Source organism: Zingiber officinale, chromosome 10A (assembly GCF_018446385.1).
Source record: "Zingiber officinale cultivar Zhangliang chromosome 10A, Zo_v1.1, whole genome shotgun sequence".
Taxonomy (NCBI): Eukaryota; Viridiplantae; Streptophyta; class Magnoliopsida; order Zingiberales; family Zingiberaceae; genus Zingiber; species Zingiber officinale.
In genome coordinates, this window is record NC_056004.1 from 85,939,805 (window position 1) to 86,228,162 (window position 288,358).

General features: G+C 38.5%; 6 protein-coding genes, 1 non-coding gene and 1 pseudogene across 7 annotated transcripts; 6 read left to right on the forward strand and 2 right to left on the reverse strand.

Moving 5' to 3' along the window:
- Positions 1-68,523: 68,523 nt before the first annotated feature.
- On the reverse strand, positions 68,524-68,679 carry LOC122028304. The gene has a single exon (XR_006124710.1). It is a non-coding gene; the product is annotated as a 5.8S ribosomal RNA (ribosomal RNA).
- An 18,464-nt stretch (positions 68,680-87,143) lies between these two features.
- Positions 87,144-141,133, forward strand: LOC122026749 (isoamylase 3, chloroplastic-like). The gene is made up of 16 exons (XM_042585473.1): positions 87,144-87,300; positions 87,394-87,442; positions 87,531-87,599; positions 87,811-87,968; positions 89,843-89,936; positions 91,117-91,353; positions 91,441-91,545; positions 93,485-93,589; positions 93,706-93,840; positions 93,942-94,028; positions 109,970-110,027; positions 114,930-114,993; positions 124,778-124,877; positions 128,592-128,692; positions 129,208-129,259; positions 141,038-141,133. Exons 1-16 carry the CDS (start codon positions 87,167-87,169, stop codon positions 141,131-141,133), a joined length of 1,644 nt encoding a protein of 547 aa, XP_042441407.1. The 5' UTR covers positions 87,144-87,166.
- On the forward strand, positions 122,162-124,771 carry LOC122026357 (annotated as a pseudogene).
- A 1,701-nt stretch (positions 141,134-142,834) lies between the features above and the next one.
- Positions 142,835-176,180, forward strand: LOC122026750 (isoamylase 3, chloroplastic-like). Its single transcript, XM_042585474.1, has 11 exons — positions 142,835-143,032; positions 143,496-143,596; positions 144,111-144,162; positions 155,944-156,006; positions 171,012-171,101; positions 171,191-171,263; positions 171,485-171,564; positions 172,894-172,998; positions 175,060-175,121; positions 175,325-175,436; positions 175,718-176,180. The coding sequence occupies exons 1-11, from the start codon at positions 142,835-142,837 to the stop codon at positions 175,829-175,831; spliced, it is 1,050 nt and encodes a 349-aa protein (XP_042441408.1). The 3' UTR covers positions 175,832-176,180.
- Positions 176,181-184,627: 8,447 nt separating this feature from the next.
- On the forward strand, positions 184,628-185,044 carry LOC122026751 (alpha carbonic anhydrase 8-like). Its single transcript, XM_042585475.1, has one exon. It carries the CDS (start codon positions 184,628-184,630, stop codon positions 185,042-185,044), a length of 417 nt encoding a protein of 138 aa, XP_042441409.1.
- Positions 185,045-188,747: 3,703 nt separating this feature from the next.
- Positions 188,748-190,170, reverse strand: LOC122028145 (2-oxoglutarate-dependent dioxygenase 19-like). Its single transcript, XM_042587162.1, has 4 exons — positions 189,860-190,170; positions 189,539-189,777; positions 189,131-189,458; positions 188,748-189,065 (listed from the first exon to the last, which is right to left on the reverse strand). The coding sequence occupies exons 1-4, from the start codon at positions 190,094-190,096 to the stop codon at positions 188,802-188,804; spliced, it is 1,068 nt and encodes a 355-aa protein (XP_042443096.1). The 5' UTR covers positions 190,097-190,170; the 3' UTR covers positions 188,748-188,801.
- Positions 190,171-208,712: 18,542 nt separating this feature from the next.
- On the forward strand, positions 208,713-209,639 carry LOC122026752 (glyceraldehyde-3-phosphate dehydrogenase 2, cytosolic-like). The gene is made up of 4 exons (XM_042585476.1): positions 208,713-208,716; positions 208,822-208,845; positions 208,943-209,043; positions 209,427-209,639. The coding sequence occupies exons 1-4, from the start codon at positions 208,713-208,715 to the stop codon at positions 209,637-209,639; spliced, it is 342 nt and encodes a 113-aa protein (XP_042441410.1).
- A 67,920-nt stretch (positions 209,640-277,559) lies between these two features.
- LOC122026754 lies at positions 277,560-287,531 on the forward strand. Its single transcript, XM_042585477.1, has 4 exons — positions 277,560-277,697; positions 277,749-278,849; positions 287,096-287,168; positions 287,434-287,531. The coding sequence occupies exons 1-4, from the start codon at positions 277,560-277,562 to the stop codon at positions 287,529-287,531; spliced, it is 1,410 nt and encodes a 469-aa protein (XP_042441411.1).
- The last annotated feature ends 827 nt before the right edge of the window (positions 287,532-288,358 follow it).

The following is a 288,358-nucleotide window of genomic DNA, read 5'->3' on the forward strand; positions in this document are numbered from 1 at the left end:
ATAACTCCTTATGTAGGGATCCATGGTGACTTCAGGTCCAAGGACTAGTAGTCATACTAATAGCCACATGAGAAAGTATATGACACTCATATAACGATCTATGATACTTTCTCATGGCGGGTCATTCAGTATACATTCTCCAATGCATACCCATGTGTCAACTTGATATCTCTATATCCATGACTTGTGAGATCAAGTCATCGAGTTGACCTACATGCTAGTCTTATTGCATTAACATTGTCCCTGAATGTTAATACTCGACTAGGAATGATTAAGAGTAGTGTTCCCTATATCATCTCACTATCGGTTCAACTAACCGATTGATATAGGTGAGAACCTTCTACTCAAGGACGCTATTATACTTAGTTTATTTGGCACCAATACAAGTAAGTATAGTAACCAAAAACAAATGCCTTTATTTATATAAGAATATGATACAACAAGTCCATAATACAATCATCAAATGATTAGCTCTAGGGCTCTGACTAACAAGCAAAAAGTAAATCAGAAAAATGAGGCACACCGAGATTGACTAGGTTACAACCGGGTAGGTTGTTAATCCAAGGAAGATGATCGTACTTAAAGAAACTCCTTCAGACGGAGAAGCCTTGTACAATGATGAAGCACAGAGGAAAGAAGCTAAACTACAACTGAGAGTGCACAAGTGTTGGAATTACAATTTCTGAGTTGTTTTAAGATTCTGAACCAAGGCTATTGATATGAGTTAGGTTTTGTAAGTCCCGGATAAAAAGGGGAAAAAAGATAGCAGAATTAAGAAAATAGATCAATATTGGTCGGGGCATACCTTAAGAGAGGTAGGCCACCCCGGCCGGGTAATACCTTGAAAAGGGGGATAGACCGATCTCGACCGAGAAGGATAGTTCAATATCGGCCGGGGTATACCTTAAGAGAGATAGGTCAATACCGGCCGAAAAATACCTTGAAAAGTATAGTCCAATGTCGACCAAGATATACCTTAAAGGAGATAGACCGATCTCGGCCGAGAAGGACAGTCTAGTATCGGCCGGGATATACCTTAAGAGAGATAGGCCAATAACGGCCAAGAAATACCTTGAGAAGTATCGGCCGAGATATGCCTTGAGAAAGGTAGGCTAATCCTGATCGGGTAATACCTTAAGAAGTATAGTCCAATATCGACCAAGATAGCACGCTTAAGAGAATATAGGCCGGGATAGTAGGTTTAAGTAGATATGGGCCAAGATCAATCGAGATAACACGCTTGAGGAAAGAAAGACCAACGTCAGGCGGGATTGTCTGAATTAACACATGTGAGTCTAGATTAATATCGGATGGATGTATATGATCGTCCGGGAATGAGAAAATACAAGACCGTATGGGATTCATAATATATTATTGGAAGATGAGGACTTGTGTTAAATAAAAATAATAATCCACCTGTACAAAACCTCAGATCAATCCTGACCAATACAAAATATAGTATAATATCGGGTTGTTCATGACATAGTGAAGACAGGGCAACCGGGCAAGGGTGATAAAATATAACTCATAAAACAAGACGAGAATAAACATTTTGGGGATATTTATGAATAACTTATGAAAATATCTGCTTCATATGATTGTATAACAGGTAGACTAATTTGGCGGGAAGAATGCTTCTAGAATTTTCTGCAGGTACCAGACGACAAAGAGGGTACATCTGGGGTACCTAGAAGATTCCTTAAAAGTTATTTTGAGCAAGTCCATGGCTTACGTCATCTCATAACAAACTCTAACAAATCGGGGTCCACTTCATGACTACGGAGGTTATATGAAGTGGTATAAAAAGGGGAATCCTCTCCATTGGCCAGGTAAGTTGACATCACTACTCGCAATCACAAACCCTAATTCTCAACTACTGTTCATCTTCTTCCTTTTTCCACACGAAGAGAGATCACTGACTTGAGTGTCGGAGGGCCTAGCCAGGGATTCCCACCCCGGTCTTAGGTCACTGACGATAGTGTTGGTTGGTCTCTTATGCGCAGGAAGCCTTGGAAGTACCTATAACTATAACCATATCTACTGAAGTCATCAGTAAAGGTAATGAAGTACCTATAACCACCTCTAACAGCGACATTGAAAGGTGCACATACATCACTATGTATAAGTCCTAACAAGTCAGTCGCACTCTCACTGTGTCCACTAAAGGGAGTCTTGGTCATCTTGCCCAGTAGGCATGACTCACATGTCTTATATAATTCAAAATCAAATGAGTCCAGCAAACCATCTTTATGGAGCTGGGATAAGCGTTTGTCATTTATATGACCTAAGCGACAGTGCCAGAGATAGGTTTGGTTCATTTGATTTGAACCTTTTGGTATTTATGTTATAGATGGGGTACTCTAAGTCTAGAATATAGAGTCCGTTAATCAGAGGTGTACTACAATAGAACATATCATTTAAATAAACTGAACAACATTTGTTCTTTATTATAAATGAAAAACCTTTTTTGTCCAAACAAGAAACTGAAATTATGTTCTTAGTAAGAGCAGGCACATAACAACAATCATTTAGTTCTAGTACAAGCCCAGAGGGCAGAGATAGATAGTAAGTTCCTTTAGCAATAGCAGCAACCCATGCTCCATTGCCTACTCGTAGGTCCACCTCGCCCTTCGTCAATGCCCTGCTATTCTCAACTCCTACACAATAGTACAAATGTGAGAAGCACATCCGGTAACTACTAACCATGATGAAGAAATAGAGAAATTAACTTCTATAACATATATACCTGAAGTAGAAGTCTCACTTCTCTTCTTCTTAAGATCTTCTAGGTAGACTTTGCAGTTCCTCTTCCAGTGCCCAATCTGACCATAGTGGAAGCAGGTAGCATCCTTGGCGACCCCTCCTTTGGGTTTCAGTGCCTTGCCTTTGCCCTTGGCTTGGGACTTTCCCTTACCTTTAGGCTTGCCCTTGCCTTTTCCCTTTTGCACCATCAAAATGGAGTTGGGCTTAACATTCTTAAGGTTGATCTCAGCAGTTCTCAACATACTCAGAAGCTCAGACAGTGGCTTGTCAATTTCATTCATGTTGTAGTTCATGACGAATTGACTGTAGCTCTCTGGCAAGGATTGCAAGACCAAATCAGTGGCCATCTCTTGGCCAAGGGGGAATCCGAACCTCTGTAGGTTTTCTATGTACCCAATCATCTTGAGTATATATGGACCTACGGGAGTCCCGTCTTGCATCTTGCACTGAAATAGTGCCTTAGAGATCTCGAATATCTCGTGCCTAGCTTATCCTTGATATAGTTGACGAAGATATTCAACCATATCATAAGCACCCATCAACTCATGTTGCTTCTGAAGCTCAGAGTTCATGGTCACGAGCATGAGACAGGACACATCTAATGCGTCATCTTGATGCTTCTTATAAGCATCACGGTCAGCTCGCATGGCAGTGGCAGGAGGTGCCTCGGGAATGGGCGTCTCTAGGACGTACAGTTTCCTTTCCTGAGTGAGAACAATTCTCAGGTTCCTGTACCAGTCTAGGAAGTTAGCTCCGTTGAGCTTGTCCTTATCAATGACAGAACGCAGGGAGAAGGTGTTCGTGTTTGACGACATGACAATCTACAACAGAAAATGCAGAAAATAAATAATCATATTCCACTAATAATTTAATTAGGTCTTTAACTAAATGATGCTCCCATTGAATTATAGAACTTTTATAGAATCAAGTCATGGATGTGGTCAAACCACACCTACTAGATTCTAACCAACTAGCTATAATTCTTACGGGACAAGATCCACATCACACTAAGCCCTGAGTTAGTTTTGGCTAAATCGCCCAAGACTTAGTATGATCGGTAGGTAACTAATTACCAATTACATCTCTATGCAACTCTTGTTTATAGGATCAAGATCCGCATGTATATTAAAACTTAAGTTAGCTTTGGCTAAATCACCGAAGAGTTAATATAAATGTGATTTTGACCTATCTACCAACCATTTGAAAATGTCTATAGTTAAACCCGATCCAATTGAGTTTAACTAGTTTTACTCAATCTAATTGAGTTTGTACTCACCCATGCGTTGATAGGCGGGACCAAAATTGTCCCTCCGCACCCTACCAAGATAATATGCGTTTCTCTGCTTTGGCAGATTCAAAAGAACATGTGATCGAGGTAGTGATGGGTATCACGGCATGGTAGGCATCTTGAGTTGACGCCATTTAGATCTAATCTAATCATTGATGTGTATCATATACTCGATTTAGATCTAATCTAATCGTGGTGCATCATATACGCGATTTAGATCTAATCTTAATCGTTTAAGCACTAATTAATTACTCCAATGGGTCTGAGGCGCCTCCAAGCCTAGATGGCCCAATTTCTGCATGGTATAAAAGCTCAATTTCTACATGGTATAAAAGCCCAATTTCTGCATGGTTTAAATATCTTCCAGCTTATCTTTTTTCCTTCGCTTTGACTTCCGAAGCTCTGATAACTTGGGTGATTACGACCAACCAAAATAGGACTCACCCGAACCCAATTTTCGGCCTTCCTCAAGCAGCCTACCTCCTCGGCTTAACGTCCCTCGAACGTCGTGCACGTTCTTCTCGCCCACCGGTGTACTCTTCCGCAGCTCTCTCGTCCTTCGGATAAACCAAGCCCATCGGCTCTCTTCCCGTGCCATCCTTCTCGCTAGCTGCGTCTTCCGCTCGACTTCCTACGCTCCTAATTAAGCTCCTGCACACTCAGACACATGGAACAAACACAGAGCAGGACCTAACCAACTTGGTTGATCATATCAAAACTATCACGGGGTCCAACATATATGACACTCATATAACGATCCATGATACTTTCTCATGGTGGGGCATTCAGTATACATTCTCCAATGCATACCCATGTGTCAACTTGATATCTCTATATCCATGACTTGTGAGATCAAGTCATCGAGTTGACCTACATGCTAGTCTCATCGCATTAACATTGTCCCAGAATATTAATACTTGACTAGGAATGATTAAGAGTAGTGTTCTCTATATCATCTCACTATCGATTCAATTAATCGATTGATATAGATAAGAACCTTCTACTCAAGGACATTATTATACTTAGTTATTTGGCACCAATACAAGTAAGTATAATAACCAAATAGAAATTCCTTTATATACATAGGAATATGATACAATGAGTCCATACAACAATCATCATATGATTGGTTCTAGGGCTCTAACTAACAATCTCCCACTAGCACTAGTGCCAATTAGTGTAGGCTCTAAGGCCCAATGACCTAGTGTGACCATCATGCTTTCTCTGTGCCAAAGCCTTGGTCAAAGGATCAGCAATGTTAGCCTCTGTGAACTCTTCCAGCTCACAGCATCACCATTCAAACAAAACACGAACCCAGACTACGATCTATAATCATTCTGGTCAGTTTGGAAGCTAGCATCACTGTAACCCTTTACAGCTAGCTCATCATCGCCTTTATATATCAAGAAATATTCTTTAGTCCTTCTTAAGTACTTAAGAATATTCTTGACTGCTATCCAGTGACTTTCACCTGGATCTGACTGGTATCTGCTCGTCATGCTCAAAGCATACGAGACATCAGGATGAGTACATAGCATGGCGTATATGATAGATCCTATGGCTGAGGCATAAGGGATCATATCCATGCGGTCTCTCTCCTCTCTAGAAGAGGGACTTTGAGTCTTCGAAAGACTCACACCATGTGACATCGACAGAAATCCCTTCTTGGAGTTCTGCATGGCAAACCGTAGTAATACCTTGTCAATGTATGTACTCTGACTTAGGCCAAGTAATCGCTTAGATCTATCTCTATAGATCAGTATGCCTAGAATACGAGTTGCATCACCTAAGTCCTTCATTGAGAAATAATTCCCTAGCCAAGTCTTTACAGACTGCAGCAAAGGGATGTCGTTCCCATCAGTAGTATGTCATCCACATACAATACAAGGAAGACAACTGTGTTCCCTACAACCTTCTTATAGATACAGGGTTCATCTTCATTCTTGATGAAACTAAACTATTTGATCGCATCATCGAATCAAAGATTCCAGCTCCGAGAAGCTTGCTTTAGTCCATAAATGGACTTATGCAGCTTGCATACTCTGCCAGTATGCTGTGGATCTACAAAACCCTCAGGTTGTGTCATGTACACATCCTCGAGGAGGTTTCCATTCAGAAACGCGGTTTTGACATCCATCTATCAGATCTCATAATCGTGGTATGCTGCAATAGCAAGCATGATCCGAATAGACTTAAACATTACTACTGGAGAAAAGGTTTCATCATAGTCAATACCATGAATTTTCTTGTAACCTTTAGCTACCAGATGACCCTTATATATAAGTCCATCCATGTCAGTCTTTCTCTTAAAGACCCACTTACACCCAATGGGTTTTACCCATTCAGGTGGATCAACCAAAGTCCATACTTGGTTAGTGTACATGGATTCCATTTCGGATCTCATGGCCTCTAGCCATTTCTCAGAATCTGGTCTCATCACAACTTTCTGATAAGAGGTGGGCTCATTCTCAATGAGCATAGCGTCATCATGGTCAGACAAGAGAAAATAGTATCTCTCAGGCTGACGACGTACCCTATCAGACCTGCGAAGAGGTATGTCTACTTGAACTGGTTGTTGTTCCTCAACTCCTTATGGAACAATCTCATCATCCACAACACTTTGTGGTTCCAGTTCAACTTCCATCAAGGCTTCAGTGCTATGGTCCATATCTTGAACTTCTTCAAGATTGAATGTACTCCCACTAGTTTTTCTAGAAACAAAGTCCCTTTCAAGAAAAACCCCAGTCTTAGCCACAACTACTTTGTGTTGACTGGGAATATAGAAGTAATATCTCTTCATTTCCTTGGGATATCCTATAAAATAGCACTTATCGGATTTGGGTCTCAATTTGTCTGAGACTTGACATCGAACGTAAGCCTCACAACCCTAAATCCTCATAAAAGACACCTGGGCATCTCTCGAAGTCCATATCCTATATGGTGTCTTTATCACAGCCTTGGATGGAACACGGTTGAGTATTAAGGTTGCTGTGTCCAGAGCATAGCCCCAAAGAAATGTAGGAAGATCTGTGTGACTCATCATAGACCATATCATATCTAATAGGGTACGATTCCTCCTTTCAGATACACCATTCCATTGTGGTGTTCCAGGAGGAGTGAGCTAGGATAGAATCTCACACTCAGCTAGATAGTCACGAAACTCATGGCTAAGGTATTCTCCACCTCGATCTGATCGAAGTATCTTAATACTCTTGCCAAGATGGTTTTGTACTTCATTCTTGAATTCTTTGAACTTTTCAAAGGATTTTGACTTATGTGTCATCAAATATACATAACCATATCTACTGAAGTCATCAGTAAAGGTAATGAAGTACCTATAACCACCTCTAGCAGCGACATTGAAAGATGCACATACATCACTATGTATAAGTCCTAACAAGTCAGTCGCTCTCTCACTGTTTCCACTAAAGGGAGTCTTGGTCATTGTAACACCCACTAAGCTTTTAAGATAAGCATATGAATGTGGGATTTTGCCTTATAAAAATAATAAGAAGTGAGTTGAAGCAAAAAGAAATAAAATGAAATAAAAAGAAGAGGAGGTCAAGGATTGAACCTTGAACCTCTTATATTATAATTTATAGAATTAATTAGTAGAAACCAATTGGGATAGAGATAAGATATTGATAGCAAGGAAAGGGAATGCATGATAAAGATAGGAGTAAAGATCTAAGAAGAGAAAGCAAGAAAAGAGCAAGAGAAAGGCAACTTGCCTTCCTCCCTTTCTCTCTCTTTTCCCTCTCTTGCCGTGACATTAAATGGAGAATGAAGGGGATTCATTCCCCCTTGTTCTCATCATAAATGATGAGAATAAATTAGAAAATAAAATAAATAAACGAAAATAGAAAATGGGTTAAAGGAGAAGGAAAGCAAAAACCAATTTTGCTACCTCTTCCCCCTTAATATAAAAAAAAGATGATGTAAAAGGAAAATTCTATTTTTCTCTCATTTTCCCTCATCCTCCCCCTCCCTCACCAAACCCTCAGTCCCCTCTCCTCCATCTTCGGCCCCAAGCCAAGGTTTTCTCCTAAGAAAGCCTAAGATACAAGGAGGACTTAGCAAGGGAATCAAGGGAAGGGAACTAGAAGAAGAGGCTACTTCTTCCATCACCACACCTTAGATCCACAAGCGAAAAGGATGTAAGCTTCCCCTCACCTGTGGTACAAGGCGTTTTATGTGCTTTTCGGATTTTATGAGGATTAGAAAACCTAGAATAGAATTTAAGAAAAATTCGGCCAAAGAAGAGTTTTCAAATCTAGGAAGGTTTAAACAAGTCCTCATTTCATGATATTTTTTCTATGCTATGTAGGAAGGTTTTCCTTCATGTTTTTATACCTATATGATGCTTGGTCAGAGGAGTACCTAACCCTAGAATTTCAGCCAAAAATATTTTAAAGAGGTTAGGGAAATCATTGTTTAACCAAACTAGTACAAGATTCCCTCCATGAATTACTAAGGGTCTTTTGTTGGTTTTTCTTGCTTGAAAGTTACTTGGAACCAAAAGAAATCCACTCATATGTTTCGGACAAGAAAAGAGCTTAGGGTTAGGAAGACCTTTAAATTTAAGTAACCATGTTTATATGATAGAATATAGAGTTCTCTTAAAGAATTGCATGTTGAATATTGCTAGAAATTCATGAACTCTTCATTAAGATTTTCGGCCATGATAAGATGGATAGCTTAGAAAAGCTTAAACAAAATTTTAACATGCTCAAGACCTCTGTGATATTAAGATATGAAAGTTGTTTAATGATCTCATGCTTAATTAGGGTATAGAGAATTTAGTTACATGATATATGACATGTAAGATCACAAGGGTCCTAGCTTGTTTAGGAACCCAAATTGGTATATGATGTTCTTAGTAATTTTTGCCATGAAACTTACTTAGGTTTTCTATGCTTTAGGCCACTTAAAACCTAGTTTAGAGATTGGTAGGTTTCGGCCATGAGGAAAAATAAAAGAAAAAGGAAAGAAACCTAGGAAGCCTAAGACACAATTCACATGTATGTTTATTATGCTTGTCTTTATACATGCTATGAAACTTGTATGACTTCCTATGCTTTTAGGCTATTTGAAGCAAATTTAAACACTGATGAGTCTCGGCCAAGTAGGGTTTAAATGACCTAGAGGCCTTAGAATTGAAACCAATTGTGTTAAAAATGCTTCTTATGGAAATATGATAATATGTTGATTGTGTCACATGCTTGTATAATTTTTCCATGACCTAAATGGACCATTGTATGTTTCGGCCATGAAGGGATAGATGCCCTAGAAACCCTAGAACAAAAATTAAATATGCTCATGTCACTCTACATGAAATATGATAAGTAGAAAGCCAAAGTTCTCATGCTATATGTTGTTTAATGGCCTAAAATGAGGCTAGGGTAAGTTTCGGCCATACCCATTGTATGATGCCTTATTATGAATTTATACATGATGTTAGTTCAAGTTCACATGCTTGTATGCTTGCTTTTAGCCCTAATGAATACTTGTTAAATTTCGGTCATGACATATGTTAAGGGCTTGAAGAACTTAGGAACTAGCTCAAATATGCTTACTATGTTACTTGGAAAAAAATGCTATAAATATGGTTTAAGGTTTCCATGCTTTCATGACATTTGGGACCTTGTTTCACACCTGATAGGGTTCGGCCACATGAAGTTTAGGGACTTGGAGAACTTAGAAACCAAGTTAATCATGCTTATAATGCTTTCTATGAAATTGATGTGATGATAATTTAGGTTCCACATGCTTGGAGGTTGTTTTTACCTAAATTGAGATCTAAGGGGGGGGGGGTTCGGCCATGATAAGAACCCAAGGGATTAGGAAGCTTAGAACCCAAGCTAACTATGTTACCATGTTTCTTATGATAGTATAATCACATGATACACCCTTATGCTTAAACATGTAAGCTTGTGATTTATACTTTCCATGATATGCTATGTGGATAGAAATATGCATGCTTTGATGATATGCTATGTGCTTAAAATATGCATGCTTTTATGATATGCTATGTGGATAGAAATATGCATGCTTTGATGATATGCTATGTGCTTAAAATAGGCATGCTTTTATGATATGCTATGTGGATAGAAATATGCATGCTTTGATGATATGCTATGTGCTTAAAATATGCATGCTTTCATGATATGCTATGTGGATAGGAATATGCATGCTTTGATGATATGCTATGTGCTTAAAATATGCATGCTTTCATGATATGCTATGTGGATAGAAATATGCATGCTTTGATGATATGCTATGTGCCTAAAATATGCATGCTCTCATGATATGCTATGTGGTGAAAATATGCATACTTTTATGACATGATGTATGCCTAAGTGATGCATACTTTTTATGACATGATGTATGCCTAAGAGATGCATACCATTTATGATATGATGTATGCCTAAGTGATGCATACTTTTATGACATAATGTATGCCTAAGTGATGCATACTTCTATGATATGCTATGTGACTAAATGATGCATTTTTATACATGCTACTTTACTTTGTAAGGCTTGTACCAAGGGTGGGCTCCTAATCAGCCCCTAGGCCTTTGGCTGTGTGATCCAGGCTAGTAAAAACAAAGGGATGGGCTCCTTAGTACGCCCCTAGGTCTATGGCTGTGTGATCCGGACCTAGTTCCTAGTATGATTCAAGACTTGCTACCTTGGATATACTTAGGAAGCGCGCATATCTACGTGATTTATCTATGTGTGGTACAAGTCGGGGCCCTGATTATGTTGATATTATGTTCAAGTATATATATAAGAAGAAATGGTTTTAAAGATCATGAGACATACACATGTTTTTTCGGATACATGTTTTCAAAATCATATTGCATATACCTTATGATCATGTTGTGATGATGCTATGATTTATGATATGCCATGATTAGATATGATTATGTTATGTTTCATGCTATGCTTTAAGAGCTTGATATGCCATGCCACCTTATGATAATACTATGATATGTCATGATTAGATATGATTATGTTATGTTTCATGCTATGCTTTAAGAGCTTGATATGCCATGCCACCTTATGATGATACTTTGATATGCCATGATTAGATATGATTATGTTATGTTTCATGCTATGCTTTAAGAGATGATATGCCATGACTAGTTATGATTTTGTTATGTTGCATGATATGCTTAAAGAGTATGATATGTTATGCCACGACTAGTTGAGATCATGTTATGTTGAGACATTCTTTGATCATGTGATGATTTTCGATTTTAGTGAGTAGGAAAGGAACTTACTGAGCCATGAGTGCTCATAGCTTACTTTCCTTGTACCACAGATAAAGGAAAAAGCTGGATGAGCTAAAGGAGCAGCAGGAGAGGCCAGGAGATGTGTGTGGCAGTGGCTAGGCAACCAAATAAGAACCTGCTTTAAAAACTTTTAAAGAACTATGCTTTGGTATCATGAATTGTAGTACCGTATGTGTGACTTGATGTTATGTTTCTACTAATTTTGATATCATGTTATTGATGCCATGATAGTGTAGTTCGGATCTGATGAAAAGAAAAACAAAAGAAAAGTTTTTTTTATTAAACTAAGAAAATTATTTTAAGTCTTCCGCTGTTTTAAAAAGAAAAATTTGTACATGGAGTATCGTAGCCCCGTCCCTTAGGGTTAGCAAGGAGGGCGGGCGTTACAGTCATCTTGCCCAGTAAGCATGACTCACATGTCTTATATGATTCAAAATCAAATGAGTCCAGCAAACCATCTTTATGGAGCTGGGATATGCGTTTGTCATTTATATGACCTAAGCGACAGTGCCAGAGATAGGTTTGGTTCATTTCATTTGATTTGAACCTTTTGGTATTTATGTTATAGATGGGTTCTCTAAGTCTAGAATATAGAGTCCGTTAATCAGAGGTACACTACAATAGAACATATCATTTAAATAAACTGAACAACATTTGTTCTTTATTATAAATGAAAAATCTTTCTTGTCCAAACAAGAAACTGAAATTATGTTCTTAGTAAGAGTAGGCACATAACAACAATCATCTAGTTCTAGTACAAGCCCAGAGGGCAGAGATAGATCATAAGTCCCTACAGCAACAACAGCAACCCGTGCTCCATTGCCTACTCGTAGGTCCACCTCGCCCTTCGTCAATGCTCTGCTATTTCTCAACGCCTGCACATTAGTACAAATGTGAGAAGCATATCCGGTATCTAATACTCATGATGAAGAAATAGAGAGATTAACTTCTATAACATATATACCTGAAGTAGAAGTCTCACTTCTCTTCTTCTTAAGATCTTCCAGGTAGACTTTGCAGTTCCTCTTCCAGTGCCCGGTCTGACCACAGTGGAAGCAGGTAGCATCCTTGGCGACCCCTCCTTTGGGTTTCAGTGTCTTGCCTTTGCCCTTGGCTTGGGACTTTCCCTTATCTTTAGGCTTGCCCTTTCCTTTTCCCTTTTGCACCATCAAAATGGATTTGGGCTTAACCTTCTTAAGGTTGATCTCAGCAGTTCTCAACATACTCAGAAGCTCAGGCAGTGGCTTGTCAATTTCATTCATGTTGTAGTTCATGACGAATTGACTGTAGGACTCTGGCAAGGATTGCAAGATCAAATCAGTAGCCAGCTCTTGGCCAAGGGGGAATCCCAACCTCTGTAGGTTTTTTATCTGCCCAATCATCTTGAGTACATATGGGCCTATGGGAGTCCCGTCTTGTATCTTGCACTGAAACAGTGCCTTAGAGATCTCGAATCTCTCGTGCCTAGCTTGTCCTTGATATAGTTGACGAAGATGTTCAACCATATCATAAGCACCCATCAACTCATATTGCTTCTGAAGCTCAGAGTTCATGGTCGCGAGCATGAGACATGACACATCTAATGCGTCATCTTGATGCTTCTTATAAGCATCACGGTCAGCTCACGTGGCAGTGGCAGGAGGTGCCTCGGGAATGGGCGTCTCCAGGACGTACAGTTTCCTTTCCTGAGTGAGAACAATTCTCAGGTTCTGTACCAGTCTAGGAAGTTAGCTCCGTTAAGCTTGTCCTTATTAAAGACAGAATGCAGGGAGAAGGTGTTTTTGTTTGACAACATGGCAATCTACAACAGAAAGTGCAGAAAATAAATAATCATATTCCACTAATCATTTAATTAGGCCTTTAACTAAATGATGCTCCCACTGAATTATAGAACTTTTATAGAATCAAGTCATGGATGTGGTCAAACCACACCTATTAGATTCTAACCAACTAGCTATAATTCTTACGAGACAAGATCCACATCACACTAAGCCCTGAGTTAGCTTTGGCTAAATCGCCCAAGACTTAGTATGATCGGTAGGTAACTAATTACCAATTACATCTCTATGCAACTATTGTTTATAGGATCAAGATCCGCATGTATATTAAAACTTGAGTTAGCTTTGGCTAAATCGCCCAAGATTTAATATAAATGTGATTTTGACCTATCTACCAACCATTGGAAAATGCCTATAGTTAAACCCGATCCAATTAAGTTTAACTAGTTTTACTCAATCTAATTGAGTTTGTACTCACCCATGCGTTGATAGGCGGGACCAAGATTGTCCCTCCGCACCCTACCAAGATAATATGCATTGCTCTGCTTTGGCAGATTCAACAACAACATGTGATCGAAGTAGTGATGGGTATCACGGCATGGTAGGCATTTCGAGTTGACGCGATTTAGATCTAATCTAATCGTTGATGTGTATCATATACTCGATTTAGATCTAATCTAATTGTGGTGCATCATATACGTGATTTAGATCTAATTTTAATTGTTAAAGCACTAATTAATTACTCTACTCTAGCATGCATCACATACACACACACAAGCAATTAATTAAATTGTGATTAGTCATGGCCCTACTACGATCTTCTCAAGCCAATGAGAAGATCGGATGGTCAACCTAGGGAAGCTCCTCCCTTTGACCGTCATGTGTTGCTCGCATCCTCCTCGTAACTCCTCCTCGAGTGGACCTTCCACCGCTCCAATTTTGTACATTACAAATTTGAAACTCGAGTTACATTCGAGTCTAAACTATTTATAATAGGAATATAAAATAAAGGAAGGCACGACGTGCAGGTCGCGATCATATACAACACGCACAATCACACAAAAATGGTACGCAGGCCATATTATGAATTACAACACATATTTCCAATCAAATTGGGTTCTTTGGGCCATGACCATCACAATATCATACATAATTCTAAATTATGTATTTTATATAAATTTCTATGATTTTACTGCTTTTTTTTTACAAGTTTATGAGTAACAATTTCCCGGCGATCCCATTTAGCGATTTTCGGGCGCGATCACGGGACAATGCCCCTTGCGGGGTTAGGGGCAGCACCCCTTCTCGTGAAATGAATCTCACGAGTGTCCCACGACGATCTTACAACACCCTAAGCCTCTGTCCCAAAACATTTTGGGCGAGAACTTGCCGTTTCGAAAAAAATTTCTTGATAGTCGAAGCCTACAAGTGTCCTAGCACTCGTTGCTTCACTTCTACGAGAAAAATACTCATAAAAACCATAAAAATCATAAAATCACAAAAACTTACAGAACTTTAATTTTTCATAAAATTTTAAAATAAAAACAAGTACATGTTCGCACGTGGCTCTTATACCACTGTTGGGATTTTCGAGCCACAAAAACCGCTTTTGCGTTACGGAAACCCCGAAATCCCATGCCACCGGATCCGTGCGAATATTAAAATTTTACGTGTACAAATTTTTCTATCTTCGATCTACATTAGATATACATGGCTAAGAGATTACCCTTGTAGTGAAGCCCTTCGCGAATCCCGCTTATCCAAAAGTTGCCGGATCTCGAGTGTGTTCAAGTGGACACACCTCTATACGTATCCACACGAACAATAGAGATGGAGAAAACACTTAGAGTGTGCTAGCACTCTAAAGGTGTTCAGCCAAGGAGGAGGAGAGGGAGAGCAAGAAGAGAGGAGGAAGAAGATGAAGCCTTGAATGAGTTTACACAATTGTAACTCCAAGAGTTAAGTGGCCAGCCACTTTAGAAAGAGGTTATATACCTCCATGGGATATCAAGAGTCACAACTCTTGATCTCCCTCATGAGGTGGCACACACATGTGCTAACCTTGATGATGTGGAACATCATCATTGGCCCACTTAATGCCAACTCACAAATGAGGTGGCAATGGTCAAGTCAAACTTGACCTTTCATCTTCCCTCTCAAGTCAAGTCAAACTTGACTTAAATTCTCCCATGGTTGATCAAATCTAACCTTTTAATTCAAATCAATTTAATATAATTAATCTCTATTCATTGATTAAATTGATTCAATGAAACATAATCTAAATTAGATCTATTGAACACATAAATCAAATCGAGTCCAACTCAATTAGTTTAATTTGGATTACTCTTAATCCAATTTGGTTCATCACATGAACCTAATACTCTAGGTACATCAAATAAACCTAATCTCCATCTAATTGCCCTTTATGTGTGACCCTATAGATTCTTGTTACGTTGGCAATGCTCCTAAACCCATTTAGAAGCATAAGTAATGAGTAGTATCTAGCAACATATCATTACTACCCAAGTTACAAGAATGTTGAGATCCAATATTACCTTGTGACTACTAATTGTGACTCTTCACAATATATGACAATGTGCTTCTATCCTTGACACCTAGATTGATCAATGTGAGGCATAGACCGTGTCATCCTCTAATCAATCTAAATCTTGAACTCCAAGTAGACTCACTCTAATCCAATGAGCTCAATATCTCATATTGACTCACTTGGGCATGGCCATGCACTTAGTGGTTTCACTCTATCAAGAATAATGATGTCACTCCCGTTATCTAGGAGGGATATATCCCATCTACATCACTCACATCCCTCCGCATAATTTGTTACATACCCAGTAATCGCCTTTATAGTCCACCCAGTTACGGGTGATGTTTGACGAAGCCAAAGTATGTAACTCCTTATGTAGGGAACCATGGTGACTTCAGGTCCAAGGACTAATAGCCACATGAGAAAGTAAATGACACTCATATAACGATCCATGATACTTTCTCATGGCGGGTAATTCAGTATACATTCTCCAATGCTTACACATGTGTCAACTTGATATCTCTATATCCATGACTTGTGAGATCAAGTCATCGAGTTGACCTACATGCTAGTCTCGTCGCATTAACATTGTCCCTGAATGTTAATACTTTACTAGGAATGATTAAGAGTAGTGTTCTCTATATCATCTCACTATCGATTCAATCAATCGATTGATGTAGATAAGAACCTTCTTCTCAATGACATTATTATACTTAGTTATTTGGCACCAATACAAGTAAGTATAATAACCAAAAAGAAATGTCTTTATATACATAGGAATATGATACAATGAGTCCATACAATAATCATCATATGATTGGCTCTAGGGCTCTAACTAACAATTTTCTCATTAATACTCATGTACAGAAAGCTTTGCAACAACAACAACAACAACAACATCAAGCTCATACTGGGGCTACTCTACCGGTAGCTCATAATCCGGCGATTTCGACTACTGAGCACCATAAGGGAAAGGAGCCAGAAGAAGAAGAACATATACATTTCCCTCGGGCTACAGCTTCCCTGACTAGGCATCCTCGAGCCTTCCTTCGGACTCCTTTGAAACAGGGAGAACGAAAGCCTATATTTCAAGAATCCTCTGGCGAAGCACCAGACAGAGAGAAGCGCAAAGTTAAGATGATAGCTAGCGATAGCTCGTCGGAAAGAATCATTTCTCTGTTCTCCCAAAGTGTATTGGAGGATCCGCTTCCTAAGCAGTATCAAAATTTGTAGATTGGCGAGTACACTGGGACTACAGATCCAGAAGATCACTTGTTAAAATTTGAGAATGTAGCACTATTACAATAATTTTCTGATGGAGTGAAGTGCCGGATGTTCCTCACGACACTCGGAGGAGCCGCGCAGCATTGGTTTAAGAGATTACCGGAAAAATCTATCCGAAAGTTCAAGGACTTCAAGAAGATTTTCCTACACCATTTCTCTAGCAACAAGAAGTACCATAAGACTCCCTGGAGTCTATTTTCAATTAAATAAGCATCTAAGGAGTCCATTAGAGCCTATATCAAAAGATTCAATTAGGTAGCTATCGATGTACCCAACGCTACTACTGAGATATTAGTAAGTACTTTTTCTCAAGGTCTGAATGATAATGATTTCTTTAAAGATCTAGTAAGAAATCCTCCTGCCAATTTTGACTCCTTAATCGAGCATGCCACTGAATTCATTAACGTTGAAGAAGCTCAGGCTGCCCGTAGAAAAGAAGGCACTACTTCTTCTCCTACCCCTGTTAAGGAGAAAGCTCCTGCTCCTGTCCTTCCACCGAGAGGACCTCGAGTAGTTCATCCACCTCATCGTCATTCAGAATATCGCCCACAAGCAGTACAACACGTGGAGATGCAACAAGAAGCACCAAGAAGGTGGTGCACATGCCATAAGACCAGTATTCATCATACAGAGGACTGTTTTGTTTTGAAAAATAAGAAAGCAAATAGAGATTATTATCAAAGGCAAAACTATTATCGGCAACCATACCCCAGACAACAAAGTCCGGTCAAACTGGAATATCGCCCGGTCGAGCCTCAACAAGACGCATTACCAAGTCCGGCCGGTACAACTCAGGTGCCTGAGAAGACTCAGCCTGAAGCAATGATAGCCCGGCAAGAAGAAAACAGGAGTAATGTCACTCGAGGCAACATTAACATGATTGCAGTTGGGCCCACTGATGGAGATTTCAACAGGGCCAGAAAAGCACATGCACGAAGGCTCGAGATCCATGCTATAGGATGCAACATGGAAAGAGCAGCCGGTCTAAAAATCAGTTTTGGGCCCAGAGACCTCGAGGGGATAGAAATACCCCATGATGATGCATTAATAATTAAGGTTGTGATAGCCAATTATGCTATTTCTCGTACCTTCATAGATACTGGTAGTTCTGTGAATATTATCTTCAAGAAAGCTTTTGATCAACTGTAGATTGACCCGAGTGAACTTCAACAGATGGTGACTCCTTTATAATACTGGGTCGGCCGGCCCTAAATGAATTTAGGGCAGTCGTTTCTACTTTCTGTCAAAAAATTAAATTTTCCATTAATGACCAGGTCGGGGAAGTGCGGGGTGATCAGAAGGTAGCCCGTAAATGTTATGTAGAGATCGTCTGAACTGAAGCCAGCGCCGCTCGGAAAACCCAAAGAATGGAGGTTAATGTCATCAAGAAAAGTCACCTATTCTGGTTTATGAAAAAAAAAGAAGAAATCCATATACAAACTGGTCAACCTGAAGCTACTACTTATGTCGCAGCCGATCTTGATCCTACATTGAAGGCCGAGTTAGTTCAGTGCTTGAAGAAAAATAATGATGTCTTTGCTTGGATGCCCAAAGAAGTCATGGGTGTTTCCCCTTCAGTAATGGAGCATTCTTTGCATGTTTTCCCAGATGCCCGGTCGATCATGCAAAGAAAAAGAAATTTCAATGCAGAACAAAATCAAATCATCAAGGAAGAAGTGACTAAACTCATGGAAGCTGGCTACATTAAGGAGGTACAGTTCCCTAGCTGTTTAGCTAATGTGGTCTTGGTCTCTAAGCCAGGAAACAAATGGCGGGTATGTATTGATTTTCATGATCTCAACAAAGCTTGCCCGAAAGATTATTATTCGTTGCCCCGGATCGATCAATTAGTAGATTCTACATCTGGGTGTGAATACATTTCTATGTTGGATGCTTATCAGGGCTATCATCAGGTCCCCTTAGCTAAGGAGGACCAAGAGAAGGTCAGTTTCATAACATCTGAAGGTACTTATTATTATAATGTTATGCCCTTTGGACTAAAAAATACAGGAGCAACTTATCAGAGGCTTATGAATAAGGTCTTCCAGAAACAGATTGGAAGAAATATGGAAGTATATGTCGATGATATCTTAATTAAGTCTCTTCAAGCTATTGATCTATGCAGGGATGTAGAGGAGACCTGCAAGACATTGAGGCAATATGGGCTCAAGCTAAACCCAGGTAAATGTCTATTTGGAGCAAAGGGTGGAAAGTTCCTGGGCTATATGGTGTCCGAGCGAGGAATAGAAGCCAACCCAAGCAAAGTCAAAGCTCTGCAGAACATGGAGCCACCACGCAACATGAGGGAAGCTCAAAGACTCACCGGCCGAATTACAGCCTTGTCTAGATTTATTTCAAGGTCAGTCGATCGTAGTCTCCATTTCTTCAAGATACTTTAGAAGGCTAACAAATTTCAATGAGACGAATAATGTGACAAAGCTTTTCAAGAGTTGAAAGACTCTCTATCCACCCTTCCTGTATTGGCTAAGCCTGTAGTAGGAGAGACCTTATGGGTATATCTCTCAGCCAATGAAAATGTTGTAGGCTCTGTGTTAGTTAGACAGGAAGGGAAAGAGCAACACCCTGTGTATTTTTCTAGCCATTTATTAAAAGGAGCCGAGTGTAGATACTACACTCGAAAAGTTGGCTTATGCATTAGTGTTGACTGCCCGGATGTTGCGCTCATACTTTTTAGCACACACAATTATTGTGTTGACCAACAGTACTCTTGGGTGGGTATTGCTTAACCCGGAGACATCGGGTCGATTGATCAAATGGGCGATCGAACTTAGTGAGTATGACATACAATATCAACCTCGCTCGGCCATCAAGGCACAAGCTCTAGCAGATTTCATTATAGAAGTTCAAGGCCCTGAAGAAGAAAATACTTGGAAAGTTTATGTGGATGGATCCTCAACCAGACAAGGTAGTGGAATTGATGTTCTCCTTATATCCCCGAGGGAAGATAGGCTTCAACTTTCTGTCAGGCTGAATTATAGAGCCACCAACAATGAGTCAGAATATGAAGCATTGATAGCCGGATTACAAGCCGCTCGACATATAGGAGCAGCTCGAGTTCTCATCTATTCTGATTCTCAGTTAGCAGCCCAACAATTATTAGGTAACTTTGAAATTAATAATGATAGGCTCAAGTTATATGCTGAGGCATTTGATAAGTTGAAGTCTCAGTTTCAAGAAGTAAATATACAAAAAGTTCCTCGATCCAAAAATCAAGTAGTCGATGAATTAGCTAAATTGGCCTCTGCTATAACACCATGGAATTTAGATCGGTCAGTGGAGCAGACCTTGTTAATATCTTGTATCTAAAGACAAGCTGACGCAGAAATATAAGGTGACTGGAGGGCACCAATCATACTATATTTGCAGCAGGGCATTCTTCCGAATGATGCAGAGCATGAAAGGATATTTAAAAAGAGGGCTGCTCAGTATACTATGATAGGGGAGCAGTTATATAAAAGAGTTATCTCCAGACCTTTGCTTAAGTGTATTGGCACAGAAGATATACAATTTATCCTGCAAGAGGTTCATCAAGGCTCATGTAGTAGTCATATAGGAGGAAGATCCTTAGCTCGCAGAATTTTACTAGCAGGATATTTCTGGCCTACTCTACATGAAGATGCTAACAAATTGGTAAGAACTTGTATTTCTTGTCAGAAACATTAGAATATTCCACATCATCCTACGCAATCATTAAGAACCTCTATAGTTTCCTTCCCCTTTGATCAATGGGGCATGGATATAGTGGGCCCGTTTCCTATGGCAACTGTACAAAGAAGATTTTTATTAGTAGCAGTGGATTATTTCTCTAAATGGGTAGAAGTAGAACCACTTGCTCGGATTACTGAAGATGCGGTTATTAAATTTCTATGGAAAAATATCATATGCAGATTCGGTATTCCTCATAAATTAGTTTCTGATAATGGAAGGCAATTCCAAGGAGACAGAATCTTAGATTGGTGCAAAAGCTATGGTATTATTCAAGCATTCACCTCTGTGGCGTATCCACAGAGTAATGGTCAAGCAGAGGTAACCAACAGAGAAATTATAAGAGGCTTAAAAACCAAACTAGATCATGTCGAAGGCAGTTGGGTAGATGAATTACTCAGCGTTCTTTGGGCATATCGCACTATACCCCGAGAAGCTACAGGGATCACTCCTTTCCAACTGGTTTATGGGGGAGAAGCAGTAATTCCTATCGAGGTGGGAGTAGAATCTGACAGAAAGCAGTTATATGATGAAGATAACACTGGTCGATGACTCATGGAGATAGATCTAATAGAGGAAACCAGAAACAAAACTGCAACTCATCTCACATCATATCAACAACGAATGAGGCAAAATTATAACAGAAGTGTCATCCCAAGATTTTTCCAAGTGGGAGATCTAGTATGGAAACGTATTAAGCCTGTTGGGGATGTTAGCAAGTTAGCATCACAATGGGGAGGACTTTACAAGGTGGTGGAAAAACTGGCATCAGACTCATATTATCTCCAGGACACTGAAGGAAGAACTCTCGAGCGTCCCTGGAGTGTAAATCATTTACAGCCTTACTGAACTTAACAAGCCCATATCATTCAAGAATATGTCTAACAGAACAAATCAAAATTACTTGAAACGGTTTCCCTGTGAACAAATGACAAGTATGCTCATAGTTTATGTACTTTATTCAACTCGATAAATACAATTCAGGACAAATATCGCCCAAGAAATAAATATGGTTCAAACAGCATAAGGATTATTAGGCAAACATTTTTAATCTGTTCAAGCGGCTGTCAATTGGGTGCTTTAAGGAAGAACCTATCAGGTTTCCTTAAGAAAATTGCAAAGATGTTAAATCATCACAAGGTTAGTGCAAGCATTTTTATTTTTACGTAAAGCATAGTCGATCGGGAAATCACATGAAGTAACTCGGACGGATCTTCATGGGAAGAACCGGAGACTTTAAACTATCATAAAAGCATAGTCAATCAGGAAATCTCATGAAGTAACTCGGACAAGTCTTCATGGGAGGAACCAGAGACTTTAAACTATCATAAAAGCATAGTCGATCGGGAAATCACATGAAGTAACTCGGGCGGGTCTTCATGGGAGGAACCGGAGACTTTAAACCATCATAAAAGCATAGTCGATCGGGAAATCACATGAAGTAACTCGGACGGGTCTTCATGGGAGGAACCGGAGACTTTAAACTATCATAAAAGCATAGTCGATCGGGAAATCACATGAAGTAACTCGGACGGATCTTCATGGAAGGAACCGGAGAATTTAAACCATCATAAAAGCATAGTCGATCGGGAAATCACATGAAGTAACTCGAACGGGTCTTCATGGGAGGAACCGGAGACTTTAAACTATCACAAAAGCATAGTCGATCGGGAAATCACATGAAGTAACTCAGACGGGTCTTCATGGGAGGAATCGGAGACTTTAAACCATCATAAAAGCATAGTCAATCGGGAAATCACATGAAGTAACTCGGACGAGTCTTCATGGGAGGAATCAGAGACTTTAAACTATCATAAAAGCATAGTCGATCAGGAAATCTCATGAAGTAACTCGGACGGGTCTTCATGGGAGGAACCGGAGACTTTAAACTATCATAAAAGCATAGTCGATCGGGAAATCTCATGAAGTAACTCGGACGGGTCTTCATGGGAGAAACCAAAAACTTTAAACTATCATAAAAGCATAGTCGATCGGGAAATCACATGAAGTAACTCGGACGGGTCTTCATGGAAGGAACCGGAGACTTTAAACCATCATAAAAGCATAGTCGATCGGGAAATCACATGAAGTAACTCGGACGGGTCTTCATTGGAGGAACCGGAGACTTTAAACTATCACAAAAGCATAGTCGATCGGGAAATCTCATGAAGTAACTCGGACGGGTCTTCATGGGAGGAACCGGAGACTTTAAACTATCATAAAAGCATGGTCGATCGGGAAATCTCATGAAGTAACTTGAACGGGTCTTCATGGGAGGAACCGGAGACTTTAAACTATCTTAAAAGCATAGTCGATCAGGAAAACTAATGAGGTAACTCGGACGGGTCTTCATGAAAGGAACCGGAGACTTTAAACTATTATCAGTAAAATCATACGAGATTGATACAACACAATAATTTATGGACCCAAATCAATCGAGATTACACGCCCGATCGGAAACTTAAAGAATGATAAAATTCTTCATGTGAAGCCAATCGATCGGGATTATATTATTAGTGGAAATTCAAAGTTGTGTGGATTTCTTCATAAAAATCACTTGGTATTACTCTCCAGATCAAGATTTAAAGTTCGAGGGGGATTCTGTATAGATATATGCATATAATCTTTCAAAATTGCATTTCCTATCTGGAGTCTCGATCATAGGAAGCTCTTTATCTAAAATTACTCGGGAAGTTATGCTCAACTAAAGCACAGAAATTTCGTGGAGTTCTTCATATAAAGTCGCGCGGAATTACATGCCCTTCTGAAGTATGAATGGAATCCTATACACGCCTACTTGATTAAAGTTCAGAGAGGTTATTGGAAATTTTACTGCTCAAAATTATATGGTCAATGAAGATATTACCAATGAAGGAGTTTATTAAAACAAGATCTAATTTTGAGGAATAAGGAAGGAATTCTTGAACAATATAGTATTTGTGCTTAGTTCTCAGGAGCATTTCAAAGGAAGCAATGTCAGACTAATATAAACCAGAAAAAACAGGTAAGTACCAAATTTTCTTTTAATATTGCAGCTACTTAATTACAGGTCTCTTAATTACAAGTCTTTTAATTACAAGTCTTTTTTAAATACATAATCATGCTTATTCAAAATGGCTCGTCAAATTTTCAAGTAGTTCTCGGTTGAGTCTGCAATGGTTTATGAATAGAGAAGGAGGTTCCCTAGGTAGATAACCACCCTCTCTTAGTTGTTGAAGCATCCCTGCCACATAATGATTTAAAGCCTCTATGATTCGATGAACATATTCGTTAACAAACACCGGAGACCTTAGATAAGTTAGGCGTCTCTCTTCCCATCGGCTTTCCTCATGCTCCTTATAACTTTGAAATTCAGCTTGTAGTTTAGCAGCTTGGTCTTTGAAGGTGTCTTTTTCTAATTTAAGCCGCTCTACCTCCTTTCGAAGTGAGGATATTTCATCATCCTGAGCCGTTCTTTGTTCTTGCTCTTCTAGCAGAGCAAAATCTCTTGATGCTGACTCTTGAGCCTGATCAGAAAGAAAGACATTGTAAAGCCTCTCTGCCTTCTCTAAAACAATGCTTTTATGAGAAATATCTGAGAGGGCTTTGTCCTTCAAAGCAGTTTCCACCTAGAGTCTGGAATGTAATCGATCCACTCATAGTTCCAAAGTTCTTCTCTCAAGCTCTTTGTTTGCCAATAGTTGCTGCTGATGTTGCAGTTCCTTCTTTAAACTCTCTATTTGTTGAGTCTGCGAGGCTATCTTCTCTCGTAATTGAGTGAGCTCAATATGAGAAGGAGGAAGATTGGCTTTCAATGCCTCTACTTGTGCCTTTAACTTGACATTTTCCCTATCTAAGGCAATGACTAACTTGTCCAGATGAAGACTTGAGGCAAGGAGCTAAAATAATGATACAGTTAGCGAAAGTAATAAGAAGTTAACAATATATAATGAAAAATATTTACAACAACAGCTTGGTGACTATAACTGTCGGCACGGTTGGAAATACTAGTGCCTTTTAATAATTCTTGGCTATGCAGCCAAGATTCAGATAGTGGGCCTTGCAGTTGTAAAAAACCGTAACCAGGAGGGTCCGAAGTTTGTCCCATTTGAGAGGGAAGACCCATAGCTTATCTAAATAAAGGTGTGGAGGCAGAAGGAGAAGAGGGCCGTGTGGAAGAAGAAGGAAGAGAAATGAGGGGAGTAGTAGGACCGGGAATGATAGAGGATGAGCTAGAAGGGATGGAAGATGGTAGAGCAACCAAAGTTGATTCAGTTATTGAGGCATGAATAGCTGATGACCCTAGACTCAGAGAAGATCTCCTGCAAGGTGTTCGTTTAGCTCGTGGGCCAGAAGCCAGAGGAGGCAAGGACAATGCAAGAGGCTGGGAGGATACAGAGGGGGTAACGACCATCTGAGAAGCAGAAGAAGCTGAAACAATAACAAAAGAGGAGGGGGTGAGTAGAGCTGGTCTCATCATCCTAAGAGAAAGATTGGAGATAATATGGGTAGGGGACATTGGTGTCTTACCTCTCTCAAAAGAAATAGGTGACGGAACAATGGGGCTTGTACAAAGGTACCAAAGATGTCGCTAAAAGGAACATCCTTAGTAAGTCTGGGTTTCTTGACTAAGGTAATAAAAGGTTGTTCCTCTTCCTCTTCCATAGCCGCGACAGCTTCCGCTGTTTGCTCTTCTTTAGATAATAAACCCAAAGTAGAGGAGGTGGAATCGGCTCGACGAGCTTGCAGTAATTGTTCTCCAAATTTATTCAGAAAAGACTTGGTTACGGCCGGATTCTTGTACATGAAGGCAGGTAGAAGAGCATCAGCTGAAACATAAGAATTAGGCATCATTATAGAAGATGATTAGAAACCAACCGATAAACATAGTTCAGAATATTTAGACATACCAAAAGAGACATCTAAGGGAGTGTCGATGTTACTTATCCCAAAGGGAAACATCAAGCCCTCCACAATCAAGGATGGTAAGCTGAATTTTGCCCCCTTTAGTTTGGATAAAGCGAAAGAGACAGAGGGATCATTGGGGAGATTGTCAGTACTAGGAACTGGGGGGAGATCATATATCCAGTGGATAGGAAAAGGAGGAGGAGAAGGGAGACGCATAAAGAAAAATTTGTGACGTCATTCCCCTTGAGGAGGAATTCGATTGAACAAAACAGCCTTAGGGCGAGACTGCAATTTGAAGACACTGATATCTACTTGGCGTGGAATGAAGAAGTGGTGAAAAAGATAAGGGGATAGAGGAAAATCTAGCAGTTTAGACACCCCAACAAAACCCATGAGGATAGAAAAAGACTGAGGAATAAATTGATTAAGGGGAATCTTAAAGTAGATACTAACATCAGAGAAAAAGGGATGAAGAGGGAATCAAAAACCTTGTAAAACTTGGTCCCAAAAGATAGATATACACCCCAGAGGAAGAAGGTGTGGGCTATCCTGTGGGGTAGGGCGAACTATATAGGAAGGAAAACCATAGCTCACTTGTAAATCCACTTCCTCTGGCTCTATAAGGTCAGAAGCACACGAAAGGAACCATACGGGGGAAGAAATGGCCATGGCGGAATAACAGAAGGGAAGCAAACAAAGGAAGAGATATGGATAGTAAAAAAGAAGAAGATAGCATCTTAAACCTCCTTCTCTCTCCCTTAAGGCCCTATACCCAAAAACCCTTAAACAAGGAGGAAGAAGAACTGGAAAAAGGAAAAATCTGAAAGCATAGGGGTATATAAAATAATAATATCAATGGTAGGTCGTGTAGAACTTAAGTACAAGAGTGGGTATGAAAAGAAGGGGTATGAATCCAATAAGGAAAAATACCCGGAATCATAACCTCCATAAAGAGGTAATGTCATCAAAGGATAGAATCGAATTCAAAAAGAAGGATGTGTTGGGGTTATAAGGTTGCAAACATAGTCTCACATTGAAAACACATGGGAAAGATCATGGGTTTATAAGAGAAAGATATCTCCATTGGCATGGATCTCTAAATTCTTTTCGATCCAACAATTGGTATCAGAACCCGGACTGCCAGAAGGTTTAACCGCCGACTGTGCACAAGAGCTATGGTCTAATTGAGCCATGTGGGAACAATATTGACCTCGAACAAAGGAAGTGGGGGCTCCTATATTCAGATCAAGAGGACCAGACACCAGGCAGGAAGTCCTAGTTGCGACTAGGCAAGGAAGTCCTAGTAGGTCAGGTGGACTGAGGGGCAGGAAGACCTGGTGGGTCGATGATCGGTCGTGGGAAGCCTGTGGTCATTTGTTTGAGGGAGGGATTGTTGGGGTTACAAGGTTGCAAATATAGTCCCACATTGAAAACGCATGGGAAAGATCATGGGTTTATAAGAGAAAGATATCTCCATTGGCATAAGGCCTTTTGGGTAGAGCCCAAGAGCAAAACCATGAGAGCTTAGGCTCAAAGTGGACAATATCATGCAATTATGGAGATCTATAAATTCTTTTCGATCCAACAGGATGAATCCCAAGAAAAAGGTATTAAGTTTGGTAATCTTCCTCAGGAAACACGACCAAGTTTTTCTCGCTATATGCTTGATTCTTAAAGAATCAAAGAAGTATGGAGGAAATCGGTCAGGTATGAGGTTGATAAGATAATTTCAAATTATCTATTTGATTAAAACAACAAACCTGGGCAGTCATACTGGACCGGACGAGATTTAGTTAAGTATAAGGTATCGGTCGATATGTTCTAGCCTAATGGTATATCGACCTGGTATAATAAACCAATTGATATTGAAAATATTATATTATGAAGTACCATGTTATATCGAGCGGGACTCGGTTAAAAACAAAGTACCGAATGATACTTGTGAGCATAGGTATGAATCGGCCGGTTACAATGGATCAGCCAAAATGGAGGATACTATAGTAAAGAGATTACTATAGCTAGTGGCATGCCAGGCGACATTCGACATGCTTAAAGAAAATGAGTTACCACCACGAATAAAAAAGAGCAAATGTAGTAATAAAAAAAGAAGTTTAACTTTGCACTGATAAGCCAGGTTGTCATAACAAATTCTAGTTAGCTTTACAATGAGCCAGATTCAAGTAAAAGAGATTACTCTATAGTCAACTGAGGAAATAGATCGTCAGGCTTGTCAGCAAGGAGTCTGCATCGATCCAAAAAATTGAGAGGAGGATCACGAGATAGGAAGTCTTGCTCCCGCAATTGCTTAATCGCTCCCTCAGCTCCAGCAATATAGGCAGCCAAAATAGACTTAGCGATGGGCCTGTTGAAGTCAGGAGAGTTGATCATGATGGTAGCCCGCTCCTTGAAGCGGGTGTCTTCACCAGCCTTGTAAATGACCAAAGTTGTTTGGGAAGTCTTCAGCTCAGCGTCTTTGGTGGATGTCTCTGCTTTAGTTGTGTCCAAAGAGGTATTCAAAGAAGCTATTTCATCATCTTTCAGATGCAGATCCTTGAGTTTGTCAGCCAATGCAGACTCATAATCAGATTTTAACTTGTTAAGCTCAACCGTCTGTTTCTCTAATTTGGAAGTTAATTCCTTGTTGAGATTCGTAGCTGATTTGAATTGCGATTGAAGACTCTCAATTTGAGATTCATATTGTCTCTTAGATTCCTCTGAAACTTTAGCAGAAGACATCTCAACAACTTGCTGCTTCAATTTCTTGTTCTCATTATATAAGTTATGCATTAGCCAAGACAGACCCATGTTTGTTAGCCATCGCTGGAAATACAATAAAGGGTCATAGAATAATCAAGGATAAATAATAAATAAATATTCATAAACATACCCGGGTTTCCTTGTGAGAGAATCGATCGATTGTCTCAGGAGTGGTAAGCTCCCCAAAGAGAGGATGAATTTCCTCCCAAGAATTAGCAAAAGAACCCCCCCCCCCCCCCCCCCAACAAGATAGGGAGGACGGGAATGGCAGAGGAGCCCATGGAAAAAGAAGAAGTTGGAAAAGAAGGGGGAGCGAAAACCAGATAAGAAGAAGGTGAGGAAGGTAAAGATCCAGATTCTGGAATAGACAGAGGAAAAGTGAAAGAAGTGCCACCAAGAGTAGTGGTACTAGAGGAAGGCGAAGAAGAGAAAACAAGAGAAGGATAAAGGTCAGCCAAAGTGGGCTCAGCAGTGGGAAGATCAACAAAAGAAAAATCTTCTGAGAGCAATTCTTCAGCAGAAAGAATCAATCTCCTCTTGGGAGGAGGAGCTCTGGTAAGTTTGCGGTCGGGACGTTTGTAGGGAGCAACCTCAGCCAAGGAATTTTCTGAGCTTACGGGGGATGTAAGCTCGATAATGGGAAGGGAAGTAGTTGCTGGAGAAGCAACAGCTACTGATGAAGAAGTAGTTGGCAAAGAAACAGCAGGAATTTCCGTAGGTAGGCCCCCAAGAACCTCAGGAACCACCTGAGAGATGGAGGCTTCCACCACAGGAACTGAAACCTCAATTGAGGAAGATTGATTAAGTGCGGAAAGGAGCTCTTGCTCTTTTGCACGCAGCTAAGCTTCCTCCAAACTTAGCTCCTCATCATTCAAAGCAGCGTAAAACCCAGCCACTACACAAAACAGGAGGAAGGATTTTATTTAGTAAAAATCAATAAGGAAAAAAGCAAAACTTTACCTAAAGAGCCTTGTGTATCAGGCTTGACAAGGCTTAGACCAAATAGATACAGAAAATCAACATGCAGTCATCTAGGGATAAAAAGGCGGCGACATAGCAGTTTCTCTCAATAGAGAGGAAAAGTAGGATGAAGGTGGAACTCCTTGACATCGGGCAAGGGAGGCAAGGAAGATTTCCAGGCATGGGACCAAGGGATGGGTCCAGGAAACTTTAGAAAGAAGAAGCGAGATTTCCAAGCTTTGAGAGACGAAGGCATATCCTCGAAAAGGACCATCTTAGTTCGAGATTGGAAAAGGAAAATGCCGGGTTCGAACATTTTGGGTAAGAAAACATAAAAAAAAAATTGTGGAGTAGGACGAATATCTAGCAGGCGGAATAACATGTAAGTACCACACAAATAACGAAAGACATTAGGTGCGAATTGTTGCAAGGGAATGTCGAAGTACTGACTCACATCAATTAGAAAAGGAGGAATGGGAAACCGTAAACCCCCTATCAATTGATCCCTAAAAAAAGTCACACAATTATTGGGAGGACGATGAGGATGATCGTCTGGCTTAGGGATCAAGATACTATATTCCCTGGGAATTTCATATTGATTGCGAATAGCAAGCCTATCATTTTTGTCAAAAGAAGATGAAATTTGGACATACCAAGGGGCAATCGTTTCTTCAGCCATAGACAAAAGCAAAGGTTAACAGAACAGCAAGTTACTTACTGGAGTCAAGAAAGGAGATCGCCGAAAAGCGGTAAGCGCGAGGATTGATCAAAGACTGCAACGAAAGAAGAACGCCAAGGCTAGGAAGGAAGGGACAAAATCGACAAGAAGATGAAGGGTTTAGGGTTTAGAAGACACACAACCGTCATCAAATCAAAACACTTTTGTTTCAATAGACGCCGTAGATTATAGAAAAAGGGCAAATGCCCGTGTTACGCGGCAGAGAAAGAAGACATGTGTTACATAATCATAAATGGGCATTTATGTTAGACACGACAAATCAAATCACGCTGGGGTTGGTAACACCTCGTCGTGCGCCTCCAACATTCTCTTACCTTTGAAAATCCAATCATAATCAAGGAAATTCTGGGAAGAAGATGTAGTTTACTAGGTGTAATAAAGGGAGAGGGATTGAGTTAGACAGAACCCGAGTTGAGGATAAAAAATAATGAGAGCTATTTAGACGTAAAGCATGGCTCGAATTAATGTTATTATAAAGCACAGACTAATATCAATCGAGATAGTCTTGTTTGTGGTGGATAAATTAATATCGGTCGGGTGACATATTGAGAAAGGGAATATTAAGTATTCATACAAAAAAAAGGGGGGGGCCAAGTATTTTGAAAAAGTTGAAGAGCCTGTCTATTCTCATAAACCAAAAAGATTCAAGAGAGTCACTTAATTTGATACAAAAAAACCATTCAATTTTACATTTAAGACATGATTAAGTACATAACATTACATTTTCCTCTCAAAATGCTAAATCCTGGAATGTCGGTACAGATTATTAATCTAAATTCTCAGAGTACTTAGAAGATTTCAATCCCACCGGAGCCAAGCTTGCCAAGGGGCAGAAGTGGAAATATTTTACCTAGCATGAAGGAAACTTGCCCGGGCAGCAGAAGTGGCAATATTTTACCCGGGACGAAGAAAACTATGAAGCAGAGTGGCCTCATGAGCAAGGAAGGGCAAATTTATTTATGCACCGATGGAAAGGTGACTGAAGAGTCCCTCTCCAGCTTGAACTTTGAAGCTCTGCTTCTGGAAGGTTAGCCCTAGCCTGCAAGTAACATGGGCTACGCCTTCGTAGTGACGCCCAGGGACTAGGCACTGGAACCTCCATGACTAGCGTTAACCCCTATGAAACCCGTCGGGTTTGCAGAACAGTTGAGCCTTTGGCTTGAGATTCTAGATCTTGAGGAATTTTGCTCCTCAGGGCAGTTTTTGATAGTACTCGAAACTGGGTGATCAACAGAAATGCCTCCAGCTCTCGGACCAGAGAGTTGATTGGATCCAAAACTTGGGCAAACTCATATATAGATCCCGCCTTGTCCAATAAGAATTGCCCCCGGAAACGGGGATCTAAGGCCATACTCTCGGTAGGAAGAAGTGAACAAGGAAGAAAAAGAGTTAGGATGAATGGAGAACGAAGAGAGGGTAGTAGCCCTATTTAAAGGATCAAAAGATTCATGAGATTACAGTACTCGAGTTCATGGGATGACCATATCAAAGGATCACGAGGCCACTACAGCGCCTAGAGCAGAGTCACGGGTAAAGATATGCAAATGAACAAAAATAGGCTTATGTCTAGTCATTCGGCTACACCTCCTTCGACTAGACTTGAAGGGAAGGCTAGTGATATGGGTTAGGTTTTGAAGGTCTCTGATGAAAAAAGAAAAAAAGATAGCAGAATTAAGAAAATAGATCAATATCGGCCGGGACATACCTTAAGAGAGGTAGGCCACCCCGGCCGGGTAATACCTTGAAAAGGGGGATAGACCCATCTCGGTCGAGAAGGATAATCCAATATCGGCCGGGGTATACCTTAAGAGAGATAGGCCAATACCGGCCGAAAAATACCTTGAGAAGTATAGTCCAATGTCGACCAAGATATACCTTAAAGGAGATAGACCGATCTCGGCCGAGAAGGGCAGTCTAGTATCGGCCGAGATATACCTTAAGAGAGATAGGCCAATAACAGCCGAGAAATACCTTGAGAAGTATCGGCCGGGATATGCCTTGAGAAAGGTAGGCTAATCCTGACCGGGTAATACCTTAAGAAGTATAGTCCAATATCGACCAAGATAACATGCTTAAGAGAATATAGGTCGGGATAGCAAGTTTAAGTAAATATGGGCCAAGATCAGCCGAGATAACACGCTTGAGGAAAGAAAGACCAACGTTAGGCGGGATTGTCTAAGTTAACACATGTGAGTCTAGATTAATATCGGGTGGATGTATATGATCGTCCGGGAATGAGCAAATACAAGACCGTACGGGATTCATAATATATTATCGGGAGATGAGGACTTGTGTTAAATAAAAATAATAATCCACCTGTACGAAACCTCGGATCAATCCTGACCAATACAAAACATAGTATAATATCGGGTTGTTCATGACATAGTGAAGACAGGACAACCGGGCAAGGGTGATAAAATATAACTCATAGAACAAGACGAGAATAAACATTTTGGGGATATTTATGAATAACTTATGAAAATATCTGCTTCATATGATTGTATAACAGGTTAACTAATTTGGCGGGAAGAATGCTTCTAGAATTTTCTGCAGGTACTAAATGACAAAGAGGGTACATCTGGGGTACCTAGAAGATTCCTTAAAAGTTATTTTGAGCAAGTACATGGCTTACATCATCTCATAACAAATTTTAACAAACCGGGGTCCACTTCATGACTACGGAGGTTATATGAAGTGGTATAAAAAGGGGAATCCTCTCCGTTGGCCAGGTAAGTTGACATCACTACTCGCAATCACAAACCCTAATTCTCAACTACTGTTCATCTTCTTCCTTTTTCCACATGAAGAGAGATCACTGACTTGAGCGTCGGAGGGCCTAGCCAGGGATTCCCACCCCGGTCTTAGGTCACTGACGATAGTGTTGGTTGGTCTCTTGTGCGCAGGAAGCCTTGGAAGCTCCGGATCTTGGTTTTCTTCAGTCAGATCTCTCTCTCATCAATGAAGCTTCGCACGAAGAAGGCATTCTGTGACTTGATTCTCCCCGATCCGCTTTGGGTTTCTTGGATCAGTATTTAGTCAGGTATTACTCTTCATCAGCAGTAGGTTTTCTCCCCATCTTTCCATTTTGTCAAGTTTCTCAGACAGGATCAGCTATATTTATAGCCTTGGTCGGGGCGCCTGGAAGGGTTTCGGGCGCCCTGGGGGGATAAAACTTTATCCCCCAACATTTAGATCGCGTAAAAGGCGATCCAGTCAAATATTGACTTCCAGGCGCCCGGAGTGGTTCCGAGCGCCAGGACCCCTAAGTCAACTCCAGTTGACTTTTGGTCTGGGATCTCTGCTGCGGTTCAGCTTGCCTCGGTCAGGGTCCTTTTGCTCCGGCTCCGCTCGCTTAGGTGATCTCGACCATACGGAAAAGGGCTCACCCGAACCCAACTTCCTGTCTTCTCGAGTGGGCTTCCGCTTCGGCTTCTCGTCCCTCGGAATCGCTGGGTGTTTCCTTCTCATCTGCCGGCGTACTCATCCACAGTCTTCATCCCTCGGACGCACCGCATGTCGTCCTTCTCTCTAGCTACGTCTCTTGCTCCTCGAGCAGTCTTCCGCTCCGGCTTTCGTCCCTCGGAACTACCGCACGCTTCCTTCTCGTCCGCCGGTGTACTCTTCCGCAGTGCCTCATCCCTCGGACACACTGCGTGTCGTCCTTCTCGCTAGCTACGTCTTCCACTTGACTACCTGTGCTCCTAAGCTCCTGCATACTTAGACACAAGGTTAGAAACACACAGGACCTAACTTAACTTGTTGATCACACCAAAACAACTTTGGGGTTCCAACAGTTGTGAGTTGCATCCATGAGCTGGTCATGATTGTCTCATGGGTGTGGACGCATTGGAGAAGTCAAAAAGGAGAAAACTCAGCCCTTATGCATTCTACAGAGTCGACCGTGTGACACAAATAGAGTTGGGAGAGTACTTGGCCATGTGATATCACACAACCCGTGTAGACCTTGTAGAAAGAAAGAAGAAGGTAGCCGTGTGATTTCACACGACAATGTGAAGCTAACCGAGAGGAAGAAGAACATGGTTGTGTGACTTCACACAGCTGTGTGAGAATGGCAAAGAAGGAGCATACACGGCGTGTGTCAATTGACACGACCGTGTGGATTTGGCCAAAAAGAAGAAGAAAGAGGCCTTGTCACCCAACACGATCGTGCAAAGATACCCCTGACCAGGCCGTGTCTATAAGACATGGTCGTGCTGAGGTCGTGTCCGCCACACACCCTTGCAAAAATCCGCTTCTCTACTCACTCTTTCTCCCCAATCCTTTTCCTCCTCAAACCTTCTTCTTCCACTTCTCAAACCTTCTTCTTCCACTTCTCAAATCTAGATCTTAGACTCCTTTTCTTCAAGATCAAGATCTAGATCTAGATCTAAAACCTAATTTTAAATCTAAAAATCACTCATCTTCTTCTCCTCCTTCTTTCTCAAAATCCACCCCGTTCACAAGATTTCTCCACCTTTTTCTCCAATAAATTACTTTCCATCATTCATCTTGCCATCATGTCCCATATTTTGAAAAGAATCTAAAGAGGAAGTGACGGATGTAGCGGAGAAAAGAACCGGGAAGAGATAGAGGCAAGGAAAAAAACTACATCAAAGGGCATAGGCAAGAGGATGGCGCACGACGAAGGTAACGATAATGAGCATCATATTATTTTTAGACATGATCAGCATAAATCTAGATATAATTCTCTTGTTGTTAGAAAAATTATGTATACAAGATATATGGATCTAACTACCATGGATATTTTGGAAATTAGAGATGATGTAGATTGCATGGTTAGCTCTTTTGATTAGGATGATATGATGTACTCACATCTACCAACATATCCCCGCCTTGTCCTTGAATTTCTAAGTTCAAATGATGTCTACTTCTCTTTTGAGAATGATTATATTGGCAATATCAGTTTTAGATTAATGAACTAGGAATTTCAATGGATATTTAGTAATTTTAATAATTGATTTTGGATTGCCTACCAATAGTGCTCAAAGGTATGATTCTAATTTTAATTGGAACATATTTTGGACTTCTATTATCGGGTCAACCAATCCTTATGAGCCCTCTAGAGCTAAAGTCACCCACATGTAAAATCCCGTATTCAGATACCTACACCGTGTTATGAGAAAAAACATTTTTGGTAGAGGGGATAGTAATGGGATAGTTAGAAAAGTGGAACTTTACTCTCTTTTGGCTATACTTAATAGATTTTATTTTGATTCTGGTTTCTATTTTTTACAAAACCTTGTGAGAGATGGAAAAACAAGTTTAAGGTTGATTATTTTTGATAGTTTAATCATCCAAATAGCTATAAATTTGGATTATGAACTTGATGAGTTGGAGGTCATTCATGGCAATAACAAGATCGATATTGATGCATGTCTTGTCATGAAGATGATTTGTCGGGATGAGAATGAGTTTTCCTTTCTTAGAAAGGACAGTTTTTCATTAACTCTACCTTGTCCCTAATGTACTTCAGTTTGCAACCCCGTTAATTGGGTGATTACTGACACAGCTCCCAAGTTTGTTCCACCACTGGTAGGAGACACTGAACCCCACCTTGAACTCTCATCATCCGGACACCCGCAATCATCCGGACATCCAAAACCTACTAGGAACTCTTTTGCCTATGGTATGAGTCCTTCCAGATTTGACTTTTCTTACTTTTGTGCCTCTTTGGATTCACTTCATGAGAAGCATAGTGCCCAACAACAAATGTTGGAGGGTCGCTTCAAATTATCTGATGACTAGTTTCAAGAGGTACGTGACCATTTTCAATTTACAAGGAACATCCAAGGTCAGGTAGCCGAGTTTGTCCTGGATTATGATATGGATCAAGCGAAAATGAGAGAATTTATGGAGTCCATGGACATCACTAGACATCAGGTAGATGCTCGTTATCACTACCATGAGTACCTTGTCTAGATCCCTGGTTTCCCTAGCTTCCTTTCCAACCGACGAGGGCGAGGCACTAGGCCTTCTTGGGTATGGGATCATCCACCACTTCCTAGACAAAGCCTCTCAAAGAAATCAAATATTTAACTTCTTACAGTAAACTAGGTTTAACTACAGAGACCTCAATAGAAACATAATATTGAAACATGAAATCGAATAATAAAATCGATAACAAAAATGATAACTTAAAATGGATAACCTCTTGTGTTTGGGTTTTCAAGATCTATACAAAAGATGAACTAGTTATGATGCGGAAACTAATAACTAGTTATACCTTTTGTAGCTTATAGACCTCTTGATCTTCTATTGTATTCCTCTCCTTCTCTTGGACATTGTGTGGGCGACAATCTTCCAAGATGAAATCCACCCAAGCTTCTTCCTTTGCTTCCAAGTTTCGGCCACCAATTAACCTCCAAGGGATGCTAGACAAGAGAGATTCCTTCTCTCCTTCTTCTCCTTCAAGCAACCGGCCACCAAGAGAAAGCAATACTTGATGTCGCCAGCCTCCAAGAGAGAAAACAAAAGGAGAAGAGAAAAGGATAAGGGTCGGCCACCAAAGGATTGGAAGAGAGGAATATAAGATATGTTATATCATGAGGCACCCCCTCCATCTCTTTTATAATCCTTGGTCTTGGCAAAAAAGGAAAGTTTTAAAACAAAAAATTAAAACTTCCTTTTATTCCTTTACATGGTCGGCCACCTCATGTCAAACAAGGAAAGATTTTAAACAAAAATTAAAATCTCTCTTTTAAAATCTCTTTTGTGGATAGCTATAAAAGGCAAGTTTTATAAAATTAAAATCTTCTCTTTTAAATCCTTTTGTGGATATCTATAAAAGAAAAGTTTTAAAATAAAACTCCTTTTATGTCATGGTTACAAAAAGGAAAGTTTTATCAAAAATTAAAATCTTTCTCTTAAATATTATAGATAACTACAAATAAGGAAAGATTTCAAATCTCTCTTTTAATCCTTTGTAGAAAGCTATAAAAGGAAATATTTTAAAATTTAAAACTCTCTTTTAAAACCATGTGGAAAACATCATAAAAGGAAAGTTTTTAACAAAATAAAAACTCCCTTTTATTTCCTTTTCTTATATGGTCGGCCCCTTGTTTGGGCACCAAGCAAGGCTTGGCCGACCCTAGCTTGAGCTCCAACAAGGACTTTGGATAGATATAAGACTTTATAAATAAGAGGCTACAACAAGGACCGAGAGGAGGAATTAGTTTTGGTCTCCCTATGAGCTTGAGCTTCCCGTGTTCGCCCCGAACACACAACTCAAGTTCATCAATAATAACTCATACCACTAAAGAGTTATTATTGCGCTATCGCACCAATCCCATATTACAATATGCGCTCCTTCTTATCATGAGTGTGTTAGTCTCCCTGTGTTTAAGATATCGAATGCCCACTAATTAAATGAGTTACTGACAACTCACTTAATTAATATCTAACTCCAAGAGTAGTACCACTCAACCTTATTGTCATGTCAGACTAAGTCCACCTACAGGGTTTACATGACAATCCTTATGAGCTCCTCAAGGGGGCATCATCAACCTAGATTACTAGGACACAGTTTCATTCTATAATCAACAACACACCATATAAATAATATCACTTCCCAACTTATCGAGCCTATTGATTTAACGAACTAAATCTCACCCTTTGATAAATTAAAGAAATAAATATTAAGTATACGTACTTGTTATTATATCATGATTAAGAGTACACACTTTCATAATAACAGAGGTTTTGTTCTTTTATGTAGTCAGTATAAAAAGAAACTACCTCAAATGGTCCTACTCAATACACTCATAGTGTACTCGTGTAATTTTATAGTCAAGATAAACTAATACCAAATTACACTAAAACCACTCCAATGGTTTATCTCATTCCATCTTGGTTGTGATCTATTATTTATAATTTATAAGGAACTGATAACATGATCTTTTGTGTGACACCACACACCATGTTATCTTTAATATAAATTAAATGAACAACTACACTTAGCATATAAATGTAGGAATTTGACCAATGTGATTCTTATTTCAAAATAAATGTTTATACAAAAAGCTAGACTTTTAATATACACTCTAACAATCTCCCACTTATACTAAAAGATTATACTGCCATAAATACTGCCATACATATGATTCTCATCCTCTCAACATGCCCATCAAAAGCTCTCGATAGAAAGGCCTTAGAAAAAGGATCTGCCAGGTTATCTACTGATGTAATCTTGCTCGTATCAAGTGGTACTTACGCTCTATGTGTTTACTTGCCTTACAGGGTGGTGGTTCCTTCGAGTTTGCTACTGCACTACTATTATCACTATAAACTATAATAATTTTGGGCAAAGAAGGAATCACATCTAACTCCATCATGAAGTTTCTGAGCCATAAAGCTTCTATGGCTGCCTCAAAGGCTGCCATATACTCAGCTTCCATGGTGGAGTCTGAAATGCATTTTTGCTTAGCACTTCTCCACTAGTATGGCTCCACCTCCTAAAGTAAACACAAAACCCCGAGGTCGACTTACTATTGTCTTTATCTGATTGGAAGTCAGAATCCGTGTAACCCACAGGGAGCAAATTATCTACTTGGTAAACCAGCATATAATCTCTAGTCCTTCTCAGGTACTTTAATATATGCTTTACGGCAGTCCAATATCCCTGTTCTGGATTACTTTGATATCTGCTAACCATGCTCACAACAAAATAGATATCCGGTCTCGTGCATAACATTGCATACATTAGGCTTCCTACAGCTGAAGCATAAGGAACTGCCTTCATTTCCTCTATCTCTTTTGATGTCTTAGGAGACATCTCTTTAGATAAAGATACTCCATGCCGAAATGATAGAAATCCTTTCTTGGAGTCTTGCATGTTAAAACGAGCTAGGATAGTATCGATATATGAAGCTTGGGATAAGCACAACATTCTTTTCTTGCGACCCCTTATTACTTTAATCCCGAGAATATGTCCGCATTCTCCCAAGTGCTTCATATCGAAATGCTTGGACAACCATACCCTTACTTCTGACAACACTTTGACATTGTTGCCAACTATCAAAATGTCATCTATGTATAGTACAAGAAATACCACCACGTTTCCATCACACTTCTTGCATATACAAGACTCATCCAGACACTGAATAAATCTATAAGACTAAATTACTTCATTAAACCAGATGTTCCAAGATCTTGAAGCTTGCTTCAGTCCATAAATAGACCGACCGATTGAGCTTACATATAAGATGCTCTTTGCCCTTTGCAATAAACCCCTCTGGTTGCTTCATATGGATGTTTCCTTCAAGACTTCCATTAAGGAAAGTTGTCTTGATATCCATTTGCCAAACCTCATAATCCATATGAGCAGCAATAGATAAAAGTATCCGGATAGACTTAAGCATAGCTACCGGCGAAAAGATTTCATCATAATCGATTCCCTCTTTTTGAGTATACCCCTTCTCAACAAGCCCTGCTTTGAAGGTTTCCACCTTCCCGTCTGTCCCTCTTTTTCTTTTATAGATCCATTTACATCTAATAGCTTTTACACCATTTGATGGTTCTACTAGCTCCCAAACTTTGTTAGAATACATAGATTTTATTTTTGAATTCATTGCTCTTTGCCAAGATGCTGCATCTTTATCTTGGAGTGCTTCGTCATATGTTCGGGGATCAGGTTCATGTTTACCTAGGATCAAGTCCGAAGACTCTCCCAAAAACATGAATCTTTCGGGTTGCCTAACAACCCTCCCACTACGATAAGGCACTATCTGTAGTTGTGTATCATTTGTGATACGTGTTGCAGTTTCTTGTGATATTTCATCTTGTATTATTGGTACTAAAGTAGACGTATCCTCTCTCATTTCTTCTAGAACAATTTCACTCATGGGCTTGTGGTTTATTACATAGTCCTCTTCTAAAAATCAGGCATTAGTGCTAACAATGACCTTCTGATCTTTAGGACTATAAAACAAACCACTTTTCATTCCTTTAGGATAACCTATAAACAAGCGAACTTCTGTACGAGATCCTAACTTATCAGCATCTCCCTTTAGCACATGTACTTAAATACCCCAAATCCAAACATGTCTTAGACTAGGCTTGCGCCCATTTCACAATTTTGTGGGAGTAGAAGGTACTGATTTAGAATGTACCAAGTTTAGAATGTACACTGTCATTTCTGAAGCTTATCCCCAGAATGAATTTGGTAATTCTGAATAACTCATCATCGATCTAACCATTTCCATAAAAGTCTTATTCCTTCGTTCTGCCACACCATTTTGTTGGGGTGTACCAGGTGCAGACAATTGGGATTGAATCCCAACCTCTGATAAGTAATTCCTAAACTCTCCTGAGAGGTACTCGCTACCACGATCAGACCGTAGTATCTTGATACTTTTACCATGACATCTCTCCACATTAACCTTGTACTCTTTGAACTTATCAAAGCACTCAGACTTGCGATGCATCAAGTAAATGTACTCATATCTCGAATAGTCATCTATAAAAGAGACAAAATATTTGAAACCACCTCTCGCCTGGATAGTCATAGGTCCACACAAATCAGAATGAATCAATTCTAACACATCTTTTGCTCTATACCCCTTGGCCTTAAAAGGTCTCTTGGTCATTTTTCCTTCCAAGCAAGATTCGCAGGTTGGAAAGTTTTCCAACACTAATGAACCCAAAAGTCCATCGGCTATCAGCCTTTGAATCCTACTCAAGTTAATATGACCAAGTCTTAGATGCCAAAGATATGTTTGGTTCATTTTTTAAGGTTCCTTTCTCTTATTAGAATTAGAGGATGTGTTATTAATTTTCATTTGTTGCTTTATGGGAGTTATTGGATTTAGAGTATACAAATTGCCAACTAATGTACCAGAACAGATAACTATCCTATTTTTCTTGATAACCACTTTGTCATCAAAAGAAATAGTATAACTATCCAAAAACAGTTTAGAAACTGAAATTAAATTCTTTCTAAAATTTGGTACATAAAGATAATTTCTCAAAATCAAAGTTCTATTCCTATCAAATGATAAGTAAACATCTCCCACTGCAACAGCCGCCACTTTTGTAGCATTTTTCATGTAGATGGTTATCTCTCCTTCATATAGTTAACGGATTTCCTGGAACCCCTGCAATGTATTACAGACATGATCAGTGGCTCCTGTATCTACACACCAAGTACTGGTAGATAACACCGCTAAACATATTTCAACTACTAGAGAATAAGATATACCTTTATTGTTCTCTTTCCTACGAGGACAGTCCACCTTCCAATGTCCAGACTACTTGCAAATGAAGCACTTGCCCTTCGGCTTCTTCACTCCTGCTTTTAGTCCAGTACCTAGAAATCGATTCACTTTCTTTGCCGAGTCATCTTGTTTCTTCTTCTTCTTCTTGTCTTTCGACTTAGAAGTAGAAACATTTTTAGCAAAGTGGATTTGAGAACTATGATGAAATAGCCCTTCAGCTACCTGAAGTTCTATCAGTAGTTCCGCCAATGAATAAATCCTTTTATTCATATTGTAGTTCAAGTGGAACTACTCAAAACTTTTAGGTATCGTTTGGAAAATAATATCGACCTGGGTTTCCCCATCGATTTCAGCTCCAAGGATTTGTATCTCGTTCAAGTAAGCCATCATTTTGAGGATATGATTGTTGGTGCAATATTCCCTAGGTCAAGGTTGACCTGGTTGACTGAGCTTGAATTGGGTCAAGCTCGAGTCTAGATGTTTGGGTTTCAATGTTTGACAATATATGAAGATAAGACATGGAGATTGCAAGTGCAATTGTTCATGTGGTGAGATTGTGAAGGAGAGTCAAGTAGGTCAAGGTTGACTAGATACTTGACTGGAAAATCCTGGTGAGTGAAGTCAGGTGAAAGTTCTAACTGGGAGGTTAGGCAGAAGGAAAATCCTAGTGAGTGAAGCTAGGTGAAAGTCCCGGTGAGTGAAGCCAGGCAGAAGGAAAGACCTAGTGAGTGAATCTAGGCAGAAGGAAAATCCTAGTGAGTGAAGCTAGGCAGAAGGAAAATCCTGGTGAGTGAAGCCAGGTGAAAGACCTAGTGAGTGAAGCTAGGCAGTATGGAAAGTCCTGGTGAGTGAAGCCAGGCAAATAAGAAGTCCTAGTGAGTGAAGTTAGGCAGAAGGAAAATCCTAGTGAGTGAAGCTAGGTGAAAGTCCTGGTGAGTGAAGTCAGGCACAGGAAATCCAGATGTATCAAGTTTGATCAGACATCTGGTGTTGGGAAGTCCAAGTAGGTCAAAGGGATGGACCGGATACTTGACACAGGAAATCCAGGTGGATCAAGGTTGATCGAACACCTGGTGGAGATGAGTCCAAGTGGGTCAAGGATGACCGGACACTTGGCACGGGGAGAAAAGTCCAAGTGGGTCAAAGGAATTGACCGGACACTTGGTAAGGGAGTCTTAGCAGGTCAAGGGTGACCGGATGCTAGGCATGATGGACCAACAAGTCATGGATGACCGAATGTTGGTCTAGGGGGCTTTGGACTTGATTTTAGGCGAAATCATGAGCTGGATCGATCAGCTGATCGATTGGCTCATGCCCAATCGATCAGCCGATCGATTGGGCGAGTCCCCGCGACAAGCCTCCTCCCAATCGATCAGTGGATCGATTGGGAAGAAGTGTTGCATGAACAGAAAGCCTCCCAATCGATCAGGCGATCGATTGGGAGCCTCCAATCGATCGGGCGATTGATTGGGAGGTGCGATTTCTTACGATAAGCCCTGGATCGATCGGCTGATCGATCCGGGCAATTCCCAAGAGCACAGAGGTGCTCTGGATCGATCGGCCGATCGATCCAAAGCCTCCCCGATCGATTGGGAGCAATCCAATCGATCGGGATCCGACCGTTGGCGCTGAATAAAGCCGTTGGTGTGCGATTCCTTCGTAAGGGCTCGCACTGTTCACTCCCGATCTACACAGTGATCTTAGAGGGTTCTTCTCTAGAGCTCACCACTAGTTCTTGAAGCTTCTTGGAGCAGCGTTTCCAAGGTCAAGAGGCATCCCAAGCAAGAGGAAGAAGCTAGCTAGGGTTTATTGTACATGATCTTGTAAGATTTACTTGTATTTGCTTCTTCTTCTCTTCTTGTTTGTTGTGTGAGTTTGTAAAGGCTTCTCCGCCTTCGGTAGTTACCGTAAAGGAGTGTTTTCATAGTGGAGAGTGCTCGTGTGTGTGGATCCTTGGATTAGTCACCTCATCTTGGGATGGATACCAAGTAAATCCTTTGTGTTAGCGTTGTATGTTTTGTTTCTTGTATTTCCGCTGCATATCATTGAAGAAACAAGCAACGAAGAGCACGAGGAGCGTGACGAGCTATTCACCCCCCCCCCCTCTAGCTACATTTCGGTCCCAACAAGTGGTATCAGAGCGAGGTCGTTCTTCACCGGAATCATCGCCGGAAGGGGCAACAAAGCTAGAGGGTGAAGAAGTTGGAGCAAAATTCTTCAAGTCAAAGATTTCTTCAAGCTCAACTTCAACATGGAATTCCAAGACGGACTTGGATTCGACACAAGGGTGCCTCCACCATATGTATCTACAAGCTTCGATTCTTGGAGATCAAGAATCGAAAATTTCTTGATGATGGAGATAGAGCAATGGTTTGCTCTAATGGAAGGCTTCAAGGCTCCAAGAAATTCAAAGGGCAAAATCCTCAAGAAGAGCAAATGAAGCCAAGAACAAATTCAAAGGTGTGAGGCGAATAACAAGGTAACCAAATTATTGGTTAATTTATTTCCAAGCACCATTCTTTGCAAAATCGGAGAATTTGAAGATGCAAAGGAATTGTGGAGCAAGTTGGCCAAACTTCATGAAGAACCCTCCATTGTACCAAATCAAGATAAATCCAAAGAGGGCGACCCATTGGAGCAAGACCAAGAGAAGGAGGACTCCGAAGTTGAGAGATGCTCAACTTCCGAAGAACAAGAAGTCCAAGAAGCCTCATCTTCAAAGGAATGCAACGAAAAGGGCAAAGAGGGTGCATACTCTTTGTTTCTTGTAGAAGATGAAGATGAAGAAGGCTCCACCTCTAGGATTGAGGGGGAGCAATTTTCGATGACACCGGATCAAGAAGAAGGAGAAGTCTCCACATCCGGGTCAAGAGAAGAAGAGGATGAAGAAGCTTCCACCTCCACAAGTCGAGTCGAATCTATTGGAGGATCATCATTATCGGATCAAGAGGAAGCCTCTACCTCCGGATTAAAAGGAGAAGATGTCATCCCTACACATGAAGGTATAAATGTTTCAAATAAAAATAAAAATCATATCATATGTTTTGAGTGTAGGGAGCATGGGCATTATAAGAGCAAATGCCCTAAATTGGCCAAGAAAAAGAGTCAAGTGGCACCAAAGGGTAAGGAGAAGACCAAAGAGACCGCTCCCTCAACAAAGAAGAGCAAGGAGCACATTGTGTGCTTTTTGTACAACCAAAAGGGACATTATAGAAGTCAATGTCCCAAGGGGAAGAAAGCGGTCAAGGCTCAAGAAGGAAGCACAAGTTTAGGGGGAGCCTCCAAGGTAAAACGAAAGGTATCATTTATTGAGCCTACCCCTTTAAATAATGGTAAAAAGCATGCTAGTTCTAATTTATATCATTTTAATGCTATTTAGCATAAACATAGGAAGCATAATAGCATTAAGGGAAATCATATGGCTCTTCATGCTAAAACTACCACACCCAGGGTTAGGAAGGTAGATAAGAATTTAGGCAATAACTCTAAGGATTTTAGTTATAAGCCTAGAAATAGAAATGCTCATGGACTTAATGATAAATCAAAAACTAAGGATTTATGGAAAGAAAATCAAGTCTTGAGGTCAAGACTTGATAAAATGGAAAAGACCCTAAAAAGGATGGAAAATATCCTAAAAAGGTCAAATGAGCAAAACCTAGGTTTAGGACAACAAAAGTCATCCAATGGTCATAGAGGTTTGGGATACAAACTTAAGGCTAAGAAGGATGTAATTTCTTACCATAGGGTTCCATATAGCTATGGAACCGAGTCTAGATCTAAGGGTCAAGTCAAAAGTACAAGGGAAGTTATCCCTAGGAGTATTTTTGCAACTAAGGTGACTAAGACTTCTAAGAAGTCTAACAAAGTCACTAGGAAGGTATCTAGGGAGGTTATCCCTAGCGAGTACCTAGAGCATCTAAGGAGCACCAATAGATTTTGGGTTCCTAGGAGCATTTTCTCTACCCCATAGATGGGTTAGAGAGTGTCAACTCAAATTGAAAGGGTAGTTAACCTAATCATGATGAAGTTGACACTCAAGGAGCATTTTCAAGGTTATTATTAACCTTTGAAAATGAAAAGGATCATCATTTACTCTTAATTGGAGTAATATGTGCTGTGAGTTGAGAAGTTTTGATGTATTTTCAATGGCACAACAAAATATGAGTAAAAGAAATGCCAATTTGGGATTTTGGCATTTTTCTTAGAAAGTTAAGGGCAATTAGGCCTTATTTTTAAATGGTTACTCTTGTAAGAGTAAAATGTGTCAAACCTTGAGGAATTGTGTTTCTAAATTAAATTGGCACAATTGGGATAATAATAAGAACTACTAAGTTGATATTTTGGTAGTTTCTTAAGGGATTAAAGGCAATCTATGCCTTAACTCAAATGGTTACTCTTGGAAGAGTAGATTGTGCCAAAATTTGAGGAATATGGTTAATTTCAATTGGCACAACAAATTAAGAGTAAAAGAAATGTCAAGTTGGGAGTTTGGCATTTTATGAGGGACTTAAGGGCAATCTAGGACTTAAATTTTAAGTTAGCCAAGGTTTTAGGATACTTAGATAGGTAATCTAGGTATTTTATTTATGCTAAAACTTACCATGATTGTTTGCCTTTTATATGTCATGACATCATATTTATTTGCTTTGGCATTCATACCTTATTATGAAAAATATAAAAATACCATGTCATGTCATACATACATCATATAGTCATAGGAAATTTTCTTTTGAAAATTATTTTTCTTTGATGTATGCCATAACATTATCATGCATTAGTTTATTCCTTTCAATTAAGAACTAATGGCATTTATTAACAAGTAACATCCTTGGTGGATGTTCATAACCTCAAAATACCTAGGTAGATATGCATGATCCCTAGATTAGGGCAAATTCAAGACTTACATCTCACAAAGAACTATAAGGTAACTTGTATGTGTTTGTGTACTCATTAGATGCAAGTGAGATGTTAGGATGATGAACAAAACTCAAGATGTGATTTAGTGCATTCTTTTGAGTTTTAGGTTCATCAAAATACATAGTTATGTATTTTCCAATCATTGGGAAAGCTAATGTACAAGTCATGTGCATTAAGCCCAAGGAACATGGTTGGATATTGGTTTTGAAAATCATTTTAAAATACTTTTGGAAAACCTTGGTGAAGACTATCTTTTGATAATAATCATCATTGAATAGTTGAGCACAAACTTGAAGAAAACACTAAAGTGTTTACAAGTTTTCAAGTTTGTGTCAATCTTTGAAAATATTAAGTATTTTCTTAGAAAACTATTTTTTCATGATACTATATACCCTAAATAATGTCTACAATGATTTTTATGATTTTTGAAATTTTGTAGATTTTTCTAGGGGTTTCTGAAATTGACTGAAATGGAATTTCAGCTTTTTCATAGCTTCAATCGATCACCCGATCGATTGAAGGGTCTCAATCCATCGGGCGATCGATTGAGAGCAAGCTTCTCGCGAACAGAAGCTTCCTGGATCGATCCACCGATCGATCCAGCCCTCCTGAATCGATCAGTGGAACGATTCAAGCAGGTTCAATTGATTGGGACCCAACTCCAATTGATTGGGAATGCTAATTTTGGCTGGTAAAGCCTGATTTCAGCATTTTGGACCATCTTTAGTCTAGGTAACCATTCTTAACCTCTCAAAACATATTTATACACATTTAAGGTGAGTTTTCATGATGAGAACAAGGATGGATTGGTTAATGAAGACTAAGTCGAAGTTTAGGTTGAGGTTTGATTTCATTATTGAATTTATAAACCTCAAAACTTTTAATTTTGGGTTTCCTAAAGGTTTAGGGATTCCAAGTCATTGTTGGTGTAATGACAGAAGTTACGTGCATGTCTTTAGGGGGAGTTCCTCTTTAAGGACATGAAAATTTATTTTTCATACACCTTGGAAGGTGGTTAACCTTCTTTAGCGAAAATGCTCAAGGTTGGGCATTTGAATGTAATGAAGAGTGGATATCTTCATTATTGATGTGGTGTTTGCTCACGGATGAGCATTTGATGACAATGAAGGGTATGGGACTTTCATTTGAATCCTGTGTGAATATACCAAGTGGTATATGCTCAAGGATGAGCGTTTAGAATAATGAAGGGTATGGGACCTTCGCTATTGTGTTGTAAACAACGAGTGAAGTTGTTAACAACGTTGGGTAACTCTTCAGGGGGAGAGTTTTTTATGTGTGTCAATAGGGGGAGAATGTGTGGTTAAGTTAGGCCTTCATTACCTAAAGAGGGAGTTTGCCCTCTAGGTGTCCTCTAGGAAAGGAGAAGAACGAAGGAAACCATCATTCTCATATTGGCATGAAGGAAGTTGAGGTTATGGGATTAGCCTAACTTACAAGTGGTATTGTCAAACATCAAAAAGGGAGAGATTGTTGGTGCAATATTCCCTAGGTCAAGGTTGACCTGGTTGACTGAGCTTGAATTGGGTCAAGCTCGAGTCTTGATGTTTGGGTTTCAATGTTTGATAATACATAAAGACAAGACATGGAGATTGCAAGTGCAATTGTTCATGTGGTGAGATTATGAAGGAGAGTCAAGTAGGTCAAGGTTGACTGGATACTTGACTGGAAAATCCTGGTGAGTGAAGCCAGGTGAAAGTTCTAACTGGGAGGTTAGGCAGAAGGAAAATCCTAGTGACTGAAGCTAGGTGAAAGTCCCGGTGAGTGAAGTCAGGCAGAAGGAAAGACCTAGTGAGTGAAGCTAGGCAAAAGGAAAATCCTAGTGAGTGAAGCTAGGCAGAAGGAAAATCCTGGTGAGTGAAGCCAGGTGAAAGACCTAGTGAGTGACGCTAGGCAGTATGGAAAGTCCTGGTGAGTGAAGTCAGGTAAATAAAAAGTCCTAGTGAGTGAAGAAAGGCAGAAGGAAAATCCTAGTGAGTGAAGCTAGGTGAAAGTCCTGGTGAGTAAAGCCAGGCACAGGAAATCCAGATGAATCAAGTTTGATCAGACATATGGTGTTGGGAAGTCCAAGTAGGTCAAAAGGATTGACCGGATACTTGGCACGGGAAATCCAGGTGGATCAAGGTTGATCGGACACCTGGTGGAGATGAGTCCAAGTGGGTCAAGGATGACCGGACACTTGGCACGGGGAGAAAAGTCCAAGTGGGTCGAAGGGATTGACCAGACACTTGGTAAGGGAGTCTTAGCAGGTCAAGGGTGACTGGATGCTAGGCATGATGGACCAACAAGTCATGGATGACCTAATGTTGGTCTAGGGGGCTTTGGACTTGATTTTAGGTGAAATCATGAGCTGGATCGATCAGCCGATCGATTGGCTCATGCCCAATCGATCAGTCGATCGATTGGGCGAGTCCCCGTGACAAGCCTCCTCCCAATCGATCAGTGGAGCGATTGGGGAGAAGTGTCGCGCGAATAGAAAGCCTCCCAATCGATCAGCCGATCGATTGGGAGCCTCCAATCGATTGGGCGATCGATTGGGAGGTGCGATTTCGCACGATAAGCCCTGGATTGATCGGCTGATCGATCCAGACAATTCCCAAGAGCACAGAGGCGCTCTGGATCGATCGGCCGATTGATCCAAAGCCTCTCCGATCGATTGGGAGCAATCCAATCGATCAGGATCCGACCGTTGGCGCTGGATAAAGCCGTTGGCGTGCGAGTCCTTCGTAAGGGCTCGCACTGTTCACTCCCGATCTACACAGTGATCTTAGAGGGTTCTTCTCCAGAGCTCACCGCCAATTCTTGAAGCTTCTTGGAGCAGCGTTTCCTAGGTCAAGAGGCATCCCAAGCAAAAGGAAGAAGCTAGCTAGGGTTTATTGTACACGATCTTGTAAGATTTACTTGTATTTGCTTCTTCTTCTCTTCTTGTTTGTTGTGTGAGTTTGTAAAGGCTTCTTCACCTTCGGTAGTTACCGTAAAGGAGTGTTTTCATAGTGGAGAGTGCTCGTGTGTGTGGATCCTTGGATTAGTAACCTCATCTTGGGGTGGATACCAAGTAAATCCTTTGTGTTAGCGTTGTATGTTTTGTTTCTTGTATTTCCGCTGCATATCATTGAAGAAACAAGAAATGAAGAGCACGAGAAGCGTGACGAGCTATTCACCCCCCCCCCCTCTAGCTACATTTCGGTCCCAACAATGATCTCTTACGGGTATCCCCTCTGACATGGTGTCTATCATTAAGTTTCTCATAGCCTCTTGCCTAGCAGCCCGATTCTGGTGTCCGAAGAGTTCCTTGAGATTGTACATCATGTTATAGGCAGTAGGCATGGACTGATACTGATGTTGTAGTACATTTAACATAGAAGCTAAAATGTAACACCGTGCCATCTCATCTGCCTTAACTCATTTCTTATGATACTCAATCTCCTCTTCACTAGAATCACTATTAGGCTCATTAGAGCAAACCTCTAATAGTACAAACTTATAGCCTTCAGCAGTTAAGACAATGTCCAGGTTTCTTTTCCAATCTATATAATTTGAACCAGTAAGTTTGTTTCTTTCAGAATAATAGCAAGTGGGTTGAAAGTCATTCTAAGAATCATAAAATAAGTTTTGATCAAAACTTAAGAATTTAGAATAATATTGATTCCTTAAACAATATCATTCAAATTCACCAGCATCTCAAAACACCGTGAATTTTGTATGTCACGATAGTGTGGAAATATACAAAGTCAAACATATGTAAGAGGAGGTTTTACCCATTAATTTTATTCTTGTCAACCTAACTTTATGATAAATAAAATTAATAGTTGGTATTTCTTCGGTCACACAAATAATAGCATTGACTCCGATGGGAAGGATACTATTAAATGCGCCTAAGTATATACCATTACTTGATACTTAGTCCATTAAATAAGATTGTGTCCCTTCAAATGGAGAAGATCACACGCTCCTAAATAATTTCCTATAATCATCCATTAAGGAAGTTTGATCTAGTGATCTGCAAACAAACTCATCTGATGTGGAGGAAGGCACTCAGAGCCAACACGCAAGTTTGAATGCATCACTTACAAACTAGTAATAGAGACCGTGGAATTTAATTAATTACTCTCCCACTTAGTTATTTAGAAACGAGGAATTTTAACATGCACACAAGCACACAAACACAGCACACACATCACAGCAAATAAAATCAATAAATATGGAAAAATAATTTTCCAACTATTATGGCCTCTTTCATCACTGTCCTTCGTGTGCTGCCAGCCCTAGCAATCGTCAAAACTAGCCGCCAGCCCTAGGGATCATGTCGTCACGTCCATCGAACTTCCTTTTCTGTTGCGCCTCTGGTCCTCAAATAGCACCACGCCTCACAATGATATGATCCGCGACAAAAATAAAATTTTACATATTTCGATCCTATATTCCACAAAGGAATGTACATAAAGTCTAGATCGAACAAAATATAAAATCCTAAAACTAATACAGCTCCTATTGTATTTAATAAATACAATCATGCACACAAATAAAATACCCTCGACATGTCCGAGGGTCCAATCACACACAATCACAATAGGTTATAATGGTTGGAGCCTGCAACCACAAAGTTAATCTATTTGCGCATCCTACTATTATCCTACCTAAAATATGTATGACATGTGCATAACTAAACTAAAAACCAAACACACAGAGGTAAAACCTAGCTCTGATACCAATTATTGGTTGCTACTCGGAATATCATTCTAGTTCCCCTGTACAAAAATTTGTACAAGCATAGAACTATCCTATCTACCCATGTGCTCTACTAAAGTTAAATTTGGATTGCAAATGATGCTTAACATTATTAATCCAAATTATCCTTTAGAAGTTAAACTTGGATTGGAAACGATACTTAACATTTTTACTCCAAGTTTAACCGATGTGATCTTCCTAAGTTAAACTATATTACAGAAGTTAATCAAATATCTATTTCAAAGATCGGCTTCCAGGTTAAACATGGCGAGGCACTAGGCCTTCTTGGGTATGGGATCATCCACCACTTCCTAGACAAAGCCTCTCAAAGAAATCAGATATTTAACTTCTTACAGTAAACTAGGTTTAACTACAGAGATCTCAATAGAAACACAATATCAAAACATGAAATTGAATAATAAAATCGATAACAAAAATGATAGCTTAAAACCGATAACCTCTTATGTTTGGTTTTTCAAGATCTATACAAAAGATAAACTAGTTATGATGTAGAAACTAATAACTAGTTATACCTTTTGTAGCATATAGACCTCTTGATCTTCTGTTGTATTCCACTCCTTCTCTTAGACGTCGTGTGGACGACGATATTCCAAGATGAAATCCACCCAAGCTTCTTCCTTTGCTTCCAAGTTTCGGCCACCAACTAACCTCCAAGGGATGCTAGACAAGAGAGCTTCCTTCTCTCCTTCTTCTCCTTCAAGCAACTGGCCACCAAGAGAAAGCAATACTTGATGTCGCCAGCCTCCAAGAGAGAAAACAAAAGGAGAAGAGAAAAGGATAAGTGTCGACTACCAAAGGATTAGAAGAGAGGAATAGAAGATGTGTTATATCATGAGGCGCCCCCTCCATCTCTTTTATAATCCTTGGTCTTGGCAAAAAAAGAAAAGTTTTAAAACAAAAAATTAAAACTTCCTTTTATTCCTTTACATGGTCGGCCACCTCATGTCAAACAAGGAAAGATTTTAAACAAAAATTAAAATCTCTCTTTTAAAATCCCTTTTGTGGATAGCTATAAAAGGTATGTTTTATAAAATTAAAATCTTCTCTTTTAAATCCTTTTGTGGATATCTATAAAAGAAAAGTTTTAAAATAAAACTCCTTTGATATCATGGTTAGAAAAAGTAAAGTTTTATCAAAAATTAAAATCTTTCTCTTAAACATTATAGATAACTACAAATAAGGAAAGATTTCAAATCTCTCTTTTAATCCTTTGTAGAAAGCTATAAAAGGAAAGATTTTAAAATTTAAAACTCTCTTTTAAAACCATGTGGAAAACATCATAAAAGGAAAGTTTTTAACAAAATAAAAACTCCCTTTTATTTCCATTTCTTATATGGTTGGCCCTTTGCTTGGGCACCAAGCAAGGCTTGGCAGGCCCTAGCTTGAGCTCCAAGCTTAGCTTGACCGGCCCCTTGCTTGGGCTCAAAGAAAGGATGTGACTGGCCCCTAAGCTTGGTTAAGAAGCTGGGCTTTAGATAGATATAACGCTTTATAAATAAGAGACTACAACAGGGATCGAGAGGAGGAATTGGTTTGGTCTCCCAATGAGCTTGAGCTTCTCGTGTTTGCCCCGAACATCCAACTCAAGTTCATCAATAATAACTCATACCACTAAATAGTTATTATTGCACTACCACACCAATCCCGTATTATAATATGGGCTCCTTCTTATCATGAGTGTGTTAGTCTCCCTGTGTTTAAGATATCGAATGTCCACTAATTAAATGAGTTACTGACAACTCACTTAATTAATATCTAGCTCCAAGAGTAGTACCACTTAACCTTATTATCATGTCGGACTAAGTTCACCTGCAGGGTTTACATGACAATCCTTATGAGCTCCTCAAGGGGGCATCATCAACCTAGATTACTAGGACACAGTTTCATTATATAATCAACAACACACCATATAAATAATATCACTTCCCAACTTATCGAGCCTATTGATTTAACGAACTAAATCTAACCCTTTGATAAATTAAAGAAATAAATATTAAGTATACGTACTTGTTATTATATCATGATTAAGAGTACACACTTCCATAATAACAGAGGTTTTATTCTTTTATGTAGTCAGTATAAAAAGAAACTACCTCAAATGGTCCTGCTCAATACACTCATAGTGTACTAGTGTAATTTTGTAGTCAAGAAAACTAATACCAAATTACACTACATCCACTCCAATGGTTTGTCACATTCCATCTTGGTTGTGAGCTACTATTTATAATTTATAAGGAACTGATAACATGATCTTCTATGTGACACCACACACCATGTTATCTTCGATATAAATTAAATGAATAACTACACTTAGCATATAAATGTAGGCATTTGACCAATGTGATTCTTATTTCAAAATAAATGTTTATACAAAAAGCTAGACTTTTAGTATATACTCTAACAGATTCTCCCTTTGGGAGCACCATCTTGGTGCCGATCTCCATCTTCTCCTATCTCCGTTCTATGATCCGAAGTCATATCCATCACCTCATCGACAACAGAAGCTTGGGATTGGATACGAATATCACTCTATAATATTGGATAAGCATCTCTTCCTTCTTCTCTCTTATTGGGTTTGAATGCTTGTAATTCATATGTCTTTGGATTTCTTTCTTCTTGCTATGAATTAGATCCTTTGTTCTAGGATTAAGGGAGTAATTGTGGTGTGATTTGATATAATAAATCATGGATATGCCAATTTCCTATCTAGATGACATTATCATATTTTGTATCTATTTGATCTTATGTGAATGCATGTGTTTGAACTTAATTCTCATGTTTGATTGAATGATTGTGTACAATTATTTTTCTCGTAGGGGATTGCCATAGATCGTATAACCGAGGGGGACTAGTGTAGGGTTAATCCGTTAATGGACGTCTAGGGTATCACCTTGAAAGGAAAGGCAATTCTCTACATGAAAATAGATAATTGTGTGTAATTGTCATCCTCATCTTTGTGGTTATTAAGTATGAGTGTGTTGGTCAAAAGGAGATCTTTAGTGGAGCTTTATATTGTCTTGGATTAGGAAACTTTTCTGTTGCAAACCAAGTAAATTCTACCTCATCTATTAATTTATGTTTATTATTTTTAATTGATCTAATAGTGTGTCCTTGCTAAAGCTCAAGTAGTAAAAGAAAGTTCTAATTTTACTTGTAAGTCTATTCGCCCCCCCCCCCCCTTTTAGTCGACCTCAATGGGGCCTATACCTTCTTCATTACCTGTGGTAACGCTACTTTTTATAAGTCTGTATATACTCCTTTTGACTTCTATCTTTGTATTCAAGGAAATACTCTACCCTCATTTCATCCCCTACATGTAACCTATCAGGAAGTTTTTGCATATTTGGATACCATAAACCACAGTTTGATGCAACTCTATGTGAAGAACAATGAACACTTCACGAACCTAGTGGACAAGTATGCTCAAGCTTTAAATGATTTGATAGAATCTTGACTCAAGGAGGGTGCTACTCTGCTATAAGTATGTAGGCTCTAGGTTTAAGTGGAGAGGATGAAGGAGCAACTAAGGGATGACATCCTTGTGCCTACAATCTCTTGATCAATTTTGTCTATTGGGGGATGAACCTATTTTACTGCACAGTATTTTATTGGGTCAAACGATCTGACAATTAATTTCTATACTGAACTATTTGCTTGTTGATGACTATCACCAGTTATCTTTTATTTGATCGTTATAATTTTATATGTTCTCCAACTGTGTGGTGTGCCTAGCCTTGCAATGTTGAAGATAGGGTGAAATCCCCTTATTTCTCTTTTCCTCGTAGATACACTAATAAGATTTCATTTATGTTTTCTGATGAATTTACTTTTTCATACTTATTTTTCCTGCTTTCACAATCTTTTGCTTTCAAATATTAAAAATCTTTATCATTCTAGTTTCCTTTACGCCCTTTTGTCTATAAAAAGCTTATATACCCTTTTATGCTTTCTGTGTCCATTCATGAAACCTCAATCTCCTTTTTGTTTCCTCTTTGTCTAACAACTTCCTTATGTTACCATGAGATGAAGCAAACAAAATCACACCCCTCATATTCCATCAACTACTTGACTCGCCAATCGTGACAATAAAAAATTCAGGCTACTCTAAAGAAGACCCAAAAAAAAAGGTCCCTCAACTGTCCATGTTGCCTAAGAGACGATCTATGAGGATTAGGTCACATCCAAGGCTTGTTTCCTAGTAATTCCTTCTTCCCCTATCCAAATATATGACGATCCTTCTGATGATTTGCATGTAGAATCTCCTGAGGTGTCAATTCCCCTTTCCCCCTTGAAGGTTATCCCTAGTTTCTCAATTCTTGTAAGATAGCAAATCTTTGTAACAACCTTATACTTGTTTTCTTGAGCGATTGTTTCTTTAATTATACAAAGATCTGCCACTTTCTTTTTCGAGCAATATTCCCAATCACGAATCTTAACTTTGATTAATGATAGTAAGAGTAAAAACTTTGGAGAAATTTTATTCACAAGCAGTGGCTACTTTAGGGGAGGTGCTTCAACGAGAAAAGATGCTACTCTAAGAGCTCGATTTATAACATGCTTTTGTTCAAGCCAGCGCAGAATGAGGAATAGTCTTTGAACTTAGATTTTGTTATCGTCTTTTGTCTTTTCCTCCCTTCTCTTTTGATATTCTTATGGGGGTGTTTGTTAACTTTGTTTGTTTTTTTTTTTCCAAACTACTATATCACAACCTTGATCTCCCATCTTGTTGACATGTGCTTTATGAATCTTTAATGTGCATATTCACATATCCCTTTGTTGAAGAGTCATATCATAATTCAAAGCATTGCATTTAACTCCACTATTTCTTTTCCAAGAAAGTGATGTAGCTTTTTCTTGTAGCGACTTTCCATCCCGAATAGACAAGACTTCCATAATTTCTTTATAAATATATATCTAGTACCATCTTTCTGCATTCACTTCTTAGTGTTTTGTTTATTCATAAACCTTCTATGTTTCATTCATTTCCTTGTCCGTGTGAATGACACAAAATCACTCAGGAGATCATATGGAAGCTCCAAATGTTAAGATACCCTGGGGTGGTCGAAAGATGAGACTTTATGAGAGAGGTGTCAAAATGCCTTTTCCTTTAGAGGAATCTTTTGAGGGTTCTAACCATGTTTTTCTTACTTCGGTGGATTCTTCTGATTTGGAAATTTACTTTGCTTTCTGGTGACATCTTATCACTTCTTTCCTTATTATCTAAATAGTTTATTCTATTTATAGCATGCACATTTATTTCCTAAATCTTTTGCTCAATCTAAGGTGTTGAGATCCTCGACCAAAACTCTGAACAAGAGGTGAATTTACCTTGTGTAAGGATCTTGATGCAGCAATAAAATCAGGCACTGAATGATGCCCTCTGTAGGGAAAGAGTCATCAAAGTAAAATTTGATTTGCTAAGCCAACACTTGCTTGAGATCAATATGGTACTAGAAGATGTCATTAACTGTAGGACTAAGTGCGAGCAATAAAAGGAAAATCATTCCAGCACGTCTTCTTACGAAGTCTTTCATTAATTGTTTTTGTAAGCCTTTACTTTTCAAAGATGCATCCCTCAAAGATCAATGTTTATCCTACGATACAAAATTTACCTCTTATGTCTTATACAAATATTTTCTCATCTTGTTTTGAGTTGGTTTGGTCAACCTCTCTATTCTAAAAATTCTAAAGTACCCTATGATGTTTTCACATTTTGCTTCATAATAAGGTCATCACGCATTAACATCCTCCAAACATTTTTAAGGGTTTCAATCTTGCTAAGACTCTTCATGACTATCTCTTCTACTTTGTCGAGGTGGCATCCTCGTTTTATATTTATTAGCATGTCACCTAAGCAATACTAGAGAGTCATATGAGCAGGCAAAATGTTGTAAAGTAGTTTGAGCGATAAATATGTTCGTACCTTCATTTTTGATGAAAACTCGATAATCTGGACCGTTTATTTCCATGGGTGTTCCGGGGAACCATGACTAAGAATCATGAATGGGTCTTGAGTTCACCAAATTGGTTTTCCAACCAATAGAGAGAATTCTTCCATCTCATTCGTCAGTTTGCTTTGAGATTCATGTCATCCTGATAAAAGATTTTTTCTCATAGATGAAGAATGTTTTTCGCTACTTTCTTTCTTATTATCGTTTAGTTCTTTTTAACCCTAGAACCTCATCATCTTTCCCATGTCTATGTTTTCATTCTTTAGTCATCTTTCATTATGTTAACCTTCACTTTTCCCCGTCAGTAAGTATTCTCCCTTCTCCTCTATGGTTATTGGGTTTACATGGCTATTTCCTCATCCTGTATCCGGACTAAAAATCCTTCCTTCCCTCTGCATCCATGGTATGAAACAATAGAGAGTTTACCGCGTCCCTCTCATCCTTTTGTTCATTATAGTCGCAAGTATTCAATCGGGGGTTGCCTATAATATATCCTTCTTCTTCTCAATATCCTCATCAGCTATCCTAGGTTTCATTACTTTTTTTGTGGATCAATTTGAAGAAGGTTTGCATGTTTTTTGTACCTTCATTGTACATGAATATTCTCTCTTTTATGTTGATTCCCCTGAATCGATTAGCACCAAATTCCTTTAGGATTTTGACTGGTACCATAATGGGCTTTTAACATCATCGGATCCCCCTTACTCCTCTACTATTTTATTTCTTTTACTATGTTAAATTCACTAAGTCTGGTATCTTTCATTTTATGGCCCGTAAAAATTATAATTACTTAGTTGACCTTCCCTCCTCCATGAAAGGATGGAAAGAACTATTCTTCTATACCCCTTTTCACTTTTTTTTCTTCTAATTTTGAGTCATGACTTCTTCATCTCCCCGACTTGCTAGATATCAATGAAGCTCGAATATGTTGTCCTTTATCTGAAGTATAGCAAGAATTGAAAGATAAAAATTACATCATACTCAGTTTATTGGACAATCGTCTTCTATCGCATTTTGACTTGTCCCCTTTCAATATTCCCAATTCTAAACCTATAGATGATTGATCATTCATGAATACTTTATTTGTTAAGATTTTGTATCTAGGTTTTTCTTGTTGTTTTAGCTAGCCATATGAAGTTCTCATTATCAAAAATTCTAAAGAAGAGGAAGAGAGAAAATCTACAGAAGTATTTTAGGCTTTTAGGTCAAGCAAACACTCATCTTCTGTTGGTGCGTCATCTAGGACCCCAACCATTCCCTAGGATAAGCATTGTGCATCACCTCAACCACCTCTTGGTTCCTCCCTTGAAGGACCTCCTCAAGCAAAGATGAATCCAATCTCTATTTCCGCCTCATCAAGTTCTCATTCACCCATGGATGAAAATACTCCTTTGAGCATACATTATCCCAAGATTAATGTATCTAAATAGATGATTGTTTTTGGCATTCCCTTGGACTTGTCTATTATTCTTAAGATTCCTCTAGAGTTTTCCCAAAAACTACTAATGCCTACTGCTTCCTCTCCTTCCTCTAACCTTAAAGTGAAGGATCGAAAGATGCGATAAAGGGGGTGAATATCGTATATTAAAAACTTTTCTTTTGAAGCGTTAAAACAAGAGTAGTGCAGCGAAAAGTAAAGAACAAATTTTAGTTACTTGGTTCAGAGCCTAAGTCGATTCCTACTCCAAAATTCATGATCCTTGATCGTACCGTTGGGCAATCCACTAAAACTCTTCTTTCTGAAACCTCCATAAAGAAGCAATTCGTACAATGAAATATGTAAGATAGTAACAACCTACTATCTTACTTGAAACTAAGTACAAAGCAAGCTAAATAAATATATACTAAACTAATAAGAAGCGATGAGGTTTGTCAGCACTTTATCGGAGTAGTAGCTTGTTTCAAGATGCGTTGTAGAGTAATAGCACGGATAGAGACTTTACACAAAGATGAACAGAAAACTACGTACTTGCCTTAGACCTCGAGCTTTGCTTATATAAGTCTTGATCGGTCGACTGATAAATCGTTCGGTCGACTGATAAGTTCAGTCGACCGAACTTCCTAGCGGTCGACTGAATCCCGTGCTTTCCTTCTTTGTTGAGATCTGATCCTTGTGAATTTATGAGATTTTAATGGTTTAGTCGACCGATCACCTTGTTCGGTTGACTAAATAGTGAATTTTCCCGGTTCGTCGAGATTCGCACTTAATTCATCATTAATGAAGTGATCGTTCGGTCGACTAATCCCCGGGTCCGGTCGACCAATCAACTTGGCTTCCTTCTTTGCTTCGTCTTGATCTGATCTATGCTCAGTGCCACATCATCAAGGTTCAGTCGACTAATCTGTTGGTTCGGTCGACCGATCAGGTTTTGATCGATCTCTGCTTTGTTCTTCTCTAATCTCTGGTCTGAGTCGATCTGGTTCAGTTGACTGATCTCCTAATTCAGTCGGCCGATCAGATCAGTTCCTGTAAAATAGAGTTAAATAATATATATCCCTGTAAAATAAAGGTTTGCATAGTTATATGATGCATGAGTAGTATTTGACAGTAATACTGTCTTGATCTCAACTTGGAAACCTTCTTGATTTTTTCAGTTAGATCAGTAACCTAGGGTTTGTTCTTTTTCGGAACACGACCTCACTATCGCTCTTCTCCAGTTGCTTACCTCAACTTACCTGCCAAACATTGTCCTCCAGACCTATTTAGACATTCTCCAATCAATGTTTGATTGCTTGATCCACTAAGACTTTTCCTACAATACCACATTAACTAGTAGCAATAATAGTGATACAGAACACTATGGTAAAACTAGCCTTAGATTTAACAAGATTCACTAGTCCGATCGACCGCACGCAGTCGACTAGAAACCAACCGATCAACCTTGTTTGGAGTTCTCTCCTCCAAGACTTCTCATTACCTAAGGTTACCTCCCCTGGGATTTTCTTCATCTGGCTTCACTCACCAGAATCTAGAGTTACCTCTCTCTAGGGTTTTCTCCACCTGGCTTCACTCACCAGGACCTAAGGTTGCCACCCCCTAGGGTTTTCTCTACTTGGGTTTACTCACCAAGACTCAACATTGGATCGGCCCACTAGAGATTCGATATCGGGTCCTCCAAACCTATTGAATCATTCTACTTAGCTTCCATGATCTAACGAGATTTCCCTTGTCTAGCCACAACTAAGACTTTCCTTGCTTAACCGCAGTTAGGACTAGTCACTTGGTTAACTTCTTACCCTTACCTAGCCACGACTAGGACTTCCCTTAATCAAGCTCTATTAAATATATTTATCGGACATTAAAACCTTGGAGGTCAATTGTACCAATATAAAGCATTGAATGTTGAATCTCCTACTTCAATTGAGTTATTGACTCCAGTGATAGAAATGATAACACCAATCCCTCCTTCCTCTTCTATACTTGAAGATCCCTTCTCACAAGCATTAATGCCTTATTCTTCTCTCATGACACCTTTAAGTGCATGCCCGAGCTTACCATCCTCCTTATTTTTGGCAAATAATTTGCCCGAACAATATCCTCCCTTTAGCGAAGAAGATCAACATTTATCTATTCAGCAATTAAATCAAGTGGTGGATGTAGTAAGTTAACTTGTAATCATTACAATTCCTATCATTATCCCTTAATCAAATTTGTGCTAGCTCGTTAGATTGTGTCCGATAAAGGTGAACTATGGAGGTATTTTCGAAGAGCTCAATCACAAGCCTAGCAGCATTTTGTTTTTTTGGAAAAACAATTGATGCAAGAACGCATCATGATAGCTGTAAAAGAGCAATAATGTGAACACCAAGAAGTTGTGTTCTTGTATCATGAAGAGCTAGACAACAAAATCAAGGAACTGACTAAGCTGCGGAATTAAGACCAAACGCAAATATACCTTTTGAAATGGCAGCTTAATAAAGCATAAAATTCACTAGTTCATCCCCTTATGGATAAACAAAGCTTGAAAACACAAGTGAACATGCTGAAGAATCAATTGTTAGTTGAACAAGATTACAAACTCATGTTAGCATAGAGATTAAGGGAAAATGAATCCCATCTCTTAGAATTTGAAGGAAAAGCTTTAGGGTGTTAAAATCTGTACATGAGGAGTCTCCTTCACACAACGATGATGCAACAAGGGCATGACGAGCTCACTAAACAAGCCAAAGAAGGTTTTGCCAGGTTAGGGAATGAGTTTTACAAGGCCCTAGGGATGTGTCCATACTGACTAATTGCCTATCTAATGCTTATGAAGAGGCACGCAAGGTCAATAAAGAATTTGAAGCTTTCAAGTCATCTAAGCTAGAGAGATGGGTCGAAAGGGTATAGTAGTTAACAACTCGCTTGTAATCTAAGAATATCACTTATTTATTGTAGAATCGAAAGAGTGCGATAGAGGGAGGAGTGAATATCGCACTTTTAAAAACTTTTCTTTTCGTATTTTAAAGACAATCAGTATATGCAGCGGAAAGTAAAAGGCTCGTTTGGTTACTTGGTTCGGAGCCTAAGTCGACTCCTACTTCAAGACCCGCGATCCTTGATCGCACCGTTGGGAAATTCACTAAAACTATTCTTTCCAAAAACCTTGGAAAGAAGCAATGTGTACAAGTAGATGAGTAAGATAGTAACAACCTACTATCTTACTTAAATTAAGTACAATGCAAATAAAATTATACCGTCAGTATATAAAAGTTGAAGTTCGGTCAGCACTTCTTGAAGCAGTAGCTTGCTTATGAAGATGACTAGTCGTAGCATGAACAGCAGCTTGCACAGAGATGAACTTCGAACAGATTTCTTGCTTCTATTGAGCCTCGGACCTCGAGCACTTTTTATAAGATTTGCCAACGTTTGGTCGACCGATCCACGGGTTCGGTCGACTGAACCCGCTCCCTTCCTTCTTCGTTGAGATCCGATCCATAGCATTGATGATGTTTAATGGTTCGATCGACCGATCCCTATGTTTAGGGGTGCCAAAAATGAACCCGACCCGACGACCCAACCCGAGTCGACCCGAAAAAAATCGGGTTCGGGTTGGGCATTTTCGGGTTCGGGTCGGGTTCGGGTTGGAGGGTTGGAGAGTAAAAAAGTTTCGGGTTGGGTCGGGTCGGATTCGGGTTGACCCGGATTGACTTAAATATAGGGTTTTGTGGGTTTTTTTGGAGTTAAATCAAATTTTATTTTAAAAATTTAGATGTTTTTATGTATATTAATATCATGTTTGTATGATAATGATGGAGTATTGAGATAAAAGTGAAGAATTATAGGGAAAATAGTCCAAAAAAGTCGTTTTGAATTGGATTTTCGGGTTATATGGGTCGGGTTCGGGTTGGTTGGGTTCGGGTTCGGGTTGAGGTGTTTTGAGTTGAACTCGGGTTCGGGTCGGGATCAGGTTGGGTTAAAAAAAAAACTCAACCTGACCCAACCCGACCCGACCCACCCGAATTGACACCCCTACCTATGTTCGGTAACAGAGAACTTCCATATTCACCAAGATTCACACTTAATGCCCATTAATGTGATGATCTTTCGGTCGACCTATCCTCTCGTTCGGTCGACAGATCAACCTAGCTTCCTTCTTTGCTTTGGCATGATCTGATCTATGTTGAGTCATCAGGGTTCGGTCGACTGATCCTTTGGTTTGGTCAACTAAGCAAGCTTAGATCGGAGCATGCTCTACTTTGGTCTGAACTGACCTCATATCTGAGTCAAGCTGGTTTGGTCGACCGATCCCTACGTTCGACCGATCGATCAGGCCAGATCTGCAAAACAGTGTTAGACAATATAATCCTGTAAAACAAAGGTTAGCACAGAAATACTATATTTAATGCATGAAGAGTATTAGATAGTAGAATTGTCTTAATCTCAACTTGAAAACCTTCCCGGTTTCTTTAGTTGGATCAGCGACCTTAGGTTGTTCCTTTCAGGAACACGACCTCACTATCCTCCTCCAGTTTCTTACCTCAACCTACCTGCCAAACATGGTTCTCCAGACATGTTTGGACTTTACTGCTTAGCCTTGGATTGGCTACCTAGGACTTTCCCTCAATCTACGGTCCTCCAAACCTATCGAGCTTCTCTGCCAAGGGTCGAATCCTTTCAACCCACTTGGACTTTTCACCTAGGTTCCATGATCTGCTAAGTCTTTCTTGCCTAGCCTCCAACTAGGACTTTCCTAGTTTAGTAAACAGCATGCACACTCAGGTAAACTTTTTACTTAACTCTCTCTTTGAGTTAAACAACTCCTGATTTTACTATCTCTCCCCCTTTGACACACATCAAAAATTAGGGGAGACAAACAAACATTTTGAAAATATGATGAGAATATTCTAAAAGTGAAGAGAAAAATTTTAAAAATTTAAGACAAATTGTTGAAAAGTTTTTTAAAAAATTCTAAAGGTAAAAATTTTAAGAAAAAATTGTAAAGCTAAGAAACATACAGGAAAAGCAAAATTTTGAAAAATTTTAAGAAAGACACAAATATGAAAAATAAGTACTAAGGATTTCATTTTAAAAAATCTAAGAAAAATTTGTAAGATAAACATTTTGAAAGGAAATTTTTAAAATGGTTTAAAGATAAGTAATTTTGAGAATTGAAAAATAAATTTGAAGCTCCTCCTAAAATTGATATCACCTAAAAGTCAAAGCATGGTATGAAAACTAAAAAATGTTCTTATGAAAAAATGTCCAACCTTTGTACAACACTGACTACCATAAGATAACAGTTTTTACTTAAATTGGGCAATTTGAGCGTTTAGATATAACTAGTTTGTTACTAGTTAGTTAACTCAAATTGATCAATATATATTGTTTAAAGCCCAGATTTATAGTGATGCACTGACATAAGTATCTAAAATATTAGGCTAAGTCCTAAGCATCTCACTCATTCTAAGTTTTACAAGCAAGGAATCCTACTGTACTTGTGAGATGTTGACTGCTAAAACTATAGGATCATGTAATTCTACGGAAAAGCCTAAACTACTCCTATATTAAAAAAAAATTGAAAACAAAATTTTGAAAGGAGAAATTTTGAAAATCTACTTAGTAATTTCAAAAATGTGTTAAGGGAAAAAGAAACCTATTCTATGAAACATGCATAATTTAATTAAGATGTAAATTAAGAAGACAAAGCTAAAAGAGTACTAACAAGCATCAAATACAAAGACATAATGTCAACAAGTCATAAGTCTAACAAAATAGATATCTAGTCTCAGAAATCACTCGTCCTCGTCATCATCTGTAGCACGAAGGTGACCAAACATCCTACGATGCTCGCTCTCAAAAGCATAGGCTTGATCAATCATTTCTTGTCAAAAATCTACAATTTGGCCTTGGAGAGAGTTGTATTGATCAGTCATCTTAAGTTCTAAGGAGTCAAACCGTCCAAAAATATCATCTCAGAGACGACTAAAAAAGTCACTAGACGATGGAGGAGGTGCATAAGAGCTGCTCTGAGCATTATCAAGATAAGGCGTCAATGCAAATCCTGGATCAACAATCGGCGAAAGAGGTTCCTCGAATGGAATCTGGGCATCCTCGACTATGACTTCCTCATCTATATGTGGGACGTATCGTGGATGGTTCCGCTTATAAACAAGTCCTTCTACGCTAGTCCTAATCCCAGCCAAAGACAATTGACGAATCCCAACCAGATAAAAATTAGACAACTCGATTAGTTCACCGCGGTGAACTCCTACCCCCAAAGAAGTAATGTAAGCAGTTGGAACATGGCACTGGATCATGTGTACTTTATTCGAGGTTTTGTACCCTAAATAGTAAATAATAGATCGGAAAACCCAATACCCTAAATCAAAGTCAAGACGGTGTCTTAGTGAGTACATCAAAAAAAGATGTACGGAACGCAAAACACCTTGATCCCTAGATGGCAAAGGATGAATGCAAGATACAACCATTTTATAAAGGGCATTGCCATTTGGACTAAGTGGTACAATGGACATCTTTTTAAGGCGCGCTCCTTCAAAGAAATCAGCATATATAAGATTAAGAGTGAGATGGTAGAAAGGTGTAGGCAGAGTGTCGGGAAGAGAAGCACTAAAAAAGATGCGGTTAATAGAAGGTCGAATTCTCAAAAATCTGAGAAACATATCAAGATCAAATAACATATGCCTGGTAGCAACTCTAGTTTTATAATATTGGGAGTCAATTTCACACAAATTATGATAAAACTCAGAACATAGAGTTGGGTTATAAGTATGGCGACAGAAGACTACGTTATCCAGTTGAAAGTGTTGAGTAATGTCTATGATTTCGGGATAATAGGTTTGATAAAAGGGAAGGTCCAGACAATGAGTTCCTATTACTTTAAATTTTTTATTGGGGAAAGATTAACGTAGATCGTCAGTTGAGAATCGAGGGTCTTGACTGGGATTTAAGGAGCTAGCCTCCCGTTGTGTAGTTGTATGACTTTTTTCACTATTATTAAATAAATAAAATGAATAAATCGTAAATAAATATAGAAAGAAGATTCGAAAAGAGATTACCGAGGCATTATCGTGATTCGAGGAAGGCCAAACCCAGCGAAATAGTCTTCAAGGAAGGGAAGATGAGGATTGGATGAGACTAAACCTCTACCCATGCACAAGTTTTATAAACCCTGATCGGTCGACCGATAAGGGGATCGGTCGACCAATCCCTTAAATTCGCCATACTTCCAACCAATCAGAGAAGAGGTGTCAATTTTCGGTCGATCGAACATGATTTTCAGTTGACCGATAAATTGTATTTTTAGCTTTCGATTAGGTTAGAAATTAAGGTTTCGGTCGACCAAACAGGGTATCGGTCGACCGAAAAACTCAAAGTAGGATCAATTTTCAGCGACGATCTTAAGTTTTTGGTCGACGGAATTAAGTGTTCGGTCGACCGATAAATTGATTTTATGTGCGCTTTGTTCGATCGACCGAATCGGTCGTTCGGTCGATCGAATCGGTCGTTCGGTCGACCGAATCGGTCGTTCGGTCGACCGAACCTATATTAAATTTTAAATTGAATATAGATTTATCGAAAGTTACGCTTATTTATTTAATACTTGGGTTTAGTAATTAAATTGAGTTTGGTTAAAGTTTAAAGTTTAATTTATGTTTGTTTAAAATAATTTTGATTAAGTTTTAAAATAATTTTAATTAAGTTTTTAAACTAATTTTAATTAAGTTTTTAAAATAATGTTAATTAAGTTTTAAAATAATTTTAATTAATTTTTTTTTAAATAAAATTTTTAATTAAGTTTTAAAATAATTTTTAATTAAGTTTTTAAAATAATTTTAATTAAGTTTTAAAATAATTTTAATTAAGTTTTAAAATAATTTTAATTGAGTTTTTTAAAAATAATTTTAATTAAGTTTTAAAATAATTTTAATTAAGTTTTTTTAAAATAATTTTTAATTAAGTTTTAAAATAATTTTTAATTAAGTTTTAATAATTCAGGTTAAGTTAAAGTTAATTCGATTTAGATCAGTTGAGAAGCCTATATAAAAAGATTGTTTAACCCATGTTAGATTCAAACTTAGCTTTGGGTTAATCAAGCAAGCTTTCTAAGGATAAGTTTTCAGTTGAATGACGAGGCATATGACCTTCTTGTATATCAACGGTGGATCCCTTGCTGAATACTTTCCAAAATAGTCCTGCCCAAAAAATTTAATACTAAGTTTTGGTCTAACTAGCCCATGTTTGACTGGGGTAGCTTCGATCATATCCAGTAAGTCTAGTGCACTAGGTAGAATACTCAGGATTCAGCCTAGACATGCCTTCGACAAAGCTTCTTTGACATACTATCATCCCAATCCATTTTGATGCTATGTTATTAGGGTTTAGTAAAACATTTTAACTAACCATTCTAAACTAAGTAAAAAACTAAGCCTACTCCTAATCATGTATAGTAGATTGATCAAGTTGGTTGCACTATTTTTCTATTTGCTCCCCCTGAGTTATAGCTTAGATATAGTCTATCTAAGTAATGGATTTGACTCTTAGGAATCAAGTATATGTTTGGTTTGATTAGTTTGGTTAAACATTTTATTGGAACCCATGCTTGGACTTGACTTCTAATATTTTGACTGATTAAGGACAGGTATGGTTAGTTTGTTTTATTTATTTTATAGTCAAGTCCTGATTTGTTGTATATGGCTTGTTGCGATCCAAGCACCAAATTTAGACACTTGGATCCCAGTTCAAACATTTTTTTGAATTGCTCGACTTGTCCTTTCAAGTTGAAATTTTCTTCCTAAGTTTTGTAACTTGAGTTAAAGTTCCAAATTGAACTTGGTTAGTTAAGTCACTCAAGTTAACTTGCTTCTTAAGGTAGTCTATTTCCTTAAGTAGCAAGTTATTTTATTTTTCAGATTTTGTCAATTTTTTAAATAAACATTTAACTATTTTAATTAAATTTGACTTGGAATAAATCGTTACCATATTGGGACCTTCGGAAATAGATGCGGATCCATGGCTTCCCTATGACTCGATGTCAGCTTCGGACTCGTACTCTTCCTCGGAATTGAAATCGGAATCTTTATTTCTTGCCATAAAGGCAAGATGGCTCGAGTGCTTTGGTTCTTCCGCATCAGACTCTTTGGAGGATGACTCGTCCCATGTTACTTTAAGGGGCTTCTTCCTTCTTGTTGATTTTGGATTCTTTTCTTTCTGATTTGGGCATTTATTTTTGAAATGACCCTTTTTGTTGCATTTATAATAAATCATTTCTGATTTGTTTTGCATCTGGTTGATTGGTGTCTTCTTGGTACTCATTTTGAACTTCTTTCTTATTAGTAGCTTTCGAACCATGTTGGCCAGCTCCTCTTCATTGGTTGAGTCTGAGTCAGACTCACTTTCTTATTCCTTTTTAGTTCTGGTCTTGGTTTCTCTACTTGATCCTACATACAAAGCAATACCTTTCTCTTTTTAACCCAAGTTAGATTGTTCATGCAATTCTAATTCGTAAAATAATTCATCCAATTTAAGAATTGAAAGATCCCTTGAAACCTTGTATGCATCTATTATTGATGCCCACAAGGTGTTTCTTGGGAAAGCATTTAATGTGTACCTTATCGTGTAGTGGTTCTCCAAGTTATGTCCAATTAGATGTAGGTCATTGAGAATATCTTTTAACTGAGCGTGTAGTTGCGTGGTCGTCTCTCTAGAAAGCATTTTAATGTTAAATAAGTTATTTAAAAACAAATCTCTTTCTTTACCTTGGGCCCGATTTGTCGCTTAGGACACTTCTCCAGACTACAACTCGGACGGATTCAACCGCCAAATTCTCAAGCTGGGATGATCCCGGTTCACTCGTCGTTACTAGAGGAATCCTCGTAAGTTTCTCCTCCTCCGCTTATTTATATGCTTAAATTCGGCGGGCGGCCTCGCCTGACTTGGGGCCACAAGTTGATGTCGGACACGGCGCTTTCTTTCTTTCGCCCGGTGCCGCAATCACGCAGGGTCTCTTGAGGACTCGTCCGGAAACGACGGGGACGAAGTTTTGTTCTCGCTCACAGCGACCAACACCCGTCGTGCCCGGCGACTGCCGACTTTTACCCGCTCTTCGGCCGACTGTGCCTGAGGGCACACAAGGCCAATTTCCGCACTCGGCACCGACCGACAAGGCATGGAGCAGAGGCGACAATGCCATGACACCCAAGCAGGCGTGCCCTCAACCACAAGGCCTCGGGCACAACTTGCGTTCAAAGACTCAATGGTTCACGAGATTCTACAATTCACACCAAGTATCGCATTTCACTACGTTCTTCATCGATGCAAGAGCTGAGATATCCATTGCCGAGAGTCGTTTGATTGATTCCGAGGAATCTCGGACGCATTGGGCTTCCCTGCGCACGCCGAGGGGCCCTCCGCTTCCGAGTTCATTGTTCCTTAGTGCCGATCGCACTGAGCTTCGGTCAATCGCCCACCGATGTGACGTGGGTGGGGCGAAGAGAGGGACACATTCACGCATTCGCAACCATCCGTCATTCTATATGTGCTCTCTCAACAATGATCCTTCCGCAGGTTCACCTACGGAAACCTTGTTACGACTTCTCCTTCCTCTAAATGATAAGGTTCAATGGACTTCTCAAGACGTTGTGAGTAGCAAACCACCCACGTCCCCTCGATCCGAACACTTCACTGGACCATTCAATCGGTAGGAGCGACGGGCGGTGTGTACAAAGGGTAGGGACGTAGTCAACGCGAGCTAATGACTCGCGCTTAAGTCCTAATGGGGCTACGTAGTGGAAGACCTAATTGGAGATTAGACAATCAAAAGTCTAACTGTAACGACCTAAAATTCCTCATTACGAGTCCTAATAGTGGTTAAAAATATTTAGAAATATTCTAGAGATTTTTAGAAATTTTTAGAATATTTTTATGCAATTTTTGGAGGTCGTTTTGTATTTTTACTAAACGAAAGAAGTTTCGACAAAAAAATGTCCAAACCGAGATTCGAACCCGAGACCTCCGACCAAACCAAGCTTTAAGCGAGTCGGGTTGACCAAGTGTGCAAGCAATCATTACAGATTAAAAAAAGCATGAAATGTATTTAAGTAGTAGAAGTTGATAACATGAAATAATAGGAAGAAAAAGGTTGCAGTCGATATTTGAACCCACGAGCCAAACCTTAAGCAACGCGCGGCTGACCAAGTGCACCAGCGAAGGTTACTGATTAAAATGGGTAATGAAATTTATTTTAGTAATAGTTAATAGGAAACGAAAAATAAATGGGAATAAAAGGAGCGGCTGAGGAATCGAACCCGCAACCCCTGATTTAGCAAAAACATAGTTGACCAAGTGTTCCAGAGAGCGATGTTGATTAAAAGAAGGAACGAAATTTATTTAAGCAGTAATTAATAAATAGGAGAAAAAGGGTTCGGCTGAGGAATCAAACCCATGACCTCTGACCCGGTCAAAGATTTGGCTGACCAAGAATCCCAGCAGCGGTTCTGTTTAGAAAAAAAAAGAAAATTTTATTTATGGAGTTAACAGAAATACTAGGTTATAAAAGGGATAAGTTAGGAGAGGGTTTTATTCCCGTGACCTAAACCATTCTCTTCTTCTCTTCTGCGTGCGACGGCGGAGCTCGAGCAGAAAACAAAAGGGAGTTAGGGCATCATCTCCGGCGGCCGGCCAAGGTCCTAGAAGCCCTTCTTATTCGGTTGTGAGTCCAAGAAGCAAGGTAAGTGCTTCTCACCTGCAGTAGGAGTAGTTTCGGACCTTTGTTCTTCTTGAATTCGAAGCATGAGAAGCGCTTATAGTGCAGATTTTTAAGCCTATAGTGCAGATTTTAATTAAGTTTATAGTGCAGATTTTAATTAAGCTTATAGTGCAGATTTTAATTAAGCCTATAGTGCAGATTTTAATTAAGCTTATAGTGCAGATTTTTAATTAAGCTTATAGTGCAGATTTTTATTTAAGCTTATAGTGCAGATTTTAATTAAGCCTATAGTGCATATTTTAATTAAGCTTATAGTGCAGATTTTTATGTAAACTTATAGTGCAGATTTTAATTAAGCTTGTAGTGCAGATTTCTTAGAGCTTAAAATGCAAATTTCTTTAGAGCAGATTTCTTTAGAGCTTGTAGTGCAGATTTCTTAAGAGCTTATGGTGCAGATTTCTTTAAAGTTTATAGTGCAGATTTTTTGTGGAACTTGTAGTGCAGATTTTTTGGTGGAACTTATAGTGCAGTTTTTAAAGAAAAATATTATAGTGCAGTTTGGTTAAGTATTATAGTGCAGAATTTATGTTTGCATAGTATGCAGAAATAGTGTAGCATAGAATGCAGAATCTTGATTAGTATAGTATGCAGAATTTTGATTAGCATAGTATGCAGATTTTTGTTTATGCATTTTAAAGTTAGAATTTGTTTAAACATTTCAGTTTTTAAAGAAGCATTCTTTTATTAGAGGTATTAACAAGTATAAGAAAGATAAAGAAAATAAAGAAAAAGGTCAAGGCCTTAAGTAGATCCCAAAGTCAAGACTTTAGGGATTTTGACACACAAGGTGCTCGTTAAAATGCCAAGGCATTTAAAGAAGAAGTAATTAAGATAAATCAGCTTATAAATCAATATTTTACTTTTATCAGTGGCACTATGCTGGACTCTCAGTTGTCCTTGGGTTGGGCTCCCATAATCGTCCCTAGGTTTAGATAACCTAGTAAACCCTACTAGATTCGGGACCAGCTATCTCGGGTCTAGTTAGGGATGCGTGCATAGCAAGTACAGTTGTCGGACCCAAGAAAAAAGTTGATTATTATTTTGAAGTATTATAAGTATAAACTTTTGAACGAGTAAAATAAGTTTCACATAAGTATAAAAGTATTAAAGTATAAGTTTTAAACAAGTGGAATAAAAGAATAAGTTTGAACAAATGAAATAAGTTTCATTTTGTTTTAAATCAACAAGTTTAGTTTTCTTTTATGCTAGCATGTTATTTAGATTAGCTTACTGTTCTTTGCTATTAGAAGAGCATGAGTAGCTTTACATGTTTAGCATTTCAGCCTGTTTGATTCCTTTACTATTGGATGAACATGAGTAGTCTTCAGTAAGCATTCAGTTAGTTCATGTTATAGATATATGTACATGCATATCGAGTTTTTGTGAGTTAGATAGCGCTTACTAAGCATTTTTCTTTTAGTTACATTTCCTCTTACTGCAGATAAAGGAAAGGAAAAGTTATAGCAAAGGAAGACGACAAGGAGGTGCGGATGAATGTGTGATGCCTGGACTATAGAAGCCTTGGGACCTAGCATAAGAATTTATTAAGATTGTCATTTATTAAGAATATATTAGATGAGTCATTTAGTCTTCCCCTGCTAGTTAATTGTATGTTTTGAGTTCTCCGAGAGTTTTAGGAATTACTATCAACATGTGAACAAGGATAGTTAAGTAAAGTTAGTAGTCCAGTAGCGCTCCGCCCTCACAGACCAGTAGTGAGGAGGGTGGGGTGTTACACTAACTAGAAGTTGGCAAGGGAAAAGTCCAAGTGGATCACGGAGGACCGAACATTTGACAAGAGTTGGTAAGTCCAAGTGGGTTATGGAGGACTAGACACTTGGCACGAGATAAAATGTCCAAGTGGGTCAAACATTAACCAGACATTTGGTAAAGAGGCCCTGGTAGGTCAAGGTTGATCGGATGCTAGGTAATGAAAAGTCTCAACGAGTCATGGATAACTTTAGGGTTAGGCAAAGGAACCCTAAACTCAAGTTCAGACTTTATGGTTGGGCAATTGATTAGCTCAATCGCTTAGACCAAAGCTAATCGATTAGGCTAATTTCATAATCAATTTAAACATGTTACAATCGATTAGGTTGATTATCTAATTGATTGGAAGGCTTTTATGTGAAGCACAGAAAGTGTTGAATTGATTAGGTTAATCGATTCAACATGACCTAATCAATTAGGATAATTGATTGGGAGCTTTCTTGTAACAACATAGTAGGTGTTAGAATCAATTGGGCAATCGATTAAGGCTAAACCAATTGATTATGGTAATCGATTGAGAGCCTTTTGCGATGGTACAAAAAAAATCTTGGAATTGATTAGACAATCAATTAGAGGCTTCCTAATCCATTGGTATGGCTTATCAATCGATTACCTAAAAAATAAGTTGTTCTGTAAGTTTTGAATGGTTGAGTTGACATGATAATAGATTAGAGGCAAGTCTAATCGATAGGAGGCAAAAAAAAATAGTTTGAACAATGTCCATATAAAGAAGAGTTTGTCTAGGGTTTTCACTGTTGGTTCTTGATGTTTCGACGATAAGTGTCATTGTACTTTTCAAACATCAAGAGGCTAACGAAAATAGGAAAAGAGTAAATAAAGTAAGGCTCATTGTTGTAAAGTTATTTTTAATTTTATTTGCAATCCTATTTATGTTTTTTATTGTATGTCTTGTTGTATTTTCGTGCTCGAACTTGTAAGAGACTTCTCTGTTTCTAGAAAGGAGATTTTCATAGTATAATTGTAAGTGAGGAGTGAACCTTTGGATTTTTTACTTGAAGGAAGTAGATACCAAGGAAAATACAAGCGTTAGCATTGTGAAGATTCTTTGTTTTGAATTTTCATTACAAATCATCATCAAAGAAGTGAATGAAGTTATTCACCTGACCCTCCTTCTAAATCTCCACATGCCCAAACACACCTAGTTCCGAGCCATCTTAGAGTACACAAGGCCTCCAATCTATTGGATGCACCAAGATCCCTAAGCTTGTTCCAAGTCATCCGATCCTTTTCATAGTTTAAGTGTCACGCCCTAGGTAGTCCCTGTCAGAAGAAATTTTAGCAGCATTTCCCCTGTACGGGTGACAATATGAAATTATTCTACAAAGCCCTCAGGGTCACATATACCTCGGCCAACACAGTCAGAACAATAACACTAAACATAACTAAACAACCACGCAGTTTATATATATTTCAGCCTCTAGCTGACACAACCACGCAGTTTATATTTGAAAACCACCTACTCCACTATAATGACAGAAATCTTAAAACCATGACAGAGAAACCAACACAGCGGAAAAAGAAGTGTAGTAGACCAAAAACTCGATAAAACTCCTCGAGTATAAACATACAAATCACACACATATATATGAAATGTAACAAGGAACCAAAAGACTAAAGAGTAGAAAATCAATGCGACGCGAAGTGGGGACTAGTGACTGGAACCTCCTGACAGCATCAACCTGAAATGGTAATATCAATGGGGTGAGTCAAATCCTCAGCGGATACCAAGTTGACATGTATAACAAGTAATAACTAATAGTAATAAATATGTGTACAGACTCCTGAAATAATGAACAATGCAAGACTGGAAGTAAAGGGAGAAGTTCTACTCACCAGGACCTCCTAACAAGATAGGTCATCAGACCAAAAATAACATGTCCCTGTATGCATGTCAACCATATGCATCCATTCAATATACAGCAATAAAGTACAGCAACCACTAGCAATAAATGCAATCATGCATATGATGCAAATGACATGGTCACCCCTGACGCCAGTCTGCCATCTAACACATGATGGTGAGACCGAGTGGGTAGGGCTATGACAACTGTGCACTCTGCCGTCACTGCTCCTGATGAGTGACCAAGTGGACAGGATGCTGTCGGAGTACACCTATCCTCCTATCCCAAATCATAAGTGGGGGAGCTCAATGCTCTCATCTCCCTGAGCCAGTCCAGAGGAGGGATCCCTGACGTGCTACCACGCTGCATCATGCTACCCATGAGTGGGCCAATGAAGCACTGACAGAGCAAACTGCCACACGCCCTGCCTGATATACCACTAACCCATGAGTGGTTGTGTGTAGATACATGTAACTGACGATGAGCTCAACAATAATGGGGCTACCAATCGCACAACATGCAATCATGCAAGATGGTGCATGACACTAAGCATGCAAATCCTGACCATATGTACCTTCATAAAACATGTACCAAAAATAAATGGATCAAATAAACAGATCTAGGTACACGGGTCAGATAAGGTAAATGTCTAGTCCGGTGTATCACAAGGCATGGTATGTCACTACCTCTATGAGCATAAATAATCATGGCAATAATAAATCATAAATGCAGAACAGATGAAAGCATGCAACAGGTATCATGTAGTGGCATACCAAAGCAATGATAACATAATTATTACTAAAGGCTATAACCTACTATGCATATCAACATGACATATAAAAAGAAATAAGTTAAGGCACCCGCCTCAAAAATAGAAGATCGTATCTGAAATAGATCCCATGTTGAGATGTTGTCTCGAATCAAAGTCCTGTAATATCAAACATATAATTTTAGTTAATCCCTCTTGTTAACATCATAAATCAGATCTAACCTGAACTTAGATTAGATCTAAACATTTTAACCTAAATTAACTATAACTCAACGGTCAACTAGGGTTAGTTTCCTTAACCCTAATTATTCCATCATTCGGATTAAACCTAATGAACAATATGAATAACATCTAACCATGTAAACCTTTTCATACTAACATCAATGTATTTACCTTAATCTAAAAACTCACCCAAATTATAGATTCTCCACTGTTGACTTGAGGTTAGTGTGACCAAAAATTAGATGAAGCCACTTACCTACAAGTCGAAATCAAAATATATATATATATACTTCTGAGAATTTAAACTCTAACCTTTAATCTATAACCTTTATGCTAACGACTTACCCTAAATAAGAGACACCCTTGCTAACTCGAAGAAGGTGCTGCTGGAGGTTACAACCGAAGTGAAGTTAGGTGCAGCTTCGGCCTTTATACCAAATACCACAAATCAATACTTGCTGGACAAAATTCAACAAGATTCTAGTTCTTTAGATTAGATCGTAACCTCCTATGGGCGGAGAAAAACTTGGTGGCTGCGCTTCAAATCTAGTGAAGGGAGTGGACAGATCGGAGTGTGTCGGGTGGAGAGAATGGAAGACTCAGTCGCTCTGGTGATGGTCGGCGCAGGCCTCACAGCAGCGACGGAAGATAGATCTAGGGCACAGGTGAGGTCGGCTGTCGACGCTAGGGTAAAGGGAAAGAGAGCGGCTGCCGACGGTGTCGGGTGGGTGTGTCCGAAGTGGACAGCAACGACACAACCTCGGCTGAGAAGAAGAAATCAGCGTCGGGAACTAGGGCACGGCATGGAGGCGGTCGGCGCTGTTCCGTGCAGCGGCGGCAAGATGCAGAGGAAGAGGGCGGCACCTAGGGCATCTGATGTGGCCTTCGGCGTTCGGCGGAGAGGGCATCGGCGTGAGGAAAACTAGGGCACGGCGGCATGAAGAAAGGGGGAAAGGATCGGCGGTGTCGCGAGCTCAGGGAGGAGGAGATTGGGTAGAGGAAAGGGATCGGAAGAAGGTGGAGAGGATTCGGCAGAGGCAAGGAAGGCGATCGGTTTCGGCCACGAAGAGGAAGAGGAGGGGAAGAAGAGGAGATCGGGAGAACGAAGAGGTGTTGGGCACGGGTTCGACGATGGGAGAAGAAAAAGAAAAGAAAAAGGAAAAGAAAAATAAAACTTTTCCTCATTCAATGGGATAACCTAAATAGGCTTTCCCGTGACCCGATATTTATCCCTGTAACCTACACTATACGACCTCCGAAAAATTCTTAGAAAATTTTTAAAAATTTCAAAAAATTCCGTTAAGGCTATTCCTCTATTTAACCTTATTATTTAATCAATATTTATTATCGTATTTTACATTAAGTGCACCTCATACTAAAACTCTAGGCCATTAAACTTACAATTCTTTGATGTTACTCATCGAGTTCACCTTCCCTAGCCTCGAATTCATTGGATACGCCAAGATCCTCAAGCTTACTCTATGTCATCTATTCTTCTTGCCTCCGAGTTCATTTCATACTAGACCTCTGAACCATTGAGCAAAAACCAACTCCACCTTGTTGATTCAACAAGCTCCATAAGTTTCCTGTACACTATGCTAAGTCCCTACAAATTTAATGCATCAATTAGAAGCACAAGAGCTAAATTAAATCTTTTGTCAAACATAGCAAAACAATATAGTTAAATCCTACCACTTGAGAGCTTGCCGACATTTGATTCATAGGAATAACGGTCCTATCCCTTAAGAATTTCCATGAAACAACTATTCCTACTTTTGGTAGCAAAATGACCATAAAATACTTACTCCTATTAAATAATTATTCCAAATTTATAAGGAATGAATATTCCTTATTTTATATAAATAATGACTCTGTCTCATCTACTCTATACTTTCTACATTACATTTGATTTCTCTAATTAGACTAACTAGGTTAGTTAGTCAATAAGTTCAGTTGGGTAGATCATGTTGATTGAGTCAAATGGTCTAGGTGAGTCGGGCTTATTAGTGCGATCATGCATCAAATGGTTTATGATGATCTTAGATTTTAATATTTAAACAAAGTATTTACATTATACTTTGTTTTATGATTTAATATGTGTGTTTTAATGTGCAGAAACTTATAAGAGCACACATGAGACAATTCTTGAGTGATAATTTTAGAGTGGCCAAGTGGACAACTCAATGGCTTGAGATTCATAGAGATATATAAGAGAATGATGACATGGAGAATTCAAGGGAATGCAGGATAAGGAGCACTAAGACTCTGAGGATGAAAACCAGTAGAGACATATTATATAAGTGAAGATGTGAAGGATGACATGTGAAGAAGTATAGGGCTCATGTGCATTTGAGGTACTGAGAAACCTAAAGGGTGATTGTTGCAAGGTGAAGCCATGCTACAATGTTAGTATTCGATGGTGGGTTGTGAGAGTTGAGTTACTTTTATGCATGGGGCGAGGGTAGAACTCGACTCAGGTGGACTCAATCATTAATTAAGATGATTGTAGTAAAAAATCCAACCAACTAGTGCATGAGTTGACTGATGTAGAAAATTAATCACTTGCAAACTTTAAATACCATTTGGGGTTTGTGGTTAGTTTGGTCTAATTGATTGTATTGAATCTGGCTAACTAATCATTTAGTCAACTAGACAATTTAATTAGGTTGTGGAACCAACAAATATAATATTTTATTTAAGAGAACAATCGACTAGACAATCAACTAATGATAGATTAGTTGACAATGTTAGGAATCAATCAACTATTGCTAATAAATAGAAAGTAGAAAAAAAATTATTGATGGATAAGGTTGTGGCACAATGGTAAAATATGTTAGGATCCATGTGAGTTAGAGAGGTGAATAGCTCTGATCACTTCTAGTCTTGATCTTGTGCTAATCGTTTGAATGAGCAATCGAAACTTGAATCAATATCAATGCTACATGTGTAATTCTATGATTTACTTGATATCCACCTCTTAGGTGACCAATCCAAAGCCTACTCTTAGTGATCTCTCTTCACTATAAATTTTTCCTTTTCGAATACCTTCCGGAGGCAGAGGATCTGTTGGTGCAATTTACACTAATAATCTGACTCATGTTTTGATGAATGACAAAGGGTTTAAGTTAGAGTGTTTTGTTGTCTAATCCTTCTACCAAGGGTGTAGGAGTTGATTAGTTTGAAGGACCTTATACTAGGCTGAAAACCAGCTAGGTCCGCGGGACCTAATAGTTGGTGCAGAGTCCAGATAGGTCCGTAGGACCTCATATCTGACGGGAAGTTCGGTTAGGTCTACAGGACCTGACAACTAGCCAAAGTCCAGCTGGGTCTGCGGACCTGACAACTGGCGGGAAGACCTGGTGGGTCAGAGGTAAGTCAAGTGATTGCAAGTGGTAAGTAAAGGTAAGCAAATGGAGGAGAGATCTAGTGAGGGTGCGTTCTCCATTGAGGGAACTGTAGGTGTCGATCCAACTTATGTCCATTTGAGAAACTTAAGTTAAGATCTTGACTAGGTCCTGGTCTCAAGAAGATAGGATCGAATTAATACTCATATTTTATTATGTCGTGCTAACTCTATTTTGTAGGGTAAAATATATGTTTTAATTGCCTGCACTAACCTTTTCTTGTAGAGGAGTGGCTGAAGAAAAGAGGTTCGAGCGCTCGAAAGGAGTCCTGGAGCCTGGACCAGGCTTGCCCAGACAGGGTTGCAGGCGCCCAGGCGGTCCGGGGGCCCGGACTCGGTCCAGGTGCCCAGACCCAAAAAATCATCTACAAGCTAACGTAGAGCGCGTCGATTGGTTGTGCCACGTGGTCCAGGTGCTCGGAGGGGTTCCAGGCACCCGGAATGGACATATTTAAAGGACTTCGACCCGGAGCTTCAGAACAACAATTGTGATAAGTTTCCTTCTTACTTGGTGCTCCGAAAAAGCTCCTGCAACACTGTGAAGCTCCTCCGACAACTGGCGACTCAGATTTTCATATTTTCCTTATTGTCGGTAACCTTGTTTTTTTTGTTCCTGTACTTGTAACACATTTTGCAAACTATTAGTAAATTTCCCAATGAAAGCACTCGACGAGTGCGAGCCTTGGAGTAAAAGTCGTCGAAGGCTCCGAACCAAGTAAAATCAACTTGTGTTACCATTGTTTGTTTCTTCCGCTTTCCACTGTGTAACTCCGTTTTAATTCAAATTTTTTGACGATCGCTATTCATCCCCCCCCCCCCCCTCTAGCATTCTTTCCGATCCTACAGGATCCTCTTACAATATTTTCTTACAAGAACATAATAAGAAAATGAATACAAATTCAAATGAAATAAAATTGAATTTACAATGAGGAACTTACTTTGGATGCTTTCTTGCTACTTAGAAATGTCTCTTGTTGATTCTGAAATATACTAACACTTTACCTCAGAATCTCCAAGAATCAACACCGAGAAATCTCCTTAAAATCTTCTTTATAAGACTGCTGTTCGAGCTAATTTTTACCAAGCAATCTATTGCTAGATTTCTCTAATTGGTTGCCAAATTGAATCTGACTAGTTAAACCTATAGAACGACTCTTTTTTCCTTACCAGTCGATTGGTGAGACTCACTAATAAATTGCTTGCTTCCATTTGAACTGATCAATCGATTCAGAAGCATATGTTCACTGCTACAATGACACTAATCGATTGTTGGAACTCACCAATTGGTTGGTACTGTAGCAAAAACCTAAACCCGACTACTGTAGAAAATCCCAAAGTTATTATAGCAAACCCTAATTGTTGTATTTTTTTTATTTTAGGGTTTACAATAAACCATGATACTATAGCAATCCTAGTTACTATAGTAAATCCTAAAAACACCTCAGATCCTCAATTTTAGAATTTAGTGTCCATCGGTCGATCGATAAGCTTTATCAATTGACTAATACCTATTTCAACTTTACCAAGTTGAATTCTTATCTTACCTGGTATCCAGTTGACCTTAATCTACTATGACTTATTTTGCTCAGCATCTGGTTAATTCTTGACCTATCAGGACTCCATTGTTACGTAACATTTAGTCAACCTTGACCTACCGAGACTTTCTTATTTTCCTAGCATTCAATTAATTTTGACCTGTCGAGATTTCCTCATTACCTAGCATCTAGTCAACCTTGACTTGTCGGGACTTGACACCTCATGTCAACTCCTTGTTGGACTTCCGACCACCAAGTGTTTAGTCAACTATGACCCACTTGGACTTTTTCACTATCAAGTATCCAGACAACCTTGACCTACTTAACTCTTTCTTAACCAACTAACATATTGATCGACTATTAAGTATCTCATTAACCTTAACCTACTTGATGTCTCAACCAACTAACATATTGATCAAACATCAAAACCTTAACTCAAGTTTTGTCAACCTCTACCAAGGGGAGATTGCACCAATAATATCCCCATCTTTGATGTTTAACAAAATATTTAAGTTAGGTTAAATCATTATCCCGACATCCTACTTCTCATGCCAAAACATGAATGAAAGTTTCCTAACTTAAATCCTCCATTCTCCTCCTGTGACACATATCATAAATATCTTCCGAAAATCTATTATCATCTCTCATTCCTAAGTTTTCAATATCACAATGGAGGTTCTTTACCTTCCATTGTATTTAATGCTCAATCTTGAATATAAAATCCTTCATTCATTCACTCATCCTCAAATTATTAAATTTTCTCTCTTTCATATCAAAATCATGTCTTTAAGAAGGACCCCCCTCAAAGCATGCTCCAACTTTAATTATTGTACTAATATGATTTGGAGTTCCTAAACTTTTAGGAATTTTTAAAAATTTAAATTTTGAGGTTAAAAATTCAATCTTGAATCTAAACCTTCTTCTCAAATTCTCAATCTTCTCCTTTAACCATCTCTTTATCATTTTTATGAAGAAAATAACTTTTCAATGCTTATCCAAGCATAATAGAAGTTTAGGGATAGTTAAGTTACCTAAGAGTGAACTTAAATAATTTAAATAACCTATTTTAGCAAAAATTATAGCTACCAATCGATTGGTGGGCTGAAAATCTAAAATTTTAATCTTTAGGTTAAATTTCAGAAATACATAAGTAATTCCATAATTTTTTGAAAACATATGAAATTTTATATAGACATTATTTATGTCAAATACTATCCGAGAAAAATAGTTTTCTATAAAAATATATCTTATTTCAAAGAATGACACAAAGTTCAAAATCATTAAAACTTTAATATTCCACTCTAACTTTATATTAACCTAGTCAATGGTAATTCTTATTAATAAATAGACTTCACCAAAGTTTCTTAAATTAATTTTAAAATAGTTTTTAAAGTCAATTTCTAACTATGATCTATGGGCTAAATGCACATGACTTGCACATTATTTTTCCCCATGATTGATCATGTAAAATCCACTTAGATTTGATGAAACTAAAACTCATTTTGATACATTAAATTGCATCTTGAACTTAGTTCATCACCCTAACATCTCACTTATATCTAATTTATCTTAATATACACACAAGTCATCCTATGGTCTTTATGAGATGCAAAATATATTTCCTTAAACTAAGAGATCATATATCTCTATCTAGACATTTTAAAATTTAACTATCCTACCTAGGATGTCAACTTATGCCATATTTGTCCTTATTATAAATGTTTGATATAATACGTATAAATGAGTATGACATACATCAAATGTATAACTTCAAAAAAAATCTATCATAACTTAAATAATGTATATATGATATGACATGACATGACAATATCAATTCATATTATCATAACAAGATAAATGTATGATATGATATAATGACATGTGATATAACATACAAAACATGATGATTAGGACACAAAAGAAAATATCTAGATTTTTCATATAAGTGTTATCAACTAAACACTATGTCAAATACATGATTTGACATACATTTGGACTATCTCTCTCAAATGTGCCAAAAATCCCAAATTTGACACACTTTTGAATTCTATCCTATTTTGCCAATTTGATCTAACTTAAAAACTTAATTTTGATTGTAACACTGTAGAAATCTTCCAAGATAAGATTGGAATTCTCATTTTCAAAATATCACAATACCTTAAAAATACCCTAAAATATCAATTTTACTATGGTTAAGTTAATTACCCTTTTCAATTTGGGTTGACACACTTTATACATATTTAATATGAAGAGATAATACTATTAGGAACTCAATACCTTTTGGAGTTCCTTGGGTGTATTAAGTATTCACTAGGTATAACTTTCCTAAATACTTTTCTAATGACTTTTCTAGGATTCTTAAAAGCCTTAGTCACTATTGTCTCCTCAAGATCAACGCTAGGGATTCTTTTCGTGGACTTAGGTTTGCATGCCAAACCTTTCTTGCCCTTAGATGGTTCATGCCTATCTAAGTCTAGATTTTTTTTCTTGAACCCTTTAACTTCATTTGTTATTTTTCTAAGGGTATTTTCTAACTTATTAAGTTTTGACCTCAAAACTTGACTTTCCATTTCTAAACCATTAATCATTAACTTTTCATGAATGTCTTGATCATATTTCTTTCTAGGCATATGCCTACTTTTTTTTAGGGTTCTTTCCTAGATTGCTCATATGCTTAGATTGAATAGGTCTACCATTAAACACCTTAAAATTTTCATTATGTTCATGTAAATTTCTATTTTCATGATAATTAGCACCAAGATGATAAAATCTATTTCTAACATGCTTATCATAATATAAGGCAATTGCATTATGAAATAATACCTTAGACTTTATCTTAAGAGCTCCCCCTAGTGCTGAACTTCCTCCTTTAACCTTGTTTTGATACCTCTCCCTTGAACATTGATTCTGGAAATATCCTCTTTGGTTGTATGTGAAGCACACAATATGCTCATTGCCTTTTCACATCAAAGGTTCAACTTCCTTTAGCTTCTCCTTTGTCTTAGGTACCATTTGAGCATTCTTTTTCATGAATTATGGACACTTGCTCTTATCGTGTCTATTCTTCCTATATCCAAAGTATATTATGTGATTTTCATTTTTGATAATTGAACTTAATATACCTTGATAATTTGGGCTCTCTTGACTTGTGGAGGTGGCACAATCTTCTTCCTTATCTCTTTCAGAAGTTGAGAGTTCCTCTCATTTCTGTGTCAATGACCTCTCCCCCTCATTTCTTGAAGTGGATGCATCTTCAATTTTATCCTCAGATGTTAAATACCTCTCAACTTTTGAATCCTCAAGTTCTTGAGTTAATGAATTTTCCTCCTTGGACTCATGATCATCTTGTGTAAAGGATGAACTTTCATGAAGTTTGAGCTTACTCTATAGATTCTTGGCATCTTGATATATACCTATTATAAACAAAATTCCATCAAGAATCAAATTAATGAAAATTTTGATTACATTGTCATTTATCTCAGATTTTCATATTTGCTCTTTTGTCCATTTTCTCCTCCGAAGAAGTTTTCCCTTTGTATCTTTAGGAGCTCCAAAACCTTCCATTAGGACAAACTATTGCTTTATGTCCATCATGAAAAGCATTCCATCCTTACCTTTCAATGCTCGAATCCTCCCAATTTGAATGGTGGAGGTACTTAGATGTTATATCAAAATCAATTTCGAGGTTCCATTGTGAAGTTGAGATCCTTCGATGGTTAATCTTTTAACTTGTTGATATTGGAGGGCTCACAATTTTAGCTTCTTCTTCTTCCTCTAACTTTGTGCTCTGACAGAGGTTAATCCAATGAAGAACAACCTTATTTTGATACCAATTGTTAGAATTTGTGCTAGCAAGATGGAGGTGAATAGCTCTGATTGTTTCGTATCTTGATCTCGTGCTCGTCATTTGAATGGCGGTAAAAACTTGAATGAATACTAACATCACATGCACAACTCTAGGATTTATTTATCTCTTAGGCGATTGATCCAAGGCCTACTACTAGTGATATCTCTCCATTATGAAATTCTTCTCTTTAGATACCATCCATAAGCAGAGAAACCCCTTACAACATGTTCTTACAAGAACACAATAAGAAAATGAATACAAATGCCAATGAAATCAAAATTTTATAATGAGGAACTTTCTTTGGATGACTTCTTATTGCTTGGAAATATCTCTTATTGATATAGAAATGTACCAACACTTCACCTCAAAATCTCCAAAAATTGACACCAAGAAACATCCTAGAAATCCTCTTTATAAGGCTATTATTTGAGCTAATTTTCACCTAGTAATTAATTGTTAGACTTCACTAATAGATTACAATTGAATCTAATGTTTAAATTTATAGAATGACTCTTTTTTACATTCCAAGATTGACCAATAGATTGCTTGCCTCTAGTTGAACCAGCCAATCAATTCAGAAGCATTCTGTTCATTGCTACAGTGCCACCAATTGATTGTTGGAACTCACCAATCAATTGATACTATAGAAAATATTGTAGAAGCAACCCTAAATATGGCTATTGTAGCAAACTCCTAAGTTACTATAGCAGACCCTAATTATTATAACAATTTTTAATTTTTAGGTCTTAGGGTTTATAATAAACATAACACTATAGCAATCCTAGTTACTGTAGTAGAAATCCTAGTTATTGTAGCAAACCTTAAAAACATCTTAAAATGTCAATTTCAGGGTTTAGAGTTCATTGGTTAATCGATACACTCTATTAATCGACTAATACTCCTATTCAACTTTACCAAGTTGAATTCTCATATTTTCTTAGTATTCAGTTAACCTCAACCTACTGAAACTTCCTTTGCTCAACATCCGATCAATCCTTGACTTGTCGGGACTTCATCATTGTTTATCATCCAATCAACCTTAATTTATTAGGACTTTCTTGGTATCTAACATCTGGTCAACCTTTACATGTCGAGACTTCCTCATTGCCTAGCATTCTGTCAATCTTGATATGCTGGGATTTCACGCCTCATGCCAACTCCTGTTGGACTTTCGACCGTCAAGTGTCTAGTCAATCATGACTCACTTGGACTTTTTCATAATCAAATATCCGGTTAACCTTGAACTATTTGACTCTTCCTCAACCAATTAGCATATTGATCGATTGTCAAGTATCTAGTCAATTTTGACTTACTCAACGTCTTAACCAACTAACATATTAATCACATATTGAAACCCTAACTAGAGTCAACTAGAGCTTGGTCAACCTTAACTAGGGGTCAATTACACTAATAAAATATTTAATGGTAATTATACATCAATTGACTAATAGACTCAAACTAGTCAAGTGATTGACAATGGATCATATTAGAATAAGAGGATTTCAAGAATATAAAAGAGAAGTTCAATGGAGGCTTGGAGGTTTCAAGGCTTGGTGAAATAGAGTTGATTAAACTCTATTAGAAGCCTTCTTCCTTGTGTTTAAGCTTTTTATTCTCCTTGTAATCATATATCTAAAAATAAACTTCTTCGCCTCTAGTAGTTAATTGAGAAAGAGAAAGATAGTTGTTTTTCAAAAGTGATCCACTGATGGATTATAACTTGTAAAGTATGAGTCGAAGGGATTGATAAACCACATAAATGTCACGTGTTACAAATAGATAAGTTTGTTTGGATGTGTATCTCATTTGAGTTGTGCTAATTTGTTTGAGTAATAGAAATCACATTTGTAAATACCTATGATATTCACACCCTTAGCATTCAACCATTTTCTACCAACAGGTCATCTAAAGAGATCTAGGTAAATCAAAATATATAAAAAAGTAGGGGTGAGCAAAAGTTCCGTTAAAACGAATTAACTGATCAAATTTAAAAGTTTTATTAGGTTATTTTAATTTTTTTTAAAGAAAATATCAATTATTTCGGATAATTCAATTTGATTTTGATTTTAAAACACGTAATTCCGTTAGATAAAAAAACCTTAAATTCTTAAATTGAGAAATCCTAAGTCCCTAATTTGAGTCACACACATTGCTTGTCCTCTTCTCATCTACTCGTCTCCATCGATCCACCCTACTCGATCCTTAGCCCTCCCCTCTTGTCGTCGCTCTCACTACTCTTGACCAATCATTCTGAGTCCCTCGTCCTCTCATCCTCATGCCACAGGAGTCAACAACCAGTGTTTGCTCAATCCTCCCGAGTCCCTCGTCCCTCGTCCCTCATCCTCTCATCCTCTTGTTCTCACGCCATGGGAGACCACAATCAATGTGGGTAAGTATGAAAGTTGTGATACTGTCTCGCAACATTGATTGATGTGGGTCAAACGTGCTACAGTTGTGTCAGGTAATACAATTGGAAAAGTTCATTGTTGAAAATTTTGACTAATTATATCAAAAATCAAATTAATCGATATTTTATAAATTAAATTTTTGTTGAGAACTTCGATCAGTTTAATTAGTTTATATTTTTTATTTATTCAATTTTGTTCAAATCAATTTGATTTTAAACTAATTGCTCAATCCTACAAATAAAATAGATAGGTTAAATAGTTTGGATAATTCAGATAATGAGATGACCTTCATAGTTTATACAACTTAGCTTATTTAAATGAGTGGAATAGCTCAAGTGGATTAGCGATCGTGATAGTTTAGGAGGCAAGGACAAATTGGGAGGTTTAGATAAGCTAAGTGATGGATTCAGACAGCTAAACAATTTGAGTAAGCTCATCAGCCCCAGTTGAGCTGGTTGGGTGAGTTAAGCCGATATTATTGTGTAAATTAATTAAACTTATGTGAGTAAATTATATAAGATGTATTAACGTAATTATGATATACTAATATTAATTTAATAAAAAATTATTTTGATAAAAAATAAAAAGACACCCTTATTTTTTTTATCAATTAAAACAACATCCCATCTTAGAAAATATTAAAAGGGCATCTGTCCATCAATAAAAATATAGAATAGTTTTAGTTAAATAGTAGTTATATTTTAAGCTATTTTAATCAAAATTACTTTAATATGGATTAAAACTATTTTAATGTTAATTAAATCTGTTCTAATATTGTTTAAAACTACTCTAATTTAATTAAAATTATTTTAATTTTACAAAGTATGAGGATTTTTTTGTTAAAATTATTATAATATAAAGTAGTTTTAATTTAAATTATTAGATCATTATTGTTTATTAAAAGTATTATAACATAAATAATCTTATGAAAATCATTACTATAGTATGGATCCATTAGTTAAAAAGATAATTAAAGAATGAGAATTAAGATGAAATTTTATTTCAATGTAAAATAAAAAATACGGATGCAGTTTAAATTGTTACTTTTCTTTTATTTGTTAAGAATATAAAATTACTATCGTTAATCGATCTCTCGATCACGATAAATTAAGGTGTTGATTAATATATAAATTAATAAAGAAAACATCCAGAACCGCACACGTGTCAAATCACGGGTATCGCTCGCTTTTATATATATCTATTTCCGGCGACTGAACTCAAGTGCTCGGCTCTCCCTTTTCATCCCTTTTCATGGAATCATCGATCCTTCCTCTGCCCCACACTCGAGGCACCGCCTTCAGCTCTTCCTCACTCAGATGGCGAACCAATGCGCCTCTCCTCTCCTCGACGCCTTCCACCGCACGCTGCTTCCGGATCTCGATCAGGTAATCTTCTTCTCTTCAACTCTGCTCCTTTCCGGAACTTGTTTTTCATCCCCAAAGCCGGCCGAAGTAATTGGAATCAATGCGCATATTCAGATGTAGTTCATCCAGAGTTGCGTTAGGATTGCAAAGAGCTGTCAGTAAGGCATGTCTTTGGTTTGTTCCCCGTATCGTTTTCAATTTGCTGTTGGGAGTTGAATTGCTAACCACGAGCGATGTCGTTGTTGTCGCAGGCCCGAGGAAGATTTATGATAAATCCTAGCAATGTTTTTGATCAAAGTGTTGAAGCACAGTCGATAGAGGTGTGCTTTTATTTATTTATTTATTTTTTCTTTGCATTTTCTGTTATCCCGTGTATTTTTTTTTTCTTTTGTTGTTGTCGAGACTAATTTCATATGCTTGCTCTGGCATCAGTTTACCTTCAATATTGTATGAAGAAAAGAACATAACAATTTGATTTCAGTAAAATACAGCGTAAAGAAATTAATTGACGATGTTTGCAATTTCACATAGGAAAAGACTTCAGAAATGTTGGACGCTGATACTTCGTTGAAGTATTCTCGTGGTGTTGCCTCTCCACTTGGTGTCTCAGTTGCTGAAAATGGAATTAACTTTGCAGTTTTTTCAAGGCACGCTACACGTGTCTCACTGTGCTTGTCAAAATGTGAAAGGTAAAAAATGGAACTTTTAGTAGAAGGCAAAGTCAGCTTTATTTTGAGTAAAAATTTTATGATACGGTTTCACACACAAGATGGTGAATGTAAGTTCACGTATACTAGATAATGATTGATGATTTGAAAAACTTTAATATTCAATTTTCTTATTGCTTTAATGATCTTTTAATTTCTCATTGTTAATCTTTGTTGATTATTGGTTATAAATGTCTTTATAAAATAGCTACTCATGTGATGTCTAAAACAGATATTTCTCAAATGAAGGAATGCATCAGGCTTTGTTGAATCATTGGAAGTCAAGTGTTTGCAAAGAAAGTAGTTTTTTTCTCCATGTTTGATTATAAGAAATATCCCTATTTATTGTCTTTCTTAAACATTTAACTTATCTTTTCTGTATCACTGAAAATGTTTTTCAGTGCTTAAGAATATGTTTGTTCACTGTACACTTAAAAATCTTAGAAACTATTTTTGAAGAATTATTTCAAATGCTAAAAAATGTAGGAAGCTATTTTCATAAAAGGGAATTGAACATTATTTGCATAATGACTAGTGGTATCTTGACTTTGACTTTTTCATGGAAAGCGTCAACTCTCTTTGCACAGGTGGACAGAAGGGTAGCTCTAGATTTCCAGTTAATAGGTGACAAGATATGCATTGGTCACTCTGCTTTTCTATAATGCTCCATTGTTCTAGCAGGGAATACCGGAGGGAAATATGTGATGGTAAAAACACAGAAAACAATAACCTTGGTGATTGGTGGAGAAACCCATGGTTCTTCAATTTGGACTAGTTGGAATATACGTGCATGAAGGTTGAGATTTTATAGGATTCTTTCCTTTCTTAAATGGGATTCAAACCCCAAATGTTGAAATAAAAGCTTAAGTTCACATGGTTTCATTTCTGTTGTTAAGTGTTTTGCTGGTTTAGTGATTTTAATATTGATTTAGAGTAGGAAAATAGATAAGAAAAAAAGCTAGTGCACTATGACATTTACATTGTTAGATCTTTTTTGTTTAATTTTGTAAGGCTGCAGTTTGCTGACCAAACTTAAGTCAAGTTTAGTTTGTAAAAAACATATGCATGATGGATCTGAAGTTTAGCCTGTTTTATTGTGCATCCTTGACTGGGTCTCCCAAATTTAACCAATAAATCTTGTACAGGCTTCAGAAGTTTAGCACACATTCACAATAACACCTTTTTCTGGTTAAAACTGAGCTTGATGTTGCAATTTAAGTAATCTGTTTTTTTGGCATAAAAAATGGGCAGCCGGGCATGTTTGATTAAATTTACATTTATTTATTCTGCTGGTTTCTTCTGTGTGTCTTCCTACACAAACACTTGATAGGTGGTTAATTAGCTGACTTTCAGATAGTATCACATGAGGCTTATCTAATAATTGTTGCAGTGCCAATAATATATCCTAGTTGAATTAAACCTCATTGTGTGCTTGGGGGTAGTCCAATTCAGTCCTTGCCGATACATGCGGATGACTTAAGATATTAGGCTATTTTTACTTTGAAGGACTGGAATTAGAGGGGAAGAAGGTGAAGGAATAGCGGAGGTGGGGAGAGGAGGAAACAAAGTTTTTTTTTGGGGTGTTGGGAAGGAGGGAAATGAACAAATTAGGCCTTGCTTCTCTCTCTTGTGCCGCCATAGATTGACTGACCTTATGTGTCAAATACTAGTATCTATAGGTTGTTATAATATGAATATATCTATAAGTATCTAATGTCTAATCACAATCTCATTTTCTAGATGATTGTAGCTTTTCTATTATATGGAACTTTAAAATAGTGTTCAACCTAACTAATTTGTTGTTTGGAAATTTCATTCTCTACTATTGGGACATTAGTATGTTCGATCTGGCTCAGGGAAGATAATCAGCAAATGGATGATGGCATGTTGGAGGTTCCACTGGATCCGCAGATAAATAAAACTGGTGACGTTTGGCACATCTATATTGAGGTAGTACTGAAGTTATGATATTTTGATAGTTTAAGTTGGTAGTTTTATTAAGTTTGTTATAAATAACAACGTTGCTATGTTCTTGTGACAAATCTATCCAATCTGCAACTAATTCATTGATCTCCAACAATGATTTCCTTTGTGCAAGTAACTTCTCTTAGAAGATCAATTCATCATATGAAGTAGAATTTACAAATTTTCTACAAGTCTTTTATAATGGACATTTCTTGTGAATTTTAGAGCCAAATTTCTATTTTGCATTAGATTCACCATCCATGACTCATAATACGATCTAAGGTTTAAAAGCTTATTCTGAGCTAAGGTTTTAATCCGTTGTCAGAATGAGTGAGTGTCATGTCAGATGTATAGACACATAGTGCCAAAAGTATCAATAAGAGGAGAAGAAGAATTTGGAAGAGTTATCTTGAGAAGAGTTGTGAAAGTTGAGAAGAGTCACAGAACAATCCCCATCTTCAGACGAGTTTGTGGAAGTTCAGGAAAGACTTGTTGTCCTCAAATACCTCTCACTAGCCACCTTGAGGAAGTTTCATCGCCCTCAAATGCCTCTTGCTGCCACCTCGCAGAAGAGTTACACCTCTTGATGTCATTTCATGCCACTTTGCATTGTGTCACTATTTTTAAAAGAGTTGTGAAAGTCTCAGATCCACCTTGCATCATGCCACTGTATTCCAAAGAGGTTCAAAAGCACGGGGGAAGCTTTCAGCAGTTTGTGGAAGCCTTAGATGCCTTAGGGGAAGCATCCCATTGCCTCACCTTCATCGTAGAAGATTCTAGCATCGTTGCAGGTGGAACAAAATGTTTCACCCATGTCAATTGACATGGAATGAAATTTTAATGCACGATACCATCTATTGGTAACTCAATACCGCTTTTCCTATTTCTACATTGAATTTTAATTTGTATCCTGGTGTATGACAATGCCACAGTTGCATGTTGTGTCATGTTTTAATTATGCGATATTACTTAAATATAGAAAACAGTGATGTTGATAGAGCACTATTTAATCTCAGATGGAATTGCAAAACTGAAATACTGAATTATATAACTCAGTAGGTCAGAGAATGATTTAAAACCTCCCTGAATCTGTCATGCAGTTCTAAATGAGGTTATTTCATTATACATACATTTTTCACTATGTTTATTTTTGGTCAATTCCTAGGGGTTATCACAATCTGGAATTGTCTATGGCTACCGAATTGATGGTCCTCAAGGATGGGGACAAGGGCATCGCTTTGACAGTAGTGTCATTCTTCTTGATCCTTATGCAAAATTAGTTTCTGGAAGGAAAAGGTTTGGGGATGTTTCAGATAAGATGTCCAAGTTCCTTGGAACATATGACTTTACCAGCCCTCCTTTCGACTGGGGTCCTGATTATAAGCTTCCAAATATACCTGAGGTAAAACTGAAGAACAGAATCTTACCAAGAAAATTTGTTTTCTTGTGCACAGAACCATCATTTTATGATTTAATTTTCTTTGTACAGGCAGATCTTGTTATATATGAAATGAATGTAAGGGCATTTACAGCTGATGGATCAAGTGGGCTAGATCCGGACATTTGTGGGAGCTACCTTGGAGTTATTGAAAAGGTAGGTTCTTATATATCGCGATAATGTCAATATATGGTTTTCTGTGGTTAGACTATTTGGATACATACAAGTTATCAAACCATTTCTGTAAACTTGGTCTATTAGGCTACATACTAATCATGCCTTATCTGCAAATTCAGATAAACGAGTTTAAGATATATTCAAATGTTCAATCTTTACCATCTATTGATTTTTGTTTTTCTTTATACTATCTTAGTTTAATTGTAATTGTGAATTTCTATTAACATCCACGTTTCCCTACCATAAACAAATATACAGTTGTAGGCACTAGGAAAAAGGAAGTACTCATACAGTTCACTCATTCCCACACGTGGTGAAAACACCCTTATCTATTTCAAACTCATATCACTTTTTCATTGTTCTTGTCATCTGCAAAACTAACTCAGATTTTGAAACGTGTTATAAAGCAAGACAGGTTTCTGCTTGGGATAACCAAAAATTCTCCAATTTGGGTTTGGATAGTAGCATTCTATGATTGATTAAGGTTTATGTTGGTTTAGATTTGATGAACTTATTTGCTTATTGAGTGAATCAGATTGGCTACTGCAGAAAGTTCCTGAAAAGAGTTGGGGTTATCTATAGGTGTTTTGATTATTGAGGTTTGTTTCTGATAGTGACCAAATTGGTGGGTACCTAGGTATCCCTAATCTCCATTAGGAAGATCTATTACCTCCTTAATTGTTTTTCCAATCACTAGCATACTTAAAAGTGCACGTCAACAAGTATAACCTATGTTGGTGGAGAATGAAGATATCCTTCTATGTAGATTTTTCTATGTTATCCAATTGATATTATCATAAGCCTAAGGATAAAGTGCTCAATAGTGTTTTAAGTCTTATGCCTTAATAATTAGCCTGAGCAAAAAATCTAGTTCCGTTGGCAAATCAGCATAAGCACAGCTGCTGGAGACATGACAAAGATATCTGACAGTTACAGTTCCTGGACCGCCCGCGCGCTAGCTTCTTTCTAGATGGTGCCACCTGCGCCACATATAATGAAACTTCAATGCTACAAGGCATCCTACAGAAAAAAGTCATGAAATAATTTCCATCTAAATGTTTCCCTTGATGGAAGGAAAGAGGGGAAAAAATCTTTTTAAAACTTTATTTTTCAAAGATAAAAATTATAAATCAAGCATAGATTTGATAAGACATTTTTTAAGCTTAGATTTGACCATCATTCCATGCGAAATTGTGTTTTGGTCAAATCGGATAGAAACAAAATGAAAAAAAAATCGGAGAAAGATTTTCTGCCTTTTTCTTCCATCTTAACTTTTCTGTCAAAGGAAGCATAGGAATAGTGTAGCTAAAAGAATCTTTCGCCTTGTTTCTTTCCTGGTTTCCTTCTCGCATAGGAAACACATTTAAATTGAAAATTATTTCCTTTGTCATGGACCATAAAATTATGTGTGAGATAGTGTATCCGCTCTCACACTAACACAACAATGGCACACGACACTGGTTTTGGTGGCAAACCCTATCTAGGATGATGATAATAATAGTTTCAATGCCCTCTTCTTTTTTTGCTACTTCTTCTGCCACTAAGTGACCAATTCTTCTTCTTTAGCGAAAGTGAGTCATATTGTAGACCTTTATTATCTGATGGGATAGTCTAAGAGGCTAAGGCGAGAACAATTCCCCGTCAATGTAACTAGTAATTTTATCCAACTTTACATGGTAATCAATATCTCATTTATCTGTTGCGTGGATGAGAGTTTTGGGCAATACTTTGATTGCTAATGTTCAATTTCTTAAAAGCTAAGTGATTAAACAATGGAATTTGAGTAGCATGTATATGGAATCTATTCTCTTTTCAGTTGCTTTTTTTTTTACTCTAGTACTTAACCTCTACTAAAACTTAGAAATTTCCATTGCCATTCCTTTGGCTCGAGACTAATTTTTTATAAATATTTTTTTAGATCCCATATTTGCTGGAACTTGGAATCAATGCTGTGGAATTGTTGCCTGCATTTGAATTTGATGAGTTTGAATTTCAGAGATATCCTAACCCAAGAAATCACATGGTAAAGCTTATTTTACTTTTTCTTCAGGAATTCTAGTTATAGTAGCTATCTTCCATTTTATTCTTCAACTTACACAGTTACACATAGTTATTCGTTTTATGTGTGATGTTTTCAAGATCAACACATGGGGTTACTCTACGATGAACTTTTTTGCTCCCATGAGTCGGTATGCTAGTTCTGGTGGTGGATCTTTGGTTGCTTCTCATCAATTTAAGGAGATGGTGAAAGCTTTGCATAATGCTCGAATCGAGGTGTAATAAAATTTACTTTCCGTTCAGTTCAGAGACATTGTCTATGTGCACATTTAGAAAGTCTTCCATGGAATATTCATGTTAAGTATCTGTCCTTGCAGGTTATTTTGGATGTTGTTTATAACCATACTAATGAAGCAGACGATGATCACCCTTATACTACATCATTTCGTGGTATTGACAATAAGGTGATTATATAAGCAAATCACTACACAACCTTAACACACTCATATTTGCAGTTAAAGTTGACGACATGTGCCTCAATTGTTTTCCTTGTTGAAGAAAATGCTTATTATTATAATTGTCATGGTCTGCGGGTGCAACTTCCACTTACGATGTAGCCAATTAAGGATAGTGTAATAATAGAAAATCAAAGCCACGAAAACAACCACTAGCTCTAACAAATACAAAGTTTTTTTTTTCATCAAACTATATATATTCCTAGAAAAAGCTTATAACAAAGTCCTAATAGAAATTATATGGAAAATTTTAGAAAAGAGGTGATAGCATAATAAAACTTGAAACAATTGAAGATATATATAAGGATATAATGACAAGAGTGAATACTTCAAGCAAATTAGTCAAACAGTCCCTTATGAAAATAGGCTATGTCAAGGATCCATTCTAAGTCCTTTTTTTAAACACTAGTTATGAATGAACTCACTAGATACATCTACCATGGTGCATTTTGTTTGGAGATACATTATTTTGGTTGACGAGATACATAAAGGAGTACATTTTAAGTTTGAATTTGGCAGGAAAGTAAAAGATTTTAGATTTAGTAGAGTAAAATTAGAATATATAGAATTTAAGTCGATAATAATAGATGTAACAAGATAATTGTTAAGATAAGAGATAATGAGTTAATTGTAATAGAAAGGTTTAAGTATCTAGGATCGTTTTTATAGAACGATGGAGCGGTTGATTGAAATATTTTATAAAGGATACAAGTAAGATCGTTGAAATAGAGGATGACTAGATGACATCAAGTGTTCTTTGGATTCTAAGGTATCTCTAAAATATAAAGGAAAATTTTATAAAACGGTAATTAGACTTACTGGAGGTGTGGAAGGGAGCGGTTCAAGCATGTATTAAATGTTGCTCCTCGAATACAACATGGGATAAAATGGTATTAAAGTTGAAAATAGTAGTCAAAAGTATATGTTGGTGCTATGAAAACGGTTCAGATCCCTAGAGGTTAGGGATGATCAGTGACCTACAAATAAAACTCGGATTTCTTTTGCTAATGACTTAGTAAGGACACACACATTAACAAAATAGATATTGCATAAAAGAAAGAGGACAAATAAATTACTTCGTTTGCAACCCACGAGTTACTAGTCCAAGAATTATGAAAGCTCCACTATCTTCTCCTATTCAGAAACTTATCAGACGTGGAGAACCCTCTGACAACGGTTAAGCGCTAGAGTAAATAAAAATTGAAAGATAATGAAATGTTCGAGAGTGTGTTATGTTCCTCTTTGAGCTTCAGTTCCGTTATAGACTCCATCTTGATTTGAATGTTGTGTTGACGTGGCACCTTTTGGTCGCCCGGAAGCCTTTTAGTCGATTGGATCATTGCTAACACGGCTTTAAGCTTTATCTGCTTTGACAACGACTTGATAAGGGTTCTAGATGACTCAGCTCCTTCTGGTCAGGAGGCTCTCTAGTTGCCTAGAAGTTGCTGACGTGGCTATTCTGATCTGTTTCGATAACGGGTTTGGATGACTTAGCTGTCATCTTTTGGTCGCTTAGAATATAGTCAACCATTAGTCTAGACGATTCCTATATTTTGCCTTCTCTAGTTCTCTAGTCCCTTGGATGAATCTACGGTCGCTTGAACATGCGGTTTTCAAGACATTATCTCGGTCGCCTTGCGCAGTCTTTCTTTTGGCTTCTCGTCCCTCGGGTGCACTGAGCCCTTCTGGCTCTCTCTCGTGTGTCCTTGTTACTCTGCCGGAGTACTCTTAGGCAGCTCCTCGTATCTCGGATGCATCGAGCCCGTCAACTCCTTTCCCGTGCCATCCTTCTCATTCACTTGCATCTTTTGCCAAGATTTGCCATCTCCAATGCGTGTTCTCCTAAGTCCCTATACACTTTGACACACATATTAAAACTTAACAAACACCAAACTTAAACTTATTTGGCAACATATCAAAACACTATTGGGGTTCTAATATTCTTCTCATCTTTGATGTTCGCCACACTAAGTTTAAATTAGGGTAAATCACAATAAAATAAGCATATTGCAATTAAGTTAAATAATTCTAACTTCCCTTGCATTTATTCCTAATTTCCATTTCTCCCAATTTTGACAAAAAAAAAAAAGTTCTAGAAAAAACTCAAACTTTCTCCCCTTGTTTGTAAGTTTGGTAAAAATATTTTGAAATTAGAGAATATTATGAAATATTTATCAAGTGTAAGATTCAATATTTTCTATCACAGAAAATTAATTTTAATCAAAATTTTTTTTCATTAATTTTTTAATTTCAATATACATATTTTTCTAAAAATAATGTTAGCAAAATTTCTAAGTATACAAAAATCATGAAATTTTAGCTATAGATAGAAAACATGTTTTATTTTTATTTTAAAATATTTTGCATAAAATTTTGAATAGAATATTCAGAAAACAAAAATTTTGATTTCGTGTATGCATATCGAATAACTAGTTGGTCGCATGTATATATATATATTCAGATCATTTGAACCATTTTGAGTTTCTAATAATTTTTTTTCTAATGTTAGTTTTTGAGTTTCTAATAATTTTTTTTCTAATGTTAGTTTTTGAGTTTCTAATAATTTTTTTTCTAATGTTAGTTTTTGAGTGTCTATTTGTTCTCTTAATTTTGCATTTTCATCCTTAACTTTTTTAAATTCTTCCTTAGAGAATGAATTTTCTAATTCAATTGTAATTTGTTTCAATTCCATGCATTTATTTCTAGTTTTACATAATGATCTAGACAATATCTTTATTGCATCATACAATTGTTCTGAAGGTAAATTACGTACTTCACTTTGACGGATTCGTAGGTCAACTTGGTGAGTTGCCATCGATGCAAGACTAGCTATGTGCTTAGTTTCTGAATCCTGTGAAGATGAAGTGTCACTCCATGTTGCTTTTAACATTCTCTCTTTGGGCTTCACCTTTTCTTTAGTCTTGTTCTTGAGCTTGGGATAGTTGTCCTTGATATGACCCTTTTCGTCATAGTTGTAGCACCTGACCTTTTGTTTCTACTTCTTCTTTAGCAATTTGGTCGCTTGTCTCTCGTCAAAATTGTTAGTTTTAAAATATTTCTTCATTTTCCTTATGGAGTATTCTCGTTCATCTCTTTCCATTACGACTCCGAATCTGACTTGTTTTGCTTTGCTTTTAGAGCTAAGTTGTGGTTCGTCTTCTTTGTTTCTTTCATTCTTGTACATCTAGACTCATGTAATTCCATAGTAATGAAAAAAAAAATCTTTTAAACTACTTACCTCAAGGTTCTTCGCAATATAGTACGAGTCTACTATAAACATCCATTCCTAAGTGTGCGAGAAGGTAATTAAAGCATACCACTAAGTGTACCGATTTGACACTATTTCTTCGAGATTGTGGAGATCTCCTTGAGCTTAACATGTAGTTGAACCATGTTTTCTCCCTTTTTCAATTGGAGATTGCTTAGTTCACGTAGCGTCTGGCTAACTTTACTTCCGAGGTGCTTTTATGGAGCTCGGAATTTTTTCGAGAGTTCTTTAGTGGAGTTATACGTGTCAATCCTATTTAGTTCATGCGCTAGTAATATGTTTAGTGGGTGGAATTTGACTTTACCATTTGCCATGAATTCCTTTTGTTACTCCCCGGAGGTATGCTTGCCCGACAAATGGATAATATCCTCCCTTGACAACATATGAAATCTGGGTACATTGCCACAAGGCTGTACAAGTATAATAACTATAATTCACATGACTACACAGCGGAAGATAATAATAATACACAGCCTACACGGCTGGTATAAACACAAACCACGCAAGATAATAGATTAAATATACTGACTGCATGTCGGCATGACCTAATATAGCAACGACGCATAATCCTAATAAAAGTAGCCCCAAAGCTAAAATCCAAGAGCAAGACAAATATTACTTACCATGTCCGAAAGCAAAATACAAGTAGAGCAGTAAGAACAACGTTGCGACAATGACATGTGTGCACAACGTCACGATAGCGACATGTGTGCACAACGTCGCGACAATGACATGTGTGCTGCGGTGTTGTGGTGATGGGCTGCTGGAGAGGTCTTGTGGCGGTGGATGCGGGACAACCGTCCATTGTTGGTCACTGTGGTTGCGACGATCAGGAGAAAAGGGCCGAGTGAAGGTGGGCGTCAGTGTTGTCAACGGTTGGCGACACTGCGGCTTCAGGGACGCGAGGGCGATTGCGGTTGAAGAGAAGGGGACCGGGAGAGGAGAAGGGGGATCGACGAAATTAGGGGAGAACACTTAGGTATTTATAACTTAGGTTATTTGATTAATACTTTAGGTTAATTAAACTAATCAATTCCCACTTAATTGATATTCTAAACAAATTATCTCTAAGCCTAATAGATTCATTCTTTAAACGTGTCTTACGAACTCCTTTTAAATCTCGAATAATTTCTAAAAATTCTCAAAAAATTCGGTTAGGTTATTTCTCAAATAACACTTATTAATTAATTATCTTATCTTACACCTTTTGTTGCTTTTGCTCCATCTATGTTCCTTGAGTTCTCCTCCTTCGTTCGTGGGCACTTTAAACCCATATTTTATATAAATTATAATTTCAAAAACAGTTTTAAAGAATACCTTCATTTTCTTCTTCCACATGGTAAAGTCACCTTTGAATTTTGGTGGATGGATGTTTGATTCGGCCATTCCTTCCAATCTAGTTGCTTAGTTAATAGTTAGTCCTTTTGAACAGTTCGACTTTGATACCACATGTTGGTGCTACGGAAGCGGTTCGGATTGCTAGAGGGGAGGGGTGAATAACGACTTGCAAATAAAACTTGGATTTTTCTTGCTAACGACTTAGCAAGGACAAACACATTAAAAAAATAAATATTGCATAAAAGAAAGAGGACACAAAAAAATTACTTGGTTTGCAACCCACGAGTTGCTAGTCTAAGAACTATGAAAGCTCCACTATCTTCTCTTTTTCAAAAACTTGTCGGAGGCGGAGAAGCATTTTACAACAGTTAAGCGCTAGAGTAAATAATGAACTGAAAGACAATGAAATATTGGAGAGTGTTATGTTCCTCTTCAAGTTTCAATCCTTTTGTAGACTTCATCTCGATCTGACTTTTGTGCTAACGTGACATCTTCTGGTCGATTGGATTTTTGCTGACTCACCTTCAGGCTTTATCTACTTCGACAATGACTCGATAACGACTTTGGATGACTCAGCTCCCTCCGTTCGCCTAGAGGCTCTCCGTCGCTTGGAGGCTGGTGACGTGGTTGATTTGATCTGTTTCGACAACGAGTCTTCTTTCAGTTGCCTGGAATATGGTCAACCATTAGTCTTGACCATTCCTTGATCTTGTCGTTGATCTTGCTTTCTTCGATCGCCTAGATGAATTTATGGTCACTCAGATATGCCATCTTCCTTCCGACTTCTCGTCCCGTATATACATCGAGCCCTTCCGACTCACTCCTGTGTGTTCTCCTTGCTCCACTGGAGTACTCTTTCGCAACTTCTCGTACCTCGAATGAATCGAGCCCGTCGGCTCCTTTCCCATACCATCATTCTTGCTCGCTTATGTCTTCTGCCAAGGTTTGCTCTCCTAAGTCCCTATACACTTAGACACATTAAAACTCAACAAGCACCTAACTTAAACTTATTTGATAACACATCAAAACACCACTAGGAGTTCTAATAGTGTACTCGGTGAGTCAGGACATACACCACCAAATAAAGAATCTTAGTGGTGGAATGAGGATGTACATGAAAAAGTAAAGGAAAAAATCAAACAATTTATAAGAAATTATATATTTATAAGAATAAGGATAATTTTTAAAAATATACAGTAGCAGTGAATGAAACGTTTGGACGCTTATATCGAAAATTGGATACAAAAGGAGAAATAAATATTTAATAGTTAAAGCGAGAGAGAAGAAGACAAGAGATCTTATCAAAATAAGATGTATTAAAGATAAATGCAATAGGGTACTAGTAAATGACGACGAAATAAGAGAGCGATCATTAACTTTTTAATGAAGGTTTAGATGACCAACTTAATTTATTTAGGCCAAATGAGTAAAAAAATTTAAATTTGTATAGTAGAATTTAAACTTTAGAAGTAGAGCAAACATTAAATGGGATATAAAATGAAAAAATAATTAGACCAGATGATATTCTAATAGAGGTATGAAAGTGCCTTGGGAAACATGATATTGAATAACTCACAAAGTTATTCAACCTGATATTGAAAACTAAAACATGGCTGATCAATGGAGGGTAATTACTCTAGTTCCCTTATATAAGAATAAAGGAGACGTATAGGGATAGTAAATTAAAGAGTCATAGCATGAAATTTTGAAAAAGAGTAATAGAAAAAGACTAAGGAGGAAGATTACAGTGACCGAAAATCAATTTGAATTTATGCCCGGATGGTCAACAATAGAAGTTGTACATCTTCTTTGGCAACTAATCGAAAAGTATTAAAAATAGAAGCAAGACGTATATATCGTATTCATCGACCTAGAAAAAATTTATGATAAAAGTCCCAAGGAAAATTATATGGAGAACTCTAGAACAGAGAAGTGTTAGTCTAACATATATTGAACTAATTAAGGATATATACGAGAATATAATAACAAGAGTAAAAACAGGTTGATTAACCAAAGTGTTTCCCATAAAGATAGGGTTATATTAAGGATCAGCTCTAAGTCTCTATTTTCTTACACTAATCATGGATGAACTCATTGGACACATCCAAGATACAATACCGTGATGCATGTTGTTTGCAGATAATATTATTTTGGTAAATAAAACACGTGAAAGAGTAAATGCTAAACTCAAATCTGGACTGGAAATGCTAGAAGTGAAAGGTTTTAGACTTAGTAAAGACATAATATATGGAATTTAAGTTTAACAATATTAGACGTAATAATACAATTATTAAAATAGGTGTAGAAGAGAAAGAGATCATATATTCCTCATCACAATAATCCGCTTACATATGGGTATTTATATACATATGGAGAGAAAGATGATCTTATAATTATGGTATGTCTATTAATTACAATCATTTGCAATCTCTATAATCAACAATAATCCCTACAATTAAGGAATCTTCGGAAGTATTCAACACTCTCCCTCTAGTTGGAGTACCTCAATTATATCGAGGTTGTCACAAACTTCTAACAATCATTTTCCTCTTAATGCTTTAGTAAAGACATCAACAACTTGGTTAGATGATGATGTGAATGGAATGACAATTTTCTAATTCATTATACACTCGCGAATAAATTGACAGTCAACTTCAATATGCTTAGTTCTCTTATGAAAAATTGGATTATTTGCAATATGAATAGATACTTAGTTATCATAGTATATTCGTAGTAGTTTATTGTAGTTGAACCCTAATTCTTCAAGCAAATTCTTTAGCCATAATATCTCGGTCACAGAGTGAGTCATGACTCTGTACTCAAATTTGGCAGTCGATCTATTAGGACCCTTGGCGGCTAACTAGAGGGAGGTGAATAACCCTGCAAAGAAAAACGAAAAACCTTCCTCGAGCTTTTATAACTTTAACAAAATTAACACTTGCATAAAATATATAAGACAGATTAAAAAGGAAGAATCACAACGAATTACTTGGTTACAACCGGGAGGTTGTTAATCTAACGAAGTAGAAAGCACACTAATTTCTTCTTAAGGCGAAGAAGCCTCTTTACAGTAGTTGGAGTACTAAAAATACGAAGCTAGACAAAAGAAATCGTTTACAAGTGTTCTTCAATGTTCTTCTTGTTTTATGTTAGCTTCTGGGATCAGGGTTGTATTTATAGCCCTGGTCGGGGCGCCTGGAACCCTTCCAGGCACCTGGAGGGGGAGAAAACTTTATCCCCATCGCAACGGATCATGTTTGATGCAATCCAGATAAAAATCCTTCAATCCAGGCGCTCGAACCCAAGTTAACAGCTTATTAACTTGTTTGGTTCGGGTTTTTGCTTCGGCTCGCTTAGGTCCGGGTCTTCTGCTCCGGCTCCGGTTCCACTTGGGTGATCTCGGCCTTTCGGAATAGGGCTCACTCGAACCCAACTTCCGGCCTTCGAGCAATTTTCCGCTCTGGGTTCTCGTCCCTCGGAAACGCCATGCGCCTCCTTCTCGTCCGCCCGCGTACTTTTCCGCAGCACCTCGTCCCTCAGACGCACCGAGCCCGTCGGCTCTCTTCCGTGCCGTCCTTCTCGCTAACTACGTCTTTTGCTCGACTTCCTGTGCTCCTAAGTTCCTGCCCACTTAGATACAGGGGTTAAAACTAACAGGACCTAATATGACTTGGTTGATCACATCAAAATTACCTTGGGGTACTAATACGACCTAGCAACAACAGTTTGTTTCTTACTTCGTCATGTTACTAGATTTCCCCCTACATTAGTGTAATATCTAGAAGTGGACTATTTGTCGGTCTTAGATTCAACATAGTCGACATTAGAATAAGCTTCGATCTTTAGGTGCCCATTTCTCTTAAATGACAACCTTTTCCTGGAGATTTCTTAATGTACTTAAGAATCCTGATAGCAGCATCCCAGTGAACTTGCTTTGGCTTATCCATAAAACGACGGACTATTCCAACTGCAAAAGAGATGTCAGGTTTCGTTAAGTAGATGAGCTTCCTAACAAGCCGTCTACATTTTTCCTTATCCTAAAAGATCCCAAATACTTGAATTCATATCCATAGGCGTATCAACTAGCTTTGTCACGCCCCAGGGGAGTCTCTGCCGGTGAAATTTCGGCAACATCTCCCTTGTACGGGTGACAATCTGAAACTTGACTACATAGCCCTCAGGGCCTTCACAATCCTCGGCCAACACAGTCGGAACATATACAATAATATAAACAAACAATCCACGTAGTTTATAATAAATCAGCCTCCGACTGACTACACAACAAATCACAACACGCAGTTTATTATAAAACCTACTACACTACTCGAGGAAAACCAACTCACAACGGAAAACCATCGCAATAGAAAACAAGGGTAGTAGACTAAAACTCGATATAACATCCATGAGTACAAGATCTACACATCACACGTATGTAGATCACAAAACAAGGAAACAAATTCTGAAAGTAGAAAATCATATTTACACGAGGTGGGGGACTAGCGACTGGAACCTCCTGACACCCTCAACCTAAAATAGAAATAAAACAACGGGGTGAGTTCAATGAGCTCAGCGGGTATCAAGCTGTCATGCATAGTAAGATATATCTAACAGTAATAATCATGGAGTACAGTCTCCTGATTAAAAACAGGAAATGCGAAACTGAACAAGTAAAGAAGTTGTACTCACCAGGACCTCCTATCCGGATATAAGGGTCGTCAGACCAAACACATCATGTCTCTTGTATGCATGTCAATCATATGCAATCACAAAAATGCAACATCCAAAATGCAACAATCACAAGCAATAAATGCAATCCATGCATATGATGCAAATGATATGGTCACCCCTGACGCCAGTCAGCCACCTCACACACGATGGTGAGGCCAAGTTGGTAGGGATATGACAACTGTGCGCTCTGTCATCACTACTCCGAGTGACCGAGTGGACAGGATGTTGTCGGAGTACACCTATCCTCCTACCCCAAATCATAGTGGCGGAGCTCAAAGCTCTCGTCTCCCTGTGTCATAGTCAAGAGGAGGGTCCCTCCTGTCCGCTACAACGCTATAATCATACTACCCATGAGCGGATCAGCGGAGCCCTAACAGAGCAACCTGCTGCAACACACCTGCCTGATATACCACTAACAGTGGTTGTGTATGCAGATCCATGTAACTGGCGATGTGCTCAACAATAATGGAGCCGATAATCATTCAGCATGCAATCATGCAAAATGGTGCATGACACTAAGCATGTAATCCTGAAAATACCAACCTCCTCATAATGTGTACCAAAAGGAAAACCAAGTCCATATCAATGATATAGGTACACATGCCAAGTAATAAATCTAGATACACATGCCAAGTAATAAATTAGGTACACATGTCAAGTAAATCTAGTAGCTAGACTTGTATCCGATAATGCATTGTATGTCACTACATAAGTACACAGTGCAAGAATCAAGAGGACATACACATAAATGCACAACAGATAACAAAATAGGTATACTACGGGTATCAAGTAGTGACATACCAAGCAGATATTAGCATAACTATTACTACTAGTTATAACTCACTAAGCATACCAGAATGACAATATCAAAAGATAAGTCAAAGGTACCCGCCTCAAAATGGAGATCGTATCCGAAATAGATCCTACGTCAAGACGCTCGTCTCGAATCAAAGTCCTGCATTAAAATATTTTTACTTAGCTAATTCTATATGAATTAAATAGCTAAATAAAATCCCAACCAAACTAGGGTAATTCTAATCGAACACGATCTTTAATTAATCCTAAATTAATGTTTAGATCTTACTAATACAATTCATCACTTAACCTAGAGTTAAGTTAGTGTAACCTAATTAATCTATTTCATCTTCAACCAATGAATCCATCCATTCCATTACCATCATAGGTTCTAATCCAAATCCAACTAACCAATCATACTAATTAATTGACCCAAATCTAAGTTTCAAATAAGCTATAGATCCAAACCGAACTCATGAAATCAACTACATATCCTACAGCCAAGCTTCTTCAACAATTCCTCACCATACAGCAGCCACCCATCGATCAGCACTTCTTGATCAGTTTGGCCGTAAATCTGATAGAATACTTGGTCTCCACAGCCATGGATTTACAACCAAACATGGTGGTCGGATGGTATCAGCCACCGACAGTAGAACAAAAGAAAGGGGCAGAGATAAAGAACTCTTTGTACCCTTTATGATCGAGGAACGCACCTAGTGACTGCGATTTTAGGGGACTTTGACCGGATGCTTCACATCAAAACAAGAGGAAAGATCCAGCAGGAGCAGTGTTGTCCGATGGTCGGAGATGCTCTGCGCAGACGTGTGGCAATAGGGACGTCGAGGCTAGGGCTAGGATCTCCCTTCGTGGCCGGAGATTTGCTCACACGGGGCAGCGACCCGAAGAGAGCAATGCATCGACGATGGATCTAGGACACGACAACGACAAAATGCGACCACAGTGAGAAGAAGATCCAATCAAGAGCATCCACTCACCGTTAGGGCACGAAGCGGCGGTGGCTACCGGCGCGATTGGGATCTCCGCGACGAGGAGACAACGGGAAGAGGAGGGGAATCTGGGCACGCGGGAGGAAGGGGGGCGAGGCTTCCCTTGGCTGATGGACTTTGTATGGGTGGGAGAAGAGGAACCGAAACAGCGTCGCGAGAGGGGAAGGCGATCGGGTGGAAGCAACAGCGAGGTTTGGGGATCGGGAGGAGAAATAAAGAGGAGAAGGGAAAAAGAAAAGAAAAAGAAATATTTAAAAAAATTAAACATTTCCTCGTTCAAATAGGGTTAGTTTAAACATGCTTTTCCTAAGCCTATAAATGCATCCCCGCAAACTCGTCATACAAACTTCGAATAATTCCCAGAAAATTTCTAAACATTTCTAAAAGATTATTTTCTCAAATAACCTTATTATTTAATTATTATTTGGGTATCGTATTTTACAAGCTTCATTCCAATCAATCAAATTTCTTTGAGTAAATCTATAGCATACATCCATTGCTAAAATGAAACTTTAGATTTGTTATGAGTAATTTCAATTCCCAAGAAATACTTAGGACATCCCATATCCCTCGTCACAAAATGTTGCTGCAAATATTTTTTAGTTTCGTCTATCGCACATATTATTGCCGAATATTAGGATGTTATCAACATAAACAATAAGAATGATAATCCCATTTGTGCCCTGTCGTACAAAACACAGAATGATCCGATTTACACTGTTTGAAGCTAACGACACTGATTATATTACTGAATTTATCAAACGAGACTCTGGGGTTTTGTTTAAGACCATAAATAGCTTTTTTAAGTCGGCAAACCATAGTAGCATTCTCCCCTTGAGCAATATACCTTGGAGGTTGCTCCATAAACACGGTCTCGTACAAATTGCCATAAAGAAAGGCATTTTTCATATCTAGTTGATACATTGACTAAGATTGATTAACAGCCAAGTAAAACAGAACTCTAATAGAATTCAGGCAAGTAGTAGGAGAGAACGTCTTAAAGTAATCAACACCATGTGTGTGTAAATCCTTTGGCCACCAAACGAGCTTTGTATCGATCAATAGTACATCAACTTTAAATTTTGGAGTAAATACGCAATGACAAACAACAATATCAACATAAAGTGGTGTAGCCACCAGCTCTCAAGTTGGTCGAGAGATAAGGGCAGACATTTCCTCATCCATTGCAGTTCGCCAAGTCGAGTGTTGATAAGCTTGAGAGAGGAAGTTGGAACTTCTGTATATCATAGAGAAATAGCAAAGGCTCGGAATGTAGGACCAGGGTAATCAAACGAAATATGATTAGACAAAGGATGAGTAATGCAAGATCAAATACCTTTACGAAGAGCAATAGACGGATCAATATTGGAGGAGTGAGGAGCATTAGGATCTGCTGGAAGAGGAGGTGAGGGACATGAATCTGGTTTTGGCCGAGCACACCTCATGTACACCGATAATGGTTTAGCAGACGGAGTATCTGTAGTGAGAGACATGGATGGTGGGATAGGTAACAAGGGGGGAAAAGTATAGTTGAGACTAAAAAAAACGTAACATCAACGTAGGTGTAACTGTGTTTTGACGGTAATATCCTTTTTGTGTATGAGAATATCCATGCATGATACATTTAATAGAGCGAGGAGAATTTATCCAAGCTAGTAGTAAAATTATAAACAAAACAAACACAACCAAATATACGAGGAGACTTAAAGAAAAGAAATTTGTTAGGATGAAGACAAGATAAGGGGATATCACCCCACAAAAACTTAGGAACATGCATGTAACAAAGAAGAGTACGAGCTATGTCTAAAATATGACGGTGTTTGCGTTCAACAATTCCATTTTGGTGGGAAGTGTATGAACAAGAGGTTGATGAATTATTCCATGAGGATTATAGAATGTAAGCACTGTCTTTTAAATGAACTCAAGTATATTATCGGTACGAAGAATGCGCAAGACAAGATAATATTGAGTTTTTATTTCGTTATAAAATGATGTTAACACCTCAGGAATCTCACTCCTATTTTTGAATAAATATAATCAAGTTATGTGAGAATAATCATCAACAAGAATTATAAAATACTGAAAACCTTCTCTCGACTCAATTCTACTAGGTCTCTAAACATCACAATTAACAAGTTCAAAAGTAAAAGAACTGCATTTATCACTCTAGAAGGAAAGAAGTATGATGGTGTTTGTTGAATTCACAGGACTCGCAAATCAGTAGACAAAACAGGAACTAAACTTTTGAGAGAGCAAGAAGATAGGTGACCTAGACGACAAGGCCACTAATAAGGAGACACAGTTGCTAAGAGTGAACTTACAAGTGTAATCGAATCCATATAGTATAGGAATCACTCTCATGTTCTCCACCAATTATCCTCTTCGTATGTAGATCATGAATAATACAATAGGATGGATAAAAAGATACAGAACAGTTATGAGCTTTTGTTAGCTGACTTATGGACAATAAATTAACCAGAAATTTAGGTGCAAAGAGAATATTATCAAGAGTGATATTTGCAGTAAGCCTGACAACACCTCTGCTTGTAATCGGAGAATATGTATCATTGGCTAGACGAACAAGGGATAAAGATGAGGAAACAAAAGAGGAAGAGAAAACAAACTTGTTACCAGTAATATAAGCAGACACATCAGAATTCAACATCCAAGACTTATCACGAGATTCACGAGATACAACAAATGCACCTAGAGGTGGCAGAGGGAATGCTAGCGAAAGAGCGAAACAATTTCTTATAATCAGTATTAGAAACAAAGATCATATCATCTTGACTCTGGTGATGGAGTTGATAGTTCGGTAGATGCATTATTAGCCCAGTCATGCTTACTAAACTTTATCCAACACTTCTCGGAGGCATGGTTGGAACGGTCATAGTGAATACACGAATGACTACTCCTGGTGGTATCAGTTCGACGGCCATGACCACGACTATTACGACCTTGAAAGAACCCACAACCACGAGTAACCATAGTTGAAGTGTTAGGATGATCCGTGGTCACACGAAGAAACCGAGGCAGAAAAGGATGTCGACATAGAAATCGAGAGCATGAGGCGTCAGCGCAGAAATCTGCAGCACAAAACGTCGGCGTCGAAATCGGTAGAAAAGTTAGGTTAGAGAAGGAGAACTTGGCTCCTATACCATGTAGAAGAGAGAGACCATATATTTTTCATCACAATAATCCACTTACATATATGTATTTATATACATAAGGAGGGAAAGAAGATCCTATAAATATGGTATGTCTATTAATTACAATCAATCACATCTCTATAATTAAGCTAATCTAAATCAATCATAATCTATACAATTAAGGGAATCTTCGAAAGTATTCACAGTAGGAGATGACGAGTTGTCTGTAACTGAGAGTTTTAAGTATTTAGAATAATTTTTATAAAAGGAGGGATTGAGAGAGATGTTTTACATAGAATACAAGTGGGATGGTTGAAATGGAGGAAAGTATCAATTGTTCTTTGTGATCATAAAGTAACTCTAAGACTTAAAAGGAAAACTTTACAAAACGACAGTTAGACCTACTACGTTATGTGAAAATGAATGTTAGGCTATGATGCAAGCACATGAACAAAAGATGAGAGTTGTAGAGATGAAGATGTTTAGGTGAATGTGCGGACATACAAGGATGGATAGAATAAGAAATGAAAATATTAGAGAGAAAGTTGGGTTACACTTTTTTAGGGAAAACTTCAAGAAACACGTTTAAGATGGTACGAACATGTACTTAGACGACTAATAAATGCTCCAGCGATATGAAACTATGACAAATATCCATATCAAACCAGGAAGAGCAAGACCAAAAAAAGATTTTGTTAGCAATAATAAAATAAAATAAAATTTATTTAAATATAAATCATAATATGGTAGGGGATAGAGCCTAATGGTGTAGAAGGATCCATATAGCTGATCTCGTCTGGTGTGATAAGGTTTGATTGTTATTGTTATCCCCTTCTGTTGAATTTTCTTTGACTGATAATAATCCTGGTAGTACCATGATGTTTCCCAATTCATCAACATAACTTAGTTTTCTGTTACTGATGAACCAACCACATTTTTGCATACTTGAGAGTTGCATGAACTGGCAGGCAATATATCTTTTTATTTTTATCCATAGTTGAAATATGTTTCCACTGTATCATTAGATTGAACATTTCAAATTGGTAGTAATTTCGGTGCTCTTTTTGGAGTTTCATAGTAGTTTTGAGATTTAGCTAACGTAGATTTTGTTTAGTTGCTTTCATTCAGATACTTTAGTTTTGCTTCATTAAAATCAGTTGGTTCGGTTGCTTTGTACTAATTTTGTAAATGGATCATTGGTATTGATTGACTGTTCTGACTAATTCTGGTAAAATTGATTGTAAATACAAATACTGCATCAAATGCTTATCATGATTGTAGATCAAAATCCTGATGGGAATTCTATATCGGCTGTGGTTTCACATTCCAAATTTTCTGAAACTATGAAATTACTGAAATTGTTTAAATTGAACATGTCCCCAGCTGCATAATTAAAGTGAAAACCAAAGATAAACAAAAATCTGGGAAGTAGCTATATTGAAAACATGAACAATTCTGGCATTTGGAAACCTTTTTAAGGTAAAATGAAGCAACATGACATATCATGCAAATCTATATTTTTGGTGAATGTCTAGCAAGCTCCTGGCTCAACAATGTTTAGTCTTTAGTCTTCCCATTGTAATTCCTCCTTTACTCTTATAGGTTTATTACATGGTTGATCTCGGGAATGGTGCTAAATATATGAATTTCACGGGTTGTGGTAAATCCTTCAACCAGACATTTACTCTAAAACACTTCAAATTTATTCCTGATAGTTACTCTTTTGTTTTCAAAACTGAACTTCTGTTTTTGTTTAGTTTATGACATGGTTTGTTTTAGTTTGTTAGTGTGTTACACTCTTCATCTTTTTCACTGCTGCTTGAACAAAGCACAATAAAACAAATTGCTACTAGTTCATTCATTTCATACCCACAATCAGATATGTCAATCTCTCCAACTGTTTCAAATCATTCATCAATTCAAACATCCCCGCAAATCAAGTGTTTTTCGATGATGGTCATGGATTCTGCCATTGCCGTCTTCCAAAGCTCCTTATGTTGTACTTAAAGCTAACTTAACCAAGAGTTTCAACTTGATTACATTGAATTTCTCCTCAACATTCTATAATCTATACCACTAGGGATGTCCATTGATTTGCAGAAAATATATATTCCCAATTTCAGCTTTAGATGGATTGACTAGGCTAGTTAAGAATGTTCCTATTAGTGGTTCACTAAAGCATCTTGCACATTGACCTCCTATCCCAGACATTTTATTGCATGTGAGACCCACTCTACCACATCCTAACCTCTTGTCATCTCGACTCATTTAGACTTGGTAGACAATATCATTTTCATTGGTGTTCTTTGTTTCCCATGTTAAGACCTTCGTAATATGTTTCTTAGATAAATGACACAATTTTAGGTTAACTAAGATAAAAAAATTTCTTGCTAAATGTGCAAATTCCACTAGGGGCTACTTTACTTCCTCCATCATTAACTATAACACTCATGATCATTTGCCTAAATCTCGCTCATGGTTTAAAATCTTATACCATGCTAAGTGAAACAGTTGAAATCTATCATTCTGATAAATAATGTTTCATGTGTTTTGTTTTATGCCAACATTTGATACTTCTTAGCATGCTACAATACAAGTCAAGATAAATTAAGATAATGTTGTTATTTTTTTTAGCTCGTCTCAGTATGAAATAATGACAAACTTATACTATTTCACATAGAAAAAATTTAAATTTAAGTATATAGTTGTGTTTTCTTCTTTTGTCCTTTTCATCTCCTCCTTTCACCTCCAATTTGCCACTAGCATCATCCATCTAAACATTGGCACAATATTGAAACAATATCATTTTAATCAAAGAATAAAACTCTGACATCACTCAAGATTTTGAACCGTCTTCACTTATCATGTTTCCTTAATTTGCATAGCTTAACATCATTTCATGCATCAATGATCATCTTAGCCTTTTGTTATCCAAGTTTCTCTCCTAAGCTTGACAAATACTCATTATTAAGCATTCATTCTATATTTACCTATGATTTTAAGTGTCTTTTCTCAAGAATTTTCTATCCAAAGCTCAGAAATCAATAGGAAACGCAAATGTCTTAGGTTATGATTGTGCTCTGCAAGAACCTACATGATTTAAAATCTCATGCTATACCGAGTGACAAACATTTACTTTCGCTTGTCAACTACACGATGCCTACACTGGCATGCCCCACGACCGCTGTGGAGGAGTTGCTCGAGCTGCGGGGCTCGCGCAAGGATTTTTTTTTCCTTTCAATTTATTTATTTTTCTACAATATATATTTTTAAATTTTTTAATTGTTATTATTATTTTTTTAAAATTCTTTTCCTCTTCCCCATATTTTATTTATATGAAATTTTATTTTTAATTTTATTTTTAGAAGTGGGCACACACACAGTATTACGGGGAGAACGTTGTGATATTTTGAGTTCTTGCTCCATCATATCCGTTTTGCTTATTTGAGTTATGGAGGGCAAGGAGGCTGACTCCATCGTCCTTAGAGTAGTAGACAAGGAATGCTAGGAAGCAAGACCAATGGTGGAATTTGACCTAGGATGAAGGAAAGAGTATTAAATATGGCCAATCTTTTGATGACCAATATTGGTTTTCAGAATGTATTAGATAGCTATGTAAACTCGAATTGGACTTTTCATTTACCACCTCTATACTTGGTACCCAAAGTAATAATTCCCATGACCCACAACCCGCAAACTCAAAATTCAATAATGTGTTAGAGTTTAGAAGTATTTTTTTTTGCCCCTAGGGCGTAGCGCAGATGGTGGGTGCATGATATCTTTGGCGTAATGGTCAGGGGTCAATTCTTAGGAATTGACGATATGGGACTTACCCCATCATAGCCCTAACACTTGTGTACCTGCATTTACCTCTCTCCATATCTATGGGACCGACATAGGAGACCGTTAAAGTAGTGTATCTACCTTTTTTAGAAGTAAAATTTTCTATAAATAGTAGAGTTACAAGTTTGACCAATGGGAGAGGAAAAAAATTCGTCACCAATCTCAGATGTGGCACCGTCACATCAATACCTATGTTAGAGATTTGACATCCCAATATCAACACTCTATGTGGACACTCAATAATTCTATCAATCAATATAAAATTTTTCAAAATGGTTATGTTAGAAGTTTAGGCTGACACTTATGGTGGATACTAATACTCAAGTTCAGCTAACATAAGCTAGGTAGGTAGGTAAGTTAGCATGGTTTAAAATTTTGAATGGTACTGAAATTTTGATTTATAACTGGAACGATATAGTTTCGATATCGTATCTTATCATGTCATGCCAATACAATTTTAGTACCTTTTGAAATATAAAATATATTAATTAAAAAAAAATATTATTATAATATTTGATTATTATAAATACTTACTGTTCCGGCCTAAAGATCGTGGATGGTCAAACCACTTGTCAACGAACTTAAGCAGATTGTACGACTCCTAAGGGGATGCCGGCGAGGGAGAAAAATGGACTTGAGGCTCATAAAGAAAGAGGTTAGAATGGTGTGGGGAGGTGTCCCAATGAAGCTACTCCGATGCTTAAGTCAATGGGTTGTGCATGAGTTAGAGGAAACAAGGAAAGGCTGGGGAGTTTGAGGACCCGTGTGCGTGTCCTTTAAGGCCCACATGCCTTCTACCATTGTCAGATCCCATTTCAGGGTCTTGTTAACCGATCCCTTCAACATGACTTAATCTGCAAGGAGCAGAAGAGCTAGTCAGTGATTGGGGAAATCTAATAAAAACAACGCCTTACTCCATCGTTCCTCCAGCACGACTGCATTCAAGCTCAGCATGGCTTGATAGAGTAATTGACGCTGGACATGATAGCGATTATCCTGTAGGCAGACGAGAAGGGAGAATTGAGGACAAGGCAAGAAGAGGAACCACAATGAGCATCCTTCTTCATACAACATAAGTATTATATAGACCCTGAACCCTAAGACTAAAAAAGGAAAGAAATCCTAAAAATTATTAACAATTCCTATCTAATAAAAGGAAAGAAATCCTAAAGGAAAAAGATTCATAATCCTAAATCTCTAAACGTACACAAAATCCAAAAATACAAAGATAAAAGTTATCAAAAATACCTTAAATACCAAAAATACCTTGTAATTATGAAAAATAAAAATTATCAAAAATACTCTAAATACTAAAAAATCTAATAATAATAATAATTTGTAGATCGCTCGAGGTTGAAAAGAACTCGTACTCGAGTTTAGAGTAGTGTCAGGTGATTGCTCAGGAGGATGATCCTGTGGTATCAAATTGGTAAAATCTTCTAATAGCTGTTGGACTTTGGGAATCATCACCGATCCGCTGATGCTCTTGTCCATCTTTAGATCCAAGTAGATGCCTTGTGTGTGCGGCCTCTCAAATTCTATCACCTTCGGAAAAAGGTATTTGTAAGCCCTTCTCACAAAACACTTGTGGTTCAACTCATTAGCAGCAAGGGCTCACTGTTTGGAAGAAGCTTTCATCCTTGAAGAAAAGTGCTTCAATTACTAATTTGGAAGATTGTGATCCAGGTCATCACACATGAGAATTTCTCTTATCATTCTCATGAAATGGAGACTCTTCTAAGATCACTGCAATCCAATGGGCCATGATTGTTAACCCTCTACATTGGAACTAGCTCACCCACTTATCTCTCTTACTCTCTCATGGGGTTGCAGGAAAAAAAATGTACCTCTTCCACTTCTTCATTTTTTTTGTGAAGTTTCTTAAATTTATCTCAATCAAGATTTAAAATCTCATTTCGAGTTGGAGGTTTGTTAGATTGAATTAGATAATTTCAATATCATATTGTAGGGTTGATATGTGGTATTGGCGACAAAGTAGAAGTGGAGGAAAGAGATGAATAAGGAGAAAAAACAGTGGGTAATATATCTAGAGGAGCTATTTGGCTGCTTCATCCTCAATCAATAGAAGTTCGAAATTTCAACTTTTCCGGAATCGTGAATTAAAGAAAACACTTGTTGTCGTCCAATCCTCGTGGAGTTTCATGTGAGATAATAAAACCCTCATGGAGTTATATCATGAATTGTGCAGTTCTTATGGAGATTATGTTGTGCACACCTATTCTGAGTTGTCACATACGAGAGGCTATTTTGAGGTCTCTTGCTAAAAAAATTTATAATAAAATTTAGTCCTGTAATCTTCTTCTACTTAGCTTGTTTACTTTTAGAATAAGGCTAATAATTAGATAATAAATTGGATTGAAATTTTGTAGAAACAAACTAAAAAACAATGAATATTACTTGAATTCATTGTGATGCATGCCAAGTATCTGCACACATTCACACAATCAACATGGACAACATAAGATAGATTACTCTTGCCAACTAGTATCAAGGATCATTAATTTATGAATTAATATATTTTGCTAGTTCTGTTGGGCATGAGATGAGATTTTAAACCATGATTTAAATTAGCTAATATTGTTCTTGATGTTGTTGAACTTAAGTTATTGCAATAAATATTTGTTATTTTGATCTTTAATGTTATTTCCCTTGTCAATTCCATTGACTAAAATCGTTACTCTTTTTTCTCCTTATCCAGGTAATACATTAAACTGCAATCATCCTGTTGTCATGGAACTGATTCTTGATAGTTTGAGACATTGGTGAGTTATAGTGTTTATTCATGGACATACATTGCCTTATATTCAAGGCTTAAAAAGTTTTGCATATAAGCCAATCCTTAGTACTGCATATTAACAATATGACATATATGTAGATGTGTTTGCAACCATCACTAGTGTGTAACCTTTCTTACTTTAGAAGCAACAAATTTAGATAATTTCTATGTAGAAAGTAGATTATATCAACCACAGAATGACTGCCAAAGTACCATACTGCAATAATTTATAAGTTTCTAATACTTTTCACGAAGCTAACATTTTCACCCGTAAATGATATGGTAATATTCTTTAGAGTAATCGTCATGATTCAACAATCACTTTTAACAATCACGTCATCTTCACGCGAGTGAGTAGTGATTCATATATTTCTGTCATGACTTTGAGGTACAAGTGAATCAGGAGCTCCACCTCTGTTGAGATAAGTTATTAGATCTTATGCTGTTGCCATTATATCTAATGTCAAGATTTAGATGTGACCTATTGATGTTAATCATTAACTAACATTCCTTTTGATTTGTCACATCTTTCATATCCATGGATCTAGGGTTGCTCTCTCTATTCTTTAAATTTGGTTTGCATAGAAAAATTGGATTATTGTCTCCTCCATATCTGGTCTGTTTCAACAAATTTTTAAATAGGCTATAACTCAATATGCTAACTCAGAGTGAGCCACTTGAAGATTAGGGTATTGTGCCCAAATATAGATTATAAAGTCCTTGTCTAATTGGAGAGAATCTTTGATTTGGTTGCATATTAAGGCATACGACATGCAATTTTGTAGACCTATTTTGAAGTTGCAGAAAATATATATCTAAGTTGAAGTCACAAATTTTGCACTTGAATAGTAGTTTTCTGCAATCATTTAACTATTGAACTGTTTTCTTTACTTATCTGCAAATTAGTGAAGTCATGCTGCTTTTATATACCATTTGCTGAATAGGTGCTCTTTAGGAACTAGAAAATCCATATCAGTTACTAATGAGACCTAGTTATGTCTGATATCTTCATTATTTGACAGTCTTATTTGACCTTGCCTTTTCTACATTATTTGCAGTTAAATATCAAAATATTCTCCAGAATAGATTCCTTCATTCAGCATTTAAATGTTTGTGTTCCTAAATTTGTAAACAGTGTTGCATATTAAATGATAGGCAAATGTTCTTCATCTGTTGATTAATTATGAACTACCTGGTAAAATTTTTCTCACTTCTAGGTCAATAAAAGGCAATCTTTCTCACTTCTAGCTCAATGTAAGGAAATGTAATCTAGTTTTCTTTTGGTTACATTTTTCAAGTTGTGCATGGTCATATTATTTTCTGGGATTTGGTTGATGGCACCTGGGCAATACACACTAAACACATTTACTTATGATTTAAAAATGAGCTCGTGTATTTTGTTATTTATTTTCATCTTTCGTGAAAACAATGCTAGAGCAATTTTAGTCTTTTTTATTATTTTACGGAATTAGGATTTAGGGTTATTTTCGTCTTTGCAATATTAGGGTCTCAAGTCTATTTAAATAATGGATAGTTGATTTTAGGGATAGTTTTTTATTAATAAGAATTTATGACCACACCATTTCTTCCCGTCGAGTTTGGTTGCCTATCTTCTGGCATTCTGCGGAATTAACAGGGTTTAGAAGATTGCTTTCGATATTCGTGCGCGAATCAACAAAACAGATAGTTATTCGTTGCATCAATTGGTATCTGAACCAAGTTGATCTTGTGGAATCATGCCACCGAGAAGACAACAATGCATCGACAATGCCTTTGATCATGATATGGAGCAGCCCTTTCAAGAGATGGTTGACAGACGATTTGACTAGATTATGTAGAGGATGATGGCGATGTTTGGAACCTTTAATAGGGGAAATCTAGTTCAACACAATAACTATCACGGGGCAACCTCTGATGTGAAGGGCATTTTTGACGAGGAGGCTCCCAGTGGCGTCGCAGAGCATCTGATAAATTTATTTGTAATTTCAGGCTTTGACTGCAAGATAAGTGCATCCGCATGTCCGCTTCCAAAATCAAGGCAGTAGGACTTCGAGGAGGATCCTAATATGTCTCTCGGAACATGACAAGATCCGGACGGAATCCAACCTCGACGAACGACCCCTTTGTCAGTGACAGCGGAGCTAGCATCTTCGACAATTATGTCTTCGTTGATATCTTGGGATCATTGAATTCGTCTTCTCATGGTCATTTTGCTACTTCATCATCGACACGCCATTTTTGATGACCTTGTGGATTCCACTACAAAGACCTCGTCCGCTATGCCTATCTATGCTAAGCAGGTATATGATGACGATATATCTGACCGGTGTTTCAGTTGAGAGATTGGGCATAGATAATTGGAATGTAAAAAGGTTGCAAAAAAAGAAAAGTGTTTGTGGAGAATTCACAGGAGATTCAGTGTATGATGAGGATTCTCTAAATGAAGTACTATTGAAGGAGATGTCAAAACAACATTAGTAGTTCAACATTTTTGTTTGATGCAAAATTGATAGTGGACGATGATTGGCTGCGGAGTAATAATTTTCAATCAGCATGTACTATTCTTGGCAATGTCTCATCGGTCCAATTCATAGGGTCACACTACCATTTTTAGTTAATGAATTTTAGTCGCAACACCTTTTGCATGATAGAGGGAAGGTTTATGAGCAACTTGAAGTATTTGGTATCCCAATTCCAAATTATGCTCTTGTGAATAGAGAATATCCTTATCAAGAGCTAGAGTACTTTATTGAGGAAGAAGATTATATTGAAGTTCATGTGAAACGCTTCTAGAAGCCTTTTGTTCATAAACGTGTAGATGGAGATGATCATAGTATATTGTTATACTATCCTAGCTCAGTTGGTGGTGGAATGAAAGAATTATTTCGAAAGGTTGGAAACCTTCTAGTGAATTTCATCTAGAGGTTGGGAGAGTAAGAGCATCCACATTAGCTTCTCTAAACACAGAATTTATCTTAAATTCTATATTTTACGTAAAAAAATCTTTGCATCAGCTATTTTATTCATTCCCTAAATTTAAATTTCATGAATAGTATGTCTCTAAATTAGAGAATTTAGGGAATGAGATTCATTCCCTAAACATTAAAATATCATTTAATTTGGGAGGAAAAAAATAAAGGGAGTGAATTTGGTAATGAAAAGTAGATATTATATAAGGAGAGAGAAAAAATAGTAAAAAAATGGAAGAGAGAGAAGAGAATAATAAAAAATAAAGATAATGGAAATATTAGGTAGCTAATGTAGTGTGTAGTGAAAAATGATCGTCGAAATTTAATAAAGTGGGCGGTTTATCCTAAATTTTAGAGATATTATAGAGAAATTGACATGGATGCTCTAAGACGAGAAGACTCTTACATTTATGAGGAATTCATGCCTACCGGTGGAATAGATGTAAAGGTGTATACTGCTGGTCCTGAATATATCCATGTAGAAGCACGTAAATCTCCTGTTGTTGACGGTGTTGTGATGAGGAATCTCGATGGAAAAGAAGTGAGTTTTGTTGGAACCCCAAGGTTGTTTTGGTGTGAACAACAAGTTAAGTTAGGTCCTGTGTGTTTCTAACCTTGTGTCTAAGTGTGCAGGAGCTTAGGAGCACAGGTAGTCGAGCGGAAGACGCAGCACGCTGTGCGTCCGAGGGACGAAGCGCTGCGGAAGAGTACACCGGCGGACGAGAAGGAAGCGCGCAGTGATTCCGAGGGACGAAAGCCGGAGCGGAAGATTGCTCGGGGAGCAAGAGACGCAGCTAGCGAGAAGGTCGACGACCGAGGGACGAAGACTGCGGATGAGTACGCTGGCGGACGAGAAGGAAACACGCGGCAATTCCGAGGGACGAGAAGCCGGAGGGAAGCCCGCTCGAGAAGACTGGAAGTTGGTTTCGGGTGAACTCTTTTCCGGATGGCAGAGATCACCCAAGTGAGCGGATCCGGAGGAGAAGAACCGGACCGAGGCGGGACTGAACCAGAGAAGAGGTCTAACCCTAAACCCTAAAACCCTAATGCTTGACTTTGGGCTCCGGACGAAAAACCCTAAAACCCTAAACCCTGATTTTGACCAAGATCGCGATTTACGCGATTTGAACGTTGGGGGATAAAGTTTTATCCCCCCAGGGCGCCCGGAACCCTTCCAGGCGCCCCGACCAAGGCTATAAATATAGCCTTGGTCCAGAAGCTTTTAATAAACTGAGAACTCAAGCATTCTTTCTACACTTGTACGCTTTTCTGTTTTAAGCTTTGGCCATTTCTATAAAAGGCTTCTCCACGAAGGAGATACTATCCTTACGCTTGATTAACAACCTTCCGGTTGTACCAAGTTTGATATTGTGTTCTCTTTTATTATTTAATTATGAGTGTTATTCTCAAGATTAAGTTATTTGTGGGTTTGGTTTTTATTTTTGTAAATGAAAGTTTTGGGTTTTGATTGCTAAGACTAATAGATGAAAAGCATCATGACATAATCTAACCTAGCTCAACTATAATTGTAAAGGAATTAACAAAAACATTAAGACTAATATACTAAATGATATTTGCTTACTATTTTACATGATTCAATTTCTTTGAAGCTCCAATGGAAATTAAAGTAACTGGACAGCAGTGACCTTGGACATCTCAAAATTACCATCCTATAGCTTTCTTCATATCGAAATCAGATCGAAATACAACTCCGCAAAGGAACTTTGGGAGAAGTTCCTCAGTCGTGACGCTGACGTACGAAGCCAAACTCGCTAGACGAGATCCGCTCCATAATCACCTCACCACCGCGACTGGGAAGACGAGACAGCACATCCGCACTCCGTAATAAAAGAAATCATCACTGATTTCGAATCTCGGAGAAAAGGTAAGTAACCTAGATTCGCCAGTATGCTTTAAATTCATTTCAAAAATTCAAAATGGGCATCACTAGTAGATGTTTTTACATTTCAAGGACTTAGAAAAATTTCATTAGAAGAATTTTTTCAACATTTGAAGTCGTGAGTCAAGATGTGCAGGAATGAAGGCAAGAACAACGTCGCCCTCAAAGCTTCAGAGACGAACCAGAGTCGGAATCTTCTCTCGACGACGAGGAAATGATAATGATGGTAAGAAGATTCAAGAAACTTTGTAAATCGGATATCTAACCATCCACGGGGAAGAAGAAAAGGACGATCCGCTGCTACCACTGCGACGAAGAAGGGCACGCTAAAGCTGAAAAACAAGAACAAGGAAAAGGGTAAGAAGCCTATCCAAAGCGAAAGCCCTAAAGGCGACGTGGGACGATACGTCGTCGGAGTCAAGTCGAGGCATTCTCCGGACTTGCTCTAATGGCAAGTCATCAAGACGACATCGCGAGTCAAGCTCTTGAAATGAGCATCGAGAGCATCGGAGCTTCGTCGAAGAAAGCAGCGGTTCGGGGAGACACGGAAAACGAACTCGATAAGGTAAGTCGAGTACGTTCTCTTCCTCCCGATAAACTTTATAAATTTGTTAAGTTATTAACTAAAGACTGCTGTAAATTAGAAAAAGAAATAAAAATTTAAAAATAATTTTAGCTAAGTCTTGCCCTCTGAAGAATTAGATAAATCAAAATTGGAAAATGAAAATTGAAACTTGAAAATAATGATTTGAAAATTCAAGTAGATAATTTGAAAAACCATGCATGCTCATCTAATTCTAGAAAGTTTAAAAATTTAAATTGGTATTATAGATATCACCCGGGACAAATTAAGAATATCTCTAGAAAATATGTCCCTAAGAAATTTTTAATCAATCCAGTAGGCTGGAACCTTTATTGGGTTCCTAAATCTTGCTTAGTCTAAGTTTTAAAATTAAAATTAGCGCTTTTCAGTGAGAAAATTAAACAATAAGTTTCTCTATAAGGCTTTAAGTAGAAAAATCTCCAAGATTTAACAAATCTTGAGTAAGTGCACAAGAAAATATTGAAATAAATGTTTAATTAACTTTCTGTCAAAGCATTAAAATTAGAATTAATTAATGCATTCAAAGTTTTTTAAACATTTTTGTTCAAAATTTTTATACTTAGAAAAATACTTTTTGCCTAAGTCAAATTCTTACTTAAGAAAAATTCTCAAAAATTTATTTAAAAAATTCTTACTTAAATTCTTTTTAGAAAAATTCTCAAAAATCACTTTTTGATAAGCTAAAAACTTTTTTCTAAAACTAGAAATCTTAGCAAAATTACTTAGAAAAATTTTTCTTGGAACCCCATTTTTTTGTGATCAAAGGGGGAGAAGAAAAAGTATAAGTCTAGTGGGAGGTAGAAAATTGAAAATTGCAAATTTATGTTTCTATCCTTTTGCACTAAATTGAAAATTAAGTTAGTCTTAATTTTTATATCTATTTTTGACCCTAGCTTAACTTGGGTTGATCACACCAAAAAGGGGGAGATCTTTGAACCCCAAGGTTGTTTTGTGTGAACAAGTTGTTAGTCCCCTGTGTTTCTAACCTCTGTGGCTGGGCCAGGGAGCTAGAGCATAGTCGAGCGAAGGAAGAGAAGACTGAAGCGTCGTCGAGGGAGCAAGAGTACACAACCGTGGACGAAGGAAGCGGTGGTGGTTCCGAGGACCAAAGGCGGAGCGGAAGATCGCGGAGAGCAAGAGATACAAGTAGGGAAGGTCGACGACCGAGGGACGAAGATGATGATTATACTGGGCGGACGAAGGAAACACGAATTCCGAGGACGAAGCGAGGAAGCCCGCTCGAGAAGATCGGAAGTTGGGTTCGGTGAGCCCTTTTCCGAGATCACCCAAGTGAGCGGATCAGGAGAAGAACCGGACCGAGGGGGATGACCAGAGAAGAGGTCCCGACAAAGTCAACGTGCTGACTTGGCTCGCCGGGCCCTTTCCGCGCCAACCCGATTTGACCAAGATCGCGATTTACGCGATCTGAACGTTGGGGATAAAGTTTTATCTCCCAGGTGCCTGGAAACCTTCCGCGACAAGGCAATAATCGAGGTACCGTAAGCTGACCCAGATTTCTAGCACTTACACTTGGCTTTTCTGTTTTAAGCTTCTGTTGTGCGCTTCATTGCTGTAAAAGGCTTCTCCGCCTGAAGGAGATACTAGTGCTACGCTTTCTTGGATTAACAACCTTCCCGGTTGTAACCAAGTAAATCTCGGTGTGCCTTTTACTTTTCTGCTTTTATTTATTTCTCTTATTTTATGCAAGTGTTAGTTTAAGAGTTCGAGAAGGGTGTTTGCGTTTTGATTCTTGCAGGGCTATTCAACCCCCCCTTCTAGCCGGCCCAACGGTCCTACAAGTTTTCCTGCTCTCTTAACTCCTGGTGAGAAAGAAATGGTAAGAGATGTGACGCTAGACATGATAACAATTATCCTGGGGGCTACCGGGAAAGGAAGATTGAGAAGAAAACAAGAATAGGATCCTTCTAAAACAAAGAGAAATATACCACCCAGTTTTATTAAAAAAGAAATTTTATTATGAATAAAGGATAATTCCTCAACATCTAAACATGACTCTTATATTGACCACAACCTAAGACCCATATAAAAGAAAGAAATTATAATTAACCGATCTTAATTTCAATCTTGTAAAGAAATAAAATAGACCTTTTATTCGAAAAAGGAAAGTATATAATTGAACGATCTTAACTCAAAACGCGGATCAAAATAAATCCTCTCCTATAAATACTAGGAATACCAAAATTACTCTAAATACCCTAAAAATGAAAATTACCAAAAATAGCAAAACGACTCTGAAAAGGGTTTAAACCGTGGAATTTAGGAATAAAATTTGGTGGTTACGGTTTCACCAATACCAAACGTAGGTTTTCGAATTTTTCACGTATGGTCACCGACAGAATCTGATTTTGAGTCTCGAGTCAAAGGTTATGCTCATTTGAAATTTAAAGGGGTCATATTGGGCTTCATCATGGTTTTGCTCCTACATCAAGATGTGTGTCTTGCTTTTTGCCAATTGGTTTATGGCTTTGATCTATTAAGGTGTAAGGAAGGTCATATGTTTGTGATGTCAACGGCTGGAATTTTGTGAAGAATTCATACAAGTATGATGCGTGTGTTTTAAGGAAAATGTTCCGTGATGCCAAAGCTCCCCTTTTATAATCCACTATTCCTCCTAGCTTTCCTTGGAAAGTTAAAGAAGTTGTTCAGTCTGAGGGGTTAACACATCAAGGACTAATTGGAACATTTGGCAAGTTTGAAGAGCTTTAATGTGTTATAGTTGTTATTTGTCATGGTGAACAGACTCTAAAGAAGAAGGTTAAACTAAAAGTAACAGAGGAAAATTACTAAATTTAATGTTGAAGTACAATGGTGGGAGAGCAAGAGTTGTGACAAAACTCAAACGTTCTGTTCAACTCCAAGATCTGTTGGAGGCGACCCAAGTCCTTCACGTAAAAGTAGATCTGGTCGTGAAAGTGATAGTGAAACTGAAGACATCGAACATGCTGAAAAACTTTGCCAAGTGAAAGTTGTACTTGAAGAGGGTGGCCATTTCGGGAATCTATCGGAAGGTGTAACTGAAACCATCAAAATGGGTCAAACTACCAAAACCCAACGCCGATTGTGAAGATGAGCATCTTGTTGAAGCTCTCATGGTTCTGAAGTACGGTGGTGTTCTTCCTCATGCTGGAAGAAAACAGGTAGAAGGGCTGGGAAGGTTCTTTCGGAACAATATATATCCTGGTGAAGGAGCAGCCCTCCATCTTCATAGCACTTATTGACATGATCAAACATTTATAGCTCAGATGAGGGCCATGTTAAGATGTCAGCAGCAGCATTTGCAAAGGGCCTTCTTGGTCTAGAGGGACAGTTAACATCAATTTTGGTTTCTCTTGTTAGTAAAGACTCTTCAATGTTGGATGGACTAGAAGATGCCAGCAATGAGATGGAAGAAGCTAAGGCAAAATTCCATGAAATTAGTACTTCAGAAGCAAAAACGTTAAATGGAAATATGTCTGGTGGGCCTTCATGGATGGTTGATGGAGCTGGTGTGCTTGATAATTCATTCCAGCTTCTTCATGCTCTGATTAATTTGACAAAGAAGATAACTGCAAAAGTGAAGCTACCTAGTCATATTCGCACGATCGATATTTTAATATGAAGTATTTGATTACTTTCTATGGTGATTCTTATGATAATGATGTGGCTAGCAATTTGAGGGCAAATTTGTTTACCCTGGGGAGAATGATGCGATAACAGAAGAGCAATTTTATTTTATTTTATTATTTTTGTGGAGTTAGGATTTAGGGGTATCTTCTTCTTCGCAATGTTAGAGTCTCGATTCTGTTTAAATCATTAATTAGCTGATTTTAGGGATAGTTTTTTTATTAATAAGAATTTGCGGTCACGTCATTTTTTTCCTTAACGTCGAGTTTGGTTGCCTATCTTCTAGCATTTTGCGGAATTAACAGGGTTTAGAAGATCACTTTCGATATTTGTGAGTGAATCAACGGAACCGATAGTTATCCGCTACATCACAATGCATGTTTTCTCCTGCTGTTGGATATTACATTTGGGTACTTGTTATCAATATAATCTAGAACTAATTCAATAAGAGTGAGGGAACTATTAGGTGTGGCAATGTTGGCCAAAAGGGTTTTTTGTGAAATGAAAGGATGTGAATGAACTTAAAATTCAAATTAAGTAAATTTTAGCCAACAATGTTGATGTTTTTTCCTATTGATAATGGAATTTTGATAAAGTTCTGAATATGATTCTTTTCCATTAATGTTTCCCTAATTATCTATACTCTATAGTCTCTCTCTTGCTACATTGACAGGGTTAATGAGTACCATGTAGATGGATTCCGATTTGATCTTGCAAGTGTGCTTTGTCGAGGGACTGATGGTGCTCCTCTAGATGCCCCTCCAATAATCAAGGTTCTTCTTTTTACACTGCTATCATTAATTATTTACTGCATCTCTTTTTGGTAAATTTGCTTTTCTACTCTGTTAAAACCTTGTGTACATTGATTTACTTGTTTTGTCCATGATGCAAAATTGACAAGAATTTGATGTGTTCATTGTTTATTATTGTACAAATGCTCAATTGGATCTTTGGTTCCTTGAACAGTTTCCAGTTGTTGATCGCTTGGTTTTAATTACATCAGTGCTTTATAAACTATACAGATGTTTTGAGATGAATATGTCACACTTTGTTCAAGCAATGTGACTGAAGCTAAAATTATTTATTTTAAAGGGTTGAAATAAAAACAAGTGGAAGAGAGAAAACAATATTGGATCTATCCAATAAAGAGTAAAGGCGAAAGAAGTATTAGAAAACACTACTGGCTAGGATACATCTTAAGCTTGATATTGTTTCTTCCACCATTATTTTAGCATGCTCAAAATTGTTGAGGTTTCTAGATCTTTGGATGCACCGATACACTTGGTGAACATGTTACAAGGTAATCCTGCAAAATCAAGTTTGGATCCCTCCATTCTGAATAGACCTTATGATCTTTCATACTTAGACTGTATATAATCCCCATTATGCTCGTGTTACATATTTAGCAATATGAGTGAACACTCAATACCCCCATTAATAATTTGTAAAGAATGATCTCTCATTCTTGTAGGTCTATTACATAATAAGTTCAATGGAAATTTGCAAGTATAAAATATAAAAGATAGATAGAACAAGGATGAAGTGGGACATTTCCAATGTCCTTAACCAATGAGTAGTAGGACTCATGGGTGATGTGAGTATGGAGAAAAAGGATAAGATGTGCTCAAAAGCTAGAGTCTAGGATCTAAGGAGACAGCCTAGAGGCAATAGATATATCTCCTTGAGTAAATAAAGTGACTGGTTGGGATGATGCACTAAAAGGAACTGAGAGTAACCCTTGGTTGGAACTGTAGCTGTGCTAATTTGTGTAACCTTGCCTACATCACACCAAGAGTAGTTGGAAATTGGCATTTGCAAATACATATGATATTCACCCCCCTCTAGCATTTGTCCATCTCGACCCATGCACTCTTATTGAAAGTTGGTTGGTAGGCTCATTTGTCTAAACATCACCCAATCATACATCTCTTATATTGTTAGCAAGTTCATGCCAGCGCCTCAGCATCTCTACCTATCTGTCTTTCAAAACTAGATATATTCTTAGCACCTAATCATAGCCTATTCTTTCCTACTGGTTCTTCACTCCAACTACACTCCAACTACAAGCCCACAGCGATGGGTCAACTGCCTAGACACTAGGAAATCTACTACAAGTTGGTGCATGTTTCTTGGTGATGCTTGTATCTCTTGAAAATGCAAGAAACAAGACACTGTCTCCAAATCATCTAGCGAGGTAGTACCATGTCTGCTGTATGCAGTACCATGTTTGTTGTATGCTTCGAGATCATTTGGCTGTGTGATCTCCTCACATAACTTGTTTCTCCCAAGTTCAACTTACTCCACTATGTGCTGACAACACTAATGCCATCCAAATTGTTGCCAATCCTATCTATCATGAACACACGAAACCGTGGTTTAAAGTGTTGTGCCGAGACGGTCGAAATGGACGAAACATCTCGTTCCGCCCAGCGACTGACACCGGCACAACCTCAGCACCAGACCCATGATAGCTGCGATGTGTTCCGCGACCCTGTGGCCGCAGTGGAGGGGTCGCTCGACTCCGCAATAGCAGCGGAGAGGTCGCATAACTCTTCCACTGCCGCCGCGGAGGCGTCGTGCGACCCTGCGACCACTGCAGAGGGGTCGCACGACCACCACGGTAGCGCAGGAGGAGTCACGCAATCCCTGTGGTTATGGCTGAGGGGTCGCACAACCCAGTGGTAGCGCCAAAGTCGCATAAGCTCGCGAGTGGTATCAGATTTCGGAGTTTTTTAAATTAAACTTCGGTTAATTATTTTAATTAACTCCTAACTATGATGGAGATAATCTAAAGAGACTTTATTGAACCCTAATAAAATTATCTAATTAATTTTATATTTTATTTATTTTAATTTTAAAATGATAATAAAATATTTATTTATTTATTTTATCTATTTTCATATCTTTTTTTTAAAGATTATTTTTTATATTGCTTATTTTGTTTATTTTTTAAATATTTATGTGAAATATTTTGTTTTTAAATTAATATATTTTATATTTAAAAAATACCGAAACTATATCGGCACGGCGCAATATGGTAGCGAAACCATATTGTTCCGGTCCAAGACCGAAACCTCGGCACGGGTCGAAATTTTAAACCTTGCACGAAACATATAAAAGTTTACTGCCACTCTATCTAGGAGGCATATAATTGTTAGGTAATTACTCTATCATATATCTCCACTACTCTACTACCCTACATATCGGGGATATTTTCATCTAATTCATGACACATCAATGCCATAAATTCCTTGTTAGCAAATTGATGCTTGTGGATTTACCAGAATCAATTTGAGGGGATGTCAAAGGAATCAGTTGGTCATTTGAACCATAGATTATATGTATTAGCTGTCAATGATTACTATTTAAGACCACCAGTTATATCCATTACCTGATCATTTAAAGACAACAGGTTTATGCATTAGCTGGTCATTTAAAGCCAACAGATTTTATGCATTAGCTGGCCATTTAGAGCCAATAAATTATATACATTGTACAACTTTTATGATTGTAGATCTTTTATTAATTAGGATATATTTGTAGACTATCTTTTGCAAATTTGTATATGATAGTTTAGCTATTTTAAGGGCTAAAAATCAACTTGTATAATGGGGATAATATAAGTAAAATTCTTCTCGAAGCTAGGGAAGTATTTTTTTGCTCAAAGCTCTAAGTTTTCCATCTTTAATATGCTCAAAGCTCTCTAAATGTTTTCAACTTGGATGAAGTTGAAAAAGGGCATAGTTGTTGATGGTGGAATACATTGGTAGCCTAACTTGGTTTGGATTGACTCTGTAAAACTTAACAAAGACTCATTTTCAGGAGAATGGCACCCTGGACAATAGTCTCCCTACATGCGGAGAGAATGCATGCATGGAAGGATGAGTCGTGGGAGATGAGTGGAAAACATGCAGAAGGACATTCATGTAGGCATCACGTGAACTTGGTTTCTTTGTTACCTCGTCACAGAAGGGCGCACACTGAAGGACTTGCATACCTTGTCGCTGGAACACATACAATGGATGTACAAGGATAGGCTGGGTTCAATTACCCACACAACAAGATGAATATTCCTTGCACAATCCCACATTGTTCCCTATACGTATATATCATTGTTACTAAGATAGAGAATATTACAAGTTCACCATTTTGACTTCACATATTTACAAATGAGTCGATAACAATGTCAAAGTAATAAAAAAATTTAATCAGTTATGAGTTTGTCAATATTTCCTTGTGACCTGTTAGCTTGGGTACTTTGATCTAGTGTGTTTGATCATTATGCATTCTGGCTGTGTTATGTTCTTTTTTTCCAGTGTTTATAAAGCTTGGATTCTTGATTACAGAGTAGTCCATCTTGAGTATTTCATGTTTTGTCAGTTACAGTTTTTTTTTTTAGTGGAAATTTGACAGCTTAAGATGATAGGGGCTCAGCTAAAAAAAAAAATTGAGGACTTTATTCCATCCTGATTGTGGTTTGTATGCAGGCAATAGCTAAAGATGATGTACTGTCACGGTGTAAAATAATTGCTGAACCATGGGACTGTGGTGGACTTTATCTAGTGGGAAAGTTTCCAAATTGGGACCGGTAACAATCATTCTATTTTTGTTGTTTTTTTTTTAAAATAGTTTCTTATGGGTTTCTGCAAAAAATTCCATGTCTATTAATTACCTTCTATGCAGCTTTGTTCCTTGTCATTTGCCTCGTGGTTCCTTCTATAATGTGCATTCTTATCAAAAAATTGAACCATAAACTTTTGGGTTCTTTTGGGTATGGCTTATTGTTCATACTCCATAACGATTTCAATCAATTTTATAGTACAAGAAATCTTGTATTTATTGATTTCTATTATGTTGTTACTGCTTGTTACTGCTTAAGTTCAATTTCTAGAACTCAGTCATTTAATATCTTAAAATTACCTTGTTATAGAACTTGAAACATGAAATTATTACTTGACATACTTGTGATATTTATGTTCTCTTTAATTATTTATAATATTAATACTCTTTTATCATGATTTATAATACTTTATTTGAAAACATATTAAAAAATACAGGGATTTTATAAATACCATTTAACATATATTTTGCTATGTCTACTAGGTGGGCAGAATGGAATGGAAGGTACCGCGATGATATTCGTAAGTTCATAAAGGTAATACTTTAATATTAGTTCTTTGATACTGTTCTCTACTCTGAGGCAAAATAATTTTAGGGAGGATATTGGAATGAGAATTTGGGAGTAGCAATGAAATGTGTTCACTGCCCAATAAAACTAAAATTTAGTAAAGATCATTTCATTTCAAATGTTCATTTCCTCTCATACATACCATTCAAAGGGAATGAAAAGAAAGTGGATGTTCTTTTCAGTTTATATTCCTTAACTACCATTTCACATCATTTTATTATTCTAAATATACTAAAATAACATATTCTATTTCGTTTCCCTACCATCATATTGGCCTATTTTTATGTTATAATCATGGTTTAAAATTTCGAGCCGTATCAGAATTTTGGTTTATGACCGAAATGATATGGTTTTGGTATCGTGTTGTGCTGAGCCGATATGATTTCGGTACTTTTTAAATATAAAACATATTAATTAAAAAATATTATTATTATATTTGATTAGTATAAATACTTACTATTAGGTTAAATTAATATTTTAAAAAATTAAGATTGAGTAAAAATTAATTTATAATTAACTAAAGTCTAGACATAATGTTTAGGATCAAATACGTTTAAATTAAATTTAATTTATTTTAATCATTTTAAGGAGAAATTTTTTTCCTATGTATTTAAGGCGGAAAGGAATAAGAAAAAAATTAAAAAGGATTTTTTTTTCATGTGTTAGAGGATGAAAGAAATAAAAAAAATTAAAATATGGGGAAGAAGGAGAAAGAATTAAGATGGGAAAGAATTAACTATTAAAAAAATTATCAGTTAAAAAAATTAAAATTGAAAAAAAAACTCAACGGCTTAAAAAAATTAATGGTTAAAAGAAATAAAGATGATTTTATTAAATTGAAATAAAAAACTCAGCCTCATGCAACCGTCATTGTCTCGCGTTAGGCGTTCGCAGGGCCTTGTGCGAGGCATCTACGCAACATCGGGGCCTCACGCAAGGCGTCCGCAAGGCCGCAGGGCGTGTTGGTGTCGACGTCATGCCAGTCAAGCGGCGGAACAATAGTTTCGCTCATACCAGTCGATACAGTACGAGATTTTAAATCATGGTTATAATAATGTTATCTCAGAATTTAGAAACTAGGTTTCATATGTGCAGTGAATTCCATGTTGTTCTGGTGCATCTTAAATCAAATTGAAAAGAAAAACATTTGTGGTTTTGTTGTTTTTGAAGAAGCTAATGATATGTCAGTGTGGTTGAGGGAGCATAATAAGGGAAAAGGACATGCAAGAAAAATATCTGGATTTTTTTTTAAAGTAATATTTGGATCTAAAACTGGCATCTTGATTTGGTTTTAGAGGGAGTGGTGGGTTAATTAAGCATGCATATAAAGCTTTACTTAACGTAGCAAAGATGAAAATTCTAATGTAGATGCATGAGATTGCTATAAAAAATTAAATAAAGAATATTATTTGTTGAAATTCATTGGCTAACCATTATTTAAATGCTTGAGGTGTTAGAAATTATTCCAATCTTTGTAAATGTTCTTAATTTGCCCCCTTCATGTGTGGATGAACTTATAGAATTTTATTGATTTCAACATATAAATTGATGAAATAATATTTTTTAATATATAGAAGTTAGACCTTGGATCTCCTACTCTGTTATAATGTTGATTGCCAACTACTTATCTTAAAGCTTGAGCTGGTAAGAAAGATGTTTGGATGGAATTAGATGCAATTTTGTTAAATGATAAAATGAGCAAATAAGTTGAATGATATAAATCTAAATACCATTAATAGATTTTAGATTTGGATGAGTTGAATTGATTAAAGGTGCAAAGAAAAGTGGGAGATAAGACTCAGGTTCTAATGGTGGAAGGGGTGAACAAAGGAAAGGCACCTGAGAGAAGCTTTATCTAACAACTCCTTCCTTCAGACAAAGGGTGGAAGGAAGATGGCTCGAGTTCTTTGTATGATGCTTTGCCCAAATGAACAGTGCACACGTTTGACTAGAAATTTCTGTCAAAATAAAACTTTTTTTGAAAAAATCTTTTTTAATTTGATAATTTTTTTTTATTTCTTTAAACAAACTTTCCCTCCATCTTTATTTCCCTCTAAGGAATAGGAAATTTATACCTTTTTACTCCAATTTTTTTCTTCTAGCTATTTTCTTTCCCTAACTATTTCTCTTCTATGTAGAAAACTGAAGAAAACAGTTAGAAAAAAGAAAAACGGTAGAAAAAATTGCAGGAAAAAAGATTGTGGAATATATTCCACCCAATTCTTTCCTTTTATGGAAACTTTATTCTTCAAACTAAAAAAATAAAATCATAAATCAAAATTAGATTCTTAAATATATATATAATTAAGCTTGGATTTAAGCTTGATGCCATGTGAAAACTAAGGTTTCTAGTCAAATTGGATAGAAACAATATAGAGAAAATTTGGAAAATATTATTTTTCCCTTCCCTACTTTTTTTCTGCCAAAGGAAACGGAGGAAATTCAAATGGGAAAAAAACTTTGTTACCTTATTTTTGTTCGCTAGTAGGATACACGCTTTAGGAAATTTAATCAATATAACAAAAGTTAGTTAATAGATTGCTATTTTTTTTGGAAAGGTAAATATATATAAAGATCCCAATGATTAAACTAATACAGACTTTAGACGCCTACCAACAAAAAATAGAAGTGTCTCTAAACCTTGCGGGCAAACAATCCACGCAAGGAGACATGACCACCAAACCACATAAACATCATAACCTTTGTGGGCTAGCACAACCACGCAAGGTGACTTCACATAACCCACAAACCATCATAACCTCTTGCGGCAAACCTAACCACACAAGGAGACATCATTCACCACCCACATCACATGACCCACAAAACCACAAAACATCATACCCCTTGCAGCCAAACATAACCACACAAGGAGACATACTACACCACACAACTTAAACACATCATAACAACTACCAACTCTAAACATCTACAAATCGAAACATGTGAATCTGAATTTTCCGGAACAACCCTGCTACACACGGTGCTTCCCCTTCAAATCGATTTTTGTTCCGTGCTTGCCACAAGAGGTAAACCATGCAAGAGACTTCCAAGTAGCACACCTTTTGTAGAATTGTATGAAGAGAAAAAGAATATAAATATTTTTCATCAATTACATAATTTACAAAGAGTCCAACTAAAATAGGAGGATGCAGGAGACACTAGAAAAGGAAGATCACAAACAAAAAGAAAATAAAAATCTCTCTCAATCATAGATTGACCTCTCCTATCTTTCTATGTTACTTCCCTAATCTATCAAATCAGATCCGAATATTCTTTAATATTGTCAACACTCCCCCTCAAGTTGGTGCAAAGATATCTATCATGCCCAACTTGTTGACTTGAAATTCAAATGCCTATTTCAACAAGCCCTTGGTCAACACATCTGCCACTTGCTATGAAGTTAGCACAAATGGAGTACAAATTATTCCCTCATCGAGTCTTTCCTTTATAAAGTGTCGGTCAATCTAACATGCTTTGTTCTATCATGTTGAACTAGATTTTGAGCAATGATGATCACTGCCTTGTTATCACAGTACAACTTCATAGGAAGGTTAATTGCCTTAAGGAAGATCTCCTAGGACCTTCTTAATCCAAAGAACCTCACAGACACCTTAAGCCATAGATCTAAACTTTGCCTTAGCATTGCTACTAGCAACTACACTTTGTTGCTTGCTTCTCCAAGACACTAAATTGCCCTAAAGAAATATACAGTACCCTGAAGTTGACCTCCTATCTGTGATTGATTCTGCTCAATCAACATTAGTATACACCTCAAGGAGTCCCTTTCAAATATCGGAGAATTCGATATGCAGCTTCAAGGTGCTCTTTAAATGGAGAGTGCATAAATTGACTCACCATACTCAAAGCAAAGGCAATATCAGGACGTGTGTGTGACAAGTAAATCAACCTTCCAATTAGTCTTTGGTACCTTCCTACATGAGTTCTATGTTTGTCTTCTCCAAGCTTAACATTAACATCTATTGGAGTTTCTGATGGTTTGCTGTCATTCATTCTAGTTTCTTTTAAAATATCTAGAATATACTTCCGTTGTGAAACCACAATGCCGTTCTTGGTTCTTTCAACTTCCATTCCAAGAAAATATTTTAGATGACCCAAGTCTTTAATCTCGAACTCTTTGGCTAAGCTTTGCTTCAATTTTCTCATTTCTTCGGCATCATCACCGGTCAATATTATGTCGTCTACGTTGACAATCAACATTGAGATATTGTTCTTGGTGGATCTTTTAGTAAATAGAGTATGATCAGATTGACCTTGAGTATATCCTTGACCTTTAACAAACCTTGTAAACCTATCAAACCAAGCTCTGGGGACTGTTTGAGTCCATATATTGACCTTCTCAGCTTGCACACATTTCTTCCAAATTTCTCAGTGAATCCGGGTGGGGGTTCCATATCAATCTCCTCTTCTAGATTCCCATTTAAGAATGCATTCTTCACATCTAGCTGATTTAATGGCCAATCAAGGTTAGCAACTATAGATAGAAGTATTTGTACTGTGTTTAACTTAGCAACCGGAGAAAAAGTCTCAAAGAGTCTACTCCATAAGTCTGAGTGAATCTTTTAGCTACTAGGCGGGCCTTGTACCTCTCCAAGGATCCATCTGAGTTGTACAACCAACAACTGTCTTTTCATTAGGTAAGTCCACTTTCTCCCAAGTAGAATTCTTCTCCAAAGCTATCATCTTTTCAAGAATAGCTTCTCTCCACTCAGAAACATTCAGGGCTTCCTGGATGCTGTTAGGTATGAATACACTAGAGAATTATGAAATAAATGTACAATAGGAAGGTGAAATATTTTCATAAGACAAAATTTGACCGTGGATATTTTGTACAAGATCTAATACCTTTTCTAAGAGCAATGGGTAGATCTAGTTAACTAGAAGAGTTAGACTCAGAATTACCTGGAAGATCAAGGCCTTGTGAATCATGAATTTCATGATTGAACCTCTGATTGGATTCTTGAGGGCGCTGGGGACTAGGGCCTTCCTTTTTCTTTGAATAGACAAGACCTTTAGATCGTTTCACATCCATTTCTGTTGTTTCAACTTGTTCATTTTGAGATGGCATTATCACAAGGTGTTCTTGTTTGTCGGTAGATACAATATTTTTCACATTTTCTACCTCTTTTGTTTTTAGTGATTAGGCATCATTAGGAACAAATGCAAAGGTTAAGTCAGATTTATCAACACATTCATCTAAATTAGTTTTGTTCTCCCCTTTAAGATGAGAGTTCTAGTATGAAGTTCCTTCAAGGAAGGTGGATCCATAGAGACAAATATCTTTTTTGAAACTGGATCAAAGCATTTGTAAACCTTTTGATTGGTGGGGTATCCCACAAATATGCATTTACGTAGTTTTGGATCAAGTTTTGACTTTCTAGGACCAAAATTATGAGCAAATGCAACACTTCCAAAGATTTTCAAAGGGATGTTTGTCACTAATCGAAAATTGGGAAATCATTTGGTGAAGACTTGGATTGGAGTTCTAAATGCCAAATTTCGGGTTGGCATTCGATTAATCAAATAGGTTGCTATCAGAATTGCTTCCCCCCGAAGATACTTAGGGACCTTAGTTGTAAAACTCAAGACTCTAGCAACTTTAAGGAGATGTTTATTTTTTCTTTCGGCAACCCCATTTTGTTGGGGTGTATAATTACATGAACTTTGGTTCACAATTCCTTTCTCAGCAAAAAAATTTCCTAACACATTGTTAAAGAATTATGTTCCATAATCACTTTGAAAAATTTTAATCTGAGTCTGAAATTGAGTTTGAATCATGTTATACAAAATTTTAAACATCATTGCAGCATCAGTTTTTTCTTTTAGCAAAAAAACCCATGTGACCCTAGTGTGATTATCAATGAAAGTAATATAACAACGTTTTCTAGAAAGGGTGGTCACTCTAGAAGGACCCCAAATATCACCGTGAATCATAGTAAAAGGTGCTGATTTTTTGTATGGCTGAGATTGAAAAATAGATCGATGATGTTTTGCTAATTCACATGACTCACATTGAAAAACTAACTGCTCTTTATTTATAAATAGCTTGGGAAACAACAGTTTTATATATTGAAAACTAGGATGCCTCAATCTATAATGCCATAACAAAATTTCACCATTGTTTGGAACAGAAATAGAACTGAAACAAGTTTCATTGACTTGCCTTCCAATAATTGACCCTTCATTAAGGAGGTAAAGCCCACCATTCTATTTAGCATCCCTAATCATCTTCCTCGAGGTTAAATCCTGAAATTCACGTGAGGAACAAAAATTAATTCTACAATTATGATCATGGGTGAATTTACTGATGGATAGAGGATTGTATGAAAGGGTAGGAACATGTAGATCTTCCAATGTTATAGTTTGAGAAATTGGTACTAGTCCTTTTCCTGCAATAGTAGCAAAGGATCCATCTAAAATTTTGACCTTTTTATTCCCTGCACTTGGTGTATATGAAGAGAAATATTGCAAAATACCAGCCATATGATCAGTGACACCTGAATCTAAGCTCCAGAAGCCATTAGATTTGGTACATGTAGTGGTACCGGTGGGAACTCAGCAAGGGCACATGAAGAGTTAGAATTTTCTAAGGATTGGGATTGGAATAGTTTTTGTAAGTGCTCCATTTGTTCCTTACTGAAGGGAAAAGATTATGAGGAAGATTGCTGCTTTGGATCTGAATGGTTCACATGAAGGGCACGACTTTCTCCTCCTAACTTGTTATCGATGCCTTGTTTTCTGTTCCCATTTGTTGGTTTTCCATACAGCTTCCAATAGTTTTCACGAGTGTGCCACGGTTTTCTGCAATAATCACACCAAGGCCTTTGCTTTCCTTGTCTATTTCCTTCAAATTCTGCACGATGAACTGCAAGAGCAGACCCCTCCATTTCTGGTTTTGATTCAAGAACATTTTTTAGCATCACATGTCTTCTTGCTTCTTCTCTATGTACTTTTGAAAAAACTTCTCTCAGAGGGGGAAAGTGCTTTCGTCCCAATATACACCCTTGAACCTCATCAAGTTCTTTGTTCAAACCAGCTAGAAACACAAATACTCGGCCTCTTTCTATCTTCTTATAGCGAGCACTATTGCTTGGATTTTGCCAATCTTCTTCAGACAGATTCAACTCCTACCAAACAATCATCATCTCATTATAATAAGTTGTTACTTCAGGATCTCCTTGCTCCATTTTCCACAGTCGGACATTCAATTCGAACAATTGAGAATGATTGTCCAAATCTGAATAAGCTTCTTTAACAGCTTCCCACACATCTCAAGCTGTGGGTAGAAATATAAATGACTTTCCAATCATAGGATCCATAAAGTTGATTAACCAAGCAGGGACCATAGAATTTTGAGACCGTCTCGAATCTTAGATCATTTGTGGTTGGGGGTTTGATTTCACCATTCAGACATCCAAGTTTTCCTTTATCGTCTATTTCCAATCGCACTGTCTGAGACTACTCAAGGTAATTTTTTCCATTCAGTTTATAAAGGGTAATCTGGAAAGAGCCAATAGAGTTGTCAGGAAGAAAACCAGCCATCGGTTGAGCATTTGCCTCCAAAGGCATCACCTCACTCCAGCATTCGAAGATGTTGAGACAGGGCTAACCATGTCTGTCTTAAAATTCATCCTTACACTCCATTGCTCTGATACCATGTCGAATTGTACGAAGAGAAAAAGAACATACATATTTTTCATTAACTACATAATTTACAAAGAGTCTAACTAAGGTGGGAGGATCTAGGAGACACTAGAAAAGGAAGATCGCAAACAAAAGGAAAATAAAAATCTCTCTCAAGCATAGATTGACGTCTCTTTTCCTTCTATGTTACTTCCCTAATCTATCAAATCAAATCAGAATATTCTTTAATACTGTCAACACCTTCGTACCATTGTCTCGATTCCACCTTTGAAAGGCCTCGAATAGCCACTGAACAAAATTGATTTGATGTTGAAATCCCAACCAACACCTCACCTTATCCCACAACTCCCTTGTGATCAAGTAGCAAAATAGATGTGGCCCTTGGACTCGTCTTGTTGTTTGCATAAGGAACATATTTTGTACGCCTCATAAGTCATTGTGTCTGTCGTCCTCAATCGTCCATGAGCAAGTAACCACCAAGTAAACCAATGCTTAGGCATCAATCCAGTCCTCCACACAACCAGTGCCCACAACACCTTCGCCGTGCGCGGTCTAAACAATTTGTACGCATTAGCCACCCCTTTATTTTCCGTTGCAAACCAATCAATTAAACCAATGTTCACAACACCTTGACTCCCCAATCTTTGCAATAAAGCATCTCTAATATGTGATAACCTCTTTATCAATGGAGAATCTAATGCCTTACCGCGCCATTGCTAAAAATTTGCATCATAATGGTGTTGCACCCATCTTACCCATAATGAGTTTGTCTTTTGATGTTCCATAGCCTCAGACACAATAATGCATTGTTCTAAGCACGTAGATCCCGAAGCCCATAGCCACCTTCATCTTTCGGTAGGCATATTGTCACCCAAGAGATCAGTGGATGTTTGGTGGGCCACATAAAAGGCCGGCAAAGACCATATAATTTGTCAATTACACCACTTGATAGTAGAAGTATAGATAGCCAATAATACTCTACACCTTTTAACGCCGATCTTACTAACTCCAATCTTCCGGTGTATGATAATATATGCTTTGGTTAAGACGCCACCTTCTTTGATACCGCTTCAAGTAAAGATCCATAATTCACAATACGTAACCTCTCTGTGGCTAGATGAATACCAAAATACCAAAATAGGAACAGTGGACAAAGTAGTAGAAAATCTGTACCAATCAGGTGGATGGGTGATTTTGGAAGAGCGCCATGGAATAACATTTGAGAGTCGATTGTCTGTGGAAGAAGCAGGTTGAATAGGCTTAGATGTTGGGTCAAGCTCAGAAAGCTAGAAAGTTGGACGTTGCCGTTGATACACAAGGCCCGGCTTGAGTCGATCAAAAGTATTAGGTACCTCTTTAAAATTAGGAAGGATAGATGGCTCTGCCGGAGACTCAACATGAGTAAAAAAGAAATATTGATTTTCAAAGAAAACAACATGACAAGAAATACAAAACCTAGTAGAACATGGATCATAGCAAACATAACCCTTGTGTGAAATACTATAGTCCATAAATGCACATTTAACAAATTGAGCAAAAAGTTTATAGCGTTCATGAGGTGGCAAATTAACAAAGCAAACACAACCAAAAGTATGCATGACAAGATAGTTAAGATGCTTATGAAAAAAATGAAAATATGAAGATTCAAAGTTTAAGGCACATGAAGGCAAGCGATTAATTAAATAAATTGTTGTAGATAAGGCCTCAACCCTGAATTAGATTCAAGCAATAAAGTTCGAACAACATCTAATAGATGTCGGTTCTTACGTTTAGCAACATCATTTTGCTGAGATGTATAAGGACAAGAGTGTTTCAAAATAATGCCTTTTGTTGGAGAAAATCATGAAATTCATGAGACATATATTTGCCACGAGAATCTGACCTTAACACTTTGATTTTTGTAGAAACTTGGGTCTCAATATAGGCTACAAATGTTTTCAAGAAAATAAATCTAGTTATTTACAGTAATCATCAATGAATGTGACAATATTTGTAATTGGCATGAGATATGACAGGAGTAATACCTGACATATGACTATGAATCATATAAGGTTTAAAATCTCGACCTGTGCCGAGGTTTCGGTCTCAGATCGGAATGATACGGTTTCGGTATCGTATCGTGCCATGCCGACAAGGTTTCGGTATTTTTTAATTTAAATTTGAAATAATTTTCTAATAATAATAATTCAACTATCTCAATTTAGAATGATCATAGGGGTAGAAGATTATAAGTGTTTTATTATGGATCATAAATTTAACAGACCTTTATCGAAAATTTTTAAATAAAGGACATATAATATTTCCTAAGCAAATTAGTAGAGACATTCTAAGATAAAAATATATGTTTTATATGGTCAGGAAATAAGAATTTTAAAAGTAAAAAAGCTAAACATCCTAATATTCATGGATCTAAATTTTAAATTGATTCTATATTTTTCTATAATAAGTATATAAATTAATTAAAAAATACTACGCTTAGGTATAATAATTGTATAAATTAACTATTTATTTATTTAAATTAATTATTATTTTAAATAATATATATTTAAAATGGTTAAAAAAATTAAAATATTAATTAAATAGTAAAACTGAAAAAAATAAAATAATTAAAAAATATCAAAATATTAATCTCATTTATTAGAATTTTTATTTTTAGAATATTATTAAAATTTTTAAATAAAATTTAAATTAGTAAAATTAATTTTTAGAATATTAATTAATAAAATTTATTTTAAAAAAATTTAAATATATTTATATTTTATTAGGATAATCTAATTAGGCTTTATAAAGCCTCTTCGAATATCACACTTGTCTTAGGAAATGTTTGAATTAATTAAATCAAAATATTTAATTTTTAAAATCTAAATTCGATTTTTCGCTGCACGCTCCTCCGGCGGCACCGGAGAGTCGCGAGGGACGCTCCGGTGCCACCGGAGGAGTTGCAGGACTCCTCCGGGGCTGTCGGAGGAGTCGCGCGACTCCTCTGACACCGCTGGAGGAGTCCCGCGACTCCTCCGGGGCCGTCGGAGTCCCACGACTCCTCTGCCGCCGCTGGAGGAGTCCCGCGACTCCGGCACCGATCGCGATGGAATCGCGACAGGCCTTTTGTCCCGCGACGAGCATGCCTGACTAACGACGAGCACACATGATTCCTCTGTCGCGTGCACGTGATGACATCACACGAAATGGTAGGTATACTGGTGCCGGTTTTGGTGCGTGGGCGGAACGGTAAGTTTCGCCCGTTCCGCCCGGCACGAAACGAAATTTTCAACACTGGAATCATATCAAAATAGCTTTTTGCATGACTACCATAAGAATGAAAAGAAAGACTTACTTTTACCCAATTTATATGCAGAGCAATCAAAAGAAAGATGAGAAGAAAATTGATCTTTATTGTCCAACAAACTAGAATTTAGTAAGTGAGATAAGACAACAGAATTAGGATGACCTAAACGTTTGTGCCATACTTCACTTATTGATGCTCTAAAATTCTGAATTATGGTTTGATACTATGTCAATTGGATTGAATACCCTCACAATGAGAGTTCTTCTCATTATATAGAACATGTTAGAGATTTACCGGGCTTGATTTTCAGTCATAAATCAAGGCTGATTTCTAGTAATTACATCTATCTAAGGAAGTTGCAGCTATACTACTAATTACAATAAAATTAATAAGAAAGTTGCAGCTATAATATATTTATGGCTATAATATTAATTAAGGCTTGATATATGCTGACACATTTAACCCTACACTTTGTTCAGTTTATAGTCAAAATGTTGATTCTTATAGAATTAATTAGAAAGTGCTATTAAGCGTGTGCATACTGTCCATTATTGTGAATAATTAAAATACCAGGCACTATGGATGTTTAATTTTCTTTTAAGTTTTATGTAGGAGAATTTCTTTATTTTCTTTGAAGCAACAGAATATATAATGTGATAACTTATACATTTCCTGGATTTTGATCAGACCTGACTCTGCTCACTTTGCATTATAACTTAAGAAAAATGCTTTTTTTTCTTATCCAGGTTAGAGCTTATCTCCTTGTTAGTTTTCTTGATGTGTTCAATGCTTCTCAGGGTGATTGCAGTATGAAAGGTAGCTTTGCAACTCGTGTATCTGGGTCTGCAGATTTGTATCAGGTGCATCTTTTGTCTTTCTATTACAAAGCTTGATTCTTAAAATGTTTATTTTTCACACCAATTTTCTCTCGTTCATATTGACTACTGAATATCTGTGATGCAAGATATTCATGGTCATCATATTACTTGTTAATCCAGAAATACTACTAGTGATCAATTATGAGAGATAGGAGAGTTACTTTGTTTTTTGGAGAAGGTAAATATATTACTAAAACAGAATATTACAGAGGGTTACTGCTGAGACAGTAAGTGATGTTAGGTAGAATCCCTCATGAGCAGCTTTTCTTGGGTTACTTCTGCTGAATAAAACAATCACATCATTTGGACTTGAAACCCTTTAACAGGAAGATAAAACACATTCTCTCAATTGCTGGCTGCATCACTTTAACGAATGATGAATTATCTGCTATCTCAAATCATTATGTAAATATTTTAAGATTCTAAATGGGTGGGTATCATTGATGCTGATGCTTACATTTGACTTATCTTGTTAGTGCTGCTATCAATATGCACTGATCCTCCTTGAAACCTAATTGGAGCTGACCTAGATTCATCTTGGACGTTAAGATGATGGGGTTTCATCTTACCACATATATAAGGTTAACAATGACACTTCAATTTCTTTCTGCTTGAAGAATTTGTGAGGATAAACCAAGCACCTATTACTCTTTTTTTGCTTTTTTTTTTTTTTTTTTGCCATTTGCACTCTATCCAATATTTTGTTAGTTTTTGACGACTTAATTTTAAATATAATAGGATTTGATACTGACATACAAAGCTTAGGGTTGTAAAATGACAATAAATGGTATTCTCTAATTGTTCTTCAGTTCAGTGAGATTTGTTCCATTATTTATTTTTAAATATTTATGTTAAATATTTTATTTTTTAATTAATATATTTTATATTTAAAAAATACCAAAACTATATCGGCAATGGTATGATACGGTATCGAAACCATATCGTTCTGGTCCAAGACCGAAACCTCGGCACGGATCGAAATTTTAAACCTTGCACGAAACACATAAAAGTTTACTGCCACTCTATCTAGGAGGCATATAATTGTTAGGTAATTACTCTATCATATATCTCCACTACTCTACTACCCTACATATCGGGGATATTTTCATCTAATTCATGACACATCAATGCCATAAATTCCTTGTTAGCAAATTGATGCTTGTGGATTTACCAGAATCAATTTGAGGGGATGTCAAAGGAATCAGTTGGTCATTTGAACCATAGATTATATGTATTAGCTGTCAATGATTACTATTTAAGACCACCAGTTATATCCATTACCTGATCATTTAAAGACAACAGGTTTATGCATTAGCTGGTCATTTAAAGCCAACAGATTTTATGCATTAGCTGGCCATTTAGAGCCAATAAATTATATACATTGTACAACTTTTATGATTGTAGATCTTTTATTAATTAGGATATATTTGTAGACTATCTTTTGCAAATTTGTATATGATAGTTTAGCTATTTTAAGGGCTAAAAATCAACTTGTATAATGGGGATAATATAAGTAAAATTCTTCTCGAAGCTAGGGAAGTATTTTTTTGCTCAAAGCTCTAAGTTTTCCATCTTTAATATGCTCAAAGCTCTCTAAATGTTTTCAACTTGGATGAAGTTGAAAAAGGGCATAGTTGTTGATGGTGGAATACATTGGTAGCCTAACTTGGTTTGGATTGACTCTGTAAAACTTAACAAAGACTCATTTTCAGGAGAATGGCACCCTGGACAATAGTCTCCCTACATGCGGAGAGAATGCATGCATGGAAGGATGAGTCGTGGGAGATGAGTGGAAAACATGCAGAAGGACATTCATGTAGGCATCACGTGAACTTGGTTTCTTTGTTACCTCGTCACAGAAGGGCGCACACTGAAGGACTTGCATACCTTGTCGCTGGAACACATACAATGGATGTACAAGGATAGGCTGGGTTCAATTACCCACACAACAAGATGAATATTCCTTGCACAATCCCACATTGTTCCCTATACGTATATATCATTGTTACTAAGATAGAGAATATTACAAGTTCACCATTTTGACTTCACATATTTACAAATGAGTCGATAACAATGTCAAAGTAATAAAAAAATTTAATCAGTTATGAGTTTGTCAATATTTCCTTGTGACCTGTTAGCTTGGGTACTTTGATCTAGTGTGTTTGATCATTATGCATTCTGGCTGTGTTATGTTCTTTTTTTCCAGTGTTTATAAAGCTTGGATTCTTGATTACAGAGTAGTCCATCTTGAGTATTTCATGTTTTGTCAGTTACAGTTTTTTTTTTTAGTGGAAATTTGACAGCTTAAGATGATAGGGGCTCAGCTAAAAAAAAAAATTGAGGACTTTATTCCATCCTGATTGTGGTTTGTATGCAGGCAATAGCTAAAGATGATGTACTGTCACGGTGTAAAATAATTGCTGAACCATGGGACTGTGGTGGACTTTATCTAGTGGGAAAGTTTCCAAATTGGGACCGGTAACAATCATTCTATTTTTGTTGTTTTTTTTTAAAATAGTTTCTTATGGGTTTCTGCAAAAAATTCCATGTCTATTAATTACCTTCTATGCAGCTTTGTTCCTTGTCATTTGCCTCGTGGTTCCTTCTATAATGTGCATTCTTATCAAAAAATTGAACCATAAACTTTTGGGTTCTTTTGGGTATGGCTTATTGTTCATACTCCATAACGATTTCAATCAATTTTATAGTACAAGAAATCTTGTATTTATTGATTTCTATTATGTTGTTACTGCTTGTTACTGCTTAAGTTCAATTTCTAGAACTCAGTCATTTAATATCTTAAAATTACCTTGTTATAGAACTTGAAACATGAAATTATTACTTGACATACTTGTGATATTTATGTTCTCTTTAATTATTTATAATATTAATACTCTTTTATCATGATTTATAATACTTTATTTGAAAACATATTAAAAAATACAGGGATTTTATAAATACCATTTAACATATATTTTGCTATGTCTACTAGGTGGGCAGAATGGAATGGAAGGTACCGCGATGATATTCGTAAGTTCATAAAGGTAATACTTTAATATTAGTTCTTTGATACTGTTCTCTACTCTGAGGCAAAATAATTTTAGGGAGGATATTGGAATGAGAATTTGGGAGTAGCAATGAAATGTGTTCACTGCCCAATAAAACTAAAATTTAGTAAAGATCATTTCATTTCAAATGTTCATTTCCTCTCATACATACCATTCAAAGGGAATGAAAAGAAAGTGGATGTTCTTTTCAGTTTATATTCCTTAACTACCATTTCACATCATTTTATTATTCTAAATATACTAAAATAACATATTCTATTTCGTTTCCCTACCATCATATTGGCCTATTTTTATGTTATAATCATGGTTTAAAATTTCGAGCCGTATCAGAATTTTGGTTTATGACCGAAATGATATGGTTTTGGTATCGTGTTGTGCTGAGCCGATATGATTTCGGTACTTTTTAAATATAAAACATATTAATTAAAAAATATTATTATTATATTTGATTAGTATAAATACTTACTATTAGGTTAAATTAATATTTTAAAAAATTAAGATTGAGTAAAAATTAATTTATAATTAACTAAAGTCTAGACATAATGTTTAGGATCAAATACGTTTAAATTAAATTTAATTTATTTTAATCATTTTAAGGAGAAATTTTTTTCCTATGTATTTAAGGCGGAAAGGAATAAGAAAAAAATTAAAAAGGATTTTTTTTTCATGTGTTAGAGGATGAAAGAAATAAAAAAAATTAAAATATGGGGAAGAAGGAGAAAGAATTAAGATGGGAAAGAATTAACTATTAAAAAAATTATCAGTTAAAAAAATTAAAATTGAAAAAAAAACTCAACGGCTTAAAAAAATTAATGGTTAAAAGAAATAAAGATGATTTTATTAAATTGAAATAAAAAACTCAGCCTCATGCAACCGTCATTGTCTCGCGTTAGGCGTTCGCAGGGCCTTGTGCGAGGCATCTACGCAACATCGGGGCCTCACGCAAGGCGTCCGCAAGGCCGAGGCGTGTTGGTGTCGGCGTCATGCAAGTCAAGCGGCGGAACAATAGTTTCGCTCATACCAGTCGATACAGTACGAGATTTTAAATCATGGTTATAATAATGTTATCTCAGAATTTAGAAACTAGGTTTCATATGTGCAGTGAATTCCATGTTGTTCTGGTGCATCTTAAATCAAATTGAAAAGAAAAACATTTGTGGTTTTGTTGTTTTTGAAGAAGCTAATGATATGTCAGTGTGGTTGAGGGAGCATAATAAGGGAAAAGGACATGCAAGAAAAATATCTGGATTTTTTTTTAAAGTAATATTTGGATCTAAAACTGGCATCTTGATTTGGTTTTAGAGGGAGTGGTGGGTTAATTAAGCATGCATATAAAGCTTTACTTAACGTAGCAAAGATGAAAATTCTAATGTAGATGCATGAGATTGCTATAAAAAATTAAATAAAGAATATTATTTGTTGAAATTCATTGGCTAACCATTATTTAAATGCTTGAGGTGTTAGAAATTATTCCAATCTTTGTAAATGTTCTTAATTTGCCCCCTTCATGTGTGGATGAACTTATAGAATTTTATTGATTTCAACATATAAATTGATGAAATAATATTTTTTAATATATAGAAGTTAGACCTTGGATCTCCTACTCTGTTATAATGTTGATTGCCAACTACTTATCTTAAAGCTTGAGCTGGTAAGAAAGATGTTTGGATGGAATTAGATGCAATTTTGTTAAATGATAAAATGAGCAAATAAGTTGAATGATATAAATCTAAATACCATTAATAGATTTTAGATTTGGATGAGTTGAATTGATTAAAGGTGCAAAGAAAAGTGGGAGATAAGACTCAGGTTCTAATGGTGGAAGGGGTGAACAAAGGAAAGGCACCTGAGAGAAGCTTTATCTAACAACTCCTTCCTTCAGACAAAGGGTGGAAGGAAGATGGCTCGAGTTCTTTGTATGATGCTTTGCCCAAATGAACAGTGCACACGTTTGACTAGAAATTTCTGTCAAAATAAAACTTTTTTTGAAAAAATCTTTTTTAATTTGATAATTTTTTTTTATTTCTTTAAACAAACTTTCCCTCCATCTTTATTTCCCTCTAAGGAATAGGAAATTTATACCTTTTTACTCCAATTTTTTTCTTCTAGCTATTTTCTTTCCCTAACTATTTCTCTTCTATGTAGAAAACTGAAGAAAACAGTTAGAAAAAAGAAAAACGGTAGAAAAAATTGCAGGAAAAAAGATTGTGGAATATATTCCACCCAATTCTTTCCTTTTATGGAAACTTTATTCTTCAAACTAAAAAAATAAAATCATAAATCAAAATTAGATTCTTAAATATATATATAATTAAGCTTGGATTTAAGCTTGATGCCATGTGAAAACTAAGGTTTCTAGTCAAATTGGATAGAAACAATATAGAGAAAATTTGGAAAATATTATTTTTCCCTTCCCTACTTTTTTTCTGCCAAAGGAAACGGAGGAAATTCAAATGGGAAAAAAACTTTGTTACCTTATTTTTGTTCGCTAGTAGGATACACGCTTTAGGAAATTTAATCAATATAACAAAAGTTAGTTAATAGATTGCTATTTTTTTTGGAAAGGTAAATATATATAAAGATCCCAATGATTAAACTAATATAGACTTTAGACGCCTACCAACAAAAAATAGAAGTGTCTCTAAACCTTGCGGGCAAACAATCCACGCAAGGAGACATGACCACCAAACCACATAAACATCATAACCTTTGTGGGCTAGCACAACCACGCAAGGTGACATCACATAACCCACAAACCATCATAACCTCTTGCGGCAAACCTAACCACACAAGGAGACATCATTCACCACACACATCACATGACCCACAAAACCACAAAACATCATACCCCTTGCAGCCAAACATAACCACACAAGGAGACATACTACACCACACAACTTAAACACATCATAACAACTACCAACTCTAAACATCTACAAATCGAAACATGTGAATCTGAATTTTCCGGAACAACCCTGCTACACACGGTGCTTCCCCTTCAAACCGATTTTTGTTCCGTGCTTGCCACAAGAGGTAAACCATGCAAGAGACTTCCAAGTAGCACACCTTTTGTAGAATTGTATGAAGAGAAAAAGAATATAAATATTTTTCATCAATTACATAATTTACAAAGAGTCCAACTAAAATAGGAGGATGCAGGAGACACTAGAAAAGGAAGATCACAAACAAAAAGAAAATAAAAATCTCTCTCAATCATAGATTGACCTCTCCTATCTTTCTATGTTACTTCCCTAATCTATCAAATCAGATCCGAATATTCTTTAATATTGTCAACACTCCCCCTCAAGTTGGTGCAAAGATATCTATCATGCCCAACTTATTGACTTGAAATTCAAATGCCTATTTCAACAAGCCCCTGGTCAACACATCTGCCACTTGCTATGAAGTTAGCACAAATGGAGTACAAATTATTCCCTCATCGAGTCTTTCCTTTATAAAGTGTCAGTCAATTTAACATGCTTTGTTCTATCATGTTGAACTAGATTTTGAGCAATGATGATCACTGCCTTGTTATCACAGTACAACTTCATAGGAAGGTTAATTGCCTTAAGTAAGATCTCCTAGGACCTTCTTAATCCAAAGAACCTCACAGACACCTTAAGCCATAGATCTAAACTTTGCCTTAGCATTGCTACTAGCAGCTACACTTTGTTGCTTGCTTCTCCAAGAAACTAAATTGCCCTAAAGAAATATACAGTACCCTGAAGTTGACCTCCTATCAGTGATTGATTCTGCTCAATCAACATTAGTATACACCTCAAGGAGTCCCTTTCAAATATCGGAGAATTCGATATGCAGCTTCAAGGTGCTCTTTAAATGGAGAGTGCATAAATTGACTCACCATACTCAAAGCAAAGGCAATATCAGGACGTGTGTGTGACAAGTAAATCAACCTTCCAATTAGTCTTTGGTACCTTCCTACATGAGTTCTATGTTTGTCTTCTCCAAGCTTAACATTAACATCTATTGGAGTTTCTGATGGTTTGCTGTCATTCATTCTAGTTTCTTTTAAAATATCTAGAATATACTTCCGTTGTGAAACCACAATGCCGTTCTTGGTTCTTTCAACTTCCATTCCAAGAAAATATTTTAGATGACCCAAGTCTTTAATCTCGAACTCTTTGGCTAAGCTTTGCTTCAATTTTCTCATTTCTTCGGCATCATCACCGGTCAATATTATGTCGTCTACGTTGACAATCAACATTGAGATATTGTTCTTGGTGGATCTTTTAGTAAATAGAGTATGATCAGATTGACCTTGAGTATATCCTTGACCTTTAACAAACCTTGTAAACCTATCAAACCAAGCTCTGGGGACTGTTTGAGTCCATATATTGACCTTCTCAGCTTGCACACATTTCTTCCAAATTTCTCAGTGAATCCGGGTGGGGGTTCCATATCAATCTCCTCTTCTAGATTCCCATTTAAGAATGCATTCTTCACATCTAGCTGATTTAATGACCAATCAAGGTTAGCAACTATAGATAGAAGTATTTGTACTGTGTTTAACTTAGCAACCGGAGAAAAAGTCTCAAAGAGTCTACTCCATAAGTCTGAGTGAATCTTTTAGCTACTAGGCGGGCCTTGTACCTCTCCAAGGATCCATCTGAGTTGTACAACCAACAACTGTCTTTTCATTAGGTAAGTCCACTTTCTCCCAAGTAGAATTCTTCTCCAAAGCTATCATCTTTTCAAGAATAGCTTCTCTCCACTCAGAAACATTCAGGGCTTCCTGGATGCTGTTAGGAATGAATACACTAGACAATTATGAAATAAATGTACAATAGGAAGCTGAAATATTTTCATAAGACAAAATTTGACCGTGAATATTTTGTACAAGATCTAATACCTTTTCTAAGAGCAATGGGTAGATCTAATTAACTAGAAGAGTTAGACTCAGAATTACCTGGAAGATCAAGGCCTTGTGAATCATGAATTTCATGATTGAACCTCTGATTGGATTCTTGAGGACGCTGGGGACTAGAGCCTTCCTTTTTCTTTGAATAGACAAGACCTTTAGATCGTTTCACATCCATTTCTGTTGTTTCAACTTGTTCATTTTGAGATGGCATTATCACAAGGTGTTTTTGTTTGTCGGTAGATACAATATTTTTCACATTTTCTACCTCTTTTATTTTTAGTGATTAGGCATCATTAGGAACAAATGCAAAGGTTAAGTCAGATTTATCAACACATTCATCTAAATTAGTTTTGTTCTCGCCTTTAAGATGAGAGTTTTGGTATGAAGTTCCTTCAAGGAAGGTGGATCCATAGAGACAAATATCTTTTTTGAAACTGGATCAAAGCATTTGTAAACCTTTTGATTGGTGGGGTATCCCACAAATATGCATTTACGTAGTTTTGGATCAAGTTTTGACTTTCTAGGACCAAAATTATGAGCAAATGCAACACTTCCAAAGATTTTCAAAGGGATGTTTGTCACTAACCGAAAATTGGGAAATCATTTGGTGAAGACCTGGATTGGAGTTCTAAATGCCAAATTTCGGGTTGGCATTCGATTAATCAAATAGGTTGCTATCAGAATTGCTTCCCCCCGAAGATACTTAGGGACCTTAGTTGTAAAACTCAAGACTCTAGCAACTTTAAGGAGATGTTTATTTTTTCTTTCGGCAACCCCATTTTGTTGGGGTGTATAATTACATGAACTTTGGTTCACAATTCCTTTCTCAGCAAAAAAATTTCCTAACACATTGTTAAAGAATTATGTTCCATAATCACTTTGAAAAATTTTAATCTGAGTCTGAAATTGAGTTTGAATCATGTTATACAAAATTTTAAACATCATTGCAGCATCAGTTTTTTCTTTTAGCAAAGAAACCCATGTGACCCTAATGTATAATATACCAACGTTTTTTAGAAAGGGTGGTCACTCTAGAAGGACCCCAAATATCACCGTGAATCATAGTAAAAGGTGCTGACTTTTTGTATGGCTGGGATTGAAAAACTGATCGATGATGTTTTGCTAATTCACATGACTCACATTGAAAAACTAACTGCTCTTTATTTATAAATAGCTTGGGAAACAACAGTTTTAAATATTGAAAACTAGGATGCCTCAATCTATAATGCCATAACAAAATTTCACCATTGTTTGGAACAGAAATAGAACTGAAACAAGTTTTATTGACTTGCCTTCCAATAATTGACCCTTCATTAAGGAGGTAAAGCCCACCATTCTATTTAGCATCCCTAATCATCTTCCTCGAGGTTAAATCCTGAAATTCACGTGAGGAACAAAAATTAATTCTACAATTATGATCATGGGTGAATTTACTGATGGATAGAAGATTGTATGAAAGGGTAGGAACATGTAGATCTTCCAATGTTATAGTTTGAGAAATTGGTACTAGTCCTTTTCCTGCAATAGTAGCAAAGGATCCATCTAAAATTTTGACCTTTTTATTCCCTGCACTTGGTGTATATGAAGAGAAATATTGCAAAATACCAGTCATATGATCAGTGACACCTGAATAAGCTCCAGAAGCCATTAGATTTGGTACATGTAGTGGTACCGACGGGAACTCATCAAGGGCACATGAAGAGTTAGAATTTTCTAAGGATTGGGATTGGAATAGTTTTTGTAAGTGCTCCATTTGCTCCTCACTGAAGGGAAAAGATTATGAGGAAGATTGCTGCTTTGGATCTGAATGGTTCACATGAAGGGCACGACTTTCTCCTCCTAACTTGTTATCGATGCCTTGTTTTCTGTTCCCATTTGTTGGTTTTCCATGTAGCTTCCAACAGTTTTCACGAGTGTGCCACGGTTTTCTGCAATAGTCACACCAAGGCCTTTGCTTTCCTTGTCTATTTCCTTCAAATTCTGCACGATGAACTGCAAGAGCAGACCCCTCCATTTCTGGTTTTGATTCAAGAACATTTTTTAGCATCACATGTCTTCTTGCTTCTTCTCTATGTACTTTTGAAAAAACTTCTCTCAGAGGGGGAAAGTGTTTTCGTCCCAATATACACCCTCAAACCTCATCAAGTTCTTTGTTCAAACCAGCTAGAAACACAAATACTCGGCCTCTTTCTATCTTCTTATAGCGAGCACTATTGCTTGGATTTTGCCAATCTTCTTCAGACAGATTCAACTCCTACCAAACAATCATCATCTCATTATAATAAGTTGTTACTTCAGGATCTCCTTGCTCCATTTTCCACAGTCGGACATTCAATTCGAACAATTGAGAATGATTGTCCAAATCTGAATAAGCTTCTTTAATAGCTTCCCACACATCTCAAGCTGTGGGTAGAAATATAAATGGCTTTCCAATCATAGGATCCATAAAGTTGATTAACCAAGCAGGGACCATAAAATTTTGAGACCGTTACTGCTCGAATCTTAGATCATTTGTGGTTGGGGGTTTGATTTCACCATTCAGACATCCAAGTTTTCCTTTATCGTTTATTTCCAATCGCACTGTCTGAGACTACTCAAGGTAATTTTTTCCATTCAGTTTATAAAGGGTAATCTGGAAAGAGCCAGTAGAGTTGTCAGGAAGAAAACCAGCCATCGGTTGAGCATTTGCCTCCAAAGGCATCACCTCACTCCAACATTCGAAGATGTTGAGATAGGGCCAACCATGTCTGCCTTAAAATTCATCCTTACACTCCATTGCTCTGATACCATGTCGAATTGTATGAAGAGAAAAAGAACATACATATTTTTCATTAACTACATAATTTACAAAGAGTCTAACTAAGGTGGGAGGATCTAGAAGACACTAGAAAAGGAAGATCGCAAACAAAAGGAAAATAAAAATCTCTCTCAAGCATAAATTGACGTCTCTTTTCCTTCTATGTAACTTTCCTAATCTATCAAATCAAATCAGAATATTCTTTAATACTGTCAACACCTTCGTACCATTGTCTCGATTCCACCTTTGAAAGGCCTCGAATAGCCACTGAACAAAATTGATTTGATGTTGAAATCCCAACCAACACCTCACCTTATCCCACAACTCCCTTGTGATCAAGTAGCAAAATAGATGTGGCCCTTGGACTCGTCTTGTTGTTTGCATAAGGAACATATTTTGTACGCCTCATAAGTCATTGTGTCTGTCGTCCTCAATCGTCCATGAGCAAGTAACCACCAAGTAAACCAATGCTTAGGCATCAATCCAGTCCTCCACACAACCAGTGCCCACAACACCTTCGCCGTGCACGGTCTAAACAATTTGTACGCATTAGCCACCCCTTTATTTTCCGTTGCAAACCAATCAATTAAATCAATGTTCACAACACCTTGGCTCCCCAATCTTTGCAATAAAGCATCTCTAATCTGTGATAACCTCTTTATCAATGGAGAATCTAATGCCTTACCGCGCCATTGCTAAAAATCTGCATCATAATGGTGTTGCACCCATCTTACCCATAACGAGTTTGTCTTTTGATGTTCCATAGCCTCAGACACAATAATGCATTGTTCTAAGCACGTAGATCCCGAAGCCCATAGCCACCTTCATCTTTCGGTAGGCATATTGTCGCCCAAGAGATCAGTGGATGTTGGTGGGCCACATAAATGGCCGGCAAAGACCATATAATTTGTCAATTACACCACTTTATAGTAGAAGTATAGATAGCCAATAATACTCTACACCTTTTAACGCCGATCTTACTAACTCCAATCTTCCGGTGTATGATAATATATGCTTTGGTTAAGACGCCACCTTCTTTGATACCGCTTCAAGTAAAGATCCATAATTCACAATACGTAACCTCTCTGTGGCTAGATGAATACCAAAATACCAAAATAGGAACAGTGGACAAAGTAGTAGAAAATCTGTACCAATCAGGTGGATGGGTGATTTTGGAAGAGCGCCATGGAATAACATTTGAGAGTCGATTGTCTGTGGAAGAAGCAGGTTGAATAGGCTTAGATGTTGGGTCAAGCTCAGAAAGCTAGAAAGTTGGACGTTGCCGTTGATACACAAGGCCCGGCTTGAGTCGATCAAAAGTATTAGGTACCTCTTTAAAATTAGGAAGGATAGATGGCTCTGCCGGAGACTCAACATGAGTAAAAAAGAAATATTGATTTTCAAAGAAAACAACATGACAAGAAATACAAAACCTAGTAGAACATGGATCATAGCAAACATAACCCTTGTGTGAAATACTATAGTCCATAAATGCACATTTAACAAATTGAGCAAAAAGTTTATAGCGTTCATGAGGTGGCAAATTAACAAAGCAAACACAACCAAAAGTATGCATGACAAGATAGTTAAGATGCTTATGGAAAAAATGAAAATATTAAGATTCAAAGTTTAAGGCACATGAAGGCAAGCGATTAATTAAATAAATTGTTGTAGATAAGGCCTCAACCCTGAATTAGATTCAAGCAATAAAGTTCGAACAACATCTAATAGATGTCGGTTCTTACGTTTAGCAACATCATTTTGCTGAGATGTATAAGGACAAGAGTGTTCGAAAATAATGCCTTTTTGTTGGAGAAAATCATGAAATTCATGAGACATATATTTGCCACGAGAATCTGACCTTAACACTTTGATTTTTGTAGAAACTTGGGTCTCAATATAGGCTACAAATGTTTTGAAGAAAATAAATCTAGTTATTTACTGTAATCATCAATGAATGTGACAATATTTGTAATTGGCATGAGATATGACAGGAGTAATACCTGACATATGACTATGAATCATACAAGGTTTAAAATCTCGACCCGTGCCGAGGTTTCGGTCTCAGACTGGAATGATACGGTTTCGGTATCGTATCGTGTCGTGTCGACAAGGTTTCGATATTTTTTAATTTAAATTTGAAATAATTTTCTAATAATAATAATTCAACTATCTCAATTTAGAATGATCATAGGGGTAGAAGATTATAAGTGTTTTATTATGGATCATAAATTTAATAGACCTTTATCGAAAATTTTTAAATAAAGGACATATAATATTTCCTAAGCAAATTAGTAGAGACATTCTAAGATAAAAATATATGTTTTATATGGTCAGGAAATAAGAATTTTAAAAGTAAAAAAGCTAAACATCCTAATATTCATGGATCTAAATTTTAAATTGATTCTATATTTTTTCTATAATAAGTATATAAATTAATTAAAAAATACTACGTTTGGTATAATAATTGTATAAATTAACTATTTATTTATTTAAATTAATTATTATTTTAAATAATATATATTTAAAATGGTTAAAAAAATTAAAATATTAATTAAATAGTAAAACTGAAAAAAATAAAATAATTAAAAAATATCAAAATATTAATCTCATTTATTAGAATTTTTTATTTTTTTAGAATATTATTAAAATTTTTAAATAAAATTTAAATTAGTAAAATTAATTTTTAGAATATTAATTAATAAAATTTATTTTAAAAAAAATTTAAATATATTTATATTTTATTAGGATAATCTAATTAGGCTTTATAAAAGCCTCTTCGGAATATCACACTTGTCTTAGGAAATGTTTGAATTAATTAAATCAAAATATTTAATTTTTAAAATCTAAATTCGATTTTTCGCTGCACGCTCCTCCGGCGGCACCGGAGAGTCGTGAGGGGCGCTCCGGCGCCACCGGAGGAGTCGCAGGACTCCTCCGGGGCTGTCGGACGAGTCGCGCGACTCCTCCGACGCCGCTGGAGGAGTCCTGCGACTCCTCCGGGGCCGTCGGAGTCCCACGACTCCTCTGCCGCCGCTGGAGGAGTCCCGCGACTCCTCTGGCACCGGCCGCGATGGAATCGCGACAAGTCTTTTGTCGCGCGACGAGCATGCCTGATTGTCGCGCAACGACGAGCACACGTGATTCCTCTGTCGCGTGCACGTGATGACATCACACGAAATGGTAGGTATACTGGTGCCGGTTTTGGTGCACGGGCGGAACGGTAAGTTTCGCCCGTTCCGCCCGGCACGAAACGAAATTTTCAACACTAGAATCATATCAAAATAGCTTTTTGCATGACTACCATAAGAATGAAAAGAAAGACTTACTTTTACCCAATTTATATGCAGAGCAATCAAAAGAAAGATGAGAAGAAAATTGATCTTTATTGTCCAACAAACTAGAATTTAGTAAGTGAGATAAGACAACAGAATTAGGATGACCTAAACGTTTGTGCCATACTTCACTTATTGATGCTCTAAAATTCTGAATTATGGTTTGATACTATGTCAATTGGATTGAATACCCTCACAATGAGAGTTCTTCTCATTATATAGAACATGTTAGAGATTTACCGGGCTTGATTTTCAGTCATAAATCAAGGCTGATTTCTAGTAATTACATCTATCTAAGGAAGTTGCAGCTATACTACTAATTACAATAAAATTAATAAGAAAGTTGCAGCTATAATATATTTATGGCTATAATATTAATTAAGGCTTGATATATGCTGACACATTTAACCCTACACTTTGTTCAGTTTATAGTCAAAATGTTGATTCTTATAGAATTAATTAGAAAGTGCTATTAAGCGTGTGCATACTGTCCATTATTGTGAATAATTAAAATACCAGGCACTATGGATGTTTAATTTTCTTTTAAGTTTTATGTAGGAGAATTTCTTTATTTTCTTTGAAGCAACAGAATATATAATGTGATAACTTATACATTTCCTGGATTTTGATCAGACCTGACTCTGCTCACTTTGCATTATAACTTAAGAAAAATGCTTTTTTTTCTTATCCAGGTTAGAGCTTATCTCCTTGTTAGTTTTCTTGATGTGTTCAATGCTTCTCAGGGTGATTGCAGTATGAAAGGTAGCTTTGCAACTCGTGTATCTGGGTCTGCAGATTTGTATCAGGTGCATCTTTTGTCTTTCTATTACAAAGCTTGATTCTTAAAATGTTTATTTTTCACACCAATTTTCTCTCGTTCATATTGACTACTGAATATCTGTGATGCAAGATATTCATGGTCATCATATTACTTGTTAATCCAGAAATACTACTAGTGATCAATTATGAGAGATAGGAGAGTTACTTTGTTTTTTGGAGAAGGTAAATATATTACTAAAACAGAATATTACAGAGGGTTACTGCTGAGACAGTAAGTGATGTTAGGTAGAATCCCTCATGAGCAGCTTTTCTTGGGTTACTTCTGCTGAATAAAACAATCACATCATTTGGACTTGAAACCCTTTAACAGGAAGATAAAACACATTCTCTCAATTGCTGGCTGCATCACTTTAACGAATGATGAATTATCTGCTATCTCAAATCATTATGTAAATATTTTAAGATTCTAAATGGGTGGGTATCATTGATGCTGATGCTTACATTTGACTTATCTTGTTAGTGCTGCTATCAATATGCACTGATCCTCCTTGAAACCTAATTGGAGCTGACCTAGATTCATCTTGGACGTTAAGATGATGGGGTTTCATCTTACCACATATATAAGGTTAACAATGACACTTCAATTTCTTTCTGCTTGAAGAATTTGTGAGGATAAACCAAGCACCTATTACTCTTTTTTTGCTTTTTTTTTTTTTTTTTTGCCATTTGCACTCTATCCAATATTTTGTTAGTTTTTGACGACTTAATTTTAAATATAATAGGATTTGATACTGACATACAAAGCTTAGGGTTGTAAAATGACAATAAATGGTATTCTCTAATTGTTCTTCAGTTCAGTGAGATTTGTTCCTGCAGCTCAGTTTCACCAGATTTTATTTGTGCTGTTCTTTTGTTAGTTTCCAGATTTTCAAGACTCATTCTTAAGGATTTATTTTTTCTACTTCAAATCACAACCTCTTGAATGAGTAGACCCAATGTGGTCTGACCTTTTCCTGAGATCCTACATTGGCAGGAGTTTCATGCACCAAGCTACCCTTTTAGATCACAATCAGATCTATTGTTACAATTATGCGAGCTCTTTCTATAGAAGGCCAGAATCTGCTGCTGCTGCTGCTGCTTCACATATCTGAATTCTTTCCTTGTTTAGTGTTTCCAATCATATAGGATGGCGATCTAAGCAAAAGATCCATGCTAATCTCCTATTCAAACACCAGTTGGGTATTGACATTTCTTTTAATGGGAAGCTACTTAGATATGTCATCTTCTTAGTGAGCATCATCCTTGGTCTTATAAAGGTGATTCTATTGTCTGCATGAGTCACGTAATATCTCCTTTTAGTTTGGGGATCAAACTTGCATCTCATCCTATCAGTGCTGCAGTAGGAGATGAGTCACTCATTTGTACAAGATATTGATCAGGTTACTCCTACATAATCTTTACCACTTTCTTTGGTTCTCAATGTACCTAAATTCTTTCTGTGAATTTACTTAGTAAATTCACTAAGTTAAATTTGTTTCCAAAACCCTATTGCTAATTCTGTTTCCATTCAGGATTTGTGAACTGAGACAGTACTTGGTAAGTGCAAGAATATTGATGATCATATAAGTTGACTATAGATACACACTCATATTATTTAGTGTTTGACCCTGCTCCTCGTCAAATCCAAGTCTCTAGGACATCTTAGGCTTCAAACTTATAAAAGATGGTCGTTCAAACTTCAGAAACTTAAATGTGAAAATATGATCATGATTTCCTCTCAATATCCATGAGTGTGCTTCTCCACCTTTTTCCTTATTACACTCTGATGGCTCAAATTCCTTCTGGTTTGATGGTCTCTACCGCCATAACCTCCTTTTCAACATCAGGCGAGTGCTCAAGCTTTGGCTCTCATGCCTACTAACGATGGAGTATCAATTGATCAAGGAATTCTTGGCCACTAATGTTGGTTGCCTAGCACTTATTGATAATAATGTAAATATATAAATTGGCCTCTTTCCTAATAACTTGAGATTTAGGAATAAATGGTTAGCCAATAAACTTTAATATGATATAGAGTAAGGACGTCATGCATTTGAATACCACTGTCGATATATGTGTATGTAATCAATTCATGTGTTGGGAGGTTGGGTCCAATCAAGTCAACTATCCCACCCACACATGAAATGGGAGAACACGGGTGAACTCTAATGTACTTCTAGAGTGCATCTATCTAGTCATATTCAAATTTGAGGAAAAATGGTTATATAGTAGATTTTGGACAAAACTACCATTTTTTAGTGGTTTGATTACTTTAAAAATATAAATGAACTTCAATGGCCTTCTAAATTGTATCTATTTATTTAGATTAAAAAATTAAGAAGAAAATGCTCTTGTAGCAATTTTAGCCACTTTGAAATATAGGTGGGCTCTAATGTTGAGATTCAGAATTTAAGGAGAAAATGACTATGTAACACTTTTGATAAGACTATTTTTTGAGCTATTTGATCACTTTAAAAGCATGAGTGAACTTTAATACGCTTGTAGAGTGCATCTATTTAATCAAATTAAAAAGTAAAACTCAAAAATGGTCATGTAGCAATGTTGGCCAAAATTTCTATAAGACCATCTTTTTAGTTGTTTAGTCACTTTGAGAACATGGGTGGACTTCAATGGCCTCATAGAGTGGATCTATTTTTTCAGATTTAAAATTTGAGGAGAAAATGGTTGTATAGCAATTTTGGCTAAAACATAATCATTTTAAGTCATTTGGTCACTTTAAAAGCATGGATGAACTCTAATAACCTTTAGAGTGTAGCTATCTATTCATATTCAAAAAAAAAAAAAAAAGAATGACCATGTAGCAGTGTGTTTAGTCATTTTTGGCTTGATTAATCACTTTAGAAGCATGAACTTTAATGGCCTCCTAGAGTTTATTAATCTATTCAGATTCAAAATTTGAGGAGAAAAATGATCATGTAGTTTTGATAATTTTTTAAAAATTTATGATGTAGTATGGTTTCTTTGACTATCTTGCATGATCGGGAACATCTGCTAGAATCCTTGACTATTTTGCTTGATTGCTTCCATTATAAGGCCTTCCTATGATGGCCTGATTTGCTTTGGGTCCTTCTAGATGCTATCTGTGTGCTCTTGCAACTGAGATGAAGAGGCATTGAACACTGCTCGCCCTTTGTTGCTTTTCCAACTATAGATCACTTCAATTCTTCCCGGTATTGAGCAACTCGCATAATCAAGATTTGGAAAAATCTTGAAGATTAGGTGGAATCCTCTTTGTATGAGAGAACAGAATTAAATAATCTCCAATAAAGGCACAGGGCAAGCAGAGCATTGTCTACACGAACTTCTCTGCAGAGGCTGATTTCTGGAGTTGACCATACTTGGCAGCTCCATTATGTTTATTAAGTTGTGCCATTTAATTGCACTTATCTTTTTATACTTATATCTAGCTTTATATATCTATGCATATATCTATATTGTGTTTATTAAGTTGTGTCAATTAGTCGCATTAGCTTTTTATACCTAAATCTAACTTTATATATCTATACATTTATCTATTAGTATATCATCAAGCATTCCATCTTTCTTTCCTCAGAAAATATCACAAACACATTATTGAAAGTTCTTCAGAGGAAGAGAAAATGGAAATTAAAGATGTGAAAGGCAAATGGAAGAGTATCTGTTGTGAGACATCATCTTATCATTTCATTGTTGGTAGGAGGTTGACAAGGAGACTGATTTGTGAAACACATGTACATCAACATGTAATACGCACAAAAAAGGAATGTATTTGCAATGATAGAAAAGAGAATAGAGGGGATAAGCTGAAGATGGGTAAATATTAAATTCCAATATATTATCTGAAAAGAAGGTGAGATATGAGATTGATGGTACTATTAAGAGGATAAAAAGCCAATTGTTGAATAGGATAAAAATTCTTTTGCAGTCTTATATTATCGTCATTGTTCCTTAGACTAAAAGAATATAGAGGGCTATGGAATGACCCATCCAACTGGTGGAAGTGATGGACAATTAGAAAACAATAGGGAACAAAAAGTTGATGTTGTAGGAATGAGAATGTTGAGATAAATGTTTGTGACACAGAAAAAATCAATAAAAATATTACTATCCAAGAGAAATCAAATATAGCTCAAGAAAATAGATTAAGGTGATAATAACATGTTTATAGAGAACCAAAATATTGTATATTTACAAGTTAAATCAATTATTGTTGAAGATGGAAGGAATAGATGGAGATCTACGAAAAACATGGTTAATGAAATTTACTAGTCATATATCCAAGGAGGTATAGGATTTGTTGAGGACGTATTTTTAAATAGTTAGGAACCTATTTGTGAATATGCAGCAATAATAACAATAACCTAGTCTTATCCCACTAGGTAGAGTCGGTTATATGGATTCTTTTATGCCATTGAGCTCTATCTCCTACTATATCATCATCTATACTTAAATAAATTTTATCTTATTTTATTATTGCTAACCAAGTCTTTTTTGGTCTTCCTCTTCCTCGTTTGATATGTGTATTTGTTATAGTTTCATATCACCTAACTAGAGCAATTATTGGTCATCTAAGAACATGCCCGTACCATTTTAAACGTGTCTCTCAGAGTTTTCCCTTAATAGATGCAACTCCGACTATCTTTCTAATGCTCTTAATTCTTATTCTGTCCATTCTCATATGTCCACACATCCACCTTAACATCCTCATCTCTGCAACTCTCATCTTTTGCTCATGTGCTTGAGTTATAGCCTAACATTCACCTCCATATAACATAGCAGGTATAACTGTAATTTTGTAAAATTTTTCTTTAAGTTTTAGAGGTACTTTATGGTCATATAAGACATCCGACGCTCTCCTCCATTTCAGCCATTCTGCTTATATTCTGACATCTCTTTCAGTCCCTCCATCATTTTGCAAAAATGATCCTAAATATCTAAATCTCTCAATTCTGGGCAACTCATCATTTCCTATCTTAATAATTATCTTACTATGTCTAATATTGCTAAACTTAAATTTCATATATTCTGTTTTTATTCTACTAAGCCTAAAACCTTGTTGTTCTAGTATTTCCCGCCAAGATTCTAGTTTAGTATTTACTCCTTCATGTGTTTCATCTACCAAAACAATATCATCTGCAAACAACATGCACCACGATACTGTGTCTTGAATGTGTGCAGTGAGTTCGTCCATAATTAGTGTAAAAAGATAGGGACTTAGAGTTGATCCTTGATGTAACCCTATCTTTATTGGAAATGCTTCAGTTACTCCACCTGAAGTCTTTACTTTAGTCGTTACATTCTCATACATATTGTTAATTAGTTCAATATATGTTACACTAACACCTCTCTTTTCTAGAATTCTTCATATAATTTATTTTAGGACTTTATCATAAGTTTTTTCTAAATCAATGAATGCCATGTGTAGATCTTATTTTTACTCCCGATATTTTTCAATTAATTGTCTAAGAAGATGTATAATTTCTATTGTCGACCTTCCAAGCATGAACCCAAATTGATTTTCGATCACCATGGTCTCCTTCCTTAATCTTTTTTCTATTATTTTTTTCAAAGTTTCATGGTATGACTCATTAGTTTAATACCCTATAGTTTGCACAATTTTATGCGTCTCCTTTATTCTTATATAAGAGAATTAGAGTACTTATCCTCCATTGATTAGATATTTTTTTCGTTTTCAATATTATGTTAAGGAATTTTGTAAGTCATTCAAGACCTTGTTTCCCTAAACACTTTCATACCTCTATCGGAATATCATTTGGTCTAAGGACTTTTTCATTGTGTATCCCATTTAAAGCTTGTTCTACTTCTGAAGTTTTAATTCTACGATAAAAATTTAAATTTCTATTCTCATTTGACCTACTTAAATTATCTAAGTTTAGTTGGTCACCTAAACCTTTATTAAAAAGTTGATGAAAATACTTATTTCACTATTTTTTTATTTCTCCATCGTTTATTATTACCCTATTACATGCATCTTTAATACATTTTATTTAGATAAGATTGCTTGTCTTCCTTTTTCTCACTTTAGCTATTCTATAAATGTTTCTTTTCCCTTCTTTTGTATCCAATTTTTGATATCATCGTTCAAAATTTTCATTTTTTGCTTCATTCACTACTTTCTTAGATTCCTTCTGGGCTATTGTATATTTTTTTAAATTTTTCTCGTTCTTTCAAATATATAATTCTTTATAAGCTATTTATTTTTCTTTCACTTTCTCTCGTACTTACTCATTCCACCACCAAGATTCCTTACTTAGTGGTGCATGTCCCTTTGACTCACCGAGTTCATTTCAACTTTGATAGTCTTCCTTTTTCTCACTTTAGTTATTTTATAAATGTCTTTTTTCTTTTCTTTTATATCCAATTTTTGATATAATCGTTCAAAAATTTCATTCTTTGTTTCATTCACTATTTTCTTAGATTCCTTCTGGATATTGTATATTTTTTTAAGTTTTCCTCCTTCTTTCAAATATATAATTTTTTATAAGCTATTTATTTTTCTTTCATTTTCTCTTGTACTTTCTCATTCCATCACCAAGATTCCTTACTTAGTGGTGCATGTCCTTTTGACTCACTGAGTACACTCTTAGCTACTATTTTCAACTTTGATACCATCTTATCCCATTTAATATTAGAATCACCGTATATTTTACTTAATGCTTATACTCCTACCTTTTCCTTAAATATATTTTGCTTCTCATCCTTTAACTTCTATCACTAATTCTAAGAGTTGTATATATTTGTTTTCTATTGATATTATGTTTGAGGCATATATCCAACACTACTAACCTATATTGGGTAGTTAAGCTTTCTCCAAGGATGTCCTTGTAATTTTTACAAATCTTTCTATCCTTCTTCCTAGTCATAAGAAAATCAATTTGCGATTTATTATTCCCAATTTTGAACGTGACTAAATATTCTTCTCTTTTCTTAAAAAATATATTAGCTAATATAAGGTCATATGTTATCGCAAGATCTAACATAGTTTTCCCTTCCTCATTTCTCGTTTCAAGCTCATAACCCCCATAGACCCTCTCATATTTCTCATTTTTCGCTCCGACATGCCCATTTAGATCACCTTCTATTAAAATCATTCTAATTGACAGAATATTTTGTAATATTTCATTTAAGTCGTCCCAAAATCTTGATTTAGTAACTTCATCTAATCATATTTGTGGTATATATACGCTAATTATGTTTATAGTTTTTTTTCCACTATTATCTTAAGGGCTATAATTATATCTCCTTTTCTAATTACTTCAACAACTTCATCCTTTAACAAACTATGTACAATAATACCCACTCTATTTTTTGCTTTACTCTTTCTTGTATATAATAACTTAAAACCCGAGTTCTCTATCAGTTTTGCCTTCTCGCTTACCCATTTTGTCTCTTGTACACACACAATACTAATTCTTCTCCTAAATATCGTATCTACTACCTCCATTGATTTACTAGTGAGGGTTCCTATATTTCATGTTCTAAATCTTAGATTATTAGTTTTTCTATCATATTTGTTCTTACTCAACCTATAGTGTGAGAATTCTTGTTTATTTAACACTATACACAAGTTCTCATAGAGATGTAGCGGTCTTTGTCGAGACGTTACAGTCGGATCCTGTAATGCGTTCATTCCGAGAAATAATCTAGCATTAGCACAATAGTTTAATGGATTCATTCATTGAATATTTGACAACCTAACGCAACCCTCCTTTTTCCGGACTTGGGACTGGCCATGATTGGTTCATCACGGACGGAGTTAAAGATGAATATATTTTTGTAAAATAGTAATAAGACAATACATATCAAATAAGAGGGGATAACCTTGACATCATGTTGCTAACTCCAAATTGTATGGACCATAGATTAAAATAGTATACCATGTTGATTAGCATGGTGAAATTTCTCATTTTGTAAGCCGATCAACATGTGGAACAAACTCGAGATGAAACTTAGGCGGCGTTTGATTTGTGCTATAGGAATAGGAATCAAAATGGGTCTAATAGTAGACTGGAATGACAATGGGTATCATTATTTCAATATAGTGTTTGATTAATTTGATATTCTGGAATGGGAATCAATTGAAATTCCAAAAATGCCCTTGAAGACTATCATCCGTCCACATTCTCCTATCTAAAAAATGCTCTCCGTTCATATCCTCCTCTCTCAAAAATACCCTCTCATCTCTCAAAAAATGTCCTCTCCGTCCACATCCTCAACTATTTCAGCGCCAAGAAGCTTCATAAGATTACCAATGCCATGGCCTTAATCGCCACCATGTACCAAGCCACTGAAACCATGCATGGCTCCTCTGGCTTCAACAATGTCACCGATTTCAAAGGGGGCAAAGTGGGGTTCGCCGCCATTGACAATGGCGACAACACCATTGATGCCATATTTGTTAGATCCGTGGAGGAACATTTCTGTTATTCAGACCAGTAACATCTTGCCATCACCAGACGTAGAGGCGCCTACCGCTGCGCCTTCCTAGGTGAATATCACGGACGTAATATTGGCCCACAGATGTAAAGTCTTCGCTGATACTCTATAGGCTTCTTCGGCGAAGAAGACCTTTGAGGACAATATCCAAAGCGGGTGAACGATATTTTTCCTAGCTGATGACGCGATGAAAAGGTTCTTGCCCAAGTGTTAAAACTTAACGACGAACGATCAGCTGTCCCTTCTTCTATTTCACGCCTTTCCTATTTACCAATCTTTGTCCATGATGAAATCTGGTAACGGACTGACAGCACATTAGCCATGGCTGGAACTAAAAAATTCAACCTGAACAATCAAATCTCGGCCCAATTGTGACCATGAAGATCACTGTTAAGAGAAAATCATGTATTAGACATCACGGAGTTATTGACTTATATAGAGAAGGATATATAGCATAATTATAATAATACCCCTAGTTATTATGTTACAAATTCTAACACTTCCCTTAAGCTGGAGAATATAGATCATATGTACCTAGCTTGTTACATATGTAGTCAATTCGGGAACTCAGTAACTTAGTGAATATATCTGCTAGTTGATCATGTGAGTTGACAAAACTAGTAGATATTTCTCCTGATATGACTTTCTCTCTAATAAAGTGACAATCAACTTCAGTATGTTTTGTCCTCTCATAAAAAACTAGGTTCGAGGCAATATGCATGGCAGCCTGGTTGTCACACATAAGTGACATTCGTGTAACCTCCCCAAACCTGAGTTCCTGAAGCAACTGTTTTATCCATATAAGCTCTTGACTAGTTATGGTCATAGCCCGATATTCTGCCTCTGCACTGGATCTTGCCACAACATTCTGCTTTTTCCTTTTCCAAGAAACAAGGTTAGCTCCGATAAATATATAAAACCCAGAAGTAGACCTTCTATCAGTTGGAGATCCTGCCCAATCTGCATCAGAGTACCCTATGACTCGAGTATGTCCTTTGTCTATATACAAAAGACCCTTTCCTGGTGCACCTCTGATATATCGAATAATGCAAGTCACAGCATCCCAATGTTCTTTGCATGGGGAGTTGAAAAACTGACTTACTACACTTACCGCAAATGAGATATTCGGACGAGTAACAATAAGGTAGCTTAGTTTCCCTACTAATCGCCTGTACCGTTTAGGATCTGGAAGAGGCTCCCCTTGATTTGGTAGGAGCTTAACATTAGGATCTATAGAGCTGTCGACTGTTTTTGAGTTTAACATTCCTGTTTCTTTCAGAATATTCATTGCATACTTCCTTTGGGATATGACGATCCCCTGTTTAGACTGTGCTATTTCTATCCCCAAGAAATATTTGAGTTTGCCGAGGTCCTTTTTCTGAAAATGTTTAAAAATATATTATTTCACCTGTGAAATCCCAAGATGATCACTATTTGTGATGATAATATCATCAACATAAATCACTATGTAGATGCAACCAGTAGATGAGTGGCGATAAAAGACAGAATGGTCAGCCTCGCTCCGAGTTATGCCAAATTGTTGAATTACAGTACTAAATCTACCGAACCATGCTCTGGGTGATTGCTTGAGGCCATATAAAGATTTCCGCAGGCAACATACAAGACCAGAAGACTCTCCCTTAGCAACAAAACACGGAGGTTGCTCCATGTAGACTTCCTCGAGCAGATCATCATGTAAGAATGCATTTTTGATGTCTAACTGATAAAGAGGCCAATGGCGAATCGCAGTAATTGACAGGAATAGGCGTACAGAATACATCTTGGCAATAGGAGAAAAAGTATTCCCATAATCCAATCCGAAGATCTAAGTATAACCTTTGGCGATAAGACGCCCCTTAAGCCTGTTAACCATTCCGTTTGGACCAACTTTCACCGTATACACCCATCGACAACTAACAACTGACTTCCCAGGTGGTAGAGGAACGAGGTCCCAAGTCCCACTATTCTGTAAAGCACAAATTTCATCGAGCATAACCTGTTTCCATTCTAGATGGGCAAAGGCATCACCTGCAGTCTTAGGAAGAGAAACAGACGACAAGGAAGAAAGGCAAGAATAATGGGAAGGAGAAAGATGATGATAACTCAAAGAAACATAGTGAGGAGAAGGATTACGAGTGAAACGCATACCCTTTCGAAGTGCAATAGGAATATCAGAGTCAGGAGATGGGATCGGAGGAAACGGTGAAGGACTTGGCTCCAAAGATGTGTCCACGGCAGTGTCAGTGTTGGTCGGCTGCAAAGCAGGACGAGGACGACGCTGATAAACCTGCAAAGGAGGAGATGACGCGAGGGATGATAGAGGCGGCTCCGGAGGACAAAAGATAGTCACCAGTGCATGTGGAGAGGGAGAAACCTCGGACTGGGAAGCGGGAGGCCCAAAAGATAAAACCGAATCAAAGAATGTGACATCAGCAGAGATGAAATACCGGCAAAGAGTAGGGGAATAACACTTGTACCCTTTCTGAGACCGTGGGTACCCAAGGAAAACGTACTTATGAGACCGAGGAGAGAGTTTATCAATGTTAGGATCAAGATCATGAGCAAAACATATAGACCAAAGACCCAAGGTATTAAAGGAGGTAGAGGATGATGAGGGTAGAGGATATGATGAGGTATTTTACCCTAAAGAGTGGAGGAAGGCATGCGATTGATGAGATAACATGCAGTAAGTACATCACCCCAAAACTGATGAGGAACATGAGAATGGAGAAGAAGAGTTCGAGTGGTCTCAAGGAGATGACGATTCTTGCGTTTTGCAACCCCATTCGGTTGAGGGGTATGAGGGCAAGACGTGTAATGCAGTACACCATGAGATGCCAAGAAGGAACGAAACTGAGTAGAAAGATACTCGCATACATTATCACTTTGCAAAATTTGAAGAGAAATACCAAACTGAGTTTTGATTTCATGAAAAAAAGATTGAAAAATAGAAAACAATTCTGAACGTTCCTTTATCAGATATAATCATGTACAACAAGAAAAATCGTCTATAAAAATAACAAAATATCATGATCCCAATGTAGAAGAAACACGATTCGGACCCCAAACATCAGAATGAACCAAAGCAAAGGGGGATGTAGCCCGACTCACAGTGCGAGGAGAAAAAGAACTACGAACATGCTTACCTAACTGACACGACTCACAAGACAAAGACTCTAAGTGAGAAAGACTAGGATGTAATTGTTTCAACTTATCAAGACCTGGATGTCCCAACTGAGCATGAATAAGAAGTGGAGATGCCGTTGCCAAACCAACAAGAGAGGGTTGTTGAAATCGATAAAGTCCATGAGACTCACATCCGAAGCCAATCATCCTCCCCGTACTCTGGTCCTGTAAGGAAACAGACATTTTAGTAAAAGAAATAACACAATCAAGAGGCCGAGTAAGTTGACTTATTGACAATAAATTAAAGGGACCTCCGAGAACATAAAGAACATTATGAATGGAAAGAGACGAAGAAGGATGAACAATACCAATACCCTTGGACTCAGTTTGGGAACCATTGGCCATGGTGACAATTGGTAAATAACTAGAAGTAATGAGAGAAGAAAATAGAGATTTATTACCAGTGATATGATCTGTGGCCCTAGAATTAAGAACTCAAGGACCTGAAGAGCGAGATATGCCAGCAAAGGAATTACTAGCGTGTGCAACAGTAGCAGTGGAATTAGAAGCCTGACGATCCTCAAACCATTTCAGAAAGTCATTATAGGAAGGTTGTGAGGTCGAATCAGGTGTTAACTGTGAAGTGGAAGCTGAAGAAGCAACAAAATTCTGAACGATCTGAGCAGTGCTAGGAGGTTGACCATGCAGACCCCAACACTTATCAATCGTGTGGCTCGGGCGATGACAATGAACACACCAAGGACGACCTTTGCCACCCTTGCGAGGCGGAGGTCTGTTGTTGTGTCGAGAGACCAAAGCCGATTGAGTCAACAGGAACAGAAGGAGACATCGTCAAGATCTTGGCCGGGACACGGAGGAGAGTTGCCCATGTATTGTCCATGGTAGCTTCTGTGGGGCTGCCCAGGATCTGATTGCGAACATGAGAATAATCTGTGGGCAGACCATATAAATCCAGGGACAAAAAATTTCTTCCGATTTTCAAGCTCTTCAACAGGACTGGCAGCAAGTAGTAGCAGTTCATTGAAGTCACAAAGAAGGCTAGAGACTGAACCCAGATAAGTTGACATTGAATCCTTAATCTGATGGGCACTGAGGATGGTCATAAGATCTTCACAAACTTGATAGAGTCGCCGAGAGGTGTTTGTAAAGAGTTGTTGAGCCTATGTTCAAACGGCTTTGTAGGTTTTGTGAGTACGGAAGATATTCCTAAGAGATGGATGGATGGTGGCTCGGATAATACAACACAACAGAGCGTCAACCTTCTTCCATAGAGGATAATCGACAACTTGAACATCTTCTTCAGTTTGAGTGAGATGTCTCATAACCCTGTCCAACAATCCAAAGCTCAATGTGAGATACCCAAGAGACGTAATTTTTACCATCCAACTGCTCTTCCGAGGGGTGTAGTGATGTGGTTGGTAAAGATTGAGATATCTGGCTTTGGGATGCCAGATGTTGCCATTGATTAGTTTGGAAAGAACTATGGAGAGCGTCGAAGGAGAAGATGAAGAGGTAGCCGACTGCCCCCTTCTCTGGTGAAAACTCCCTACTTCCACAACCACGTCGGCAGAGAGTTCACAGCAGCCTCAGTGATGCACTCAGAGAAGAGCTTGCTGGAGATGAAGATGAAACGGCCGGTTGGAATTGAGAAGAAGATGCTCATTGCTCTGCCGACCTCCTCCTCGGTTGAACACCTTGCGTTAGCAACCACGTCGGCAAGGAAATCTTCGGATGTAGGGACGGAGAGGAAGAAAGAACAGCCAGAGAAGAGGGAAGAACAGCCAGATTCGTCTGTTAGAAACCACGTCCGCGAGAAGCCTTCAGAGAGCAGGACCATTGAGGCAACGAAACCCTAGATTGAAGCCGACACTCTTCAACAAGGATCGGGAGATGAGGGAAATCCACCGTGCCAGAGCATAGCTTCGCCGGAAGGGAACACTGAGGAGATGTTGTCGCCTTAGTCAGAAGAACCCTAAGATGAGGTCGTCACCTTCCCCAGAGCCGTCGGAGATGTCGCCGTCGTCGGAGAATAGAGGAGCTCGAGGCGGGATAACTTCGTTGGCCGTCAGGGATGGGAGTACACCTGCGGATCGCGCGCTTGCTGGTCACGTCGAGGACGATCGCGCGATCGTTGGCGAATACGAATAGGGTGTTGTCAGGGATGAGGTGGAGAAGAGAAAACTCAAGAGAGCGACGGCGTAGGAAATTAGGGTTTTCTTTTATCTTGGCTCTGATACCATGTTAAGAGAAAACAGTGTATTAGACATCACGGAATTATTGACTTATATAGAGAATGATATACAGCATAATTACAATAATAACCACTATCAGCACAGCGAATATATCGATGAATCTAATTGGTTGGAAGTTGAAATTAATTGAAACTTGAAAGACCTCTACTTTTGGAATGAGATATCAAACCTGAGGGGAGGGATGAGTTTCATCCATTCCCAAACATATGGATTTTATTCCAATATTTAATTCCCATTCCCATTCCCATTAACCAAACACAACAAAAAGGAATCATTCCAATTCCGCATTCCCATACTCCTAAACCAAACGCCACCTAGACTCCCACAATAACTCGCAATGACAGTGATGACTTTTTGAGGCTCCCTCAAGGTCCTAAGACGACTATGACTTCGCACTTATTTTTGAAGCTTCCGCAAGATGACAATGGCTTCCACACGAGATCCAGCAATAGAGATAACTTTGCTCGTGGTTGGCAACGTCAACAAATGCTTTGCTACAACAATGGCTTAACTCATGGTTAATGAGACTTTCGTGAGGTCTCAAGATAATGAACAACATCATCTTGTTCCTCTTTTGTTCTTTTCCCTTGATTCTCTTTTGCAGTTAGGGTTAGTGTATAATAAACCCACGTAGTTGGCACATCTCAAGCTGGCTAGGGATCAAAATCCTGGTTCATCTGAGATTTCAAACCTTGGTAATTGGTATGGTCTAACATAACTCAAATATGTTATCAAGCTTTGTAGAACTTTTTATACATTCCTTATCCAAAATTGGCTGCCAGTAAAAGAATGTATTATTTTTTCTGACTATGATTTAGCTAGAAGCCATGACAACCAACCTTTCTGAAAGCAACTGTTGGAGATAAAGGAGTATTATTGCCTTTCTAAACAAATGTTCACATATTTGAATATCATTGTAATATCATTATGTTTTAGCATTTAGCGTAGATATGAACTGTTGCAGTGTTGCTATTATTTTGTCAGTTAAATTGAGAATCCAGAACAAAAACCCTACCATAGCGCATTCTAAAGAAAGCATATTACTTTATTTTTCTGAGAATTTAGGTAGATTAGTTCACTGTTTTGTAAATTTCCCTGGCATTTAATTGTTTCTTATAGATGAATCTGTCTAACAGGCAAATAAACGCAAACCCTACCACAGCATCAATTTTATCATTGCACATGATGGGTTTACACTATATGATCTTGTTTCCTACAATTATAAGGTAATCAATGGTCCTCTTAGAAAATTGAATGAAATTCTTAGTTTGCATAGTTGGAGCATTATTTTTATTTTTGTCATTTTCCCATATAGCATAATAATGCTAATGGAGAAGGTGGCAATGATGGATGCAATGACAATTACAGCTGGAATTGTGGTTTTGAAGGTAAATGCTACCCAATTGTTTTATGTTAATCTCATGCTAATTTAGTTAGCAGAGATAACTATCAACATATGTTTGGCCGATGAATTTGACTCCTTTGGTGGACTTAGTTAATCTATTTGCAATCTAATTTAGTAACACTTTTGTGTATAAACCTTACTTCCATTTGACTCACATATATGCTTCTGAATAACTAATGACATCTAACTTTTCAAAATGTGTAGGGGAAACAAATGATGTTAATGTTTTAAGTCTACGTTTACGGCAAATGAAGAACTTCCATTTAGCATTGATGATTTCTCAGGTATAATTTCAATTATTTGTTTCCCTTATACGAAGTCATATTATTTACTTTGTGACTAGTACAAGTTGGCCTCAACTTACTAGGAATCCATCCTTGTCTAAAGTTGACCTCAACTAGTACTAACAGTGCCTAGAGACTCCTTGCCTCCAACTTTCCGATGCCTAGAGACTATTTCTCTGAAACGTCATCCATTGCCCGGTATCCAATTTTTTGACTTACCAATACTTCACTTCCCCAACCTCAAGTCAACTTTCATATGCAAGGACTTCCAATGCTTATAGTTCACTTCTCTAGAACTTTAAGCTTGTTTGACATTTGATTAACCTTTACCTATTGGGATTTCATCATCACTACCAAGCATTCAGTCCTCCATGGCATGTTTAGACTTTTCACATTTGTCAATCATCCGATCCTCCTTGACCTACATGAACTTCCACAATCAAATATCTCTCTAGACTTCTAGTGTCAAATATCTCGCCCTCCTTGACTTGTGTGTGACTTTCATGACGTGTATAACAACGAGTCCTCCTTAACCTTTTAGGACTTCCACTCTCAACACTTGTTGAACTTCTTCACTGCCAAGTGTCTAGTGTACTTTGACCCACTTGATCTTTCTCTTGCCAAGCTCCTTGTGGACTTTCCATGTTGGCCAATACCCATTTAGACTTCAACCAATGCCAAGTATCCAATAGATCTAACCCATTTGAACTTCGTCCATTGTCAAGTACACTGTCAATGTTGACCTATTTGACACAAAAAACATATTTCTCAATCATCAAAACACAATCTTGGTTTATCGAACCAAATTAGGCTTGATTACAATGGGTGCCATGATAATTGGTAATTAATTAGTTAACTAATTTCTTTTAGACCATACAATTTAAAATATTAGAAACAAAATTGATGATATTCAATTTATCTATCATAAAACAACCAACTTGTGCCCTTTTGGATGTGGAGCCTAATTCCTAACTAATGCTTCACATATATGAATTAGTGGGCTCACAAATAGCTTTAAATGAGCTTCACGTATATAAAAGTTCAAGGATCTGGGACATTACTAGCAATAATAGCTTTAAAAGGGCTGACAAATATTTCTCTGGGTGTGACTAAATTTAGCTTGGCATATAATCATAGACCATGTTTTACATTCGGAATTTTCTCAATGCAAGTGTAGTTTCAATATATGAATCGTAGATATCATACTCTGATTTCTTGCATTATTACATATATATTCAATTAGGACCAATGATTTCTTATTCATGGATTTTAATAGTGGAATTTGAGATTTTTCAAGTATATATTCATGGATTTCTTATTTCAATTCAGGGAACACCAATGATGCTAATGGGGGACGAGTATGGGCATACTCGCTACGGGAATAATAATAGCTATGGACATGACACTTCCATAAATCATTTCCAGTGGAAACTGGTAACACTCTTTTTCTTATTTTTCTGCCAATAAAATAGTTGCTAATAGCCTAATGCCGTTTCTTTTTTCTTTTGGCTTAACTAATTTTCTCTCTCTAATTTTATTGCTGCATAAGTTGGAACAAAGAAGGGACAGTCTTTTTAGATTTTTTTCTGAGATGATCAAATATCGGCACAAGCACCCCATCTTGTGACGAGACAGATTTCTTACCAAAGTATATCTCTTAAGCCTCTCCTTTGATACTTCTAATACTTACCTTGAATATTTGGAGTTACTTTGTTAATTTAGATTCTTGTAAATAAATTAAATTATTTTAATTGGTAAGTAAGTTCATTTTAACAGTCAAAATGAGGAAAGCATGAGAATGAGGGTCACATTCAAAAAAAAAAAAAAGAAGAAGAGGAAGAAGAAGAAATTTTAACCATTTCTCTAGTTTCTGGGATTAGTGGCTATTCAGCCAACTGTCACACAATCAAGCAAATAATAACACAAGTAGACAAGACTGTTACGTGGTTTTATGCCTACATCCACAGGAGAACAGTGACCATTAAAAGCGGAAGAAACAATGTGAGGGAGAGTCATAAACATCTTTTTTTTTTTTTTTTGAGAATACCACTAGATTGAAAGTTTTACAATATCTCTAAGCTTTTGAGAAGATATTCAATACCTCCTCTCTCGCAAACTCAGATTCAAAAAAATCTTTAGTTCTCCATTCCGAGTTCCCACAAAATACCCCTTCACTTAGGCGTAGGAAACAACCTCCAATGGATAGGATTGAAGAGAGAGAGAGAGTGATGCTCCATCTACCGGAGAAGATAGAAAATGAAAAGATAGATACAGAGAAAAATGGATAATTGGGAAGATAAATGGTTTAATTTTTTTTCTTCCCTTCCTTTTGTCTACTAGGGAAGAAAGAAAGTTGGGAAAATAGATATTTAAATATCAAATCTTTTTATATTTGAAAACAGAAGAAATATTTTCAAAATTGTTTTAAAAGACCATTTGACCATGGGTGGGGAAGGGGTCGGAGAGAAGTGGGCAGACTTGGATTGTTGATTGGAGAAGAATTGGCTTGGTTAGGGAAGAGGTTGAAGAGGAGAGGGCAATGTTGGATGCGTAAACCAAAGAAGAAGCTGCTTGCGGTGAAGAAGCCGCTAAAGATTAATTGTCATGGGTAGGAAGATATGACATGTGTTATTTTCTAAGGTGAAAATTAATATGTATACTTGATAACTAATTTATTTTTTCAATAGGAAAAGGACATATTTACCTTCTAAATGTTAAGTCTCTCCTCCTCCAAAGCTTTCTTCTCAAATTTGGAATGATGGCAATTGGAAGAAAAATAGTGTTTGGGAATTGGGATTATATATCCTTCCTTCAGTCTCTCTAATTAGCTCAGTTATAAACGGATCAACCCATTTATGGCTCAGTTATAAATATATAGATATTTAATTAACTATTTAATAGTAATATATATGTTATAAATATATAATCTAATAAATCGATTATAAATATATAGTATAATAATGCATATATTATAACATATAATGATATGGATTATATTAACTTTTATAATTAAAAATAGTTGAATATATTATTTGTACTTAATATTTGTTTGAGTTTGTTAAATGGGTTGTGTCATTTGACCCATTTATGACTCATTTAATTATATGGGTCGGTCTGCTTATGATGCATCTAATATATTTGATTGAACTGTTCACAAGCAGGCTGTAAACAGGTCATCACTCTTTTAAGTATTTTCTAAATGTAGTATGTTGCCTTCGTGGATTTAGTTGTTAATGTTCAAAGAGCTGCTGCTTAGACTACATAGTGTTATAACAACACAATTTTTTTTTTGGGAAAAAAATAGTTCTTTTTTTTTTTCTGAGGAAAGGGAGGGCCGGACAGCTACTGGAATCAGTAAAACAAGTAAATGCATTTTAATGCATAGGACAATGTATAGAACTCTATCTAATTATTTGCTGTTTTAATATCTTTCTTGGGTTATGCATCATTTTAGATATATTTCCAAACTGATTAAGCAAATATCTTTCTTTGCAGAAGGATGTTACTTGGCACGAGGACAATTGGGACAACCATGAAAGCAAGTTCTTAGCTTTTACGTAAGAAGATATCGAAGCTTTTCATTCATCTCCAATTTTTGTTTTTCTGGCCATTAGATTAACTAAAATCTCCTATCATTTTGCTTACTACCTCTTGTTACAGAAAATTTCAGTTTTAACTTTTTTATGTAAAGTTAGGGATTAGAAAAGACACAAGCTTATCCTAATTATGACCAGCTTCTCCTAATAATCTTTTGCCATAGGCTTCATGATGATCAATTTGGAGGCGACATCTATGTAGCATTTAATGCACATGATTATTCTGTGAAAGTTACCGTACCTTCACCACCTCAAAATAAGCAATGGCATCGAGTGGTAAGTGATTCTTCTATTCTAATACTTGCATTTTACTTTTCTGTCTTGTTTGATGCCACCTTCCACCCTAATGTAGCTTTTATCCAGCTTTAAATTACAGATATTAGATCATAATATTGATTTTATCTAATTATCTTCTCCCTTGAATGTCAAAATAACAAATACCTAATGGCACCACAAGGTCACCAACAATGATCCTGGATGTTTTTGTTGGGAGGGGACCAATTTCACCCAAGTTATGGTGGTGAAACATTGCTGACCGAATTTCCTCTATGTTGCAGATTGATTCAAATCTAGAATCCCCCAAAGATTTCATTCCAGAAGGCATATTATTCACCAATCCCTGTTACAATGTTGCTCCATATTCTTCAATTCTCCTGGAGGCAAAGCCTTGAACACCTACCATCTGCTTATGTGGAGTCCACAGCTGCATCAAGAGTCAACATAAAATAGTTTTCCGCAAATATAGACATCCTTTTCAGGAAGGGTAAGTGCATCTGTACGTCTCAGATGTTCACATTTTGTATACGTTTTGTATTGTTCAAATGAGTGTATTAGAACTCATAATAAAAACCTATTAAATTCATGCTTAGAAACAATATCTAAAACCGATCTGTTACATATAAATTGTTGTTTTAGGTGGTTTTTTGGTCCGCTCAATAATTACCAAGAACAATACCCTTGTAAATATTTGTTAACCTCTTGCAGAATGTTGCAATAAATTGTTTGGTTCCTCAAAGTTAATCTTTATCTAATAATTATAATTTTGAAACTTTGCCTACTAATAAGTATGCTTTGTAAATGTAGAATGATTAAAATCTACCAATAGCATATCCCTGAAAACAAGATTCTGAAAAACTCTTAGAAGACAATCGTATTTTGTGAACCATTTCTCAAATTCTTGTCAAGAAATTGCTGTTTATACTCTTCAATCATCATGAGTAGTTGGATGCGCTGTGTCGCATTGTTGCAGAATATGTCAATCTAATTTAAGGTCCCATTTCTCATCCAAAAGTCATAAAGCAAGTCTTTTTTTTTTTTTGTTGTTGGACGCCTCTTTAAAGGTTTTCAATAACTTTTTCTTTTCCTTTATATTTTTCTGAAAAGAGGTTCACACCATCTTTAGTGCTGAATAGTCTATTTATAATGTGATTTATGCATAGAATCACAGTAAATAAGCTCCTCTAAGAAAGGCTGCAAGGGTGCTCTTCATTGTCTAGGTTTAATATACTGCTAATTGATTTTCTAGTTGATGTTTAATTTAAGAAAGCAGCCTTGCAGCTTTTGAATTGTCCTGTAAAAGTTCATTTCCTGATCATAATTTCAGAGTCACATCTTTTGTAATGCCTCCTTTTTCCTCTCCCTGAGGAGAGAAACTTCAGGGCTTAATGCTAAGTTTAACCAATAGCATGGATCAGAGGAGAGGCAAATTATACTGAAATCATGACCTTGTTCGATGTTTATTATTAGACGCGGAGTTAGTTAAAGCATGAGTTACTAATCCATTCTTGGATTATTTTTTGATCAGAAGTTTATCTACATGAAATTGGGTGGAAAGACCCATTCCTTTTTTTATCATGAAATCTCATTCTTGCCTAAGCCAGTGTTTTCGTTCTCCCTCTACTTCTCCTATGGAGCTCGCCACTTTCCCCTCTTTTGCTTTTCCTCCTATCGAGCATGTCACTCGCCAAAGAGTGTGCCACCTGCTTTGCATCCGCTAATCACTCCTCATTCCTCTTTTGCTTCTCCTCTCAAGCCCATTGCCTTAACAATTGCATGTGCGTCAAAGCCTTCTACGAGCTCGCCTTTGCCTTTGTTTTTTCCCCTCTTTACGTGGGTGAGTAAAAAATGTTAAACTGAAGGATTGAATTCGGATGTTTGGTTTGATAAATTAAAATTTTTAATTTAAAAAAAATATCAATTTTTTCAGTTTATTATTTTAAAATTCATAAACTGATTAAATCAAAACCATATCAGTTGATTGTTATATTATAAATAATACTGTAAATAATCTATTGATATATTTGAATCAAACAATATATACACAACTCGATTGATTGATTGGTTGACTAATTGATTCATTGTCCACTGATGATATTATTAGTTGATTGATGATGTCATTAATTGACGGATTGTATTATTAATTGATTGATAAGAAAATTTTAATTAATTTAACAATTGATTGAATTAATTAATTTTTTATCAGTTTGATTTTTGATAATAAAATTATCAAAAAAAAAAACTTAATAGATTATTTTTTGTTTTGTCGATTAGATTTTGAATCGATTGTTCATTGCTACTCTTTCGTTTCTTCTAAGCTTGACGATGAGCCTATTGCCTACCTTGTTTCCTTTAGCCATCCTTCCTTTCTCATCTTCTCCTCCGATTGAGCCCACCATGCGCTTGTTGCTCGCCAAAGATTGAGCTGCAATTGCCAGTAGGGACACAATGAGATGGAGCCTAGTAGATTCAGGTCTAAGAGGAAAGAACGATTAAGAGGAGGAAGAGGAAGACAATGGGGTATAATAAATATTTTTATCACTTTTCTTCTCTTTTTCTTTTTTGTACTTTGTGAATATGGGCCCGATCCTATCTAAAAGCTGTAAAGATGGTGTGTTGAGTATGATGAATTGGTTGTTAATCTCGAGAAGACTTTTTGCTCTATAGCTAAGTTTCCTTTCGATCTTGTACATACAGAGATGAGCTAATAAAACATCAGTGCCTAGAAATCAAGGGAGGAGGCTTTAGCGAAGGTCCTCCAACGCTCAAGTCATTATAATCTGGACGGGTGGATGAAAAACAGTATAGAGCGTACGTGAGAGTAGGTTTTAGATGCCAAAGAGTGTACCTTGTTAACGGAGAGGATCCCTTTATATACTACCTCTCATAACCTTCGCAATCATGAGATGACAATGTGTGTCAAAGGTTGTTAGGTAAAGGAAAGTATATAACCTAAGCAATGTGCAATAATTGTCTGAGGAATTTTTTATTTATCTACATGTATACCTCTTTTGTCGTTTATAGCTTGTGTTATGTTGGGTTGTTGAAGGAATATGTTATCATAAGTGGTCTATTGGTAGGAAACATGATTACTCCTGAAGAAGGTTCTAGAAGAATATTTTCTAACATGTTACTGTTATATTCTGACAGGTTGTTAGGATTCTCTGCTCATGTTATCTGTTGGGTATATCTTGATCGACCCATAAGACTGGTCGTCTTTATATTTGTCTTTGCATTAAGCAGCTCAGTTATGTTCTGTATAAGCCTGCTTAATTATGTATTATGTTGTGTATATCTCGGCCAACCCATAAGGTCGACCGTCTTTATATTTGTCCTTGCATTAAGTTGATCAGTTACGTTCTGCGTAATATTAGCTACCCGTTCAAAAAATAATATGATGCATTGGGCATACTAGAAGTCCGTTCAAGGAACCGTATGATGAACTGTGCATGCTGGAAACTCATTTGGGAATTAAATATGAAGTTGAGTGTCTTAGGCTCGGCTGACCTTTTATCTGATCGTACATTCATAGTGAGATTTATGAGGCTAAGGGATTTAAGTCTGGTCGGTCTTTTATCTGATTAGGCATGTATAGGGAGATTTTTAAGGCTCATGGAGGCTGACCCTTATCATGGTGGCAAAAGGCGAATACGCTCGCCCCCAGCGCCCCCGCCAACCCGTCCCAAGGGCAACACGAAGAATGTAAATCATGAGCGACTACTAGCCTTTGGAATAGTGACTAACTCATAAGGGAGACATTTACCTCGGCTTTACCGAGATTCGAATCTCAGACCTCATGGTGGCAACACCTCATATGCTAGCCACTAGACCGTCCCGAGGGGACAAGACTGACCCTTATCATGGTGGCAAAAGGCGAATACGCTTGCCCGAGCGCCCTCGCCAACCCGTCTCAGGGCGAACACGAGACTGACCCTTATCATGACCATACATGTGGTTGATCGATTGCGAGGTGTGTCAGACATTCTAGTCGGCCCATAAGATCGGCCGTCTTTAAATCAGGTCGGGCACGTTATTTTTTCAGTTCAAGGGTGAAGCACTAAACCTCTTATGTTCAGCTAGTGTAAGGGTCAGTCCGCTTTCTCCCATCCGGCTTGCAACTAGGTCGGGTTGGACTTGAAAACCTTAGTGTTGGGCGAGCAATCACACCAGGTGGGGAATGCTATCTTTCCTTGACTTTGACTATCATATCATTTTAATTTTAACTGGCACATCATCTTCTAAGTTCGTTCTTATAACCAGTATCAGGCACCTAATGTGGTTCGTCCCTTTACTATTCACTCCTTCAAGTAAACTAAGCATAAAGGATGAGTTGTAAACCTCCTCGTCAGTGTAAGAATAACCAAGGAACTCGAAGAAATTCATTTCTACAAAATAGAGAATTAACATTGCAAAACGCCTTAGATATATTATAAAAAGAGTGAATGCATAGAAGAGCCATGTTATTAGTTGGACCTTGACCGAATAACTTGAACAAGAAAATACCCATCAATCGACCAAGGAGGTGAGCATCTCATTGGGAAGTTAGAACAGTACTCGTCGGATTTCTAAGAAACCAAACATCATTTGGCATGTCATATATATCTCTACTTGAGCTTAACGAGTCCAGTGGAGGTAAATGGTAGAGGGAAATGTGTAAACCGTCTCACATTGGGAAGTCAGCATCTATCTATGTTGGAATGAGTGAATCGTCTTTTATCATATGGATTCCCTTGGCTCATAGACTTGCCATAATAGTGGAGATCAATTTCTGATTGAAGTATATCTTCATGGGAAAAAAAAATTTCTCATCTTCTAGTCATTTGACAGTCGGCTATAAGTTGACTTTATAATTTACCACCCTTCACATAATATGGGAATGAATTATGAGGGACACTTGGAGTGGGCGTAATTACCTTTTGTTATAAAATAGATTTCTTTGGCTCAACCAGGGCCGACCCTGACTTTTAGGGGTCCTTGGCGAAAAGAGAAAAGGGATTTCTACGGGAATTTTTTTTTTTACTAACGTCAATTTAAATAGAGTTTAATAGAAAATTTAAAAATTAATATATTTCATTTAAAATATGATAAACTCCATATAAAATATATTTATCAAGATTCTTTAAAAAGTGCAACACCATACAAAAATATGTTTCCCAAGTTTACCCTGACTTTTAGGGGTCCTTGGCGAAAAGAGAAAAGAGACCTCTATAGGAATTTTTTTTTACTAACATAGAATTTTAATAGAGTTTAATAGAAAATTTAAAAATTAATATATTTCATTTAAAATATGATAAACTCCATATAAAATATATTTCTCAAGATTCTTTAAAAAATGCAACATCATACAAAAATATGTTTCCCAAGTTTCTCCAACAAGTGATATACCTACAAATAAAAAAAACAAGTATGAAATAATCATTGAAAAAATCTAGATCTTCTAGCATTTTGAGAAGCAAAATCAATAATAAAGTATTCCAAATCAAATTTTTCTAACACCTCATTTTCTATGCATAAAATTGTCAAGCAATTTACATTCAAATCATTATCATCATTTTCCCTCAATTCTTCTTGCTCATTCTTGCATGATTATGATTATCATTTTCTCTCAATTCTTCTCACTCATTGATTGCAAAATCATTTAGTTCTTCTTGATTACTCGATTGTTACTCATTTGTTGCATGATCATTTAGTTCTTCTTGACTTTTTTCTTATAATTCATCAACGGAATCTTCAATTGAAGAACTAGCTTTAAAAAAACTTATGAAGAATACCTTTGTGAGTTTTAATAATCTGTTTCACTTTTTTTTGACTCCCAGATTGATATTTCTTTAGAAACATGTTTGTTCTACAAATTTCAAATGTAAAAATAAAACACAGAAAACTAGCAACAAAGCTAGCAATGGAATAAGAACAAGCAGTGAAAATAATAGTGAAAGAGCAATAAAGTCTGGTTTATGCTTGAGGCAATCGATATAATCTATTCTATAATAATTAAAATTGGGATGATTTATTTAAACTCTTTTAAATCTATAAGAAATTTTTTAAAATATTGGACTCTAATATAATATTAAAAATTAATATTGAATATTGACAATAAGAAAAAATATAGATAAGTAGGTAACTTATGTTGTATGTTTATATATTGATGGATGATAATATTGATGAAACTAAATTTCAATTAGAGAATAGACTTTTCTAATTTAATTAGAAGAGATTCAAAGGAGAAGAAAAGAGAAAATTAACTTCATGATTCAAACTTTACTTTTGTAAACAAATTAATAAAGAAAGAGTTGGGTAAGGAATAAAGTCTTGAAAACGGAAAAAATATCGCTTACATTCTTTTTTTTCTTTTTTCTTTTCTTTTTTAGATATTGTTCTTAAATTTTAATGGAAATTTTTTTTTTTGACCTTTATTAAATCAATATGTTGTATATATATTTTTGGATCTTTATTAAAATAATCCAATAAAATAGTTTTTTTGGTTTTTATTAAAAAAATCTAATTATATATAATATATATTGTATATGCATGTCAAATTTGGAGCCCCTAAAAATCAGGGACCTCTTGATGACATACCTCAGGGTCAGCCTGGGCTCAACCTCTTGATCAACTAGAGGGATGATATCATAGAGAGTTTGATGAGATATCAAGAAAGAGTAAACAAGTCAGAATATGCTAGAAACTTAAGGCGACACAACCTAGAGGCTCACTAGATACCTTCGGGGGATGAAAAACAACTACAAGAGAAAAATCCAATAGCAAAGGAGAAGTTACCCGGGACCACGAGTAAAGACTAATGCAAGCCAAACAAAAATAAAATTAAGACGAAGTCAAATGAAGACAATAGGGGAATCTTTTATAATCTCACAAGATAGTGAGAGAGAAGCCAAGGACAAGTTTATTTGCACATCGCTCAAAACATCGCATTGCCAAGTGAAGCCATGTGTGGAGATCCTTTGGCGATGATAGGCCTCAATGTGTGCCTAGTCAGGAGGAGCTTAATTTGTATCCCACTCTAAAATCTCATTGTACTATCTTTAGGATTGTAAACGAGCTAAGTCGAACTAAGTTTATGGATAAGATAAATGAGACAAATCAAATTGAGTTTAAAATTGGCTAAGCTATTGATTCGATTGTTCACATTGGGCTCCTTTTTTAAAAAAAAAAAGTTTGACTTTGATTCGAACTTAGTTTAAACTTATTTGTTTAGATGTTATTGAATTTTTAATTTAAACTTATTTGATTATTTAAAATTTTTATATTTTTAAACTTGTTCAGTTTGTTAGTGAGCTTGACATTGTAAGTTTGTTTCTTCATTTTAAGAGATTATTTATTTATTTAATAAAAGTCTTGTTGATAAATATGGGTCATAAATTTTGTTCCGACATTTTACAATCTGTATTTATGAATATTAATGAGCTAAACATGTATTTAAATTTATCCATTGAATTTAATAAATTATCTATTAACTTTGTGCATATTGAATGAATATAAAAATTTACTCATAACAGTTTGACTCATTTACAATCCTATCTCAGTATAATGTGTCCAATCTCATAATATTAGCATTTGGCAATGCTTAACATAAACCTTAAGACCTACAAATAACACATTGACTAAAGAAGTCTCCGCCCTTCTATTCCTTGTATCGTATGAAATGTCGGCCAAAAAGAGAAGCTCCATCGCAACCATCATCCTCACCTCTATAACCTATCTCTTTCTCGATCTCCCTTAGCACGACAACCCTAAAAAAAGACTTCGACGAGCATGTTGTCATATAAAGAATAATAGTGCTACTAATTAAACATTAAAACACTACCTTGTTTTTTTGCTCCCCCTTATGATAAGAGATGAAATCCCCATCATTAGCATCCACTACATAATCTGTTCCCCCTCCTAATAATTCCAAGCATAATAGACAACACCACTAGCAACAGAACCTTCAACCCAAAGTGTAAACAACACTCTCAGAAAGCATATTCTTCATCATCATTCCCAACTGGACAACATTACTACACATTTAGCAGGCATATTATCATGTGCCCCTCAGAATTAAGAATCACACTGCAGCAACATTATGACAGCAAATAAAACAAATTTATCCACACAATTTCCATTAAATTAGTTAGCCATCACTATCTTGATTGTCACAATTACATATAGCCTTTTTATTATATCTTTGGCCTGCAAATTTTAAGCTTTATTAAGCTTCAAATCTACTTGAGTTAACTGAACATAAGATAAGAGTTGCAATTATTAAGGTTCACCTAATTAGCAAGTTGCCTATAAATTTAAAGTCAATTTTTTAAGTTCATTTTAATATAGAAAAAGAAAAAAAAAAAATCAAAAGAGCACTGTTTTTTTAATCATCACATGAGCAACCCTCTTTTATGTTTTTATTAAAAGAACATCTCATCCCACCAATCCCTATAAAATAATAAGTCACTCTTAAGAACATTATTTGGCATTATTATCTCTTGTCACACCTGTTAAATTTTGAATCGATCAGTCAGTTGTATGAACATGACAAGTCTACATTATAACAACTCTAATTTCGTAGTTGTTACAACGTGAATATCATTAAACAAGATAATTTTAAATTGTAGTAGTTACAGTTTGTACCTACTACAACTTGAATGTTATTGAATAGGATAAATCTAAGTTGTACCAGCACTGATTTTGTATTTGTTACAATATGAATATTATGTGAACATGTCAAATTTGCACTTTAACCGCTAAAAAATCTTAAATACTATAACATGATTTTTTTTTTTAACAGATTAAGTATACATTTTAATAGCTATTAAATTATAATTATATTTTAGTAGCTATTAAACTATAATTGCTCCAATATAACATATATATTGTTGAACATGTTAAGTCTACCCAAATTATTTAGGGTTTAAATTTGAAAATCAGTTTATCAAAAAATAATTAAACAGTGGACAGTTATGTAATTATAAAAGGGCTAATGGGTGGGACTCACCTAGGAAATTCCTTAAAAATAAAAAACACTCCCTTTCATTATTGCCCATTTTAATATGAAATTAATAAATAAACAGATAAATAAATAAAGTATTCTGCCTTTGGAGCTCGCAGCTTTATATAGTTGCCTCTGTGCATGTGTTTTCTCCAGTCGCAGCTTTCTCTCTCTCTCTCTCTCTCTCTCTCTCTCCTCCAGGCTGGCCGTCATGGAGTTCTCCGGCGTTCGCCTCCCCCTGCTCGTGGCGGCGCTGGCGATCCTGTTCGCTGTCTCTGCCGCGCAGGCCCCCGGCCCGGCGCCCATCGGACCGCCCACCCCCTCGCCCGCTCCTCCCACTCCGGCGCCGTCGCCTCCCCCCACCCTCCCCCCGCCCACCCCGGCCCCCGCCCCCGTGACCCCGGCGCCCGCCCCCACCTCACCGACTCCAGCTCCGACGACGCCAGCACCCGAAGCCCCCTCCCTCTCCCCTCCCTCCCCCACCCCCACCGGCGGCAATTCCCCTGCCCCGGCCATTGAACCTCCCCCTCCGACCACCAATGCTGCCACCACGCGGCGCACCGCGGGATGGGACTCCGCCGCCTTCGTCGCCTCCGCCGCCGCCGCCGCAGTCGCCTATGCGCTCTAGGACGAGTTAATTAATTAACTAATGCTTCTGTTGCTGATCGATCAATTTAAATTCTTGGTGGTATAAATAATTTGTCGTCCCTATCGCTTGTTTCTTTTTCTTTTGGCTTTTCTTTCTGCGTGTGTGTTAAAAATAATGATAATAATTCTTCTACTGTATATCCATAACTTTCATGTAAGAGTGGTTTCATGCTCGCTCATGTATCTGTACATAATAAATTCTTTTTGCTCGGGCACGATGATGCCATGGTAAAAAGTAGGATGACATTCGATATAACAACCAGGGTTTAAAATTCACATAGAACAATTCATACGTCTTCAACTACAAAAATGCTGTAATATTTTTTGTCCAAGCTTGGGATTCCCAAGAATTTTTAACTTCAAATACATGAAGTATGGGATTTTAAAGAAAGAATGGACTATATTGATTCTATTATAGTATTGTAAAAGATTATTTTCCCTATTTAAATATGTGATTAGGTCCCACAATAATAATTTTATCATTACTCTAAGAGTCATTTCTGATTATTAATTCGAAGTAGTCTATATAAAATATCATTAAGAATTATATTAGTTTAGCAGCGATTTTAATAAATGGCTGTTTCAAAGTGTATTGGGAGAGAAGAGAAGAACCAATTCGCTTGTTCGCATGGTAATAATGCAGGATGAGAATATTCCTCCTGAATGGGGAGGCAAGCAGCCATGATAAATGATGGTTTCTTTTTGGCATCTTTTTTTTGTTCTTGTTGCTTTAAGTTGCTTTTGCTTGGCATATTTCAAGAGGCAGTTGAGAAAGAAAGCCAGAGTCCTATTCCTATTTCTCAGTCACTTTGTCCTTCAGAGAACTTTCTCTCTCCCTCTTTTTTTTAATAATCTAGGTGATGCAATGATGATGAGAGGCCCTAACTTGCTGTCATGATGAAGATCAAAGGAGGTCAAAGTCAAGACGGTCAACACGTATAAGGCATCGACCGATCAGGCGAAGCATACCCCGATCGGGAAGAGAAAGGCTCAATCCGATATCATCTTTGACTCGGCCATGAGCCGAGCACCCGACGCTCAAATAAGAGGATGACAAAGGGAGTAGTATGCAAAAACTGGGCCGAGCGGCTCTTCCGCTTAGCCTAGCAGCAGACTCGACATCAGCCAAGCATGCAGACAGTAGACTTCCGGCCGAACGACTATCCTGCTCGGCCCAGCAACAGAGCACGCGGACAATGGACTTTCGACCGAGTGGCTATCCTGCTCGGCCCAGCAACGGAACATGCAAACAATGGAATTCCAGTCGAGTGACTATCCCGCTCGGCCCAGCAACAGATAACGCACGGACGGCGGAATTTCGGCCGAGCGACTATTCCGTTCAGCCAAGTAATAGACACAATAGGCTATCTTTTGACATCCTTTTGGGAGCTAGTGTCGTTGACAGGTGTCATGGTCAGACAGAGGATCGTACGACGAAAGCTTACACTATCACTTCAGAGATATGCTCGGCATGTTAAGGTACTGTGTCAGAGACACTTTATTGATGAGTTTTTTCAGGAAAAACTTAGGGACGCATGCTCACCTTGGGAAGCGTGCACGCATGCTACAGGAGCTCTATATAAAGGGGGTCCAAGCATCGGCGGAGGTATGCAATATTTTACTATTGCGCTACAGTCTTCTCGTTGCTCCGCTCTTTGCTTCTTCTTCACCGGAGACTAACTTGAGCGTCGGATGGTCATCGCCAGGGACCCTTTCCCTGGCTTGGCACTGACGTCACTTGTGTTGTAGGTCAAAGTGAAGGCCACAGGAGGTTAGCGGGAGCGTCACATCCCCAGCATCCATCTCATCGACTTTTGGATATGATCATATTTGGTGCCGTCTGTGGGAAGGTAACTTGCATCCAAGCCGAGAAGATGGAGGACGCTGGACGACTAACCACCGTGACGCTCACCTAAGAAGAGCTCGACATGCTCGTGCAAGCCCGAGTGGCAAAAATGATCAAGCAACAACAACAACAAGTGTTAGCCGATCGGCTAGTGCAGCAGCCCGCGACATCAGCAGCAGGATGAGCGGGGCATGAAGATCAAGCGGAACATCTCTCTGTGTGGGGACATAATAGAAGGCCGACCGGCACGCTAAGGGAAGCGCCACCCGCGCCAATCCCCTTCCATCACATCCTATTCCAAACCCCCTCATAGATAGCCCAAGCGAACAAAGAGAGGGGATCAGCCTCGGATGACACTCCCATTCGAGACACACAAAAAGGCAACGCACCCCAAGGCATTGCATCGCCCGAATGGATCAACCGACAGTTCTTTGAGGAAATCTTGCAAGACCCCCTGCCGAGGTATTATACTCCATTGGCGATCAGAGAATACAACGGGTCGACTGATCCAGACGATCATCTAGATAAGTTTGATAATGCGGTCACACTTCACCAGTACACAGAACCCTCTCCGGGTCGGCGCATAGATGGTTTCGAAGACTACTGGACGGATATATACGCAGTTTCAAAGACTTCTGTGCTGCCTTCTTACATCAGTTCGCTAGCAGTCGACGCTATAAGAAGACGAGCATCAGCCACTTTTCCATGAAGCAAGTGTCGAAGGAAACACTCAGAGCCTACATCCAACGCTTCAATAAGGTGGACATGAATATCCCATCCGTTTCATCCGAGACCATGATGAATGCCTTCACCAAGGGCTCGTCGAGGGAGAATTCTTCCGATTTATCATCAAGATCGCCTAGGCACTTCGACCACCTGCTTAGAAAGGTCAACGAGTATATAAATGTGGAAGAAAAATCACCAATCATATCTCAGTTTCTGCTCCTGACACTTCCTTGGCTCAACCTCAAATCCTGACAACCCTTCTTGATCAATCTCAAGTCCTTGTACTAGCTCTCAGTCTTGGCTCTTGATCTGGACAATTTCCTTGGCTCAAATCCAAGTCTTTGGTTCAAATCCAAGTCCCGACATTATCTCTCAGTCTCAGTTTCAACTACCGATTCCATCTCAGTTTCGGCAACAAACTTCATCTCAATCTCAACAACAGGCTCCTTCTCAATCTCGGTGATAGACTCTCTCAATCTTAGCGACAGACTCCATTTTAGTCTCAGCAACAAACTCCCTCTTAGTTCCCGCTGCCACCACTGGCACCATCTCTATCTCAGCCTCATTCACGACGCCCTCTCTCTGCATTGAATTTCAGCATTGTCTCAATCTCGATTTCATATCTTAACTTTGTCCATTCTCAATGTCACTCCACATTGACCTCAACTTTTTCATTCTCAAGACAGACCTATGCCCTATATGAGCTCGTTGTCAGTAACTACAAATATTATAGGACGCGTGACATCCTAATAATAGAGAAGCAGTTATAAAGTTATCAAATTCAGTCTCCTAGATGTTCTCCTACAAATACATGGTGTTAGATAAACGAAGCAGCATCTAATGACTATCAAATTTAGTCCCCTCACTAGCTCATAAAATCATGATATTTCAATTGTCACGGAGACTCTCGAAATCTTAGACTAAGTTCTACTCTCCCTCTCCATTCTCTTCTTTTTCTCACATATCATCTTAAGTAAACCTTAACTTGAGCGTCGTAGAATAAATCTACGATTCATCCCATGGCTAATCTAACTCTCTTTTGAAGTATATCTTAGGCTGTTTCATTTCAATCATCAATAGTCTTGGGAGAAAGAATGTGTCAACAACTTCATTGACCGATAATTTGACCATCCATTTATTTGATCAGAAGCATTGTTACAAGAAGTCAAATTACATGTTCATGATCTCTACATCGCAGTAGTTCCAACACAGCCTTCTCCTTGAGCTGATTCCCCTGTTGGTACTCCAGAAACTGCCTGTAGCTCCATCCCCTGTACATGGCCGGCCTCTCCGAGCTAACCAGAGCAGCCACCGGCTCCACCACCGTGTCCAGGGAAGGCCCCACGACCGTCAGCACCGACACCCTTGTGCTCTTGCCGTTGGCCATGGCTCGGTGCAGCGCGCTCTTGTATCTCCCATTGGTAACAATCTGCACCTTTTCACTAATCAGTGCTCCATTTAATAACAGAAACAGAGGTACGTATATAGTTCGACCTGCATGTGATCGCCGGCGTTCACGAGGAAGGAGCCGGGGAGGGGTTTGACGTGGACCCACTTGCCTCCGTGCTCGACGTTGAGGCCGTCGACGCCGTTCTGGTGGAGGAGCGTGAGCAGGCCATGGTCGGAGTGCGGAGGAAGGCCGAAGACGAGCTCTGGCTGTGGGCAGGGAGGGTACAAGTTGGCAACGAAGACTTGGAAGCATGAGTCGAGCTTCAAGGCCTTGTTCATGTCGTTCTCTTCCAACTCCAAGCTTTCCCATATGCCTTTGAGCAGCTCCATGCCCACTCTCCTCGTGCAAGTCGCGTAATCGCGTAATACATCGCTGAAACAGAGTAAAAAATTGCCAAATTGGATCGTTTTCAGTGCTGTAATCGAAATCAGCATGGCTTCGGAATTAACCACCTGAAAGAAAGTGGCTTCGCCGGAGAATGGAAGTCCGGGTGCACGGCCAGCTTGAGGAAGTCTCTCCAATACCGGACGCCGACCTCCGCCTTGGGGTTGAAGCTGGTGCCGTATCGGATGGGATCCAAGACAGTTTCGCCGCGGAGCTCCGCCTTGTCCTCTTCCTCCAGGTCAAAGAACTTCTTGGCCGCCTCCAGCATCGCCTGCCGCAGCCCCTCCGGCACGCCATGATTGACCACCTGCAATTAATATCCGGTTAAAGATGCATGCGTGAATTACGCTACGCTACGGAGATTCATTGACGACGCGGAAAGTGCGTGCCATGAAGAAGCCCCAGTCTTGGCAGGCTCGGCCGAGCCGTTGAACCATGCGAGCGCGTTCGCGGGGAGTTGCTCCGGTGAGGAGGGAGAGGTCGATGGTCGGGATTTGGGGCTCGAGAGTGGCGTCGACGTCGGAAGGGGCGGTGGGATCTCGAGAGGCGTATAATTGGAGAGGGAGGGAGGAGAAGGCGCCGGAATCGGAGAGTTGTTTAACGGAGTTTTGGAGATCTGCGGCCATGAGAGAGGGATGGGACTTGCTTGCCGGTGGCTGAGGTAGTGGGTGAAGTTTGAGGTGTCACTGCCACAGCCACTTGAACAGATTATTAATTGAATTCGGTTTTTTTCAGATATTATTTAAAGAATTTTAAATAAAAAAAAAGTAATCTATGTGTCTTGGGTTTATCCGTTTAGCAGATGAAACCAAAATCAAATTGAAGTATCTCAATTAAAAGTCTAAATTAAATTAAAAAAAAAAACTAATTTAATTTGATGATCTAGTTATTATCAAATATACATAATAATTTTATTTGATCATATATAATACTAAAAATAATTGAGAGTAACGCTCTATATATTTATAATTTTTCATAATTAATTTAACTAATTGATATGTTATATGATATGGGTTATAGTGAGTGAATCTAAAAGATGACATGATTGTTAAAATCAAGATGATATGGTGGTCAAAGTCAGAATAGAGAAGCATTCTCCATCTAATTCTGTGGATCACCCAACATCAAAGTTCTCGGGTACTATCCGAAAGGCTCCAAGGCAGGATGCTCGGATAGGGCCGACCAACCATAAAGTTGGCCGAACAAAAGAATTCTAGTATTTTACTTTGGAATTCAAGAAGTAATGTACCTGATCGGTCAAATAGTCGGCCGAGTCCAGGGGAGTCTGGCCGGATGAAAGGATGATCGGGCTCTAAACACTCGAGCCTTCTAAAACCTCTTTATACTCGATCGACCGGATAAAGGTCAGTCAAAAGTAAGACTCTCCCTGTACGCTCGATCGGGCAAAGACCAGATTGGCTTAAAGGCACTTAGCCTCACAAAGTTGTTAATATACGATCGATCAGATAAAGGTCGGTCGAGAGTAAGGCTCTCCATGTACGCCCGATCAGGCAAACACCGAGTGAGCTTAAAAGCACTTAGCCCCACAAAGATGTTAATATATGATCGGTCAGATAAAGGTCGATCAAACGTAAGTCTCTCTGTGTACGCTTGTAGAGCAAGGACAGGGCGGGCTTAAAGACACTTAGCCCCACAAAGCTATTAATATACGATCGGTCAGATAAAGGCCGGCCAAAAGTAAGGCTCTCTGTGTACGCCAAGTCGAGCAAAGATCGGGCATGCTTAAACACACTTAAACCCATAAAGCTATTAATATATGATCGGTTAGATAAAGGTCGGTAAACATAAGACTCTCTGTATATGTCCGACCATGCAAAGACTGGGTGAGCTTAAAGGCACTTATCCCCACAAAGATGTTAATATATGATCGATCATATAAGGCCGATCAAACATAAGGCTCTCTGTGTAAGCCTGGCCCGGTAAAGACTGGGTGAGCTTAAAGATACTTATCCTTAGGAGACTCTACATATATAGCTGGTTGAGCAGAGGTCGATCGGGTTTAAAATCACTTGATGTCATATTTGTTAGAGCAATCTATGTGACCCTACATTTTAATGTTTGGGCAAGGTTTAAGTTAGGTTTATTCTTGTATTTGATATACATTGTGAGTGTGCAGAATACAGGTACAATAAGAAAAGGTCCAAGTGTGATCTTGGCAAAGGTGAAAGTCCAAGTGGAATTTGTTGGTGCAACCTTAGGTCAAGGTTGACTTGGTTGACCTGACTCGAGTTGACCTGACTCGAGTTGTGTTTTGATGTTTGACGATGTTTGACGAGAAGAGAGTTGTATTCTTGATGTTTGACAAGAATAGGTGTTCGGGAGATTGTAGGTGCAACCTTAGGTCAAGGTTGACCTGGTTGACCTGATTCGGGAAAAGTCCAAGCAGGGAGCTTGGCACGCGAAAAGTCCAAGCAGGGAGCTTGGCATTGGAAAAGTCCAAGTATGGAGACTTGGCACTGGAAAAGTCCAAGCAGGGAGCTTGGCACGCGAAAAGTCCAAGTATGGAGACTTGGCACGGGAAAAGTCCTGGTGAGTGAAGCCGGGCAGTGAGAAAGTCCTAACTGGGATGTTAGGCAGTTGGAAAGTCCTGGTGAGTGAAGCCAGGCAGTGGGAAAGTCCTAACTGGGATGTTAGGCAGTTGGAAAGTCCTGGTGAGTGAAGCCAGGCAGTGGAAAAGTCCTAACTGGGATGTTAGGCAATGAGAAAGTCCTAACTGGGATGTTAGGCAGTGTGGAAAGTCCTGGTGAGTGAATCCAGGCAAGGGAAAATCCAGATGGATCAGGGATGATCGGACTTCTGGTGTTGGAAAGTCCAAGTAGGTCAAAGGGATTGACCGGACACTTGGCAGGGAGTTCTAGCAGGTCAAGGGAGTGACCAGATGCTAGGGATGAAGTACCAATAGGTCAAGGTTGACCGGATATTGGTTTGGAAGTCTTGGGACTTGGTTTGGGCAAAAACCAAGCTCTGGATCGGTCACCAGACCGATCCAGTGATACCTTGTTTGCTCTGATCGGTCTGGTGACCGATCAGATACCGAACAGAAACTCTCTGTTCGGTTACTGATCGAAAAGAAAGGCAGCCTGATCGGTCCACAGACCGATCAGGCCATGTCCTGATCGGTCTGTGGACCGATCAGAGACGAGCATCGCGAGAAGGAAAGGAAGGGGATCGGTCTGTGGACCGATCCACCTCTTCCCTGATCGGTCTGTGGACCGATCAGGGTCCTAGCCGTTGCGACGCAACGGCTAGTTTCTTCACTGTTTCTTCTTCGCAGGTATAAAGGATCGAGGGCATCTGCTGTGCGTCGCTCTCCTTCTTCCTCTTCTTTCTGCTGCTGAGCTCTGCTGAGTTCTTGAAGCGTTGAAGCTTTGCGTGAGCTTCCTTTTGGCTGGGTCACCTGCTGTTGTAGGCGCTTGGAGCTGCTGCTTCTTCCAGTCGAAGAGAAGGCAAGCAAGAGTTTTCTTACTGTTGTATTTCTTGCTGTCTTTCTTTGTATTTCTGTACTCTCCTTACTTGCTGTTGCAAGAGTGTGTTGTGGCGAGGTTTCTCCACCCATAAGGAGTTTGTATTAGCCGGTTCTCCGGGGACTCATCCACCGACGGATTGACTGGACTCGTCCACCTTACGGACACGCCGAGGAGTAGGAGCCCTAATCTCCGAACCTCGTTACATCGGTTTGTTTGAGGTTTGTATTCTTCCTTTCATTTCTAGTTTATTTTTCCGCTGCGCTAACGAATTGTAGGAAGAAACGAGCGATTTGGGGCGGCTATTCACACCCCCCCTCTCTAGCCGAGTACGAAGAGATCCCAACAAGTGGTATCAGAGCGAGGTTGCTCTTCGACGGATCAACACCCGGGGAAGCACGGGCTAGAGATGGATCTCTATGGAGAAGACATCACCATTCCACCCTTCTACGAATGCGGCGACTTCGCGTATTGGAAGGTAAGGATGAAGTACTTTCTTATGACTAACATAATGAATTGGTTTTGTGTACAAGAAGGTTTTACTCCTCCGGTGGATAAGGAAGGAAAACCACTTGAGAAGGAGGAGTGGACAAGAGAACAAATTCACAAATCCGAAATCAACGAAGAGGTAACGAGAATAATTGAATTTTCATTGCCTACTAACATCTTGTGTAAGATAGGTTACAACAATGCCAAGGAATTATGGGATAACTTGGCCAAGTACCATGAGGAGAGCTCCACTTCAAGCCATGAAGAGGAGCCTAGTGAGCCAAGTAGCTCACATCATGGAGGAGCGAATTAGGAGTTGAGGGCTACTCAACATCCAAGGAAGAAGAGGAGGAGAGTTCCTCTTGTTCAAGATCGGAGCAAGAAGAAGATTCTACCTCCGGAAGGGATGAAGGAGAGAGTCATCCATCCCAAACCCTAGGTAACTCAAGCATTTTAGTTTCAAATAAATTACATATATTATGCTTTGAGTGTAGGGAGTATGGACATTACAAGAGCAAATGTCCAAAGAGAGTTAGGAAGACTCCACTGGCGCCAAAGGTCAAGGTAGCCGGAGTCCCAACACGCAAAGGCAAGAAGCACGTGGTGTGCTTTCAATGCAAGCAACGGGGACACTATAGGAGCCATTGTCCGAGGGGGAGGCAACCTCACAAGGGCAAGAGACCGGGCACATCGATAGGGGGAGCTAAGGCAAACCCTAAGGTATCTTTTAAGGCTCATTCGTGCAAGTCTAGTAGGATACATGCTAGTAATTTTATTGCATTAGTCAATAATGATAAGCATGTTAACACTAGAAATCAATACATGTGCTTAGGTGCTAAACATGTCAACCTAGATAGGGATACTACTAGGAATGCTAACCCTAGGATTAACACTTCTAAGGTTAAGGAAAACCTAGGTAGAAACCCCAAATCAACTAGACACATGCCTAGGAATGCCTCAAAGAAGAATGACAAATCAAAAATTGAGGTATTAGAGAAGGAGAATCAAGTCTTGAGGTCAAGACTTGATACTTTGGAAAAGGCTCTTAAAAACTTGGAGAAGTCATCTCTAGGGTTTAAGGGTCAAAAACCAATGTCCAAGGACAAAAAGGGTTTGGGTCACAAACCTAAGTCCCAAATGGTCAAGCCCACCTATCATAATGTTCCATTCGATTATGGAACAAAACCTAAGGCTAGGAAGATCATTACCAAGGTCACAAGGGGAGTCACCCCTATAGTTGACCTTGATGAGACCCAAATGACCAAGGCTTTAAAGCCTAAGAGGGTCATTAGGAGGGTTGCTAGGGAAGTCATCCCTAGTGAATTTTTAGTGAACCCAATGAGCTCAAGTAGGTATTGGGTTCCTAGGAGCATTTTCTCTACCCCATAGATGGGTTAGAGAGTGTCAACTCCAATAAGAAGGGTAGTTAACCCAACTTTGAGGAAATTGACACTCAAGGAGCATTTTCAAGGTTTTTGGGAACCTTTGAAAATGAAATGGAATAATCTTTATCATTCACTCCTTGGAAGAGTAAAGTGTGCCAAAGTGAGAATATATTAATCTTACTTTAAATTGACACAATGTGGAAAAACCTAGAGAAATATCAAATTGGGATTTTTGATATTCTCTTAGGTAATCAAGGCAATCCGGGCCTTAATTTAGAAGTGCTACTCTTGTAAAATTTTTAAAATGGTATAAATCAAACAAGAGATCAAGAAATGCCAATTTGGGTTTTGACATTTTCTTGGAGCACTTTGGGCAATCTAGGATTAGAATTTAAGTTAACTAAGTGATTAAGGATACTTAGATAGGTAATCTAGGTATTTTATTTGTGTTAACTTACCATGGTTGTTTGCCATATGACATGTCATGACATCATGTTTAGTTTTATCATCATTTGAAATGTCATGATAGTGCTTAGGCTAGTTTATATGTCATGCTCTATTTAAGTTTTCATACTTTATGCCATGACATCATGACATTGGCACATGTTTTCCATTTATGATATCATTTATGCCATGTCATCATCTCTTGCATTAATAATCAATTGAATTGATTTAAGGATGAAGAACACATCTTGATATTGAGATCAAATTTGTGTTTAGAAAATGCATGAGACCTTAGCCTAAGTTGACCTTAACCCATATCTCACATCAAATTGACTTGAATGTGGTTTGATGCACCATAGATGTGTGTGAGATATTAGGATCATGAGTTAGGATCAAGGTGCATAGTCATTGTACCTAGATGACCCTAATTCAAGAAATTAAGGATCATAGGGAAAGCTTGTGTACAAGTTATGTACATCTAGCCCTAAGATTATGGTCCTAAATTCAAATGATTTTAAAAATATTTTAAAATTGATTTGAAAAACCTTGATGAAGCTTTCCTAGTGATAGCATTCTTCATTGAGCAAGATGATACAAAGATGACTTAAACTTGAACTATTTCAAAGTTTTTGAACTTTGTATCAAGATTGAAAAATGGAAACTATTTTCATAGAAAACTATTTTTCCTTGATAGTGTATGACATGAGGAATGTATCCTCAAAGTTTCGTAATTTTTGGAATTTTCTGTAATTTTCTATGAGTTTCTGAACTTCTTCCGGGGAGAAAATCAGAAATCTCTGATTTCAGAGGCTGGATCGGTCACCGGACCGATCCAGGGAAGGCCTGATCGGTCCGGTGACCGATCGGTGACGATCCAGTGCGATCGGTGAAGCGTGGATCGGTCTGGGGACCGATCCAGGGCTTCGATCGGTCCGGGGACCGATCAGTGCGTGCCAGTTTCTGATTTTCAGCTGTTGGTCTGAAATTTCAGCTGGAAGTTGGGTTTTGTGGATTTCTAAAGGTTTGAAACTCTCCAAGACATTGTTGGTGCAATGGTCGAGGGGGAGTTGACTTTTAGGGGGAGTTTTTACTCCTTGAGGATTAGTGATATGAGATTATCACTAAGTTGGTTGTTGAGTTTAGTATCAAGGGGAAATTAATAGTTTCAATGAAAGGTATGGGACTTTCATTAGGAAGAAACTCTTGACCTTGATACCCTCCTTTTCTTTTTGATGTGTGTCAAAAAGGGGAGAGCGTTCATTGGAGAATTATTGGAGAACCCAAGTTAGGTTATCGGGTTAACCTAAGCTAGGGGAAGAATGTCAAGGAATGTTCGAGGAAGAACATTGGAATACTTTTTGATGTGTGTCAAAAAGGGGGAGAATTATTGGAGAACCCAAGTTAGGTTATCGGGTTAACCTAAGGGGAGAATGTCCGGAGAATGTTCAAGAAAAGAACATTGGACATTGGAAGATGGTTGGAAAACCTAAGTTAGGTTATCGGGTTAACCTAACTTGATTTTGGATTTTGTCAAACATCAAAAAGGGGGAGATTGTTGGTGCAACCTTAGGTCAAGGTTGACTTGGTTGACCTGACTCGAGTTGACCTGACTCGAGTTGTGTTTTGATGTTTGACGATGTTTGACGAGAAGAGAGTTGTATTCTTGATGTTTGACAAGAATAGGTGTTCGGGAGATTGTAGGTGCAACCTTAGGTCAAGGTTGACCTGGTTGACCTGATTCGGGAAAAGTCCAAGCAGGGAGCTTGGCGAAAAGTGAAAGCAGGGAGCTTGGCATTGGAAAAGTCCAAGTATGGAGACTTGGCACTGGAAAAGTCCAAGCAGGGAGCTTGGCACGCGAAAAGTCCAAGCAGGGAGCTTGGCATTGGAAAAGTCCAAGTATGGAGACTTGGCACTGGAAAAGTCCAAGCAGGGAGCTTGGCACGCGAAAAGTCCAAGTATGGAGACTTGCACGGAAAAGTCCGAGTAAGTCAGGCAAGGAGAAAGTCCTAACTGGGATGTTAGGCTTGGAAAGTCCCGGTGAGTGAAGCCAAAAAGTCCTAACTGGATGTTAGGCGTTGGAAAGTCCTGGTGAGTGGCAAGTGGAAAAGTCCTAACCGGGATGTTAGGCAATGAGAAAGTCCTAACGGGATGTTAGGCGGTGTGGAAAGTCCCGGTGAGTGAATCCAGGAAAATCGAGATGGATCGGGGATGATCGGACATCCGGTGTTGAGAAAGTCCAAGTAGGTCAAAGGATTGACCGGACACTTGGCGAGGAGTTCTAGCAGGTCAAGGGAGTGACCAGATGCTAGGGATGAAGTACCAATAGGTCAAGGTTGACCGGATATTGGTTTGAAGTCTTGGGACTTGGTTTGGGCAAAACCAAGCTCGGATCGGTCATCACCAGACCGATCAGATACTTTTCTCGATCGGTCCGGTGACCGATCGATATCGAAGCTCTGTTGGTTCTTGTCGATCGGTGGTGACCGATCGGAAAACAGAGGCGAAAGAAAGTACTGATCGGTCCACGCATCGACAAAGGCGTCCCGATCGGCGTGGACGATCGAGACGCAGCATCGCGAGAAGGAAGGAAGGGATCGGTGCGTGGACCGATTCATTTTCCCCGATCGGCGTGGACCGATCGGGGTCCTAGCTGCGACGCAACGACTAGTTTCTTCACTGTTTCTTCGCGGTATAAAGGATCGAGGGCATCTGCCGTGCGTCGCTCTCCTTCTTCCTCTTCTTTCGCTGCTGAGCTCTGCGAGTTCTTGAAGCGCTTCGCGTGAGCTTCCTTTTGGCTGGGTCACCTGCTGTTGTAGGCGCTTGGAGCTGCTGCTTCTTCCAGTCGAAGAGAAGGCAAGCAAGAGTTTTCTTACTGTTGTATTTCTTGCTGTCTTTCTTTGTATTTCTGTACTCTCCTTACTTGCTGTTGCAAGAGTGTGTTGTGGCGAGGTTTCTCCACCCATAAGGAGTTTGTATTAGCCGGTTCTCCGGGGACTCATCCACCGACGGATTGACTGGACTCGTCCACCTTACGGACACGCCGAGGAGTAGGAGCCCTAATCTCCGAACCTCGTTACATCGGTTTGTTTGAGGTTTGTATTCTTCCTTTCGTTTCTAGTTTATTTTTCCGCTGCGCTAACGAATTGTAGGAAGAAACGAGCGATTTGGGGCGGCTATTCACACCCCCCCTCTCTAGCCGAGTACGAAGAGATCCCAACAGAATTTTGGCGGTGTAAGTCTAAGCATGCAATCTTGGCAATGTAAGTTTAAGTGTAACTTAGCAATGGTTGAAGTCCCGGAGATGAGGAGTCTCTTGGCAAAGGAAGACCCAACAACAAGGACAAGACAGAAGGAAGCTCCAGATGGCTAGGCGTAAACGATGAGGAGGCATCCGAGGGACGCGAAGCTGATGGAGGAGGCTAGAAGGCTAGGTCTAGGATGGTTAGGCGAGGAAAAGTGATGAGTGAATGTACTCGGGGGTCAAATCCTAGGATTAGGATTTAACCAGTAGACTGGGGCAGGGCATAAAATATTTCTATGTTTGCCGATTGTGAAAATAATCGTTTGGTACTGTAGCAATCAATCATTACTGTAGTAGCTAACCTTTACTGTAGTAGCTACTGTAGCAGTTGATTTGTACACTGTAACAATCAACTGGTCTACTATAGCAGTCAATTGGTATCGAGTCATTGGCTTGTAATGGTCAAATTCCACTTAGGACTAGTCGATTACTGTCTTTACTAGTCTACCGATGGCGAGAAACACGGCTAGGTGTTTCCTCCCGAGCTCTATTTAATAGAGCTCGGGGTGCTTGACCATGATTGATGAAATAAAGGTGGTTAACCCCTATTAGTAGTCTTCCAAGCGCCCTAGCATCCCAAGCATGCTTGTGCGAGTTGTGGTGATGTTTCTCAACCCACAAGGAGTTATGTGAATTAGCCGAAGGTTTTACGGGGAGTCATCTACCGACGGATTATGATTATCTACCTTATGGATAGCCGTGGAGTAGGAGCTCTAATCTCTTAACTACATTCGTAACGTGTTAGAGGTTTGATTGTCTTGTTTATTACCTCTAGGTTTTAGCTTTCATCTTATTAGTTTGTTTTATATTTTCGCTGTACACTAACAAGCATAGGAAGTGAAAAAGTGGGTGATCGGCTATTCACCCATGTCTAGCTGGACGTCTAGGTCCCAACAAGTGGTACAAAGTGGGGCACTCTTCAACGGACTAATCACTAAGGGAGCAAAGCACTAGAGGAAGATGGAATCCGAAGGGCCTCTAGGATGGGATATTCAAATCCCACCGCTATAGGATCGAGATGATTTTGAGTACTGGAGGAGTAAGTGGTTAGAGACTTGGTTCCAAATGAATTGGGGCCATTGGACTGCATTGGAAGTCCCGTTCGAAGCTCTGACAGACAAGAAGGGGAAGTGCCTCCGACATCGGTATTGGACCAAGGAGTAAAGGGAGCAAGCGGAGACGGGTAAGGAGGTAACTAGAATTTTAATTAATTTATTACCTCCTAATATGATATTGAATGTAGGTGAGTACAAGAGTGTGCATGAGCTTTGAAGCAAGGTGATTGTGCTCCATGAAGATACTACACAACTCCAAGGAGTGGAGGAGCCTAAGGAGAAGGGTTTATTGGTCCAAGGGAAAGACCAATCAAATGTTGACACATGCTCAACATCTGAGAAAGAGAAGGAAGATGAGGAGATATCATCCACATCTTCAAGGGGGAAAAAGTGAAACCGTCCACATCTTCAAGTGAAGAGGAAGAAGAGCAATCCAAGGAAGAGGAGATCTTGCACTACAAGAAAAACCCTCGTAGACATCGGTGGAACAACAGCGGTTTTAAGTAAATTTTGATGTCTTTGAGTATTTTACACTGGGTTTTTCCAAAACTGATGTCTATGAGCGCAGATTTTCACTCATAGACATCGGTTTTTTTAGTCGATGTCTATGAGCGCCTTTTTTCGTTAATAGACACCGATTTTAACAGCGGTTTTTAAAACCCGGTGTCTATGATAGCTTCCTTGTTGTATTTACGAAATCGGATAGTAAAAAACCGTTGCTAAAAGTGGTGTTAATGAACCAAAATAAAATAATTTAATTTTCCTACCAATACTTTGTTGGGAGATTGTTGGTGCAATATTCCCCAAGTCAAGGTTGACCTAGCTTGACTGAGCTTGAATTGGGTCAAGCTCGAGTCTTAGTGTTTATGTTTTGATGGTTTGGCAATACATGTTGACAATACATGTTGACGATACATGTAGACAATACATGGAGATTGCAGGTGCAATTGTTTATGTGTGGAGATTTTGATGGAGAGTCAAGTAGGTCAAGGTTGACCGGATACTTGACTAGGAAATCTTGGTGAGTGAAGCCAGGTGAAAGACCTAGCTTGGAGGTAAGGCAAACTGGAAAGTCCTGATGAGTGAAGCCAGGCAGATGGAAGGACCTAGTGAGTGAAACTAGGCAGAAAGGAAAGTCCTGGTGAGTGAAGCCAGACAGATTGAAAGACCTAGTGAGTGAAGCTAGGCAGAAGAGAAATCCTAGTGAGTGAAGCTAGGTGAAAGACCTGGTGAGTGAAGCCAGGCAGAAGAGAAGTCCTGGTGAGTGAAGCCAGGCAGATTGAAAGACCTAGTGAGTGAAGCTAGGCAGAAGGAAATCTTGGTGAGTGAAGCTAAGTGAAAGACCTAGTGAGTGAAGCTAGGTGAAAGATCTGGTGAGTGAAGTCAGGCAGAAGAGAAGTCCTAGTGAGTGAAGCTAGGCAGAAGGAAAGTCCTGGTGAGTGAAGCCAGGCACGGGGAAATCTAGATGGGTCAAGGTTGACCAGACATCTGGTGAAAGTCCAAGTAGGTCAAAGGGATTGACCGGATACTTGGCACGAGAAGGAAAGTCCAAGTAGGTCAAAGGGATTGACCGGATACTTGGCACGAGGAGAAAAGTCCAAGTGGGTCAAAGGGATTGACCGGACACTTGGTGAGAGAGTCCTAGCTGGTCAAGGGTGACCGGATGCTAGGTTTTATGTACCAACAGGTCAAGGTTGATCGGATGTTGGTTTGGGGGGCTTGGGACTTGGTTTTGGGCAAAAACCAGCAGTTGGATCGATCAGCCGATCGATTGACTGGAGCCCAATCGATCGGCTGATCGATTGGGGAGTCTCCGCGAGAAGCCTTCATCCCAATCGATTAGTGGATCGATTGGGAGGCAGTCGCGAGCGCACAGAAGCCTGCTGGATCGATCGGCTGATCGATCCAGAGGTCCCAATCAATTAGTGGATCGATTGTGAAGCTGCGATTTGTCGCGATAAGCCCTGGATCGATCGGGTGATCGATCCAAGCAAATTCCCAGAGCACAGAGGCGCTCTGGATTGATCAGTTGATCGATCCAAAGCCTCCCCGATCAATTGGAAGTAATCCAATCGATCGGGATCCGACCGTTGGCGTCGTATTTAGCTGCAGGCGTTTGATTTCTTCGTAAGAGATCTTCCAGAACTCATACGATTCATCTCAGGCGACTCCACATCTTCTCCACAGAGCTCTCCACGCCAGATCTTGAAGATTCTTGGAAGTTTTGTCCAAGTCAAGAGGCGAAGAAGAGAAGTTAGGGTTAGGGCTTTTACTGCACAAATTGTAAGCTTTTGCTTGTTCTTTACACCCCTTTTCTTTCTTCTTGTATTGAGAGTCTTGTAAGGCTTCTCCGCCTTCGGTAGTTACCGAAAAGGAGTGTTTATTAGTGGAGGTGTGTGTGTGTGCGTGGATCCTTGGACTAGTCACCTCTTGTGAGGTGGATACCAAGTAAAATCTATTTGTTAGTGTTGTATGCGTTTGTTTCTTTGTATTTCCGCTGCACATCTCTGAAGAAACAAGCAACGCCGACCACGAGCAAGTGATGAGCTATTCACCCCCCTCTAGCTACATTTCGGTCCCAACAATTGGTATCAGAGCGAGGTCGCTCTTCACCGGAATCATCGCCGGAAGGGGCAAACAAAACAAGAAGAGTTAGAGGGTGAAGAAGTTGGAGCAAATTCATCAAAGTCAAAGAATTCAAGAAGCTAAACTTCAAGATGCAATTCCAAGACGGACTTGGATTTGATACAAGGGTTCCTCCACCATTCACAATGACAAGCTTCGATTCTTGGAGATCAAGAATCGAAAACTTCTTGATGATGGAGATAGAGCAATGGTTTGCTCTAATGGAAGGGTTTGAAGCTCCAACAAACTCCAAGGGCAAGCTTCTCAAGAAAAGCAAATGGAGTCAAGAGTAACTACAAAGGAGCAAGGCAAATGAGAAAGTGACCAAGTTTTTGGTCAACTTATTGCCAAGCAATATTTTGGCTCAAATTGGAGAATTCAAAGATGCCAAAGAGCTATGGAGCAAATTGGCCAAGATTCATGAGATCCCCTCCACTGTACAAGATCAAGAAAAATCCAAAGAGGGTGACTCATTGGAGCAAGACCAAGAGGAGGACTCCGAAGTTGAGAGATGCTCAACTTCTGAAGAAGAAGTCCAAGAAGAAGCTTCATCTTCGAGGGAATGCAATGAAGGGGCCAAGGAGGGAGCATACTCCTTGTTCCATGTACAAGATGATGAAGCCTCCACCTCTAGGATTGAGGGGGAGTGTAGATCATTGACCCCGGAACAAGAAGAAGCCTCCACATCCGGGTCAAAAGAAAAAGAGGATGAAGAAGCTTCCACCTCCACAAGTCGAGACAAATCAATAGGAGGCAAATCAATTTCGGATCAAGAGGAAGCCTCTACATCCACATCACATGGAGGACCAAGTGCCATCCCTACATGTGAAGGTAAAAATATCTCAATTAATAATAAAAATCATATTGTATGTTTTGAGTGTAGGGAGAATGGGCACTACAAGAGCAAGTGTCCCAAATTGACCAAGAAGAAGGGCCAAGTGACACCCAAGGACAAGGGGAAGCCCAAGGAGACCATCCCCACAACAAAAAGGAGCAAGGAGCACATTGTGTGCTTCTTGTGCCAACAAAAAGGGCATTACCGAAGTCAATGCCCTAAGGGGAAGAAGGTGGTCAAGGCTCAAGGAGGAAGCTCAATTCAAGGGGGAGCCTCCAAGGTAAAAAGGAAGGTAACTTTTATTGAGCCTACCCCTTTAAATTATGGTAAAAAGCATGCTAATTCCAATTTATATCATTTCAATGCTATTTACCATGAAAATAGGAGGCATGATAAAGTAAAGGAAAATCATGTAGCTTTTCATGCTAAAACCACTACACCTAGGGCTAGGAATGTAGATAAAAATCTAGGCAAGAACACTAAGGTCAATAACTACAAGCCTAGAAACAAAAATGCTCATGGACTTAATGGAAAATCAAAAACTAAGGACTTAGTGATGTAAAATCAAGTCTTGAGGTCAAGACTTGACAAACTAGAAAAGACCCTAAAAAGGATGGAAAATGTCCTTAAAGGGCAAAATGAGCAAAACCTAGGTTTAGGACAACAAGGGTCATCCAAGGGCCATAAAGGTTTGGGATACAAACCTAAAATAAAAAAGGATGTACCTACTTACCATAGAGTTCCATATAGTTATGGAACAAACCCTAGGTCTAGTGGTCAAGTCAAAAATACAAGGGAAGTCATCTCTAAGAGTATTTTTACAACAAATGTGACTAAGACTTCTAAGAAGTCTAAGAAAGTCATTAAGAAGGTCACAAGGGAAGAAATCCCTAAAATTGACCTAGAAAAAGTGACCAAGGCTTCTAAGAAGCCAAACAAGGTCATTAGGAAGGTATTTAGGGAAGTTATCCCTAGTGAATACCTAGAGCATCCAAGGAGCACCAATAGGTTTTGGGTTCCTAGGAGCATTTTCTCTACCCCATAGATGGGTTAGAGAGTGTCAACTCTAAGAAGAAGGGTAGTTAACCCAACTTTGAAGAAATTGTCACTCTAAGAGCATTTTCAAGGTTATTATTAACTTTTGAAAATAAAATCGATTTATCATTTACTCTTGGAAAGAGTAAAATGTGTCATATTTTGAGAAATTGGATGAAATTTCTAAGTGACACAAATTGGAAAAATCATAAGAACTACCAAGTTGGGATTTTGGTATATTCTTAGGAAGTTAAGTGCAAAGTTAAGCCTTAACTCAATTGATTACTCTCTAAAAGAGTAAATTGTGCCAAAATTTGAAGAATATGCTTAATTTAAATTGGCACAAATTAGGAAAAGCAAAAGAAATGTCAAATTTGGTTTTTGACATTTTCTTGGGAAATAGTGGGCAATCTAGAGTTTAAACTCTAAGATTAGCTAAGGTTTAAGGACACTTAGATAGGTAATCTAGGTATTTTATTTATGCTAATTTTCCATGCTTTGTTTGCTCACTATATGCCATGACATCATATTTAGTTTTGTATTTTTCATTCATGACCTATTATGAAAAATACAAAAATACCATGTTATGTCATACATACATCATATAGTTATAGAAAATTTCCTTTTGAAAATTATTTCTTTTTGATGTATACCATAACATATCATGCATTATGTTTATTTCCTTAAAATTAAGGACAATGGCATTAAGTTACAAGTGACGTCCTTGGTGGATGTCTATAATTCAAAAATGCCTAGATAGATATGCATGATCCCTAGATTAGGGTAAAATCAAAATCTACATCTCACAAAGACCTATAAGGTGACTTGTATGTGTTTTCGTACACATTAGAAACAAGTGAGATGTTAGGATGATGAACAAAACTCAAGATGTTGATTTAATGCATTATTTTGAGTTTTAAGTTCATCAAAACATATAGTTATGTGTTTTCCCATCATTGGGAAAGCTAATGTACAAGTCATGTGCATTAAGCCCAAGGAATATGGTGGGATATTGGTTTTAAAAATGTTTTTAAAATGCTTTTGGAAAACCTTGGTGAAGGCTATCTTTTGATAGTAATCACCATTGAATAGTTGAGCACAAACTTGAAGAAAACACTAAAGTTTTTACAAGTTTTCAAGTTTGTATCAATCTTTGAAAATATGATGTATTTTCTTAGAAATCTATTTTTCCATGATAATATATGCCCTAAATAATGCCTACACAAATTTTCACGATTTTTGGATTTTTGTAGAATTTTCTAGGGGTTTCTGAAGTTGACTGAAATGAAAATTCAGCAACTATCAGAACTCCAATCGATCACGATTGAAGTGCCTCAATCGATCGGGCGATCGATTGAGAAGGCCATTCTCGCGAGCAGAAGCTCACTGGATCGATCAGTCGATCGATCCAGACTGGCTGAATCGATTAGTGGATCGATTCAAGGCAGTGTAATCGATTGAGATCCAACTCCAATCGATCGGGGAACTTGATTTCAGCTGGGAAAGTGATTTTCTGTGGTTTTACCCTTGTTTAGTCCAGGAAACCATTCCTTACCCCTCAAAATACATTTGTATACATGAAAATGGTGTTTTCAGGTTGAAAACAAGGATGGATTGGTTAAGAGAGACTAAATTGAAGTTTAGATTGAGGTTTGTTTCAAATTTTGAATATTTGAACCTCAAAACTTCTAAATTTGGGTTTCCTAAAGATTTAGGGATTCCAAATCATTGTTGGTGTAATGATAGAAGTTACCACCATATCTTTAGGGGGAGGTACTCTTTAAAGACATGAAAACTATTTTTCATAAACCTTGGAAGGTGGTTAACCTTCTTTCGAGAAAATGCTCAAGGTTGAGCATTTAAAATTAATGAGGAGTGGATATCCTCATTGTTTAAGTTATGTTTGCTCATGGATGAGCATTCGATACAAATGAAGGGTATGGGCCCTTCATTTGGTTTATTCAAGTTGTGTATGCTCAAGGTTGAGCATTGGATTACAATGGAGAGTGGATATCTTCATTGTTTAAATTGTAAATGCTCAAGGGTGGACATTTGTCTACATTGGTGGAGAATGTAGGGTTAAGGATAATGAAGGGTATGGGACCTTCATTATCGTATTGATCACAATGAGTGAAGTTGTGAACAACGATGAGCAACTCTTCAGGGGGAGAGTTTCTTGTTGATGTGTGCCCAAAGATGGGGTAAGTTTGTGATGTGTGCCAATAGGGGGAGAATGAAGGGTTTAAGTTAGGCCTTCATTATCTAAGAGGGAGTTTGCCCTCTTAGGGGGAGAATGTAGGGTTTAACTTACGTCTTCATTACCTAGTGGCATGAAGAAAGTTGAGGCTATGAGATTAGCCAAACTTAAAGAAGGTATTGTCAAACATCAAAAAGGGGGAGATTGTTGGTGCAATATTCCCCAGGTCAAGGTTGACCTAGTTTGACTGAGCTTGAATTGGGTCAAGCTCGAGTTTTAGTGTTTATGTTTTGATGGTTTGACAATACATGTTGACAATACATGTTGACGATACATGGAGATTGCAGGTGCAATTGTTCATGTGTGGAGATTTTGATGGAGAGTCAAGTAGGTCAAGGTTGACCGGATACTTGACTAGGAAATCCTGGTGAGTGAAGCTAGGTGAAAGACCTAGCTTGGAGGTTAGGCAGACTGGAAAGTTCTGGTGAGTGAAGCCAGGCAGATGGAAAGACCTAGTGAGTGAAGCGAGGCAGAAAGGGAAGTCCTGGTGAGTGAAGTCAGGCAGATTGAAAGACCTAGTGAGTAAAGCTAGGCAGAAGAGAAATCCTAGTGAGTGAAGCTAGGTGAAAGACCTGGTGAGTGAAGCCAGGCAGAAGAGAAGTCCTGGTGAGTGAAGCCAGGCAGATTGAAAGACCTAGTGAGTGAAGCTAGGCAGAAGGAAATCCTGGTGAGTGAAGCCAAGTGAAAGACCTAGTGAGTGAAGCTAGGTGAAAGACCTGGTGAGTGAAGTCAGGCAGAAGAGAAGTCCTAGTGAGTGAAGCTAGGCAGAAGGGAAGTCCTGGTGAGTGAAGCCAGACACGGGGAAATCTAGATGGGTCAAGGTTGACCAGACATCTGGTGAAAGTCCAAGTAGGTCAAAGGGATTGACCGGATACTTGGCACGAGAAGGAAAGTCCAAGTAGGTCAAAGGGATTGACCGGATACTTAGCACGAGGAGAAAAGTCCAAGTGGGTCAAAGGGATTGACCGGACACTTGGTGAGAGAGTCCTAGCTGGTCAAGGGTGACCGGATGCTAGGTTTTATGTACCAACATGTCAAGGTTGACCGGATGTTGGTTTGGGGGGCTTGGGACTTGGTTTTGGGCAAAAACCAGCAGCTGGATCGATCAGCTGATCGATTGGCTGGAGCCCAATTGATCGGTCGATCGATTGGGGAGTCTCCGCGAGAAGCCTTCATCCCAATCGATTAGTGGATCGATTGGGAGGCAGTCGCGAGCGCACAGAAGCCTACTGGATCGATCGGCTGATCGATCCAGAGGTCCCAATCGATCAGTGGATCGATTGGGAAGCTGCGATTTGTCGCGATAAGCCCTGGATCGATCGGGTGATCGATCCAGGAAAATTCCCAGAGCACAGAGGCGCTCTGGATCGATCAGTTGATCGATCCAAATCCTCCCTGATCGATTGGGAGCAATCCAATCGATCGGGATCCGACCGTTGGCGTCGTATTTAGCTACAGGCGTTCGATTCCTTCGTAAGAGATCTTCCAGAACTCATACGATTCATCTCAGGCGACTCCACATCTTCTCCACAGAGCTCTCCACGCCAGATCTTGAAGATTCTTGGAAGTTTTGTCCAAGTCAAGAGGCGAAGAAGAGAAGTTAGGGTTAAGACTTTTACTGCACAAATTGTAAGCTTTTGCTTGTTCTTTACACCCCTTTTCTTTCTTCTTGTATTGAGAGTCTTGTAAGGCTTCTCCGCCTTCGGTAGTTATCGAAAAGGAGTGTTTATTAGTGGAGGTGTGTGTGTGTGCGTGGATCCTTGGACTAGTCACCTCTTGTGAGGTGGATACCAAGTAAAATCCATTTGTTAGCGTTGTATGCGTTTGTTTCTTTGTATTTCCGCTGCACATCTATGAAGAAACAAGCAACGCCGACCACGAGCACGCGACGAGCTATTCACCCCCCCTCTAGCTACTTTTCGGTCCCAACATACTTAGCCAAAATTTGCAACACTTCACTCTTCCCACCAAACCTAAACATATATCGTGCCGTCCACCGTATACCGTCGTGACGCCACCACCACTTTCCTCCTCGCTGCTGGCTGTCCGACCATCTCTCTCAGCCTCATCTCCCTCTTCCCCTTCCTAGATTGACACGCCTTCCTCTCCAGATTAGGATCAACACATAACGCCCTTGTTTCTCTGTCCAACCACACCGCATCTCCTCCAACTCCTCCCTTTGGGTGAGAAGAGGAGCCCTTCTTCGTATTCAGGTAGTTTTTCCTTTAACCATCTCCGGTCCAACATTCACTGCCACCGCTCTTCACATTCCGCTCCCTCGCTGACGCTGCCATCTCGTGCCCTTTCACAAGCCCTTTTCATTTCACTGCCATGGGTACGCCTTCGATCCCCTTTGCTCTTCATCTCTTTTATGTTTCCGTGATCTCGATTTTGACTCCTGGTTTCCTCTTTTGTTTTCGTTTGGTGGTTTTTGTTGCAGTTAAGATCAAGATCGGCATTAACGGTAGGCCTCCTCCTTAGTTTCTGTATGATTTCCTGTGAGTCAAGACCTCGATCACGATTCCACAGGGCTTTACTTTTGTTTTGGTACCACTTTTTAGGTTTCGGAAGAATTGGGAGGTTGGTCGCTAGAGTCGCGCTTCAGAGCGATGATGTGGAGCTCGTCGCCGTCAATGATCCGTTCATCACAACTGACTACATGGTACTCTGCTTGTAGTGTGCGTATTAGTTTAGTTCTTTGGTTTCGATTTTAGTGGCTTGATTTGATATTTTTTTAAGCATCCGTGCAGAGTGGGTTTGCGCCCTATTGTTGCTACTCTATGATTAACTATATGATTAGTTTTTCCTTGAATCTTGAATCTGACACTATACCGTGGCTAATGAATTGTAGACATACATGTTTAAATATCCATGCATGGACAATGGAAGCATCATGAGATAAAAGTGAAGGATTCCAAGACCCTTCTTTTTGGAGAGAAAGAAGTTACTATCTTTGGCATCAGGTCTTTAAACTCATCTTATCTGTGTCATACTGATAGAAGAAGCTGCTTTCCATGTTTCAATTTTGGTGAAAGTTGTTTACAGATATTGTGGTTTGTGTTTAGAAACCCTGAGGAGATTCCTTGGGTCGAGACTGGAGCTGAGTTAGTTGTGGAGTCGACTGGTGTCTTCATGGACAAGGACAAGGCTGCTGCTCACTTAAAGGCAGGTGAGAATTACTGCATCGCAGGTTGCATTTCTCCACGAGATCTTCTTGCATTGATGAAGAGGAATCTAGTTTTGCAAATCAAGGAATGAGATTAATGTTACGGACTAGTTTTATGTTGTTTGTGTATGATGCTTGTGCACGTGGATTTAATGTAATTAGTGATCAAGTTGGTCACTTTAGTTACAAAAATACATACTTCGTGCAACTAATATACATTCAATTTTAGGAACTTCATTCTAGATTTTTTTACTTCCCACCATTTCACATTTTTTTGTTCCTATTGATTCTTGAGTCATGGTCGGATTAGAGACCCAAATCTGTTGACCATTACATGTGGATTCACTGGCCTCGAAGTTCCTTAAAACTGTGAATGAAAATATATGAATTGCATTGACTCAAAAAATTTATGACATATGAAGGTACGTGTTGATAAATCTGATTTTGTGAAGCAGTTTGAAGCACAAGTTCATATGTTGGTGCTAGCATATGAAGGTGGTGTTGATTTTGTCTTTTCAAAGGTGACAAATCTAAATATTGACTTCATATTTGTTAGCTTGCATAGATTTTTTTTTTTTTTTTTTTTTGCCTGTAATGATATTCTGCATGTTGTTGTCCATAGTAATAATCTTGTTCAATGTCTCTTTATTTTTTTAAGACGGCGGGATGATTTTGATATTTCTTTGTGTAGTTTTTATTGGATTTTGACTATCATCAATATTGAGAAGGAGATTAATTTTTTGTTGGATCCTCTTGGTCACCATATTCGTGATTAAGATTGGAAATATGTTGTCAACATTTACGTTTTTTGGCTTCTATTCTTACCTTTGTTGAAACATGGATGTATTTTGATGTGGCAATATAATTCCCATGGGTTATATGCATGAAGGGCCTTGAAAATGTATAATGCGGAGGCGGGAAGGAAAGGGAAAAAACAACCAACATGGGTAGTTGTCAAGGTATGTCCTTTTGATTAGCAACTGTTTCACTATCCTCGAAGGAGTTATTCTAATATTTCTTTTCTAACATAGGCTCTTCAACAACCGGATGCGGAGTAATGTGGTTTTTATATCATGCGATATATGAAAGATATAATTGAAAATTTTAGAGTTGACCACAAGGATTCACTTCCAGCAATGGTAATAATACAATATCTTCCATTTTGCATATAAGCCCTAAAGAAAATTTGTTGCATTTTCCAACACTGCTTCAGTATCATAATTGATTTGATATAAAACAAACTCATATTTGATTTGATTGATTATGAACTTCTCTTAGCTTTTCCCTCATTATATCAGATCTTGCTGCTGTTATACTTTTCCCCTGATGCTTGATGTGTTTCTATGTAGTCTTTAAACTTCTCTTATGTGAGATGAACAAGTAGATAGATCCTTTTTAGATATTCGTTGCTCTAGTTGTTGCGCTTGGGGTTTATGATCTGATCTTTCATTTGATTTCCTCTAGTTCTACAAAGTTTCTGTCTGGTTGAAAGAACATCCTTGAATTTATCGAGTTTGTTCTTAGAAATGATTTCATAAGCCTAGCTCGAAGAGGATAAAGTTTGAAATTCATGTTGACTAGTTTGCATTTTAGCTATTTTCCCCTTGAAATAAAAACTTGTTTTGATGTTATTGCATCATTGGAAATCATATAAATGAATTGATGTTACTCATCTTTATTGCTGCTGAGGAATTTATTTACTTTCCATGTACTCTTAGTGATAAAAGTGAATTTATTTACTTTCCATGTACTCTTAGTGATAAACAGTTATATCATTTGGGTCAACTACTAATGAATTGAATTTGAAAGATTAAAATTACTGTTTATGTAGTTGGATTCTTTTAAATTTTTAATCAAGGTGATTTAGCCCCTGTCGGTGATTTGTCATCAGCCAATGTGATTTAGGCATCATAGTTAATTATCTTGGAATACAACTAAGTTTATACTCGAACAAAATACATATAGCCCCTCTAGCTGATGACCAAAACTATAAATCTTGAAAGAATATCCATATCAGCAATAATTCTAGTGAAAAAAGGCTTACAGTTCAACATTCAACTTGTGAAGAACTGGTGTTTAATGCTAAGGTTATAAATTTCATATATTTCAACAAATAACCTTTTTTTATAGTGTTTTAGATATTCAGACTCGGTGAATTTTTTTTTTTGTTTGTATCTTTCTGCTTGTACATACTATAAATCGTAGATAAGTACTGATTAAATAAATTGAAACTATGAGAAAACTTCGTTGTAATAATTTCTGATTTGGATTATATTAAGTTCCCAGGAATGATAGATCTATCACTATATGATGTGGTTGAGATAATTGATGAACATTTCTCTTTTTAAGCATTCCAATTAGTCATCTTGTTACCTGATGCTCTTACTGCTTTTTCAACTATGATTTTTGGTCTTGGTTTATTAATATATTATTTATTTGTTTTTATAGTTTACAAATCTCAAGTACTCCAGAGTTGAAATTGATGAAGTGCGGTTCGAGTGGGCTGAATGCATGCTAGATTACATTTGAGTAGGAAAGGTATTTGATTTTTGAAAACTTTGGATGATGCATGCATTTATATGGAATGTAAATTGCGGATACTACCTTGATGTTGTAAAAAGAATATTATGTGTATTTTATGGATACTGACTTGATGTGTACAATATCTATTACCTTTTGATGTTGTAAGAAGAATATTTGTGTAATTTGTGGATACGGACTTGATTTGTACAATATCTATTATCTTTTTATGTTGTAAGAATAATATTTATGTGTTGATTACATGGATATTAACTGATATTACATCAGTTTTACATCGTTAATGGAATTGGTGTTGTTAATATTACATCGGTCGTAAACCGTTACTAAAACTGGTGTTATTAACATATATTACATCGGTTTTACACCGTTGCTGAAACGACATCGTTAAGTGATACTACACCGGTTTATAACCGATTTGAAAATCGATGTCGTTAAGTGATACTACACCGGTTATAACCCGATGTCTAAAATGACAGACCTTTTACATCACCTTCATAGACATCGGTCGATTTTGTAATAGACAGCAGTGGAAAACCGATGTCAATGAGGGTTTTTCTGGTAGTGTTGGAAGCTCAACCCTCCACCTCAACTACAAAGTAGATCACAAAGGACCACATCAAATGCTCTGAGTGTGGTAAGATGAGACACTACAAGAGTAGGTGTCCTTCTCTTAAGAAGGTAAAGGAGGTAAACCCTAAACTCACTAAAGTTAATTTAGAAACTAAAGTGAGTTGTAGGAAGAAGAGAAGAAGAAGCATATTAGATGCTTTGCGTGTGGTGAGTATGGTCACTACCACACTAAGTGTCCAACGAGAGGAGAGCTCAAGAAATTGACGCACTTGAAGAAATGGGAGAAGAAGATGAGCTCAAGTCAAGGGCGAGCTCCAAAGGTAAAAGGGAAGGTAATCCCTATTTTTAAGTTTAATCCAAATTCAAATTCCTACATGCTTATTAGGAAAAAAAATAAAATTATATACCCATGCATAATTATGGATTTAGGTATAATGATAGGAATAGGGCTAACACAGTAGATAATCCTAGGAAATTATGTACTAAGATTAGATCTAATAAGACCCAAACCACTTTACCTAAGGGAAGGGAAGTGGGTGAAAACCTAGGCATTAATCCCAAGAAGGGGAGACACATGCCTAGGAAAGGTAGGTCTAGGAATGCCCATGATAGTCATGTTGATTCTAGGGTTAAAAACCTATAATTGGAAAATCAAGCTTTAAGGGAAAAGTTTGATAGGTTATAGAAAGTTCTAGATAGGTTCATTATTGGACCTAAAGGATTTGACATATGTTTGGGTGGTCAAAGACCCAAAAATATCAAATTAGATTCCTCCAAGACCAAGGAGAAATAATATGCTAGGATGACAAATGATAATGGTAAGGGAGAGACATCCAAGGCCAATAAGAAGAAAGATGCTAGGGTGGCATACAATTATGGTAAGGATGAGGTGTCCAAGGTTAAGGACAAGAATAAATTAACCAAAGACAAGGTGTCTAAGGTTAAGAAGATAAAGTTTGTAAGTCAAGTGTCACCCAAGGTGCACCGAAGTGAGCTAGCCATAGTGGAGGAGTCACCTAGGGAGGTGGCTAAGGCTAAGAGCTCTAGGGAGAGCTCAAAAAGTCTTTGGGACATATGGTAAATATATCTCAAGTAGGTATTACTTGGGAGTCTAGAAGAGCCATGGAATGTGCCAAAGAGTTTTAGAGACAGACTTGAGTCTCAAACATAGGGAATTGTCACAATTGGGTTGAGTTTCATATATGAAAATATGATTTGGGTTCATATTACATGAAAAATAGTTTTTAATATATAGATGTCATATAAACTAATGCTAGGGATGCATTATAGTTTAGTATGGACAGATACATCAAGAGGAAGCCAAAACTAAGATTTTAGATCAAGGTTTAATTGAACCATTTAGCTAGTTTTCGATTTTATGTCAACCTTAGAATCTGCGATAAATATATTTATATATATATTTTTCCCAAGTAGACATTGGTAAAATAGGCTTCTCCATAAAATTTAAAATTTTTTAGAGATTTATGAAATTTCTGGTGTATTTCTGAAGTCGGGTCAAAAATATTATTTTTGGCTGAAATTATGTACCAGTTGACTGACACAGTTACCAGTCGACTGGTAACACTGTCCATGAGCACAGAATATCTCTGTGAGCTTGTTTTAAAGATGGAAGTTGACTAGGGTTAATGGCAGTCGATTGATATAGTCTAAAAATGTGTTTTAGCAATAGGAAATGACTAAAATGATGGTGAACATGTATGTAATCTTATGGGGGATTAATATATGATGTTTATGGTCATTAGAGGTAAAAGAGTCCAATAATTGAGATATTATTGGAGCTCTTTTTGATGTATGGCAAAGGGAGAGAAATGTCGAGTTTAAGTGGGAAACCTACACACCCTTGCAAGAAAACCTAGGTCAAGAGGGAGCTTAGGTGAAGGGGAGCAATGACTCACTTGTTGGCAAAGGGGTAGAAGTTTAACTTTGTGGGGAATCCTAGCTGAAGGGGGAGCTTAGGTGAAGGGGAGCCTAGGGTTAGGTTCCATGATTTATACATGAGTATATATGCACTTTTATTTTCATTGTTATTGCATTTATGCTTCCCTAACTTAAACGAGTTGCTAAACATCAAAAAAAGGAGATTGTTAAAGCAATCTATGTGATCCTAGGTTTTTATGTTTGGGTAAATATTTAAGTTACGTTTATTGTTGTATTTGATACACATTTTGAGTGTGCAGGATACAAGTACAACAAGAAAAAGTTCAAGTGTGACCTTGGCAAAGGTGAAAGTCCAAGTGGAATTTTGGCAGTGTAAGTACAAGCATGCAATCTTGGCAATGTAAGTCCAAGTGTGACTTGGCAATGGTTGAAGTCCCAGAGGTGAGGAGCCTCTTGGCAAAGGAAGACTCGACAACAAGGACAAGGCCGATGGAAGCTCCAGAAGGCAAGGCATGAAAGATGAGGAGGCATCTGAGAGACGTGAGACTGATGGAGGAGGCTAGAAGCTAGGTCTAGGTTGGTTAGGAGAGGACAAGTGGTAAGTGAATGTACTCAGGGGTCAAATCCTAAGGTTAGGATTTGACCAGTCGACTGGGGCAGGGACAAAATGTTTCTGTGTCTGCCGGTTGTGAAAATAGTTGTTTGGTACTGTAGCAGACAACCATTACTGTAGCAGGCAACCATTACTGTAGCAACCAACCGTTACTATAGCAGCCAACCGTTACTATAGTAGTTATTGTAGCAGTCGACTGGTATACTGTAACAGTTAACTGGTACACTATAGCATTCGACTGGTACACTGTAGCAGTTGACTAGTATTGAGTCATTGGCTTGTAATGGTCAAATTTCACTTAGGACCAGTCAACTGGTAGCGGGTCGGAATGGCAACGGGTAGGATTTCATATCCTCCATACCCATTCTCATTTATTATATCTATATCCATACTCATCCCCATACCCATCGGGTATTTAAATTTCATACCCATCCCCATGCCCGTCGGAGTTTCGGGTATCCATATCCTACCCATCATCCTATTACTCCCTACCATTCTCCTCTTTTTTTTAAAAAAATATTTCAATATACTTGTTAGCTCTTCCTCGTCTCGCGCTCCATCAATCGGGTGAACATTTTCTATGGAAAAGAAGATGAGATACATGTTGATGACCGAATAAAGAGACAAATTAAGTCTTTTTTTTTTCTAACACGGAAAGCAGGCTAAAGTTTTCCCTTTCCCAATAAAAAATGAGCCTTAAAATCCTACCCATACCCTACCCGATATATATATATATATATATATATATATATATATATATATATACACATATCGGGTAGGGTATGGGTCTATTTACTATAGTCGGCTATAAAAATTTCCTCTATATCCTCCTCCATTCGGGTCGGATGTCGGATTACCCATCAGATTCGGGGTGAAATTGCCATCCCTAGTGGCGGGAAACACAGCTAGGTGTTTCCTCTCGAGCTCTATTTAATAGAGCTCGAGGTGGTTGACCATGGTTGACGAAATAGAAGTGATTAACCCCTATTAGTAGTTTTCCAAGTACCCTAGCATCCCAAGCATGCTTGTACGAGTTGTGGTGATGTTTCTCCACCCACAAGGAACTATGTGATTTAGCCGAAGGTTTTCCGAGGAGTCATCCACTAATAGATCGGGATCGTCTACCTTACGAACAGTAGTTGAGTAGAAACTCTAATCTCCGAACCACGTTAAATGCAACGTGTTAGAGGTTTGATTGTCTTGTTTATTGCCTCTAGATTTTAGCTTTTATCTTGTTAGTTTATTTTGTATTTCCGCTGTGCACTAACAAGTGTAGGAAATAAAGAAGTGGGTGATCGACTATTCACCTCCCTCTAATCGGACGTCTAGGTACCGACAATATTGTCCCTAAAAATAAAGACTCTAACATACATAATTTATCATATGGCTCCTTGAATAGATCTCTAGTCTACTATAGGTACCATACTAGTCTTGGAACAGATCGTCGTAATATTTAGCACACAACAGAGCAGATTGATACCAATACAGGTTAAAGGCACTTCATTTCTTAAGGCTTAATGTAAATGCCCAGCCAAATGAAAGATCAGTCGAAATATATTCAATGAAAGACATTCCAATTAAGCAGCCGACTTAAGGACCGGCCGAGATATATTTAGCAGACAAGCCGCAAACAACATTTAATAGCCTATCAAAGTTGTAAGAGAATATTCCTTGGGGATTTCCTCACTAATTGATTAGTTATAATAGCATACTCCAACAACCTCACTAAAGGCCTAAGTCATAAGTAACAAAAGATGTACATTTGTGGGTAGAAAAAAGATTTCTCAAACTATCATTATACATCACTCGGACTATACTTTGTCCATCATCTAGAAAACTCCAACGCAAGGGGTCACCTCACGATCACGGAGGTTATGAGAGGTGGTATATAAAGGGAGATCCTTTCCATTGACAAGGTACGCAATCAACATCATCTAAACCTTTCTCTCATGCGTATCTCCTACTGTCCTTCTTCGTCCACCGGCTAGAAAATGTACTGAATTGAGCATCGGAGGGCCTTGCCAGGGACCCTCTCCCTGGTCTTTGGTCACTAAGGCTTTGTTGGATTGTCAAGTTATGCACAGGATCGTTGAGGAGCTTCATCATTGGTTAAATAAGTCTTTTGCTGGTCAACAGACCATCCACCTGAACCAGTGCGCCACCTCCTTAGCCTTTAGACATGATCAAATTTGGCGTCATCTGTGGGAATCTTCGCTTGAATATGAAGATTTGAGATGGAAGAGACTGGAAAACTCACTGCTGTTACTTTAACACAAGAAGATTTGGAGTTGCTCATCAATGCCAGAGCACAAAAATTACTATAACAACAACAGCAAGCAAACACTGGTGGCATGTTGCCGCCACCAAATCTGGCAGCGTCGACAACAGTGCATCAAAGGGAAAGAGGAGTTCAAGAGGAAGGCCTTGCTCATTTGCTTTCGACGCCTCTTTCACCAATCCGGCGCCTCCGAGTACTCTTCCGTACACCGCCTAAGCAATTGAGCCAAGGAGAAGTACTCTAAAAATCTTCGTGAGAAGCACCTGTCCGAGACATGCGCAAAGGAAAAGCAGTAGCTAGTGATAGCTCTCCTGAGTGAATCGTCACCCCATTCTCTCAACAAGTACTGGAGGATCCATTGCTAAAACATTATCAGAGTTTGAACATAGGAGAGTGAGAGTATTAGAGAACAACCAACCTCAAGGATCATCTCCTCAAATTTGAGAATGTCGCCCTTCTTCAGCAATTTACAGACAGTGTGAAATACCGAATGTTCCTCACCAAATTCAGTGAGACAGCCCAGTAATGATTTAAACGGTTGCCAGACAACTTCATTCGCCATTTCAAGGATTTTCATAAGGTATTTCTCCACCACTACTCCAATAATCGACGCTACCACAAACCCCCTTAAAGCCTCTTTTCGCTCAAACAAGAGCCCAAAGAGACACTCTGAGCCTATATCAAGAGGTCCAATCAGGTGGCTATGAATGCCCCCATAGCCATCATGGAGATTTTAGTGATGCCTTTTCTCAAGGCTCACCGTCAATGATTTTTTTTTCATTATTTGGTTAGAAAACCTCCAATTAACTTTGACCTGCTGATCGAATAGGAAACTGAATTTATCAACGTTAAAGAAGCACAAGCTACTCGAAAGAATGAGGGCACCACGCCCGCTCCAGCCACTGAGCGCTTAGCGTTACCTGCCCCTACACTTAAAGGACCTGGGCAGGTCCTCAATATCATCATCTAGAGTCGCGGCCTTAGGCCATGCAATATATGGAAGCTCCTCGAGAAGCTCCACGAAGATGGTGCATCTACCATCGAGGCCATCACTTATAATATTGAGGATTGTTACACTCTGCGAAATCAACGAAAAAACAACCCCAGATACCGCCAGCATTCTCTAGCTCCAAATCATCGACTATATCAGCGACAAAATAGGCCGCTTAGGATTGAGTACCAAGCGGTCAAACAACAACAAAGAACACTTTAGCCCCACGCAGAACAAGTTCTAACGCCCGCCTGAGTTCAACAGAAATAGCCCTCAGCGGTGCAAGAGGAAAATTGCAGTAATGCTGCCTGGGGTAATATTAACATGATAGCTAGAGGACAGACCGATGGTGACTCCAACCGAGCAAGGAAGTCACATGCTCGGTGTCTGAAAATTCATGCGGTTAGTTGCAGTGTAGAGCGCGCAGCTAGGCCCAAAATCAACTTCAGGTCCAAAGATCTAGAGGGGGTGGAAATATCCCATGATGATGCATTAATAATCAAGGTTGTTACAGCCAATTATAATATTTCTCATACTTTTATTGATACAGGTAACTCAGTTAACATTATCTTCAAACAAGCATTCAAGCAACTGCAAATAGACTCGAATGAGCTTCAACCCATGGTAACTCCTTTGTATAGATTCACAAGCAATGAAGTTCGGTTGCTCGGCCAAATCAAGTTGGTCATATCTTTAGAGGAAGAGCCCTTGATGAGAATGCTCCAATCGATCTTTATAGTTATGGGCGCTCCCTCTACTTACAACATCATTTTGGGCCGACCAACCTTAAATGAATTTTGAGAGGTTGTTTCAACCTTCTGTCAAAAAATAAACTTCCTTATAGATGACCAAGTGGGGGAAGTCAAAGGCGATCAACTAGTAGCGTACAAGTGCTACATCCAAACAAACAAGCACAAAAACCTGAAGGCGACGTGGGACGAAACGTCATCTGAATCAAAAGTTGAGGCCTTCTCCAGACTTACGCTAAGGGCAAGTCATCAAGAAAACGAACACGAAGAAAGCTCATTCGAAATGAGCATCGAGAGCATCGATGAAGGGGGAGCTACATCGGAAGAGAGCAGCAGTACAAGGGGAGCTATGGATAATAAGATCGACAAGGTAAGTCAAGTACAATCTCTTCCTCCCGATAAATTATTCAAATTTGTTAAACTATTATCGAAAAACTGTTACACATTAGAGAAAGAAAATAAGGAATTACTTTTAGATAAATCCTGCTTATTAAAAGATTTTGAAAAATTAAAATTAGAAAATGATAAATTGAAAACACAAGTAGAAAACTTAAAAAATCATACATGTTTAACTGTTCAAACTCAAAATTTTAAAAGATTAAACTGACATCTTAGATTTCACAAGGGTCAAATTAGAAAAATTCTCAAAAGTTATGTGCCCCCAAAATTTCTGATTAATCCTGTAGAAAGAAACCTATATTAGGTTCTAAAAACTTGTATAAATTAAAGTTTAATTGGACTTAGGGCTTTCAAAGAGTAGATTAAATGTTTGATTTCCTTAAGAGGCTTTGTCTATAAAGTGGTTGTAGCTCCAATAACCAAGAAGGTCTAGTGCGTCGCCACAACCTGGAAGCTAATTAATGAAATAAAATGTTTAATTGACTAACTAATAAAGTATTTAATTGTAATTAATACTTTAAATAGTTACTCAATTATTTTTTTTACTTAGAATTTTTTTTTGCAAAACTTAAAGTTTCTAAAATTATTGCAATTTTTTTAAAAGTGATATCAAAGTTATTTTCAAAGTTTTCAAAAACTTGATAAGTTTTTCAAAATGTTGAAAAATCAGAGTTTTTTTTAACTAAGTTATTCTGCCTGCTCCTTCTTTGTCCAGTTGAATTCTTCTTTGTCTTTTGGAACTACATAGTCATATTTCATGATTAAACAAATATCAAATTCTGTCTTGAAAAATACCTCCATCCGGCGTTTCCACATCGCGAAGTCTCCGTCGAACTTCGGGGGATGAATATTCGCTCCGGCCATCATTTTGATCGTTGTGCTTCAGTCGACGGTTACTCCTTCTGAGGCAACTTGGCTCTGATACCAATTGTTGGTGCAGCGGAGGCCGGCAAGAGGGGGGTGAATTGCCTAAAAAATAAAAACTATACCCTCCTCGTCTTTCAACTCAAATAGATAGCAACAATAATAAAAAAATAAATAGCAGAAATAGAAGAGAGATAGACTTTTAACTTGGTTACAACCAAGGGGGTTGTTAATCCAAAGCGGTTGGAAATCGTACTAGCAGAGTCTCCTTCACTGTCGGCGGAGAAGCCTTTTTTACACACTTAGAGCGCTCACTAGTTGCTAGGAATGAATACAGAGTTGGTTACATAGTTGATGTTTAATTCCTAGCTTCAGGGGCCTTTATACAGCCTCTGGAAAATCCATCTCGAGGGTCTAAGGCGCCTCCAATAGGGGTCCAAGGCGCCTCCATCGAGTGGGCGAATAAAACTTTATCCGAAAGCTCAACGACCATTTTGGCCTGGTCCAAGGTGCCTCCAACAGGCATTGAAGGCAAGGTTAAGGTGCCTTTAATGCCCAATGAGGGCGCCTTGAGCTTGAACTCCAGCACACTTCTTCCTTCGCTTTGACTTCCGAAGCTCCGTTCTTTTGGGTGATTCCGGCCAACCAAAATAGGGCTCACCCGAACCTAATTTCCGGCCTTCTCCTCGAGCAGTCTTCCATCCCGGCTTTACGTCCCTCGAACGCCATGCAAGTTCTTCTCGCCCACCGGTGTACTCTTCCGTAGCTCTCTCGTCCTTCGGACGCACCAAACTCGTCGGCTCCCTTCCCGTGCCGTCCTTCTCGCTAGCTGCGTCTTCCGCTTGACTTCCTGCGCTTCTAAGCTCCTACACACTCAGACACAGGGATCAAACACAAAGTAGGACCTAACCAACTTGGTTGATCACATCAAAACTCCACGGGGTCCAACAATCTCTCCTTTTTTGATGTACATCAACCCAAGTTCAAGTTAGGGTTAAAATAGACAAGTAGTAATTTTTAAATAAAATTACTAAACTAAGATGTTAAGCATAAGTTTGCAATAAATAAAATTGCAACTACTTAATTAAGAGTTAACCAAAAAATATTTTTATTTTTTTAAAAAAATTCTCTCCCCCTAAACTTGTACCTCTCTCTCTCCCTTTGATCACAGCAAAAACGGGATAATAATAATAGAATATGATTAAAAAAATATTTAGCAAATTTTAAGTTAGAAAACTTTCTTAGCAAGATGAATTTTTCAAGTAAAAATTTCCAAGTAAACTGAATTTTTAGAATTTTTCAAAAGAATGTCTAAGTAAAAATTAATTTTTAGAATTTTCAAGAAAAATTCTAAGTAAACTGAATTTTTAGAATTTTTCAAAATAATTTCTAAGTAAAGAATTTTTCAAAAAAAAATTCTAAGTAAACTGAATTTTTATTTTTTTTTTAGAATTTTCCAAAATGTTTGAAAAAACTTTCAAAGCATTATTTAATTCTAGTTTAATGCTTTTTCAGAAAGTTAATTAAACAGTTTATTTCAATATTTCAGCTTCCAGGTCATGGCGAGGCACTAGGCCTTCTTGGTTATTGGAGCAACAACCACTTCCTTAGACAAATCTTCATAAAGAAATTTTAACGTTTAATTTTTCTTCTGAAAGCTTTAAATTTTTTTTTTAATCTAGCAAGGATTTTGGAATCCAGTATAGATTCCTTCCTACTGGGTTATTCAAAAATTTAGGGGGTACATAATTTCTGGGGACTTTCCTAAGTTGTCCCTGATATTTTCTAATATACCAATTCAATTTTCCATAAATTCTTAATTTTGCTTTTGGAAATTTATTTAAGCATGCATCATTATTTTTCAATTTCTCAATTTCAACTTTTAATTTTTCATTTTCTAGTTTTAGATTATCATACATTTCTAGTGGACATGCTTTTGCTAGGTTCAATTTCAATTCAGCATTTTCTTTTTCTAATTTTAATAAGTCTTTAGAAAGAGACTTAATAAATTTAAATGACTGAGTAGGGGTTAGAGCACGTACCTTACTTACCTGACTTGGTGATGCTCCCCCTTCATCGTCTCTTTCTTCGTCTGAAGTTTCTCCCCCTTCATCTATGCTCATTTCTAAGCTTGACTCTTTTTCCAGCTGATGGTTAGCCATTAGTGCTAACCCAGAGAAGGCTTCGATGTTTGATTCGGAAGAAGACGAATCTGACCAAGTGGCCTTTAGGTTCTTATGCTTGGAGGATTCTGGTTTCTTGTACTTTGTCTTTTCCTCCTCTTTCTTCTTTTTCTTTAATTTTGGGCAGTCATCTTTGATGTGCCCTTCTTCGTTGCAATTGTAACAATGAACCGTTCTTTTTCTTTGCTGATGTTTACTCGACTGCAATCTAAATTTGTTAGATTTAAAAAACTTATTAAATCATCTTACCATTAATGCAGCTTCGGATTCATCGATCGAGGCTTTGGAGTCAGAATCATTTGTTCTTGCCTTCAAGGCAATGTTCTGACTTGCTTTCTCCACTTTATTGGGCTCTGCAATCCGAGATTCGTGAAGTTCAAAAGTTGAAAATAAATTTTCTAAAGTACTTACCTCGAAGTCCTTAGAGATGTAGTACGCATCTACTAAGGAGGCCCACTCTAGAGTTCTGGGGAAGGCGTTGAGCGCGTACCAGATCGAGTCCCGATTTGATACTTCTTCTCCAAGATTGCTTAGTTGAGTTATTAGCTCCTTAATCCTTGCTTGGAGTTGTGCTACCTTCTCGCCGCTGTTTATCCGAAGGTTGGTTAACTAGGTCCGAAGGATGTCGCGCCTCGCTAGCTTAGCTTCCGAGGTACCTTCGTGAAGCTCTAGGAATTTGTCCCAAAGGTCTCTAGCGGAATCATAGCTCCCGATCTGACTTACCTCCTAGGGCGGCAACACGCTGAGTAGGTGGAATTCCGCCTTTATGTTGGCCACAAATTCTGCCTGCTCCTTCTTTGTCTAGTTGAATTCTTCTTTGTCTTTTGGAACTACATAGCCATATTTCATGATTAAACAAATATCAAATTCTGTCTTGAAAAATACCTCCATTCGGCATTTCCACGTCGCGAAGTCTCCGTCGAACTTCGGGGGATGAATATTCGCTCCGGCTATCGTTTTGATTATTGTGCTTTAGTCGGTGGTTAGTCTTTTTGAAGCAACTTGGCTCTGATACCAATTGTTGGTGCAGCGGAGGCTGGCAAGAGGGGGGTGAATTGCTTGAAAAATAAAAATTATACCGTCCTCATCTTTCAATTCAAATAGATAGCAACAATAATAAAAAAATAAATAGAAGAAATAGAAGAGAGACAGACTTTTAACTTGGTTACAACCCAGGGGGTTGTTAATCCAAGGCGGTCAGAAATCGTACTAGCAGAGTCTCCTTCACTGTAGGCGGAGAAGCCTTTTTTACACACTTAGAGCGCTCACTAGTTGCTAGGAATGAATACAGAGTTGGTTACAGAGTTGATGTTTAATTCCTAGCTTCAGGGGCCTTTATATAGCCTCTAGAAAATCCATCTCGAGGGTCTAAGGCACCTCCAATTGGGGTCCAAGGTGCCTCCATCGAGTGGATGGATAAAAATTTATCCGAAAGCTCAACGGCCATTTTGGCCTGGTCCAAGGTGCCTCCAACAGGCATTGAAGGCGCCTTCAAGGTGAAGGCGCCTTCAATGCCCAATGAGGGCGCCTTAAGCTTGAACTCCAGCACACTTCTTCCTTCGGTTTGACTTCCGAAGCTCCGTTCTTTTGGGTGATTCTGGCCAACCGAAATAGGGCTTACCCGAACCCAATTTCTGGCATTCTCCTCGAGCAGTCTTCCGTCCCGATTTTACGTCCCTCGAACGCCGCGCACGTTCTTCTCGCCCACCGGTGTACTCTTCCGCAGCTCTCTCGTCCTTCAGACGCATCGAGCCCGTCGGCTCTCTTCCCGTGCCGTCCTTCTCGCTAGCTACGTCTTCCGCTCAACTTCCTGCGCTCCTACACACTCAGACACAGGGATCAAACACAAAGCAGGACCTAACCAACTTGGTTGATCACATTAAAACTCCATGGGGTCCAATAGTTTAAACTTTTTTCAATTTTTACACTTTATTGCAAAATTTATTTATTTTACTTTATGTTGGTTTACTCTAACTTAACTTGGATTTCTCACATCTAAAAGGGAGAGATTGTTGGTACCCGAAGGTAGTTTTGATGTGATCAAACAAGTTAAGTTATGTCTTGTTATGTTTAACTTTGTGTCTAAGTGTGTAGGAACTTAGGAGCATAGGACATCGAGCAAAAGATGAAGCTAGTGGGTAGACGAGAAGGAGGCGCGCGGTGTTTCCGAGGGACAAGAAGCCGGAGCGGAAGCTTTCTCGAGAAAGCCGGAAGTTGGGTTCAGGTGAGTCCTATTCTGAATGGCCGAAATCACCCAAGCGAGCGGAGCCGGAGAGGAAGACCCGGATCGTTACGAGTGGAACCAAAGTAGGAGGTCGGGACCAAAAGTCAGCAAAAGGCTGACTTCTGGGCCCCGGGGCACCCGGACCAGACCGGGGCGATCGGACTTGGTCGGGGCACCCAGACTCTGAGCACCCAGAACCCTTCCAGGCACCCAGAACCTAATTCTTAGCTATTTCAATGTAGCATTTGAACATTGCATCGAGGATAGAATTCTATCTCATTCTAGGCGCCTAGAACCCTTCCAGGCGCCCTGAGTAGGGCTATATAAGCAGCCCTGCTCCCAGAAGCTAAAAACAACAAGAAAAAGAGAAACACCACTTGTACTCATTCAGTTTTCTATTTAACTTCTATTTCTGTATGTTCATTGTTGTAAAGAGGCTTCTCCGCCTAAAGGAGAAATTAGTACGACTTCATCTACCTTGGATTAACAACCTCCTTGGTTGTAACTAAGTAAACCCGATGTGCCTCTTTCCTTTTAGTCTCTTTTATTATTCTTATGCAAGTGTTATTTTAATTAAGTTATAAGTCAAGAAAGGTTCGTTTGCTTAATTTGTGTAGGGGCTATTCACTCCCCCTCTAGTCGTCCGCTAAGGGTCCTAACAGGAAGCCTCTACTCAGGGCCTTTTATGCTTGATGACTAGAGTAGCATCCGATTCTGAGGAGCTAGCAGAAGAATCCTGGGACCGGGAGGGTTCTGTTGGAGGGAGTAGATCAACAAAGGTGGAGGCTTGTTCAAGATGACGCTCCTTCAGTAGATTTTTACCTAGTTGATTTAAAGTTTCTTTTGTTAGCCGAGTGTTCTTAGATTGGAAAGACAGAGTGATGGCCTCCACTATTAAAATAGGTGAGCAATTAGAAATCTTTATAATAATTGGTTAGGGGACAATGAAGGGCTAAGGAGAGACAAGAATCCTTTCTTACTAAAGGTAGCGCTTAGCTCAAGATTAACTAGAGGAAGCCCGAAAACATATAGCAAACCTTCTATGGTTAACTCAGGTAAGATAAACTTCATGCCTTTGGGTTTTGCCAGAGCTTGACGAAAGTTGGGTTCACATGGATATTACCTAATTCGGGGATCAAAGGGAGATTTTGTCGCCAATTTAGGGGATGAGACAGAGTTGGAAGATGAATGAAGAGATATTATTTCTCCATTTTTCTTGGGATGGGGCCTTGTTAAATAAATCACTTTAGGGTGATCTTGAAATTTGAATAGCCCATTCACTACTTATTGAGGAAGAAAATAATGGTGAAATAGATGAGGAGATAAGAGGGATGTTCAACAAACAAAAAATGATGACAGCACCACTCAAGATGCGAAAGGATTGAGGGATAAGTTGGTGAAGTGGGATACCAAAATAATGACTATAACATCGACAAAGAAAGGAGGAAGAGGAAAATGGAGCCCAACTATGATTTGTTCCCTAAAAACAGCCACACCTTCTGGTGGGGGGAGATTAGGGTGATTTTCTTCAATAGGAACAACTATATAGGTAGGGAGGTCACAGTTGATGGTGAGGTTATAGACATCATTGATGGTAAAGCTAGAGGACCATTGTGTATACCTCTCATTACTCTCATCCATTTTTGAAAGAAAAGGTTACGGAAACAAAAGGAGGAGATGAGCAAAGGATTGAGGGAAAAGTAGCAACGAAACAGAAGAAGAGAGCAAAGCCTTAGGGTTTTCTCTCTCTTTTTCACCAAGTTTTTATAAGGATTCTTCGAAAATGCCTTTCAAGTTAAAACCATCAGATTATAACAGTGAAAAGATGAAGTCGACTGTGAACCGTCGACTAGTTAGAGAAAGTAGTGGGTAGATAAAAGGTTGTACATCTATGATGATGCACGCACATGTGTCACCAATAGAAAGCCTGCAACGGTAACTAATCGACAGGCGTTTAGCTCAAAGTGTCAATGTTTTTATTGAATCAAGCATGATTTTATATGTAAGTCTTTTAAAAAGGGGGAGGGCATGCCCTGTCCTAAGCTCGAATGGGTTTGTAAAACTCGTTCGGGAAAATGTTAAGTTAAAAATATGCCAGACTAGACCGTATTTGTACCAGAATAATTTTTAATTCGGAATAGATGCTATACCAAGCAGGTTTAACTTCAACCCATTCTTGGTGTCTTCACCTGAATAAGCAATAGGTGTTGTAGTTGGTTCTCTTTTAAGGCTGAAGTCCAGGAAAAATAAACTCGAACGAGGTGCAATTATGGTGAGTCATAAGGATTAACATCCTTAGCCAAATGAATGTTGCATGTTGCAGTTCATCTGGCCTGGGCAGTCAACCCTAAGAAACTTTGTTCCATCTTGTCCAAGCTTTCGCCCGAACAAAGTTAGGCTATCTTTAATATAGTGCACACATATTGAAAACAGGGGTTCCCACATAGCCAGATTTTATAGGAAAGATGCTTGATGAAGTTAACCAAAGACTTAAGCATGTAACAAAGGTGCAGCGGGCATTAAGAATCAATTCATTAGTTAAGTAGATAAATAAAAATAAGATAAATTAGGACAAATTGGGAAGTAGGCCGGATGAAGTAGTATGAGCTATCCTCTTGTGGTCCAAAAAATTGGTGGGGGGGATCGGAAGCTAGATATCTACCTTCTTTTAACTACTTCATAACTCCTTCTGCTCCAAGAAAAAACACCTTTGAAATGGAGTTGGCAATAGGTACATTGAAGTCATATGTTTGAAAGAGGGCTTTCTTTCTCGCCTCAAACCTCTCATCTTCCCCTACCCGATAGGCTGTTAACTCCGCCCGGGCATCTGTTGTTTCGAGTTGGGCAGTTAACAGATCCAAGAGCAAAGAATCTTGTTCGGCATTTTAAACCATCAACTCAAATTCTTTGGCAGCTCGTTCAGCTGCGTATATAGAATTCGACTCCTGCAGTTGAGCTTATAACTACCTATTCTCTGCAGTCTATTTGTCTAGCTCTGTCTTTATATCCGCCCGAAGATTGATTTCTAATTAAAGTTGAGCTTCAAGGGTGTCCAGGGTGATCTTCCACTGGGTCACCTTTTCGTTCTCAGCTTCGGCCAACACTTGAGCCTCTTTAAGTTGAGTAGACAATTCTTTTATTCGCCCGGAGGCTCGTGTAGAAATTGCTTCAAAAGTTTGCTGCTTTAGAAACTCGTTTTCCTTAGCCAAATCATGCAATTGTTGAGCAACACTCGTACTAGTTTCCCAGCGCTAAAAAATAAACATAGGAGCATTCAAAATAGGTTAAAGAATGTTGATTAAATTATGATACCTTAATATGCTCATATGAAAATTCATCGACTAACTCTGTGGGAGTAAGTTCGCTAAGTTAAGTTCTAGCTTCTATCCAAGCATCTATTAAATGACCTCCCAATAATATTGGGAGAGTAGAAGGAAGAAGAGATGTTGTAGAAATCAAAGCTTGGGCAGGGGGTAAAGCAAAGATGATGGATGATTGATGAGGACACGCCGGAGCAACAAGGGTAGTCTTTGTGTAAGGAGATACAAAAAGAATGTGAGATGAAAAGTGGCCTAGTAAAGAAATATCCTCTTGAGTTTGGACAGGAGTAGGAATCGAGAGGGTCAGATAAATGATGGAAAATACCGAAAAAATGGCGAAAAATGATAAGGGAATTTTTCGAAATTTTTAGAAATTTTTTCGGAATTTTTCGGAGATCGTATGGATGAGTTCACGGGGATAAAAACGGGGTCCAGGAAAGCCTGTTTATGCTACCCCATTTAAGTGAGGAAATGTTGATTTTCCTTTTTATTTTCCTTTTATTTTTCTTTATTTCTTTTTCCCCATTTCCCCTACCGTGCGGTTCCCTACTTCTCCCTCACCGATCTCTCTTCCTTCTTCTCGATCCTTCTCCTGTTCTCTCCCGATCCAGCCGAGAATCTCCCTTCCCCTTCCCATTTTTCCTCCCGAGCCGATTTCCCTCCTCATACCTAGCACCGACCTCTTCATCTGCTCTTTCCCGAGCCGCATCTAGGCGCCGCCGCCACCTGAGGCGAACGGAGTAGCGCCTATCCACTGCCGGCGCACCTGTGCCCTAGCACCCACCGTGATTTCTTCAGCCTGAGCGCCACTAGGGAGTCACCTTCCAGAACAACGCCGGTGTGGCGCTGTCTTCCCCATGCCCTGTCTTCCCCGTGCCCTAGCACCGGTGTAGATCCAGCAACTCTTCTTGAGCATGCCTTAATGTGGAATCCTTAACCCTAGTCTCACCTCTCGTGCCCTAGTTCGTCAGTGCCGGAAGCCGAGGACCCGTGCAAGAGGTCGGTGATCTTCATTTCGTGCTCGCAAAGCTGTAGAGTTTTGTTCTCTCTTCCATCACTAGATCAGTAGAAGCACCGCCGCGTGAGATTATTGACGCCTTCTCTTTGCCCTAACAGCTAAGGCCTCTTTCCGATCCAAGTCGCCATCTTTGGTCTGGCGACGACAGTAGGCCATGATTTCTGTCGGCAGTTAGATCGGAGACATTGCCAGCAAAGATTGGCTGCTGATCCTTAGAGTGGAAGGGACCGTCGGCACATAATTTGGTATATATGGTTCGTATCAGATTTTATGCTTGTTTGGTCAGTATAACTTCGGTTAATACTAATTTCGGGTGATTCATAGTTCCGGTGATCCAGCTTCAGCGGTGAACTCCTTGGGTCGTATTCCACCAGCTGTAACAAGGTTGTGATTTGAGGTAAGTTTGGGTTGTTGATGTTTGATCTTTGGTTCTTGATCCGGACAGTGTAAATTTGTTCCTAGTTATGAGTTGTTTCGTTCTGTGATCTGGAATTTGTGGTTATTTTTCCAGCAGCCACCCGTTTTCCGGCAGCCACCTTTTAGTGATGAATAGCCCTATTGGGCAGCAACTCTTTGATTCCAGCAGCGAGAATGAATGAGAATTGAGGTAAGAAGTATGGTATCAAATTTGGTAGGGATGCGAGTTTAATTTATAGTTGGAGGTTGTGATTATTTGTTTACCAGCCTTTGTAGCTTGGCCAACATTGTTCACTGGCGATCCACAGCACCGGTTATTCTATTTTGGGCAGGGAAACTCTTTGACCATGAGCCATCGGCGACCATCCTGGATTTGGGTGAGTTCTTATGATTTGGTTTAGGTTAGGTTGTTGTGATGGATTATGTTTATTGCAAGTTCTAATTCGTATGGATTAGTTTAAGTCGATTGAGGAGTTAGATAAATCAATTAAGGTTTATAATTGGATCGATTTGGAGTTATGTTGGCTTCTCGAGGATTTGATTTAGCTAATTTATTTATAGGTAATTAGCTAAATCTGGCTATCATATATTACAGGACTCTGGTTCGAGACGAGCACTTTGACGTGGAGATTGTTTTCCTCGGTCTACATTAGAGGCGGGTACCTTGACTTATCTTTTTGATATGTCTTGTTGATATGTCTAGTAGGTTATAGCCTTTAGTAATAATTATGTTCGTCCTTATTTCGGTACGTCACTACCGGATACTCGTTACCTGCTTGTTTGCTCACCTGTTATACATTTTATGCTAGTATCCATTTGATTATATATATGCTCAGTGAGGTAGTGACATACCATGCTTGTTATGTTCAGGACTTAGGTTTTTGATATCCTATCTGACCTGTGTACTTTAGTTCTTCGTATTTGACCATCGATACTACGATACTCATGTTATATATATATGGATATGGTTATGCTGATCAATTTATTGCTATGCTTAGTGTCATGCATCATGATTGCATGCTGCGCGATTGTCGGCTCCACTATGGTAGAGCACATCGCCAGTTACATGTACTGCACACACCACCACTCATAGATTAGTGGTATATCAGACAGGTGTGTAGCGGTTCTGCTGTTTGGCTCCGTTGGTCTGAGGACTCAGCGTGGTAGCCGGCAGACAGTTCTGCTCTGTTTGGCTCCGCTGGCATTTAGTGTAGCAGCGTAGTAGCCGGTAGACGGTGGACTCTGTTTGGCTCCGTTGGTTAGGTGACTCAGCGTGGTAGCCGGCAGAGATACCTCCCCGTCATCGTGTACCGGGAGATGAGAGCATTGAGCTCCCCCATTTATGATTTGGGGTCAAAGGACAGGAGTACTCCGACAACATCCCGTCCACTCACTCACTCATCAGGTGTAGTGATGGTAGAGTGCACGGTTGTCACAGCCCTACCTACTCGGCCTCACTATTGTGTGTGAGATGACTGATTGGCGTCAGGGGTGACCAGGATGCATTATTGACATCATACGCATTTATGCATTTACTGCTTGTGTTTGCTGCACTTATATGCTGCATTTGGATGGATGCATATGTTTGACATGCATACAGGATTTATGACACTTCCGATCTGACGACCTGATTATTCTGATAGGTGGCCCTGGTGAGTACAGTACTCTTCAGCCTTTTCTATTATGCATTACCTTCTTTTGTTCAGGAGACTGTACTCCATAGTTATTACTATTTGATATAGTTTACTATACATGTCAACTAGGTATCTGCTGAGTTGTTGAACTCACCCCTGTGGACTCTATATTTTTCAAGTACCAGGTTGTTATGATGTCGCTTGGAGTATCCTGTCTGCTGGTCCCCACGTCACATTAGAAGACTTATCGGTTTCACGTATGTTTTGTTTGTTTATGTATCAGTTTGTTTAGCTCTGTACTCCGATTTTGTTTTTGGAGTGTTGATGTTGTTATGTGGTATTTTGTATTTGTTGTTGGTTGTGTAAGCCTAGCCGGCTAGCAGTTTTTTTTGCTTTGGTTTGTATTGGGTTTCTGTCATTTTCCGTTGTGTTGGTTTTGTTTCAGCCGTGTGGGCTGATGATATATATATAACTGCGTGTTTATGTGTATATTCCAGCCGCCTGTGGCTGATGTATATTATGCCTGTAGAAATGCTTCAGATTGTCACCCGTACAGGGGAGGTGCTGCCGAAATTTCTTCGGACAGGGACTTCCTCGGGGCGTGACAATTTAGTGGTATCAGAGCAGGTATACGATACTTGCTATGTGTTCTGGATTTTTGAGATTTATCATGAATTTAAAAGGACAGCCCGAGGCACGAAGCTCCTGTCATGCAGGGTCCCGGGGAAGGATCCATTGTACGCGGTCTTGCCTTACTTTTTGCAAGAGGTTGTTTCCAGGATTCGAATCCATGACCTTTTGGTCACATGACAACAACTTTACCGTTGCGCCAAGGCTCTCCTTCATATTTCGTATTAGAGCTCAGATTATGAGTCTTATTTTCTGTGTTTCGGATTTCGTGATTTGGTTTTCTTGATGTGACTTTGCGAATTTTGGGACCTGGCAGCGGCAGGACATCTCTAAGCTATAGGAGGTATGTTGGTGTACTGTTATCCTACCTTTTTGTTAGTATATGCACCGTTGACTATTACAGTTTATGGATCGTTTGTGGTAGAGCGTAGCTTCCACATATTCTGAATTCCCACATATTGCGGATTGCTTGTAGTGGAGCATTGCTCCCATGTTTATTGTAGATACATATTTCGGATTATCCCACATATGGAGGATTTCTTGTGGTTGAGCGTTGCTCCCATATATGTGGTATTTTGTGTGATAGAACATTGCTCTCACACTGGAGGATATATTCTTTGGTGATTTATATCGTTGGTGATCAGATCTATTTATTGTTGAGGATTTTATGGTTAGGAATGTTTGTGATACAGACATTATGTGTCTTGGTTTTACCATTATGACTTGCGGTGCCCTGGATGTTAGCATGGACTCGATGATTTGGGTGTCCCTAGGATGTTTGGATTAGTTTCCATTGTCTTTGTTGACGATGTGGTGATCTATTTCTGATTCGAGGTGAGTCACGTACACCACCTTCGCATAGTTCTAGAGATGTTTCGACGAGAACCTCTATATGTGAAGATCAGTAGTGCGTATTTTGGTTGTCTTCTGTGAGATGTTTGAGACACACGGTCACCAGTAGGGGTATACCGTGGATTCACAGGAGATAGAGGTTGTTAGCAGTGGGAGTAGTCGTAGTCTATATAGGAGACTCGCAACTTCCTTGGTCTGGGGCGATATTACAGACGATTCGTTGGGGATTTTCCACGCGTTGTTATGCCAATGACACGCCTGACCAGGAAAGGCGTGAAGTTCACGTGGTTCAAGGACTATGAGACCAGCTTCCAGGAGCTGAAGCGGAGACTAGTGTCGGCTCCGATTTGGTTTTACCTTCTGGAGAGGACATATTCGTGCTCTATACCGACGCATCTCTACAGGGTTTGAGCGCTGTTTTGTTTCAGCACGACAGGGTAGTCTCCTACTTCTCGGCAGTTGAAGGAGCATGAGGAGAACTACCCAGTACATGATTGGTAGATAACCACCATTATTTTTGCCTTGAAGATTTGGCAGCATTATCTATACAGTGTGACATTTGAGATTCTCATTGACCATAAGAGTCTCAAATATCTGTTCACTTAGAAAGGAACTTAATCTCCGACTGAGGAGATGGATGAAATTTTTGAAGGATTACGATTGTACCATTAGCTATCACATGGGGAAAAGCTAATGTGGTTGCCGATGCATTTAGCCAGAAGTCTAGAGGGACTTTGGCTTGCCACCGAGTTGTGGTTACGAACTTGATTCAGGGATTCTCCGAATTGGGCCTTGAAGAGCAGGGACGGACAAAGCAAGGTATTCTGATTATCATGGTTGCTCAATCGTCGAACAGGATGAGGATTCAGGAGGCCCGTGTCAGAGATCAGCATTTATAGTCCATTGGCAGCTAGATAACTTCCGGGCGGCAGACCGAGTTTACCTGAGATGATGCGGATATTATATATTTCCTAGGCCGATTATGCGTACTTCCAGCTCAACCGGTCTGGGAGGAGCTACTTCTGGAGGCTCATCATTTCAGATTTGCTATCCACCCAGGCGGTACCTGTATGTACCGAGATTTGAGGCGTTCTTATTGGTAGAACGGCATGAAGAAAGACATCGCGGAATTCGTAGCTAGATGTCTTGTCTGTCAGCAGGTGAAGGCTGAGCACCATAGACCTGCTGGATTACTTCAGCGGATTTTAATTCCCGAGTGGAAATGGGAACACATTACCATGGACTTGTGGTGGGTTTGCCGAGGACACGACGAGGTCATGACGCGATTTGGGTAATCGTTGATCGATTAATCCAAATCCGCGCATTCGTTAGTGATCCGGAAGACTGATTTCCTGGATCGATTGGTAGATCTGTTTTGTCGGGAGATCATCAGATCACGTGGTGTTCCGTTGACTATTATTTCGGATAAAGACCTCGGTTCACGTCTTGTTTTTTTTTTACAGAGTCTGCAGCAGGCCTTGGGCACGCAGCTCTGTTTCAATACAACTTTCCATCCGCAGACAGATGGACAGTTAGAGCGGACCATTCAGACTCTAGAGGACTTGCTGAAGTCTTGTGTATTGGATTTTGGAGACAGTTGGGAGGACCATTTGCCATTGGTAGAGAGTTTGCCTACAACAACGGTTTGCATTTGACTATCCAGATGGCACCGTTTGAAGCGTTGTATGGTAGGCCTTGTCGGACACCCACCCTCTGGGATGAGGTTGGGGAGGCCCAGTTATTGGGACCTCGTAGAGCTCAGCTGGATACAGAGTTGGTTCGTACTATCAGACGGAAGATGTCAGAGGTGCAGGACCACCAGAAGAGTTATGCAGACCGGAGAAGGAGACTCTTAGAGTTCTCTGCAGGCGATCATGTATTTCTGCGAGTTTCACCCATGAAAGGGGTGAAGAGATTTGGCCTCAGAGGTAAGCTAGCTCCGCGATACTTTGGACCTTTCCAGATCTTGGAGAGGGTTGGAGCGGTAGCTTATCGTTCGGCGCTACCACCAGCTTTGGCAGGTGTTTACGACGTATTTCATGTGTCTATGCTGAGGAGGTATATATCCGACTAGATATTTGTGTTGACCGATATCTTAGTTCCGTATAGCCTGACATCACCTATGAGGAAATTCCGATACGGATTCTGGACTGGAAAGAGCGTCAGTTGCGGAACAAGACTATTCGGCTAGTTAAAGTCGGATGGCAGCATCATTCGGACGAGGAGGCTACTTGGGAGCTCGAGGATACTATACGAGCTCAATACCCCCATATTTTCACTTGAGGTATGTGATTTAATTTACCGTTCAACATTTATACTCTTTGCCTGTTATTAGTAATTGCTGATGGTAGATAATGAAATTTGGGGACCAAATTTTTATTAGTGGGGGAGAATGTAAAATACCGAAAAAATGGCGAATAATGATAAGGGAATTTTATGGAATTTTTAGAAATTTTTCGGAGATCGTATGGATGAGTTCACGGGGATAAAAACAGGGTCCAGGAAAGCCTGTTTAGGCTACCCCATTTAAGTGAGGAAATGTTGATTTTCCTTTTTATTTTCCTTTTATTTTTCTTTATTTCTTTTTCCCCATTTCCCCTACCGTGCGGTTCCCTACTTCTCCCTCACCGATCTCTCTTCCTTCTTCTCGATCCTTCTCCTGTTCTCTCCCGATCCAGCCGAGAATCTCCCTTACCCTTCCCATTTTTCCTCCCGAGCCGATTTCCCTCCTCATACCTAGCACCGGCCTATTCATCTGCTCTTTCCCGAGCCGCATCTAGGCGCCGCCGCCACCTGAGGCGAACGGAGTAGCGCCTATCCACTGCCGGCGCACCTGTGCCCTAGCACCCACCGTGATTTCTTCAGCCTGAGCGCCACTAGGGAGTCGCCTTCTAGAACAACGCCGGTGTGGCGCTGTCTTCCCCGTGCCCTAGCACCGGTGTAGATCCAGCAACTCTTCTTGAGCATGCCTCAATGTGGAATCCTTAACCCTAGTCTCACCTCTCGTTCCCTAGTTCGTCAGTGCCGGAAGCCGAGGACCCTTGCAAGAGGTCGGTGATCTTCATTTCGTGCTCGCAAAGCTGTAGAGTTTTGTTCTCTCTTCCATCTCTAGATCAGTAGAAGCACTGCCGTCTGAGATTACTGATGCCTTCTCTTTGCCCTAACAGCTGAGGCCTCTTTCCGATCCAAGTCGCCATCTTTGGTCTGGCAACGACAGTAGGCCATGATTTCTGTCGGCGGTTAGATCGGAGACATTGCCAGCAAAGATTGGCTGCTGATCCTTAGAGTAGAAGGGACCGTCGGCACATAATTTGGTATATATGGTTCGTATCAGATTTTATGCTTGTTTGGTCAGTATAACTTCGGTTAATACTAATTTCGGGTGATTCACAGTTCCGGCGATCCAGCTTCAGCGGTGAACTCCTTGGGTCGTATTCCACCAGCTGTAACAAGGTTGTGATTTGAGGTAAGTTTGGGTTGTTGATTTTTGATCTTTGGTTCTTGATCCGGACAGTGTAAATTTGTTCCTAGTTATGAGTTGTTTCGTTCTATGATCTGGAATTTGTGGTTATTTTTCCAGCAGCCACCTTTTAGCGATGAATAGCCCTATTGGGCAGCAACTCTTTGATTCCAGCAGCGAGAATGAATGAGAATTGAGGTAAGAAGTATGGTATCAAATTTGGTAGGGATGCGAGTTTAATTTATAGTTGGAGGTTGTGATTATTTGTCTACCAGCCTTTGTAGCTTGGCCAGCATTGTTCACTGGCGATCCACAGCACCGGTCATTCTATTTTGGGCAGGGAAACTCTTTGACCGTGAGCCATCGGCGACCACCCTGGATTTGGGTGAGTTCTTATGATTGGGTTTAGGTTAGGTTGTTGTGATGGATTATGCTTATTGCAAGTTCTAATTCGTATGGATTAGTTTAAGTCGATTGAGGAGTTAGATAATCCAATTAAGGTTTATAATTGGATCGATTTGGAGTTATGTTAGCTTCTCGAGGATTTGATTTAGCTAATTTATTTATAGGTAATTAGCTAAATCTGGCTATCATATATTACAGGACTCTGGTTTGAGACGAGCACTTTGACGTGGAGATTGTTTTCCTCGGTTTACATTAGAGGCGGGTACCTTGACTTATCTTTTTTATATGTCTCGTTGATATGTCTAGTAGGTTATAGCCTTTAGTAATAATTATGTTCGTCCTTATTTCGGTACGTCACTACCGGATACTCGTTACCTGCTTGTTTGCTCACCTGTTATACATTTTATGCTAGTATCCATTTGATTATATATATGCTCAGTGAGGTAGTGACATACAATGCTTGTTATGTTCAGGACTTAGGTTTTTGATATCCTATCTGACCTGTGTACTTTAGTTCTTCGTATTTGACCATCGATACTACGATACTCATGTTATATATATATGTATATGGTTATGCTGATCAATTTATTGCTATGCTTAGTGTCATGCATCATGATTGCATGCTGCGCGATTGTCGGCTCCACTATGGTAGAGCACATCGCCAGTTACATGTACTGCACACACCACCACTCATAGATTAGTGGTATATCAGACAGGTGTGTAACAGTTCTGCTGTTTGGCTCCGTTGGTCTGAGGACTCAGCGTCGCTCTGTTTGGCTCCGCTGACATTTAGTGTAGCAGCGTAGTAGCCGGTAGACGGTGGACTCTGTTTGGCTCCGTTGGTCAGGTGACTCAGCGTGGTAGCCGGCAGAGATACCTCCCCGTCATCGTGTACCGGGAGATGAGAGCATTGAGCTCCTCCATTTATGATTTGGGATCAAAGGACAGGAGTACTCCGACAGCATCCCGTCCACTCACTCACTCATCAGGTGTAGTGATGGTAGAGTGCACGGTTGTCACAGCCCTACCTACTCGGCCTCACTATTGTGTGTGAGATGACTGATTGGCGTCAGGGGTGACCAGGACGCATTATTGGCATCATACGCATTTATGCATTTACTGCTTGTGTTTGCTGCACTTATATGCTGCATTTGGATGGATGCATATGTTTGACATGCATACAGGATTTATGACACTTCTGATCTGACGACCTGATTATTCTGATAGGTGGCCCTGGTGAGTACAGTACTCTTCAGCCTTTTCTATTATGCATTACCTTCTTTTGTTCAGGAGACTGTACTCCATAGTTATTACTATTTGATATAGTTTACTATACATGTCAACTAGGTATCTGCTGAGTTGTTGAACTCACCCCCGTGGACTCTATATTTTTCAGGTACCATGTTGTTATGATGTCACTTGGAGTATCCTGTCTGCTGGTCCCCACGTCACATCAGAAGACTTATCGGTTTCACGTATGTTTTGTTTGTTTATGTATCAGTTTGTTTAGCTCTGTACTCCGGTTTTATTTTTGGAGTGTTGATGTTGTTATGTGGTATTTTATATTTGTTGTTGGTTGTGTAAGCCTAGCCGGCTAGCAGTTTTTTTTGCTTTGGTTTGTATTGGGTTTCTGTCATTTTCCGTTGTGTTGGTTTTGTTTCAGCCGTGTGGGCTGATGATATATATATAACTGCGTGTTTGTGTGTATATTCCAGCCGCCTGTGGCTGATGTATATTATGCCTGTAGAAATGCTTCAGATTGTCACCCGTACAGGGGAGGTGCTGTCGAAATTTCTTCGGACAGGGACTTCCTCGGGGCGTGACAAATAATGGATAGGGTTCAGGGGATGACTCTCGTATATCTTTTCCGGCAAAATCTGCTTGAATGGAAATTGCTTGCCTCTTAAGAGACTGGGCAAGGCTTAATTTGAGTTTCTTGTGTTTTCTCTTTGGCGAAGCCTCCTTCTATGAAGGAAAACTCGTAGTTATCGAAGGAGGGTTTGAAGGTAACTCCACAGGTGCAACAGTTGTGCTCACTTTAGCTACGCGGTCTTCGGATGCCTCATGAAAAGAGGGGGGTATTGGCAAACCCCGCTCAGCCAGTAACTCTCATTCCATGGCACGAATTTCCTCCTCTTTCAGATCGATTAATTCATTGATCAAGGAAAAAATAATAACATCCACTACGCAAAATAGAAAAGACCTTAGTTAGCAATAGTGTAAGTATCAAAATTACCAAAACTTACCAAAGGGGCAGGGTAGTCTCTTTTGAACGGGGATCAAACTAAAAAGATATAAAAAGTCTTCTTGTAACCACTTGTGAATTCTAAAACATTGATTACTCAGCTTAGGAAGATATGAAAGGAAGATTGGCTTCTATTTAAGTTTTGTGGGGTCAGGAAGAGGAGGAAAGAAAGATTGTCAATTAACAGACCAAGTAGCAGGATTTGGCATCTCTAAGAAGAAAAAGTGGGACTTTCAGTCCTTATTCAAGGATGACATGTCCTCAAAGAAGACCGCTTTCAGTCTATACTGGAAGAGAAAAAAAATCCCATGTTCTGATTTCTTGGGGTAAGCAAATAGATAATGATTACGAGGAGTAGGAGGAATTTCAAACAGATGAAACAACATAAACATCTCATACATATACCAGAAGGCGTTCGGCATAAACTGTTACAATGGGATATTGAAATATTTGCTTACTTATGATAAAAGGGATGAATGGAGAAATGCAGATCAACCACTAATTGGTCAGAAAAGAAAGTAATATGGTTATCGAGAGGAAGGTGAGGATGGTCGTTCGGGGAAGGAAGATGAGTACGATAATTGTAAGGGATTTCATATCTAGAATAAAGGTAGGCTCGATCAAAAACATCAAATCTTGAAGAGGTAGAGTTATACCAAGAGGCAAAAAAACTCCTGGGCCATGATAGAACAAAACTTAGATAGAGAACGAGTGACTTATTGGGTTATCTGGGATTCGAGAAAGAAGGAATGTGAAGGAAGGAAGGTCATTGGAGAAAATAGATGGAAGAAGGAAGGTCGCCGGAGAAAATAGGCTAGAGAAAATGAAAGACGAAGTGCGAAGAATCCACCACATTTAGGTTTTATGAAAAGGAGTTTAATTGCCACCGATGGATTGAAACGGTGTGACTAAGGCGGATCGTTGATTTGCAAAGTAGGGCATGCCATTGCCTTATATGAAGTGGGGAATGTCATAAGACGTTGCAGAGAATGAGTAATGGTGCCACATGGCATCCACCCATAAATAGGCATTTATGGGGGAAATAACAAGCGGCGTAGTTTGTAGCCAAAATGTCTTTTCGCAAGTCCTCGGTATTCCCTTTTTCTAAGTAGTCAGCTATCAAGAAGCGGTTTTTTGAAAAAAATCACTAAGTATCCAAGGCATGAGTAAGAGCATGAACTGTTGAATGACTCTAATGAGAAGGTGAGCGAACAAAAATAGGACTTGAGTCCAGTCAGTCGCTTATATCTCCTTCGACTAGACTTGAAGAGAAGGCTAGTGATACAGGTTATAGTAAACGAACCTAAAAGATGATGTGACAATTAAAGTCAAGGTGATGTGGTAGTCAAAATCAGAATAGAGGAGTATTCCTCATCTGATTCTGTGGATCACCCGACATCAAAGTTCTTAGATCCTGTCCAAAAGGCTCTAAGGCAGGATGCTCGGATAGGGCCGATTGGCCATAAAGCCTGTCGGACAAAAGAATTCTAGTATTTTACTCTAGAATTTAAGAAGTAATGTACCTGGTTGGTTAAATAGCCGGCCGAGTCTAGGGGAGTTTGGCCGGATAAAAGGATGATCAGGTTCTAAACACTCAAGCCTTCTAAAATCTCTTTATACTCGATCGACCTGATAAAGGTCGGTCAAAAGTATGGCTCTCCGTGTACACCCGGTCAGGCAAAGACTAGGTGAGCTTAAAGGCACTTAGCATCACAAAGCTATTAATATACGATCAGTCAGATAAAGGCCGGTCAAAAGTAAGGTTCTCCATGTATGCTCGGTCGGGCAAGGATCGGGCGGGCTTAACGGCACTTAGCCCCCACAAAGCTGTTAATATATGATCGTTCAAATAATGTCTTATCAAAAGTAAAGCTCTCCGTGTACGCCCGATCAGGTAAAGACTGGGCGGGCTTAAAGGTACTTAGCCCCACAAAGCTGTTAATATATGATAGGTCAGATAAAGGTCTGTCAAACGTAAGACTCTCTGTGTACGCCCAGCTGGGCAAAGACCAGGTGAGCCTAAAGTCACTTAGCCCCACAAAGTTGTTAATATATGATCAGTTAGATAAAGGTCGGTCAAGCATAAAACTTTCTGTAAAAGCGTGGCCAGGCAAAGACCAGGCAAGCTTAAAGATACTTATCCTTAGGAGACTCTATATATATAGCTAGTTAGGCAGAGGTCAACCGGGTTTAAAATTACTTCATGTCATATTGTCCCTAAAAATAAAGACTCTAACATACATAATTTATCGTATGGCTCCTTGAATAGATCTCTGGCATACTATGGGCACCATACTAGTCTTGGAATAGATCTTCACGTATTTAGCACACGACAAAATAGATTGATACCAATATGGGTTAAAGGTGTTTCATTTCGTAAGGCTTACTATAAATACCTAGCCAAATGAAAGATTGGCCGAAATATATTCAATGAAAGACATTCCAATTAAGCAGTCGACTTAAGGACCGACCAAGATATATTTAGCAGACAAGAAGCAAACAATATTCTAACAACCTATCAAAGTTGTCAAAGAATATTCCTTGGGGAGTTCCTCACTAATTGATCCGTTATAACAACATACTCTAACAACCTCACTAAAGGCCTAAGCCATAAGCGACAAAAGAGGTACATCTGTGGGTAGAAAAAAGATTCCTTGGACTATCATTGTAAATCACTCAAACTGTACTTTTTCCATCACTTAATAGACTCCAACGGAAGGGACCACCTCACGATCAAGGAGGTTGTGAGAGGTGGTATATAAAGGCGGATCCTCTCCTTTGGCAAGGTACACAATTAGCATCATCTAAATCATTCTCTCGCGTATATCTCCTACTGTCCTTCTTCATCCACCGGCCCGAAAACGTACTAACTTGAGCGTCGAAGGACCTTGATAGGGACCCCCTTGTTAGGATGGATACTAAAAGCCTAGCTTTTTGTATGAACATTTATTTTGAAATAAGAATCACATTGGTCAAATGTCTACATTTAGTAAAATGCAGTTGCCCATTTAATTTATATTGTAGATAACATGGTGTGTGGTGTCACACAGAAGATCAAGTTATCAATTCCTTATAAATTATAAATAGTAGTTCACAACCAAGATGAATTGAGGCAAACCATTGGAATGGTTGTACTGTAACTTGGTATTAGTTTATCTTGACTATAAAATTACACTAGTACACTATGTGTGTATTAAGCAGGACCATTTGAGGTTATTTCTTTTTATACTAACTGCATAAAAGAACATAACCTCTGTTATTATGGATGTGCGTACTCTTAATCCTGATATAATAACAGGCACATATACTTAATATTTATTTCTTTAATTTATCAATGGGTGAGATTTATTCGTTAAATCAATAGGCCTGATAAGTTGAGAAATAATATTATTTATATGGTGTGTTGTTGATTATAGAAGGAAACTATGTCCTAGTTATCTAGGTTGATGATGTCCCCTTGAGAAGCTCATAAGGATTGTCATGTAAACCCTGCAGGTGAACTTAGTCCGACATGACAATGAAGTTGAGTGGTACTACTCTTGGAGCTAGATATAAATTAGGTGAGTTGTCAGTAACTCGTTTAATTAATGAGCATTCAATATCTTAAACACAGGGAGATTAATGCACTCATGATAAGAAGGAGCCCAAAATGTAATATGGGATTGGTGCGGTAGTTCAATAATAACTCTTTAGTGGTATGCGTTATTATTGATGAACTTGAGTTGGGTGTTCGAGTCGAACACAGGAAGCTCAAGCTCATCTGGAGGCCCAAACCAATTCCTCCTCTCAGTCCCTATTGTAGCCTCTATATATAAAGCCTTGTATCCACCCAAGCCCATCTTCTAGTCCATGTTAAGGCCGGCCAAGCACATCTTGGTGTCCAAGATGTGGCCGGCCAAGCACATCTTGGTGTCCAAGAAGTGGCCGGCCAAGCCTTGCTTGGTGCCCAAGCAAGGGGCCGACCACAAGGGAATTAAAAGGGAGTTTTAGTTTTTAAAATATTTCCTTTTATAGTCATCCTTAAAGGGATTTAAAAGAGAGATTTTAATTGTAAATATCTTTCCTTTTATAGCCATCCTTAAAGGGATTTAAAAGAGGGATTTTAATTATTAAAAAATAAAACTTTCCTTTTATAGCCATCCACATGGTTTTAAAAGAGAGTTTTAAATTTTAAAATCTTTTCTTTTATAGTTATCTATAATGTTTAAAAAGAGAGATTTTAATTTTGACAAAACATTCCTTTTTTGTAACCATGATTTAAAAGAGAAGTTTTAATTTTAATCTTTCCTTTTTTGTAGCCTTTTACATTGTTTAAAAGAGAGAGATTAATTTTAAAACTTTCCTTTTGTAGCCATCACAATAGGAAATTTAAAAGAGAGAGATTTTAATTATTATTAAAATTTCCTTTTTTGCCATGATTGGAATTAAAAGGAAGTTTTAATTATGTTTAAAACTTTCCTTTTTAGCCATTACCAAGGATTATAAAAGAGGATAGATGGTGCCTTAGAGGGATAATAATGTTCTACATGATTCCTCTCTTGTTCTATCCTTGGTGGTCGGCTCCTCTATTTTATTCTAAAGCTTAGGGACGGCGGCACACTTTTGATTCCATTGGTGGTCTGTTGCTTGAAGGAGAAGATGAAGAGAAGGAGGGACTCTACCTTATATATCCTTGGTGGTCGGTGGTTCTTTGATTCCTTGGTGGCCGACCGTTATCTCTTTCCCTTCTCCCTTTGTTTTCTTCTCTTAAGGCCGGGGGCACATCAAGCTCCATCTTCTTGTGGTTGGTTTGCTTGGAGGGGAATAAGAAGAGAAGGAAGTTTCCTATTTTAGCATTCCTTGGGTGGCCGAAACTTATAGGCAAAGAAGAAAGGCTTGGGTGGATTTCATCTTGGTAGATCGTCGCCCGCACGATGTTCAAGAGGAGGAGAGGAATACAGCAGAAGATCAAGAGGTCTTTGTTTACAAAGAAAGACATAACTAGTTCTTAATTCCGCAGCGAAACTAGTTTTTCTTTGTATGGATCCTGAAATACCAACACAAGAGGCTAGCAATTTCGTGTTTCATTTTTTGTATTTTGATTGAGTGTTTTGATCTTGTGCTTCTATTGAGGTCTCTGTAGTTAAACCTAGGGTAACTGTAAGAAGTTTAAATATCTAATTTCTTTGAAATGCTTTGTATAGGAAGTGGTGGATGATCCCATACCCAAAGAGACTGAGTGTCTCACCATGTTTAACCTAGAAGTCAATCCTTGAAATAGATATTTAATCAACTTCTGTAACATGGGATGAACTTGGATTAATAATGTTAAGTATCGTTTGCAATCCAAGTTTTAACTATTGGAGAACACATGAGTTGAACTTGAAGTAAAAATGTTAAGTTCTGTTTCCAATTCAAGTTTAACTCATGAGGAACACATAAGTTGTTAGGAAAGTTCTGTGCTTGTATAAATTTTTGTACAGGGGAAGCAGAACAGAATTCTGAGTAGTGACCAACAATTGGTATCAGAGCTAGGTTTTTGCCTCTGTGTGTTTGTTTTTCAGTTAAATTATGCACTTATCATACATAAATTTAGGTAGGATAATAGTAGGATGTGCAAATAGATTAACTCTGTAGTTGCAGGCATCCTAGTTCCAACTATTATGACCCTATTGTGTTTGTGTGTGATTGGACCTTCGGGTATGTCGAGGGCATTTTATGTGTGTGCATGATTATAATTATTAAATACAGCAGGAGCTGTATTAGTTTTAGGATTTTACATTCTGTTCGATCTAGATTACATGTACATTCCTTCGTGGAATATAGGATCGATAAATGTAAAATTTTATTTTGTTGCGGATCGTATCCTTGCGAGGCATGGTATTATTTGAGGACCGGAGGCGCATTGGAAAAGGAAGCAAGAAGGATGCAACGACATAAACCCTAGGGCCGGCGACCAGAGTTGGTGGCGGGTAGGGTTAGCGACATACGGAGGATAGCTATGGATAAGGCCATAATAGTTGAAAAATTAGTTTTCATATTTATTGCCTTTTATGTTGTGATGTGTGTGCTGTGTTTGTGTGCTTGTGCACATGTTAAAATTCCTCGTTTCTAAATAACTAAGTGGGAGAGGAATTATTTAAATTCCACGGTCTCCATTACTGGTTTGTAAGTGATGCATTCAAACTTGCTCGTTGGCTCTGAGTGCCTTCCTCCACAACGGATGAGTTTGTTTGCGGATCACTAGATCAAACCTCCTTTATGGATGATTATAGAAAATTATTTAGGTGCGTGTGATCTTCTCCAACTAAAGAGGCACAATCCTATTTAATGGACTAAGTATTAAGTAATGCTATACACTTAGGCGCATTTAATAGTATCCTCCCCATCGGAATCACTGCTATTATTTGTGTGATCGAAGAAAAACCAACTATTAATTTTATTTGTCATAAAGTTAGGTTGACAAGATAATAAAATTAATGGGTATAACCCCCTCTTACAAATGTTTGAATTTGTATACGCCCACACTAATGTGGCATACAAAATTCACGATGTTTTGAGGTGTTGGTGAATTTAAATGATATTGTTTGAGGAATCAATATTATTTTAAATTCTAAAGTATTGACCAAATATTTTGTGATTCTTAGGATTTCAAATGACCTTCAAACCTCCTGCTGTTATATTAGAGAATAAACTTACAAGTCCCGATTATATTGATTGGAAACAAAAAGTGGACTGTCCTCGTAAAATTGAGAACAATAAATGTGGATCCTATTCATTAGTTGTTGAAACATGTTTAGTGGTGTTATCTACCGGTACCTGGTGTATAGATACGGGAGCCACTGATCATGTCTGCAATTCATTGTAGGGGTTCCAGGAAACCCGACAACTACATGAAGGGTAAATCACCGTCTGCATGGGCAATGCTACGAAAGTGGCGATTGTTGCAGTGGGAGATGTTTATTTATCTTTTGATAGGAATCAAACATTGATTTTGAGAAATTGTCTTTACGTACCATGTTTTAGAAAGAACTTGATTTCAGTTTCTAAACTATTTAAGGATGGATATTCTGTTTCTTTTGATGACAAAGTTGTTATCAAGAAAAATAGGATAGTTATCTGTCCTGGTACGTTGGTTGGTAATTTATATACTCTAAATCCAATCCCATGATGCAACAAATGGAAATTAATAACACATCTTTTAATTCTAATAAGAGAAACCAACCTTCGGAAATGAACCAAACATATCTTTGGCATCTAAGGCTTGGTCATATTAACTTGAGTAGGATTCAAAGGTTAATAGTCGATGAACTTTTGGGTTCATTGGTGGTGGAAAACTTTCCAACCTACGAGTCTTGCTTGGAAGGAAAAATGACCAAGAGACTTTTTAAGGCTAAGGGGTATAGAGCCAAAGATGTGTTGGAATTGGTTCATTTTGATTTTTGTGGACCTATGACTATCCAGGCAAGAGGTGGTTTCGAATATTTTGTCTCTTTTATAGACAACTATTTGAGATACGAGTACATTTACTTAATGTGCCGCAAGTCTGAGTGTTTTGTTAAGTTCAAAGAGTACAAGGCTGATGTGGAGAAACGTCATGGTAAAAGTATCAAGACACTACGGTCTAATCATGGTGGCGAGTATCTATTAGGAGAGTTTAGAAGTTACTTATCAGAGGGCAGGATTCAATCCTAATTATCTACACCTAGTACACCCTAACAGAATGGTGTGGTAGAATGAAGGAATATGACTCTTATGGAAATGGTTAGATCAATGATGAGTTATTCAGAATTACCAAATTTATTTTGGGGATATACTCTGGAAACGGCAGTATACATTCTGAACATGGTACCATCTAAGTCAGTACCCTCTACTCCCATAGAATTGTGGAATGGGTGTAAGCCTAGTTCGAAGCATATTCGGATTTGGGGTAGTCCAGCACATGTGCTGAAGGGAAACATTGATAAGTTGGAATCACGTACAGAAGTTCGCTTGTTTGTCGGTTATCCTAAAGGAACGAAAGGTGGTTTATTTTATAGTCCTAAAGATCAGAAGGTCATTGTTAGCACCAATGCCTGATTTTTAGAAGAGGACTATGTAATGAACCACAAGTCCATGAGTAAAATTGTTCTTGAAGAAATAAGAGAAGACACGTATATTTTAGTACCAACGGTACAAGATGAGATACCACAAGAAACTGCAACACGTGTCACAAATGATGCACAATTACCAGCAGTGCCACGTCGTAGTGGGAGGGTTGTTCGACAACCTGATAGATTCATATTTTTGGGAGAGTCTTCGGACTTGATCCTTGGTGAACATGAACCTTATCCCTGCACATATGATGAAGCACTCCAAGATAAAGATGCAGCATCTTGGCAAAGTGCAATGAACTCTGAAATAGAATCTATGTATTCTAATCAGGTATGGGAGCTTGTAGAACCACCAAATGATGTAAAAGTCATTGGGTGTAAATGGGTCTACAAAAGAAAAAGAGGGACAGATGGGAGGTGAAAACCTTCAAAGCAAGGCTTGTTGCAAAAGGGTATACTCAGAAAGAGGAAATTTATTATGAGGAAACCTTTTCGTCGGTAGCCATGCTTAAGTCTATCCGAATTCTTTTATCTATTGCCACTCATATGGATTATATAAAGCAACCAGAGGGATTCATTACGAAGGGAAAAGACCATCTTGTATGTAAGCTCAATCGGTATATTTATGGACTAAAGCAAGCTTCGAGATCTTGGAACATCCGGTTTAATGAAGTGATCTAGTCTTATGGATTCATTCAGTGTCTGGATGAGTCTTGTGTATACAAGAAGAGTGACGAAAACATGGTGGTATTTCTTGCACTATACGTAGATGATATTTTGCTCATTGGCAATAATGTCAAAGTGTTGTCAGACGTAAGGGTATGGTTATCCAAGCAGTTTGATATGAAAGACTTGGGAGAATGTGGATATATTCTTGGGATCAAAGTAATAAGGGATCGATACTATCCAAGCAAGAAAAGAATGTTGTGCTTATCCCAAGCTTCATACATCGATACTATCCTAGCTCGTTTTAGCATGCAAAACTCCAAGAAATGTCTTCTACCTTTTCAGCATGGAGTACCTTTATCTAAAGAGATGTGTCCTAAAATATCAAAGGAGATAGAGGGCATGAAAGCAGTTCCTTATGCTTCGGTTGTAGGAAGCCTAATGTATGTAATGCTATGTATGAGACTGGATATCTGTTTTACCGTGGGCATGGTTAGCAGATATCAAAGTAATCCAGGACAAGGACATTGGACTACCGTAAAGCATATATTAAAGTACCTGAGAAGGACTAGAGATTATATGCTAGTTTACCAGGCAAATGATTTGCTCCCTGTGGGTTACACGGATTCAGACTTCCAATCAGATAGGGACAATAGTAAGTCAACCTCAAGGTATGTGTTTACATTGGGAGACGGAGCCATAACATGGAGGAGTGCTAAGCAGAAATGTGTTTTGGACTCCACCATGGAAGCTGAGTATGTGGCAGCCTCTGAGGCAGCCAAACAAGTTGTATGGCTCAGAAACTTCTTGATGGACTTAGATATGATTCCTGGTTTGCCCAAAATTATCACAATTTATTGTGATAATAGTGGTGCAATAGCAAACTCGAAGGAACCATATGCCCATAAGGAAAGTAAACACATTGAGCGTAAGTACCACCTAATATGAGACATCGTAAAGCAAGGAGCATTTGATAACCTGGCAGATCCTTTCACTAAAGCCCTTCCGGCGAGAACATTTGATGGGCATGTTGAGGGGATGGGAATCAGATATATGGCAGCATATATGGCAGCATAGTCTTTTAGTATAAGTGGGAGATTGTTAGGATGTATACTAAAAGCCTATCTTTTTGTATGAACATTTATTTTGAAATAAGAATCACATTGGTCAAATATCTACATTTAGTTAAATGCAGTTGTCCATTTAATTTATATTATAGATAACATGGTGTGTGATGTCACACAGAAAATCATGTTATCAGTTCCTTATGAATTATAAATAGTAGCTCACAACCAAGATGGATTAGGATAAATCATTGAAATGGTTGTAGTGTAATTTGGTATTAGTTTATCTTGACTATAAAATTACACTAGTACACTATGTGTGTATTGAGCAGGACCATTTGAGGTTGTTTCTTTTTATATTGACTGCATAAAAGAATATAACCTTTGTTATTATGGATGTGCGTACTCTTAATTCCCATATAATAACAAGCACATATACTTAATATTTATTTCATTAATTTATCAATGGGTGAGATTTATTCGTAAAATCAATAGGCCTGATAAGTTGGGAAATAATATTATTTATATGGTGTGTTGTTGATTATAGAAGGAAATTGTGTCCTAGTTATCTAGGTTGATGATGTCCCCTTGAGGAGCTCATAAGGATTGTCATGTAAACCCTGTAGGTGGACTTAGTCCGACATGACAATGAAGTTGAGTGGTTCTACTCTTGGAGCTAGATATTAATTAAGTGAGTTGTCAGTAACTCATTTAATTAATAGACATTCGATATCTTAAACACAGAGAGATTAATGCACTCATGATAAGAAGGAGACCATAATGTAATATGGGATTGGTGCGGTAGTTCAATAATAACTCTTTAGTGGTATGCGTTATTATTGATGAACTTGAGTTGGGTGTTCGGGTCGAACACAGGAAGCTCAAGCTCATCTGGAGGCCCAAACCAATTCCTCCTCTCGGTCCCTATTGTAGCCTCTATATATAAAGCCTTGTATACACCCAAGCCCATCTTCTAGTCCATGTTAAGGCCGGCCAAGCACATCTTGGTGTCCAAGATGTGGCCGGCCAAGCACATCTTGGTGTCCAAGATATGGTCAGCCAAGCCTTGCTTGGTGCCCAAGCAAGGGGCCGGCCATAAGGGAATTAAAAGGGAGTTTTAGTTTTTAAAATCTTTCCTTTTATAGCCATCCTTAAAGAGATTTAAAAGAGATATTTTAAGTATTAAAAAATAAATCTTTCCTTTTATAGCCATCCATATGGTTTTAAAAGAGAGTTTCAAATTTTAAAATCTTTCCTTTTATAGCTATCTACAAAGATTTAAAAGAGAGATTTTAATCTTTCCTTTTTTGTAGTTATCTATAATATTTAAAAAGAGAGATTTTAATTTTGACAAAACTTTCCTTTTGTAACCATGATTTAAAAGAGAAGTTTTAATTTTAATCTTTCCTTTTTTGTAGCCTTCTACATTGTTTAAAAGAGAGAGATTAATTTTAAAACTTTACTTTTGTAACCATCACAATAGGAAATTTTAAAGTGAGAGATTTTAATTATTATTAAAATTTCCTTTTTTGCCATGATTGGAATTAAAAGGAAGTTTTAATTATGTTTAAAACTTTCCTTTTTAGCCATTACCAAAGATTATAAAAGAGGATAGATGGTGCCTTAGAGGGATAATAATGATCTACATAATTCCTCTCTTGTTCTATCCTTGGTGGTCGGCTCCTCTCTTTTATTCTAAAGCTTAGGGACGGCGGCACACTTTTGATTCCATTGGTGGCCGGTTGCTTGAAGGAGAAGAAGAAGAGAAGGAGGGACTCTACCTTATATATCCTTGGTGGCCGGTGGTTCTTTGATTCCTTGGTGGTCGGCCCTTCTCTCTTTCCCTTCTCCCTTTGTTTTCTTCTCTTAAGGCCAGCGGCACATCAAGCTCCATCTTCTTTTGGTCAGTTTGCTTGGAGGGGAAGAAGAAGAGAAGGACGTTTTCTATTTTGGCATTCCTTGGGTTGCCGAAACTTATAGGCAAAGAAGAAAGGCTTGGGTGGATTTCATCTTGGTAGATCATCGCCCACACAACGTCCAAGAGGAGGAGAGCAATGCAGCAGAAGATCAAGATGTCTTTGTTTACAAAGAAAGGTATAACTAGTTCTTAATTCCACAGCGAAACTAGTTTTTCTTTGTATGGATCCTGAAATACCAACACAAGAGGCTAGCGATTTCGTGTTTCATTTTTTGTGTTTCGATTGAGTGTTTTGATCTTGTGCTTCTATTGAGGTCTCTGTAGTTAAACCTAGGGTTACTGTAAGAAGTTTAAATATCTAATTTCTTTGAAATGCTTTGTATAGGAAGTGGTGGATGATCCCATACCCAAAAAGACTGAGTGCCTCACCATGTTTAACCTAGAAGTCAATCCTTAAAATAGATATTTAATCAACTTCTGTAACATGGGATGAACTTGGATTAATAATGTTTAGTATCATTTGCAATCCAAGTTTTAACTACTGAAGAACACATGAGTTGAACTTGAAGTAAAAATGTTAAGTTCCATTTCCAATTCAAGTTTAACTCATGAGGAACACATAGGTTGTTAGGAAAGTTTTGTGCTTGTACAAATTTTTGTACAGGGGAAGCAGAACGGAATTCTGAGTAGCGACCAACACCCCTCCCTGGTCTTTGGTTACTAACACTTTGTTGGATTGTCGGATTGTGCACAGGATCATTGAGGAGCTTCATCACCAGTTAAAGAAGTCTTCCACTGGTTAACAGATAATCCACCTAAGCCAGCGCTTCATCTCCCTAGCTTTCAGATAGGATCATTATAGAACTTAACCTACATTATTATATTTATTCAAATTTATACAAATTTAAAGTAACTATAATAAACACAAAATATGATATAATAGTCTCATATCAATCATTTCATGATTGGCTTTAGGACTGACACTAACAATTTCGCCTCCTTTCTTTTCTCTAGCAAGCAAGAAACACAGCATCGGCTGTTGATCTCTTCCAACAACAAGAGCAGCCCTCAGCCCTCACATCTTCTTTCTCTTCTTGTGTTTTCTAGGATTTTGTTGGCACTGTGAGGTCTTCAATACCTTGTGCTTGTAGTCTCTTTACGACCGTCGACACTGTAGGGGATTGTCGCCGAGAGGATGCAAACTGATATTGAATATCGTCGAGGCTAGTGTTCAACACTATCTCTATAGAATGATATTGCTTTGCTACAGGTGCTTATGATTAGTAACAATTCATTTTCCAAGATACAATGATATTATCTTGAAATAGCAGCACTTCAAATTTCGAGACCGATGAACCTTCTCACAGGCTTTTTGAACTCCGAATGCAGAAGATGAGATGAATAGATGAAATGAATGAATTGATTTGTTTTTTCTATGTGTTTTTCCAACGTCTAAGGGTTCTATTTATATAGTAGAAGAGGTGATGTACCTTTTGGTGAGGATTCATCTGAGCCGTTTAATCTAGAGGGTTGTATCTATTCAGACAGCCCTTGATATGAGCCTTCAGATCTTAAGGTTGTGACCTTTCAGATTATCTTTTGATCTCGACCGCCAGATTAACTCATTCAATCTGACGCTTCATATCAGATCTGGTTGCCAAAGGTCAAATTGTGACTCTTCGTGATCAACGCTCCAGATTGTATCACTTATGATTCATCACCCTATTTTATCCAACGGTTGCCATTTATTTTGCCTAGTCATATCTCCCTCTCTCGTGCCACCTAAGCACATGGCATGTCATCTGAGTGCCATGTCATCATCACATAGAGCATAAATTTAAGCTCCTCAATGCTCCTTGCGATGATGTGAAGTGCAAAAGTGTGCCAACAAAGTGCCCATTGCACGCGTGCTGGCCATGGACGATGGGCTCATAGGTGCAAGCACCTGCTCGCCCATAGGAAGAGAGCACCTGTGCTTTATTATATTATCTCCATTAACACAGCAATGCATATAGGGAAGCAATCTCTTTTGGAAATTTCATATGTGGGACTATTCACCATCTACTTCCTTAACACTATTTTGGGCTTAACTCTAAACAATTAATTTTTCATTCACTCGTACTCGATTTTGAGCAAATTAATAGTTTAGATTCATCTACGCAAAATATAGATTTTGATTTAGAAGTCGATTCTGACTTTCATCAATTTATGGCACCTCGATTTTCCCTTACAAAATCGTATTGGTCATTTTAAGACCCAATATCCAACAACCCTCCACATGAATGGAAATTAATGCATGTATGCATGCTGACACTTTATAGGAGTCCAATCGATAAGTCAATGCATCGGGAGAGATAGCTTGTGGCTTTGAACCTTCCGTAGTAGAATGCTATTGAGCATACTAGGCTACGCAGTGAACGTGATGTCTTGAACTGCTCAGCTATTTGTGTATACTAAGATAATAATACCCACACAGAGACTTATCTCACCTACTTTTGGTTCTCATGATTCGTTCTATTTTGGCCATGGATGTCATCTTGGATTCATGAGTGTTTCATTGAAGTGGTCTGTCTTCACACTCACATAGGTGACACTTCTATCAAGAGTTTTCTACTATACTCTACCTTATAAAGGTATAGAAGTCATTAAAAGCATACATTTAACCTCACTACATGTGGTAGGATAGCACAAGTTCATCCTAGGATTGGGACAGGGATAATATATCTCGTGTGTTGTAACACAACTTCTGTAACTTTGTTGTCCCATTGAATCAAGATCTTGGGATCTCCAGTCAACAAGGTTGGGTTACCGTTACAGTTGTTTTAGTTGTAGATTTTTAATCTCATTCCTCTTGATGAGTAGTATACTTGATCTCGACTTAGCCCCTTCATAAGAGGGTCTGCCAAGTTATCATTTTATTTGACATAGTTGATTGCAATCACTCCGTTCAAGATCAATTGCCTAATGGTATTGTGTCTACGACATATATGTCGAGACTTATCATTATACATACTACTATGCGCCCTTCCAATTGTCAATTGACTATCACAGTGTATAAGTACGGCGGGCACAGGTTTCGTCCAGCTCGAAATATCTTCCAAGAAATTCCTCAGCCATCCAGCTTCTTCTACTACTTTGTCTAGTGCTATAAACTCAGATTCCAAAGTTGACCAAGCAATGCATGTCTACTTTGTGGATTTCCAAGATATCGCTCCTCCACTGATTGTGAATACATACCCACTAGTGGATTTGGAATCTTTTGTATCTAATATCCAATTAGTATCACAATATCCCTCTAAGATAGTGGGATACGTTCTATAAAGTAATCAGTATTTCATAGTATATTTTAAATATCTAAGAACTCTCATTAGTGCTTTCCAATGGGTGTCGTTTGGATTACTCGTAAAATGACTAAACTTCTTTACTACACAAGCAATATCTGAACGTGTGCAGTTTGTGATATACATCAAGCTGCCTATTAACCGAGAATATTTCAATTGTGATATGGGCTCAGCATGGTGTTTTGCTAAGTGTTGACTTAGATCCATAGGTGTTTTTACTGTATAGAGATCGTACGCATTAAACCTTTTCAACACTGACTCTACATAATGGGATTGTGTCAAAACTATCCCATCGGATGTGCTGAGAATTTTAATTCCCAATATAACATTTGCTAGACCCATATCTTTCATATCGAAATTCTTGGTCAACATTTTCTTTGTACTCATGATTACCTCATGATTATTGCTCATTATAAGCATGTCATCTACATATAGACAAATGATTACATGACCTTCAGGTGTGTGTTTAACATAAATGCATTTGTCACATTCATTTATTTTGAATTCGTTTGACAGCATTATTTTGTCAAATTTTTCGTGTCATTGTTTAGGCACTTGTTTAAGTCTGTACAACGACTTAACAAGTCGATACACCTTTTCCTCTTTTCCTGGAGCGACGAACCCCTTAGGTTGCTCCATATAGATTTCATCTTCCAACTCACCATTTAAGAATGCAGTCTTAACATCCATTTGGTGTATTTCAAGGTTAAATAGTACTACGATGGCTATCAGCACTCATATGGACGTAATCCTTGTCACCGGTGAGTAGGTATCGAAGTAATCAATACCTTCCTTTTGCTTGTATCCTTTGGCTACAAGTCTTGCTTTATACTTGTCAATCAATCCATCATCTTTATACTTGCATTTTAGTATCCACTTACAACCTAATGATTTAATACCAGAAGGAAGGTCCACTAATTCCCAAGTATGGTTATTCATGATGGACTCGATTTCATTTTTGGCAGCTTCTTTCCACAATGGGGTGTCGGGACTAGAAAGAGCTTCACTTAATGTTCTTGGATCCATTTCCGACATCAAAGTCATGAAGTCCATCCCCAATGATTTCTCAACTCTAGCCCGTTTGCTCTGACGTGGCTCTTCGCTTTGATTGTCAATAGTCCTTTTATGACAACTAAGTTGAGAAACATCATTTTCGTTAGAACTTCCGTTGTTATCACTTTGAATGTTTCCCTTCTTATTCGGGAATATGTTTTCAAAGAATATCGCATTCTAAGATTCTATGGTTGTTCCCACATGAATATCAGGAATGTCTGACTTGTGAACTATGAAACAATATGCACTACTATTATGGGCTTATCCGACAAATATCACATCAAACATTTTAGGTCCGATTTTTACTTGCTTTGGCTTGGGTACTTCAACCTTTGCTAAGCACCCCCACACTTTCAGGTATTTGTATGATGGCTCGTGGCCTTTCCATAGTTCATATGGTGATTTATCTTTTTTTTTTGTGAGGGATTTTGTTGAGAATGTGATTTCCTGATAATATAACTTCCCCCCACAAGTTCTGGGGTAAGCCTGAATTTATCAACAAGGCATTCATCATTTCCTTTAGTATCCAATTTTTACGTTCAGCAACATCATTCGATTGAGGTGAGTAAGATTTCATTGTCTGATGGATAATGCCAGATTCTGATAAACTCATCAAATGGTGCACCATATTCTCCACCTCTATCGCTATGAATTATTTTAATTCGTTTATCAAGTTGATTTTCAACTTCTGTTTTATAAGTTCTGAAAGCTTCTAAGGTTTCATCTTTACTTCTTAAAAAAAAGACATAACAGAACCTCGTTCAGTCATCGATAAAAGTAATAAAATACTTTTTACCTCCTCTAATTTGCACGAATTTTATGTCACATAGATCACTATATATTAACTCTAGAGGAGTCGTTGACCTTTCCACCGAATGAAAAGGTAGTCTCATCATTTTTGCTTCCACGCACACTTCACATTTGTGTGTTTCATCCAAGATTATTATTGACATGCCCAAGTCAATCATGCCATAAATTAAAACACTCAACAATGTAGCTAGAAGCTTTTATTTTATTACCATCAAAATCACGGTGTACAGTCATTACAACCATTTTGAACAGACTTTGTTCTAAGTACCCCTTACCTACAAATACACCATTCTTCGTAAGTACAAAATTGTTTGACTGGAACACTAGTCTAAAACCGGCCTTGACAAGTGCTGATCCAGAAACTAGGTGTTAGACCCCGCGGGTGTTTTGATGTGATCAACCAAGTTGGTTAGGTCCTGCTTTGTGTTTAACCCCTGTATCTAAGTGTGCAGGAACTTAGGAGCACAGGAAGTCGAGCGAAAGATGCAGCTAGCGAGAAGGATGGCACGGGAAGGGAGCCGACGGGCTCGGTGCGTCCGAAGGATGAGAGACCTACGGAAGAGTACACCGGTGGGCGAGAAAAACGTGCGCGGCGTTCGAGGGACGTTAAGCCGGGGAGGAAGGCTGCTCGAGGAGAAGGCCAAAAATTGGGTTCGGGTGAGCCCTATTACGGTTGGCCGGAATCACCCAAAAGAACGGGACTTCCGAAGAAGAAGCAAAGAAGAAAGCAAGCTGGAAAAAGCTGCCAGCCAGCTTGGAGGCGCTTCTAACTTGAAGGCGCCTTCAATACCTGTTGGAGGTGCCTCGGACCTGGCAGAAGTGAACGTTGAGCTTTCGGATAAAGTTTTATCCACTCTCTCGATGGAGGCGCCTTGGACCTCTATTGGAGGTGCCTCGGACATCCGAGATAGAATTTCCAGAGGCTATATAAAGGCCTCTAGAACTAGGAATTAGAAATCAACTGTTCCATCAACTCTGTAATCAATTCCTAGCAATAGTTCTGAGTTGTAAGAGTGTAAAAAGCTTCTCCGCCTTCAGAGAAGGAGATTTTTCTAGTGCGCGCTTTTCATTGTCCTGGATTAACAACCTTCTTGGTTGTAATTAGGTTAACTCCTGGTCTTCTCTGTCCTTCTGTTTAGCTTTATTGTTTTAAGTTACTTTTTATTATTGCTAGTGCACTTTCGTGTTGAAAGATCCGAGGAGGGTAGTTTTAATTTGTGCAGGCAATTCACCCCCCTCTTGCCGGCCTCCGCTGCACCAACACTAGGTTCTTCCTAATGTCGGGAACATGGAGCACATCAATGAGCGTTAGCTCTTTCCTATACGTCATTTTTAGAACAACTTTCTTGAGTCTGACATTCGGGGATATCGTGGAATTGCATATATAGAGCTTTCTTCCACTTATCGGAGTATACTTGGAGAACATCACCTTATCAGAACATATATGACGTGTTGCTCCAGTATCGATCCACCACTGCTTCAGCTTGTCTGTCACCGTGTTGGCTTCAAACACGACCAGAGTGAGATCCAATTCCATGTCGTCAGAAGTTACGACCTGGTTCGCAGCATCCTTCTGACTTTTGGTTGGTTTCTTCGGGCATCTACAATCTTTGGACATGTGTCCTGGCTTTCCGCAGTTGTAGCACGTACCCTTGAATTTCTTACCTTGAGCCTTCATTTTGGATTGCTTCGACTTTTTGGATTGCTTCGGCCAGGTTGGACATCTCGTCGACTTCCCACTTCGTTCCTCTGGAATCGGACATCTTTCGATTATCTTCCTCTATTCGTAGCCTCAGGATTAGGTCTGCGGCCTTATTATTGGACTTGCCTTCCGTAGCAGTCGGTGGGTCTTCATGCAAAAACCGTATGAGGTTTAGCGTTGTCAGGTAGAACAACATCTTTTGCTGCCATCATTTGAAGTCAGTTCCGTTAAACTTCTCCGGCTTTTTTCTGTATGGAATGGCGACGAACCATCGTTGCTCCCATCCATCAGTTTGTACGATATCATTTTACGATTGTGAGGTCTTCAATACCTCATGCTTGTAGTCTCTTTACGATTGTCGGCACTGTCGGGGATCTCCCTCTCCCGTGCCACCTAGTGCAAAGTGTGCCAACAAAGCACCCATTGCGCACGTGTGCCCGTGTGCGCGGCCCCATGGGAAGAGAGCACCTGTGCTTTTTTGTGTTAGCTCCATTAACACAACAATGCATATAATGAAGCAATCTCTCTTAGAAATTTCAGATGTGGGACTATTCCCCATCTACTTTCTTAATGCTATTTTGGGTTTAACTCTAAACAATTAATTTCTCATTCACCCATACTCGATTTTGAGCAAATTCATAGTCTAGATTCATCTACACGAAACATAGATTTCGATTTAGAAGTTGATTCTTACTGTCATCGATTGATGGTACCTCGATTTTCCCTTGTAAAACCATATTGGTCATTTTAAGACCCATTATCCAACAGGCACCACAAGAATAGCCTTGTTTTGTCTTGCCATGGTCTCTTTCTGTCATTGTCAAACTCACCAAAGCTAGTCAAGGTTGTTAACGAAGAAGGTAAAGCTTTCATCTTTTGCTTCTTTCTCCCTATTTTCTCTTCTCAATTTTTCTCAAAATTATCGATCTTCTTTTTATTTTTTCCAATGATTAGCCCTTTACAAACAACCCTTTTCTCTTTGTCCAACTACAGCAACAACAAGAAGAAGATGTTTCTTTCTTTTTTTCATATTTTATTAATTGAAGGAGAGTTGTAAAATATAAATTTTATTTTATTAGTTTACTAGTTAGGATGATTATTTAGATCAGAATGGAGGTCTCATGTGTAGAAATGCTAAATATTAGAGGAAGCAAGATCACATATGATTTTTCAACTTTGAGTCATAGATAAGCTATGGAAATTAACGAATCATTGTTTCAACTAGAACCAAGGACTAAGGTTAAATTTTTTTAATTTAAGTTTGTTTTCAACAACTTTAATTCAAATTTTAGACTTTTAAATTGTGAAATCGACCTATACTAATATTTGAAATTTTCCAAGTCGAAAATACTAGTTATTGAAATTTCTAAAATCGCCCCCCCCCCAAGTCGAAAATACTAGTTACACCACCGGAGTAGAGTATGTGTATATGATAGCGACTAATAGTTTTGTGGATCTATAGCATGTAAGTAAGGTATATTAGCTACAAAGATTCCAAGGTTCATATAATGCAAGAAGATTAGTATGAGTACAATCATTTACCTAATGTTCTATGTATTCTAATTGATATGGTGCATAATGGTAGGGCCCGATCGTCAGAAGTCAAGGAGACATGACATTCAGAAGTCAATGGGATATGGCAGTCAGAATTCAAGGAGACGTGGAGGTCAGAAGTCAAGGGGATGTGGGAGTCAGAAGTCAAGGAGATATGGCAGTCAACAGTCAAGGGAACGTGGCAGTCAACAGTCAAGAAGACGTGGCAGTCAGTAGTCAGGAGGACATGATAGTCAGCAGTTAGAGAAAGAAGAGGTAGGACAGCCTAGTGTCATTAGCCACATGATGCCCAGTCGGGTGCTTTCAGATCAGGATCTCAGATATGATTTAGGCTGTGCACTCGGGGTGATGCTTGACCTGCTCCGACTGGTCGGGTTTCACATCTCGATTATATCCCGGCCTGGTTCTCCTAGTAGGTCAACTCTGGTCACCTCTCGAGTGATCTCACCCCAGCTCTCCCTACCCCTCAAGACTTAGACCGGGTATTATACCTGACTACCTGACAGATCATGTCGGGATGCCCTAGTCATACTCAGGTGGGACAGAAGATGCTACACGACAACAAGGTCAAAGAATCGTAACTGCCTGTTAGAGAATAACTAATGTATATCAGGGAATATTCTAAGGGTCTGCAGTCATTTACGAATGGAACCTTCTTCCAGTCCACAAAGGGGTGCCACACGTCCTCCACCACCAGACAGATCCTGACTCCCGACATTCCCTTACATCAGTCAAGCTCCAGAGGTACACACTGTCATATAAAAAGGGAGGTCCTCTCCCTTACGTAGGTATGCTATCTAACACATTCACACTTGTCTTCTACTTTTCTTTCTCCTTCATACACTATTCTTCTAGGGAAAAAGTACCTGACTTGAGTGTCGGAGGATATGCTCTGGGGACTTTTCCCCTAGTTTTGGGCCTCTAACGTTCCGTGTGGTTGTCTGAGTGTGTGCAGAGCTCAAGTACTTCCGGCTTTGTCATCGTTGTCCGTCAGACCATGTGGAGGTCCATTCTTCTGGGCATATACAAGAAGGGTGTCCTAGTCGCCTCTCTGTCAATACCTTTGTCTGATTCAGATTTCGAACAGGATTAAGTTGGCGCCATCTGTGGGAACTTCCTTCACCTGTACCGGAGCGTGAAGATAGAGGACACCAGAAGAATCAACGTGGCCATGATGGCAGGGAAGTATGAACTATTCAAGGAGGCCAAGAGGTGAGCGGCTTCCGAAAAATAGACCACTGCTTCACGACAGTACAAGATGTCTGTAATTTCCAAGGACCCGACTCACGTCTCTGATAGAGGATCTAAGAGGAAATAGCCCAAGGAGTTCCCTCCAACCTTTTATTAAGAACCTGGCCTGGACTATTACCATAAGGGTCTGAACTGTTATAATAAGAAAAAGCAGTCGCAGGCTTCCATGGTGGAAAGCTCCCCGCCCAGGGATTCAAAGAAGTGGAAAGTCATAGTCCTTAGGGAGGAGCCCCGGGAGGAGCCTGAGGAGCAAGTGCCCTTATCTCTAAGGGTACTCGAGGAGAAGCTACTGAAGAGGTACAAGCCCCCAGCTATCAGAAAATATAATGGTAGCAAGGATCCGGAGGATCATCTCCGAAAGTTTTGGAACATTGCGCTATTGCACCAATACAGCAACGCAATCAAGTGCTGAGTGTTCTTGAACACTCTGTCCGACTCAGCATAGAAATGGTTCGATGGATTGCCGAACGGGTCCATCACCTGCTTCCATGATTTCAAAACTATTTTCCTGTGTCATTTCACCAGCAACAAGAAGTACCAGAAGACCGACCACTGTCTCTTTGCCCTTAAGCAAGGGTCTGCCAAGCCCTTGAGAAGCTATATCAAACGCTTCAACCAGGTAGCCCAGGATGTCCCATCCGCTACCTCTGAAATATTGATGAGCGCCTTCTCCCATGGGTTGGTAGAAGGGGAGTTCTTTCGAGCCCTCATCCGAGAGCCCGTGAAGAACTTCGATGAGATGCTAGGGAAGGCCGCCAGTTACATCAACGTAGAAGAAGCTCAGGCGGTTCGGCGGAAAGAAGACAAGGCACCCGCTCCCACCAACAAATCAGAGAAGAGCCCACCCTAACCACCAGCTCAGCCTCTTCCATGCGCCCAGGATACCCAACCACAATTGCCTCCTGGTCAAGATTCCAGGCTGGCCCAACGTGTGGCAGCTGTCCAAGCCCCAAGGCCCGGTCAGTGGGGGCTACATTATTGCACTTACCATAGGTCCCACACCCATGCCATAAGTGATTGCTTCCAGTTCACCCGTGACTTCCGATGTGTAGCTGAACTGGGCCTACCTCCACCTGAGATCGTACCTAAGATATAGAGGTTGTTGACCGGCCAACAACCCATAGTAGGTTAGTCTGGTAAACCTCTGCTCGATAATGCAGGGTAAGGAAGTCAGCAGCCCGACCACGACCATGAGCCAAGAGAAGCTCGGGAGGTGGAGAACAGGGGAAACACGACCATTCGAGAGATTGGCATGATCTCCAGAGGGCCCATAGATGGAGATTTCGCTAGGGCTCAGAAATTTCATGAGCGCCGCCTAGAGATACACGTTGTAGGATGTAGACAGGAACAAGCTGGCAAGCCCATCATCAGTTTTGGGCCGCAATACCTGGAGGGGCTGGAGCTTCCTCATGATGATGCTTTAATAATTAAAGTCGTCATAGCCAACAGCCGCGTGGCCAGGGTTTTCATTGATACTGGAAATGCTGTTAACGTGTAGTTCAAGAGTGCATTCGAGGGCATACAAATTGATGCTAGTGAACTCCAGCTCGTTGCCACTTCATTATACAACTTCACCGGCAATGAAGTAAGACCCATCAGCCAGATCAAGCTAGCCATATCTTTGGGTAGTGAGCCTCTAGTGAGGCCAAGGAGGAGCATTTTCATAGTGGTGGATTCACCATCCTCATACAACGTCATCTTGGGGAGACCAGCACTGCACGAGTTCCGGGCGGCAGTCTCCACTTTTCACCAGAATATCAAGTTCCCTGTGGGAGATCAGGTTGGGGAAGTCAGAGGTGAGCAATTGGTCTCTTACAAGTGTTACAACGACATGGTGAAGGTGGAGGCCCACAAGGTTCAGAGAACCCAGGATGGCAGTATCCACGTCATCCAAGAGGAGCCCATCCCTTGGGAGGAGGTCCATCTCTATCCCGAGTGTCCGAAAAGCCTCATCCACATATCGAGCAACCTGCCTATCGAGATCAAGACAGACCTGGTTCATTGCTTAACGCGCAATAGGGGTATCTTCTCTTGGTCCCTCGAAAAGCTACCCGGAGTCAGGCCTGAGGTGGCTGAGCACAAACTGCATCTTCTGCTTGATTCCCAGTCGGTGAAATAAAAGAAGTGAAACTTCTCGGCCGAGAAAAATAAGATCATCCGAGCTGAGGTGGAACAGCTCTTGAAAGCAGGACACATTAGAGAAGTGCAATTCCCGCCCTGGCTCTCTAATGTGATCCTAGTGTCTAAACCCAACAATAAGTGGAGAGTCTGCATCAACTTCCGAGACCTCAACCGCGTCAGCCCCAAGGACTGCTACCCGCTACCCAAGATTGATCAGATGGTAGACTCGACCTCGGGATGCGAAAGGATCTGCATGCTCGACACTTACTAAGGGTACCACCAAATCCCTCTGTGCGAGAAGATTAGGAGAATGTCAGCTTTATCACGGCAGATGATACTTTCTGTTAGACCATCATGCCTTTTGGATTATGAAATGCAGGAGCTACCTATCAAAGAATGATAGATAAGATCTTTCGAGAGCAGATAGGTCAAAACGTGGAGGTCTATGCAAACAACATCCTCATCAAGTCCACTCTCGCTGTCAATTTGATCTCTGACATAGAGGAGACTTGCGGCACGCTACAGCAACATGGGCTGAAGTTAAATCCATTGAAGTGCTAGTTTGGAGCTGGGGGGGATTCCTGGGATACTTCATTACCGAGCGGGGAATCGAGGCCAACCCAGAGAAGATTCAAGCACTTCGAGACATGAAAGTGCCTCAAAATCTGAAGGAAGCCCAGAAGCTGGTGGGTAGAATAACTGTGTTAACAATGACAAGCTGTAGGTATACCGGGGAGCATATGAGAAAATGAAAGAAGATTTCAAGGAAGTCACAGTGACTAAGATTCCCTGGGCAAATAACCAAAGGGCTGATGAACTAACTAAAATGGCCAGCTCTTTGACCACTTGGGTGCTAGATAGGTAGATATCCCAGACTTTCCTAATAGCTCAAATAGACCTACAGAATAATATCAAGGAGTCAATCAACTGGAGAGCCCCAATGATCATTTATCTTCAACAAGGAGTCCTGCTTGTTGATCCGAAAGAAGCCAGGTTGATCAAGAAAAGAGCTCATGTATATACCCTGATCAGGGACTAGCTGTACAAACGAGCATTCTCTAGACCGCTGCTCAAATGCTTAGGAATAGAGGAGGCGGAGTATGCTCTGCAAGAAGTACATCAGGGTGTTGCGGTAACCACGTTAGGGGAAGGATGCTGGCTAGAAAAGTATTACTGGTCGGGTATTTCTGGCCCACTCTACAGAAAGATATTCAGCAACTGGTGAATACTTACTTATCTTGCCAAAAGCATTAGAACCTGACCCATCGGTCGACCGACACGTTGAAAACTTCAATACTCTCATGTCCCTTTGATCAATGGGGCATAGACATTGTAGGACCATTCTTAATGGCACTAGGTCAGAAATGATTCTTGCTTGTAGTAGTGGATTACTTTTCCAAATGGGTGGAAGCAGAAGCCCTGGCTAGGATTATTGAGGGAGCTGTTATTCAATTTCTATAAAAGAACATCTTATGCCGATTTGGAATACCGCACAAGCTGGTATCATATAATGGAAGGCAGTTCCATGGGCGCAAGATACAGGAGTGGTGTCGAGGATTTGGAATAACCCAAGTCTTCATGTTCGTGACTTATTCTCAAAGTAATAGGTAGACAGAGGTCACCAACAGAGAGATAGTTCGGGGGTTGAAAGTCAAGCTAGATCACGTAGATGACGATTGGGTGGAAGAGCTGCCTAGCATCCTCTAGGCATACCGTACGACTCTACGAGAGAGTACCAGGCTCACCCCCTTTGATCTGGTCTACGGTAGTGAGGTAGTTGTGCCCATAGAAGTTAGAGTGTCATCCGTCAGAAGGTTGCTATATGACGAGGAGAATGTCGAGCGGCAACTTTTAGAATTAGATTTTATCAGTGAAACTCAAGAACGAGCAACTACCCGGTTAATTGCCTATAGGCAGCGGATGCGTCAAAATTATGATAGGAGGGTGATTCCGTGATTCTTTGAAGAAGGAGACTTAGTGTGGAAAAGGACAAAGCCTGTAAGAGAGGTAACCAAGTTAGCACCTCAGTGGGGCGGGTCGAATAAAATTGTTAAAAGATTAGCGTCAGGCGCCTACTACCTGCAAGACACTTAGGGTAGGAGGTTGGACCATCCTTGGAGTGCTAATTACCTCCAACTCTATCTTACTTAAGTGAATCACTCCTTTGTAAGACTGGAGATCGGGACAACAAGACTGGTCGAGCATGAAATGCCCAGTCAGAATAACTTGGTCTAGAACACTCACAAATCTTCTTTAAGACCCGCTCCAGCCCCTGTGCTAGGGCTAAACATCTTGAGATCCACTAAGTAAGGACTAGGGAAAAGACATAAAATCTAAAAAGAAAGTAGCAGCAAGGATAGTGAAAATTAACATAGTACAATGGGTAGATGTTCATGTACAATAAGAAGGGTTATTTGAATTCTGAGAATACATCATCGGCCATCTCTCTGAAGATGATCCAAGAAGTCCTCAGGAGGATTGGGGGATAGATACTCTCCCTCCTTAAGTTGTTTAAGTTCCCCTACCGCACCATAAGTCACAGATTTGACGAAGCGATCCCCCACCTACGAGCCAAACTTTGAAGAGCATAAATATTCTTCCCGGCTCGCTTGTAGATCGTTGCTCTCCCCAGCCTTATAGGTCTCTAAGGCAACAACAGAGCTTGATAAGGCAAACTGGGCTTGAGATTGTTCTGCCTACAAGGAGCCCAGCTTTATTAATTAAGACTCCAGATCCCGTCTCTAGTCCATAAGAAGCATGCCCTTGGATTGCAGCTCTTGAGTCAAGCGATCCATCTCTTGCCTATGCATAAGCTTGAAGTCCTATAGAGCTGTAATTCATTGAGTCAGCTCTAATTCTATCTTCTCCTTGAGGGACAGCGCCTCTCGGCGTTCAGCCTCAGCCGACTGGTGTAGAGCCTCTAGTCTCTTTTTATCATCCCGCAGCCGGTTAGCCTCCATTAAGGTTTCACCAAGGAGCTATTCCTTGGATGTGTTTACTTTTCTTAAAGTTTTTACCTCTGTTTTTAGCTGGAGGACAATCGAAGAAGGGTCAGACAGTTGGGACTCCAGGTCGGCCACGCTATCCTTTAAAATTTTATTCTGCTAGTACAGGAAGGAGAACGTCTGACTCAATACTAGGGACTCAGCAAAAACCTGTGCAGGTAAGCAAGTAGTTAGAATAAAGAAAAGAGGAGCAATAAGGGGGAGTGAGGGCCTACCGCAGCAGCTCCTACGAAGAATCGATCCAGTTGAGCAGGCATGGGGAGAGTATGCATTTGCTGAAGACTTTCTTCCCAATGAGTCGCTAGTTCTCCCCTCAATATGAGACGGCTAGTCTTGGCGTTTGATTGATGGCACATGCCCAATTCTGAGGGCTTAGTTTCTCGGTAACGGTGATAGTTAGAGGGTTGCAATTGTGATGGCCCAGCAGCGGTCTCGCTGGGGTCAGGATGCGTAGAGGTAGATGGTCGGGAGGAGGAAGGTCCGGCCTGGGTAGTTGGGGTAGCTTGAGACGCTGGCACATGAGGCCTCTCTGTGAAGAAAAAAGGTCGGGGCGGGGCATTCGGTGTAGCTTGGGACGCTGGCGCAGAGGGTAGCTCTGTAGCAAGTTCTTCTTTAACGATCAGTGTCTTCGCTCTAGGGTCCCTGGGTTAGCCTTCTGAAGGAGTGGTGGAGCTGACAGGGATTCGGGGTGCTGAAGCAAAAGACGAAGCCGACCTGGGTGCCTGAGTGGAACTAGGGCCCGCAGCTACCGGGTGCGACTCTATAGGTCTGCGTCTAGGCCGTCGCGAAAGCGGCTGCTCATCCATGTCTGACTCCTCTGATGGAGTCAAAGACTGACGAGTAGGAGGAAATAGAGGAGTGTGCCTCACGGGCTCAGTAACAGAGCGGGCATGCGAGGCTGCCCGAGTGACAGGATGAGCAATAGTTGGGGTTGCCACCCCGATAGTAGGTGGAGCAAGATGCGAAAGACCTCGCCTATCCAAAATTATTTGACCTTGATGATTTATTACCATATCGCTCAGGGGAAGATGACTGGTCAGGGATGCTCGAGTCAGAGTATTTGCTGCAAGAAGAGCACCAGAATCAGAGTAGGATGACAAAGGTAAGTCAGGGCAGGGTAAGCCTTACCTAAAGAGTGTGGTAGCTCTGAAGGGATGCGGCTCAATCTGAATAGAAACAACACATCCTCTATCAGCAGCATGAGCAAGTCCAAGCATCAACCTACCAGTTCCATGGAGGCCTCCATAAAGTTAGGGTCTGTCTGAAAATCCCCTAAATATGACGCCGAAGGAAGAGCTTATCACTATTGGGTAAGTCATTCCATGGCAAGGGGGAAACATAGGAAAAAATATTTCTCCTTTCATTCTGAGTCTGAGGAGGGGAGGGAAGTAAAGAAGGTAGTTTGAGTGCGGGTCTGGAGACGAAAAAGGCTTTCACTATAACGGCGAGGGGTAAAGAAGTAGTGGAATAGGCGAGGAGTCCAGGGTACGTCACACACTGCACAGTGTAGGACAAATCCACACAAGATTCTCATGGAATTGGGAGTGAGTTGACAAAGAGGAATTCGGAAGTAACGACTCACTTCAGAGAAGAAATGGTGGATGGGAAGATGGAGGCCGGCGACAAACTGCTCTTTGAAAAAAGTCACATACCCCGTTGGAGGGGAAGAGACCTTGTGAACCTCAGAGGGTATAATGATATGTGTGGCCATGGGGATTTCATATGAGAAGCGGAGATCACCCAGATCCACGTCGGTGAAGGTTGAAACTCCAACAACGTATGCAGGAACAGGGGCATCCATGAGAGGTTGCGAGCACAAAACAAAGGAGGCGGAGTGTGGAAGGCAGCAGAAACAAGAGGAAGGCTGACGCTAGAGGCAAGAGGTTTAGGGGAAAGGTAGAAGGAGGATATGTATAGTTGTTAAGGGGAACACAGAGGTTCTCAACATCAGCGTCAATCCTACGGCCTACGAATTAGGAAGCTGATGTTAATCATGCGCATAGGAATAAGGTGGGTCGTCCGATTGCCCTCGTAAACCGTGCAAGAAAAGTCTTGTCAGAAAAGGCCACAACAAAAGATGCGTGGAAAAACTAGAGTGGACGCCTTTATGATCTCATAAATGGGCTAGGCTATGATAGTTCCAACGTGGGAAGATAAAAAGATCCGGCAATCATTACTTATCGCGATGATTCGGAACCAATTGAGTAGCTCTATTAGTTAACCTGGTCAGGCTAGCCTGGTCGAGGAGATAGAATGGGAAAGGGGAAGCAGTGCCCAATCGAGGCAGTGACCCTGGATAATGCCTGCTCGGGTAATAAGCTATCCAGTCTTTTCACGCAAGTTGTTAGCACTCAACCAATTTACAGAGCCAGAGAAGGGGCCCAAGGGGCTTAACTAGACTTTGTAGTTAGTTGAATACCACGCCACACACGGACAAAAAAAAATTGATTGAAAAAAATAGGGATAAAAAAACAGTTGTCGTGAGTGAAAACTAACAATTCACCCCTTTGAGACTGAGTCGGTTACTGGGGAAATGAATGTTACGTTTCTCTTGATTCCGAGAAATACCCTTTGAGACCTTGTGTAATTTAAGGAAAACGAACCAAGTGTGTGGCAGGTAAGTGCCTATCACCGGGAACATTGGGAACTCAATTGTATGACGACTTAACTAGAACAGAGAATGGAAACTTGAAGAGGTTGAGCTAGTTACTGCACCGAGCACAGAAGACTTATATTTAGGTCATACTTAGGTTACTCCACAGTCATGCTTATCAGTGAAACTAGATGATAGAGTTAGGCGAATGCACTAAGAATTATGAAACACTGCAGGACTTCATGAACATAGTTTGTAGCATTTTGCTTGAGGACAAGCAAATGTTCAAGTCTGGGGGTGTGATGTGCGCAAATATTATGATCTTTTAACCATGTTTTAGCGCACATTCACTTGAATTATGCACATATATTCTTCACATGATCGCATCTTTTATCTTGTATTCATCATATTTATTGTCTTGTTTGGATATCTGCTCTTTGTTTGGTTTTATGTTAACAAGAAAGATTTTCGGAGCCTGAACAGAGAGTATTGATGCACCAGAACCAACCAGACAACATGGTCGTGCAACCCTGCATGGCCATGTGGCCAAACAGGAGAGGAAGAGCACACGGCCATGCAACCCTGCACGGCCGTGCGACCAAAACAATGACCAGTCAGCACACAGTCGTGCGACCCTGCACGACCGTGCCACCCCAGGAAGAGAAGGAGATTTGCACGGCCGTGCACCCCTGCACGGTCGTGCCCCAGGAGATTTGCATGGCTGTGCACCCCTGCACAGCCATGCCCCAGGAGACAGAGCCCAAGGGCTACACGGTCATACGACCGTGCATGGCCATGCAACCACACACAGAGCCGGAGAAGGGCATGGTCGTGCCACCCTTACATGGCCGTGCCGCCGCCGCCAAACCCTAAGGCTATATAAGGGTTTTAACCCTTTTTGCCAAGGGGGAGTTGAGCCGTCAAGGAAAAGAAGATCTTGGAGCAATTCTACGCTGCTTTGGATGGCTGTTCAGCGAACTTCTACCACCACATCGACTCTAGAAGCTGAGAGTTGGATCTGAAGGCCACTCTTCGACACCCGATAAGCATATTCCTTCTTACTTGCTGAGAATTGTATGTTTGTCTATACTATGTTTTCAGATATCTCTCTAGCATTCATGGAGTAGATCCCTTGTTTTGGGATTAGGGAGTAGTCATGGTACGGATTGATGTAAAACTCAAATTGTGTTTATACTTGTTGGATGAACTTTCATGCTTTATTTCAATTGTTAATTGCTTACTTTTGATTAAGAAGAACTTGTCGGCCTCGTAGAGGATTACCTCTAGATCGTATACCCGAGGGGCCCTAGTAACAGGGGTAACCCGTTCATGGACATCTAGGATAGCTCCCTGAGAGGAAGGCAGATTCTCCCCAAGGGAGCGAGAGACCAGGCTTAGCTCTACTCACTATTCTTAATTTACCAGTTAGAGTTATGTCCTCAAGATTTGCCGAGGTGCCCTAGTGACAGGGGTAAACCGTGACAGAACTTCTTAGGGCATTACCCTATTTTGGTGCTTGAGAATACCTACTTAGCTTATGGCAATAGCAGGAATAAGGACAGCGAGAGTAAGACAAACCGAGACACATCAATATTACCACGACGAAACTGACCCCCTAGAATTGCTCATCACCAAGTGAATATTTTGACCTTGCGACCCTCGACTCTCTCCTTCGACCTTTCTTTTCCCTTAGCCTGATCAAGACCGTTGGTAGTCTAGCTAACCATAAGTGAGCGATTGCTAGTGCTTATAGCCAGTCCCTGTGGGATCGATATTTTTATTACTGACGACGAATCCATTCACTTGCGGAAGCGTAACAAGTTTTTGGCGTCGTTGCCGGGGACTGCGTCCATAATACTAGCTAAGTCATATTGGATTAGACTAGGCTTTGTTTTCTTTATTCTCTGCATATAAAAAAAAATAAAAAAATCTACTATTAATAAAATATTTTCACTCTTCTTCCTTACTGCATTCATTTTTTTTATTTCTTGCTGTCATATTTTCTATCTTGTTCTCTTTTCTTCTGCATACGTAGAGCTAACCTTTCAGGACAGCTGCTACCATTGGATCCAGAGATTGACAGGACCTTTCTGAGGAGAAGGAATTTACAGAAAGCTTTCCAAGCAGCAAAAAAATCCTCAGGAATGGCCGATAAACTACTGAAAAATTATGCGGCACCATATACACGAGGGGTCCAATCCAATATCACCCAACCACCCATCGATGCTGACAACTTTGAGATCAAGCCTGTAGTAATCCACATGATCCAGCGAAATCAATTCGGATGGGGGCCACACGAAGACCCGAATCATCATCTAGAGTTGTTTTATGAAATTTGTGGCACGATGAAGGTGAATGAGGTTCCTCCAGAATCGGTGAGACTGCTTCTTTACGAATTCTCTCTGAAAGACAGGGCCAAGCAGTGGCTGAATTCTCTACCAGCAGATAGCATATCATCTTGGGAGCAATGTGAGCAGAAATTCTTAGACAAGTTCTACCCCCCAAGCAAGACTGCCCACATGAGGAACCTGATTGCCAGTTTCAAGCAGATAGACTCAGAAACCCTATTTGAACCCTGGGACGGGTTCAAGAGCATGCAGAGACAGTGCCCCCATCATGGCCTTGAGAAGTGGCTGTCTCTACACACCTTCTACAATGGAATAAATTATCACACGAAGGTATCATTGGGTTCTACGACAAGAGGAGCGCTGATGAACAAAAGCCTTGATGAAGCTGAAGAGATAATAGAGAATGTGACACTAAACCACCATCAGTGGGCATCTGAAAGATCTAGCGGTGCTTTCTCAGGAAATCAGATGAAGGCGTTGTTAGGATCCTACGTACTCGGCTAGAGAGGGGGGGGTGAATAGCCGCCCCAAATCGCTCGTTTCTTCCTACAATTCGTTAGCGCAGCGGAAAAATAAACTAGAAACGAAAGGAAGAATATCAAACCTTAACACAGCGATGTACGAGGTTCGGAGATGATGCTCCTACTCCTCGGCGTGTCCGTAAGGTGGACGAACCCAATCAATCCGTCGGTGGATGAGTCCCCGGAAAACCGGCTAATAAAAACTCTCCTTCTGGGTGGAGAAACCTCGCCACAGAAACTTCTTGCAACAGCAAGAAAAGAGTACAAGGAGAACAAGAAATAAAGTACAATACAAATGTAAACTTTCTTGCCTTCTCTTCGACTGGAAGAAGCAGCCGCTTCCAAGCGCCTACAACAGCAGGTGACCCAGCCGGAAGCTCACGCGAAGCTTCAAAGCAGCTCAACAAAGCTCAACAGCAAGCTTAGCAGCACCAAGAACAGGAAGAGAGAAGAAGAAGAAGAAGGAGGCTCGCAGCAGCAGCCCTCCTTTTATAACCTGCGAAGAAACACAGAAGAAATCTAGCCGTTGCGTCGCAACGGCTAGTGCCTGGATCGGTCTGTGGACCGATCAGGCTCCATGTGGATCGGTCCACAGACCGATCCATTCCCTCCTCCTTTATTTCTGTTCCATCCCTGATCGGTCCATGGACCGATCAGGGAACCTCCTGATCGGTTCGGGGACCGATCAGGCTTTGTGCTGATCGGTCCCCAGACCGATCAGCCCCTCTTGCGCCCGCCTCTGCTCGCTCGATCGACTCGATCGGTCACTGCATCGATCAGTTAACACACATGCTACTGATGTGTTATCGATCGGTCACCGCACCGATCATAATATTTCAGATCACCGATCGATCACCGATCGATCCACTCATGGTTTTCGCCAAACCAAGTCCAAACCAACATCCGTCAATCTTGACTGTTGGTACATTGCGCCTAGCATCCGGTCACTCCCTTGACCTGCTAGGACTCCCCGCTAAGTGTCCGGTCAATCCCTTAGACCCACTTAGACTTTTCTCTCCGTACCAAGTATCCGGTCACTCCTATGACCTACTTGGACTTCCCATCACCAGATGTCCGATCACCCTTGATCCATCTGGATTTTCCCTTGCCCGACTTCACTTACCAGGACTTTCACCTAGCTTCACTCACTAGGTTTTTCACCTGGATTCACTCACCAGGATTTCCCGACTGCCTGGCTTCACTCACCAGGACTTTCCACACTGCCTAACATCCCAGTTAGGACTTTTCCGTGCCAAGTCTCCATACTTGGACTTTTCCAGTGTCAAGTCTCCATACTTGGACTTTTCCGTTGCCAAGTCTCCATACTTGGACTTTTTCCCGAATCAGGTCAACCAGGTCAACCTTGACCTACGGTTGCACCAATAATCTCCCAAACATCTATTCTTGTCCCATATCAAGAATAGAACTCTCTTCTCGTCAAATATCAACATACAACTCAACTAGGTCAACCTTGACCTAAGGTTGCACCAACAATCTTCCTAAGTCAAACATCAAAATACAACTCGAGTCAAGTCAACTCGAGTCAGGTCAACCAGGTCAACCTTGACCTAAGGTTGCACCAACAATCTCCCCCTTTTTGATGTTTGACAAAACCCATAATCAAGTTAGGTTAACCTGATAACCTAACTTAGGTTTTCCAACCATCTTCCAATGTCTAATGTTCTTTCCTTGAACATTCTCTGGACATTTTCCCCTTAGGTTAACCCGATAACCTAACTTGGGTTCTCCAATAATTCTCCCCATTTTTGACACACATCAAAAAGAATTCCAATGTTCTTCCTCGAACATTCCTTAACATTCTTCCCCTAGCTTAGGTTAACCCGATAACCTAACTTGGGTTTCTCCAATAATTCTCCAATGAACACTCTCCCCTTTTTGACACACATCAAAAAGGAAAAAGGAGGGTATCAAGGTCAAGAGTTTCTTCCTAATGAAAGTCTCATACCTTTCATTGAAACTCTTAATTTCCCCCTTGATACTAAACTCAACAATCAACTTAGTGACAATCCCATATCACTAATCCTCAAAAGTCTTAAGGAGTAAAAACTCCCCCTAAAAGTCAACTCCCCCTTGACAATTAGGTAAAACTCCCCCTAAAGGTCAACTCCCCCTTGACCATTGCACCAACAATGTCTTTGTGAGTTCCAAACCTTTAGAAATCCAAAAACACCATTTCCATAACTGAAATTTCAGACAACAGCTAAAAAATCAGAAATTCGGCACGCCCTGATCGGTCCCCAGACCGATCAGCCCTTCACCAGATCGCACTCGTGCTACTGGAACTCACTGGATCGGTCTGCAGACCGATCCACAATACTCTGGATCGGTCCGCAGACCGATCAGATCTTCCCTGGATCGGTCCTCGGACCGATCCAGCCACTGAAATCAGAACTTCTGATTTTCTCCCCGGGAGAAGTTCAGAAGCTCACAGAAAATTACAGAAAATTCAAAAAATTATGAAATTTTGAGGATACATTCCTCATAACATATACTATCATGGAAAAATAGTTTTCTATGAAAATAACTTCCATTTTTCAATCTTGATACAAAGTTCAAAAACTTTGAAATAGTTCAAGTTTAACTCAACTTTGTATCACAATGTTCAATGATGAATGCTATCACTAGGAAAGCTTCATCAAGGTTTTTCAAATCAATTTTAAAATACTTTTAAAACCATTTGAATTTAGGACCATAATCTTAGGGCTAGATGTACATGACTTGTACATAAGCTTTCCCTATGATCCTTAATTTCTTGAATTAGGGTCATCTAGGTACAAGGACAACGCACCTTGATCCTAACTCATGATCCTAATATCTCACACACATCTAAGGTGTATCAAACCACATTCAAGTCAATTTGATGTGAGATATGGGTTAAGGTCAACTTAGGCTAAGTTCTCATGCATTTTCTAAACACCAATTTGATCTCAATATCAAATTATATGTTTGTCCTTAAATCAATTTCATTGATTATAATGCAAGAGATGATGACATGGCATATAATGATATCATAAGTAAAAACATGTGCCAATGTCATGATGTCATGGCATAAAGTTTGAAAACTTAAATAAAGCATGACATATAAACTAGCCTAAGCATTATCATGACATTTCAAATGATAATAAACTAAATATGATGTCATGGCATGGCATATGGCAACCAATCATGGCAAGTTAGCACAAATAAAATACCTAAATTCCCTATCTAAGTATCCTTAGCCTTAGCTAACTTAAAATCTAACCCTAGATTGCCCATATATCCCTAAGAGAAAACCAAAATCCCAATTAGGGTATTTCTCTAGGTTTTCTTAAATTGTGCCAAATAAGATCATTCTTTTCCATAATGGCACATTTTACTCTTCCAAGGAGTAAATGATAATTCCATTTCATTTCAAAGGTTCACAAAACCTTGAAAATGCTCCTTGAGTGTCAATTTCCTCAAAGTTGGGTTAACTACCCTTCTTATTGGAGTTGACACTCTCTAACCCATTTATGGGGTAGAGAAGATGCTCCTAGGAACCCAATACCTATGTGAGCTCATTGGGTTCACTAAATATTCACTAGGGATGACTTCCCTAGCAACCCTCCTAATGACCCTCTTAGGCTTTGAAGCCTTGGTCATTTGTGTCTCATCAAGATCAACTCTAGGGGTGACTCCCCTTGTGACCTTGGTGTTGGTCTCCCTAGCCCTAGGTCTTGTTCCATAATCGAATGAAACATTATGATAGGTGGGCTTGACCATTTGGGACTTAGGTTTGTGACCCAAACCTTTCTTGTCCTTGGACATTGGTTTTTGACCCTTAAACCCTAGAGATGACTTCTCCATGTTTTTAAGAGCCTTTTCTAAATTATCAAGTCTTGACCTCAAGACTTGATTTTCCCTCTCTAATACCTCAAGTTTTGATTTGTCATTCTTTCTTGAGGTGTTCCTAGGCATGTGTCTAGTTGATTTAGGGTTTCTACCTAGGTTTTCCTTAACCTTAGAAGTGTTAATCCTAGGGTTAGCATTCCTAGTAGTATCCCTATCTAGGTTGACATGTTTAGCACCTAAGCACATGTATTGATTTCTAGTGTTAACATGCTTATCATTATTGACTAATGCAATAAAATTACTAGCATGTATCCTACTAGAATTACAAGAATGAGCCTTAAAGGATACCTTAGGGTTTGCCTTCGCTCCCCCTTTACACGTGCTTGGTCTTTTGTCCTTGTGAGATTGCCTCCCCCTTGGACATTGACTCCTATAGTGTCCCCGTTGCTTGCATTGGAAGCACACCACGTGCTCCTTGCCCTTGCGTTTTGGGACTCCGACTTCCTTGATCTTTGGCGCCGGTGGAGTCTTCTTAGTCTTCTTTGGACATTTACTCTTGTAATGTCCAAATTCCCTACACTCAAAACACATTATATGCAATTTACTTGAACTTAAAGTGTTTGAGTTACCTAGGGTCGAGGATGGATGGATGCTCTCTTCTTCATCCCTCCCGGAGGTAGAAGCTTCTTCTTCGTGCTCCGATCTTGAAGAAGAACTCACCTCCTCTTCTTCTTTAGATGTTGAGTAGCCCTCAACTTCTAATTCCTCACCTCCACGATGTGAGCTACTTGGCTCACTAGGCTCCTCTTCATGGCTTGAAGTGGGGCTCTCCTCATGGAGTTTGGCCAAGTTGTTCCACAACTCCTTGGCATTATTGTATTCACCTATCCTACACAACACATCATTAGGTAAAGAGAATTCAATGATTTTCGTTACCTCATCATTGATGGTTGATTGGTGGATTTGCTCCTTCGTCCACTCCTTCTTCTTGATAGGTTTTCCTTCCTCATCCATCGGAGGGGAAAACCCTTCTTGTACACAAAACCAATTTAACATATTAGTCCTAAGAAAATACATCATCCTTACCTTCCAATATGTGAAGTTGTCGTGAGACTCGTAGAAGGGTTGAACCGTGACATCTTCTCCATAGAGATCCATCTCTAGCCCGTGCTCCCCCGGGTGTTGATCCGATGAAGAGCGACCTCGCTCTGATACCACTTGTTAGGATCCTACATACTCGGCTAGAGAGGGGGGGGGGTGAATAGCCGCCCCAAATCGCTCGTTTCTTCCTACAATTCGTTAGCGCAGCGGAAAAATAAACTAGAAACGAAAGGAAGAATATCAAACCTTAACACAGCGATGTACGAGGTTCGGAGATGATGCTCCTACTCCTCGGCGTGTCCGTAAGGTGGACGAACCCAATCAATCCGTCGGTGGATGAGTCCCCGGAAAATCGGCTAATAAAAACTCTCCTTCTGGGTGGAGAAACCTCGCCACAGAAACTTCTTGCAACAGCAAGAAAAGAGTACAAGGAGAACAAGAAATAAAGTACAATACAAATGTAAACTTTCTTGCCTTCTCTTCGACTGGAAGAAGCAACCGCTTCCAAGCGCCTACAACAGCAGGTGACCCAGCCGGAAGCTCACGCGAAGCTTCAAAGCAGCTCAACAAAGCTCAATAGCAAGCAAGAACAGGAAGAGAGAAGAAGAAGAAGAAGGAGGCTCGCAGCAGCAGCCCTCCTTTTATAACTGCGAAGAAACACAGAAGAAACAGAGCAATGGCAGAGCGACATCTGATCGGTCTCAGGACCGATCAGGGCTTTATGGATCGGTCCACGACCGATCCATTCCTCCTCCTTTGTTTGCGTCCACGATCGGCCATGGACCGATCTGATCCTCATCGAGGGGCCGAATCAGCTTTGTGCCGATCGGTCCCCGGACCGATCAGGTTTACCTGATCGGTCCCCGGACCGATCAGCCTCTGCGCCCGCCTCCTGCTCGGCTTCGATCGACTCGATCGGTCACCGATCGATTAACACACAAGATGCTATCGATGTGTTCGATCGGTCACCGCACCGATCGAATATTTCAGATCACTGGATCGATCACCAGATCGATCCAGCTCATGGTTTTCGCCCAAACCAAGTCCAAACCAACATCCGGTCAATCTTGACCTGTTGGTACATTGCGCCTAGCATCCGGTCACTCCCTTGACCTGCTAGGACTCTCCGCTAAGTGTCCGGTCAATCCCTTAGACCCACTTAGACTTTTCTCTCCGTACCAAGTATCCGGTCACTCCTATGACCTACTTGGACTTCCCATCACCAGATGTCCGATCACCCTTGATCCATCTGGATTTTCCCTTGCCCGGCTTCACTTACCAGGACTTTCACCTAGCTTCACTCACTAGGTTTTTCACCTGGATTCACTCACCAGGATTTCCCGACTGCCTGGCTTCACTCACCAGGACTTTCCACACTGCCTAACATCCCAGTTAAGACTTTTCCGTGCCAAGTCTCCATACTTGGACTTTTCCAGTGCCAAGTCTCCATACTTGGACTTTTCCGTTGCCAAGTCTCCATACTTGGACTTTTTCCCGAATCAGGTCAACCAGGTCAACCTTGACCTACGGTTGCACCAATAATCTCCCAAACATCTATTCTTGTCCCATATCAAGAATAGAACTCTCTTCTCGTCAAATATCAACATACAACTCAACTAGGTCAACCTTGACCTAAGGTTGCACCAACAATCTTCCTAAGTCAAACATCAAAATACAACTCGAGTCAAGTCAACTCGAGTCAGGTCAACCTTGACCTAAGGTTGCACCAACAGGCGTCAGGAAAATTCGAGGTGGATGCATTCACACTCATGTCTTCGAAGCTGGACACCCTGACTAAGAAATTTGAAGCCATGGGTAGCAACACAGCTAATGCAATAGTCTGTGCTTGCGACATCTACGGAAGTGCGGACCACGCTCAAGATACTTGCCCCCTTGGGCCAATGCAGGCATAGATAAACCAGCTTGAGCAATGCGATGCAATAATAGGCTATAATTAGAGGCAAAACAATCCGTACTCCAACACATACAACCCTGGATGGAGGAACCACCCCAACTTTTCATACTGGAATAATCAGGACCAGGGGCCTGCACATCAGACCTACCAACCTGAACAGCAGACTCATCAACAACAGCAACCTATGCAGCTGTCTAAGATTGAAAAGATGCTTGAGGAAGCTCTCTCGGAGCAAAAGGAAATGAGGAGCGAGATCAAACAACTAACTCAGAGGCTGGAGAACTCAGAAAAACACCAGAAGATGCAGGATAGCCAGATAGCCCAGATAGCTCAGCCTGTCTTGAGAGCACAGGGTACATTCCCAGGGAAACCAGATTTAAATCCGGTGGAACATTGCAATCGCATTGAGCTACGGAGCGGGCGTACTGTGGGAAACCCCCAAATCATGACTCAGATGGAGCTTGACTCAGAAAAGAAACTCACTCCCCTAATGCCCAATCAGACGCAAAACAGGGATGGAGAAGTGGTTACTAAAAAAACTAAAGAAGCTCCTCAGACTACCCCACAAAATCGCACAATTCCTTTTCCTCAGAAGCTTATAGCATCCCAAAGGGATGAAGAGTTCCACCGGTTTCTGAAAAAGGTCAAAGAGATTTGCGTTGAAGTACCATTGTTAGATGCGCTGCACCAGATGCCGAAGTTCATGAAATTTTTAAAGGGAATCCTATCCAATAGATGGCAGAAGGGCGACTTCGAGACTGTAGCACTGACAGAAAATTGCAGCGCCCTCCTTATGGCGAATCCTCCACCCAAGCTTCAGGACCCAGGAAGTTTCTCCATACCGTGCAAAATTAGTTCTGAACTTATACCAAGAGCTTTCTGTGACTTGGGAGTCAGTGTCAGCCTGCTCTCGTACTCTCTATGCAAGAAACTGGGTTTCCAGAACATTAAATTGACCATGATGGCACTGCAGCTAGCTGACAATTCATGCAGGTACCCGATAGGAATAGTGGAGGATGTGCCAGTTGAAGTAGGTGGATGCATAGTTCCTACAGACTTCATTATCTTGGACATGGAGGAAGATCCCAAGATACCAATCATCCTTGGAAGACCATTCCTTGCCACGGCTGGGGCCACCATCGATGTAAAAAGTCATAAGTGTAGGACCGTTAGATTCGATCGAGGGGGGGGGGTGAATATCGATTCAAAAACTTAGAGTATAAACGCAGCGGAAAAATAAAATAGACACAGATGTTTTTACTTCGTTCGGAGCCTGTGATAACTCCTACTCGAAGGCCCGTGGTCCTTGACCACTTTCGTTAGGCAATCACTAATAAGTCGAAATATGATTACAGAATAAGTACAGGAAATGCTAGTGACAATAAAGCAATACCGAAAAAGAACATTAAATAAAACCGGAGGAGCACTTTTGTCGGAGCGTTGTTGACGTCGCACTTGAACGTCGAGCAGCAAGACCAGCAGTAGAAGAGTTCTCAGTAAAAATTGATTCTGAAGCTCCTGCCTGGAGCTTCTTTTATATGCTGTTCCGGGCGCCTGGATCCCTTCCGGGCGCCTGGAGTGTGACGTAACTGCTCAAACCAAGATGCTCCACGTGGCGACGACTTGTCTGGATAAAATTCGCCTCCCGGGCGCCCGGATCCCTTCCGAGCGCCCGGATCCCCTCCGGGCGCCCGGACCACCTTGTTCCAAAAAGACTCCTTTTTCCTCCAAAACAAGGTTAGTCCGAGGCAAATATACATCCTGTAAAACAAATTGTTAGCACAGTTAAAGTTCAACAGATGGATAAAAAGAGTATGACTTAGATTCCGTCTTTCCGAGACCGGAATCTAGTCACGATCTCGACTTAGACATCCGAAATGGATCTAAGCCGGATCGACGCCTAATGTCCCCTTCCCGGGAACGCGTCCTCACAGTCTCTCCCCTCCAGTGACTTACCTCACTTACCTGCCAGACGTCCGGTCAGCCCGTCGACCTAGCTGGACTTCTCGCCAAGCGTCCGGTCAGCCCGTCGACCCGCTTGGGCTTCTCGCCAGCTATCCGGTCAGCCCGTCGACCTAGCTGGACTTCTCGCCAAGCGTCCGGTCAGCCCGTCGACCCGCTTGGACTTCTCGCCAGCTATCCGGTCAGCCCATCGACCTAACTGGACTTCGTGCCAGACATCCGGTCAGCCCGTCGACCTGTCTGGACTTCTCCTGCACACTCGATCAAAGTGTCAGACAACAACAAACTAACTTAACCTGATTTGTCATTCATCAAAATCTGGGTTAAATCGTTAGTGCTAACCGCACCAACAATCTCCCCCTTTTTGATGGAATGACAACCTGGTTAAGTTAGTGAAAACATATGCAAGAAACAACATGCATTTATGTGGTTTTAAAGTTAGTTTGTATTTTCAAATTGGTTTAGCTAACTTAACCACCTAACCCTCCCCCTTTGGCATTCATCAAAAACAAGCAAGGGTAAACAACCATAGTGTAGAGTTACTGTAAAAGTAATCAGATTTTGAAACATATCTAAGTTTGGTTCAAAATTGAAAGATAAAACTACAATTTTTAACACCAAGTTAAAAAAATAGTCAAGTTGACTTGGGGGAGACAAGTTGAATTTTGAAAAGTATAAATTTAAAGTTAATCAAGTTTAACTTTTCAAGAGTGTAAAAATTTTCAAATCAGGTTTTTCAAATTTACTTTTCATGTTTAAGTAACATTTAATTTTCAAAAAGGTAAATTTTCAACTTCGATTTTTCAAAACAAAGCAAAAATTAAACAAGTAAGAATAATTTTTCAAGAAGTAAAATTTTTGCAAAAATAAATTTTTAAGGCTAATTTGATAAAAGCTAAGTTTGGAAAGTTGAATTTTCAAGCATATGTTAAAAAACCGAATAAGTTTAAATTTGCAATATTCAACTTTTAAAATCAGGTTTAAAAATTAGGTGGGATTAAACTTAGTTAAATTTAACTTTTTGAAAACTGGTGTTTTAAAAATAAGTTAGTTTTAAAATAGATGTAAAAAAATACACAAAATTTTAATTAATTTCTCCCCCTGAACTTGATACTTAAAATTTTGAAAATATTTGCTAAAAATATTCAAAGTAAATTTTTTTTTTGTTTTTTTAAATGAGGTAGAATTTTCTAGAGAGATTTTAAAGAGAAGATTAAAAAATAACGCTTAAGGAGATAATTAAAAAATAAACCTCCCCCTGAATTTGATATTCCTTTATTAATCTTCCTTATTTATTAATTTTTCTAGGGGATGTAAAAGAAATTGAACCTCCCCCTGAATTGGTTACTCCCCTTAATTTAATATCTCCCCTTTAATACTAAGGTTTGGTTGTGTTAAATTTCAAAGCCCTAACACATTTGTCTAATTTAGTAATACATATATTATTATCTCTGTATCCTTGGTATAACTGTTTATTTGAATTTGATTAATCAATTATTAATTAATTTTAGATTCAGGTACTTAACTTTAGTTTAAGGTTAAATAAGAGTTAGTTAATTAAAGTTAGGTTAATTAAGATTTTATTAATTCAATAACAGTTAAGCATTATCAATAATTTATTGATTAGTTTTTACTTGATTTAATAATTTAATACTTAGTGAAGTAATTTAAATTTCATATTACTTGATTGAGTTGGTCAATGAAAGTGTTAGTTATAATTATTATTATTATTAAAAAAATTTAAAGGGATTTCTAAAACAGCATTTAAAAGAAATTAAAAATGATTTTTATAATATGTTTTATGTCAATTAACATATGTTTGATTCAGTTTTGATTTTAGATTTAAATTAATATTAGTGGTTAATTTAAGTTTAAGTTTAATAAAAATTTTAATTTTAATTGTGATTTCAATATTAAATTTTAATTTAATATTTAATTTTTAGTTAAGTCAAATTAAAAATTAATTTTAAGGTTAAAATGATGTTTAAGATTAAAAATGAGTTTAAAGTCAAAATAATAATTTTTAAAGTGAAAGTAATCTATAGAAATAATTTATTATTACTATTTTTAAGTTAACAAAATTTAATTATAGTGAAAAAATAAGAAGAATTTTTCAAAATGATACAAAATTTTTAGATAGTTTTAAAATGATTTTTTAAAATATTTTATAAATGATTTTTAAAAGAGTTTTTAAAATAATTTTTAAAATGTTTTAAAATAATTTTTAAAAGAATTTTTATAAAAAATTTTTAAAAGAGTTTTTAAAATAATTTTTAAAATGTTTTAAAAGAATTTTTAAAATAATTTTTTAAAGTTTTTTAAAATGATTTTTAAAAGAGTTTTTAAAATAATTTTTAAAATGTTTTAAAATAATTTTTAAAATAATTTTTAAAAGTTTTTTAAAATGATTTTTAAAAGAGTTTTTAAAATAATTTTTACAGAATTTTAGAAATAGTTTTTAAAGAATTTTAATATATAGTTTTTAAAGAATTTTTAAAATAATTTTTAAAGAATTTTAAAATAATTTTTAAAGAATTTTAAAATAGTTTTTAAAGAATTTTTCAAATAATTTTTAAATAATTTTTAAACTAGTTTTTAAAGAATTTTTAAAAAATAGTTTTTAAAGAATTTTTTAAATAATTTTTAAAGAATTTTTAAAATAGTTTTTAAAGAATTTTAAAAATAATTTTTAAAGAATTTTAGAAATAGTTTTTAAATAATTTTAAAAAATAGTTTTTAAAGAATTTTAAAAGATAGTTTTTAAAGAATTTTAAAATATAGTTTTTAAATAATTTTTAAAATAATTTTTAAAGAATTTTAGAAATAGTTTTTAAAGAATTTTAAAATATAGTTTTTAAAGAATTTTAAAATATAGTTTTTAAAGAATTTTTAAAATAATTTTTAAAGAATTTTAAAATAATTTTTAAAGAATTTTAAAATAGTTTTTAAAGAATTTTTCAAATAATTTTTAAAGAAATTTTAAAAATAGTTTTTAAAAATTTTTAAAATAGTTTTTAAAGAATTTTTCAAATAGTTTTTAAAGAATTTTTAAAATAGTTTTTAAAGAATTTTAAAAAAATAGTTTAAAAGAATTTTTAAAATAGTTTTTAAAGAATTTTTAAAATAATTTTTAAAGAATTTTAAAAATAGTTTTTAAAGAATTTTAAAAATAATTTTTAAAGAATTTTAAAAATAGTTTTTATAGAATTTTAAAAAATAGTTTTTAAAGAATTTTTAAAATAATTTTTAAAGAATTTTTCAAATAATTTTTAAAGAATTTTAAAAATAGTTTTTTAAAGAATTTTAAAAATTGTTTTAAAAGAATTTTAAAAATAGTTTTTATAGAATTTTAAAAAATAGTTTTTAAAGAATTTTTAAAATAATTTTTAAAGAATTTTTAAAATAATTTTTAAAGAATTTTAAAAATAGTTTTTTAAAGAATTTTAAAATTGTTTTTAAAGAATTTTTAAAATAGTTTTTAAAGAATTTTTTAAAATAGTTTTTAAAGAATTTTTCAAATAATTTTTAAAGAATTTTTAAAATAGTTTTTAAAGAATTTTTAAAAAATAGTTTTTAAAGAATTTTTAAAATAGTTTTTAAAGAATTTTTAAAAGAATTTTTAAAGAATTTTTCAAATACTTTTTAAAGAATTTTATAAATAGTTTTTAAAGAATTTTTAAAATAGTTTTTAAAGAATTTTAAAAAAATAGTTTTAAAAGAATTTTTAAAATAGTTTTTAAAGAATTTTTAAAATAATTTTTAAAGAATTTTAAAAATTGTTTTTAAAGAATTTTTCAAATAATTTTTAAAGAATTTTAAAAATAGTTTTTTAAAGAATTTTTCAAATAATTTTTAAATTATAAAAAAATAAGTTTAATTTTTAAAATAAATTTTTAAGTAAAAAAAAATTTAATTTAAATTAATTTAAATTTAATTTTAAATTCGAAATTTAATTTGAAATTTGAAATTTAATTTTAATTTTAAATTCAAAATTTAATTTTAAGTAATTTGAAATTCGAATTTTAATTTTAATTAATTTTAATTTAGTTTGAAAATTAATTTAATCCTTATTCATCTCACCCGATCTAGATTATCAATCAGGGAATACTATAATTTTGTGAGATGAATTAGATTTTATTACAGAGTTTGGTTTAACTTGTGTTAGATTCAGGTTTAACTTTGGTCTCAACAAATAGGCATTCTTCGGATAAACTTCTAAGCTTGGTGAGTCACTTGGACGTCATTAGAAGTAACCAACCTTTCGAGGTTTTCCGAATAGTCCTATCCACGGAGCTTAGTACTAAACCTTGGTCTAACTAGTTAGGATCCATTTAAAGGTAGCTTCGGTCGGTTCCACTTGGCCAAATGCACCAGATTGAAGTCATATCTTTCTAGACATGCGATGTCCAAGCTTCCCCAACGTACTATCATCAAAAAACTTCACCAGTACCATTATTCAAGTTAAACTTGAACCCTCTTTAACTAGTCCTAATTACCCTGTCGGGTAGGTTGGTTGGGGTTACCCTTTTCGGGTAGGTTGGTTAGGGTTACCCTGTCGGGTAGGTTAGTTTTGGAGGTGCCAGCTATTCTGGAGCCTCCCCTTGAATTATTGGCCATAAATTTAGTTTTTAGTTCTGGGTTTATTATAGTTAAGTTTTGGTTAAAATTTAATGTTTAATTTGTAATTTAGATTCAAGTTTTTAATTTTGAATTAATTAAATTAGTCAAATTATCTTTCTTTAAGAGAATGTATTTAAAATTTTCTTTCATTTTCACTTTTATTAGGTTAATTGAATTATCTTTCTTTAGTAGCTTATTTTTAAAGTTTAGCTTTTTATTTATTTTTGAGTTAATTAAATTGTTTGAATTATATTTCTTTAAGGGTTTATCTTTTAACTTTTTATTAATTGTTAATTTTGAATTTTCTAGATTTTTTTTGTTTAATATGTTATCTTTAACATTTAATTTTAAGTTTGTTAACTTCCGTTTTGATTTTATCAAAGTGTTTGATTTTATCCTTATATTTTCTTTACCTTTTAAGTTGATATAATTAGTGGAATTTATTAAATAAGTCTTATCATTAAAATTTAATTTTTTGTTAATTAAATTATCTTGGGTTTGGATAGAATTTTCTAGATTGATATTGTCTAGATTATTAAACAATTTATTAATTGTGTCTAGATTGATATTGACCTTGTCATCCTTTTTTTTTGAATTTTCAAATTTGTTTAGGTTTAAATTCGAATTTTTAGATTTATTAATTATTTTCAGATTTTCTGTATTTTCTAAATTAATTATATTTGTTTTATCAGAAAATATCCTAGGGGTATTTTCTGTATTTTCTGAATTAATTATATTTGTTTTATTAGAAAATGTCCTAGGGGTATTTTCGCAAGTATTGTCATGTACACTATTTTCACATATACTTTCAGATATATCCAAATTAACATGCACATATTTTAAACTACTACTAGCAAGGGTGTTTTGGTAAATATTACTAACCTTGAGCGCAACCCCTAATTCAGCAGGCTTCTCCGTTGGATCTAACTTGAGTTCAGATTCGACTTTAACTTGATCTTCTAGCTCCATTGGCGTCTCTTGAAGCTTGATCAACTGGGTCCACAGCTCATATGCATTCTTGTATTTTTTCTATTCTGCATATAATATTGTTAGGTAAAATATTACAAATAATTTTACTTACGTTTTTATTCAGTTCCGAGTTCTGAGAAGATTTTTTCAATATTAGCATATAATCGATATCTACGCTTCCTAAGAAGCATTCCATTCTTCGCCTCCAGTAGTTGAAATCTTCATCGTACGGTGGTGGTTCATTGGGTTCCATCCTTCTTGAAAATACATTGTTCTTGCACACAATGAAACAAAGACAAAATCCCAAGACTTGGTCTTGGATTAGCAGTGCTGGAAAAAAATAATATTTAACTAATTTTTTTTTAAAAAAATAATAAAATATTATTAAAATATTAATAAAAAATATTATCTCAAATTTTTGAAAATGTAATATTTTGTCGATACTAAATAATAGTGAAAAGATGACGATGTATTTTTCAAAACCAGTTTTGGAGGGAAAAAACGAAAGGCGTAAGGTTTTATTTTAAAAACGAACGATATATAATTTTTCTTTAAAAAGACCCCCTCTTTGTCTGATTGGTGGTTGCACCAAATCAGAGCAGTACCTGCTCTGATACCACTTGTAGGACCGTTAGATTCGATAGAGGGGGGGGGTGAATATCGATTCAAAAACTTAGAGTATAAACGCAGCGGAAAAATAAAATAGACACAGATGTTTTTACTTCGTTCGGAGCCTGTGACGACTCCTACTCGAAGGCCCGTGGTCCTTGACCACTTTCGTTGGGCAATCACTAACAAGTCGAAATATGATTACAGAATAAGTACAGGAAATGTTAGTGACAATAAAGCAATACCGACAAAGAACATTAAATACAACAGGAGGAGCACTTTTGTCGGAGCGTTGTTGACGTCGCACTTGAACGTCGAGCAGCAAGACCAACAGTAGAAGAGTTCTCAGTAAAAATTGATTCTGAAGCTCCTGCCTGGGGCTTCTTTTATATGCTGTTCCGGGCGCCTGGAGTGTGACGTAACTGCTCAAACCAAGATGCTCCACGTGGCGACGACTTGTCTGGATAAAATTCGCCTTCCGGGCGCCCGGACGACCTTGTTCCAGAAAGACTCCTTTTTCCTGCAAAACAAGGTTAGTCCGAGGCAAATATACATCCTGTAAAACAAATTGTTAGCACAGTTAAAGTTCAACAGATGGATAAAAAGAGTATGACTTAGATTCCATCTTTCCGAGACCGGAATCTAGTCACGATCTCGACTTAGACATCCGAAATGGATCTAAGCCGGATCGACGCCTAATGTCCCCTTCCCGGGAACGCGTCCTCACAGTCACTCCCCTCCAGTGACTTACCTCACTTACCTGCCAGACGTCCGGTCAGCCCGTCGACCCGTCTGGACTTCTCGCCAGCTATCCGGTCAGCCCGTCGACCTAGCTGGACTTCTCTCTAAGCGTCCGATCAACCCGTCGACCCGCTTGGGCTTCTCGCCAGCTATCCGGTCAGCCCGTCGACCTAGCTGGACTTCTCGCCAAGCGTCCGGTCAGCCCGTCGACCCGCTTGGACTTCTCGCCAGCTATCCGGTCAGCCCGTCGACCTAGCTGGACTTCGTGCCAGACATCCGGTCATCCCGTCGACCTGTCTGGACTTCTCCTGCACACTCGATCAAAGTGTCAGACAACAACAAACTAACTTAACCTGATTTGTCATTCATCAAAATCTGGGTTAAATCGTTAGTGCTAACCGCACCAACAATAAGTTGTCCTTGGAGATCGGTAAGGGAAAGATTGAATTTGATTTGTCCAATTCTTCCATATGCAACCCCTCTTCCCAGGGAAATTCTCACGAAATCATCACATACGAAGAAGGGAAGCATGGTTTCTATGAGAGTTCCCCTCCAGCAAGCAGTAAGAAATACATCTGTCCTGCACTAGCGAAACTGAAGGCACAGGCTAGAGCATCAACCCTAGAAGGAGAGCCATCCTCCAACGGGTTCAGCCCACACTGACTGAAACGGGGTCGAGCTAAAGACCTAAAACAAGCGCTTCTTGGGAGGCAACCCAAGGGTTTTCTTTTCACTTCGATTTAATGTCTCGCCGTCCATTTTATTTCCTTTTATTTCTTTAAGTAGATTAGGTCGAGTAGCATTACTTAATTCGTGTTCATTTTCAGGATGTGCGTTATCTCCACAAGCTGGCCGTGAACGTTTCATGGGCATGGAGGCATCAGAGGAAGCCAAAACAACAGAGGACGAGTCATCCCGCGCTTAAAGGAGGTGGTCATACGACCCTGCACGGCCGTGCGGAGCTTGCAGAGAGGCAGAAGCCACTAGCCGTGCACCCTTGCACGGCCGTGTGGCTAGTGCAGAGAAGAGAAGGAAAGCGGTCGTGCCACTTGGCACGTCCGTGCAGGAGAATCCAGAGAAGAGGAAGCCCTGGGCCGTGCCATTCGACACAGCCATACGAGCCCGACCGAGGGGAGGAAAGAAGAGGTCGTGCCATAATGCACGCCCGTGCAACCCGATCTAACCCGGCCGTGTCTATAAGACACGACCGTGCCCCACCCCGTGCGGCGCTGCCTACCTCCTCCAAGAAACCCTAGCCTCTACCTTCCTCTCTCCCAAAAACCTTCCCCTCCCCAATGTTGGAACCCCAAGGTTGTTTTGGTGTGATCAACATGTTAAGTTAGGTCCTGTGTGTTTTTTACCTTGTGTCTAAGTGTGCAGGAGCTTAGGAACACAGGTAGTCGAGCGGAAGACGCAGCTAGCAAGAAGGACGGCAGTCCGAGGGACGAGGTGCTGCGGAAGAGTACACCGGCGGACGAGAAGGAAGTGCGCGGTGGTTCTGAGGGACGAAAGCCGGAGCGGAAGATTGCTCGGAGAGCAAGAGACGCAGCTAGCGAGAAGGTCGACGACCGAGGGACGAAGACTGCGGATGAGTACGCTGGCGGACGAGAAGGAAACACGCGGCAATTCCGAGGGACGAGAAGCCGGAGGGAAGCCCGCTCGAGAAGACCGGAAGTTGGGTTCGGGTGAGCCCTTTTCCGGATGGCAGAGATCACCCAAGTGAGCGGATCCGGAGGAGAAGAACCGGACCGA

Coding starts and splice junctions, on each gene's coding strand:
- LOC122026752 (XM_042585476.1), top strand. Junction 208,846..208,942: donor GATCAAGATCGGCATTAACG/GTAGGCCTCCTC, acceptor ACCACTTTTTAG/GTTTCGGAAGAATTGGGAGG. Junction 209,044..209,426: donor TCATCACAACTGACTACATG/GTACTCTGCTTG, acceptor AGTTGTTTACAG/ATATTGTGGTTTGTGTTTAG.
- LOC122026751 (XM_042585475.1), top strand. CDS start 184,628: ATGGAGTTCTCCGGCGTTCGCCTCCCCCTGCTCGTGGCGGCGCTGGCG.
- LOC122028145 (XM_042587162.1), bottom strand. CDS start 190,096: ATGGCCGCAGATCTCCAAAACTCCGTTAAACAACTCTCCGATTCCGGC. Junction 189,778..189,859: donor AAGACTGGGGCTTCTTCATG/GCACGCACTTTC, acceptor TATTAATTGCAG/GTGGTCAATCATGGCGTGCC. Junction 189,459..189,538: donor GCGAAGCCACTTTCTTTCAG/GTGGTTAATTCC, acceptor ACTCTGTTTCAG/CGATGTATTACGCGATTACG.
- LOC122026754 (XM_042585477.1), top strand. CDS start 277,560: ATGTCTTCGAAGCTGGACACCCTGACTAAGAAATTTGAAGCCATGGGT. Junction 277,698..277,748: donor GCCCCCTTGGGCCAATGCAG/GCATAGATAAAC, acceptor GGCTATAATTAG/AGGCAAAACAATCCGTACTC. Junction 278,850..287,095: donor CGGCTGGGGCCACCATCGAT/GTAAAAAGTCAT, acceptor CCCTCTTCCCAG/GGAAATTCTCACGAAATCAT.
- LOC122026750 (XM_042585474.1), top strand. CDS start 142,835: ATGGCACCCTGGACAATAGTCTCCCTACATGCGGAGAGAATGCATGCA. Junction 143,033..143,495: donor CTGGAACACATACAATGGAT/GTACAAGGATAG, acceptor GTTTGTATGCAG/GCAATAGCTAAAGATGATGT. Junction 175,122..175,324: donor AGCAAGTTCTTAGCTTTTAC/GTAAGAAGATAT, acceptor CTTTTGCCATAG/GCTTCATGATGATCAATTTG.
- LOC122026749 (XM_042585473.1), top strand. CDS start 87,167: ATGGAATCATCGATCCTTCCTCTGCCCCACACTCGAGGCACCGCCTTC. Junction 87,600..87,810: donor TTGAAGCACAGTCGATAGAG/GTGTGCTTTTAT, acceptor AATTTCACATAG/GAAAAGACTTCAGAAATGTT. Junction 94,029..109,969: donor TTCGTGGTATTGACAATAAG/GTGATTATATAA, acceptor TTACTCTTATAG/GTTTATTACATGGTTGATCT.